Source organism: Ochotona princeps, chromosome X (genome assembly GCF_030435755.1).
Source record: "Ochotona princeps isolate mOchPri1 chromosome X, mOchPri1.hap1, whole genome shotgun sequence".
NCBI lineage: Eukaryota > Metazoa > Chordata > Mammalia > Lagomorpha > Ochotonidae > Ochotona > Ochotona princeps.
In genome coordinates this window covers 77,203,380-77,491,737 of record NC_080865.1, presented here as the reverse complement: position 1 = coordinate 77,491,737, position 288,358 = coordinate 77,203,380, and the positions used below count along the sequence as shown (strand labels likewise).

The following is a 288,358-nucleotide window of genomic DNA, read 5'->3' as shown; positions in this document are numbered from 1 at the left end:
GCCATGCCTTTAATGTCCACTTTAGACCATCCACTGCCCAATTTTCATCTGTCCCACTCCTGGCAGCGCTTTACTAAATATTTATTTTAGTTCATATCCCATAGCATACAGCATGTTTGGAGTAATGTTCTCATTACAAGTAGAACATGGTCTCAGTCTTCAAAAACTATACAGTGTTTTATGAATGATATAAAAAGATGCAGCAAGTGTAATGGCTCAACTGACTAATCCTCTACCCTGTGTTGCCAGCATCCTATATGGGCACCTGTCTGTGTTCTAGCTGCTTCACTTCCAATCCAGAGAATGGCCTAAAGCCCTGGGACCCTGCAGTTACATGGAAGACCTGGAAGAAGCTCCTGGCTCATGGCTCTTGGATCCTGGCTCCTGGCTCCTGGCTCCTGGCCTCACCAGCTCTGTTGTGGCTATACGGGGAGTGAAATAACAAATGCAAGATCTTCCTGGCATCTTCTCTCTATACATCTTCCTTTCCAATATAAATAAATAAACCTTTAAAAAGAAATGTAAACTGATATGTACTTAGAAATATATCAGTGGGCATTGCACCCAACTTTGGGGTATGTGGTTCTAGCACAGCTTTCCTGAGATCTGTACACACTCACTTTTAAAAAAACATTTATTTATTTTTATTACAAAGATATGCAGAGAGGAGGAGAGACAGAAAGGAGGATCTTCCGTCTGATGATTCACTCCCCAAGTGACAGCAACGGTCAGTGCTGCGCCGATCCGAAGCCGGGAACCAGGAACCTCCTCCAGGTCTCCCACGCAGGTGCAGGGTCCCAAGGCTTTGGGCCATTCTCTACTGCTTTCCCAGGCCACAAGCAGGGAGCTGGATGGGAAGTGGAGTTGCCGGGATTAGAACCGGCACCCATATGGGATCCTGGCGTGTTCAAGGCAGGAGTTTAGCTGCTAGGCCACGCCTCCAGGCCCCCTCACTCACTTTTTAAGCAACTGTTTGTAGATCAAAACCAGTACATTACTTTGTAAGTAGCCTAACATACACAGTGAAGATATCTGAAGTGCGTATCTTAAATATAGGATATACATTATTTGCTTTCCCCTCTTTGTTGTACATGTAACATGTTAGCAATACTGTGTTTAATCAAAGGCAGATACTTTGGTTGTTCTTATAATGCAAGGTGAAAGCATATGCCAGTACCTTCAGTTTCACCAGATATTTTCATAAACCTGGCTTTGGCTAAATAGTTTTGTTCTATTTAGTTTGTCTCTAAAAAGCAAAATATTAATTTTCATTATGTCTAGCTTTCTGTCCTGCCCTTCTGTAAACCCTAGCTTTAATGAATTCAAACTGTGCATCCATCTAGGAATTAAGGGGTCTTTATAGTTGAGCAGAAAAAAAAAAATCCTTAAAGCCTCTTTATTTGGTCATTGTTTCCTAGTTAGGTGGAACATTATCAGGATGAAAACAATTCATGATGATTCTCTGTTTAAGTGATTAAAATGAGCTATGTCTATATATATATATATATAAAAAGCTAGTCAAAGTTCAGCTGGACTGGGATTGTAGGAAAATCCTTGGATATTTTGAAGACTGCAAAATACATGGAAAAAATCCTCCAAATTTAGTGTGCTCTGCAAGGGAATATCCAATTGCAAGTGTAAAATGTGGGAGCTGCCATGTGTATGAAAAGCACAGTAGTCAAAGCATCTCCCGCAACCACTATAACCCTTCAACCTAGCAGCTCTGGGTTCTGGCCAAGCAGACACTCGTGGGGGGAATAAATGGTCTGTTCTGCGAACAGTTTGTGCTGTGTAACTGAACCTGTTGAAAGAAAAAACTGGGAATGGACTTCTCCTTCTTACATCATCTTCATGAAGATTGCCAGCAACTGAAAGATGTTTATGTGTGTGTATATTGTTCAGATGTACATGTGCACCTAATCAGAAGCACAAGTCTCTGGGCTGTGGTACTGATACCACTGCTTTCAGTGTCTCCATTTGTGAAAGTGCTAACTGGATGTAATTAGCACCAGACACTTCTGAATACACGTATTTTATATTTGTCAATGTTTCCTTCTCCCTTCAACCTAAGCTGCAGGCTGATCATTTGATTTCATGCCAGCTGGCCATCAGTCACCTAAACTGCAAATGTACAGATGAACACACCATGAAATGGCTCAGGGTGCTGGAGCAGATGTGCCTGTGTGCATGAGTGATAGTATGGACAACAGGGAGCAGGGCCACTGGTAGGTGACTCATGCACCACTGAATCTTTGTTTTCCCTGTGAGACATGATGTGCTCCAGAAACTTCCAGGAGATTCTGGATGCAGTATTGGATCCCTCCTTGCCTCTGCTAATTTGTTGTTAAAAATCTGTTTTCTTGCTTTCCTTCCTTAACCTCTACTCCCATCCAATATATATTACATCATTGCTTGCTTTCTCTGTCACTTTCTGTCTTCTTGTACTCCCCTCTTTCACTTTCCCAGACACCAATCCCCCAACACACATACACACACGCACAGATTTCTAGACACCTAGTGTATGCTTTTCATAGATCTTTCCATAAATCTACCAACTTGGAATTTCTGTGAAAGTCCCCAAATATTACTTGTTAGTCCTCAGGCATAAGTTATGCTCCACTGTGCAGTTTTGGATGCCTGTGTCCCCACTTGTCCTCCTAAAACTCATGGAGGAGTGCCAGACTGTGTCATTTTTGGGTTGTTCCTGAGAATGAAAGGTTGAAAGAGGAGCAATAGCTTGTATTGCAGTGTTTTGAATGTATAGCTCTACCAGTACTGGCCAGATTTTTATTACATTCCACTGAATTATACCAGCTAGGGCTGGGCCAGACCAAAGTTATGAGCCAGGAGCTTCATCTGGGTCTCCCAATTGGGTATGGGTGCACTTGGGCCATCTTCCACTACTTTTTCCAAACCATGAGCCTTGGAGCAACCAGGATACAAACTGGAGCCCATATTGGATACAGTGTCTCAGTGAGTGGCTTCACCTGCTTTGCCACTACATTTGGGCCTCAGTTGAATAATTTTTAAGAGACGAGGACTGCTGTCTTGGGTGGTCACGTGTCCCTTTGCTCTGTGATGCTGCCACACAAAACCCTTGAATCCCTGCATCTCACTGAGATTCATCTTTTAACCTGGAACAGGAACTCAGTGGACTGCCACAATAGTGCTGCTTAGAGCACCATAGTTTCATAGCTTACCAAGGCACAGCCATAGAAACCACTGCAGTGAGGGCATCCAGGCCCAAGTGACTGCAGGTGAGCAATGACTCAGGAAAATTGTAATCAGTAATAACAGTAACATTGCTTTCTGGGTGCCAGCCACCGGTGTAGGTGCTATGCATAATTAGTTGGTTTCATCCATATAACAATTCCAGCAGAATTGCTATATATGCGGAAATACTGTTCTCACTGGCAGGGAAAATTTTTTTTGTATAAACATATTTTTATCGCATTTCATTTTATAACAGCGTTTCTTAGGCAGGGAAAAAATTAAGGCATGGAAAAGCGACGTGACTTGCTCAAGGTTACACCGTTAATAACTGGCAGTAGGAGAATTCAAACCCAGGTAGTCTGACCCCCAAGTAAAAAGACCCTGTCAGCTGTGCTAAGAAAATACTTGAGGCCCAAGTTTGTGATAAGAGTACTTCAAAGAGTTCATGAAAAATGGGATTAAAAGAAACATGTTCATTTTGTTGCAAAAATTGTTATATTATTGTTATTATTTTCCATGATGCAGTTTTGTAGGTATGGGGATTCCTCTCTCCTCATTTTCCCCTCCCATCATCTTTTCCTGTACATCACAGTAGTTATAGTCCTTTAGTAATGTTGCAACTTTAACTTTCTGTTATTCAAGTGTTTCATGGCATTGTAGGTGTAGACAAAGGTAGAACACCTAGCTTCATACTTCCAAGTATACTTAACTGTTTCATTGGGAGTCCTTCTTCTGTTCGAGTATAGAAATGGGTGCTGCAGCATAGCTTCATTTTCCAGTATACTAGTCTCCTACCATACTCTCATACCATCTATGAGAATATATGAATATACTTGATTAAATATATATGTATTTATTTTGTACACTGTACAAAAGCTGTCTTGTATCAGAGAGGACATATATTAACCCTTTGGGGACTGGTTTATTTAAGCATATTGGTCTCCAGTTGGGACCATTTTGTTGCAAATGATAAGATTTTATTTTGTAATGGCTGAATAGTATTTCATAGGGTAAATGCACCACAGTTTATGCATACAACCATCTGTTGATGGGCATTTGTGTTGTTTCCACCTCTTCACTATTGTGAATTTTGAATCCTGTGATGTAAGAGGTTTTCAACAGTTCTATGGTAAGTGTATATTATGGAAAGATTGTGCATGGATTTCAAAGTTTCCAATAACCCTCCTCTATCCTATTTATCTAGAACCACCTACATGGCATGTTTGCAGATTTGCTATTTGGTGCCTGTCTCCCTGGCCAGTTTTCAGGATACCATTGTTTTTAAGACTTCTTTTGATGCTCATCTGAGTCCAGTTTCATGCAGAAAAGTAATTTTGGAGGGAGAGAACTGGGGAAAAGTTTCCAATACCAAATAAATATCCACTCTCCCCAACCACTTATTTCATGATCCTCTTAAGAATAGCCTTGAGAGTATTAAGCAAATACTTGCAATGCTCTCAGTATCAGCACCAGTTTGTGTCCCAGCTGCGCTGTTTCCCATCAAGCTTCCTCCTAATTGTGCCTGGGAAGGCAACAGAAGATAGCTTAAGTGCTTTGGTCACTGGTGCCGACGTGGGAGACCTGAATGAAGTTTCATGCTCCTGGCTCTGGCATAGTCCAGTCTCAGTCTATTATGACCATTTGAGGAGTAAACCAGCAGGTGGCAGTTCTCTGTCTCCTCTTCCTTTTTCCTCCTCTTTGTGATTTCCCAGACTAAATTTGCCAGCCATGGGTGGAATATTTGGGTGAATTTGGGGATCACCTCTGTGGCACCTACTGCTCTGCAAACTAAAGTTTCATTTTGTCTGGAAAGTCAAAATGGCACAGAGGAAAGACACTGAGACGGAGCGTGCTGGCAATGGACAAGAGTTGGTATAGATTTTCCAAGAGGCAAGAACGACTTACTCATGCAGAAATTGAGAGCCAGATGTTTGGACAAAGCCCTTGATCCAATTTCATTGTGAAAAAAAGAATTAAAAAGATTTTTTTTTTATAAATTTGTGGATTTCAAACCCCTATCCCAGATTGTATCTCTGAGGGCAGAATCCTTAAATCTGCATCTGTGAAAGGTTTCCCAGGTGACTGCGATGCATCTCAAGTTTTGAGAACCAGTACTCCATGGTTTGGTGTAGAGAAAGAGTAATGACCCTGAGAACTGATGGCCCAGCCAATCTGGATCTTTAACTAATTCCCTGTATGGCATGGGGCAAATCAGTTCATTTCTTTGGGTTTCAATGTTCTCATCTTAAAAAAGGACTGATCTCATCTTGCTGTCTTCTCTGCACTGTAAAGATGAAATATAAATTAGTGTAAAAGTTCTTTTGACTTTTATGGGCACATACACATTATTATCATTTTTCGAATTATTATGAATGAGGTCAGGGAGGACAGAATGGAGGAAAGGACTGAAACGAGGGAAAATCAGTTTTTTTCTCCCCACCCTCCAATCAAAGACCAGACAATAGACTACAGTGTTTGGGAATTTCAAGGTTCTTCCTAAATCTCAGCCTCCTCCCCTCACCTCCATGCCTTGACAGTTAAAGTTCACAGTGAAAAAAAAAAAGAGACTCTTCTTTTCCACACCATCCTCTTAGGTGAACAACTTATCTGAGCTTGTTGAGGTCAAGTTCCACCATAGCACCATTAGTAAAATATCGGGTCTTTCCCTTTACACATTAAGGGCCAATGTAATTAAACAGTGGTCATTTCCGTGTTAATCTGATGGGGAAATATAACAGATATTTTTGTACTACTTCATAGTTATGCATACATAGAGTACAAGCAGCCATCTTCATTGTCACATAAAACATTTTTCATTCTTCTTCCTTAATGTCTTAGTTCATTTGGGCTGCTGCAACAGAATGCCTTACTTAGATTGGATCATTTATAAACAAGACACATAGCTTTCTCACAGTTTTGGAAGCTGGAAAGTCCAAGTTCAGCATATGAGTGGATTCCATGCCTGGTGAGGGTGCCCTTCTTAGGGTGCAGATATTCACCTGTATCCACACACAGGAGCAGAGGCAAACAAGCTCCCTCATGGCTCTTTTGTAAGAGCACTAATCCAATTCAGGACCCAGGGGACCCAGTCTCCTCCTAGAGGCTTCACTTTTAACTGCCATCACATTGGGGATTAAGTTGAGACATACAAGTCTTGGTGGAGAACACAGACCTTCACATCATAGTATTTGAGGAATCCAAATATTTGTTTTGTATATGGATGAGGAGATTCATTTATTTTTAAGATGCGTTAGCCTACTAAGTTATCTCCCTTCCTTATCCTCCCTCTACGGAGTTTTTGTCAAAGGATTCAATAAAGGATGTCAACACTTCTTGCATCCAAACTGGATCTAGGGTTTTGTCCAAACATCTGGCTCTCAATTTCTGAATGCCTAGGTCATTGCTGTGTCTTGGAAAAGAATCTCTATCCACTCTTGTCCATTGCCAGCGCGCTCCATCTCTGTGATTTTGCTCTCTGCCGTTTTGAACTTTAGTTTGCAGAACAGAAGGTGCCACAGTGGTGATCCCCAAATTCACCCAAATATTCCATCCAAGGCTGACGAATTCAGTCTGGGTAATCATGAAGAGGAGGAAAATGAGAGGAGACAGAGAAATCAAACATTGATGAACAGTTGAGCAAGACCAGCCCCTTGGAAAGGAGCCAGGGTGGGAAGGCAACAGCAGCAGCCCAGGGTTTCACAGTCAGTCTGGAATGCACTTCAATACAGCCCAGCCTCCATCTCGTTAGAGGTCTAGCGTTTGATGATTCAGCTGCTTCCCGGCTGCCAGGAGAGATTTGGCCAACTGTTTGAAAAACACTGTCTGCCTCAGACCACACTTGTTTTTATTCCCTAACTGTTGTCAGGGGCCTCTTCTGAAATGGAACACCTCAGGAAATCAGACCCAGAATCTTGGGAAGTTTATGCTGCCTCTGAGCCCCCTTTTCAAAGGCAATTAAACCAAACTAGGGATCGTTTGCACCAAAGTGCTTTCCTAGTAATGTTGAAAGCAGACAGTGTGCTATCGGGAAATGATCTCTCATTAGATCTCCTCTAGATCAAATGAAAAACAGCGTGCTAGCAGGCTCATCGGACATTAAAGGCACAGCTGAGATTTGCCATTGCTGATGTCACCATATATCAGTTTGTTCAAAGACACAGGTTAAAGGGTAATGGAGACAACAAGCATTAGAGAAAGAAATTGAGCAAGAGCCCCAGCTGTAGGCTGGACTGTTGAACTTGACTGCTTGCTTGTTAGAGTCACACACATAACTTTGTGACAAAGAAAGCCAGTTCTCAAAGTGCAGAGCTTCCTCCTGCAGAAAGAAAGTGCCTAGCCCTCACAGAGCTCAGCAGTTAAGAGAGCCATCTCCAGAGTCAGACTGCATGCATTTGTCAGCAAATACACCATTCAGGAATTCTGTAAATTTCGTGAATTCAGTGACCCCTCTGTTATGCCTCACTTTTCTGACTGTAGAATGTGGCAAATAGTAGTGCTTTGTGGGCTTGTATTATTTAGAAGATAAGTGAATTGGTACATGCAGAGTGGTTAGAATAGGGCCAAGCATGTGCTAAGCCTTCAGTAGTAGTGTTAACTATTATTGTTATTAAGCCCTGAAGGCATTCCAGCCAAGAGAATGATTGCAAACCCAACTCTTCTAAGGATACTGTCTTAGGTTTGAATACCAGTTCCACCATTTGCTACCTGTTTGGACTTGGGTAAGTTACCTAACCTCCGTAAGCCTCTATGTAAAATGGGGATGATAGTTGCAAGTACTTCATAGGGTTGTTGTAAAGGTCAATAAACTAAGTAATAAATTGGGTTAAGTGTTTACTGCTGTGATTGGCTGATAGCAGGTGCTCAATAAATGATAATTACTAATATGCCTGAGATTCTAGAAACCTCATCATTTTTTTTTTGCTTGACTCTTCTAATAATGGATGATATTTTGAAGTTCCCATCTCTGTTAATACACAGGAACAGAGTGAACACTATCCCCACCTCCAATACCGATAGAGACTTCATTAACCTCTTGCTTAAGAGGAAGCAGAGTCACCCATGGTGGCAGGAAATGGCAAATGAAACTCTCATCTCCTCAATTGAGACTGTGTCGACAGTCTCAATAGTCATTTGGGCTAATGACCTGAAAAACAGGAACCAACTAGAAGCAAAACCAGGGGAAAATGGCAGTTACCAGACTTTCTTTTGATGAAAGAGCTGGGTAATTTGACCCACTCAGCAGCTCCCTATCTATTCTTTATTCCTGAAGCATGATGAAAACCTGGATGGGAGGAATGATAGGAAAAAGAAACAAGTTTCTAGCTCTGTGCACCTTGCCTGTGGCATGGCATTTAACTGTTTCATTGGAAGTCCTGCTTTTATTTGAGTGTAGAGATGGGTACTACAACATATCTTCACTTTCCAGTCTCCTATTATGAGAATATATGAATATACTTGGTAGCCTTTTATTTCTAGAGACAAGTGTGATCTTGCTGAAAAGAGATGCTAAGGGAAACAGTGGCAGTTGTTGAGCTACTCTCCTGCTCTAGTGCATTTCTCAGCAAGAAAGGAGCATGCTTTAAAAGAAAACATGGAGCCCCCTCTTGCCCTTGCTGTTTAAACAGGGTACAGGTCCTGTATTCTCTCCCACTCTTTGGCAATGGGTTTGAGGAAGACAGCCTTGTTCTAGCTCAATTCTAAGGCATGAGAAGAAAGCAAGCTGACAGGTTTTCAAACAGTGTTTGAATATGCTTGTCAATAACTTGTCTACATATTATCATCCCCTGACTTTTTGTCTGAATTTAGAGAATTGTACATGTAAAGATGCATGCTTTTGTGTGCCTGTGGTTTTGCAAAACTCAAACCAATTCTCTACCGTCTTGTTGTTGGTTTCTTAGAATAGTTGCAAAGCAATTTCAAGAGATTTGCTGATGTCCAATTGATTTCACCTTCCTAGCCTCTTCTCAACTGTCTTGTTGCAACCCCCTCTCACATTGCATCATCACCAGTTGCCCCATGTTGAAACCTTCCCTTGAGGCATAATCATCAGTGAACCACTCTTTTTAATGTTTTATATATATATATATACACACACACACACACACACACACACATACACACACATGTTGAGGTCATTTCCTATTAGTGAGTTTCTTGGCATTTAAATAATTTTTAAAAAGTAGTGAATGATACACAGGCACCTACTGGACAGTAAGTACTATTGATAGGAGAGAATACACAATACACCACTCTGGCAAGAGATTACTGTAAGAGTCGATTTTGAAAACTATTCTTGGGTGCAAAGGCAAGTTCACTGAGATAAACAAGTGATGTGGAAAAGAGCAAGGCATCATGATTAGTCACATTTTGTCTGTTGGGTGGGAGAAGACAGAGAAATTGGTAAAGGTAAAGTATTTCAATGCTCTGTGAGTCCAAAACCCTGAGAATCAGCTTACGAAACATGACACAACTCTAGAATGGCTTATCCCATTGCCTATCTGAGCTGCCTCTAAGTCTGTGCCTGAGTAAGCTGCTTTCAGCATTAGGCTACCTCGTTGCTCAGGATTTCTATTCAGAGAAACAACTTAACAGATAGATTTGTGTGCCATGGTATGAGTTAATGGCATGAAATCAGAAGAGGAGCATGCATTTGGTATAGTGGCTGGGACGCCTCACGGGAATTCCTGCATCCCATGTTGGAGTGCTGGAGTTCAAATTCCAGCTCTGCTTCTCATTATAGCTTCCTGCTGATGCATACTCTAGGAGGGAGCAGGCAATGGCTCAAGTAATTGGATACCAGCCACCCATGTGGCTGGCTGGAGTTCCTGGCTCCCAGCTTTGGCCTGGTCCATCCCTAACTGTTGTTTGCATTTGGGAAGTGAACCAGAGGGTCTGAACCCTCAGTCTCCCTCTGCGTTTCAAATAAATATTAAAAACCTAAAAGTCAGAGTAAAGGAACTAATAAAACTCTAAGAGGCCTTTCCAGCTCTGTAATGGAGCAACCTCTGCCGTATAAATAGTTTTTGCTAAACCTGTATGGAGTTATTTCAAGTCAGAAGCACCTCTCTCCCAGCTGTAGGCAGATGCCTAGGTTTCTGATACCCAGATAAGTGTGACTCTGATGGAAGAAAAGCAGCCGATACCTGGTGGGCTGGTTAATGCCAAATTTGTGTTAGCTATAGCAGTGTGCCAACATAGTTGCCAGTTCTATTGTTTTCTTTTTTTAAGATATGTGGGGAAGGTGAGGAACACTAAATCAAGACATACTACTCCAGCCCCCAGGTGTGAGTGTGCGAGGAGGGGACAGCTGTTGATTGCCCCGAAAAGTGGGTCTGGGGACATGTTGGGATGGAAACAGCTGAGGGTATATATGTTTGACAGGGGAGGAATGACTTCTGGGGGCTTCTATGGACCAGGCCACTGCACTTACTGGTAGGTGAGGGATCTGAGATGGAGTGGTTTAGAAGAGGTAAACCAGAGGGCATGTCCGGGTCAGGTCAAGGCACTTATCCAAAGAGGGAAACCCAGGCTGGGCAAAATAGCATCACTCACCATCCTCTGGCACACACAAAAGCTGGGGCTGGAGTGGATGCCTGGCTAGGCCAGGCCACAGTACCTGTATGTGAGTGTCAGAGCAAGGGGTAGGCCATGTCAGGCTAGGTCACAGCACCCACCAGAACACAGGAAAACTGGATTTAGGGGCAGATTCTGTAGGGGATTGTTGGACTCACCTCTATGGGACTTCAGCACCTGCTTGTTTGCATGGAGAGTTGGGGTGGTGATGGACTGAGACAGGCTGGACCACGGAACTCACCTGATAATTTCAGGAGCCCAGAGTTGGAGGGGGCTGAGCTGGGTCAGGCTGCAGCTTCCATTGGCACATACAAAATCCATGACTGAGGGCAGAACATGCTAAGCGGAGCTGCTGCATCTGCCAGCCCGCTTGGGATTTGGGGCAGGCCTGGTTGGGGAATCTGGGGAACTTACTGCTAGGCTGCGATTCTCACCGGGGGGGGGGGGGGGGGGGGGAGGGGGGCTCAAAACCCAGGGCTGGAAATGGGGCAGAATAGGCAGGGTTGCAGTACTCCTCAGCATTTGTGTGGGTCAGGTCTGGGGGCAGGCCAGGCTGGGCCAGGCCACAGCACCCACCTCAACTCCTTTCCCAGGCCACAAGTAGGGAGCTAAATGGGAAGCGTGGCTGTCAGGATTAGAACCGGCGCCCATTTGGGATCCCAGCGCATTTAAGGTGAGGACTTCAGCCACTAGACCACCATGCTGGGCCCAAGATACATTTATTTTAACAAAAATTTTTTGAAATCTATGCATATAAGTGGTATTCAAAAAGTGAATGAAATGGGTTAAGCCTTGTGGTGCAGCATGTTAAGCTACTACTTACAATGCCTGCTTGCGTTTCCCATGACCATGCTTCCCATCCAGCTTTTTGCTAATGCATCCTGGGAAGCAACTAATGATGGCTCAAGCACTGGGCTCCCTGCCACCTACTTGAGAGACTTGGGTGGAATTCTAGGCCCCTGACTTTGACCTGGCCCAGCCCTGGTTATTTTGGACATTTGGTGAGTAAATATATAGAGAAAGATGTTCCCATTCTCCCTCTCTCTCCCTCTTTCTTTTTCTCTCTCTTTCAAGTATATCCAAAATAAACATTCTTGAAAGTTCATGTTAAATTCATATTGTGAAAAATTATGCATAAACTTCAAAAATGTTTGCGGTGAAATAAATTCACCTTTTAATTCAATTTTTTCCATGAATTTTCTGACGTATTTTCTGATGTTCCTCAACATTATTCTGAGAGTGCTATTTTCAAATGATTGGAGTAAAAGATTTATTACATTGAAGTGTGAAGACTTTAAATAGCATTATAGAATAAGACATGTGGGTAAAATCATGAAATGTGTCAAAGGATATACTTTAACTTGTTCACAGTGATAACCTCTGGGGAATGGGATTAGAGGGAAGGGGATTTATGTGGCTGTATACTGGGTGGGATATTGTGCTTTTATTTTTGTATTTGAATTTTTAATAAATATGTATTATTTATAATAGAAAACAAACAAAAAAATCATGAAATTAAGAAGACGAATGGCTCAGAGCAGTAGCCTAGTGGCTAAAGTCCTTGCCTTGCATGGGCTGGGTTCCCATATGAGCACCAGTTCTCATCCTAGTGGCTCCACTTCCCATCCAGCTCCCTGCTTGTGGGCTGGGAAAGCAGTTGAGGAGAGCCCAAAGCCTTGGGACCCTGCACCCACGTGGGAGACCCAGAAGAGGCTCCGGGCTCCTGGCTTCATAACGGCTCAGCTCCGGCAGTTGTCGCCGCTTGGGGAGTGAATCAGCACATGGAAGATCTTCCTCTCCATCTCTCCTCCAGTCTGTACATGTGACTTTCAAATAAAAATGAAATAAATCTTAAAAAAAGAAGGCAAGCATAATTTATATAAATCACTGAAAACATAGGGAGGGAAAGAAGCATAAATATGTATTATATATTTTATAAACACAAATATATATATGTATATATATACACTTTTCAGCAAGTGCAGCTCTGATTGGTCAGTACCCAGGCTCTACCAGCTGTTAAATACTCAGAATGTGATTTGAAAAAAAATTTTTATTGGATAGCCAGATCTACAGAGAGAAGGAGAGACAAAGAGAAAGATCTTCTACCCACTAGTTCACTTCCCAAGTAATCATGATGGCCAGAGCTGAACTGATCTGAAGTCAGGAGCCTCCTCCAGGTTTCCCACGTGGAAACAGGGTCCCAAGGACTTGGGCCACCCTCGACTGCTTTCCCAGGCCACAAGCAGGGAGCTGGAAGGGAAGTGGAGCAGCTGGGACGTGAACCAGCACCCATATGGGATCCTGGGCATGTAAGGAGAGGATTCAGCACTTAGGCTACCACGCTGGGCCCAGAATTAGATTTAAAATAATACCCAAGCTATAAAATAGGTACTAATCATCTAAAGTTATTTGATCTAGGAAGTGCGGCTTTACAAAGTCAGGTGAGCCTACAACCAGTGATGGAGCTTTTTGTGAATTATCACATCGTATCTGCCCCTGCTGATGTAATATTCCTTTTTGTTATTATCCCAATTTTGTAGTTCAGAAAACTAAGGATCCAGAGAGTTTAGGGAAATTCCCTTAAACTGCACAAGTAGAAAGCAAGAGTTCATGTGAATTCAAGTCCAGATCTATCTGACTCAGAGATCCATTCATTTCATTGTACCGTGCCACACAGACACGTCAGTTATCCCAAATTCCTCACTAAACCAGCTCTATGTATATATATATGGGATTTTCTTAATTCCTAATTTTTTACTGTTGGTTTCAATGATCTCTAAGTTTCTTTACAGCCATAACCACCTATGTGAATGTCTTAAGGTCTATGCTTAAAGAGTCAATAAGGCATTTGTGTAGATTCTAGTAATTCTCACCTGGACGGTGCTTTCACTGGCTGATCAGTTGAATCATGTTACTTAACAAGTTCTCTCTTGTAGAAAGAGGGGAAGAATAGTTCAGTGCTCTGGCTGGGTACATTCCAAATGGTGCCTGGGGGAATGAAGCATGTAACTATATTAGTTGATCTGCTTCTGTAACTGAAATTCCCAGACTAACAAAGCATGTTTTGTTGTCTGTGTCTATGCTCTCTTATGTTGCTTCTGAACGAGTTTTCTCTTACTGTTTTGCGTCACTACCAAATTTGGAGGAGTGCTGTCGCACAGCATCAGAAGCCCTGAGGTCTAGTCATGGTTCTTCCAGTCTATAGCTGCAATAATTCAAGCAAGATGTGCCCCTTCTCTTTATAACCATCATTCTTTATTTTATTCTTACATAGTGATTTTCACTCTTTAACCCTCTTAGGGTTGATTTGGATACCAAATTAAGTAATATTATTAAAGTCCTTTTTGTTGAGTGAGAAGGAAAGAGATCTAAAATCCACTGGGTCATTCGCAGGTGCACACAAAAGCAGCCACAGTTGGGCCAGAGCCAAAGCTAGAAGCCAAGAATTCAATCCAAATCCATGTCCCTGACATCAATGGCCAGAATCCAGCTGCCTTCCAGGGTCTGCACTAGTAGGATGCTGGAGTTAAGAACTGGAAGCGTATCTTGAATCCAGATACTCTGAAGTATAATATGGGAATCCTAATTGCAAGAACAAGTACCTGCCTGTTATAGTCTCTTTTGAAACCTAGATTTTCTTGGGCCCAGCGTGGTAGCCTAAGTGCTGAATCCTCTCCTTGCACGCCCAGGATCCCAAATGGATGCTGGTTCATCTCCCAGCTGCTCCACTTCTCTTCCAGCTCCCTGCTTGTGGCCTGGGAAAGCAGTAGGAGAGGGCCCAAAGGCTTGGGACCCTGCACCTGTGTGGGAGATCTAGAGGAGGCTCCTAGCTCCTGGCTTCAGATCAGCTCAGCTCCAGCCGGTACGGCCATTTGTGGAGTGAACTAGTGGACTGAAGATCATCTCTGTCTCTCCTTCTCTCTATAAATCTGCCTTTCCAATAAAAATAAATAGATCTTTTTTTAAAAAAAATGCTAGATATCTTTTGGAATTCTGTGATCACATCAGTATTTGACTAGTTAAAGAATTCCTTTAAAGTCATATAATTTTAGCATGGAACTAGGTCTTAGATAACTAATTTAATGGTTACAAGAATTTTTTTTATAAATAAAAGCCTCATTTCAAAAGAAGCATTATTCAAAAGAACAATGAATAAAATTAAAAGGAAGGTTTCGTTGCCCTTCTTGTAGCAAAGGTGGGTGTGCTCAGTTCCTGGCTAATTCTGCTTTTTTCCCCCCTCTGAGTCCCTTGCGTCATCTGTGCAGTAACCAAGATTCCCTAGCAATATGTTGAGGGGCAGACATTTGGTGCAACATTTAAGTTGTTGGCTTGAGATGCCTGCATCCCGTATAGGAGCGTCTGGTTTAGGTCCTAAATACTTCGGCTCTGATCCAGTTTTCTGTTAATGTACTTCCTAGGAGGTAGCTCAAGTATTTGGAGTCCCCGTCACCCACAGCAGAAACCTGAATAGAGTTTCTAGCTCTGAGCTTTGGCCTGGCCAAGCCCTGGCTGTTGTGTCCATTTTAAGAGTTCACCAGTGGCTTGAAGATCTATCTCTGCTTTTCAAATAAAATGAAAATACTTTTTTAAAAAAAAAAAGAAACAAATTTAAAGGCAGCCTTTAAAAGAAGAAACCCAATGTGAACATCCTTTCTGTGATCCACATTATCATATACAGATGGGCCTGTGTCCCAGAGAAAGGAATGGACCTGACTGGTACCATCTATCTCATACAGGGACAGCTGGGACTGGAAAGCATCCAGCACATACAATATGGCAATGTATTTTTCTGGTGTAATGGCAACTTCAGTTGAGAAACAGACCAAGACGCTTTTTATTAGATGTGATGTGTCTGAATGAATTAAGATATATTTAACATTCCTTGTTTTGATTCAGGTATTTTGATGTGCAGCGTACAAATCTAAACAATCTGACTCCAGAATTTGTGCTCTTTATATTTTAAAAATTCATAGCGTAATGTATTTTACATAGTAGGTGCTAAATATATGTTACTTTTTTTCCTGGTCTTACTGGAAATAGGAACTTTTTGCACAGCCAGAAGTTAGAGAGGTAAAGAAAGGGGGAGGAGGAATTCACATATTTGAACATAGAATTAGATCATTTATTTCAAAGGGGAACCATGGAGTTAATATTGCTATCTGTAATCACCATCCCCAGTTCCCGCTCTTGTTAGCATGCACCCCACCCCCCACTCCCGACTGTTGAAAATCATCCAATTTGCTCTTCAAGTCAGTGCAGTAGAGCTGGCTGCCGTCCTGCTTTAGGACTCCATCCAAACCTACACCTACACAAGCCATGCGTCTGCTCCCTCCTGTATCTTATTAAACGCCATATTGATGATCCAAGCAAAATGGGAAAACTATGTTTGAGGAGAGGACTGCATGCCTGAATGCATTTGGCTACGGCAGAATATGCCTGTCTGCAGAAGTTCAGAGGGAATTCTGTTTCCTGTTCTCTCAGGGTACAGGTCTGTAAGAAAGTTGCATTTTCTTATACTTCATGTTTCTCCAAAGAACTTTTGCAGATGTTATCACATATGATCTCCACAAGAAACTGGTGAGCATTGCGGAGCATGTCCACTCAGTAAGCATCTAATATATCCTACTATGTGCCAGGTCCTATATTATGCCTTGACTTACGCCTTTGAAAAAAGTTAATCGCTTCTATCCTCCAGCACAAGATAACTTTTTTTCTTTTAAAGATTTTATTTTTATTACAAAGTCAGATATACTGAGAGGAGGAGAGATAGAGAGGAAGTGGAGCTGCCGGGATTAGAACCAGCGGCCATATGGGATCAAGGCGAGGACCTTAGCCACTAGGCCACGCTGCCAAGCCCCAAGATAACTTTTTTTTTTAAAGATTTATTTTTATTACAAAGTCAGATATACAGAGAGGAGGAGAGACAGAGAGGAAGATCTTCCGTCCGATGATTCACTCCCCAAGTGAGCCGCAACGGGCCGATGCGCGCCGATCCGAAGCCGGGAACCAGGAACCTCCTCCAGGTCTCCCACGTGGGTGCAGGGTCCCAAAGCACTGGGCCGTCCTCAACTGCCTTCCCAGGCCACAAGCAGGGAGCTGGATGGGAAGTGGAGCTGCCGGGATTAGAACCGGCGCCCATATGGGATCCCCGGGGCGTTCAAGGCGAGGACTTTAACTGCTAGGCCACGCCGCCGGGCCCCCAAGATAACTTTTTATAGAGAGAGTAAGCAGCCCTTTTTTCCTCCTCTGGTGTCACTGTACTGCTCATGTCCCTCCTAGGACTTACCACGTTTATAGATTTGCTTATTATCTGACTTCCTAACTTGCACTGTAAGCTTCAGGAGGGGTAAGACTTTGTCATGTTCCCCACTGAATCCCTACACACACCACAGAGGGAAAGACAAATACACTCAGAAGTATAACCAGCTGGTATTGATGTCTTGGAAGAAGTCTATTAAGAGACCTAACAACCAGAAGAACAAATTCCATTTCCATAGGTAAGAAGAAGCTTACATCTGAGCTGAATCTTGAAGGAATACATGAAGACAAAGGTAAATAATCCCTAAAATGATCAGAGTATCATAGTTGATAGTAGTGTGAAAGTATAGAATAGCTTATTGTACTCTAGGAACTGAATGTTTTGATCCTTTCTGGAGCATTTAAGCATGATGTGATAGTGTGTGGGTTTGACATAGCAGTTAAGACAGCATTGGTGGCACCCATATCCCATATTGGAGGAACTGATTCAAGTGCCAGCTATTCTGCTTCTAATCCAGTGTCCTGTTAATGTGCCTGGGAGGCAGTAGTTGATGGTCCAAGTACTTGGGCCATTGACACCTATATGAGAGACTCAGATTGAATCCTGGGCTCCGGGCTATGATCTGGCCCAGCCCCAGATATTGCAGATTTTGCAGAGTGACCCTCCCCCTCTCTATATATATTTGACTTTTTTTTTTTTTAAGGAGCGAGGTTAAAGTGTGTGAGTTGGTAAGAGATGAATCAGAGGTCAAATTAGAAAGAGGGCTTTGAAAGATGTACCTACCCAATTTGAGCTTTATTCCAGGCACAATAGTAGCAGCTATCACTTTTTTTTTAAAGATTTATTCATTTTATTACAGCCAGATATACACAGAGGAGGAGAGACAGAGAGGAAGATCTTCCGTCCGATGATTCACTCCCCAAGTGAGCCACAATGGGCTGATGCGCGCCGATCCGAAGCCAGGAACCTGGAACCTCTTCCGGGTCTCCCACGCGGGTGCAGTGTCCCAATGCATTGGGTCGTCCTCAACTGCTTTCCCAGGCCACAAGCAGGGAGCTGGATGGGAAGTGGAGCTGCTGGGATTAGAACCAGCACCCATATGGGATCCTGGGTGCGTTCAAGGCGAGGACTTTAGCCGCTAGGCCACGCCGCCTGGCCCTAGTAGCTATCACTTATTGATGACTTACATTCACATAACAATAACTACTATTTATTGGCTTTGAGATGTGTACATACATTTTCATTTTTTAAACTCTTCATCATAGGGCATTATATCTATATGTATATCTATCTATCTATCCATATATATATATATGCAGAAAACTGATATGTTACAGATCATTTATATATAAATCAAGCCTGTTGCTCAGCTTCACCAATCCTCAATTCATGCCAGTTGTAATCTCTGTATATAAGAAACCCTCCAAACTTGTGGCATAAAACAGCAAAGATTTGGTTTTATCCCATGATTGGATGAGTAGAAATTTGGACAGGGCTTGCTCAGGGAATTCTATTCTCTGTACTACCAACTGAGGCCACTCAGTGATACCTAGTTTGTAAATGAGCTTGCCTGCAGGGTCCATGGCAGCTTCACTCCTAGGTCAGGTAGCTTCATGGAAATGATGAGAACATAGTGGTAAGTGCAAAATGTGGACAGAAGTATATAATATGTACTCTGTCATTTCTGGGATGTTAGTCTCTTAGGGTGATCAGATCCCTTCCTGGCCTCTCCCTGAGCAAGTGTCAAAGAAAAGCAGGTGGAAGCTTCATGACCAGCTTTGTTTTTTTTTTTTTTTATTTTTATTTTTTTAATCTATTTTATTGTATTGTTGTTGACAATCTTTACATAGTTAATTACAGTTAAAGAAAGAAAAAAAAAGGTTCAGGGGGATAGGGAAGTGGGTAATACTATTATGTCCATATTGTTTCCATCATGTATCTGAGGTAAAGGGGGATATTGAGGGAGAAGCCCCACCCGGTTTCCCGCCCACCCCGAGTCCTGGATGTGGGGCATGCTCTGAGATATGTGCTCGAGTGGTGTTAATAGTTCTCCGGTTATGAATTGCTGCCAGTTTCGCTCGATGAGGTCGTCCACTGATTGATATGGTCCATTATAAAGTCTCCGTTTGCCCCATATTTTGCTGCCAACATATAGCTGAGATGAATGATTGATCTGCTCTGTCTTCTGTCTTTTCTTGATTAGAGTTCTGAGTCCAGCAGTTTGATTGGGGAGATCTCCAAAGAAACTTTGAGGTATTCCCAGACTAGTTTCTTGTATGTTCTAGCAAGCACAGGGCCCGGCACAGTCCATCACCCCGATCAGCTGGTGGTTTCAATTGCTGGGTTGGTTCTGTTTTCGGTCCCGAGTTGCACTGGAACCAATGGGTGTTGCAGTCCAGTCTGGTTCGGCCCTTACATCAACCAGTGGGAGCTGCAGCCTAGTCGGGGCGACCCACAATAACCCCCACCAGGCCCGCCCCCTACCCTGGTTTGCCAGTATGTGTAGCAGAAGACCAGTCTGTCCCCCATCCCATTTGGCTCGGGCACTTGTCAATGGGTATTAAGGCTTAGTTCTATCTAACCAACTCAACCATCCAGCCCTCACGGGTGTTGCTGAGTGCCTCTCTATCTAGCCATCCCAGCCCCCGTCCTAGTTTTCATGCCCTCCCACGGGAATAGTGACCCAAGAAGGGGGAACCCACTTTTTCCCTCTCAGGTCTCTCTGTCCCCGTTTATGCACTCTTTAGGTGGTTCTGTGATTTGACTTGACAGAATTAGTCCCCAGTGCCGCTTCTGCGGCTATGCCCATACATCCCTCACCCACTCTAATTTATGCTTGCACCAGCAGGGATAATCAGCCCAGCCTGGCTTTTCCCTGGTCTAATCCACATGCAGCGCACAGGTGATGTAGCCTTGCTTAGTCTGGTCTATCTCTATCCCAGCCCATGCTCTCCGGTGGGAGTAGCTGTCCAGCGAGGGGACCAGCCCCTTAATCCCCCTGCCGGTTCTGCCCCTCCCTTCCTGGATCTCACGTGTGCTGGTTGGATGCTGCATTCATATCATGATCAGCTTTGTAACAAGCTTCAGTTCTACCATGTTGGTTCTAAGGGAGTTTTAAGGCTTTCTAAGATTCAAGGGCACAGAATTAGATTCAGCCTGTTAAACATGGGTGGATAGCAAGGTCACATTGTAGAAAAGCATGTCGGATGGGAGCTGTTCTTCCAGTTGTATTTGGAGAATGCAGTCTGCCAAACCAGTCTTGTTCTGTCTCTACCTTCTACATCTTTTGGAATTCTTGGGAACCCAATCCCAGACATCCCCATTTCCATCTGCAAACATTCCTTCATATGTGGATTCCTGTTATTTTACTCCAGTTAGTTTATCATTTTATTACCATTTTATGAATGAAGAATTTAAGCCAGAAGTTTGTATTGCTTGTCAAATTCATACAACAAGTAGGTCCTTCAGGGAAAACTTGAACCTACAATGTTGGAATGCAGCACTTATGTTCTTTCTATGTTTTTTGTTTGTTTATTTTTTGCTTTGTTTTGTTTTCAAGTAGGGAGTTCCCAAGTGTTTTAAGCTAGTGAAGTAATGGAAGCCTGGCCTAATGAGAAGATCTTCCTAGCTGCAATGTGGAAGATAGATTGGGAGGAGCCAAAGTGGAGACTGAGAAACCAGCTAAGAGGCTGTAATTAGCCTAGGCCAGTGCTTCTCCAATTTTAATGTGCATATGAGTCAGCTAGAGAGCTAATTAAAATGCTGCCTGATTTTGTAGGTCTGGGTGGAACCTGAGATTCTGTGTTTCTAACAAGCTACTGCTTTGGCAGAAGACCACATTTGAAGCAGCAAGGGTCCAGACTGGGGATGATGAAAGCCTGAACCATTCTGAAGCTGATGAGAGCTGAGAAAAAAAACAGGAATAGCAGAGAGAAAAAGACAGAACATATCACAACCATTTATCAGCATTTCAATTTATAAATTGATTCCTAGGGATGGTTAAGGGAGCTCAAAGATTATATGCCTAGTTAGAAACTAAGCTAGGACCAGAACTCAATCCTGCCAATTTCTCATCCCACTTGTATGCCATCCAAGAAAAGTCGCACAAAACAGATGCAAAGCACTAGTGTTGTAAGAAAAACGAAACAACGACAGTCTTTTACCAGTACATTAAACAGAAAATTTAGTTCACATTTCCTGTGTTTTAAATTTATCTCCCTAATTCATTTTTAAAAGACTTATTTACTTATTTATAAATAAGAGTTACAGAGAGATGGAAAGGAACAGAAAGGAGAGTGAGGGCGAGAGAGAGAAAGAATATGAATCTTTAACCACTGGTTCACTTCCCAGATCACCTCAATGGCAGAGGCAGTTCCAGAACAAAACCAGGAACTAGGAGCTTCTTTGGGTCTCCTATGTGGGTGTACTGGCCCAAGCACTTGGGCCACCCTCTGCTGCTTTTCCAGATGCATTAGCGGGGAGTTGGATTCAAAATGGAACAGCAGGGATTTGAACTGGTATCCATATGCAATGCCAGCATCACAGACAGTGGCTGTACCTTCTATACAACAATGCTGGCCTCCCAAATTATTCTTTTAGCATTTTTATTAAAATAAGAGAACAGAGTTTAGGTATTCTGGAGGTATGGTTCTAAGACAATCACCTTCCCTCACTCCCTTCCTCCCTATATTACCGCCTCCCTCCCTTCCCTCTCCTCAATAATCTATGCACAGGGCTTGGCAGTGTGGTCTAGTGGCTAAGGTCCTCGCCTTGATCCCATGTGGCTGCTGGTTCTAATCCCGGCAGCTCCACTTCCTCTCTATCTCTCCTCCTCTCAGTATGTCTGACTTTGTAATAAAAATAAAATAAATCTTAAAAAAATAATCTATGCACAGACATAATTTTAATATGCTCTATATTAATTGATTTAATTCATCAATAAAGGTAACATTCAACAAGTAAAATGTAAGAAGACCACATGACCACATTTCCACTGGAGTATAAACACAGACTAAAAATGACAATCATATTCTTAAGTGATCATTTCATTTCTATACTTTTTTGTGTGTTCCACATTAGCTGCCACATATCAAAGGAAACATATTATTTGTCTTTGTGGTACTGATTTTTCACTAAGCATAGGGATTTCTAATCGCATACGTTTTGTTGCAAAAGACATGATTTGATTCCTTTTTTTTAATGGATTGATTTAGTATATTTGCTATTGTGAATTGACCTGCAGTAAATATTGGAGGCTACAATGCTGATTTCATTTCATTTGCATAAATTCCCAGGGTCATACTGTAGCTCTCTTTTGAGATTTCCATACATCCTCACCAGCATTTCTGCTTTTTTGATTTTTGGATAGTAGCCACTCTAACTAGGGTGAAGTGAAGCATCATCCTGGCTTTTATTTTTATTTCCCTGATGGTTAGTGGACTTGAATGTTTTTTATGTCTATCTGCCATTTCATCCCTTGAAAATTGCCTGTTCATTTCTTTTGCCCATTTCTTAACTGGATTCTTTGTTTTGTGGTTGAGTTTCTTGAGCTCTTTATAGATCCTGGATATTAGTCCTTTGTCAGTTGTATAGTTTACAGACCCTTTCTCCCATTCTGTTGGTTGTCTCTTTATTGATGGTTTACGTTGTAATGCATAAGCTGCTTAGCTTGATGTAATCCCATTTTTTTTTAACATTTTCTTTATTTTCCTGTGCTTCTGAGGCTTAATTACTTCTTAAATTTGCTGTGCCTACCATCATTTTTCTAGCATAAGGTGGAGTATATAACCTAAAAAAAGAAAATGTCATGGCATGGGCATTGTAGCACAGTAGGGCGAGCCTGTGCTTTCCAAGGTGGCATCCCATAAAGGAGTACCAAGTTCAAGTTTTGGTTACTTTGCTTCCCGTCCAGCTTCCTGCTAATTCATGCTCCTGAAGGAAGCAAATGATGACCTAAGTGCTTGAGTTCCTATCACCCATATGGAAGACTTGGAAGTTACTCTGAATTCCTGACTTTGTCTCAGCCTTCTCCTGGCTGTTGGGGGAATGAAACAGTAGATGGAATATTTTCCTTCTCTATGTATGTGGCCTTTTAAATAAGTAAAAAAAAAAAATCTTTTAAAATCATGCTTTAAGCCAGGGAGGTAAACGAACCACCCGTTTCTGGAGCTCAGTTAGCAACACTATAACATCCAGGAGCTACACTACCAGACACTGGGCCCTTCTGTTCTGGGTTTAACTGAAGGAAGACTTCATAGAATGGGTAGAAATTGACTGAGAACTCACAGGATCGGAAATACCTAGACAAGATGAAAGACGTGAGAGAGGCATTTCCTGAAGTAGAATTTGGGATAAAAAGATCCAGAGCAGGGGAATAAATGATGTGAACTTGAACTGCATATGAGTTATGTGTTAAGCCCCTACTCATGTTTCCAAAGATTTATGTTATTAAAAAGGGAAAGTCATAGGCAGCCTTTTCTGTATCAGTTGTTTTAGAGAATTCCTATTGCAATAGAATGTCTACCACTTGGGAGGTGAGAGTTGAATTGTTGATTGGGATAGGAGTGACCCCAAACGAGTGAATATCCTAACCTCATTCCCATCTGGTTATCTAAATGGGCATGTGTTTAATGTCTATTCCACTCCTTGGAGAAAGAGGGAAAAGGCACAGAGAGAGAAAGAGAGAGAGAGAGAGAGAGAGAGAGAGAGAGAGAGAGATCTTCTATCTGCTGCATCACTTCCCAAATGCCTACAGCATCCAAAGCAGGGCCAGGATATAGCCAGGATCCCAGAACTCAGTTCAGGTTTTTCATATGAGTGGCAGAAACACAAGCACTGAGTCACATCACTTGCTGCTTCCCAGGGTGCACATGAGCAAGGACTTGGAACTGAAGTGCAGTTAGGACTAAAGCATAGGCGCTTGGATATGAAATGCACATGTCCCATGCAGCACCTTTACCAATGAGCCAGATTCCTGCCCGATGTGACCATCCTAGTGATTGTGAAGTGGTATCTGATTGTGGTTTTGGGATTTCCCTGGTAACTAATGATGTTGAATTGTCTTTCCATGTCTTATTTCCAACTGGCTCTGGACTGCTGGTTGTAAGCATCTCTTCCCAATGCTAGGAATGCAGGTACCACATGACCCAGCAATTCTGCAGTGTATTAGCACACTTCAAGAAGTTCATGGAAATTATAATGAAAGGATAGGTTTAGATTGGTGAGAAGAATGAAATCTGTGCATAGTTTTTTCATTAATATACATTCTCCATACACTTTATGAAGGCCCCTCATATAGAACCAAAAAAATTTTTAAAACATATTTTCACACAAAACTTGTACAGGAATTTTCATAGTACTAACATTTCATAGTACTAATATGCCAAGAAGTGGAAATAGCTCAACTATACACCATCTTGTGATGAGATGAACATAAGAGGTATAACCATGCATTGGAATCCTATTTGGCTGTAGAAAGGAATGAAGTACCTATATATGTACTATACCATAGATGGACTTTGAAAACATACTAAGTGAAAGAAGTCAGATGCAAAAAGTCACATGAGCCCATTTATAGGAAATATTCAGAGGAAGAAAATCTGGAAGTGAGCATTGTGGCACAGCATGTTAAACTACTGCTTGGGAACCATGTACCCATACTGGAGTGCTGATCTTGTTCCTCCATTTCCTATCCAGCTTCTTATTAATGTGTCGTAAGAGGCAGCAGGTGATAGGACAAGTGTTTGTCTTCTCTGCCACCCACACAGAAGACCCAGATGGAGTTCCTGGCTTCAGCCTGGCTTAGCTTCAGCTGTTATGGGCATTTGATGAAATGAACCAGTGAATGTAATATTTCTTTTCTTTCTTTGTCTCTTTCCTTTTCAAGTGGATGGAAATGAAGGAAGAGTTATAAAAGGAAATAAATCCACAGAAACAGGAAATAATAGAGTGATTATCAGGAGTTAGTGTGAGTGTAAATGGGATTTTATTTGGAACTAGATGTGTGCCACTGAGTCCTTCACTTTAAAGTGATTAATTTTATGTTAATTTCACCTCAAGGAGCTAGTTGAAGCAGTTCTAGCAACTACTGCCTGAAGGTTCTTGTCTTCTAAAGTCAGAAAGATCACACTTTCCATGCTTCGAGATAGTCTCATACCACCACTGCAGCCGGGGACCAAAGGACTGGCAACTTGAATGGGAAGTGAACACCTAGAGTACACAAATTCAACGTGTCAAGCATATGTTGAATTCTGGTGTTTAAAGGATTTGTTTATTTGAAGGATGGTGTGACAAAGAGAGCTTCCATCCATTGTGCATCTTCCAAGTGGCCATGATGACTAAAGCTAGCCCAGGTTGAAAGGAGGTCTCCCGCACAGGGACAGGAGCTCCAGTACTTGGGCCTTCTGCTGATGCCTTCCTGGGCACGTTAATGCAAGCAGCCAGAAGTCTAACCAGCAGGTTCATGTGGGATGCTGGTGTCCTGCTGTGCCACAGTGCCTGCCTCCTACCAGCTAAAGAAACAAGCTGATAGAAGATTAATGACACCGTTGGTTCTGTTAAGCAGTGTGGTCAAATGAGGAGGTAACCGGAGGAGGGTTGTTCTCCAGTGTCTCTATTTTCCACTTTTCCTTTCAAAATCTTTTCATCTCAGTTATCTAACCTGGATATGCTTCCTTAAGTCTACCTAGTAGTTATTCAAATCAAGGTGTAAAACAAGCTTTTTTGAAAAACAACACTTTATTATAGAATTTTCATATATGCCTTTTATGTCATCTGCTGTTATATATTCAATATATTGCAAGAATATGATTTATTTTGCTGAATGGGTATTTGGTTGATTGATGGCTGAAGTATCTTTTTAAAAAAGATTTATTTATTTATCTATTTTTTGCTGTACATCTATATTCTTTTTTTAAAATTTGTTTATTAATTACATTGTATTATGTGACACAGTTTTATAGGTACTGGGATTTCCTCCCTCCCCTAACCCTCCCCCCATGGTGGATTCCTCCACCTTGTTGCATAACCGCAGTTCAAGTTCAGTTGAGATTCTTTCATTGCAAGCATATACCAAGCATAGAGTCCAGCACCTTATTGACCAGATAAGTTCAACGTCTTCTTAGGGAGACCATCTCTGGTCTGAAGGTAGAGCCGACAGAGTATCGTCCCCATCAATTAAAAGTTCCAACATAACATCAGCAACAATTTATAATGTTATGGAATTAATTGACATAGTATTGAGTTACCAATATGTTAAAAATAAATGCAAGTTCTTAACCACAGCCTGTGACTACTTCATTGACATTTCAATTTTAGTTTATATACAACTGGGTTCTATACATCTTAAAATGGCTATAGATTACTGTTCAGCTGTCTTGTGTCTATTTTCATTATAATTTTTAGCCTAGTCTAGACTGGCTTATAACTCCAACAAGACATATGTCAACAGTTTAGGTGCAGAACAGTTTTAGGAGGGATGTGCAGAGTAATCCTCAATACCCTAGTGAGGAGTAAATATTTCACATCTTCCTCACACCTTCTAGGGTGATGGAAGATTTCTCCGCGCTCCCACCCCATTACGGAATAACATAGGGTATTAAAAGTATATTAGGTTTTACAATTCTTTGATGTAGATCATAAGCAGTCTGACTCACATTGATTGTTGGTTCGTTTGGTTACTTCACAATATCTGATTGCATGTGAGATAGGCTGTTTGAGGTTGAGATAATATTACATTTTACAGGTACTATTTTTCATATTGACATCATTTCATCTTAAATTAAGGCAAACATGTGGTATCTAACCTTTTGGGATTGGCTCATTTCCCTTAGCATTATGGTTTCCAGTTGGGCCCATTTGGCCACAAAGTACTGCATTTTTTTTTTAATAGCTGAATAGTATTCCATGGAGTAGATGAACCATAGCTTTCTTATCCAGTCTTCTGCTGATGGGCATTTTGGTTGCTTCCATGGTTTTGCAATTACTGATTGTGCTGCTATGAACGTAGGGGTGCATGTTGGTTTCTTGTGTAACAGGTGTTTTGGATATATTCCTAGGAGTGCTATTGCTGGGTCATATGGTATGCAGATTTTGAGTTGCTTGAGTGTTCTCCATACTGATTTCCTTAGAGGCTGTACATGTCTGCAGCCCCACCAGCAGTGGAGTAGGTTTTCCTTTTCCCCGCATCCTTGCCAGCAAGTGTTGTTGTTTTTTTTTGTATGTGGGCCAATCTTACTTTCGTTAGGTGGTACCTCATTGATGTCTTAATTTGGATTTCCCTTATTGCCAGAGAACTTGAGCATTTTTTCATGTGTTTGTTTGCCATTTGGGTTTGTTCCTTTGTGAAATGTCTGCCCATTTCCCGTGCCCATTTCACATAATAGTATCAATAGATGCAGAAAAAGCTTTCTACAAAATCCAACATCACTTCATGCTAAATACTCTAACCAAGGTAGGCATAGAAGGAACAATCCACAACATAATCAAAGCAATATATGAAAAACCCAGCGCCAGCATCATACTGAATGGAACTGGAACCCTTCCCACTGAGATCTGGAACAAGACAAGGGTGTCTTCAATCTCCATTGCTATTCAACATAGTCCTGGAGGTACCCACTGAGGCCATAAGACAAGAAAAAGAAATCAAAGGAATTCAAATGGGAAATGAAGAAGTCAAGCTTTCAATATACGCAGATGACATGATCCTTTACATAGAAAAACCAAGAGACTCAATACAGAGACTGCTAGAACTTATACGAGAGTTTGGTAGAGTGGCAGGGTACAAAATTAATGAACAAAAATCAACAGCCATAGTGTATGCAAACAGCCCCAAGATGGAAAAAGATCTAACCAGCAAGATAGCATTCAAAATAACAGAGAAAAGCATGAAGTATCTGGGAATTAACCTAACCAAAAATGTAGGAGACCTATTTGAGGAAAACTACAAACTACTTAAAAAAGAAATTGAAGAAGACCTCGAAAGATGGAGTAACATCCCATGCTCCTGGATAGGTAAAATCAATATCATTAAAATGTCTATATTAACTTGAACTATGGTTATGCAGCGGGGTGGAGGAACCCACCATGGGGGGAGGGTGGGGGGGAGAATCCCAGATTCTATGTAATTACAACACAATGTAATTAATGAATAAATTTAAAAAAAAATGTCTATATTGCCAAAGGCAATATATACATTCAACGCAATTCCAATCAAATTGCCAAAAACATTCTTCACGGAACTGGAAACAATGATCCAAAGGTTCATCTGGAAACACAAAAAACCACGAATAGCCAGAACCATCCCGAAGAACAGGAAGTTAGCAGGGTCACAGTTCCAGACCTCTGGACATACTATAGGGCAGTGGTTATCAAAACAGCCTGGTACTGGCACAAAGATAGAGAGGAAGATCAGTGGAACAGAATAGAAACACCAGATGGAAACCCACACAGATACAGTCAATTAATCTTTGACAAAAAGACAACAATCCAAGCAAATGGAAAGGTCTGTTCAATAAATGCTGTTGGGACAACTGGTTAATAGCCTGCAGAAACAAAAAGATAGATCCACATCTCTCACCATACACTAAGATCAGATCTAAATGGATAACAGATCTAAACCTACATCCAGAAACCTTCAAACTTTTGGAAGAAAATGTTGGAAATACCCCGCAAGATCTAGGGGTAGGTCCTGACTTCCTAAAAAGGAAACCAAAAGCAATAGAAATCAAGACCAGAATAAACAAATGGGACCTCATCAAACTAAGAAGCTTCTGCACAGCAAGGGAAACAATCAATAAAGTAAAAAAGCAACCCACAGAATGGGAGAAGATCTTTGCGCACTACATAGGTGATAGAGGGCTAATCTCCAAAATATACAAAGAACTCCAGAACAACCAAAATACCAAAACAAACAAGCCACTCAAGAAATGGATGGAGTATCATAAAGCAAGTCACAGACAGCATGGTACATATATTCATAAAGAAAAGCTGTGGGAGGGCTGGGCAGCTGGGATACTGCTTCAATGCCCATGTCGCATGTCAGAGGGCCAGGATTCGAGCCACAGCACTGCTTCCTCTTCCAGCTTCCGACTAGTGCTCAAATATTTGGGCCTCTGCCATGCTTGGGAGAAACAGATTGAATTTCTAGCTCTTGACTTCAGCCGGAGCCAGCCTTGGCTATTGCAGGCATGTGGGGAGTTAATCAGCTGGCGGAATCTCTTTCTCTGTCTGACTCTGACTCCTTTTCTGTGTGCCTTTCAAATAAATGAAAGAGACTTTAAAATATATAGGAGGAAAACAGTGATATAGTAAAAAAAAAAAAAAAAAAAAAAGAAAGAAAAGCAAATGTACAGTCTACTCCGAGCTGACCATAAAGGACATACCAGGTCTTATTTTACTGAGCTCTTTGCCACTAACTAATTATGTGATTGTGGAGAAAAAAGTCTTAGACTTTTTTCCTTAAGAAAAGGGGAAAACTGGGTTTTATAACTTTATATATTAGAATTCCATACCAATTTGAGTTTCTCTAGGTGTATTTGAATTTTAAAAGGAGACAAATATTGAAAGTCCCTGAGTTATCTGACAAAAACCAAGAGGTTTGGGGGAGTATTGGTTAGACCTAAAGGGTTGGAGTTGTTCAGAGGTGTTAAAACCATTCTTTACAAGTAGTCCAAATCATCTCCATGGAGGTTTCCTTAGCTACCACATCTGCCAAGTAAGGCATTGAGAAATGCAAAATGATCTGTCATCCCTGTGTACTGTCAGGATTAGTTGTTTAAATGGCCTGAAGATCGTTTGTCCAGATAAAATAGGGAAACAGTTCTGTAAGAATAAAATGTTTCCCAATTAAGAAAAAAAATGTCTGTTTTCCAAAGTGTACAAACACTTCACAACTTCTTTAACAATATGGTTCCTTTTCTTTTTTCCTGGCCTGGGAGCTTAGTGAAAAGCTTTAGGCAGCAGGATGCTGCCATCTGCTGGTGGACAAGGAGCAAATCACTGGAAAGAGAAACTACCAGCATGAAACAAATTAGAAAACACCGTAATTCATTTTACCCACAAATATATTTATTGTTTCTGATAGAAAGTTTATGTCAGAAATGTGCAAACTATGCAAAAGTAAACATGGGAAAATACAGATTCCTTATATAGTCCCAAATTCTAACGCAGTGGTTCATTTATTTGCAATCTTTACTGATTGCGTATCTTGCAGCATTTATTCGTTCCAAGCTCAGTTTTTTCCATTTTTCTGAATTTCATTCAACATTTGGAGTATCTTCTTTATACTAGGCACTTTATTAGGCTCTGGAAACAAAAGAGTGAAGAACAAATCTCTCAAATCCCTGCCTTCCTGGAACGTGCATTAAAGGATAAGAGGCAGCAATAATCAAATGGGGATGTGGAATTAGATGTCAGATCCTAATCAATGCTGTAAAGAAAAAGAGCATGATAAAGAAATTGTGATTATGGTGCTACTTTAGATAGGCCCCTGGGAGGCCATGGAAACGCCATTTAAGTAGTAATCAAAATGTCCGGAGTGAGGGAGTCATGCAAATGGGGGTGGAGATCATCAAGGGGAGAAAACATTCCAGGCTGATGGAAAGGGCTGATGCAGAGGCAGGTACATGTTTACTGTGAAGCACCCAAGGGAGCTACTCTGTCAAGAAATGTCTATGGGAGAAGAAAAATAAAAGCCAAGTATAGAAAGAGATCACAGTTTGGCATCAAATCACAAAGGAACTAATCCGTGCAGAGGCAGGGTTTGCATGGTTTTTCTCCACTGCAGTGCATTTAACATAACAGAGCTGCACCTTGAGGGGTGAGCAGATCCGTAGTCAGCCGACTGAAAGAACAGCTCAGAAAGAGATGATACCGAAGCAGAGGCATGAATACGAGAGTTTAGAAGTGTGAGCTCTGGGGCGCAAAAGATATAGGTTTATATCTGAGCTCAGGTATTTGTAACTGTATCAAGACTCCCAGCTTCACTACCCAATAATTAGTCGGTACATTACAGGCAACATGTCTGGGAAGACTCCGATCAGATGTGGTTGGTGGGCTACGCTGATAACAGGCTTGCGGATCCAGCCAAGGAGAATCAGCCGACACATGCTATTATACATGGGATAAGAGCATTAAAAGTGGGACTGTAGGAGAGGGGAAAGAGGGAAAATTTAACACTTCAAAAAGTAAAAGCAGGAAGGTTGGTTTCACCTCCTCTTGGACAGCAATTTTAGTTACCACTAACGAGCAGTGTAATGTATAATCTCAAACTTTAACATGTGCCTGGATTATCTGGAGTGACTGAGCATTGCGATGTTATGATATAGTGTGTTAAGCTACTGGTTGGGATGTCAACATCTCATATGGAGATCCCAGTTCCAGTCCTGGTTATTCCCCTTCGTTTCCAGCTTCCTGATAACGCATGTCCTGGGAGGAAGTGGATGCTGATCCAAGTAGATGGGTCCTTGCTACCCATGTTGGAGACATGAGTAGCTTCTGGCTCCTGACTTTGTCCTGACCCAGCCCTGGATGCTGTGGTCACTTGAGAAGTGAACCAGCTTGGGGAAACATAGAACTCTCTTGTCACTCTGCCTTTCAAATAATCAAGCAAGTAAACACCTTAAGTACCGGGAAGTACAGAAGAAAAATTACGACTACATGTGACTCCACTCCCCAGAATGTAACTCACTGCTCACATTCAGGTAATTTTTTCCAGTCTTCTTCCCATATACAAGGGGCGTTCAAAAAGTTCGTGGACAGTGGAATTAAAAGATTAAGTTTCATGCCATTTTAGCTGTTGTTGCTCTGAGGAAAGTTTTGCTACTCTATGAACTCTTATTCTATGAATAACATGGCCAAAAAGAAGGTAATTGCAATGTTTGGAGTAACAAATGTTGAGGATGGCTCTGTGGATAGGGCCATTTTGATCATCAAATATTTTGTAGTGAAAGTATTAATCGGGGATGTGACTCGATTCAATGCCCTGCTGCCCTGGGACCTTGTTGCTGAGATGGTCACAAGTGATCTGAATCGAAAGGCATTTTGTGGAGGCTGCCTTCATAGGTACCCATGGGACACTGGTGGCAACCAACTTTTGAAGCTATTTCAGTAGAGAAACAAGTGCGTTGGGAGAAGCTGGTGGTCGATGTTGCCAAGTGCCTGGGTCCGAAGCATGTGATGGACAGCGGTCTGCAGAACGTGCACAAGCTGAGCATGGGCAGATTGGCTGTAGTGCATTTCGGTGGTAGGACACATTTTCAGAGATGTTATCATCTCCTTGACCCTTGGACTAACGTTCAAGTTTTTGGCTTTTATTTATAGAAGCAACGATCTCCACAATAGTGGACTCATAGACATCAAGCCGTCCAACCTCCTCACCTAACAGTGAAAGACACGGGAATTCTGAAGGGCCAAATGGACTTTCTCAAAGCCGTATGACTATTAGTGATCCAGAGGACAAGGGAGATCTTGATGTGGCCTAGAACCGGACACTGCTTGTCTGTAGCTAGGGAAAAGAACATAAAGTTAAAATCACGAAGCAAGTCCTCCAAATATGTATAATAAACCCGTGACTCTGACTGTGCTCAAGATAGTTAAATTAGCTGGATAACCATTTTATCTTAATAACTTAATTTTAGAATGTTTTACTTCTCCAATTAGATGCTTCTGATGAAGTATTGTTTAATTAATTAAATCCTCATTCCTGTAAATGCTGTATACGTGATAACATAAGTTACAACCCCAAGGATACTTTAAAAGTTAAAAACCATTAATATATTTTCATAATAGGCCATCCTCTGTATAAGATACTTCCTGATCCCAGAGATGTGAAGCCTGAAAAAAATATATGTCCTAACAATTGATGAAATACAGTATTAAGTGACAGAAATATCATTCTCTCCAAGTGTGAATCCAAAGCTCTTGTAATTCACCACTGCACTTTAAACCTAAAGACTATTTTTGACTTCTCATACATGCCCTTCGCTCTAATTACTTTAGCCTGCAAATGAGGAAAACTAAGCTTCAGAGCAGGGAAGGTGATTTTCTCAGGTCATGCACATAGCTAAGCAGTGCAAGAGCGAGTAAAGGAAGCCGAGCCTCTGACACTGAGTCCATATTACATTCTCATTCATCCTAATAAAGACACACTAGACTCCAGCTATAGGCAACTGCCTAGGTTGCACTGTACCTTGGCAAGTGTTACACTACTGGGAGGAAAACAGCAAATAGCTGGTGGGCATTCTGGGCCTGGTTTAGGCCAAATTTGTGCTAACTATATCAGTATGCTAGCATAGTTGCTTATTTTCTAAATTTTATTTGAATTTGAAAGATATGTGGGGGGAGACGTTGGCACACCAACAGACAGGGTCTGGGGACCTGTGAAATGAATGTGCATGGGCTCTGGGTAGGCACGCAGGGCCCCAGGCTGGCACGGCACACTGTTGGAGGACCAGGCCTAGGGATTTGTGGGCATGAGAAGCTGTGGATTGCTCAGACAAGAGGGTCTGGAGATGTGTGGAGGGAGGACTGCTGAGGGAGAACATGACAGGTGAGGAGTGACTTCTGGGGGACTTTGACTAAGCAGGCTACTACACTTAGAAATAAACAAGGCAGCTGAGATCAGGTGGTTTAGAGGAGGGCAACTGGAGGACCTTTCATGGCCAAACCTATATACTTGCCCATGTGGAGAACCTGAGCTAGAATTGTTGGTATGGCCACTGCCTACCAACACACATGAAAGGCATGGCTGGGGACCAACCTGGCAGGGCTCAACCAGGGAGTTGAGCCACACTACCTGCCAGTGAGTGTTGGGGCATAGGGTAGAACATGTTAGGCTTGGCCATGGCATTAACCAGCTCACGAGAGAACTGGGTCTTGGAGCAGATTCCATAAGAGATTGTGGACTCACCCACATTGGACTGTCATACCAGCTGGTTTACTTGAGTGATGGGGATGGTGAGGGGCCAAACTAGGTATGATCATGGAACTCATTAATACTCATGGGCAATAGGGTTGGGAACAGGCCGGATTGCTGCAGGCTGCAGCACCCAAAAGCACACTCAAGAGTTGGATGTGGAGCGGGCTGGGCCATAACATTCACCAGTACACAAAAAGACCAACACTGAGGAACAGACTGTGCCAAGTAAGGCCCTGGAACCTGCTGCCTTATGTGAGATCTGGGTCTGGGAGTAGTCCTGGTGGGGGAACTTTGGGAAGTCCCCTGGTGGGCCATAACTTCTGCTGGTGAGCACACAAGTCAGGGCTGAGTGTTGGTCAGGCTGGGCAGGACTGCTTCACTTGTGTGAAGCAGTCCTGCAAGTGTGTGGGTTGACTCTGTAGGGGGCGGATGGAGGCAGGCTGGGCAGGGCTGGGCTGCAGCACGCAGGAGTAAGAGCTGGGAATGGGGCAGGGGCAGGGCCGACCAGGCTACAGCATCTGATGACAAAGGCCGAGCTGGGTGATGGATTATGCTCGGCTGGGTTAGAGCAACCACCGGCATGCACAGGATCTGTGGTTGGGAGTAAGCCTGGTCGGGGAGCTAAGGTGATGCCCCTACTGGGCTGCAGTTCCCACTAGTGAGCATGAGAGCTGGAATGGGGACAGCAAACTGGGCTGGACATGGCTGCAGCATCCCTTGGCATGGGTGTGGACTGGGTCTGGGGTGTGCCAGACTGGGCTAGGCTCCAGCATCCGCTGGTGCTTGTAAGAGCCAGGGTAGATACAGGGCAGGCTGCGCGAGGTCTCTGTACCTGCTGTACCATTATGAACTAGGTCTGGGAATTGGCCAGGCAGGGTTGGGTTGTAGCAGCCAACAGTAAGTGCCAGAATGGGTGTGGGCCAGTCAGGCAAGGCTTCTGTACCTGTCAGGACAGGAGGTGAACTAAGTCAGTCTGGACCAAGGATCCACTGGTGTGCATAAGTTCTGCCACTGGGAAGTGACCTGATAGAGGAACCTGGGGAACTCCTCTCTTTGGATGCAGTCCCTGAGAGTAAGTGCAAAAACCAAGGCTGGGAACAGCCCAGACCAGGCCAGGTTACCGTACCAGCCAGCATATGTGTGGGTCAGGTCTGGAGGTGGGCCAGGCTGGACCAGACCATAGCACCCACTGGCAGATGTGAGAATCAGTCCAGGCCAGGTTGGTCCACAACACAAGCAAATTCACATTATGGAGAGGACTGGGATCTGGTCGGGCTGGGTTGGGTTAGGCTGCAACACCTGCCTGCGTGATGTGGAACTGGGAACAGAGAGGGTCAGGCCACACTACAGCACCCAATGACAAATGCTTAGGCGAGAGAAGCCATGCCACTGTGGACCATAGCTCCAATCTGCACATGTAAGACCCGGGATCGCGGGTGAGCTCCACTTCCCATCCAGCTCCCTGCTTGTGGCCTGGGAAAGCAGTTGAGGACGGCCCAAAGCTTTGGGACCCTGCACCCGCGTGGGAGACCTGGAGGAGGGTTCTGGCTCCTGGCTTCGGATCAGCACAGCACTGGCCGTTGCGCTCACTTGGGGAGTGAAACATCGGATGGAAGATCTTCCTCTCTGTCTCTCCTCCTCTCTGTATATCTATCTGACTTTGCAATAAAAACAAATAAATCTTTAAAAAAAGAGAGAAATCTTGTTCATAATCTCCATATAGAGAGGAGAGAGAGAGAAAAAAAAATAAATGTAGTCAAAGAGATAATTATACTTCCATAATAAAAACTATCAAACATTAATGAAGTCATCCAGGACATAGAAAATGGTGATTTTCCTTGCCCATGGATCACATGAATCAATATCAATAATTTGTCTATAATACCTATCTACTGGTTCAATATAATCCCTATCAAACTAACAGTGACACTGTTTACATAATTAGAAAAGCAACCCTAAAATTCAAATGGAATCACAGAATACCAAGAATACCCAAAGTGATCCTGCAAAAGGAAAAAAAAATCAAGGCAGAGGGTCACGCCATAGCCTAGTGCCTAAATCCATGCCTTGCACTCTCTGTGATCCCATATGGGCACCGATTCATGTCCCAGCTGCTCCATTTTCCTTCCAACTCCTTGCTTTTGGCCTGGGAAAGCAGGTGAGGACAGCACTCTTGACCCACGTTGGCTTAAACATGATCTATGGTTTGTTTTGTTAAATAAGTAATGGGAAAAGGCCCTCATGTTTGAAAGAAGATTTCAGTTAGGTGGGACATCCATTAAAACTCTTAAGTTTATGTCCTTCAAAAGGAATAATACAGCTTGTATTAATGTCAGGAATTAAACATCTTTCAATTCTAACTTAGAATGAATGCCCAATGTTGCTTTCTGCTAATATACATACTGAGTTCACTGAACTTCTCAGTTTCCTAATTTTCTGCTTCCACCCTTCACCACTAGCTCCATTCTCTACACAGAAACCCACGTGAACCCCCCAAAACATCAGTTAGTCCATGTCACTGCTCAAAATCCTTTAGTGACTGCATTTCATGGAGAATGAAGCCAAAAGCATTAAGAATGTCTACAAGCTCCTCCTGATAATCCATCCAGACCCTCTGCTCCCTCTATAGTTTCTTTATTATTCTTTGAGCATTCCAGCCATGTTTTCTGTCTCAAAGCCTATACACGTAACATTCCTTCTGACTGCTATGCCCTACCTCTTAATATTTGCATGTTTGACTTTTTGAGATTTTTTTGCTTCGGTATTACCTTCTCTGTAAAGTCCATTATCTCTTCTCTATTTCAACTTGAGCTCACAGCCCTCGTATTTGCAATCATTCTCTGTTTTGATCTTTGTAATAGTCACCACCTGATATTGCATATTGATTTACTTACTTTGTTTTGTTGGGCTCTCTCACCCTGAATGTAAGCTCTATAAGGAGACTTCTGTTTAATTTTCATTATGTCTTATTAGTTTATATATTAGTATTTGGCATATAATGAAGTTTTAATAAATGCCTTTGAATGCAAAAGTGAAACTATTCAAGATGAAATACTTTCTTTTCTTAACACTGCACCCATCACTCTCCTTCTTTGAATATCTGCTCTCTTTGCTTATTTATATACAGAGCATAAACATGGTCATTCCTCTGGATGTGTAGTCTATTAGGCAAAAGTCTCAGGGGACCGTAATGTTAGAGGGTAGTACTGTACTTGACATGGAAGCTGCAGGAAGTCCGTTGTCTAGTTTCTGCACATTAGTTTCAGTGACCTCTCAGGTCCTTTAAACTGCCATGTAGGAGAAAAAATACCTGGTGTTTATTTTATTCACAGATTTTTTTATTTTTTAGATTTTTATTTATTTATACTTAAAAGAATTACAGGGGGAAAGAGAAAGATCTTTCATCTACTGGTCAACTCCCCAAGTGGCTATGATGGCCAGAGCTGGGCAGATCCAAAGCTAGGAACCAGAAGCTTCTTCCTGGTCTCCGGTTTGGGTAGCAGGAGCCCAAGGACACATTTTCTGCTTCCTTTCCAAGAACACTAGCTAGTAGCTCGATTGGAGGTGTGAAAGGCTGGGCCACCCAGATGGGACGCCGGCATTGCTTTACTTGCTACACCACAATACCAGCCCTGTCATGCTGGTCAAACAATAGAGCATGTTTAAGCCAAAGTGGGTCAAGAGTGCATTAGAATTTTAATGACTCTGGAATTGCTGATCTGTAACTTCGATCACTGTTAAAAAATTAACAGCAATAAAATCATGCTGTTATAAATATGCATATCTTTTATTTCCATCTTTAAAGTTAATTTAAAAAATATATAAAGGAAAATTGAAACCTTTTAAAGAAAGTGCTTATTTTGGGTCTGGCGCAATAGAGAAGTGGTTAAAATCCTCGCCTTGCACGCACCAGAATCCCATATGGGCGCTGGTTCTAATCCCAGCGACCCTGCTTCCCATCCAGCTCTCTGCTTGTGGCCTGGGAAAGCAGTTGAGGACACCCCAATGCATTGGGACAATGCACCCGCGTGGGAGACCTGGAAGAGGTTCCATGTTCCTGGCTTCGGATCGGCGCGCATCGGCCCGTTGCGGCTCACTTGGGGAGTGAATCATCGGACGGAAGATCTTCCTCTCTGTCTCTCCTCCTCTCTCTGTATATCCGCCTTTGCAATAAAAATAAATAAATCTTAAAAAAAGAGAAAGTGCTTATTTTAGAAAAATGAAAGGCTGAGTTAAGGAAAGGATGAGACAAAGAAATAGAGATTTCCCACTGCTGTGTTCACTCACTTCCAAAATGGTGCAGCGGTCAGCCATTCATACACTTCAGTAATTTATATATTTGTAAATTTTACTGATCCAAATATTTTAGTGGTTCACAGAGAGAAAGCAAACTCGGGAACAATTACACATACCCCTTATTGTGCCACAAACTCAACTGGTTAGAGAAAAAGAAACGTGAATGAAACTTTCTTTTTTTAAAGATGCAATTCTTTTTTTTGTTTTTAAAGGTTTATTCATTTTATTACAGCCAGATATACACAGAGGAGGAGAGACAGAGAGGAAGATCTTCCATCCGATGATTCACTCCCCAAATGAGCCGCAACGGTCAGTGCTGTGCCGATCCGAAGCCGGGAACCTGGAACCTCTTCCAGGTCTCCCACGCGGGTGCAGGGTCCCAATGCATTGGGCCATCCTCAACTGCTTTCCCAGGCCACAAGCAGGGAGCTGGATGGGAAGTGGAGCTGCCGGGATTAGAACCGGCACCCATATGGGATCCCGGGGCGTTCAAGGCAAGGACTTTAGCTGCTAGGCCACGCCGCCGGGCCCTAAAGATGCAATTCTTACTTATTTGAAAGAAAGACTTACAGGGAAAAAGAAACAGAGAGATCTTCCCTCCATTGCTTCACTCCCTAAATGGCTGCAATTTCTGAGACTGCAGCCGGAAGCCATCCTCTGCTGCCGTATCCAAGCATTTGTGTTCCTGCCCTTCCAAACTACCCTCATTAGTACGAGTGAGCAAGCTGGTTTTTGCCTCCTAGGATTTGTACATCCTCAGCCTTTTCTTTGCCTTGGTCACATTGGCTAATCCCTTATCTCACAGTTTAGATGTTACCTCTTGCAGAAAGCTTTCCCTGACTACCCTTCTCCATGTTCTTTTAATACCTTACAGTTTGGTCCCTGCGCATTAGCCTAGTGGCTAAAGTCCTGGCCTTGCATGTGCTGGGATCCCATGTGGGCGCCAATTCCTATCCCTGTTGCTCCACTTCCCATGCAGCTCTCTGATTGTGGCCTGGGAAAGCAGCGGAGGATGGGCCAAAGCCTTGGGACCCTATGCCCGCATGCCAGATCTGGAAGAAGCTCCTGGTTCCTGGCTTCAGATCGGCTCAGCTCTGGCCATTGTGGCCACTTGGGTAGTAAATCAGCGAATAAGAGATCAGATTTCTCTCTGTCTCTCCTTTTGCCTGTAAATCTGCCTTTCCAATAAAAATAAATATTTACAAAAAATCCTTACAGTTCTTTTGCCACACACGTAGCACTCTATAATTGTACCTGATCCTTTTGTCTCACTGCACTTTAAATACATGAAGTCAGGAACGTTCTTGCCTGTTCACAGTTGTGTCTCTAGCACAATGTTTAGTGCATAACAGTAGCTGATAGCTGTACACTAAATGAAAGGAAATGTCAAAGGAACATGGATTATTAACTTTGGTGGCCAATTTTCATAGTCCTACAAATATGAAGATTTTGGCATAAATTCATCCTACGTATGAGTTAGAACGTACTCAAGAAATCATGTTGCTCAACCTCCCACCCCAATTTAGAAATCCTAAATTGAGCCCTGTGTCCTGTCTAAATGAATACTAACAAAGTTGCCTGATTTGTCAAGATAGTCAATTGTTGTGATGTTGTATCTAGTTGTTTCCGAAGTGTTTTCGTCATAAGAACACTTTACTGCCATAAGTTCATTCACCCTTTTGCCTTCTTTCCTTCATCTAAATTCTGACTATTTGGGCATACAAAATTAATGTTTTCCTTTTTTCTTATAAGAAAACACTTCCGAATATTTAAAGTGCATTATTATGTATTTCCTAAATTATTAGTTCTTAGGGCATAATGCATTACCAAGGGAGTTGCCTAGGGAGAAGTTAAAACGTGAGTGTCTGACCAAGTGGGTCTGGCATGGATCTTAAAAAGCTGAAATTTTTAATATGCACTCCAAATAATTTAATGCAGAAAATCCATAGTTACAAAACACTAGCCAAGTAAAAATATTTTTAAACAACTCTGAATTGTGCTCATAAAATTTAGTGCTCAAATCAGTGGATATCTGTGCCTGTCCATTTCAAATGTAACCTCCGTGATGGAACCAAATGTTTAAATGCATGTCGACTAAAAGAAAGTGTATTTACAATATTATCTCCTTTACCTTGATTTAAATTCTTTTTCTTCTTTTTTTGTATATAAGTTTGAATTTTTTGATTGATTTTGCATAGATGATTAGGGTGCAAAGGGTCAAGGGCTAGAGGAAAGTGGCTGAGGCCATTGTTTCCACATTCTTTTTTTTTTTTTTTTCCTTCCTGCCTCTGGAGGAAGGGAGGAGACAAGGGGAGAAGCCCCACCCAGCTTCCCAAACGCCATTGTCCCCTGGGATGGAGTACAGCCTCCCAATGCCATCCTAGAGTCCCAGGTGTTGGTTGAGCTCTAAGGGTCCTGCTCAAGAGATTTTGATAGTTTCACGGTTTTGAATTACTGCTGATCTTGCCACTCCAAGCATGATGAAATCTTTCCAGAATCCATTGATTAACATAGTCACCTTAGGGTCTCTGTTTGCCCAGATATTTATTTATTGCCAATGCTTGGTTGTGGTATTTGATCAATTTGTTCTGTCCTCTGTCCTCTGTTGTGGTACCAGGTGTCCTCTGCAGGCTCCAATATGCTGCCAAATTCTCCATGTGCACCAGTGGATATGCTCTCCACTGCTCTGTCTAAGCAACTGAGAGGATCCAGCTCTGACACATGCACTCCATGGTCAGACCATGAACCATGCAATTCTCTCCATGGTTGCAAATTCTGGGTCCAGCAGTTCAGTTGTGGGAGATCTCCAAAGAAACTTGATCTGAGGTGATCCCAGACCTGATTCTTGTGTGTACTTGCCAATACAGGGTCCGGCACAGTCTGTCACCCAAAGCAGCCTATGCACACATTGGCAGTTGCAATTGCTGGGTCAGTTCTGTCTCCAGCCTTGTTTTCTACACAAACCAATGGGTGTTGGAGCCTAGCCAGATTCTTCTATCCATCACACACTTGGCCTTCATGCAAATCAGTGGGATCTGCACCTAGTCGGAGCAACTCACAATAATCCCCACCAGGCATGCTCCCTGCACTGATTCCAGTGCTTGCCAGTATGTACAGCAGACTAGTCAGGTCTGTCCCTGATCCCATTCAGCTCTCATACACGTCAATAGGCAATGAAGACCAGTTCAATCAACCAGCCCCACTATCCAGCCCCCCTTCATGTGTGGTTCTGCAGGGGCAGAGACCTAGCCCAGCCTGTCCTACACCCACCCCGGTTCTCAAGAGTACCAGTGGGTACTGGAGTCTAGCCCAGTCTCGCACACCCCAGATCCAGTTCACATGTGTGCCGAAGGACACTACAGCCATGTCCAGACCAGACAGAAGCCCTACTCTGGTCGCCGCATTTACTCAGTGGGAACCAGTACCCAGCCATGCCATCTCCTTTGCTCCCCAACCAGGCCTGAACGTTCCCAGACACAGATGTTGTGTGTTCCAGTGGATGCTCTGACTCAGCATATTGCAGTCCCTCACCTGTCTTGGCCTTTGTGTTCAGATGCCTGCCTCAGTTCCAACTTTTGCTGGTGGGTGCTGGTACTTGTCTCCACTCTGTCTGTTCCCATCCTTGTCTCATGCAGACTGGTAGGTATGACAGTCTGGCCCAGCATGACCTGCACCCCAGCTTGGTTTCTGCACTCTCCAGTGAGCTAATGTTTGCTTGGCCCTGCCCACTCCGCCCCCTTCCAAAACCAACCCACACACCTGTGAGTGGATGGAGTTACCTTGCCCATCATGCCTGACCCCTAGATCAGGACCACGTGCTCACCAGAAGGAGCTGTGGCCCCGTAGGGGAGTTTCCCAGGTTCCCCCACTCGGCCCACTCCCAAACCCAGATTTCACATGCGCCAGCAGGTGCTAGGGCCTTGTCTGACATAACCCGCCCCTCCATCTTGGCCTTTGTATATGCTGTTGGATGCTGCGGCCTGGCCCACCCCACACCCTGTTTTAGCATGCACATGCTGGTGCTGCAGCCTATTGTTAGCCCCAGTACCCATGAGTGTTGGTGGGTTCCCTGTTTACACCTAGTTCAGCCCATCACCTCCTCAACTCTTGAGCTAACCAGCGGGGGCCCACTTATCCCCTGCAGAATCTACCCCTGAACCTGGTTCTCTCGCTTGCTGATTAGTGTAATGGCCCTGCCTAATGTGACCCTTACCCCACTCTGACACTCAGTCAGGTACTGAGGTCTAGCCCTGCTAGACAGGTCCCCCAGCCCTAGCTTTTGTGTGGGCTGGCATGCTGTGCTCAGTGATGTTCTGTGCTAACAAGTACATCTCAGGACTCCCATGTGGGCTGGTCTGACCCATACAGATTTTCCAGTCTGTTTTCTCTAAACTACCTGGTCTCAGTCCCCTCACTTACCTGCAAGTACAGTGGCCCTGTTGTGTGTCTCTCAGGATTCATTCCTCACCTACATGTATACTGGCTTTATCCATGGATGTCCCTAGGCAGTAAGTCTTCAACCCCAAGTTCCCAGAGCTTGTCAGTGGGTGGCCAGCGGGTGGACCCAGCGCCAGTAGGCGCACTGGCTGCCCAAGCTTAGATGGAGCTGGCTGTTTTTTAAGTACTCAGGCCAGGCTGCACCCCCCACCCATCAGCCAAAACTGGCCGATGGAGCAGAGGTTGCAGTTCGCATGCCTGGCCTGATTTAAATTCTTCTACTGAAAATATCCACATTGCTTTACTAATGTTCAGTAGATTTGTCACATGATTCTCTCTATGGCTATACTGTAAAATAATATCTGTCAGGGTAGGGAATAAATTATAAGGAATAAATGACCCAAAGCTCACAGGTACACAAAGAGAGAAGAGTGAATGTGATAACAGTAAGTGAACACACATCCTGATGAGGGAAAGCAGTAAGTATCTGTCCCAAAGATGGCACAAAGGGAGCAGATATTTAGCCTAGTGGTGAAGATGCCCATGTCCTACATCAGGATGCTGGTGTTTGGTACGTAGCTTCAAGTACTGAGTCTTTTCTCCTGCTAATGTATGCTCTGAAAGGCAATGGAGGATGGTTCCAATGCCTGGGTCCTTTCCACCCATGTGGGAGACCTAAATTGAATTCCTTGCTTCTCAGCTTCAATCCTAGCCCAGACATGGCCATGGTCAGTTGTAGGCATTTGAGGGGGTAAACCAGGGAATGGGAGTTCTCTCTATTTGTTTTTTTTTTAATTTTGTTATTTTGTAAAGATTTATTTTATTTTTATTGAAAAGGAAGATCAGAATTATGGAGAGAAAGAGACAAAGAGGAAGATCTCCATCCACTAGTTCACTGCCCAAATGGCCACAATAGCTAGAGGTGAGCAAATCTGAAGCCAGGAGCTAGGAGCTTCTTCTGAGTCTCCCATGTGGCTGCAGGGTCCCTAGGCTTTGGATCATCTTCTCCTGCTGTCCTAGGCCATAAGCAGGCAACTTGATAGGAAGTGGAGTAACCATGACAGGAACCAGTGCCCACATGAGATCCTAGCACTTGCAGTGTGAGGATTTAACCATTGAGCAATTGCGCTAGGCCCTATCTCTCTATATTTTTAAAGATAGCAGAAAGACTTCTTGATAAGTTCAATTCCCTTTTCTGTGCCCACAAGATTTCCCGTGGCCATGCATTTGCAAGAGTTGCTGTTCATTGTCACCTGCTGGCCCTCTCTTTGAAGCCAGATTAACAGTCTGCTTTTTCCCTTATTAGAAAGCTGGTAGAGCTTCTGTGTATTCGCTTAACTCACAATAAGCATCAATGCTCTGTAATCAGCCTTCCTCACTCCAACCCTTGCCACATCAGCAGGAGTTGGAACATTGGCACACTTCTTTGGAACACTTTTGAACTCTAACAGATTACTGAGTGTACGTTGGCATATTGGTGGAGGATGATCTCAAACTCTAAAAATAGTTATGAGCACAATTCTCCCACATGCATACCAGCTGAATAGGTCTGGCAAGATGCTTTCAAGCTCATAAAATTGTCTGGGAATGCATGCTTCAATCCACTTGTTACACAGATTAGCACTTTCTGTTATGACACCCAGGTTCTGCACCTTCTACTCCAAACAGCAAGTAAAATTTATTAGCCAGACCATTTTGTGGATTTGGCCTTAGGGAAGTAAGGAGTTTAATTTAATTGCTTACAAGGTCAAGAGTCTGAGGCTCTCAGGCACCAGGGGGAGTAGCCATATTGAATGAAATCACAGGAATAGAAATAGTTGTCTTCAACCAAAACTGTAAATCTGATAAGAAACCAAGGATATAAATAAAAAAGCTTTGAAACACAGCAGCTTTTTATTGAATGCAAGGATAGATTACTCCCACTATGATATGGAAAGAGGAGAGTTCACAATGTGGTCCTGAGAAAATGGGATTGTACTGGGGCCAGCACAATGGTATCACAGGTAATCCTCCACCCTGTGGTGCCAGCATCCCATATGAGCATTGGTTGATGTCCTGTCAGTTTCACTTCCAAACCAGCTCCCTACTTATGACCAGGGAAAGTAGCGGAAGATGGCACAAAGCCTTGGGACCCTGTACCTGTGTGGAAGACCTAGAAGAGATTCCTGGCTCACAGTTTCAAATCAACTCAGGTCTGGCTGTTTTGGCCATTTAGGGAGGAAACCAGTAGATGGAAATCCTTCTCTGTCTCTCTTTTTCTCTATATAAATTTTGATTTTCAAATTAAAATAAATAAATCTAAAAAAAAAAAAAAAAAGAAAAAAGAAGGCCCTGCGTGATAGCGTAGTGGTTAAAGTCCTCTCCTTGTATGCACCAGAATCCCATATGGTCGCTGGTTCTGATCCCGGTGGCCCCGCTTCCCATCCAGCTCCCTGCTTGTGGCTTGGGAAAGCAGTCGAGGATGGCCCAAAGTCTTGGGAACCAGAAGAGCTCCTGGCTCCTGGCTTCGGATTGGCTCAGCTCCAGCCCGTTGTGGTCACTTGGGGAGTGAATCATCGGACGGAAGATCTTCCTCTCTCTCTCCTCCTCTCTGTATATCCGCCTTTCCAATAAAAATAAATAAATCTTTTTTTAAAAGGGGATTGCACTATTTCCAATGTTAGAATTAAATTAATTCAGTTGTCATAGGCCCATGCCCATATGTGCAATATGCCTCAAAAGGATTGGCACCAGCCTTTTTCAAGTGATACTTAGGAGCTAAATGTTAGGTGGCCATTTTGAGGCTCATATGCGGATACTTGAAAAAGTTTGTGGAAATGAAATTAAAACATGAGTTTATTTTGGTGCAGAAAGTTTTGCAATCCATGCACATGTGTGGTCTTCAAAAAGTTCATGGAAAATATATTATCAAAAAACTGTTTAATATTCAAATTTTTCCTATTTTCCATGAACTTTGTGGTAGTCACTGTTGCATTCTCTTGTTCATGGAACAAATACTTTCTTTGAATTATATACCAGAACCTAAACATAAATTTGACACAGTCCCTGCCTTCTAGGCATTGTATGACTGAGAATGAGGCAAGTAAAAAGATAATAATGTACTATAATATCTAATTTGATAGAAATAAACATGGGATGCTTTGAGAATACAGTATGAACTTGAGGGACATCAACTGGTGGAAAGCTGAAGAAAGACTTTTTGGAGAAGTGATTCCTGAAGTGGATCCTAATGAGCAAGAGTTACACAGAAGGAAAAAAAATGGGGAGGGAGATCATTTCAGTCAAGGGGAACATTATGATGTGTGGTGGGAAATGTGGATAGGTTAGAACATAAAATATAAAGTAAGTGGGTGATGAAAAAATTACACTAGAGAATAGATAGAAGCCAAATCATAAGAGACCTGTGGGTCATGCTAAGTTAGTTGGACTCTTCCTTTGTAAGTGGAAAGAAACTGGTAAGTGTCCACTTTTGATAAGTCATCCTGACAGTGTTGTGGAGTATGGATAGAACTAAAAATAAGAGCAGAAGCAGGGGGTTATTTAAGAGCTGATGTGGTAGTGCAGGGGAGAAATGATTTGGCTCTCAACAGACAGTAGCACAGAGAGTGGTTGGGAAAGTGCCCATCTTTTGTTTGGAGTTTATTGAACTTCTTTGAGCCATTATTTTATCACTTTGATCAAATTGTTATTATTTTTTCCTGTTACATCATTGTCTATTTCTTTTGAATTTTTTTTTGAGAGTCTAGCTTTCTGCATACTAGCCGAAGGTATCTCTTTTCTCTGTGTATTTTTAAAAGATTTATCCAAAAGATAGAGATACATTTATTTATATATTTTTAAGATTTATTCAAAAGATAGTGATGGGGGCAGACAAAGAGAAAGGTCTTCCATCTGTTGGTTTACTCCCCCAATAGCCACAGGGGATGCCTGTACTGAACCCTGAAACCTACAATTCCATTCTGGTCTCCTACATGGGGGGCAGGGGCCCAAATACTTGGGGTGGAGGGCATCTTCTGCTGCTTTCACAGGTGCGTTGCCTGGGGGCTGGGTCAGAAGAACAGCAATCAGAGGTGAAATTGAAATTTTGACATGGAATACTGGTCTTGCAGGCTACAGCTTTACCTGCTGTATCACAATACAGGCTGTTGCCCAGTTTTTCTTTGCAATCTTTGTATTTCTTTTAGATGGATTTTAGTACTGTGTCTTTGTAATTACTGATGTTTTCTTCTAGATTGTCTTGTTCACAATTAATCTCACCTGAGTGTTGGTCTTTGCCATAGTTTTCATACTATTCAATTTGGTTCATTTTCATTTTATTTCTAAAATCTTCATTCTCAGTTTTTGTGAAAAGCAGGTAGAGGGAGACAGGGAGAAAAGAGAGAGAAAAGAGAGAGAGAGAGCGAGCACGAACGTACTAGCTGATTAATTTTGTGTCTTAGTTCATTCCTCAGATGTCCAAAATAACCAAGGATGGTCCAAACCAAAAGATCCAAGAACTGTATCAGGGTCTCCCCCATGGGTGGCAGGGACCCAGGTACTTGAGTCATCAGCTACTGCCTGCCAGAGTGCACACTAACAGGAAGTTGAATCAAAAGCGCAGAAGTTAGGAGTTGAACCGTGCATTCTAGTATGGCATGCAGGTGATCCACTTGGAATTTTAATTAAGCCAAAGGCCAATTCTTTGGTGTATTTTGAAAAATAATCTTCCAGATGTCTGCTATTAATTTAAACATAAGAACATAGAACATAGTGATAATGACTTCTGCTGCTTGTGTTTATAAATTGAGCACTTTTTTTTTTGAGTGTGAGATACAGTGCTTCCATTTGCTGGTTCTCTGGCCAAATGCTTACAGTAACTACGCTAGGCCAGAGCTGAGTCAAGGCTAAATTCTGGAGGCAACAACTCATGAAAGGTCTTCCACATGCTTAAGAGCATTTTTACCCTATGATTGAGATATAGAACATTTTGGAATCTAGCATAAGGAAATTATAAATGAGACAACATAATTTTTTCATAGTAATGTCAATATCAAGGTAATGTATAATTTATCAGTATTGGGTGTTTACAGTAGATGGAGCTATTTGTGAGGCCAGCATCCTGTATGAACACCTTTTTTCAAAATTATTTTTATTATTTTCCATGATACAAATTTGTAGATATAAAAATTCTGCCTTGACCTTCCCTTTCTCTCTCCCCATTTTTCCTTCCCAGCGTATACCCTCATATCATTGCAGTAGTCCTTTACTAATAGTTACAGATTTAATATTGGAATTGCAGGTATAGAATATGATGGAAAAACTAATATGACATTGTCAAGATACATTTAAGTGTTTTACTGTAAGTCCTCCTTCTTTTTTCAGGAGGAGAGATGCCTACTGTGACATATCTTCTCTTCCTGGAATGCTAATCTTCATTATATAGCTCATCTATGGGAATCTATGTATATACTTTTCCACCTATGTATCTATTTACTTTGTATTTTGTATGAATGTTATGCCTTATATCAGAGAGAACAAATCATGTTTGTTCCTTTTGGATTGGTTCATTTCACTGAGCATAATGGTCTTTAGTTGGGACCATTGTGTTGCAAATGACAGGATTTCATTCTTACTAATGGTTGTGTAGTGTTCAATGGAAAAGATGTAGCACAGCTTCTTTCTCTATTCCTCTTCCGATGGGCATCTGGGTTGTTTCCATGTGTTCGCTATTGTAGGTGGTGCTGCTATAGATATAGGTTTGCAGGGTGCTTTCTCGAGCATATTTCACTTCTTTTGGATGTATGCCCAAGACTGAAATGGCTGGATCATAGAGTAGATCAATTTTCAGTTGTCTTAGCATTCTCCATACTGGTTTCCACAGTAGCTAAATCAGCCTACACTCCCACCAACAGTAGAGTAAGGTATTTTTTCTCCACATCCACAGCAGCAGCTGTTGTTAGTAGATTTTTTAATGTAGGAGAATCTTACTGGAGTTTAGTTTCTTTGCTTTTCCTTAATAGTTAGGGAGCCTGAGCATTTTTCATATGTATGTTAGCCATTTGAATTTATTCTTTTGAAAAATGCCTGCTCATTTCCTTTATCCACTTCTTCAGGGGCTTCTTCATTTTGCTATTGTTTTTTTTTTTTTTTTTTTCTGAAGCTCTTTGTGAATCCTGGATATTAGTGCCCTATCGGGTTTCCAGTTTTACTCCATGATGGTATGAGAAGAGACATGGTATGATTTCAATTTTTGAAAGTTTGCTGATTCTTGTTTTGCAGCATGCAATGTGATTAATCCTAGAGAAATTTTCATGTACTGAGGAAAAAATTATATTCTGTGTTTGTAGGATAACAAATACTGTATATATCAATTAAATCCATATGTTCTATTGTCTGGGTGAGCTCTGTTGTTTCCTTGCTGAGCTTCTGTCTCATCAATATGTCCACTGAAGTTAGTGGGGGTGTTACTGTCCCTTCATTATTGTTGTATTGCAGTTTCTGTTTTCCAGTAAATCCATTCATATTTGTTTTATATAGCTAGGTGCCTTGGCACTTGGTGCATATACATTCGTTATGGTGATTTCTTCTTGATGAACGAATCCCTTATTATTGTGTGGTGTCCTTCATTCCTTTTAATGTTTTTTCACATTGAAGCCTATATTATCTGATATAAAAATAGCTACACTAGCTTGGTTTTCCTTTCTATTAGCTTGGAATATTCTTTCTCATCTTTTGATTTTCAGTTTCCATGTACCTTTGTTGGCAATATGTGTTCTTGTAGGCTACAATTAGGTGGATCCTGTGTTTTGATCCAGTCTGCTTATCTATGTCTTTTGATTGATGATTTTAAGCCATTTGTGTTCAGAGTTTATATCAGCAGGTAGTGATTTGGTCCTGCCATTTTAGCATTGGGTTTCTCAGTGTTTGATTTAGGTTTCTTTTATTGTTTTATTAAGATGTTGTTGTTTGCCTTTGGATTTGAGAGGTGCTTTTTTTTTTCCCCTGTCGTAGCATGTCTTTAAGCAACATTTATAGGGCAGGTCTGGCAGAGGTGAAGTCTTTCAACTTTTGTTTGCTTTGGAAGTATTTTCTTTCACTTTCAAATGTAAAGGAAAGCTTTGCTGAGTATGTTATTCTGGGTGACTTTAATTTTTAAAAATTTTTTATTGTATTTTATAATTTTTTTAAGTATTTGGAATATGTCACTTGACTCTCTTCGAGCCTGTAGAGTTTCTTCTGAGAAGTCAGCTGTGAGTGCGGTTGCAGTTCCTCTATAAGTTTATTGACTTTTCTCACATGCATATTTAAGTATTTTTTATTTACGTTCAACTGAAGAGAGTGTGGTTATGATGTATTGTAGTGAGGATTGCTTCTGGTCAAGTATATTTGTGGTTCTCTGTCCTTCTGTATTTGGGCTCACCTGTCTTTCTCTGTTGGGGATATTCTCATTTATTATTTCATTGAATACATCTTTCAACCCTGCTTCTCTTTACACACCTTCAGGAACTCTCATAATCCTTAGGTTTTTCCTTTTGATGGTGTCACAAAACTTGGATAGTTTTCTTAGCTCTATGTGGTTTCTGTTCTAGCTCTCTGACTGTTTCAGCATTTTCATAAAGGATGTCTTCCAGTTCTGAAATTCTTTCTTCTGCCTAACTCATTCTATTATTGAGGCTTTCCACTGAATTTTTAATTTGCTCTATTTTACTCTTCATTTCTATTTGATCCCATTTCAAAGAGCTTTGTCCTGTGTAACATGTTCCTTGAACTCCTTCATCTGCTTCTGAGTGGTCTTTCTTCCTTTCTTCCTTCCTTCCTTTCTTTCTTTCTTTCTTTTCTTTTCTTTTCTTTTCTTTTCTTTTCTTTTCTTTTCTTTTCTTTTCTTTCTTTCTGAAAGCCAGAGAGACAGAGAGGAGAGACAGAGAGGAAGATCTGCCATCCGATGTTTCACTCCCCAAGTGACCTGCAACGGCCGGTGCTGTGCCGATCCGAAGCCGGGAACCAGGAACCTCTTCTGGGTCTCCCACACAGGTGCAGGGTCCCAAAGCTTTGGGCCGTCCTTGACTGCTTTCCCAGGCCACAAGCAGGGAGCTGGATGGGAAGTGGAGCTGTCAGGATTAGAACCAGCGTCCATATGGGATCCTGGTGCGTTCAAGGCAAGGACTTTAGCCGCTAGGCCATGCCGCCGGGCCCTGCTTCTAGGTGTTTTTAAGGAGCTTTATAGTGCTCTAAAATTATTTACCTGACAGCTGTTCAATGTCTTCATCAGTCAATTTTGAGGTTGAAATATCCTTTTGATCCTTTGTGGGGGAGGCATTGATAATCTCTTTCTTCCTGTCAGTACCTCTTCTTTTGCCCTTGGCCATTGCAATACAGAATAGTGGATTATTCTCAAGAGTAATTTTTAACCTGTGTCATCTACACGTTCATAGGTCAATTTTACTGATCCCATTTAATGCCCCCCAGCACTCTCTCCATTGAGTTTCAGTTTTGGACTACCATGCTGCACTCCTGCCATGCCCTACATAGCCGAGGCTCCCAAGTCACCACTCTGCATCCTCTGTGGTCCTGTGTTGTAACCACACCATTGTCTGCTCAGCCTTTCGCCCATTCACAGGCCCAGCAGTACCTGGGATTAAGAAGATACAAGCTGTGTCTTTAAACTGGATCACAGGGCTGTCAGTGGTGTTCATCCCTGATGAAGGTTCATGACTTTTTTTTTCTTGCTGGAACCTGATAGCAGCTAGGTCTAGGAGAAACTTGGACCTTTGTGTAGATGGAGCCTGTGGAATGTTAGTTTCCTGTTGGAATATGTCACTTCACTCTCTTCTGGTCTCTAGGGTTTCTTCTGAGAAGTCAGCTGTGAGTGCGGTTGTGGTTCCTCTATAACCACAAATGCATTGAGCTGGTACTGGGCTCTCCCCAGGCTTAAAGCATGTGCCTCTCAATGTTATTCCCTCCCACCAGGGTCTGTGCCACAATGGCACAGAAAATGGCACCCAATGTAGAATTTGCGGTGCTTTTTGGGAGGCTGTGTTGTGAGCTTCACCCCAATGCACTGCTCTGTTTCTGGTTGTAAGCAGATTAAAAAGATCACCGGGCCCGGCGGCGTGGCCTAGCGGCTAAAGTCCTCGCCTTGAATGCGCCGGGATCCCATATGGGCTCCGGTTCTAATCCCGGCAGCTCCACTTCCCATCCAGCTCCCTGCTTGTGGCCTGGGAAAGCAGTCGAGGACGGCCCAATGCATTGGGACCCTGCACCCACGTGGGAGACCCGGAAGAGGTTCCAGGTTCCCGGTTTTGGATCGGCGCGCACCGGCCCGTTGCGGGTCACTTGGGGAGTGAATCATCGGATGGAAGATCTTCCTCTCTGTCTCTCCTCTCTGTATATCTGACTTTGTAATAAAATGAATAAATCTTAAAAAAAAAAAAAAAGATCACCAGGACCTCAATTCTATGGCTTGATTTACCTTCTGCATACCTGGGGACTTCTGTTTCCCACCTGTTTACTTGTGGAGCTCTAATTACCGCTGGACTATCTGTGTTGCACTGGAGTATCTGTTTGCTGCTACTGCACTGTCTCTGCTGCTGCTTCATGTCCATGGATCCCAAAATTTTTCTCTGCTGTCAGCCTTTGACTCCTATTACCTGGGATAGTCCCCCTCTGCTTCTCTGCTGATACTTCTCCATCTGCTTTAAGCTGTCCTCACCCTATTCTGCTATCTTGCACTTTTCTGCTTCACTTCCAATCTTGCTCCTTACTAATGAGACTGGGAAAGCAGGATAAGATAGCAAAGGAACTTGCATCCTGGCCATTACTGCGGGAGATCTAGAGGGAATTCCAGGTTCCTGGCTTGGAACAGACCCAGCCCTGATCATTTCAGTCATTTGGGATGTGAAGCAGTAGATGATCTTTCTCTGTCTAGCCTTCTCTGTCACTAACTTTGCCTTTAAAATGAATAAAGTTGATCAAAAAAATTAAGGAATAATGGTAAGAACATAAGATGATACACAGATCAAATCATATATATAAAGTAATATAAAATATAAAATATCATATATGGTTATGATAGTTGCAAGGAGAACGTAACAATAATGTAACCCTTATTATATTACTATAAAATAAATATGGATATTTATAAATAAGATTAAAGGCTAAAATTGTGCCATTTAAAAGGTGATACTTTTGGGTGTATAAAATATATATTTATTTCTACTGGAAAATCAGATCTACAGAGAGAAGGAGAGATAGAGAGCAAGATCTTCCATCCACTGGTTCACTCCCCAAGTGGCCGCAATGGTCGACGCTGAGCCAGTCCGAAGTCAGGAGCCAGAAGCTCCCTCTGGGTCTCCCGTGCGGGTGCAAAGTCTCAAAGCTTTGGGCTGTCCTTGACCACTTTCCCAGGCCACAAGCAGGGAGATGGAAGGGAAGTGGAGCAGCTGGGACACCAACTGGCACCCGTATGGGATCCCAGGAGTGCAAGGTAAGGAATTTAGCCACTAAGCTACTGCGTCGGGCCCAATAAGGACATTTTAAAAATAATTTATTAATCTTACTTGAACGAATGACACAGCGAGAAGGAGAGATAGAGAGATCTTCCATCTGCTGGCTCACTCCCCAAATGGCTGTTGTGGGAGCCAGAAGCTTCTACCAGATCTCCCATGTGGGGGTAAGTGCCCAAGGACTTCGGCTATCCTCCACTGCATTCCCAGGTCATTAGCAGGAAAATGGATCAGAAATGGAGCAGCCAGGATGTGAACTGGTGTCCATATGGGATGGTGGCATCACACAGCCTCAGGCAGAGGATTAGCCTGATATGCCATTCTGCTGGTCCCTGGCTTGTATAATGTATAAAAAGATACCACTTAAGAAGTGAATGTGCTGCATAGTACTCTTTAGACATTAATAGAGACCAATATGAGCCAATCTGAAGCTAGCAGCCTGGATCCTCTTCCAGGTCTCCCATGTGGGTGCTTTGGGCCATCCTCCACTGATATCCCAGGCCGTAAGCAGGAAACTGGATTGGATGAGATGTAACTAGGACTCTAACATGTGCCCATATGGGATGCCAGCGTTGCAGGCAGAGGATCAACTTTATATGCTACCTCACCTTCCCCTGGTACATATATTTATAGAAGAAGGAATGGAGGCTAATACAGGATAAGGAACTTTCCAAGGCCAGGTAATTAGTAAGCAACAGAGGTATAAAAGCAGGAAGGTCTGTGAGGAGGTATCTGTGGTAGTCTAAAGAAAATAATCACTGTGCACTAGAGATGATATTAATAGTAGGACAGTTTTTGCACATTTATGTGTTTGGTTTTGCCAGCCCATCAAAGGCTGTTTCTTAAAGTAAGTAGGAGAAGGGCCCGGCGGCGTGGCCTAGCAGCTAAAGTCCTCGCCTTGAAAGCCCCGGGATCCCATATGGGCGCCGGTTCTAATCCGGCAGCTCCACTTCCCATCCAGCTCCCTGCTTGTGGCCTGGGAAAGCAGTTGAGGACGGCCCAAAGCTTTGGGACCCTGCACCCGTGTGGGAGACCCAGAAGAGGTTCCTGGTTCCTGGCTTCGGATCGGCGCGCACCGGCCATTGCGGCTCACTTGGGGAGTGAAACATCGGATGGCAGATCTTCCTCTCTGTCTCTCCTCCTCTCTGTCTCTCCTCCTCTCTGTATATCTGACTTTGTAATATAAATAACTCTTTAAAAAAAAAAAGTAAATAGGAGAAGCAGCTAAGAAAGTTTCAAACTCTTCTGAAAGTTTGAGTCTTGAAAGAAAAAAAGAGGTTCAATCTAAGTGGAGGTTTTTAGGCAAAAGTTTTGTTAAGGAGTGTTTAAGACATACAAAATGGAAGTTGATGATTTCATCAAGAGAAACCTAGTTGTTTGATAAGTATCACCTTAGAAGCATGTCCTCCATTATTTAATGAGTAGGGTTAGCTGCTTCAATAAGGAGACTTCAAACCACAAGAAAGGAGGAAAGTGTGTTAGTTTTCTACATTAATTACACCTGTTTAGAGGTTCATACCGTGAAACCTGAGGTCATCACAAGCAATACATTTTCTTCTACGTTATATCGTACAATAATTGCAGGCTTAAGTTCTTCAGCAAAATAAATATCCTCTTGAGCATTATCATTGGCAACTTCACCTATAATATAAGTGAAAGGTGAAATTTCCAATCACCTCATGAAAACTAAACATACCTTGAAATATTCTACATCCTTTTCTCATATGCTCCCTTTTCATTTAGGGGACTGAGCTTTGACTCTTGTTTCTCACAATGTTCTCTTTGGCTAAGTAGGATCGTGCTGTGATCCATGGTAAAGAATAAGTATGTCTTATTGCCAAATGGAAAGAAAACTTGGATTTTAGGGCCATGTTGAATTTGTCAGGTATATACCATTAGATTTACAGGTTCAACCTTTAAAAAGATTTCTTTATATATTAAAAAGCAAAAACCCCAGAGACACACTTTGAAATTGGGCACACAATCCCTAAGTTATATCTCAGTCAGTGAGTGAGTAATACTAAAGAATACTAAAAGTACATCTTGTATGTATTTATCATTGAGGAGATAAACTGAAAAGTATAGGTTTGCAAAGAAACCACACTTAACATCAAATAAATTAGAGTTAGCATCATGAAAATTTGAGGCAAGATTTGGCACAATAGCTGAACTGGCTAATCCTCTATCTCCAAACACTGGGATCCCATATGGGCACTGGTTTGTGTCCCTGCTGCTCCATTTCCCATCCAGCACCCTGATTGTGGCCTGGGGAAGTAGAGAAGAATGACCCAAATAAAACCCTGGGACCCTGCACCCACACAGGAGACCTGGATGAGATCCCTGGCTCCTGACTTTGGATCAGCTCAGCTCTGGCTCTTGTGGCTACTTGGGGAGTGAACCAGCAGATGGAGGATCTTGGTCTCTCCTTCTCTGTGTAACTCTGCTTTTCTAATAAAATGAAATAAATCTTTAAAAATAAAAAAAGAAAAGTTGAAGTCAAGTTTAAAGAAATATAAGTTTACCTTGAAAGATGGCCCACTTGATTGCTTGTCAATTGATCCTAAGCTTATTTATTTTTTTTTTTTTAGTTATAGTTTTATTTTTTTATTTTTTTTTATTTTTTTTTATTTTTTTATTTTTTTTTTAATTATTATGCATTATGTGACAGTTTCATATGCTCTGGGAATCCCCCCACCCCTCCCCACACCCCTCCCCCCTGGTGGATTCCTCCACCTTGATGCAGTATTACAGTTCAAATTCCATCAAGATTCTTTCCTTGCAAACATATACCCAGCATAGAGTCCAGCTACTCATTGTCCAGATGGGTTGAACAGTTTGTTGGGGAGACCATTTCTGGTCCAAAGTCAGAGTTGGTAGCATATCATCCCAGTCAATTAAGACTCTCAATATAACATTAACAGCAATTTGTAACATTATGGAATTGACAAGGTTTTGCGTAACCAGTATGTTAAAACAAAACAAAACAAAACAAAACAAAAAAAAAAAAAAAAAAAAAAAAAAGAAGCAAGTTCTTAACCACAACCTATGATTATCTCATTGACATTTCAATTTTAGTTCATACACAGGACCAGCTGCTATATACCTTAAAATGGCTATAAGATACCATTCAGCTGTCTCGTGTCTATTTCATTTTAGTATTTAGCCATTTGTTGTGTTGAAGTATAATTTTGCTGATCTTGGCAGATTTTAGGATAATCTAGACTGCCTAAGCTTATTTTTATATACAGATTTTAGCTCAAATGTTTCTATCTCATTCTAATTAAGAAAATGTAGACTTATAGCTCTTCTAAGGCTTATTTTTTCTTCTAAGGTTTTAATCTAGCTTGATATCATAATACACCTTAATATGTTTTACTGAAATAAAACCAACTCTTCTTTCTCATAGGCATTGCCTGTTTAGAAGTAGCATGATAGATTTCTTTTACTTTTTTGATAATTAGAATTTTGCTTAATAAGGCTCGATTTCAGTATAAGCTCTCACATATTTTGAGAAAGATACACAAGAAAATTGCCCCAAAGGGCATATTTTATGTTTCCATATTAATATATGGAGAGGAGACTTACTAAGGTAATACTAAAGAAGACTAAAAATATTCCTCATCCTTATGTTTTCTGAGTGGACATAAAAAATTTAAAATAACTATATGTTGATGTCCTGTTTAATTTCTTTTGATTGATCTAAACTATCAAAAATTAAAAGAAATTTGTGTTCTTGCTACTCTAAATAAGAAAATCTTTTGGAATTTGTTTTTTTCTGTTATTTTTTAAATTTTATTTTTAATATTGTTTACATAGTTGAGAGGGATACAAGCACATGTGGACAGGGTGGGGAGGGTTGAAGTATGGAGGAAGATGGGTGGGACAAATATGTATTGTTTTCCTCCTGTGTCTGAAGAAGGGGAAGGGGATGAGGCTACTCCTTACTGTCAAATTACATCGGCGAATGGGAATGGGGGACAGTCATTTGATGACGCCTTAGAGACAAGGATGTGGGGAAGAGTGTTCTGAGGGTGTTGCTTGAGTGGTTTTGATAGTTCTGAGACTTTGTCAGCTTCATTGTACCTGGGTTGGGAAAATCTTTCCAAGGTGTATTGGTTGAACAAGTCCAGCTTAGCGCATTCCCAGACCCATAGACATGCTGCAAAACTTGGACAGGAAAAAGTTGTACAACCTGTTCTGCTTTCCAACTTCTAATGAGGCACTCAGCACTCCCACCAGCTTAGATGAGCAGTCCCCTGTGAGCATCGGGGCCTGATGCTCACTGCACTTGCATCAGCAACTAAGAAGGCCCAGACCTCATTGCATTCCAAAGTCAAATCACACACCCTGTGATTTTTCCTGTGGAAAGAGTCTGAGTCCAGTGGTCTAGCTGGGGAGTGGCTGAAGAAGCCTTGCCTGGGGTGACCTAAGACTTGACTGTTGTGTGCAGCAGCTAGTACAGGGTCAGGTTCAGTCTGTCACCTGCACCAGCCAGTGTACATACCGGTGAATGCAGCTGCCTGGTCAGTTCCACCCCCATCCCCATCTTTCATATGAACTCATGCATGCTGTGCACAGTCCCAGTCTTCATGCATACCAGTGGGTGCTGCGGCCTTGTCAGGGTGACCTTCAAACCCCCCACCAGGCCTATACCCGGGCCCAGTTTTGTATGTGCCAACATGTGTTGCTGCCTAGCCTTATCCTGCCTGTCATCCTGCTCTTGTGCACACCCATGGGTGTTGTGGCTTACCTCAACGCTACCCACCCCTAGACTTGCTCAAATTGTATACTGACAGGTGCTGCTGCCTGGGGATGCCTGGCCTGCCCCTAGCTCTGGCTCTCATGCTCACTAGTGGGAGCTGTGATCTGGCTGGGGATTTCCAACAGTTTCTTTACCAGGCCAGCTGATAGCCCCGGATCTGGTGCTTGCAAGGGGTACTGCGGTCCAGCCTGACATCACTTGCACCCAGTCCTGGAACTTCCCAGAAGGATCTACAACCCAATCTGGATGGTCCACACTCATTCTGGCTCTCTTGTACCAGCAGATGTAGTGCCCTAACCAAGTCTAGCCACCCCCAGACCTTGCCAACATGCCACCTGAGGGGTATGTAGTTCTTACTGGACCATCCTGCTTCCAGTCCCAGCTCTTGTGCTCACCAGTGAAAGCAGTGATCCAGCAGGTGAGTCCCATAAGTTCCCCTACCAGACCAAACCCAGCTCTTTTGCATGGAGCAGGTACTGCAGCCCAGTCAGAAATGGCCTGCCTCCAGTCTAGGCATTTGCCAGAAGGTGCTGTAGCCTAGCTCAGCCTGGCCTGCCCCCAGTCCCAATTCTCACCAGTGGGTATAGCAGTAGAGCCCATCCTGGCCCACTCCTAGCACCAGCCCTCATGTGAACTGGCAAGTGTTGCAGTCCAACCCAGCCTGACTTGCACCCCATTCTGGATTTTGCTCATGCTAGTGTGTGCTGTGGACTGGCCCACCCTGGCCTGCACCCAGAACCAGCCCAGACATATGATGATGGGTGCTATAGCCCACCCTGCAGTGGCCTATTCCCAGGCCCAGTTCTTGTGCTCACCAGTCTGCATGAGACAAGGATGGGAACAGACAGAGTGGAGACAAGTACCAGCACCCACCAGCAAAAGTTGGAACTGAGGCAGGCATCTGAACACAAAGGCCAAGACAGGTGAGGGACTGCAATATGCTGAGTCAGAGCATCCACTGGAACACACAACATCTGTGTCTGGGAACGTTCAGGCCTGGTTGGGGAGCAAAGGAGATGGCATGGCTGGGTACTGGTTCCCACTGAGTAAATGCGGCGACCAGAGTAGGGCTTCTGTCTGGTCTGGACATGGCTGTAGTGTCCTTCGGCACACATGTGAACTGGATCTGGGGTGTGCGAGACTGGGCTAGACTCCAGTACCCACTGGTACTCTTGAGAACCGGGGTGGGTGTAGGACAGGCTGGGCTAGGTCTCTGCCCCTGCGGAACCACACATGAGCTGTGTCTTGGTGTGGAACAGGCTTGACTGGGCTGTAGCACCCAACAACGAGAACCAGAATGGGTGAGGGCCAGTCAGGAAAGGGTACTGTTCCTAGTAGGACTGAAGGTGGACTAAGTAGGGCTGGCCCATAGACCCACCAGTGGGTGCGAGATCTGGCATTTGGAGAGGTTCTGATGGGGGAGCTTGGGGGACTCTGTTGGGACACATTTCCTGCAGGTGAGCGCAAGAACCAAGACAGGGAGCAGCCCAGAGTAGGCCAGGGAATGGTACTCACCAGCATACATATGGCTGAGGTCGGGGGAGAGCGAGGCTGGGTCAGTTCATATCACCCACTGGTGAATCTAAGTGCCAGAATGGGATGTGGGTCGGGCCCCACATCGGAGACCCTGGGATGGTTGGGAGGGTGGATGGGGCTTTCCCTCTTATCTTCTTCCCTTCTCCCCCCGATACAGGAAGGGAAAAAGATAATGTGGAAACAATGGTCTCACCCACTTTCCTCTAGCCCTTGACCCTTTACACCCTAATTAACACTGTACAAATCAACAAAAAATAAATTTTAAAAGATCTAGTGTTGTAGGTTTGATGAGTGATTAGTGGTTTATGTCACCAGTTTAGATGTCTGTATCCTATGTTGAAGTGCCCAGGTTTAACACCCAGCTCCACGTATGACTCCAGGTTCCTGTTAATACGGATTCTGGTAGCAATGGTGATGGGCTGAAGTAGTGGGGTTGTTTTTTGCACCAATGTGGGATACTTGGATTAAGTTTCTCAGCTGCAGGTTTTGGCCCCAGCCAAAAGTCAGTTGCTATTTAGACAGTGAAGCAACATAGGGCCTATCTGTCTTGCAAATAAGTAATAATTCTTTTTAAAATTTTCTTTTTAATGAGTCAAGGGTTAGGGTAAAGTGGGTGAGACCATTGTTTACATATCTTATTTGTTCTTCTTCCTGTATCTGGGGGAAATGGGCGATAAGGGTAGAAGTCACACGTAGCCTCCCAACCATTTCAGTACCCAGGGATGGGGAATGGCCACCAGATGTCATCCCAGGGTCCTCGGTGTGGAGCATGCTCCAAGTGTTCTGCTTACATGGTTTCAATAGTTCTGAAATGTTGTCAATCTCGCCGCTACAAGGATGAGGAAATCCTTCCAAATTCTGCAGGTCCATTGGCTGACATAGTCCACGTTAGAGTTTTCTTTTGCCCAGATATTTGCTGTCAGTGCTTGGCTGGGGTAGTTGAGCAATTTGATCTGCCCTCCTGCCTCTGTTATGGTACCAGATATTCTCTGAAGGCTCCTATGGAATGCATATCTTCCATGTGCATATGGGTGTGCTGTCCACTGCTTTGTCTAGGCCCCTGAAGAGGCCCAGTTCTGACATATTTCACTTCACAGTCAGGCCACAGATCCTGCAATTCTCACCATGATTGGAGTTCTGAGTCCAGTGGTTTATTTGGGAGGATCCTCCAAGAAAGCTTGTCTGAAAAAAAAAGAAACAAATTTAAATAAAATAAAATAGTGAGTCTTCATCTCCATGGTGTTGTCAAATTCATAGCAGGGATATCAATGTAATGCTACGGTGCTGCAAAAGAGTGTCCAATATCTTCCTGCAGACATTCTAGCGTATGACCCGTGTGGTTCAAATGGGAGTACAGTACAGACTAGATCATCATTACCCCCCGTGGGTAGTAGTAATAACAGTGATAAGAGGTGAAAATCGCAGGTGAAAATCCACCTACCATATGACCCAGCAGTATCACTTCTATCCAAAACACCTGTTACTCAAGAACCCCTATGTTGATTGCAGCACAATCAATAATCACACACCACAGTTTCCCTACTAGGCTCACTTCCAGTCCTGAATTTTGTACTCTCCAGGTGGTTCTGCAGTCTAGCTTGACAGGATTTGCCCCCAGTCCCAGCACTTGCCAGCTGATGCTGCAGCAAAGCCCTACCATACTGCACCTACTCTGGCTCATGCATGCACCAGTGGCTATGGCCTGTTAGTCCAGCCTGGTTTTCCCCCTAACCCAGTTCTCTCTCATGCAGGCCAACAGATATTGTAACCTTGCCTGGCCTGGTCTTTCCCCAATCCCCGCTCTCCTGCTTGCCGGTGGGAGCGTTGGCCCAGCGTTGGAGTTCTCCACAGGCCCCTACCAGGTTCACCCCCTGCATCTGGGGTCACACGTGTGCTTTTGGGTGCTTTGGCCCAGTTTTTCATGGCTTGCCTTACCTCAGTATTTGCCGATGGGTGCTGTAACCTGGCCCCGCCTGGGGAAGCCCCTAGTCCCAGCCCTAATGTGAACTGGCTGGTATTGTGGCCCAACCCAGCCTGTCCTGTGCTGTGTCCTGGTTCTCAGATCTGCCTCTGGGTGCTATGGCTTGGCCCAGCCTGTCCTGCCCCAGACCTGGGCCACACATATGCCGGCGGGTACTGTAACCTGGCTTGATCTGGGCTGTTCCCAGGCTTGGTTCCTGCGCTCACCTGCAGGTACTGTGTTCTGATTGATGAGTTAGTAGTATTTCCTCATTTTAGTGGATATTTGTTTGTGATTATAAAATAAATTAAAAATATATCATTGAAAACACTAAAAGAAAAAAGAAAGTGAGGGAACATGAATGGAAAGGAGGGTGGAGTTGGAAGCGTCGTTATGTTTTAAAATTTTTTTGTTATTTTGCATGAAGCAGTATAGATATAGGGGTTCCCCCCCTTTCTTTCTTTCTTTCTTTTTTTTTTTTAAACTAATTTGAAGTTGAGCGGCAAGGGTTTCTTTTTTTTTTTTAAGATTTTATTATTATTGGAAAGCCGGATATACAGAGAGGAGGAGAGACAGAGAGGAAGATCTTCTGTCCGATGTTTCACTCCCCAAGTGAGCCGCAATGGTCAGTGCTGCGCCGATCCGAAGCCGGGAACCAGGAACCTCTTCCGGGTCTCCCACGCGGGTGCAGGGTCCAAGGCTTTGGGCTGTCCTCGACTGCTTTCCCAGGCCACAAGCAGGGAGCTGGATGGGAAGTGGAGCTGCCGGGATTAGAACCGGCGTCCATATGGGATCCCGGAGGTTTAAGGCGAGGACTTTAGCCGCTAGGCCACGCCGCCGGGCCCTCCTCCCCTTTCCTTTTCCTCGATTTCTCCTACTGCCATTTTCCTCCATATCATCACAGTAGTATAGTTCCTTTGTAACAGTTATAGGTTTAACCTTCTGCTATTTAAATGTATTATGGCATGGTAGCAATAGGCAAAGGTAGAAAAAAAAACTAGTGTCCTACTATAAAGGTATATAAAAAGGGAATTTTGAGGAGCTTGCATGATGGCTCAGCTGGCTAATCCTCTGCCTGAAAGCCCCAGCATCCCATATGTATCCAAGCTGGTCTACTTCACAAACCAGCTCCCTGCTTATGGCTTTGGAAAGCAGCAGAGGATGACCCAAGTGCATGGGCCCCTGTACCTGTATGAGAGACCCAGAAGAGGTTGCTGACTCCTGGCTTCAGATTGACTCAGTTGGCCATATTAGCCAGACCTAGCTAGGCCAAAACCTACTGGATGGCACGTGCATGGGTGCTTACATCATCTTCTGCTGCTTTCTCAGTTGCAATAGCGGGCAGCTATACAGAACATGGATCAGCTTGGACTTGAACTAACACTCTGATAATGGGATACTAGTGTTGCAAGTGGTGGTTAACCTGCTGGGCCCCAACACTGGCCCTGTACCATTTTATATTTTGATATCCAGAGTCTGAAATCAGTGCTACATCATCCTGAGGGATAACTATATTGTTACGGTTTTTTCCCAGTGTTAACCTACAAAGACACCGAAATATAGAGACTTTCAGTCATTTTTCTATGTGTTACACAGGGAATTAAGACTTTGGAACAAACTATTGTTTAAAATTTATTTTTAATTATATAAAATGTAGAAATCGCACATATTTTATAATACAGATTAGGAGCCTACTCCTACCCTACCTTTCTTCTTGCCCAGGTTCCCCACCAAAATCACTCTCCTTCCTTATTTGTTATTTTTCTAAAAATTAATTATTAATAGTATTGTTAATTACATTGCATTATGTGACACAGTTTTATAGGTACTGGAATTCCCCCAACCCCTCCCCAACCCCTCCCCCCATGGTGGATTCCTCCACCTTGTTGCATTACCACAGTTCAAGTTCAGTTGAGATTCTTTCATTGCAAGCATTTGCCAAGCATAAAGTCCAGCATCTTATTGTCCAGATAAGTTCAACAGTTTCTTGGGGAGACCATCTCTGGTCTGAAGGTAGAGTTGGCAGAGTATCATCCCGATCAATTAAAAGCCCCAACATAACATCAGCAACAATTTATAATGTTATGGAATTAATTGACATGGTATTGAATAGCCAATATGTTTTAAAAATGCAAGTTCTTAACCACATCCTGTGACTTCTTCATTGACATTTCAAGTTTAGTTTATATACAACTGGGTTCTATACACCTTAAAATGGCTATAGATTACTATTCAGCTGTCTCGTGTCTATTTTCATTATAGTATTTAGCAGTTTATAGTGTTGAAGCCTGATTTTGCTAAACCTGACTTTTTTTCGGGTAGTCTAGACTGGCTTATAACTCTAACAAGACAAATGTCAACAGTTTAGGTGCAGAACAGTTTTAGGAGGAGTGTGCAGAGAAATCTTCAATACCCTAGTGAGGAGTAACTAATCTTTGTGTCCCACCTAGTAAGGTATAAGTGAATCCACGCTGACCTTTTCCTGTCTGATTCTAAGCTTTCTTTGTTGTTCTCTATCTATTCTAGATTTTTTGTTTGTTTTGAGGGGTTTCCGGAGCAATCCTGATGGTCGTTCACGGGAAATGGGCAGACATTTCAGAAAGGAAAACCCAAATGGCAAACAAACACATGAAAAAATGCTCAAGTTCCCTGGCAATAAGGGAAATCCAAGTTAAAACATCAATGAGGTACCACCTAACGCCAGTAAGACTGGCCCACATACAAAAAAACCAACAGTTGCTGGCGAGGATGTGGGGAAAAGGGAAACCTACTCCACTGCTGGTGGGGCTGCAGACATGTACAGCCTCTAAGGAAATCAGTATGGAGAACACTGAAACAACTCAAAATCTGCATACCATATGACCCAGCAATAGCACTCCTAGGAATATATCCAAAACACCTGTTTCAAGAGAAACCAACATGCACCCCTATGTTCATAGCAGCACAATCAGTAATTGCAAAACCATGGAAGCAACCAAAATGCCCATCAGCAGAAGACTGGATAAGAAAGCTATGGTTCATCTACTCCATGGAATGCTGCTCAGCTATTAAAAAAAGCAAAATGCAGTTCTTTGTGGCCAGATGGGCCCAACTAGAAACCATAATGCTAAGGGGAAATGAGCCAATCCCAAAAGGTTAGATACCACATGTTTGCCTTAATTTAAGATAAAAATTAATTTTTATGGTGATATATTTGCATTTCAGTTCACAATCACTGCAGCAAATTTATACATTTTGTACTCTAAAATATTTTCTTTTAAAGATTTATTTATTGGAAAGGCAGATCAGATTTATGGAGAGAAGGAGAGACAAAGATCTTCTGTCTACTGGTTCACTCCTCAAATGACTGCAATGGCCAGAGCTGAGCCGATCTGAAGCCAGGAACCAGGAGCTTCTTCCAGATCTTGCATGTGGGCATAGGGTTCCAAGGCTTTTGACCATCCTCCACTGTTTTGCTGGGCTACAAGTAGGGAGCTGGATTGGAAGTGGCGCAGCCAGACACGAGCCAGCACGCATATGGGATACCCGTGCTTGCAAGGTGAGGATTTAGTCATTGAGCCATCACATCAAGCCCTATCTGGAATTTTTACCTTTGTTTTTGCATTGGTGTGTTTGTCAAAGACCGCGCCAAGATTTTATTTTTCCTGATTTTTTAGGTATACCTACATCACTTTGAGCATAGTCATTAAAAAAATTATCTTTATTTGAAAGGCAGATTTACAGATAGTGAGAGGGAGGTCTTACATCCACTGGTTCACCCCTCAAATGGCCACAGTGGTTGGAACTGAGAGTATCTGAAACTGGGAACTTGGAGTTTCTTCTGGGTCTTCCACGTAGGTGCAGGTGCCCAAGTATCCCTCATTGATTTCCCAGACCAAAAGCAGGGAGCTGAATGGGAAGTGTAGCAGCTGGGACATGGAACATGAACTCATACCCATATGGCATGCTGACACTATAAGGAATAGTATTAGCCTGTAGCACTACTGGGCCTGCTCAATCAGGATTTTTTTGTTTGTTTATTTATTTATTTTTTTGGTCTTATTAAAACTGTTGAATTTCAACCCTGGGTTCAACAAATTTCAATGAATATAAACCCTGGGTTGATAATTGGTGGCCATTGCTCATCCTTGAGTGGGGAGGTTGGGTATGACTTCTCCCCTTATCCCCCACCCCCTCTGAAACGAGAAGAAAAAATAGAAAGTTCAGAAGCAATTATCACACCCACTTTTCCCTAACCCTGGATTCTTCCCACTCTGATAAACTATGTAAACATCATCTAAAATAATAATTTTTAAAAAGTAAAAAAAAAAAAACCAGACAAATTTTGGCTCTTAAAAAGATTATTTTTCTTCTTAAATTTGATTTTGCATGGCCTTTTTGACAGGCATTCTGATGGTCAGAATATATTTTTCCTGTAGTCCAATACATTGATTTTAGTGACTTCAAAATTCTTAGTGGCTGTTTATTAAAATATTTACTTTTGTGATCTTCCATTAATTTGATTTGCTTCTTTATCTCTGTTCTGGAAATTCTCAATTAATACTTGATCGGCATTTTTGAGTTATAAGGAATATGAAATACAGTGTATAATGTTTAATTTGTTTAATAATTTATTTTCAGTTGCTACTTCACTGTACAGTGTCTTAGTCTCAGCTCTGATGAATACAATTTGTCACAACACAATCATTTAAATTAACCAGTAATTCTTTCTGTATTCCCTGTATTCCTTTTCACAATAGAGCCTAGAGTAAAATAAATGTTGGTGAAGTGGAGATTTCTGAAGAAAATGACAGTGTCCAAGCATTGTTTAAAGTCAACGTGAAAGAAATAAATACAATATTCAAATGAATGAGGACGGAGTATACCAAGCATTTTGATAATTTTTTCAGTGTTTTTATTAATTATTGGTGAAAAGATTTGAATGATTAGAAATAGAGAGGTTAGGGAGAAGTGGAGTTCCTGGGTCCTAAATGGTTTGGTGAACAGCCGAATAATTAGGCTAGGGTCAGATCATGGAGGCCTACAGTGCTTGAAGGAGTTTGTTGGGTGTTCTCCTAGTCTTCTATGTTTAAAATGCCCTCAGGTTTTGAAAATGAACTCCTAACAATTCATGATTGATTGGCTTTATATACTCTGGTTAACTATTTAGCACTTCACTTAATCTACAACTTGTATTTCAAAAACAATGTTTATGCATGTTGTACAGACAGTTAGGAAGTACGATAAGATACAATTTACAGGTACAATTTTTAGATTTGACATCGTATTATATTAAGGCAAACATATGATATCTGACCTTTTGGGATTGGCTCATTTCCCTTAGCATAATGATTTCCAGTTGGGGCCATTTGGCCATGAAGAAATGTATTTCATTTTTTTAAAATAGCTGAGTAGTATTCCATAGAGTAGATGAACCATCGTTTACTTATCCAGTCTTCTGTTGGGCATGTCGGTTGCTTCCATGTTTTTGTGATTGTTGATTGTGCTGCAATCAACATAGGGGTTTCTTGAGTAACAGGTGTTTTGTATATATTTCTAGAAGTGATACTGCTGGGTCATATGGTAGGTGGATTTTCACCTGCGATTTTCACCTCTTATCACTGTTATTACTACTACCCACGGGTAATGATGATCCAGTCTGTACTGTACTCCCATTTGAACCACACGGGTCATATCCTAGAATGTCTGCAGGAAGATATTGGACACTCTTTTGCAGCACCGTAGCATTACATTGATATCCCTGCTATGAATTTGACAACACCATGGAGATGAAGACTCACTATTTTATTTTATTTAAATTTGTTTTTTTTTTCCTTCTCAACCCGTGGTGGACTGTACCTAAGGGGAGGTATAATGGAAGTGCAGTGGAACAAAGTATGTCCATAGGCAAAAGCAAGCAAGCAAACAAACAAACAAAAAAAAACCTTTAATATTTTTGGCGATCAAAGCATTTTTCACCAGTCCATGCTGACATAATAAGAAGAAACGAGAAATATTTTGAACATCTCCCAATTTCAAAGAGTGGTGGAACAGAATATGAACTCAGGTTCTAAGTTCGCGAAGGCAGCTTTTGGGCTGAGACACACACTGAGTGGAGTGGCTTCCTTGAAGACAGGCTTTTCCTACTGTGAAGTTCTAAGGGATGGTAGAATTCACATCTGTCTAGTGTTGTGTTCGTTTTCCTCCCTGAGTGGCTCCTCAGCACTGCGTTAACACTGGTAAATCATTCCTGAGGCATTATCAGTAAGTTTAACAGTCAGCTCTCTCTTGGTGGTTTTAATTGCTGCTTCTGTGTATTCTGAAAGAAATCCCTTTCAGGCTTATGTCACGTTTGTTTTTGTTTTGCATAATGAAAAAGGTGGAGCAACTTGGAGATTTGGGCATCAATCGCCCAAACAACCTATAGTTCGGCTTTTTTCGCTTCACGAGATTTGGTACCCAAAGCTGTACAGCCAGGTTTCAGCATCCTTCCTCTCATCAAACATTTCTTAAGGCAAGCGTTGTGCCTTTTCGAATGTCGTCTGCTCTCCATTCTACACCTCCTCTCTGACCGCCCCCTGGGTTCCTTTCCACCCTCTACCTCGCCCCCTCCCGCCCCCTCCGCCTCGAGCCTGCGCATGCGTTCTAAGAACCCCCTACACTCAACGACACAGGCTGAGTATTGTCGGGGGCTATTCTCTCTCCCAGGAACATGGCGGCGAGTCAGGGAGGCGGTGGTAGCAGCGGGGGCGGCGGTTGTGGTGGAGGTGGAAGCAGCGGTGGCTGTGGCGGGGCCGGAGGCGGAGGCGGCGGGGCCGGAGGGGGAGGTGGCGGAGGCGGCGGCGGCGGCGGTGGCTGCGGCGGGACCGCGGTAGTGCCCATCCCGGTACCGACTCTTTTCGGTCAGCCGTTCCCTAACGGGCCGCAGTGGAACCCAGGGAGTGTGCAGCCTCAACACACCGTGAGGAGCCTGGACCGGGCCCTGGAGGAGGCGGGCAATTCTGGCATCCTGAGCCTCAGTGGCAGGAAACTCCGAGACTTTCCCGGCTGCGGCTACGACCTGACTGACACCACCCAAGCAGGTGACAGGACAGGGGTGTGTGTGGGGGTGGGGGGAGGGGGAAGCTGGGCTGCGAAGGAGGCGATGGAGTGGGTGGCTGCGTAGTCAGCCCTTGGGCTCCGCTGGTCTGGGCGAGTGCGCGGGGCGGGGGGGGGAGGCTGACGGAGTCTGAGCAGTTCATTCTTTAGACTCCCCGAGTGGCGCCGAAGGGACCGTGGGGATGGTTGGCTGGGAGTGGGGACCTGAACCAGGGATGTATCTGAACTGGTGACCTGTGGGGTGGGGGTGGGTGGAAGGGCATTATTGTGGAGGCGACTAAAGCCAGGAAGGGTAAGAGGGAGGCTTAACACCCTCGTTAATGCATTTTCAACTCCTGGATGTTCCTTCTTTTCCGGAACAACAACAAAACCCGGGAGCACACAATCCATAAATCCTAGCTGCACATACTCCTTAAAGACGTCCATGCCCACAAGAGCGCCAGAGCGCCTTTCTCCAGTACAGCAGCAGGATCGGCGTGCTCTGTGTTCTTACGTTGTGTGTGGTTTAATCATCCCAAGACAATCTTGGCTTCTTTCTTGTCACGTATGCCCTTAAAGATTGAGATTTTTCATTTTCTGGTTTGTTGAGGAGGTAGTGGTGGGCAAATTAGTATTTGCTGCAGTGGCAAATTAAATCATCAATCACTTAACGTGGTTCCTGGGGGAAGCTATTCGTTTTGAGTGATATTGGAGTCCTCATTCTTATAGCAGAAATACCCCCAAATTTTAAGGGTTTCTCAGAGGAAAAAAAATGGAGTTGTGGAGTAATGGATTATCATTTTTGGATGAGAAACTGGCCATTGTAGTGTTTTGCGCACTGTGTCTGGAAGTCTTTGTTGTGGGTGTTTTTTTTTTTTTAAATAAGTCAACACACTGTTCCCCTTCTGATTATTTTATGTATGATTTGGTTTGATGAAAGGGTTTTTGCTTTTCACAGTCTTTTAAGTTTGTTGTTTATCTGTTTCTGTATCTGCTGTGATGAAAGAAATCATGCACAAAGTTATTTTAGCAGAAGTACTGAATTCTGAAACAATATAGTCAGTAAATTCACACATAATGAGAAGTAGTAAAAGTCGTTTAAGAACAAGACAATTTCAAAATATTTAGTTACTACATATTTTATCAAGGTATGTGTGTTGCAAGAGGAGGAAAATGTAAAATTGAAGCTTGGACGTGACTGGTTCTCAGGATTTCTGAGAAGTGTAAATTTGTTATTTTCACCTAATTTTGTAATTTGGAAAGCAGGTTTGACTGTTTACTCCTTAACTCTCAACAGATTTCCTAAACAATATATTCACATGTTCATGACTGTTTTGGCAGGATATTATGTTATTTTGGAATGTTCTTCAAAGGCTTCAAGGAAAATGGTTTCGGTCTGCATTGTTACAGGGTATCTTTCTTTGTATATTGTTCTTTATAACATATAAAGCTTCCTTTTATCTAGAAGATAAAGTTTAAGCATCTTAGCTTAGCATTCAGGGCTTTCACTTTCTGGCTGCAGTTTATTGTTGAAACCTTATCTCAGAACTGCTCCTAAACAGAACCCACTCTCCCAACTTCATCGCTTTCCTTCAATATATTTTGTGCATTTCTGCCTCCTCTTTGTATAGGGCCATCAATGTTTGCTATTTCCCCTTTTCTCCACCTGTTTACTTTTGTTCAAACCCTAGCTTTTCCAAGAAACCATCTCCAGCTCCCTTAGACTACAGAAGTCTCCTGTGTCTTTGAATTCCCATGGTACTTATTGCCAAGCCGTGCTGGCTTTCTTTGCATTTTTTATTTGTGTCTTACTGTCTCTAAGAAATGCAGAGTCCCTTAAATGGAGAAAAGACGCTATATACATATCAGTTATCTCATTATGGATTCATTTTATTGGTTTAGATAATATTGCTTATAAATAATGAATATAATGTTCTCAGATATAACATTTGGCTTTTAAACCTTCATTGTGTTGAGTTTTCAAAGCAAGCTTCAACACAAACCAGAATTATTTTATCTGATAAGCATTTACTCATCATAAACTTTATTAGTGTTTGTAGTAGCATGGGACTTATTGAAGTAATTCCCCTTCATTTTACTTTTCACTTAAATACATGGGACCATTTCAAAATCAGAGTTAAAAAAAAAAGTCCTGGTGCTCTTGTTTCCATTTGAATGAGATATCTGCAGGTGATCTGTTTGCTGTTTGTTGAAAGATTTATTTATTTATTTTTACCTGAGTGACTGGTGTTGTAACACTGTGAGTTAGCTGCTTAGCTAGCATTCCATATGGACACCCTGCTGATCTAGCTCCCTGCTAATGGCATGGGAAAGCATCAGATCACCCAAGTGCTTGGGTCCTTGCACCCATGTTGTACACCCTGAAGAAGCTCCTGACTCCTGGCTTTGGCCTGGCTCAGCCTTGGCCATTGCAAACCGATTTTAATGGATGGAAGATTTTTTTTTCTCTCTCTCTTTCTCTCCCTTTCTTCTTCTCTGTAATTTTGCCTTTCAAATAATTTAGAAATATTTTCATAAGTTCTCTTATTTATTTGAAAGGCAGAGAGTGAGAGGAAGAGATAGAGAAAGACAAGTCTTCTGCCTGCTGGTTCACTCTACAAATGGCCACAGCAGCCGGTACTGAGCCAGCCTGCATACTGGAGTGTGGAACTCCGTCTAGATCTCTCATATGGATGGCAAGGGCTCAAGCACTTGGCCCTTCATCTCCTGCTTTCCCAGGCTCATTTACAGGGAGTTAGATTGGAAGCACAGCAGCCAGGACTTGGAACTGGCACTATGATAAGGGAGGCTGGCATCATAGGTGGAGAGTTAATTTGCCACTTGCTTTGTACAAAATTCAGCCATTAAGCATTTATGGGACGATAGCTTTGAATGCAAAGAGACCATCATACATTATGTATAAATAGATACACTGAAACAAGAAATGCAGGGAATGTTTGATGTTACATATATATGCATGCACATACATGTACACACAGTAGACCTTGATTCTCCATGGAGTAATATTTTAAAGACCAATTAACTAGTTAGCAAGTCTATAATGGTTTATTGTTTTGTGAAGAGACTGGGAGAAAGGAAAATAACTAAGAAGCTCTTCTGTTCATTTTTGTGAGAGGTAGTAAAGATCTGGCTGAAACCATTGCATCAGGGGAAATTGGGAAATTTTGAAAGAAGGGGGGAGGGCTTTTTGTGTTATATTCCCTTTTTTTCAAATATATGTAAGCCAAAATAGACCAGTTGTTCTGTACTCTGCAGTTCAAATCACAGAAGGTTTTTGTTTTCCTTTTTGTTACTGTTTCTCATGATATAATTTTATAGGTATAGGGATTCCCTGCTGCCCCCTTCCCTTCCCCCCCTTTTTCCCCCCTTCCACCACTTCCCCCCGTATTGTTATGGTAGTATACTTTTATCAACATTTACAAGTTTCTCAATCTCTTATTTAAGTGTATCATGACATTGTAGGTATAGATAGAATGGTAGAAAATCTAGTATCATGCTGTTAAGGTATATTTGACTGTTTCATTGGGAGTCCTCCTTTTATTCAGGAGCAGAGATGTCTACTGCAATGTAGCTTCATTTCCCCGTATGCTAGTGTCCATTATACAGTTCACCTACGACAATATATGTATATGCTTGTTCACCTATACATCTGTTTGTTTTGTATTTTGCATGAATGTTACTTTATATCAAAGAGAACATGTGATATTTGCCCTTTTGGGATTGACTTATTTCGCTAAACTCAGTGGTCTCCAGTTGGAACAATTCTGATGCAAATGGTAGAATTTCATTCTTTTAATTAACTGAATAGTATTCCATGCAATAATTAATTAACTGAATAGTATTCCACAGCTTCTTTATCCATTCCCTCTTTCAACGGGCATCTGGATTGTTTCCAGTGTTCAGTATTGTAGATGGTGCTACTATAAATACAGGGTTACAGGGTGCTTTCTCATGTGTAGGTATCGTTTCCTTTGGATTTATTCCCAGGAATGGGATAGTTGGGTCATCCGATATATTAATTTTCAGTTGTCTTAGTACATTCCATACTGACTTCCATAGTAGCTATACCTGCCTACACACCCACCAACAGTGGAATAGGGTACCTTGTTCTCTACATTCATGCCAGCGGTTGCTGTTAGTAGGTTTTTGTATGTAGGCCCTTCTCACTGGAATTAGGTGGAACTTCAATGTAGTTTTTATTTACATTTCCTTACTAGCTGGGGAGCCTGAGCATGTTTTTACATGTCTGTTAGCCCTCTGAATTTGTTGTTTTGAAAAGTATCTGCTCATTTCCTTCACACATTTCTTCAGAGGATTGTTTGTTTTGCTGTTGTTGAATTTCTGAAGCTATTTGTGAATCCTGGATATTAGTCCCCTATCGGTTGTGTAGTGTGCAAAGATGTTCTCCCTTTCTGTTGGTTGCTTCTTCACTTTGTTGTACAGACGCGTCTTAGCTTGATGTAGTCCCATGTGTTTATTTTGGCACTGACTGTGTGTTTGGTGACTTTTCTAAGATGTAGTTGCCTATTCCTGTATTCCTCTACATCCTGTAGAGTGATTCCTATGTTTTCCTCTGATTGTTTGATGATTTTCTGGGTACAGATTAAGGTACTTGATCCACTGAGAGCTGATTTTTGTTTAAGGTAGTAGGTGGAGGTCTTGTTTCCTGCTTATGGAAGCAGATATCCAATTTTCCCAATCGTATTTGTTGAAGAGACTAAACTTTTTCCCTGGAGTGTTTTCACTTCTCTAATTGAAGGTTAGTTGCTGTGCATGTGTGGGCTCCATTCTGGTGTTTCTATTCTGTTCCATTGATCTTCTCTATTTCTGTGCCAGTACCAGACTGTTTTGATTACCACTTCCCTGTAGTATATCCTGAGGTCTGGAATTGTGATTCCTCCAGTTTTATTTATATTCCTTCAGATGGCTTTGGGTATTCGTGATCTCATGTTTTCAGATGAATTTTTGAGTCGAATGTTGTTGGATTTTGATTAGGATTGCATTGAATCTGTGTATTACTTTTGTTAGTATGAACATTTTGATGACGCTGATTCTACTGATTCAGGAACATGATAAAATTCTCCATCTTTTAATGCCTTATAAAGAAGGGTTTTTTTTTTTTTTTTTAAATCCATTCTTGGGCCCCACTCCAGATCAATCAATTCAGAATATCAGAAGGTAAAGGACTTAGAAAGCATTCGAAGTTGTTCTAATGTGTGTTTATAGTAGAGTAACCATCAAAAACCTCACTTTTGGTTCCTGCACAGTGGCCTAGCGGTTAAAGTCCTTGCCTTGCATGCACTGGGATCCCATATGGGCGCTGATTCTAATCTTGGCAGCTCCATTTCCCATCCAGCTCCCTGATTGTGGCCTGGGAAAGCAGTCAAGGATGGTCCCAATGCTTTGGGACCCTGCATCCGCATAGGGGACCTGGAGGAGGTTCCTGGCTCCTGGCTTTGGATTGGCACAGACCAGCCATTGCGGTCACTTAGGGAGGGAATCATCGGACAAAGATCTTCCTCTGTATCTCTTCCTCTCTGGATATCTGACTTTGCAATAAAAATAAATAAGTGTTTAAAAAAAACTTGCTTTTTAGACCTTCAAGAAGTATTTGTTGTTTGAATGAAAAAACACTTTTAAAATTTAGTGATTAGCCCAATGCCACTTCAAGCAAGTGAAAACTAAAACTAGGAACTTATTGTTCTAGTTCACTGTACTTTTGAAGAGACTGTGAAGCAGATACCGTTTTTATTTTTTGTCTATTGTGTTGTGTCTACTCACGACATCATATTGTGAATAGAGATTCTCTAGGAACCTGTAGTTTCCATGTGTAACTGATTTACATTTAGCATTGTTCAATAAATTTGCAGTAATATATAAACAAATCTTGTTTTTTAAATTTTTTAAGATTTATTTATTTTTTATTGGAAAGTCAGATATACAGAGAGGAGGAGAAATAGAGAGGAAGACTTTTCCCTCTGATGAGTCACTCCCCAAGCTGCTGCAACGGCCGGAGTTGAGCAGATCCAAAGCCAGGAGCCAGGAGCCCTCTCCGGGCCTCCCACACGGGTGCAGGGTCCCAAGGCTTTGGGCCGTCCATGACTGCTTTCCCAGGCCACAAGCAGGGAGTTAAATGGGAAGCGGGGCTGCCCGGATTAGAACCCGCAGCCCATATGGGATTCTGGCATGTGCAGGGCGAGGACTTTAGCCACTAGGCTACCATGCTGGGCCCCAAGTCTTGTTTTCTGTAACAGGACTGCTGTGAGGATAGTAGGCATTTCTTGACAAAGTTTCATTTCTGGTGCCTTCCTCTTTGCAATTCTGTCTTTGTCCTGCTATACTTCATTTTTGTGTCATTCTTCAGGGTTACTTCTCTTTGCTGGTATGAAGTGCAAAACTAAATGGTTATGGCTGTCTCTCCCAGGAGATTAACATTTAAAAGGAGGGGGAGGGTTGGAAATTTATTTGATGCTAAATGGTTCCTTGTGCCTGACCTTTTTGAGTAGATCTGGCCTTCCAGGCACCCTTCTGATTAAAGTCCTCACTCACATCAGGACATAAAACCCGGGATCAGAAAGTTGATAACCTGTTTCAGGAAAATCTCTGACTCTGACTCTAATGTCTTTTCTGAGTTCTGTGGGTGGATTTCGCAAGATGAAGGCGTAATTGCCTTCAAACTTTTTACTCCAGCTAAATACTTAGGATAATTTGTTGATTTGCAAATGAATTGAAATGGGTGTTCAAAGAATTTTGAAAACTTTTCTCAAATGACCCTGTCACCATTTCTACAAATAAGTGAGTGTTGCAGCCCACTTGCAGCTGCTTCCTCTGCTTCTTTATACAACACCACCTCTTTATGTCCATGAGCAGGAGGTCTGTGAAACGGATTTCAGAATTGTTACATACATCAGATTGTGCTGTGCTCTGGAAATTGCGTTTCCTGTAAATCAGCCATCAACTCTAGCATTTCCTACATGTGTTTGTTCACCTTTTCAACTGTGGGGTGTGGTGCATTGGGTCAGGTTTAAAACTGAACTGGAAAAATGCAGCATGTGTTTTGTGGTGAGGATCTATTTATAGGTAAAGATCTTTACTCTGATTGAGTTTGCGGAATGTGCTTGTGATTATTATTTTGTGGCCTGATTCTGATATTTGCCTTGCCTTATACATTGAATGTCTTCCTGAAAATGTGAACGTGAAACACATTTTTGATGGTTAGCTCATAAATGTAGGTTGAATTTGAGTTGTTGAAATCTACTTGTAATTGGCTTTCTTCAGTAATGAATTTTAAAGCATGAGTAGTTGTCCCTTCATTTCTTTCTTTTGCAAGTTCATATTTTAAATTAAAATGTTATTTTAAATTAGAGGGCATATTCACCATTAAAATGATGCAATTTATACAGCTCTTTATAAATTTATAAGCACTTTCAGATATATTATCCTATTGTGTCCAAGTAATAACCCTGTGAGCTTGGCATGGTGAATAGTAATTACTCCTTGTAGGCTGAGAGAGGTTAAGTGGTTTATTCAAAGTGAAATGACAAGTGTATGGCAGAATGTGGCTTTGCCAGGTTTAATAATATCCTAGTGTTGTTTCCACTGTATCACATTCTCTTTATGATTATGAACTGTGATTAAACACTACAGCAAGAAGCATTTTAATCTAAAAAATGCTTATCTAACTTGATGGTTTTGTTATATGATGTGGCCTGTTTGGTTTTTCATGTGCTATTTGCATAGGTTCTCACATCTTTCTGCCTGATGATTTGAGAATACATTCATTAAGTAGCGATTTATTGAATTCTACTTTGGAAAAATGATTGTGGCCAACAGAAAAGAAGAAGGCATGGTTCTTGTTCTTGAAAACTTTATTTAAAAAAAAATTATTAAATAGCCAAATACATATAGTAATGTATATAATAATTAGAAAAGAATTACGTTATGATATACAGTATTCCGAATAGTATACTTGAATAAACTGTACAAATAAACCTTGTGTAACTGTAACATAAGGCTTTTTCTTGGGAGTTAAGTTAGCTTGGGAAAACTGTGATGCCATCATCCCATATGGGGCCAGTTTATGTCCCAGCTGCTGAACTTTCAATCCAGTTCCCTGCTAATGGAAAGGCAGTGGAAGATGGTTCAAGTGTGTGGGACTCTGCCACTTATGTGGAATACCCGGAAGAAGCTGCTGGATTTGGCCTACCCCAGCTGTGGCCATGGTAGCCATGTGGAAAGTGAACCAGTGGATGCAAGAACTCTCTGTGTCTCTATAACTCTGAATATTAAATGAAAAAAAAAATAGACAAAAACCAAAAACCCTTCATGGCCAGTGCCGTGGTATAGTAGACTAAGACTCCACCTGTGGTGTCAGCATCCTGTGTGGGTGTTGATTTGAGTCTTGGCTGCTCTGCTTCTGATCCAGTTCCCTGCTAGTGGGCCTGGGAAAGTGGAAGATGGCCCAAGTCCTTATGTCACTTCACCCTTGTGGGAGACCTGGAAGAAGTTCCTGGCTCCTAAATTTGAACCGCTCTTCCTCCAGCCATTGTGGCCATTTGGAGAGTGAATGAAAGGACAGAACATCTCTCTCTGTCTTTCCTTTTCTCTTTGTAAAATCAGTCTAGAAAATAAGATAAATCTTAAAAAAACTAAGATAAAAACCCAGGAATATAGTTGATTAGAATATTTTAGAATATTGTAGAATGTGTTGTTTAAAGTTTAAATTTTCATATTTTCAATTTAGATTGTTTGTAATACAAACTAGAACACTTTGGGGCATTGAAGGCATAAAGATAGATAAAATACAGCATAGAAGGTGATGCTAGGGATATTTTTCACAAATCAAAGTAACTGAAGACTGAACATATGGAAGTGATATTTCTTTTTTGAAGTTCCAAAGCACACTGTTTAAGTGTGCAAAAGAGTGCATCATTATCTCAGTGCAGAATGCCCAACAATTCATTTTGGGGGGCACTCAAACTATTCTGTCCCCCTGATTCTGCAGAGACTGCTTCTCGTCAGGACCTAGAAAGGAAATCCTTGTTTTTCTCTGCATTTTGGACATTTGGGTACTTCTTGAAGCAAGATTTTTCTAATCAAACCTCCAAGAAGTTCCAGAAATGATTGTCTACTTCTCTCTGATGGAAATAATTCAACATTCCTGGGAACCATTCAGTGTAATAAAAGAAAACTGTATATCATGATTTTATAACAATTGAAATTTGTTTATCTCAGTTTAAACTAGTGCATTGTATTTGCAAAATGTCAAACTTCAACTTTGGTCTGTACATTTCTCCTTTTGCAAATAAAAAAATCATTATTTTTCAATTATATAATACCACTCAGCAGACCATAATAGGTAATTAAAGAATGAATATTTTGTAACATGCTTTTGTTAGCATATTTTAAAAAATGGTGATTTAATTTTATTTGAAAAGCGGATTTACAGAGAGAGTGTAGTGAAAGATCTTCCATGTATCTGTTGGCTAACTCTCCAAATGGCTGCAGTGGCCAGAGCTGAGTGATCCAAAGGCAGGAGCCGAAGCAGGAACCTGGAACCTCCTTCGTGGGTCTCCTTTGTGGAGTCTCCTTCATGGAGTTTGCTACGTGGGTCCAGGGCCTCAAGGACTTGACCATCCTCCACTGCCTTCTCCCTTGACTCCCCCCACTGCACCCAGCTCCCTGCTCTTAAGATTTATTTATTTTTATTTGAAAGGCGGATTTATAGAGAGGAGACAGAAAGATCTTCCATCTGTTGGCTTACTCCCCAAATTAGCCATAGCAGATTTTTTAAAGAAAAATTTTTCTAAATAGGAAAATAAATGCCATCATATTTGTGGATACTATTGATTATGTTTACTCCTTTATAGTGACAAATTGTCATTTTATTTTTAAGTTAATTAATTTTTGTGAAATATAGGAACTCAAGGTGACAAGATTTACAAATAACTTAATATTTTGCATTTGAACTCTGTAGAGACCAACCAATTCTAGAACAATAGTGAATTTGGCTTTTGCTAAGAGCTGCATGGTTAATAATTATTTTCCTAAGAAAATCTAATTTGCGTAACCTAGCATTTTTCTTTCCATTTTTAATAAACATTAATTAATTAATTGTTTTGAAAGTTACACAGAGAGGGAGAAGCAGAGAGGAAGAGGGATTCTGCATTCTCTGATTTATTTCTTGAATGGCTGTGACAGCTAGGATAGGTCAGATCAAAGCAAGGAGCTGGGAGATTATTCTGGGTCTCCCATGTGGGTTCAGAACCCAAGTACTTGGGCCATGTTCCACTTCTTTCCCAGGCACATTAACAGGGAGCTGGATTGGACGTAGAGCACTGCGAACTCTTATTGCTACCCCGTGGGATGTATGAATTGCAGGTGGTGGCTTAATTCACTATGCCACAATGTTAGCTCCAGTTTTTCCTTTCTTAAATAATTGTGCAGTTGGCATTGTGACATAGTTTAAGCTGCTGCTTGGGACACCTGGATCCCATATTTGAGTGTAGGTTCCAGTCGTGTCTCCTTTGCTTTTAGTCAAGCTTTCTTGCTAATGTTCCGAGGAAGGCTGTAGATGATGGCTCATGTACTTGGGTATGTGGTTTGTGGCTTTTGGCTTTGTTCTGGTCCAGTCCTGGCAGTGGTTGATAGTTGGATTTATTTATTTATTTATTGAAAAGGCAGATTTGCAGAGAGAAAGAGAGACAGAAAGATCTTCTGTCCACTGGTTCACTCCTTAAGTGGCCCTGATGGCTGGAGCTGCGTTGGTCTGAAGCCAGGAGCCAGAAGCTTCTTCTGGGTCTCCCATGTGGGTGCAGGGTCCCAAGACTTTGGGCTGTCTTTGACTGCTTTCGTAGGCTAAAAGTAGGGAGATGAATGCAAACTGAAGAAGCTGGGGCAGGAACTGGAGACCATATGGAATCCTGGCATCTGCAAGGTGAGGACTTTAACCCCTAGGCTACTATAGTGGGCCCAGTGGCTAATGTTTGGAGAGCAGAACAGTAAATGAAAGATTTTTCATTCTGTCTCTTTTTCTCTGTCACTCTTTCACGTAGACAAAGAAACAAATCTTTTAAAAACTATGATCAATAAATGGCTGGGGGTGTCTATATGTAATGGGAAATCAGTTGCATTTTAAAAAAATGTGCATTAAAATAGTGAATTGAACATCTTTACCTTATTACGCATGTCAGAATGAGTTTATCTGATTGGTTTTATGTAATGACTATCAAATCACAGCTTTCAAGGAATTTGTTACATTATATTTGTATAAAGTTGGAACTCGCATGCCTATTCTATAGATTAGATATTAGTTTTCAGTACTGGGGGAGTAGGGTAGATTTTTCCTCCAAGAGAGATAGTTGCCAGTGCCTGAAGTTATGTTTTTTTCCCCACCGTTTGGGAAGTTCTGTTGACAACTGGTCAGTAGCGAGAAGGGAGTGATTCTGCCAAGCATCCTTCAGCGAAGAAGGCACTCCACAAAGTCGATTTGCCTAGTTCAAATGCCAGTGGTGCCAAGGTTGATAAACCCCAGGTTACAGTGAGAGAAATGTTATAAGTAAAAACAGACTATAATGCCTGTTCAAAGTGGGAGAAATGACATCGTGTTGTTGGATCATCAAGTGGAGCTTTATAAAGAAAGTGGAAGGTTGTCTTTTTTGGCAGGCATCAGATTTTGTAGTTATGCATACAGAGAGGAAAACGACATGTATAATAGCATCTTTGAATCTCATCAAGCTCATATGTGAAAAAAAGTCACCATTAAAAATATTTATCGACTTTCATTTTATTTGAAAGGTAGAGACATATGAAGAGACAGAAAGACAGTCAATCTTCCATCCACTGGTTCACTCCCCAAAAGACCACTTCTGTGGCTGGGCCATGTTGAATCCAGGGGCCCTTGAGTTCCTCTGGTCTCCCAGATGGGTGGCAGGGGCACAATTACTTGGCTGTCTTCTGCATTCCAAGGTGTGCACCAACAGGAAAATGGATTAGAAATGGAAGTGAGACTCAATTCTAAGTGTTCTGATATGAGATGTCAGCATTCCAAGCTGCAGGTTAAACTACCATGCCACAACACCTACCCCAGAATTAATTTTTGTATGTGATGGAAGGTAAGCTCCAATTTTCTGTTTGGATGTATGGATCGTTTCCCATGTTCAGCCTTCCGCACTTTTTTCCTTTATAAATTTATTCAGATAGAATCCACATATAAAAAATGAACCCATTTTATCTGTTAATGTTTAGTGGTTATTGGTTGAGCTCCGATCAAAACGATCTAATTTTGGAATATTTTCATTATCCCCAAGAGTAACTCATATCCCTGACTTGGGATATTCTCCCGATCTTCCCATACTCCCACCACTCCATTTAGGCAATCACTGATTTATAAAGGTTTCCTATGCTGGACAATTCATATAAATGGATTCATATGATATAGGGAATTCTGTAAAAGGCTTATTTCATTTACTTTAATATTTTTAAAGTTACCTTGTGGTGCAGCATGTATGAGTGCAGCATTCCTCTTTGCTTTTGAATAATATTCTGTTACATATATTGTTTATTCATAGCACGATGGACAATTGGATTGTTTCTACTTTGGGAATGATATAAGTAACACTGCCCTGAATATTCTTGTACAAGCTTTCCTCTAAATATGTCTTCATTTCTTTTGGATATGTATGAAGATACTTCAACGAATTCATGGGAATTATGCATCCCATAACAGATGCCTGGTTTGAGTCTTTGCTACTTGTTTCCTATTCTGTTTTTTTTTTTTTTTGCCAATGGACTTGGGAGGAAACAGTTTATGGCATTAGTACCTGAATCTTGCCATTCATATGAAAGACCCAGGAAGATTTCCTGGCTCCTGGTTTTGGCAGTAGCTCCTGGCTGTGGCATGCATTTGGGGATTGACCTAGTAGATGAGAGATCTCAGTCTATATGTTTCTACATTTGCCTTTCAAATAAAAATTAAACAAAGGTTTAAGTTCTTGGAAAATGAGATTGAAAGAAAGGCTTATTTTAGTATTTGAAATCCATAGTTTTTTCTCCTAATATAGATTTCATTTCATGAACCTTTTATATACGATTGGTTGAAGCATTATGTGGTCTCAAAAGACCTCTAGGTCTTCCACGCAGGTACATGGTCCCCATGCCTTGGGCCATCCTCTACTGCCTTCCCAGGCCACAAACAGGGAGCTGGTTGGGAAGTGGAGCAACCAGAACACAAATGGAGTCCATATGGGAGCCTGGTGCATGCAAGTTGAAGATTTAGCCATTAGGCTATTGCATTGGGCCCACTGCTGGGTTCTTGGCCCAGCGTAACTTGGCCCACCTGCCTTGCCAGGTACATAAGCCTTGCCTGACCAGTCCACACCCATTTCTGCTCTTACTGTTGAATGCTACAGCATGGGTGCCTGGTCCACCCTTAGAACCAGTTCTTGCATGGTTCAGTGGGAACAGAGACATAGCTCATAGCTTAGCCTGTCTTACACCCACTGTGGCTCTTGTAAGCACCAGCAGGTGCTGGAGCCTGGGACAGTCTTGCATGCCCCAGACCCAATCCACAGCCATACTGAGGGACATTGTACCCATATCCAGCCCAGTTCACCACCCATTCAGACCCTCACGTTCACCAGTGGGAACTGTAGCCTAGATAGGGCATCCCCTTAGTTCCCTAACCAGGATCACTCCCAACCACAGATCATGTGCTTGCTGCTGGTTGCTCCAGCCCAGCCCTGGAAAACCCATCAGAAGATGGCTTGGGTTTTGCCATCTGATGCTGCAATCTGACCTCTCCTACACCCCTTTCCCCAACTCTTGCTGGTGGGTGCTGCAGCCTAGACCTGCCCAGCTTGCCCCCCTCCCCAGCTTTCATGTAAACCAGTATGTGTAATAGCCTAGCCCAGCCCAGGATGCCCATATCACATCCTGGCTCCCGCACACACCGATTTGCTATGGTTTGGCCTGAACCCTGCCTGGTCTGCCCCCCAAACCCACCCCGAGCCAACCCACACCTGCTGACAAATGAAGCAACCCTGCTGGGCCTGACCAACACCCAGCCCTAACTCACGTGCTCACCAGTGATGGCCCAACAGGAGAGTTCCTTAAGTTCCCCTACCAAGCCCATTCCTAGACCTAGATCTTATACTTGCCAATGGGTGCTAGGCCCTTATCTGGCACAATTTGCCCCCCCGCCCAACTCCCACCACCCAGTTTTGGCCTCTGTGCCCTGGTGGATGTTGTGGTCTGGCATACCCCACACATAATTCTTGGGTGTACCTTCAGTTGCTATAGACTGGTCCAGCCTGGTTTGTTCCTAACTCCAGTATTCATGATTATTGGTGAGTTCCATGGTTATGCCTAATTTGACCCATCACCATCCTCAGTGCTTGAGTAAACCAGCTGGTATGGCAGTCCTACAGGGTTAAGCTCATGATTCCCCACAGAATCTGCTCCCAGACACAGTTGTCTCCTGAGGTGATTAGTGTTATGGCGCAGTCTCACATGGTCTGCACTACGCCTGGACACTCACTCATGGGTACTTTGATCAAACTTTGCTAGGCAGGCCTCCAGCTATGGCTTTCTTGTGCGTTGGTAGGCAGTGGTTGATACCAACTAGTGCAGCTTAGGTTCTCCATATGGGCAGATGTATTGGTTTGGCCTCAAAAGCTGCTGTGATTTGGCTTCAAAAGGGCCTCTGGTTTCCCTCCTCTAAGCCACCCAATCTCAGCACCCTCATTTACCTACAAGTGGAGTGACCTGGTTGGTGGAAGTCCCACAGAAGTCATTCCTCATCTGTCACGTTCTTCCTCAGCAGTATTCCTTCCCACATATCTCCAGACCCACTTCCCTGAGCAATCCACAGCCTCCATGCCTGGGAGCACAAAGATCCCCAAGCTTTGTCCTCTGGCAGAGTGTTGTGCCAGCCTGGTGCCCTGCCTGCCTACAAGGGGCCCACACATGCTTTTGTGCATATCCCTAGACCCTGTGTTCTGGTGTGCCAGTGTTGTAGGGTTTTTGAACCCCGAATACTGCAGCAACCTCAAATTCTTGTCTCGCAGGAAAGAAGAATTTTCATGCGGACACAGTTTAGTTTTAAAGTAAGGTTTATTAGAAAAGCTGAGAAAGGAGACTCCCGTCCTAGTGACGAGAGGGGGTTCTGAGATAGAAAAAGACCCTTACCCCCCTGCCATAGTGGCAGGAGGAAAAGCAAAAACACCCTAGTCCCCTGCCATAGTGGCAGGAGGAAAAGCTAAGAGAGAAAAAAACCCATACTAATGGTGGGGAAAGCATCTTTTAAAGGTTCCCCTCAAAGATGTTTCTCCATAAACAAAGGAGATTCCTGGTTTCCATGGTACCTGGCCTTGGGACAAAAGGCCAGAAAGGTGTCACTGGCCAACTTCCTTGGTCCCTTTCTAATGATAAAGAGGCCAGTCTGAAGCCCTCCCCCTTGGCAATGGCCGGAGACAGAATTGGGTGGAGGCTTCAGGTGGGGAATAGATATGTTAATGTCACCCTTGTCTCCTGGGGGAAGGACTCCTGATAAAATATGCATTTGCCTTAGGAGAGAAGTGTTCTGGTGAATCCAAGACATGGTGGGGAAAATACCCCTTTATATTTGGGAAGAAAAATGACTTGGGGACCCAGAATACCCTAACTGCCTACCACCCAGTCTAACTCCTCTCACACCAGCATCTGCCCCCGACATATCTTTTTTTTTTTTTTAAGATTTATTCATTTTTATTACAGCCAGATATACACAGAGGAGGAGAGACAGAGAGGAAGATCTTCTGTCCGATGATTCACTCCCCAAGTGAGCCGCAATGGGCCGATGTGCGCTGATCCGAAGCCGGGAACCTGGAACCTCTTCCAGGTCTCCCACATGGGTGCAGTGTCCCAATGCATTGGGCTGTCCTCAACTGCTTTCCCAGGCCACAAGCAGGGAGCTGGATGGAAAGTGGAGCTGCCGGGATTAGAACCGGCGCCCATATGGGACCCCGGGGCTTTCAAGGCGAGGACTTTAGCTGCTAGGCCACGCCGCCGGGCCCCGACATATCTTTTTTTTAAAAAAAGTAGAACAGGCAACTATACTGGCACACTGTTATAGTTAGCACATATTTGGCATCAACCAGACCCAGAATGCCCAACAGCTATTAGATGCTTTTCTCCCAGCTGTGTAACACTTGCCTATTTTCAAGTTGCCTGTAGCTAGGGCAGAGTGGTCCTTCTGATCTAACACAATGATATTATCTCTTGGCTACAGTCCTCGTTCTTGGTTCCCTTCACCATGGAGTGTTATCTTTCATGCCTTTGTCCGTATGACGTTTTAGAATTTTCTTTTTTTTTTTTTTTTTTTTGTGTGCAATTTTTTTATTATTATTAATTTCATTGCATAATGTGACACATTTGTTTTTATGCACTGGAATTCCCCCCACCCCTCCCCAAACCCTCCCCCCACCCCCACGGTGGATTACTCCACCTTGTTGCATTTCCATAGTTCAAATTCAGTTGACATTGACGTTTTAGAATTTTCTTGTCTCAAACTGTTTCAGTTGATGCTTCTACATCTCTCTTAAGGCCTGATGAGTTCTCTGTGGTCCTGACATTCCATGCATACAGATTAAATTTGCTGAGCCATTTCAGGTCCTATCTGACGGATTCTTATTTGCATTCCAGTACGTGGGCAGTTGGGACAGCATACCCCTTTCTTACTGCCTGGGCTTTCACATTTGTCACAAATCACACTGCTCTGCGGAGCTGGTTTCCTCATTGCACCACTATGGATGTCTTCTAAGGTTAAGGAGAGCTGATGTGCACCAATTGTGCCTCTCAGTTCTCTCTGCATCCTGCCCCCTCCTTCTCCAAAAAACATAGAAAAGATGTCCATGGGGGAGCCAGAACTAAAACTGGCACCACCCCCTCCCGTAATTGCTTGTTCTCCTTTGTCCTAGAATTCCTCTTTGTTAGGATCAGAAAGAACTTCCTAAGCTTTAGAAATCTGTTTGACCTTTACTCCCCATTTGGATTCTGATCAGGGTGGTACCTCAAGACCCATTTCTTGTAAGCCTTTATTTTTAGCATGGATGTCATCTTGACCCCCTAAAACCTAGTAAGTGTTTCCCCCCCCCCCATTTCCTACAGCTTGTGAGTGGGCTGAATCTGGTGGAGGGGGGAGGGGGAAGGAGCACATACTGAGCATAACTCTCCTTCACTTCTCACGATGTGTTCTGGAAATTTCCCAGCCAAAAGGAAATTAGCTTATTGTTGGATATTTGTTCCTGATTTCTTACTAATTTATACAATTACCAAACATATGTAATTTAAAAAGTATGTCTGTTTGGTTTCAAAAAAATTGTTAGACTGAGTTTTTAGGTCCATGCTTATGAACAGTTTTAAGAATCTTGATTCACATTGCCAAATTGTTTTCTAGCAAACTTTATTTGATTTTCTCAGCAGTGGTGTGTGGATGGTGCTCGACTCAAAACAGTCTTGGTAACATTGAATAATACCTTTAAAAATCAGTTTGATAGAGGCATTGTAGTATTTTAATCTTTACATTTGTTTTGATTACAGTGGGGTTGATTAGATTTTTATGAGTTTTACTCATTGGTCATTGTTTAAAATAATTTTAGTTTTTGAATCTAATTATGTCCTTGGCTTTAGGTTTTATCAGTGAGTTATTGATATTATGCTTTTTTATAGACTGAAGCTTGTCTTTTTAAAAGATTGATTTATTTTTATTGGAAAGGCAAATTTTTACAGAGAGAAAAGGAGAGATAAAGAGGTCATTCATTCACTGGCCACAATGACTAGAGCTGAGGTGATCTGTTGCTGGGAGCCAGGAGCTTCTTCGGGGTCTCTCACATGGGTGCAGAGTCCCGAGGCTTTAGGCCATCCTCCACTACTTTCTCAGATCATAAGCAGGGAGCTGGATTAGAGTACAGCAGCTAGGACGTGAACTGGTACCCATTTGGGATGCGCACGCTTGCAGATAGATTAGCTGCCATGCCACCAGGCCACCCTCCCCTTTTTTTTCTTTTAATGTAACTAAATCTAGAAATCTTTCGTGTGTGGTTTTTTTCTTTTTTTGACACTTTGTGAAAGACCTTCGTAATATGTTGTTCTAGATTTTTTTCGCAGTTTATTACCATGTTTATTTTTTCCTCTAGTTGAATTTTTTCTTTTAAAGTTATGTGATAAGGCTGTAATGTCTCTTTTCAAAGTGAAATTTTTCAAGAACTATTCTGAATTGCCAAATTTCATAAGAATTAAAATATGTTGCCATTCACTTTAAAAAATTCTGTTAATATAAAGAGAACAGATTTCAACGCATTTCATGGGTAAAATTCTAGGAAGATGCCGCCATACTTAAATATGAGTTTGATGTTCAAATGCCATGACACTGATTCATTAGTTGTTCCATGGAGAAACTCAGAAGCCTTGTAGAATTTTCTATAGTCAACTGTATAATTCATCGCCCTCCGTTTTAAAATAGAGTCTTATCATTCCATGTGGCTTAATTGTTGCATAACTCATAGTCCTTTCCTCACTGTGAATGAATGTCATCTGCCCTCTGGTTAGCATCTTGGTTGCTTGTAGCATTTGTTTTTGTTTGCTCTTTTGCACCTCCAAATGGCGTGTTCAAAATGACCCTTCCATTTTCGTTGCTTGCTGCAGGTGAGTTGGATCTGCCTGTTACTGTCTCTGTTAATTATTTACAGCATTTTTCCCCTGATTTTTCTCACTGTCCATTATAAAAGTTTCCCCCCGCCCCCCAACCCCTTCATTGTACCTATGACTTATGTTTTACCAAGATTTGTAATCTATACATTCTACTTAATTCAACAAGATTCAGGGTTGCAGATTGATCATTATCTTGGTCAGAATGACAGCATAACCCCTTTCTAGGGAATACTGAATCAAGAACTCACCTGTCTTCATGGAGGGCATCTGTTCAAAGCAGATGCCAGAGCCATGGGGTTGTCATTTCCTATCAGGCTCCAACACCAGAGTCTCTAATACTTCAGACAAAGTCTTCATTCTTTCATGGACAGATAACTGTGGTGCCTCCTGTTTTCTTCCTGAGTTTGTAGTCCTGACAGCTTTTTACTAAGACAAATAAGAAGCGTTAATACTTGAGGGCATGTTAATAAGATTGTGTGTACTGTTGGAATGCTTGCATTTGTGCAGTAGCAGTTACCAAGATGCAGATAAATTGCAATTTTTTAATTTGATGTTGGGGAAAATGTGTGAGTTGGTTGATTTTATGTACTCTCATAAAGATAATTCTGGCGCTTATTGTTTATATTATAAGAAATGAATCTAGTAGCTCTCTGTTTATTTTGTGTATTTATGAACATTATTGTAAATAAGTTGAAAAGTTTCATTTCTTTTGCTTATATCTTAGTTTTTTTTTGCAGAATGTTTACTCATTTCAAGTAGTTTTGAAATGGTGAGGAGCTAAATGATTTTGGTAATGTTTTATTGGTAGTAGTCCATGGAATCAAAAAATGCTGTCCACACCAAGTCTAGTGGTCCTCTACTAGGTAATAAATACTCGTCCTTTTTCGGTCTTATAAGACTTCTGTGAACTTTGAGAGACACTCCAAGGATAATTTCCTTAAGACAAGGTATAGGCTCACATGTTGATTTCCAAGTAAGATGGAATCTCAGACACTTTTGAGTTGTCAGGTTCTTGACACAATGGTTTTGCCTATTAGGTGGTATTCCCCCCCCTTTTAAAGATATTTGTTTAATTTCATCTAATGTTTTATATTGAAACGCTTAAAATGTTGAAAACTTAATAATGACCTTTTTCTTTAAGAAAATGAGTTGTCTCAGATGAAAACAATTCTGAATTGGTAAATTAGGAGCAGCTGAGAGTTTAAAATGACTTACTGTTTTCTGAACCAAACATCAGGACTCAAAGATTTATGTTCTGTTTCCTGTTCCCAGAAGCAGTGTTGGATATGTATGTGGTTAAGAGATTTAGAATTCCTGTGACCTTGGTTTATGGTTGTAGTGGGAAAGAAAATTTGAAATGTGGTACAGGAACTAATAAGTGTGCTGGAGGAGTGGAGAATCATACATAAACCATGAGCTCTGAAGTGATGTGAATTTGGAACTCCAATGCTGTCAGGCATTGCCAGGCTTTGGTTTTATTTTAACATTGGGCTTTTCATTCAGTCTGTCCTTTGCCTCGTGTGTATAATGAGGAATAGTAGCCACCTCACCAGGCTGTGAAAAGTTAGAAGTAACCCTATATTGGATTGCAAATAATGCAAAGTATGTGACATTCTTATCTAGTGTATGAGGGGTGTGTGTGTGTATGTGTGTGTGTGTGTGTACTTGCCTGAATGCATTCTGGTTGCTGTGAATGTGAATTTAGAGTTTGGTTTCAAATGATTTTTCCATTAACTTTCATATTCATTTAAGAAGAAAATTCTATGCTGATAACCCTATTATGATGAAAATGTTACAACATATTACACTATTAGAAATTTTACCACAGATAAAAATTGTTAAGCTTTCAATTATATAGAATTAAAAAAAAAATAGGGGAGTAAGGTAATCTGTATTATGAAGTAGCACCTAAGGGAATACCTTAGCTTTATTAATTTGCACAAAAAATGAGCATCACATCCTTTTGTACACTGAATAAAACTGTAATTAGTATAAGTAGCATGGTATAATAGCATAATTTTTGAAAGTCACTTTATATATGTACTTTGGCAGAAATGCTATCCAGCAGGCCAGAAATTGCATGGGGCAGCAGATGGACCCATCTGGGCTGTTCTGGCTGCAGCTTCAGAGACAGCAAACAGATTTCCATTCCATCTGACTCTTTTCTTTCCTTCTCTAGCTTCCTTGATCTTTGAAACTCAGGAGAATTATAGCACATAGTTTTTTTTTATCAGAGTATTAAAAATGATCTATTAATGTCTCCTGTTGGCTCCCAGTAGTTTAACAAGGAGGCATTGAAGGAAGCAGGAAACAGTATACAACAATCTGTCTACTGTGAATTTACTGGCAATACCACTTGATAGAATTTATGATTAAACTGTCATTGTGGAGCTTGTTAGTTTCCTCTGTCTGATGTAAGTAATCACTACAAACTTAATGGCTTGAAGCAACAGGAATTGGGAGGATATTTGCCCTAGCCTTTAACATGCTGGATGAGACACCCAGACCCATATAGGATTGTTTGGGTTTGATTCCCATCTCCAGCTTCCCTCCACAGTGTCACCCATGTGGGAGACCCAGTTGGAGTTCTTGTCTCCTGACTCCAAACCTGATCCAGCTCCAACTGGTGAGGTCATCTGGGAAATGAACGAGCCAGTTGGAGCTCTCTTTGTCTTTTGTCTTTCTCTCCACTAAATAAAATTATTAACTTAATATTTCACAGTGGTGGAGTCCAAAAGTTAAAAGTGACTTTATGTGGGGCAAAATCAAGGTTTTAGCACGGACAGACTCACTTGGGACAAGCTCTTGGTGAGAACTGTTTGCTTCCCTTTTCCAGTTTCAGGTGGCTGCTGGTGTGACAAGAAGGGTGTGTTACTCTGGTGGCTGTATCCCTCTTCACATGGCTCTCTCACTGTGTCTTTCTGACTTCTGTCTGCCTTTCTCTAAGAATACATGTGATGGCTTTTAGGGTTCGTCCAGTGATCCAGAATAATCTCCCCATTGCAAGTTCCTTGATTATATCTTCAAAAACTTTGCCATATAAGATATCACTCTGAGGGTTCAGGAAGTAGAACTTGATATTGTTGAGGTCCACTGTTGAGCTCTCTACAGGAAAATTCACAGCAAGTGTTAATCTTTTTTTCCCATGGAAATTTTGAAAGTGTTCATAATTGTCTTTTCCTAAGTTCTGGTTGTCCTGTAAGATGGCTTTGAAATTGCTGTAACATGAATCTCTGAATAGGGAATCAGTAATTTTTTCCCCATTAAAAATTATTTGAGAGGATAAGAGAATGAGGCAGGGGTGGGATGCTCCCACTCATTGGTTTATTCTAAATACCATTATATTGCAATGTCTGGGCTGAGGCCAGGATCCAGAATCCAGAATCCAGGAACTCAATCAAGGTTCCTGAGTAGGTGGCAGGGACCCAATTACTTAGGCCTTCTCTGCTGCCTCCCAGGAACTGAATTAGTGGGAATCTGGAGTCAGGAGCTGGAGGTGGGAATCAAATCCAGGTACTTCCGTATAATATGCAAGCATCTTATCTGTTGTCTTAATCACTCTACTGAAAGCTCGCTCTTCTCCATCTCTAGATGGAAATTTTTTTTCCCTAGAAATGTATTAAATACATTAAATGTATTAAATACCATAGAGTTCTTGAAATCAATATTATGAATTGTGTAATGCTGCCACTTTTGACACTGGCATCCCAAATCAAAGTGCTATTTGAAGTCCTTCCTACTCTACTTCTGATCCAGCTCCCTGCCAGTTTACCTGGAAAGGCAGCAGATGATGGGTCAAGAACTTGGGTCCCTGCCACCCATGTGACAGACTCAGATGGAGTTCCTGGCTGCTGGCTTTGATCTGTCCAGTCTTGTCTGTTGTAAATATTTGAAGAATGAACCAGTCGATTCAAGATGTCTCCCTCTACCTTTCCCCACCCCTGTCACTCTTTCAAAGAACAAATAAATTTATTTTTTAAAAAATGTTTTTGTGAATATAATAGGTTCAGTATTAGTCATACTATTCTTATGACTTTAGGGCTCATGTTAATTCAGCTGGAACTGAGCTGATCCGAAGCCAGGAGCCCAGAGCTTCTTCCGGGTCTCCCACGAGGGTGCAGAGGCGTTGGGCCGTCCTCAACTGCTTTCCCAGGCCACAAGCAGGTTGCTGGATGGGATGTGGGCTAGCCAGGTACCTATATGGGATCCCGGTGCATGTAAAGTGAGGATTTAGCCACTAGGCTATCATGCTGGACCCAATTAAATGAATTTTAATGTCACAAAAGATATATTAGGTGTATATCACAAGGTAAACATTTTGAATCAGTTTTATTCATTGTATCTACATAAAACTTAATTTTTACATTTTGATGGAAAATGAGATACTGTTGTGACAAAGTTCAAGAGATTAGAATGTGATTTGTGTGTTTGTTTACTTCTATGATTATATTTCTCTTTGGGCACTGTTATTCTGTTTACCTAGTGCTTAGAAAGCATGTTTATTCTGATGTAAATCTGAAATACTTGAGAAATAGATTTCTTTAACTTAGAGACTTTGTAGAAGCTTGAATTTTAATTTTGACTGTTATGCTTTATTAGCTTTAACACTGCTCAATTAGAATAGTAATTCTAAAATAATTTTAAGTGGTGTTTACTAAACAAATATATGACAAACTTATCCAGAAAATAGTTTATGATTGTAAATTTAATTATATTCCCTAGTGAGCCTGTAATATTACTTTGTAATTTAACAAGATCATCTTTTTGGGAGTGGGAAAAAGAACACAAAGAATCATAAAAACTATGCAAGTTATTAAAATGACATCTTGCTTCTAATTTCTTTGTTTTATTGAAGCAACTCTTGTTCATATTGCTATTTCAGGAGCAGACATTTGCCTAACAGTTAAGAATTCTGCTTGGGAAGTGTGCCTTCCTTGTCCAAGTGAGACGTTAGCTAGAGTCCTCTCTCAGTTTCTTGTTCCTGCTGCCTGCTAATGTGTACACTGGGAGAACCTGTTGGTAGCTCACATATTTGGATTAGTGTCACTCATATGCGAGAACCAGATTGGATTCTGGATTTCTGGTTTTAGTCTGGCCCAGTCATGGCTGTTGCAACCATTTGGAGGGTAGACCCACAGATGTGGGAAAGCTCCCTCACCCTTGTAGATGAGCATATATTGCTATTTTATTTTTTTCTCCTGTCATTTTTGAACTTATTTAGTCTTTTCATATGCTAAGAGTGTTTTATGTTTTGTCTTATTTTTCCTAAGAATTCTTTTTATTAAAGAAGATATATATATATATATATATATATATTTTTTTTTTTTTTTTTTTTTGAAAGGCAGATTTACCAGAGAGAAAGAGACAGAAAGATCTTCCGTCTGCTGGTTCACTTTCCAAATGGCCTCAGTGGCTACAGCTGAGCTGATCCAAAGCCAAAAGCCAGAAGCTTCTTCCACGTCTTACATGTAGCTGCAAGTCCCAAGGACTTGGGCCATCTTCTGCTGCTTTCCTCAGTCATAAGTGGGGAGCTGGATGGGAAGTGGAGCAGCCAGGACATAAACCAGTGTCCATATGGTATTCTAGTGTTTGGAGGTGGAGTATTAGCCAATTGAGCCATCATGCTGGAGCCCTCAATGCTTGTAACAGTTGGAGGCAAAGGTGTGGCTTACCAGGCTATTCCTCTACCTTCAAGCAGCAGAGGATGCTTATGGGCACCGGTTTGTATTCTGGCTGCTCCACTTCCTACCTAGCTCTCTCTTTATGGCCTGGGAAAGCAGCAGAGGGTGTCCTAAGTCCTTGGGATCCTGCACCCATGTGGGTAACCCCAAGAAGCTCCTGGCTTTGGATCTGCTCAGTTCCTGTCTTTGTGGCCATTTAGTGAGTGAACTAGCTGGTGAAAGATTTTTCTTTGTGTCTCTTCTTCTCTCTCTAAATATGCCTTTCAAATAAAAATAAATAAATCTTTAAAAAAGAAGGCTTAGAAAATACTTTCAAGTGTTGGCCTTCCTGGTGGCTTATAGCTGATGTCCTATTATGGAGAGCAAGAAAGATTAGGCCAAACACAATGTAGGGTGTAATGAGGAGTCTTTATTAGCCAAGCTTGGCAACGGTACCTCCTGTCACACTACAGGAACCACAGCCTTGCATGGCTGAAGTCTGGGGCTTTTAAGTTTCCATACCATCAACTTAGGTAGCATAGTAGTACAAACTATCCAATGGAATAAGTTGGCTGCAGCCGTTAAAAAAAAAAATCTGATGTACTCAGGTGGTATGTATTACAAATTATCCAGTCAACTTAAGTTCAGACCACACCTTAAACAAATCACCTAGCAAGCATGTTTACAGAAGTAGATACCCACAGTTAGCTATGCTTGAAACATAAGAAGCAAAATGAAGTCACACCTGCCTGCTGCTTATGAGGTGCTAACGCTGGGGTGCACCTCACCACAGTCTTTATTTCTTTTTGAAATTTTGTGGCTTTAATCTGATTTCTAATCTTCTAAGATTTCCCTTCATTGTACTGACTTTCTGTTAACAATAAAAATCAGTCTGAATAGGCATACCATTCTTCCTGATTTATTTACAGTGTTCTTTTCTTGTCACAATCATTTGTATAGGAAAAATTTGAGTTCAAAGTTAAAAAGGAAAAATAAAAGTGAATTGAATAAAAAGCAAGTTCTCTCATTTTGTGACAATTTATTTAACAAAACTATTACTGGAGTATGCTGTGGTGTAGTAGACTAATTCTCTGCCTGTAGACCCAGCATCCCATATAGACACATGTTGGAGTACCAGCTTCTACACTTCCAATCCAGCTCTCTGTGAATGTGCTTGGAAAGACAATCAAAGATCACCCAAGTCCCTGAGACTCTGCACCCATGTGGGAGACCCAGATAAAGCTCTTGGCCCCTGACTTTGGATGCATTTTGCCCCATAGTGCTAATCCCTACCAAGATTCTAACTGTGGGGTGATATAAATAAAGTTGATTGCTAAAAGTATGGGGCTCCAGATAGATGCAGGAAGCTACACTGGTATCTAGTGAAGCTGGGACCTGTGACACCAGCAATTTGTTGTACTTCATTTCTGTAATTTTATGGTCTTAACCATATTCCCACAATTTCAATTTTTTAACAAAATTATTTATTTTTATTAGAATTGCAGAGAGGAGAGACAGAGAGCGACCCTCTATCCACTTGTTCACTCCCCAAGTGGCTGCAATGGCCAGAGCCAAGCTTATCTGAAACCAGGAACCAGGAGCTTCCTCCAGGTCTCCCACCTAGGTACAGGATCCTAAGGCTTTGGGCCATCCTTGACTGCTTTCCCAGGCCACAAGCAGGGAACTGGACTGGATATTTTTCCAATGTGCATTTAGTAATTGCCTTTGAGGAGTCTGTTTCAGCTGTCTTAGTTCATGCAAATATGAAGTTGGACCCTTGATTGCACCTCTGCTTCAAAAGGGAAAAGCATCAACAGCAGCAGCAGCAAAAACCCAGCACTAGCTCTGCTATTTTATTATATAATATCATTTTGGTGCAGAGAGGAGAATTCTGGGTGCCATTGTGGATTATTTTGGAGCAAGGGAAATTTAATGGTTAATGTAAGATCCAGAATGCCCTCTTCCTGGTTTTGGGCCAGCAGACGTATTAACAAGGGGGAAAAGCCTGGCAGATGAATGTGTAGTCCAGGTGACTCAGGGGTCGGTGATAAATCTCATGGTGCCCTATGGTCCCGAGCGCACTAAGTCAATGTTGGTGTCCAAGAAGCAGTCGTGTGGGTGGCCAATCAGTGCAACTTTAATCTTTTCTCAAAGTTGGTTGGAGTGCCAGCTGTTCCTAAGCCAACCTGGCCCTATGACCTGATCCTGGAGCTGATGCCGATTCACCAGTTGTACAATGACCCTGATGCTGTCAGTTAGCTGATGTGTTGTGTGTTTGTCATTATTGATGGTCACCAGACCAGCACAATCTTGGGTACAGTGTGAGCTAGCTCCCCATTTCCCACCTGCCATGGTGCTGGCTGTGTTTGCTGTCACTCCCAATGCCAAACTAAGTGTATGGACAGGAGAGCGCTCTCACCAGATCTTGTACTGTTGCATTAGCTGGAATAAAGTATTGCCTATGAAGTCCCACAAACAGATGAAGCAGGAACATCTGGCTCCTGTCTCCCACGGGTCCTGCATGTGAGCTTGTCAACTGACTTCTTTCTGCTCACCTTGGCACTGCAGCACCAGAAAAGCTGAGAATGGGTGGGAAAACTAGCACACTTCTTGAGGATTGCTATCCTTGACCCTTCTCTGTTATTTATCCCGAATAGCCAGTCCCTTGCATTCTCTGCAAGCACAGTGTCCTAATTAAAAAATGTTTCGAATTCTATTCATTTTCTCTTATCCTGTTTTTTCAGTCTTAATTCAAGCAGCTATCATCTATCTCTGGGACCAATGCAGTATTTATGACTGTTTAATACTAGTTAAAATACAAAATAACAAATTAGGCATACTTTTGTTTTTGGGATTTCAAAATAGTTGTAGGTAGTAATTTTCAACTCTCAGAATTTTGAAGTTACAACAATAGGAGGTAAAACCCTAAATGTAAAATAAACCTATCTTAAAATAAAACCAGTGACTTCATTTTCCTCTCAAATAGGATTATATGATGCTAGGGTTTCCAGAGGATGTAAGCCAGAATATTGAGAAACTTGTTTCAGATTCATATTTTGTTTTTTTTTAGTAATTTGTCATTTTACTAAGTTTTTCAGAATCCTATGGTAGGAGAAAAATAATTAAAACTAGTTTTGTATTATATAATATTAGCTACTGTTTTCTTTTGCCAACTATAAAGTTTTACATTAATGAAAAATGAGAATCTCTTTATCCATCTCTACACTTATGAATTAATACACATTAATGCTCTGAATAGGGAATTTACTATATTGCTAATTAAATAAGTCTCATCCCTCATATGTTGAGCATTATTGGTAGGAGGTTACTCTTAAAGGCATGCTAAATGAGGTACAGTGAGCAAAACTGTACTATAAATGTTCTTTTTGTCAGTATATACTATTCTTGCATTTAAAAATATTTTATTTGTATTTGAAAAGCATCATTATAAAGAGAAGGAGAGACAGAGAAATATATCTTCCATCTGCTTGTTTGCTCCTCAAATAGCTACAATGGCCAGAGCAGCTGCTCAATCTAAAGCCAGTATCTTCTGGGTTTTTCATGTGGGTTCAGAGACCCAAAGGCTTGAGCCATCCTTCGCTGCTTTCCCAGGCCATTAAGGGAACTGGATTTGAAGTGGAACAGCCAGGACTTGAACTAGAGCCAATGTGGGCTGCTGATGTCACAGGCAGAGACTAACTTGCTGCGTCACGGTGCTGGCCCCATAGTTTTACATCTTTAACCAAATAATTAAAATAAACAAATGTAAGTAAAATATATTTGCATAAGGTAAATGATTTAACAGTGGTTCTCAGCCAAGATGAGAGGGTTTGCACATTAGGGGATCTGCTTTTGCTGTCATGGTTAAAGAGTATTTGGTACCTAGTGCTTAGATGCCAGGGACGTGGCTAAATATCCTGTACTGCTCAGGTCAGCCCACAACCCAACAACAGCACCTAGCCGCAAATGTTTGTAGTAGATACAGTTGAGAAACTCTCCTTTTCGATTATTATTTCACAACCTACCATGTGATGGCCTAAATATTTTGCAGATTTTCATTTTACAAATGATCCTTCTAGGACTTGGGCCATCTTCCGCTGCTTTCCAATGCATATAAATATGCAGCTGGGTTGGAAATAGAGCAGCTGAGACTCGAACTGGCGTTCGTACAGAATGCTGGCACTTTGGAGGTAGATTTTACCTGGTATGCTACAGTGCTCGCCCGGTAGAGTGTATCTTAAGAATGAAAGAGCATCTTATATCACAGTGTCTAAGATACAAGTAGAGGAAACTCTAGCAGAAGAAATGCAGAGAGATAATAAGAACAGATGCAGAAGTACAGTCTTCAAAACCAAGGGAAGGGAATGTTTGCAAGATGGATGGAGTGGTTATTGATATGGAATGATGCTAGTAACCACAGTGAATGTGAGAGTGAGTAGAAACCAAATTGCCATGGGTTGAGAAGTCCAAGTTATGCAACAAATTTATTTGTGAATTTATGTGTATGTGGCTGTGACAGCAGAAGCGAAAAATGTAGGTGGCTGTGGGACCATGGGAAGCTTTCTTGGCTTGTGTTAAAAGATCAGAGTGAATTCTTCATTGGCAATTTAAAAGACAAATTGAATTTTATCAAGTACATTTTGTAAATATATATGATTTCTGTGAATGTGTAAATCATGTTTTTGCCTTCATAATATTAGTGAATAGTATTTTATATTTTGAATAGGTGCTTAGGCTCTAAGTGATTCAGCCAGGGTGAGCGTAGTTCTATTCTGTACCATAGATAGAGATGTATGTTTGACAATAAACACTCCTTATTTTTCAGATCTTTCCAGAAATCGTTTTACAGAAATTCCTTCTGATGTCTGGTTATTTGCACCTCTGGAAACATTAAATTTATATCATAATTGCATCAAAACCATTCCTGAAGCCATTAAAAACCTTCAGATGTTAACATACCTTAACATTAGGTAAGTAGACAATCTTTAAAGGTGTTGGGGAAAAGATGCAGAAACGGGGAGTGAATTCACTGCTCAATTGAATTTATTAGACATTAATAAATTCATAAAGGATGAACATCTGGACGCGAGTTGATGGAGTGACCATGTGGCAGGGATCCAGGCTTTCAGCATGCTGGAATTTTTATATCATTAAGAGTTTTGGGTATTTGAAGGCTTGGGGGAGTTTGAAGAAATGGGGAAGTTGGTGGGTCCGTAGTAGGCTTTTCTGAACATGTCAACCTTGGTAAGTCTTATCCCCTGGTTGCTAGGAAGGAAATGCAAAAGCCCACTCTGGTCTTTGGAAATGCTTACTCTTTGGGGAACTCTAATGAATATTGAAACAGAAGAGGCTTGTTTCCTTCCCTCAACAAAAGGAAATTTGGGCTTCTTATTATGACTAATTCCTTTTAATAAGAAAGCAGTGTGTTTGATTTGACTGTATAGTCTGTATGTCAATCATTTGTTATGAGCACTTTCATATTTTCATACTGCATTGTAGGCAATTGGTCTTGTTCTTGAGAACAGTGCTTCTAAGACTCTGAGCATGGCTATCCCCCCCGCACTGGGGGTTGGGCCTACTTATGCACCTGCATTTCTAGTAAGCCCCCTGTTAATTTCAGCATCTTGCTGGTCGTTTGGGCAGCAACTTCTCTGAAATCATAGCACCACATCACAGATTTATGTATATGCATACTTCCTTATTTAGAATGAAACAGTATAAGACACTGGTCTTAAGTCATTTGGGTCACTTTTGTGACTTTGCTGCTGCTTTGAGGATGAAATATACAAAGTGTGGAAATAAATGACATTTGAAATTAAAAAAAATTCCATGATAATCACATGGTTGATCAGGGTGGGAAGGATTGAGGGTTAGGGATAGGTGGGTGAAATAATTATTTCCAAATTTGCTATTTCTTTTTCTTGTTTCTGGGGGAAGGGGAAAGATAAACAGGGAAGCCACATTCAGATTTCCAAATGTCCCAGTACCCAGGGATAGGGAACCACCACCTGGTATCAACCCCGAGTCCTGGTGTGTGCACATTCTGAGGGTTCTGTGTAAGTGGTTTGGATAGTTCTGAAATGCTGTCAGTTTCGCCAACCCAAGAACGATACAGCCCTCCCAGTGTCCATTGGGTGACATAGTCAACCTCAAGTCTCCATTCATCCAGATTTTTGCTGTCATCGTTTGGCTGGAGTAGATGTCCAACTTGCTCTGTTCTCTGCCATATTCTCCATGTGCGTCAGGGTCTGTGTCCATTGCTCTGCCTTTTTCACTGAGGAGGGCATATCCTTGTAGGTGAGTGCAAGGGCCTGGTGACTTAATGAGGCCTGTCAGATCCCCAGTCACCAGGATCATGAACCCGATATCATCTTAATAGGTGGACCCCAGGAACCAGGCCAGGTGATCTGAGCCCTGCTGGATCCTCTACTCACAGGGCTCACGAACCCAGCACCCACCTTGCAGGTGGGCCAAAAACCTGGGCCAGGCGACCTGAGCCACACTGATTCCTTGCCCCTGGGGCTCATGACCCTGGCAACCATCTCGCAGGTGGACCCAAGGACCCGAGCCAGGTGACCCAAACCCTACCAGATTCCCCCACCTCCAGAGCTCATGAACCTGGCACCCACCTCGCAGGCGGCCAAGAGACCTGGGCCAGGTGACCGAGCACTGCTGGATTCTCACCCCTGAGGCTCACAAGCCTGGCATCCCCTCACAGGTCTCACGGAGACCTGGGCCAGGTGATCAAGCCCCACTGGATCCCTGACCTCTGGGGTCACGAAACCGGCACCCACATCATAGGCATGTACAGGGAACCGGGACAGGTGACCAGAACCCCACTGGATCTCCCACCCCTGGGGCACACGAACCTGGTACCCTGTCTTGCAGATGGGCCCAAGGATTTGAGCCAGGCGATCAGAGTCCCGTCGGATCCTTTACCTCCAGGGCTCATGAACCTGGCACCCACCTCACAGGTGGACACACAGACCTGTGAAATTATTTTATTTTACTTTTTAAAAGTTTATTTTCTTAGAAAGGCAGATTTACAGAGAAGGAAAGACAAAAAGATTTTCCATCCTCTGGTTCACCCTCCAAACAGCTGCAACAGTTAGAGCTGAATAGATCTGAAGCCAGGAGCCAAAAGCTTCTCCCTGATCTCCCACACGAGTTCAGAATCCCAAAGCTTTAGGCCATTCTCTACTGCTTTCCCAGGTCATAGCAAAGAGCTGGATGGGAAGTAGAGCAGCCAGGACATGAACTGGTGTCCATATGAGATCTCGGCACTTGCAGGTGGATGATTAGCCAGTTGATTCACTTTGCCAGACCCAACACTCGAAATTGATTCTTAAATTATGTGTGTCAGGCAATATTGTAAATACTTTCCCATCTTGCCCCATTTAATCTTCACACTATCATTATAAGATCAGTTCCATTATTATCCCTGTATTACAGATGAAGAAACTGAATTTAAACTATATGCCTCAAACCATAAAAATAAACAACAAGTCAAGCTCTGAATCAAAACAAGTTGACAGGGTCTGGTGCAGTAACCTAGTGGCTAAAGTCTTTGCTTTGCGTGTGCAGAGATCCCATATGGGCACTGGTTCATATCCTGGCTGCTCCATTTCCCTTCCAGCTCCCTGCTTGTGACCTGGAAAAGCAGTAGAGGATGGCCCAAAGCCTTGGGACCTGCACACGTGTGGGAGACCTGGAAAAGTAATAAAATTACTTATTTGGGTAATGAGCGGTAGCCTCGTGGCTAAATCTTTGTCTTGCATGTGCTGGAATCCCATATGGGCTCCGGTTTGTGTCCCAGCTGCTCCACTTTGCATCTGGCTCCCTGCTTATGGTCTGAGAAAGCAGTCGAGGATGGTCCAGTGCCTTGGAACCCTGGACCCACTTAGGAGACCTGGAAGAGGCTCCTGGCTCCTGGCTTCAGATCATGCCACTTGGGGAGTGAACCAACCGTTAGAAGATCTTTCTCTCTGTCTCTCCTTCTCTCTGTAGATCTGACTTTCCAATAAAATAAAATAAAAAACTATTTGTTTGAGAGGCAGAATTAAAGAGAGAGAGAAAGAGGGAGAGTCTATATGTTATTTAATCCCCCAAATGTCCTCAGCATCCAGGGCTGGGCTAGGTGTAAACCAGGAGCCAGGAATTCTGCTACTTTCCTAGGTGTATTTACGGGGAGCTGGATCAGAAGTGGAACAACAGAAGGACTTGCTCCAGCACCACGTGACTTGCTGTAGCACAATGCCAGCACCAAATTGTGGCTTTCTCTAACATTTCTTTGGCTTGAATTTGGAAAGTTTTGGTGGTAGTGAGGTGTTTTTAAGATTTGTTTTTATTTTTGGCTAAAAGTGGTTTAGCATAAGCGTCCACATTTCTCTATATGTGCGATGATGTCTTGCAATAGTTGTACTAAAACGTTTGTGATTCTGTACCACTTTAATCTCCATAAGTTGGTTGCGGGTTTTCAAAACTATTTGAAAAAGCTACATTGGGATAACATTTTCTAAAACGATTAACTTCTGTTGCTTTCTGTCAAACGCATAGTGAAAAAATGTGATGACTATTGATTTAGTAGTAATATATGAAGAAACCTGATTCTGGAGAAAGAAGAGTGTGCCAATAACTCAATGAACAGGCTTCTAGAAAGATTGTGACTTTCCAGCAGCTCAGTTAGGATTTCTACTTGAGCGGCACTGACTTCTTGTTGTTGTTTAGGTAATTTGTGCCATGTGACAAAAGCCAGTCTATTGTTTCCAGATGTCCTCTGCCAGGGATAAGATAGAATAAAGGGTCTGGAAGTCCTCCTTTAAATTACACTGAGTTTTTGTCACTGTGAATGTTACACAAAATCCTAGGTATAAGTTCTGTAAATATTACTTTGAGGCAGAAGAAAATACTTAGTTATTGCTTATCAATGCTTGTTAATATATATCTTAATAAGGGATGATTTGGAGTGGTCAGTGTGCTTTGGCACATGAATTTGACCACCATAATAATTTGAGGGCGAAACTGCCTGGAGTTGGATCCTGCCTCTGCCACTTTCCAGCTGTTTTAAGCAGTTTACTTAAATCTCTGTGACTTTTTCTTCATTTGTAAAGTGGGGAATCATTATATCCATTTCCCAAAAGTAGGTTGTGTTGAGGGTTAGTTAAGTTACTTCATGTGAGGTGCTCTGAACAAAATGTGATACACGTTCAACAATTAATAAATGTTGTAATATTGAAAAGTATTCATAATGATAAGAATGCTGTATCAAGTTCAAGATGTTAGTAAGCTGTCATAAACCATAATGAAAGGAAATGGATTACAGTTATAGCATGTTTTTAACAATGTAGTCTTATCTATTCTTTTATAAATTTAGACATAATGAATGGCTTTCCCTGGTTTGTTGCATGGAGTTGTCATCTGCATTGAATTCATATCAGGAATAAACTTCTGGCATTCTTTAGCTCAGAAGTATCATTTTGGGAGTTTGAGAGCTGGTAGTGGATAGGACAGTGTCATAGGCACAGCATTGTCTTTGCGGTCAGACTTACATTTGAGTCTCTACTGAGCTTTGGCCATTCAGTTAACTAGTTATTACCTTTGTTTTCTTTTGAGTATAATGGAGATATTACCTATCCTGTGCGGTTAATGTGAAGGTCAGGTAAGACAGTACATGGAATTTAACACTGTGCTTGACACAAACTAAACACTTATTAAATGATAGTTTTTACTTAATGAAAACATTTGTTTTCTAGGTAGTTTTTTTGCAATATAGCATGTTAGGTTTTTAGAATGTATATAATAATGAGACTTTCTTATTCTTTTCAGTCGAAATCTTTTATCAACATTGCCAAAATACCTATTTGATCTTCCCCTTAAAGTTTTGGTTGTAAGCAATAATAAACTGGTATCCATTCCTGAAGAAATTGGAAAATTAAAAGATTTAATGGAATTGGTGAGTAAAATAGTTACATTAATTGTGTATAAAATGCATACTATATATACATTTTAAAAGAGTATACATTTCTTTATAGAGTTTCAGTGTGATTTTCAAAAGAACAAATAACTTGGAATATGTCTAAGCTCCCTGTAGTGAAATTTTGAGATAACATTATGTATATTTGAGTTTGTTCCCAGACGCATGAAACACTGGTTGTTCTTTAGCCCTACTGGGGTCAGAAGATTTGCTTAAAAATTCTAAGAAATGCTTTTCAAATGAGTAATCATTTATCGATTTTGTAGACAGTGAAGTTTAGGGGAGAGATAATTTTTAAAGCTTTTTGAGGTCTACTCTAGGGTGCTAGGGAAAAAAGGATAGGCACACTAAATTTAATAGAATTAGGAAAATAATTCTTCATCTGTTGTATGCTCATGTGATTGTATAACACATTGAGACCTAGATAAATGGAAAAAGGATTATTATATGTCATTAACTATAGAAATATAGGCTGATTTGGGAGCAGGAATTTGGTGTAGCCCTTAAGGTGCTTCTTGGGATACCTGCATCCTTCATTGGAGTGCCTGGATTCTATGCCCAGCTGTTGTCCTTCCTGCTAACGCACACGCTGGATTGCAAATACCTGGTTACATGTCACCCACACATGAGACTTCTGATTGAGTTCTAGGCCTCTGGCTCCGTCCTTGTCCTTCTGAAGTGGTTGTGGGAATTAGGGGAATGAACTAGTGTGTGGAATGTGCCTTTCTTTCTCTTTTTCAAATGTAATGAAAATAAATTTTTAAAATGTTAGTTGCAATTCATAATATTTCAACCTTAAATTTAGAAAAAAAAATAGAATAATTTTAAGTAATTGCCCTGAACATATAATTTAGGTATTTGATGGACATAATTGCATGCTGAGAAATATGTAATTGGGTCATCAAAATATTGAGCTCTTTTCATATTATAATGGTTACTTTCACATAATATGAGTCTATTTTTATTTTCTGTTCTTTGAGTAATTCTTTCCTAATAATTAAGTATTTTAAAAGATCTTATTTTTTACAAACTATTTTCATATCTTTCATCTATTGGTTCATTCGTTAAATGTGTGCAACAACCAGAGCTTGGTTAGGGTAAAGACAGGAGCTGGGAATTCCTTCCAGGTCTTCACCATGGGTGGCAGTGACCCAAGTGCTTGAGCCATCATCTGCCACCAGGTTGTGCATTAGCAGGAAGCTAACTAGGAACCTCAGTTGCTGAGACTTGAATGAATACTCCTTTATTGGAAATAGTGTTCTAGCCACCGTATTAAATGTTGACCCTTCATTCCCAGTATGTTTAAGGTATTCTTCAATATGAGTTTCTTATATTTAGAGGGTCAATGGTTTTTGTGATCAATTTATTCATACTTATATAATGGGAAATTAATGTCAAAATACCATATGAAAAGAGAGTTTAGAAATACCTTTCATTCATTAAGGAGCCATCATTATTTTCAATTATAACACAAGGAAGCTTTCCTGGATTTTGCCTTATATTTTAGAATTCCAGATTTTTTAAATAATAAAATTCTGTCATTAGAGGCATATTCTGTCTGTAATACACTATTTTGTTACAATATTCAACAGAGCAGATCAGTTTCCTGTGCTTGGGTTCATTTCTTCTAGACAATATCATCTATCAGATTTCTGTGGGTTTTTCTATATGAAAATCTTCCAGTATCAGACAACTTTGGGGAAAAGCAATGGTATTTACTTTAAAGGGCATTTCCCCCCAAATTTTGCTACCTGCTACTTGAATAGTACTCTTTTGTGAGCATGGTAACTAAACTGTCAAAACATAAGTCAAATCATGCTATTTCTCTGTTTGAAAGTATCCAGTTTCTGCCCATGAGCAAAAATTATATCCCTTCTTCCTTCTCCCTTGCCTGCTTGCCTCCAGTTATACCTGTTGCCTTGCTGTTCTTTGTGTATTCCAGTTTTGCTCTGGGAAGGGATTGTTCCTTCTGCCCAACATAATCCTTACTTATGTACTGGAATGGCTCACTCTTTCAACTCAAGGAATAGTGTTCAAGCCAATATCTTTTTTGTTAGGAAAAATCACTAAAGAAGAGGAATAACTAACATCCGAATTGAATTTATTCGAGATGAATTGGAACAGCTAGCAGTTACTAATGTGTGGACAGTAGAAACTCCATGGTAGTGACCTAATATCCGGCTTGGTGGGCCTTTTCTAATTTTAGGACTTGGATGTCTTGAGGGCTGGGGGGTTATTCAAAGTGAGGAAGTGAGCTTAAGCTAGAATATTCTTTTGCTGGCATTTTCAGCTTTGGTAGATTTTGCCCCCTGGGCAATTGACATGACAATTCAGAACCTGAACTCATCTATTATACGGTGTAAAAGTTCCTGAGGAGATTGCATTTGCTCTCCACTTTGGGGAAGTCTCATGACTGGCAAGCCAAATGCAAAAGTTAGGCTCCTCTATTGAAATGCAGTGTGAAACGTTCTTGGAGGAGACTACATTTGGAATTCTAATGGCCAAAGAATTTGGCTCCTGTTACAATACAGCTACTTCCCTTTACTTTGTTCTTTGTAATGATAGCACTAACCCTTTTCTGGCATCACTCCTAACCTACTCCCTTTGCTAGATTATAAACTCCATGAGGAGCTTTGAATACTGCCCCCAACCCCTAGACTGGTACCCAGCAAATTCTTGGTATTCAATAATTGTTCTTCAGTCAAGATACCATTCTTCATATTGTTTGAAAGACATATGTAGAATATGTTTTTCCAATTATCTGTGACTTAGATTCTCCCTACATGGCTTTAATATTCTTCTAAATGTACTCTCCTGTCTATTTTACTATTATTATTTGCAGTAAAACTGAAGGCATGTTTCACTCCCTTTCTTCCAAGCAAATAAAATTTTCAATAAAAGCTAGATCTGGAACAATTGCAGTAAATATAAATCTCATTTTCTGTGTGTCTGAAATTTTTGCAGGGTGCTAGAGATCACATCAGACAAGTTTAGGGTGAATTAAGGAGTCTATTAGCCAAGCTTGGTGATAACAGGGCCCACTAGAAATTAGCAAATGACAAGTCCATATGGCAATCCAGTCTGTAATTGAAACCCTGAGAGGAACAAATGGTCATTACCCTGAAGACCTATGTCTCAGCTTCCCCAGAAATGTAAGTTATCCCAAGAGACATGCAACAAACAACCTGGACACACTCACAAAGCTGTAGACATTCACCTTTTCCTGACTTTTCTGTCCACATTCCACTACTGCTAGGCTTCACCTCTCCTGGAACTCTTGAAAGTCCACAAATTAGAAATTAGATTCTCCCAGGGGAGAGTCTGCCCCAGGAAGGGTAAGAAATGGGGAGAAACGCAATTTTCCATTTGAAAGAATGACTTTACCGGAGACCAGAGACCCTAACTGCCTATTATCCCATCTTACTCCTCACATTAGCATTAACATCTTCACTGTCCTGCCCAAACAGTAAGCAGAGGGTGAGGAATACAGACATACGGGGGCCATGCTCAGGGGCTACCTGTCCTTGGAGTCTGTGTGTGGGAAGCCAGAGGGCAAGCAGGTACTGAGGAGACTGAATTGGAGTGCCACAGTGGTGGACCCATAGGACCAAGAGAAAGAGCCCCTCTCTACCATGGGCCTTTATGGGAGCTTGTGAGGGGTGTGGTTATGTAACAATGCAATCCTGCCCCCTCTCAGGTTTCAAGTGATGATAGGTGAATGTCATAGGTGGGCAGAAGTGACCACCTAAGTGGTGGTGGGAAGTAACTTCCAAGCTCATGACCCTGAACTAGCTGTTGACCCCACAACAAAATAACTACTATCTGAAATTATGTTGTGGATTTCTAGTCCCATTTTTTCTGATTTGATTCTAAGAAAGAAGTGAGGGAAGGGAGAGCACGGTTTTAAAAAAATAGAAACTTGGTCATTGTATAGTTTTCAATCAGGGCTTGTATTTGTAAAGACTTATTTATTAGTTTGAGAGGCAAAGTTAGAGGGAGAGATAGTTCCCATCTGCTGGTTCATTCCCCATATGGCTGAAGTGGCCAGGATCAGCCTAGGCCAATCCAGGCACCTGAAACTACATGTAGATCTCCCGTATTGGTAGCAGGAACCCAACCAATTTGGCCATCTAACTTTGCCTCCATGCATTCTAGAAGGAAGTGTAGAGTAGCTGAAACTCCAGCCAGGCACTCTGATATGGGATACTGGTATCTGAAGAGGAAGCTTTACACTTGCACCCAGGTTTGCATTTTAGCCCTATGGGATGCCTGAGGCAAATCCAATAGAATGACTTTGGGCTGTGTTTTGAGGTATAAATGTTTGATCTTGTAAATCTTATCTTTTTTTATTTCATTTAAGAAATACATTGCCTGAAATTGATCCTGAGAATAGTCTTTGGTATTGCAACTCATATCTTTAAATCCTTGATTTTCTAAATTTGTATTCAACCAAATATTTCAAAGTGACTATGATTGGCAGATAATCACCATAAATAATAATTGCCAGTCTTTTGTTTTACCTTTGTATGAAGACTACTTTGGATCATCTTTGCTTTTGGTTTTAGTTGGTGACAGTTGGTATTTGGTTGAAATTTTTCACTTCTTAGCTTATGTGGTTACTAAGCTAGGACCACACATTTTTATGTAAAATTTTCTGTTAATTGAACTAGTTTGGCTTTATAATGCAATACAAACAGAAATCTGTCAGATAATCTGTGTTTAGAGTAATGCTGTGGGAGGTAACTACCATGTACAGTTAGTTTGTTATAATTACAGTTTCTTGTTTTCTTTAGGATATTAGCTGTAATGAAATTCAGGTTCTTCCCCAACAAGTGGGAAAATTGCATTCACTTAGAGAGCTAAATATAAGAAGAAATAATCTTCATGCACTGCCTGATGGTAAGATGTCACTCTTTTTAACCAAATGAATAAGAGAATAACTATGTATAATTTAATTTAATTATATTCTGTTTCTGAACAGAATTAGGTGATCTTCCTTTAGTCAAGTTGGATTTCTCTTGTAATAAGGTGACTGAAATTCCAGTTTGTTACCGGAAGCTGCATCATTTACAAGTAATGATTTTGGATAACAATCCACTGCAAATACCACCAGCACAGGTTTGTAATAAAATATGATATTAATTTCTTTTTACTTTTGTTCATAATTGTGATTGATATTTTAAAATGAGTTTGTAATTACATGATTGTCATAATACTATTCTCATGTTAATGTGAGACCAATACAAAAGAGATTATTCCAAGGTGATCAAATCTATCCCAGAAATGAGTCAGAGGCAGACCCTTTGAAGCTTGGGAGTCTTTATTCACTGGCCAATCCCAGCACTGACTGGTGGATTGTATTGCACCGTGGCCAGCGGAAGAGGGGAGCAGCCCTGATTAGCCATGTTCAGGTGTTTTTTTTTTTTTAACAGCAATCATCCAATCAACTAAGAGAGTGCTGATGCATTATACATGTTATTCAATCAATCAACCTGGCTTACATCACTGCAAAATGCAGATTACTCAATCAACTATAGTGGCATGAAACAGAGATACCCAATCAGTTGTAGCATTGTGTACTTTTAAACTGTCCAGTCAGTAAGAGCTGCGTATTGTCTAGTAGCGAACAAGTGAACCAGGCAAACAAGTCGTTTCAATTGCATGTACAGAAACAAATTTTGGGCAATCAGCTTATTGTGTGAAGTGTAAAAGAAAAGCAAGATCTCATTCTGGAATGAGATATTTTCTTGCCATAAGTACTTTCACTCCTGTTTCAGGAATTTCCAAGAACTTGAGGTTATGGACATTTCCTGAAAATGTTTCAGAAGATCTCCCCTTACTGTCACCACTTTTTATTGTCTGGGCTGTTCACAAGATTCCATATAGTTCACAGGCAGGATTCTCATACCGAAACGTCTGTTCCTCATTCTCTTCTTCTGAGTGGTTCAGATAACATATTCTGAATATACATTATAGTCAGAGGCTTATTGGTACACTAAATGAGGAGTTTAACACAGAGAAAGTAAAATGTCTAATTCAGCAAGCATAAAGGCAGGGATTATAAACAATAATCAAATTTAAAGATGTCAATTTCACTGATATACCATAAATTTCAAAATAATTACAGATCAATAAAGCTATAGTGGTGTATTTCCTAATTATTTGGCAGAGTTTGACAAAACTTAATTTTTTGTTGATAAACAAAAAAAAAAATGCACCAAAATTAGGAATCAGTTTAGTAATCAGTAAAGGAATTTTTCAGAGGAGTGACTTTTCTTTGATAGGAAATATGGATCAGGCTGTTGAATAACATTTGGAAAATAGATATCAGCTGATTGTTAATACCTGCTAGAAGCAGTGACCACTATTCTTTATGAATGGACTTCCTGAGGAATTAGGAATTTTTATCAACTGAAGTTAGCATTGAGAGGGATATGTTTACTTTGGTCCAAGTTCCCAATTGATCCTTAGTGCTTGTGTCCTTCCTTTGATTCATCACCAATGCCATGTTTTCCTATGCAATTTTAATCATGACAAAGTGCATTTGGGGCCTACTGGCGGGTAGCTGTTACTTTTCCCTTGTTTTACAAGAGAAGACTGAATGTCCAAATGTCATCTATTGAGGAAATAGGAAACCTCCTGAGGTTGGTTATCAGAACTGGTTCAGGACCTCAGGACTGGCTGTACCCCTCCATGAGGTAATTTTAGTATGAAGTTGATTTGCAACTTTGGGCTAGGAGAGGGAGGCTAGGAAGTCTGGGAGACTAGGACCTGAGGTTATCTAGCAACTGCATTCAAGACATTGTATAGAGGTTCCATTTCTTGCTTGTGAACTGTTAATAATGGTTGCTAATGTAATTTTGAAAAAGATAGTTTCCTTGAAGTCTTTATAGCTAGCTTCTACTCAGGTTTTAATCTACTTCATATTTGCTTGGCACTGTGAGATGGAACAAAGATGCAAGGGGGAAATATTTATTCTGACTTTTTGTTTAGTGAGGAAAATTCATGTGGAATCTACTGAAATAATAGGGGATAAACTAATATGTAACCTTACAGGACAAACTGTATGTAAGACAAGGAACAGTGGGGGAAAAGTTATTAATTTGATAAGAAATGAAACATGATTGATAGTAGTGCCTCTTATATTGCAGAAGAGTGTCTGGCTGAGATGCACGTGGCAGTGTAATAGCAGTCTGCACTCTACATCCAGACTCTGTATCTTCGAACAGGGTTTGCATACATCAGGTTGCTTTTTTCTTTCTACATAGGTATATACCATTCATCCCAAAGGGTACCCTTTTTAGTTCAAATAAAGGCTGGCTGGAGCCTTAGTAGTAGCTACTCGATAACAGAATGGGGAAAGCTAAAACTTGTGTCTGCTGTGGAGAAGCAAGTTGATATACTTTGTCAATCTGAGAATGGTTTGGTATTGGAGGAAATAAATCACTCTCCATATTGGGGTGAAGGAAATAACATGACATTAGGGTTCAGTGCAATAGCTCAATGGCTAATCCTCACCCTTCAAGCACCAGGATGCCATATGGGCGCTGATTCATGTCCCAGCTTCTCCACTTCCCGTACAGCTCCCTGTTTATGGCCTGGGAAAGCAGTGGAAATTGGTCCAAGTCTTTGGGACCCTACACCCATGTGGGAGACCTGGAAGAGGCTCCTGGCTCCTAGATTCAGATGGGCTCAACTCTGGTCATTATGGCCACTTGGGGAGTGAACCAGCAGGTGGAAGATCTTTCTCTCTGCCTCTCTTTTCTCTCTGTAAATCTGCCTTTCTAACATAAATAAATAAATGTAAAATAAACAAGCAAACTTCCCCCAAATTGTTGTAGGGTTTTTGACCCCGAATACGGCAGCAACATCAATTCTTGTCTCGCAGGAAAGAAGAATTTTCATGCGGACACAGTTTAGTTTTAAAGCAAGATTTATTAGAAAAGCTGAGAAAAGTAGCTCCCGTCCTAGTGATGGGAGGGGACTTTGAGATAGAAAAGAACCATACCTCCTGCCATTAGTAAGAGGAGGTGGAAAAGAAAGACCCTAGACCTCTGCCATAGTGGCAGGAGGGAAAGTGGGGAAAAAAAGACCCGTGTTAATGGTGGGGATAGCATCTTTTAAAGGTTCACCTTAAAAGGTGTTTCTCCATAAACAAAGGAAATTCCTGGTTTCCATGGTGCCTGGCCTTGGGACAAAAGGGCCCAAAGGTGTCACCACCCAAGGGCCCAAAGGTGTCACCACCCAACTTCCTCAGTCCTGTTTTAATGATAAAGAGGCCAGTCTGAGGCCCTCCCCCTTGGAAATGGCCTGAGACAGAATTGGGTTGAAGCTTCAGGTGGGGAATTGGTATGTAATCTTGTCTCTCGGGGAAGTGTGTTCTGGATATGTTAAAATATGCACTTGTCTCTGGAGAAACGTGTTCTGGTGAATCCAAGACATGGTGGGGAAAATGCCTTTATATTTGAGGAAAAAAATGATGACTCGGGGACACAGAATATTCTGACTGCCTACTACCCAGTCTAACTCCTCTCTCAAAATCACGTAACATTAAAGCAGTGATTTTCCAGTAGACATTTCCATGTGTTAAAACTGTTTTATAATCTGGGCTGAACCAAATTTTTTATTTTGTTTTAATGTAAAATGTTATATATATAACTAGTGATTGACATGTTGGATGTCACTATTACAGAATGAGTTTCACGTGCTGACTATTGCTCCCCATCACCCTGGTGATGCCAGTCTTCTGAGAGGAGACTGGAATTGTTACTGATCAATATGAGGCTGGAAAAATAACTCACATTTGCCTCCTTGACTGAGAGCTTTTGGGAAACTGAGAAATGCTGGTGAGGCAAATTCTGAATGGAAGGACTTCTAATCAATCAGACCAGCAGCGTTATGTTTAGTAACTTTTTAAAAGGCTTATTGATTTTTATTGGAGTGGCAAATTTACAGAGAGAAGGAGAGACAGAGAAAAAGATCCTCCGTCTGCTGGCTCACTTCCAAAATGGCTGCAGTGGCCCCAGCTGGGCCAATTGGATCCCTGGAGCCAGGAGCCAGGAGCTTCTTGTGGGTCTCCTGAGTGGGTGCAGAGTCCCAAAGACTTGGATATCATTTGCTGTTTTCCCTAATCATAAGCAGAAAGCTATATGGGAAGTTTAGTAGCTGGGACATCAACTGGCACCCATATAGGATGCTGGTGCTTGGAGGTAGAGGATTAGCCTATACAGCTTTTGGAGCTAGGTTCTAGTAATTTCCTTGTAAAAGCCGATATTGCTGGAGGTCTAAGGTTTACACTTCTTCCTGCCCTTTGTTCCTCAGCTACACCAGTACTCTTCATTTTCCTTACCGGGATTCTGGAATTTACTCTAGGCAATATGCTGATTTCTTACATTCTGTCCTCAGTGTCCAAATGACTAACCATACTTTTCAGAAGAATGAAGTTTGCTCGTTAGAGAATCTCTGTTAGGCCCTTCTGTGGTGTTGGAAATGCTCTATATTTGGACTGCCTGTTGTGTGTCATAATCATAGTAGTTATTGAGTACTTGAAAGTGTATAGTGTGGTAAAACAATGATTTTTAAATTTTATTTTGATATAGTTAGTTTAAATGAAAATAGTCACCTGTGCCTGGTGACTACCATATTGCACATGGTAGCTACAGAAAGATTGAAGTGGTCTATAGCTTCCAATATAGCTATGGGCAGAGGCAGGATTCGCACAATACTTACTGGTAAATGTGCATACACTGAATGGGAAGACCCATCAGCAAACATCTGTTTGGTTTTCCAACTATTTGCAGCCTATGTTAGCTATGTTAGGCTGGTTTAACAGAGTTCTTCCTTAATAAACAGATCGAATCATAAGAAAATATCTATCTGTATGCTGATCTTTCAGGGTCACTTAATGAATGAAATGCTCACTCCCTGTCACTAGGCAAATGGAATGTCACCATCAGTAAGCTTCCCTCATATGTGCAGAACTTCCGATTAGCTTTTTCTTACTCTTGCTCTTTAAAACAAATATTCAGGATCACAAGGCAATGTAGGAAGAACGCCTAATGTGAAAGAGAGAAAAATACAGTTCCATTGAAATGATAGCAGAACACGAAAGTTTTTGCATGTCACTATAGAAATGAGTGTATGGCAAAAAGTTCATAGAAAAGGAAATCAAAATAATTTTGTTGCGGTTTTGAAAAGCTTTATCAAAATAATTTTGTTGCGGTTTTGAAAAGCTTTATCTACTTATTTGAAGGACAGAGTGACAGAAAGCTAGAGAGAGAAGGGGAGACATAGAAAAATAGATCTTCTGACTGCTTTTTTATTTTTTTGACTCCCCGAATGATCCCAGCTGTTACGTCTGGGCCAAGCTAAAGCCAGAAGTCAGAAACTCCATCAGGGTCTGCCATGAAAGTGGCAGGTACTTGGGCCATTTTCTGGTATCTTCCCAAGTGCGTTAGTGGAAACCTGCATTAGAAGATGAGCAATAGCCAGGTGACACTTAGATATGGGATTTTAATGTCTCAAATGACAACTTAAATTGCCACAAGACTATCCATAATATCCATTCATAGATATTTCATACTAGGGTTTTACACAGCGTTTTAAATGTCCCACCAGATGTAAAGATTTAAAAAATTTTAAACCAAGATAAGCTTATCTTAATTTTATTTCAAATATTTGAAGTTTATATGTCTCAAATATGTAATGAAATCTATTGCAAAAAAAAAAAAACCCCACAAATAATCAGGGAAAGGCCATGAATAGATGTTGTTTGAATGAAGGCATTCAAATGGCCAACAGCTAGATGAAAAGATGTTCACCGATGCTAATTATCAGGAAATGCAAATGGAAGCTACAGTAAGATATTACTGACATCTGTTAGTGTTACCAGGGAAATGAGGCAGAAAGGAGGAAGACTGTCTGAGTTTTTCTCTCACATGAATGAATTTCCATTCAGGCAATGTAGTTCCCCAAAACAAGATTTACTAAGTCAGAAACTGCCTGGCATGACAGTCAAATGAAATGCCTCTTAAGACAGAGTGACTGGAAAATTTGGTCTAAGTAGAATCTTTTAAGCACAATTTCTTTTGTGAAAAAAAATAAAATAGCTACTAACATTCAGATGGTGGGGACAAAACTTACAAAAAGGCAGGAATTGCAGTCCTGATTAGCCAGCCCATGATAAAATAGCAGCAATCACAGCAAACAACAAACCTGTCTGAGTGGTGGCATAGGTAACTTCTGTCTATTAACAATAAGCTGAAAAATCAGAAGGGTGGAATTATTGCTTCCCTGATATTTTGGAAACCCAGAGGAGTTAGGGTTGTCATTTTGATCTGCCCAGTTGGAACTTTGGGGCAAAAACTAACATATTGCCCTCTCTTAAACCTCGCTAATTACTCGACACTGAAAACCCAGAGGAATGGGATTGCTATTTTATATTCCAAAGGCAGCTTGGAAACATCTTGTACACTTTCAAAGAACCTCCCTATTTTCTCATTCCAGTAGGGACCTGAACCTCTCCGCCTATTAGCACATCTAATTCCTTACATTAGGATGCATATTATCTTGAAAGATAATAAATTATAGCCAGGATGTGGAGAAAAGGGAGCATGTGTCAGTTCTAATAGGAATGAGAAATGGTTCACTCATTGTTGGAAAAAGTATGCAGCTTCTACAAAAAATTTAATTTCCATATCATACAGCAGTTCCACTTATGGGCATGTATGTCTAATAAGGATCAAACCAAAGTATTTATCCTATTCTAACTTTCAATGCAGAACACGTCCTGTTATCACCATGTGTGGATTTCCACAAAGTGCTAAGTGATTCTTTAGTAGATGCTGAGTGGATGTCTAATTTAATTCACTTCTGGCACAGATTCACTTCAAATTCCGCAGATTAAGGGCTCAGTCCCACAAGAACTGCCCATGACTAGCTATAAATCCAGGTTTCTACAGTCTTTTCCTTGGGTTCAGTTACTTCGCCAGAGTAGCTAGAACTCAAAGTTTTCACTTACAATTGCCCATTTATTGCAAAGGATGTTTTGAAGAATACAAATGAATAGCCAGATGGAAGAGAGGCACAGGGCAGTGTATACAAGGGGAATGTAAAGCTTTCCTGCTATTCCTGGGCTTGCTGTCCTCTGCATGTCACCACTGTTTGCTGAATCCCATTGTCTTCAGCGATCTGGAAGTTTTCCAAACTTTGTCCTTTGGGATTCTTTTGTAAAAATAGATTTTATAGGAATGAATTGTTACGTCATTGCCCATTTGTGATTAATTCCATCTTAAGTATTTTTCCCCTTCCTGGAGTTTGAATCCTCTCCTCCCTTGGTTAATTATCCTTGCTAACAAGTCCCTCATCCTGAGACTATCCAGGAACCCCTGTTCTCTAGCCATCTCCTTAGTATTAAGAAGAATACTTACATTTAAAAGGGTTTCAGGAGTTTTAGAAGCTGTGTCCCAGGCAATGAGACAAGATCAGATAGACACTTTTTACTATAAATTTCAATATACCAAAAAAAACCCCCACAATGTTTCAAAGAGATATTTACACTCCTGTGTTAATTGTAGCATTATTCACAATGGTAAATATGTGAAAATAACCTAGGGGTCTGTCAACAGATGAATGGATGAAGAAAATGTGGAAGGTTACTGAGTGTACAGTACTGCAGTGATCTCACTTATATTTGGAGTCTTAAAAAGTGGTGAGTTAATGGTTACAAAGTAGAATGGTGTTTTCTAGGAGTTGGGGCAGTAGGAGAAAAAGGGAAAAACTGGCCAAATGGTACCATGCATTGATTATAAGATGAATAAGTACTAGAGTTCTGATTACATTATGGTGATTGTAATGAATAATATTGTATTATATACTTGAAATTTACCAAGGGAGTAATTTGTTCTTTTTTTTTTTTTAAATATTTATTCATTTTATTACAGCCAGATATACAGAGAGGAGGAGAGACAGAGAGGAAGATCTTCCATCTGATGTTTCACTCCCCAAGTGAGCCACAACGGGCCAGTATGCGCCGATCCGATGCCAGGAACCTGGAACCTCTTCCGGGTCTCCCACACGGGTGCAGGGTCCCAAAGCTTTGGGCCGTCCTCGACTGCTTTCCCAGGCCACAAGCAGGGAGCTGGATGGGAAGTGGAGCTGCCGGGATTAGAACCGGCGCCCATATGGGATCCCGGGGCTTTCAAGGCGAGGACTTTAGCCACTAGGCCACGCCGCCAGGCCCAGTAATTTGTTCTTATGGTACACTCAGAAAATAACTGAAGTGATGAATGTGTTAATGGTTTGAATGCTTCACTATGTATACTTATATTACTTTGTATACCCCAGATATATACAATCTCTGTTGGCCAATGGTGTCACGGTGAAGCTGGGAAAAATTAAGAAGGGAGTGGGAAATTGAGTAGGTTCATATGAGTGGCAGCCAGAATGATTTTTAGCAGCAGGCCTGAAAGTTAACAGCTGTTAGAATGATGTCTTTAAAGAATGAGAGAATATTTTCTACTTTCCTCACTCAAATATGAGGTAGAAAAAGATTTCAAATGTGCAATATTTTGGAAATTTTAACACACATGAGCCCTTTATTAAAAAGCTCACTGTGAATATACTGTGCCATAGTAAGGAAATAAAGGAAAAATGGGGAATTTTTGATATTTAAGATTGATACGTATGCATAGACTTAGAATGCAGCTAGTCAGTTTGGGGTTGTTAAAAAAAGAGAAGAGAAGAAATGAAAAGAAAAAGAAGAAGAAGAAAGTAAATGATAGATGAATTTATGTGTTTGTGCACATGGAGAGATGTTTGTAGTTCTGTCAGAGTTAAAAATGGATAATCAATAAGATGAAAGGATGCCAATCAGGAAAATAGTACCCATGTATTGTGATATTATTTTAACCTCAAACGGCCTGTATCTAATGCATTAAGATACTGTGATGTATTCAATGAACATACAATTAATGTGAATCAGATTGCTTATGTTCTACATCAAAGAATTGTAAAACCTAATATACTCTTAAGACCCTAAGCTGCTTGGAAATGGGGTGGAAGAACAGGGAAACCTTCCATTTCCTTAGAATGTGTGAGGAAGACGTTAAGTATAACCTACCAGAAACATAACAGGTAATTCATAGACAACAGACTTGAATCAGCATTAAACAATAGTTAAATGACAAAGACATATAGGGGGAATCAGGAGCGATCCTGACAACCTCTTAACAGGAGGTCATATATACAGAGCAGGGGGGACCCCAGAGTGGAGCAAGTGGACAGGAGGAGGCTTGTATCCCAACCCTGAAGACTCAGATCCTCACCAAGGACTATCAGTATGGGCACCAAGGACTACATCCCAACAGACAAGGAGAACACGGGGAATTGGAGTGCCTTCGGAGGCTGAGAACTCTGAGGTCACCCAGCCCCGTCTGGATCTATCACATGGGGTGGAAGAGGCCCAAATCCTTACTCACAGGACCCAAGGTCATCGGAACAACAGCCAGGATCCCTGAGAGATCTGCAGAAACAGAAGAACAGCAAACTTCCTTCGGGACTAGGGAGAGGAGCTTTCTCTGGTCCTTACTTAGTTCCAACTTTGGATCCCCACCCTTGCTTGCAATGGCCATCAGGATCGCCCCGGAATCCCCCCCCCCCAAAAATAGAATAGATAGAGAAATACAAGGAAAGCTTAGAACCGAACAGGAAATGATCAGCGTGGATCCACATATACCTCACTTGGTAGGACACAAAGATTAGTTATTCCTCACTAGGGTATGGAAGATTTCTCTGCACACCCCTCCTAAAACTGTTCTGCACCTCAACTGTTGACAAAGGCCTGGTTAGATTTATAAGCCAGTTTAAGATTATCCTAAAATCTACCAAGTTCAGCAAAATTATGCATCAACACAATAAACAACTACATACTAAAATGAAAACAGACACGAGACAGCTGAATAGTACCCTACAGCCACTTTAAGGTGTATAGCAGCCGGTGCTGAGTACAAACAAAGGGTCAATGCAGTAGTCACAGGATGTGGTTAAGAACTTGCACTGTTATAATGCATTGATTACTCAATACTATGTCAGTTAATTCCATAATGTTGTAAATTATTGTTGATGTTGTGCTGGGGCTTCTAATTGATTGGGACGATATTCTGCCAGCTATACCTTCAGACCAGAGATGGTCTCCCTCCTAAAACTGTTGAATTTATCTGGACAATAAGATGCTGGACTCTGTGCTTAGTATATTATTGCGACGAAAGAATCTCGACTTAATTTGAACTGTAATACTGCAACAAGGTGGAGGAATCCACCAAGGGGGGGGCACAGGGAGGGAATGGGGGAATCCCAGAGCCTATGAAACTGTGTCACATAATGCAACGTAATTAATAATAATAAAAAAAGAATGAATAATAGGTAAAGGAAAACAAGTGGCCATTATTCATTTTAGGAAAGAAAATGAAATCTTATCCCTTTGTGGGGTTCTTCTGTGAGTATTTTCTTGTTCATTGTAACTTTAAATTTGGCTTTTTATTTGCTGATAAATTGCAACATTTGTTGTAATAGTAGGACATATTTAAATGGCCCATTCCTCCAGGCACTGTTGAAAATTCTTTATATATATTAGCTAATTTAATTTTTAGATCACCCTTATAAAACAGTTCTGTTATTAACCTCACTTTACATATAAGGAAACATCCAGAGAGATTAAGTGACTTTTGCAGTAACATTTAACTTGCATGTAGTAGAGCCAGGATTCAAGTTCTGGCAGTGTGACATCAGAAGTTTTTGTAATTTCATGTTATACTTCTGAAGAGAGGGAAAGGATGTTAGCATACGTTGATCAGGGTTCCATGACAAGCTAATAGTGGTGGGGCTGGTGGTGGAGGTGATGCACGAGTTCTGGCCTCTTTCCTGTGAGATATTGGTAAGTAAAACCGGTCATTGAAAGCATTGTTTTAAATTAGTGGAAACATGTTTTTAATAACTTGAGAGTGAATAACATAAAACCAACTAAAAACTCAAAGTAGGGATTGGGTCTTGATGATTGAAAAGATTAAAATGGGAGATCGTTTTCTTATCAGTTTTGTGATGACTTTTAAAGTTATGTGTATGAAGTTCTCTGATAAAAAGTTAAAGTTTATATCTATTAACATTTAGTTTTGCAATCAGATTTTTATTTAGAGAGTAAGTGATATACTATTGGTAATTTATATGTTAATAGCTAAAAAGTTTTCAGTTTTAAATGAAATATTTTACTGGTGGAGTTGAACTTAATATTCAGTATCTAAGAGACTGTTTCTTTTAAAATGAAGTAATAATTGCTTTTTAATATAGTTGTTACTGTTTCCTTGATTATTTTTGCATGTGTAGTAAGTTTATATGAGCCAAGAAATAAAACATTTTCATTACAATTTTTAAGAAATATTTATTTGATGTCATTCATATGTGATCAACCTTTTTTAAGGTAAATTTTATATTAGACTTCTTTCAGTGCTTACATCCGATATCTCAGTACTGATGAGATTTAAGAATTACATGAATTAGTTTAGTTCTTACCACTCCAAAAACTACATTTGTGTTTCTTTTCAGTTTTTGTGACAAAGGCAGCTTTTATGAGTTATAAATTTTGTATTGTTTGTTGATTGATATATTTTGCTTTTAATAGGAAAATTGTGTTGCAGTGTAGTTAAATTAACATATATTTCCTAACAAAAACAGAGAGGACAACAGAATTTTAGTTAATGTCAATGTTGTTAGATTTTTCCACATAGTGTCAGAAATACAAATTATTGAAAAACAGCATTCATGGTTTTGATATCTAAACATAATTTGAGGTTGTGAAAGTGTGTAAGCAAATGAATAGATGTCATTTATGTTTGGAATCATAATTAAATTACTTCCTTCTTGACAGATATGTTTAAAGGGTAAAGTACACATATTTAAGTACTTAAATATCCAAGCATGTTGCAGAATGGATAAGAAGCCAGATTCTCTGGATCTTCCATCTTTAAGTAAAAGAATGCCCTCCCAGCCTCTCACAGACAGGTAATATAATATTCCTGCAGTCTCATTATGTGATAGTTTTCTTTACCTTTTCTAAAACAAAGTTTCAGAATTCACTTATTTATTTTAAGAGGGTAGGTAGAGAGCTCATCTGCGTGATTCGTTTTGCAAATATGCACAGCAGCTGAAACTGAGCCTGGAAGAAAGGGGATTGGAGCTCAATCTGCGCTCCCCTGTGTGGAACCTGGGCTCCTCTAGGCTATGTCTGTGTATTAGCAGGAAACTGGAACCAGAAGTAAAGCTGGGACTCCAACCCAGGCACTTCAATATGGGATGCAGGCATTCTATGCAGTGACTTGAGATCTGTGCTAAACCTGCCATTGTTTTCTTGTTTGGTGAAAGATGTTTATTCATCTTGAGTTTACCAAGTACACTGAGCTATTTTGATCCAACTTGAAAATCAACTATGAGCTGAAGCTAATTGTCACTATTATAGAATGAATTTCAGGAATACTAGAATAAATTAGAGATCTCAGAAATAGTTATTGAGGTTTTCGTAGTAAAAAGGTGAATGCTTGACATTGTAGTGTGGAAACATTAAATTCTCAGGGTTGGTAACTGTTAATTTACTTTTGTAATCACTGTCACAATACAATTTTATTAATGAGTAGAATTTGAGTTTGGTGAAAGGTTAGGACATTTTGGAGGGAGGTACCTTTTTTCTTTTTGTCATATTCTTTATTTCTGGATCAAAGACAGGTAGTGTTCTTAATGATTTTAATGTTTTCTTCATGAGATTTTGAAGTGATAGGTTTGGTATTCTGTTTTTAACTCATCATTTCAAGATGTAAATTGTTATGGTAGATCTCTTGAAATCAGCAGTATGGAAAATAACTTAGAATGGGATTGAGGCTACTGCCTAAAATATTTAATGGTCTCATTGCATGCATGATAAGATTTAGATTGCTTGACATGGCAGTACAGTTAAGTACTGGTGTTAACTACATAAATCCTTGAAATCCTATGTCGGATTTTTCCAAAATATTTTATTTGCCTAAGAAATTTGCACAGTCAAATGTTATATTTAGTTACTGAAGACCATTTTGTTTAATATGAATAGTAATAGACCAAATAATCCTATCTTATGAGATTAAAATTAATACATATTCTAATCTGTGAGCTTACTTTATTATTAGCATTCACTGTTTAATTATATATTTTTCAAATGCCAGTTGAATATCTACTAGTAGATTCACGGTATATTTTCTTGAGAGTCAGACATGTTGGTCCCATCCTCATGGAGCTCACAGTGTAGTGGAACAGGAGTCAGTGAATAAAGTAAAAAAAGAATGTAAACATGCACACATACACGTGCACGTGTGTAGACACACAAACACATTCCCTTTGTCTACTGCTGCTACATCAGAATGGCGGAGATTAGATAATAAGTAGACAGTGGAAGTTTGTGAGAGCATTTAAAAAAATGTATGGAAAATGGAATCAGAGATAAGTTTAGGAAGCAGGACTCTGAGCTGGTGGCATTCCCCATCAGAGTACCTGACTTTGATATTTGATTCCAGCTTCCTGCTTAATGCACCCTCTGGGAGGTAGCAGCAGTGATGCAAATAATTGGATTCCTGCTACTCACATGCAAAATTTGGACTGAGTTTCTGGCTCCTGATTTTGGCCCCAAGCCTAGTCCTTGTGATTGTGGGCATTTGGGGAGTGGAACAGTGGATGAAAGCTCTCCATGTCTGTTTCTCACATAAATGCATAAAATATGTTTTGAAAACAGGCGAAGTTTCTTTTAAAGCAAACCTAAATCAATGTATAAATTTTCACAGATCTCAGCCTCTTCCATGTATTCACTCTACTAGCCATCATCTGCAAATTTATTTTCTTTAGTAGCTGTGAATTCCTACCCGCTATCTTCTCTCTTTGCTCCTCTTTACCAAAATTCATCCTTCTTCAGCCTGTTGTACTTTTTCTCTCATTGAAGAACTGGCTTTTCTTCTTTCAAGACAGGACTTAAAGCTTCAGCTTTCAAAAATAGTATTCTCTTACCAATTTCCTAAATAACATTCTGCTCTGCTTGAAGATTTATATAGTCACGGATTCATGATGTGCATACATTGTGAAAGCCACATCGTTAAGCAAAATTTTTATTCTCTGAACAGCATACAGGATACCTACATTAACTAAGATAGTTATGCTTCAAGGCAGCATAAACTTACGGTATCAACATTGTACATCTGTCATGTAACTGACCAAAACATAATATGGTATATAAGGACACTTGTATATATCACTCAACTTACAACAAGTTTACATCCTAATCAACTCAACATAAATTTGAGAGTGTTAAGTTGGGCTAGGCAGATGGCTTGGTACTTGGACAGACTTGGGATGCCTGGATCCTATAAAGGGGTGCCTGGATTGAAATCCTAGCTCTGCTTCTGATTCTAGCTTTCTGCTAATGTATACTCTGGAAGACAGCAGATAATAGCACAAGTGGTTGGGGGGGGGAGGTTCTGTCACCCACACAGGTGACTCAGATTGAGTTTCCAACTCCTATCCTTGCCTTGGCCCAGCTCCAGTTACTGCAGGCATAGGAGGAATAAATCGGCAGATAAAAGATTCCTCTCTCTCTCTCACTCTTCTTTTTCTCTCTCTTCCTCTACACCTTACATTAGTGCTCTCTTTCTCTTCTGTTGTCTTTCAAGTGGAAAATCTTACAAGAGACTTGAAAATGCATTTAATATATCTAACCTACTAAACATAGTAGCTTAGCATCACACTACACTGCACAATATCAGTTGTTTACCCTCATAATAACATGGCGAATTGGGAGCCATGGCTTGCTGTCATTGTCTAATATCAAAAGAGACTATATAACTGTATATAACTGCAACAAAAGGATCAAACTTCAAAATTGGAACTATGTTCTACTGAGCGCATATTGCCTTCACACCATTGTAGCAACAAAAAATTTTCTATCGGGCCTGGCGGCGTAGCCTAGTGGCTAAAGTCCTCGCCTTGAACGCGCCAGGATCCCATATGGGCGCCGGTTCTAATCCCGGCAGCTCCACTTCCCATCCAGCTCCCTGCTTGTGGCCTGGGAAAGCAGTTGAGGACGACCCAAGGATTTGGGACCCTGCACCCGCGTGGGAGACCTGGAAGAGGTTCCTGGTTCCCAGCTTCGGATCGGCGCATACTGGCCCGTTGTGGCTCACTTGGGGAGTGAATCATCGGACGGAAGATCTTCCTCTCTGTTTCTCCTCCTCTCTGTATATCTGATTTTGTAATAAAAATAAATCTTCAAAAAAAATTTTCTATCTGTTAGTGCACTCCTCCATTGGCCACAACTGCCAGAGCTTGCCATCCTGAAGCTGGGAGCCAGGTGCTTCTTCAGAGTTTCCCACATGGGTGTAGGATCCCAAGGACTTGTACCACTGCTTTCCCAGATCATAAGCAGGGAATTGTTACTGAAGTAGAGCAGCCCAGACTTGAACCAACACCCATATGGCATGCCAGCACCACACGTGGAAGATTAGCACCCTACACCACCAAACCCAGGCCTATGTAGTCTTGATTTTAACTCCAAAAACTACTCATTAACCCATCTGACTCCTTATACAAATAAGGAATATTTTTAAGAGCTAATGAGGAAGATTTGTATAAATTATATTAAATTTTTTTTCAAAGGCTGGTGATGAAATTTGCAGAACCAAGATGAAAATATGTCTATAGTAAGGTTATTTTCTAGCTGATATTTTCTTCCTTTTATTCTTAAGGATCTCAAATATTCTTAGATTTCTTTTGTATTTGTAGAAATTCTAAATTAAGTGTGTATGATCTGTTTAAGAAGATAAACCTAACTGCTCTTAGGATTTCTGTTTCTATAGTATGGAAGATTTTTATCCAAATAAAAATCATGGTCCAGACTCTGGAATTGGAAGTGATAATGGAGAGAAACGGTTATCTACAACAGAGGTGAGTATTTTCTCTATTACTGATGTATTTTATAATTTCAATAGAGCTTGAGATAGATAATTGAACACAGTTGACATTTTATTTTACATGAAATATCACCATTATAATTTTTTACTTCAAATAAAAAACAGCATCTCAATTAAAAAAAACCAGAACATTTAGTATTAATATTTGGTTTGAAAACAGGAGATGTAAAGCAGATCATTTATAATTAATGTCTGAAATTAAATCACCATAATCTTTATCATATGTTTATAATGCCTGGTTTGTACTTTTTGCTCATTTGTTCCAGCCATCAGATGATGATACAATCAGCCTTCACTCTCAAGTCTCAGAATCAAATAGAGAACAGGTATCAAGAAATGATAGTCACACAGTAGGAAGTAAACCAGATTGTCCAAAAGGTAATTTATATGGTGTCTGTAATTTGTATTTTATGTGCATGGTCCTTGTTATAATGGGCTTTGAACATTTGGCAGTGTCTTGTCAAATTTATATGGTGAAAACACACTTCTATTCTGAGCACTATATAGTGCCAGAGTATACCATTTTACTATTTATATGTTCTAATAAATGTTAATCTATACTTAGACCAGGAGGTATATGATTTTATTGAGCCCAGCATGGAAGATGTTGCAGTTCTTGAAAAAGGAGATGCATGTACCGGAGCATTTACTTCTTTCCTTACGGTAAAGAAACCCTGTAACTGGAATTTTAAGCATATTTTCCTTGATGTTATAAAAGTTGACTGTGGAACTTAAAATTACAACTTTCTTTTATATAAGGGAAAAGAAAAATGTTCTGAAAAATCTCAGAAAAACGACGAATTAGGAGATGAAAAAAGGTAAATACCTACAAATTTTCAAATTGAAATGTTAATAAGTATTTGAACTATTTTAGATATTTCTACTTGAAAAAATGTAATTTCTGCACATTTATCTGTTTGTGAGTCACTCACCTTTTTATATTCCTTAATAAAATTCGAAATTGTAGAATGTATTTGAGATGAGTATAGGATATACACTGTCATTTCCCACGGAAGCATAATAATCATGTCTCCTTTTATCATTGCTGAGGAGGACCGTTCCTTCACATATTTTACTTCATTTGAGCAATTTTTAACAACCGTTTACAATAGATAGTATCGATGCCCTTTAACAGTCAGGAATCTGAGATCTGGAGTTTCAGACAATTGAGTTCCAGCTACTTGAATCTAACACTGTTTCAGTCTGTTAGCCTGGCTATGGCTTTTTAAGGTATTTGCCTGTATATTTTATTAAAATAGTTTACTCTTACTCTTTTCCATTCTATTCATCTTAATGGTATGATGGAATATGACCTGCCACATCTTTTAAGTCTCTCTTCCACATTGCTTCCTCGCACCCAGTAAGAAGGAAGGAATATTCACTGAATACTCACCATGTACCGGAACACTGCTGTGTGCTTTCTCATGTGTCCCATTTCAACGCAAAATTTCTGGAAAGTAGCTATTAACTCATGTTCCCAGTTGTGAAAGGTGAAGTTCACGGACAAGTTGGACAGCTAAAATCACCTAGCAAGTGCCCACTACTACTTAGGCTATCAATCTAGTTTTACCTATCCCCAAGCATTTGGTCTAGTTTTGCGTGTTGTGCGTCCTCTAAACGAATTTATTGGAGCCTTTTTGTTTAAAGATTTATGAATTAATTTTAAGAGAGTTAGAGAGGAAGACGGAGTGAATGAGAAGCAGATCTTCCTCCAGTGCTTCACACCCCAGATGGCTGCAGTGGTCAGGATTGGGCCAGGCCAAAGCCAGGAGTTTCATTCACATCTCCCACATGGACAACTTGGGCCATCTTCCTCTGCTCCTTGTCACTTTCCCAGACCATTAGCAGAGAGCTGGATTGGAAGTAGAACAGGTGGGACCAGAAGCAGGGCTCTTACGGGATGCCTGCTTTGATGGCAGTGGTTTTATCTACTATCCCACAACACTTCCCTCCATTGTAAACTTTTTAAGCAGTTGCTAATTGAACATCTCTGAGATCATGTAAGGGATTATATTACTTTATGTTGTGATGGCTAGATTTCATTCTTATTCTCTCTCATTCATAATGAGGACATTTGTGTAAATTTCAGGGTCACAAGAGTATGTAATATATGATAACTATACAAAGACTCATGGTTTTTTTTTTAATGAAAATCCTTAGGGATTAAAAAATAGTTTGATATTTTAAAACTTCCTTGTTCTTTTAGAGTGAAAAAAGAGATGTCTTTTAATTACCAACTTCTTGTAAACTTAAGCCTGTTTTGCATTTTTCTTTATCCATGTTACATAGAGTATGTTAGCAGGAAGTTAGATCAAAAGTAGAGCAGGTTCAGTCTGTGCCTACGCTGGTTCAAGTCCCAGCTGTTACAATCCAGCTCCCTTTTAATGGCCTGCGAAAGGCAGCAGAACATACCCAAGTTTTTGGAACCCTGTACCGATTTGATAGACTCACATGAAGCTTTATAATGGTTTTAGCCTGGACTCACTCTGGCCATTGTAGCCATCCAAGAGCTCTCTCTCTCTCTGTGTAACTCTGGCTTTCAAACAAATACATTTTTTAAAGAAACAATGCTATGATTTGTGTAAATGTTAAAAATTATTTAAATGCTTAAAAAATAGAATTCTGGGGTCCAGCTCTGTAGGCTAGTGGATAAAGTCCTCACCTTGCACACACTGGGATCCCATATGGGTGCCGGTTCATGTCCTGGCAGACCCTCTTCCCATCCAGCTCCCTGCTGTGGCCTGGGAAAACAGTCCAGGATGGCCCAAAGCCTTGGGACCCTGCACTTGCATGGGAGACTCAGAGGAAGCTCAGCTCCTGGCTTCGGATCGGTGCAGCTCCAGCCATTGTGGCCACTTGCTGAGTGCATCAGCAGATGGAAGCTCTTCCTCTCTGTCTCTCCTCCTCTCTGTGTATTTGTTTTTCCAGTAAAATAAGTAAATCATTAAAAAATAGAATAAAATTCTTATAAAAAATAATAAAATATAGCCAGAATGCCTCATTTCATTTAATATACTTAATGCTCAGAGCCTACATATGTTTTCCTTAAATATTCCTTATTTGTCACTTCAGTGTTTTAGATACAAGAATGAAAGGATTCTAATTTTCACATGATATTAAAGTGGCATGTATTTCTATACACTGGCTTCAATTACAGTCTGTCTTGTATTCCGAATAACCGTGTTTCTGTCACCTTTCAGGCTTGAGAAAGAACAGTTACTTGCAGAGGAAGAGGATGATGATTTAAAGGAAGTAGCTGATTTGAGGAAAATAGCTGCTCAGTTATTGAAGCAAGAACAGAAGAACAGGTACTCTTTTCAATAATGATTGTTTTATGATCATTAAATCCAGTTATTTAAAAATTAACAAATAGAGTATATGAAGTTGTGAATAAGCAGTAGTACCTTCTTAGCATCTATTTCAAGGTACTAACTACTAAACAAACCTTGGAAATGACCACCAGGGAAATATACAGTGGCATATCCAACTGCCAAACTATTCATGTGGTCACTATCTTTAATATTACTTTGGTATTTCATTTTATTCAAACATGCTATAATTGATTTCCTTAATGATAAATCATTTTTGCCTACAGTGACATTATTTGTATTATAAGCATTTAATTCTATTTGGTATCTTACTTGTATAGTACACTTTTTTTTTCTAAACTAAGATTCCAAATTACTTAGAATGTGTAAAAATGCCTTTCACTGAGTTAATTATATAATACTGCTAGAATTAGTGTGTTTACTTGAGGTTTACAGGTTCACTTTGGTCTGTTTCATGATCAGCAGTTATTATTCTTTCTGGTTGGTCTTTCTCCAAAGGTATGTAATATAAAATAAACGTAAGTGTAGCTTTTTAATAATTTATTTATTTGAGTGGGAGAGAGAACAAAAGAGAAGAAGATTCACCTTCTGGTTCATTCCATATTCTGCAATGGCCAGGACAGGGCTGGGGCCAGATCCAGGAAATGGAAATTCTATCTTGGTCTTCCATGTAGGTGGAACAAACCCAGCTTCTTGAACCATCACCTGTTTCCCAGGGTGCACATTAGCAGGAAGCTAGGTTCAGGAGTGGAACTGAGCATCAAACCTAAGTACTCCTGTGTGGGATATGAGTGTCCTAAAGGACATCTTAACTGCTAGGCCAAGCGCTTAACCTTGTGAGCCTATTTTCAATACAGTAAATGTTGCATGTACTACTGAGAGTCAGCTATTATTGCCAATCTTTGTGTACTGAGAATGCTATGTTTATAGTTTGGACATCATAAAGATGTGAGGTGTCTGTTTTCAAGAATTAAGAGAATCCTAATCTATTCAAGACTTTATCTAATAAGTATTTTATAACATTTATTGAAAACAATAAATATGCATAGATAATATGACCATATTTTGGGAGGTTTCAAATAAAAATGCTGGAATTTATTTAAATATGACTTAAAATGACACTGAAATTTATGAGACACATTTGGATTATTTCATGGGTCACATTTTGGGGACAATCTGGATAATGGCTAATAAACCAGGTGGCCACTAAACATCTTTTTGCAGAGCTGCTGCATTTTTAGACTTCAGAAATAATTCAGTGTGAAATATTCCTTATTCAAAAGTGTTTCAGATTCGAAACTTTTTTGGGTTTTGTAATACTTGCAAAAGTGTTACTGGCAGAGCTTTTGTAATTCAAAATCTGAAATACAAAAGTTTTGGATTTGGGAGCATTTTGGATTTCTGAATTTTGAGTTAGGCTAGCTCAACCGGTACTAGAAAATATCAATAATTGTTTCTTCTCTATCACTACCAGTTAACATTTGTTGTTCTGATTTTTCCTTTGTTTTCTAATGGGCCCTTTTCAACTTGTCCGTGCATGAGGCTGTGCATCTTTTTCAATCCAATATAATATACATGTTGATAGTTTCTGTGGTTTAAAGTGGTTTGATGAAACAATCAACATCTGCTCTGTGGAGCTTAAAAAATAGTTGTTTCAAAATTTATCCTCTACCTATCAGGTAAAAAAAAAATTGTGTGAATTATCATAGGAAAAGAATGTTTACTATTCTTCAGAATACATACCAATATCTTTCTTGTAGTATTAAGAATAGTGTTGAGTACACAATTATAGATTTTAACATTATAATATATAGTATTTCTATATGTGTGATTTCTACTCTTTGTTTTGATTTTGTTATCCTGTGACATAAATTAGTCTTCCTAGCCTACCTACAACATTGACAGAAGAGTTAGCTTTTACAGATTTATTTTGTGATTATTTTGCAATCAGTGAAAATTGGCACCTAACACTGGGCTTTGTACATAGTACTCACTAATTCTATAATTGATCAACTGATTGTTTAACATTAAACCAACAAATTGAGAGCGTTAGGAACAACTGACTTAGCTAAAAATTGTCTCCTTCAATAGCTTGTTGTTCTTCAAGATGTGTGCAAAAGTAGTATTTGCTGTTCATCCTTTTTGCGTGTTGTTGTACATGAATGTAATGACTTTTTAGATTAAGATATAGTAATGTTAATATAATAAACCTGGAAATGTATGCAATAATCGAGTCCTAAAGAACATACTTTTTAAAAAGCAATCTCTAGAGAAGTTATAGATTTCCTAATCATCTCTTTTATGGCTGAATTTAAACTGTATTTTATACATTTTTAAATGCTGAATTTAATTTTTCCACTAAATTACCTTTTTCATTCTTTTAAAACATATTGCTATTGCTTTCATTTTCTTAGATGTGGTGATTAAATTTTTTTTTTCCATCACAAAAGTTGGATTTGAATGAGACCAGAAAATGTAAGAGTAATCCTGCATAAGAATATATCCTACAGGGAATTTATATTATCTATATCTTCTCTGATTGGAAATTTTCCTTTTTTACAGTATATTATCTATCTCCACTTTATTACTGATGGATCTGAAATGGTATTTAAATTCTCAGTGCAGGAGTTCTAATATTTAGGTTGAAACACAATCATTATAATTTTTTGCTTGTTTATTGTTAGTACAGATAAAAAATAATTTGTCTGGATAATAATTATCCAAATATATGAGAAAATCTCACCAAAGACTTCTACTTTAAATCTACATTATTAAGTGTTTTTTAGCTTGCTATTCATTGAAATAAGCAAATGCATTGTTAGCTGTCAGCTAGAAAAAGCTACATATGTATTCAAAGACTAAAGATAATTTGAAAATTGCTTTCACTGATTTCAGTGATTATTTTCTCATGATGGTTTTGTCACTTGTTTAGTTCATATTATTTCCCAAAAACAGGTTTTGTTATTTAAGAAAATGCTTAGATAAAACTATTCTAAAAAAGAATAGCACATTTCACAGAATTGATAATCAAAAAAGTGGGAAAACACATCAGAAAATAAACAATCAAGTATATATCTGATAACACTTCAGAGGCTGCAGTCTGATTATTTTGAAAATTACCCACTCTTTGTCTAGTTGGGATGCATATATTTACCTATATGGACTGAAAGGTTGTTCTTGGACTTACAAAGATGAATCTTTAGTTTCTCAGTTGCATTCATTTTGTTGTAAAAGGCCGGATCTCAGGATTTTTTTTTAATGACTGAGTAGTATTCCCTATTGTATATATACTATATTTTCTTTATCAAGTCATCTGTTGATAGGTATTTGGGTTGATTCTCTATCTTGGGTAATACGAGATGAAATGTAATAAACATTGATATATAAATAACTAAAAATCACTATGTTTAGTGAAAATATGCCAGTCCTCAAATGAGAAATAAAAAATGTTTCCTCTGATCTATGTCAAATAATACACAAACTACAAAAAAAAATGTAACCTATGTGAATGAGATTGGCATCTTTAAATATAAATTATTGTTTACAGCTTTGGTCTATATCCTTGAAGAATCATAGGCTTTTTTTCTACTTGCTGTATATTAAAGTTTTTACCTAATGGAATGTTAAGACTGATTGCAAAGTGACATGAAATTATGCCATTGTAAAAATGAAAAAGAAAGGAGAAGGGTACATGGGGATTGGGACTGGGGACAGGAGGGAGGGTGGGGTGAGAAGTATCACTATGCTCCTAAACCTGAATTGTGAAATATGTGAAATTTATTCACAATATATAAATAAAATAAGCTGCTATGGAAAAGCAAGCAAAATTAGTTTTTGTACATCCCCTAGCAATATACTGAATTATTTTTTCTACTTGTGTCTAATTCTGTTGAGGTTCTTTGTAGTTGATGTTTTAACTGTTTTAAAATGGTGATCAACAAGTCCTAGTTGTACCTTTGCTGGATTTGGGAAATTAAATAAAGACCCAACTATAGTTTTTTAAAAAGCAGTATCTTGGGCCCGGCGGCGTGGCCTAGCGGCTAAAGTCCTCTCCTTGAAAGCCCCGGGATCCCATATGGGCGCCGGTTCTGGTCCCGGCAGCTCCACTTCCCATCCAGCTCCCTGCTTGTGGCCTGGGAGGGCAGTCGAGGACGGCCCAATGCATTGGGACGCTGCACCTGCGTGGGAGACCCGGAGGAGGTTCCGGGTTCCTGGCTTTGGATCGGCGCAGCATCGGCCCGTTGCAGCTCACTTTGGGAGTGAATCATCGGACGGAAGATCTTCCTCTCTGTCTCTCCTCCTCTGTGTATATCTGGCTGTAATAAAATGAATAAATCTTTAAAAAAAAAAGCAGTACTTAGTTTTGCCAGATGATAAAATTCTAGAAAATTTCTGTTAAGCTTTGTGGTTATATATGATACAGCTAGAGCAAAACAGAATTATGGAAATCAGCTAATGTTAGTTAAAAATCAAAGAAGCAGACTTAGATTTGAAGAAAGTTATTTTTTTAGTTTGGAATTATAAGTATTATATACATTACTCGTTTCATGTGATTTTCATCTATCATAAGAATACTGGCATCTTTATGGGCTCCAGTGGGAGTCCCGGTTGCTCCAATTCCCATCCAGTTCGCTGTTACTGTGCTTGGGAAAGCAACAGAAGATGGCCTAAGTGATTGAGCCCCTGTACCCATGAGGGAGTCCCAGAGGAAGCACTAGGTTTCTGGCTTCAGCTTGCCTCAGCTCAGGGCCCAGGACTGGAAACCATCTGGAGAGAACTGGCACATTTTGGATTCTTTCAACCTCATTTTCTCTCTCTCTCTCTCTCTCTGTCTCTGTCTCTCTCTCTCTCTCTCTCTCTCTCTCTCTCTCTCTCTGTCTCTCATTAACTCTGACTTTCAAATAAATACATCTTATTTTATTTTCAGGTCCAAAAGCTTCATGCTAACCTATACCATGTTTTAGTTATGTAGTTGTTTCAACTCTTGAAATCTGTCCTTCCTTTCTTATCTGCTCCCTTCACTAATGTCTTCTTTATTATCTCTAAAGCTGTTTTCTTATTTCTTTCATGCTTGGGTTTGGTTAATGTACATGACGTATGAATACAAATGGAGCCCTTGGAGTTCCAGATCATACCGTTACCATCGAAAGGTCCAGCAGGAAGTGGATCATTTGTGGAAACCTTAAGAACTAAAAGGAATGGGGCTGGTGTTATGGCAAAGTACATAAAGCCATTGCCTGCAATGCTGTGCATGTGTGTCGGTGCATGTCCTGGCTGCTCCACTTCTGAACCAGCTCCGATAATTGTCTGGAAAAATCAATGGAAGATAGCCCAAGATCTTGAGTGCCTGACATTCACGTTGGAGACCTGCAAGAAACTGCTGCCCCTGGTCTTTGGCCTGTCCTAGCCCTGGCCAGTTTGGGCTTCTGGGGATTGAACCAACCAGTGGAAGATCTCTCTATACAAGGGGTGCCCCGGTGCGATGGCTTAGTGGCCAGGTTCTCCCTTTGCATGCTCCCGCATCCCTCTGTGAAAAAAAAAAAAAAAGAATGAAAGGTAGAAAGGTTTAAATTATGCAGTTGTGTGGTATGTGCTTTAAAAAAAGTTTTTTAAGATTTATTTTTTGTTGTTATTGTTGGAAAGCCAGATTTATAGAGAGAAGGAGAGACAGAAAGATCTTCCATACACTGGTTAACTGCCTGGGTGGCTTCAACGGCTGAAGCTGAGCCAATCCAAAGCCAGGAGACAGGAGCTTGTTCCAAGTCTCCCACATGGGTGCAGGGTCCCAAGGCTTTGGGCCATCCTGCACTGCTTTCCCAGGCCACAAGCAGGAAGCTGGATGGGAAGGAAGTTTAACAGTTGGGACATGAACCGGCATCCATTTGGGATCCTGGCTGTATGCAAGTTGAGGATTTAACCACTGAGCCATTGTGCCTGACCTGATTCGTATAGTGTTCTACTTAAAAATAAGTACTAGTTGGTGAATAAGGGTTGGTGAATAAGGTGTTAATAATGTTGAATAGATATTTAGATAAAATGTTTATTTTAGATTTTAGCATCAGAGTATAACAAAATATTAAAATGTTTTGCAGAATTTTAGCTAAGTGAATTCTCAATTATATAAAATATTTTGTAGATAGGTAGATCTCACACCCCTTACCCACCCCACACACACATATGTATATATATATATATGCATATGTATGTATATTGCTCAATATAACCATATACACCAGCCATTACAATGCTAGTGAGTATGGGGTGGAATTGAATCAGTATTTACCTATGAAGAGCATTATTTGTCTCCCTCATCCCCTGTGATATTTCCCTCAGAACTATGCTTACTATTTAACATAAGTACTTTTCGAAAATAATTCTTACAAAATCTATTTTTGCAAATAGTCTTAGATATTTTAGTTCTCTGAATTCTTCCAAGTTTTAGGGTTTCTGACAGTTTTAGTATATGCCCACATAAAGAAAAAATAAAGGTATCCTTAATTCCATTATTATTTGGCTCAAAGCTTAGCAATTTGCCTATGATAGTTATGCTATATACTTCATTGTAACTTTCTCCTAGTGAGGTTCTACTAGACCCAAGCTGCTGGGAAACCAGAGTAATCAAAATTATTTTCTTTGTGATAATTTTGTTTCTGTAATTATCCACTTATATTTAGTTCATTGTATGCTTTCTTAGTCAATAGGTAGCTTCAATTTGAAGTTTGTGTATGAATTCTTTTGATAATTTTTATATATTTTTACTTGAAAAGCAGATTTTATATAGTGAGAAGGAGAGACAGAGAAACATCTTTCATCTGCTGGTTCACTCGCTAAATGGTCCCAATGGCTGGAGCTGAACTGATCTGAAACCAGGAAGCCATGAAGTTTTTCTGTTTCTCTCATGTGGCTACAGGGGTCCAAAGACTTGGGCCATCCTCTGCTGCCTTCCTAGGTCATAAACAAGGGGCTGGATGGGAAGTGAAACAGCCAGGACTTGAACGAGCACCGGTCTGGGATGCTGGTGCTGCAGGTGAAGGATTAGCCTGTTATGGCACCAGGCTTATCTACTTTTGACAGATTTAATTTTAAATAGAAAATTTAACTTTAAACAGAAGTCAGGTATTTTGTTCCTTTTAACACAAGCCATTAAATAAAAAAATTATTTATTTGAGAGTCAAATTTAGAGCAAGGAAATGATAGAAAAAGAGAATTGTTCCATCCATGATTTCACTTCTCACATGCCCGTAAAGGTCAGGGCTGCGTCACCCTGACCAGGAGTCTCATCTGGGTTTCCCCAGATGCCAGGGCCCAAGCACTTGGACCACCATCTGCTGCTTTTCTCATGCTATACCACTGGCCCAACAAACCTTTAAAAGTGAAAGTTAGGTTGAATTTACATATGTAATAATCATATGAAATTATAGACATTCAGTTCTTTCATTGTTTTATAATTTTTCAGTTTTCCTTGAATACACCTTAATTTATCCAGTGAAAGTTCAGGAAACTTCTATAATTAAAGGTTATTATTTGACTTTTTCAAAGTCATTATGTATTGTGGCACCATCACCATTTGCTACTCACGGAAAATCAAATCAATCAAGATGCTACCTAAGCAGTCTTGATATTTCTTTTTGTTTTCTGTCTCAACCAGTATTTAGATATGCAAAGGTAATAATAGCATATGTTTAAGATTCATCCATGCCTTCAAAAAAGACAAATGAAAGAAAGTATGCGGAAAGTCTGATTTAATGCATTTTTTAATGAACAGTGTGCTTATGAGTATCTAAATGCAATTTATTTTGGAGGCATTTTAATAATCATGCATATAACAATCTCTTATAGGCTTTTGAATTAATATACTGATTTACTTCTAGGATTCTTAATCATGCAACTTCTGTCATGAGAAACAAGCTGAAACAAAGTGTGGAATGTGAAAAAAGGTATAAATGTATCTTCTTGGTACTTATATTTAATTTTTATAATGAGACACAATCTTGTTACAGTGTTGTTTCCATAAATAGGCTTTAACTGTAAAAAGTATATTGAACAATGATATAAATAATTAACTTCAAGAGGAAATGTGTTATAGCATGAATTAAGTTTATTTCTGTAAAGTGTTCCATAGTACAGTACGATGACTAGTTTCTAGTGCATTCTGTATAACAAGAAGTAGAAGATCTGCTATCTTGCAAACACAAAGAAAAGCTAAAGAAATGGGGAGACTTGTTGCTATGTTTAACTAACTTATATACTGTATGTGTTGCAATGTTATACTATATCCTGTAAAGATATAAACATATTGCATTTAATTTTATTTTCATTGCTTTTTTAAATCTTAAGAGTTAGAGACAGACCTAGCCAGAGAGATATCTTCAAACCGTTGGGCTAGTCCCCAAATAGCTTCAACAGTTAGAATTGGCCATGTCAATGCCAGAAACCATGAATTCAATAATTTGAAAAGTTTATTTTGATATATAAAATCAAAAGTACATATTTGATATGGTTTGCTTATATCTTTTTCTTGATGATAGAGCTGTTCAATCAGTACTTATTGTATTTTTGCTACTTCCAGGATTTAAGTGTATCTTTTTCATTGATTCTGCTTATTTTTTGTTATTTCATATTTATTGATTTCAATCTCACATTATTAAATTCTTCTGTATGAGTATATGCTATAAGTCCACATATTAGAATTTCAAAGAACAATGAAATAACAGTTTCTAATTTTTACTTTTGATGGTTTGAAAATTTGGCTATGATTTGGAGTTTCTTGTAAAGGAGTGGGAGTGGAAATCAGAAGTAACCACAGTTTCCCTACTAGACCAGAACCCACTAGAAAATGTCAAAGTGAGACAGGGAATGCTAGATTGGGCTGCAGTATCCACCAGCACATGCAAGATCCCAGGTCAGGATCAAATCTGGCAGAGGGCTGCAGGGGCTCTCTTACTGGGCCACTGCTCCTACTGGTGACTGTGAGAGCTGGGACTGGATGTGAACTGACCTGGGCAGGGCTTATTACAACCATTGACCTACATGGGAGCTGGGTTTGGGGGAGGAGGGGTTAGGCCAGGCCACTGCATCTGCTGGTGCATATAAGGGCCAGAACATGTGCTGATTGGCTGGGCTTTGCTGTAGGACTCTATCTCTATCTGTATTATTGCAGACATTCCTCAGACATACCTCCTTAGTTGAGTTTTGTCTAGTTTTAAATCTGTCTTCTGAACCATAGAATATTGATGGCTCTAAAACAGGTCATTTATGTTATAACACAATGTAAATATCACCTATTAGTTGTTCAATAATTATTGACTGGCATAATGGCAGAGAGATGAAGAGAAAGATGTTCATCTGGTAGTTCATTCCCTGAGGCCTGCAACACCTGGGCCTGGTTGATCCCAAAGCTCGAAGCCAAGAACTCATTTCCAGGTCTCTCCTGGATGGCCAGGAACCAATTTCCGGAGGTAGGACCCTGATGCTTCCTAGGGTGTGCAGTATCAGGAAGCTGAAATCAGGAAATGTAGCTGAGACTGATACCAGGTAGTCTCATATGGGATGCGAGCATCTTAAGTCCCAGCAGCTGAGCCAAACACCTACCTCCTATTCTCTAACATAGAATATGCAATCTTACGTATTTCCTTAGTTTCTGCTATTACCGTCTCCCTCAGTTTATTTCACTGATACCTTAACTTTTTAGATTCCTAACATTCTCTTGAGAAAGCCTCAATTGTCCAAATCGCCAATTGTGAAATACAATCCTGACCCCCTTAAAACTATTACTTCTTCATTTCTAGTTTTCCAATAATCCAGTTATTTATTGGGAAACAAAACAAAAAATATTTCAGTATTTCCTGGCTATGATAGTAATGTAGGACCGAGCACCATGGCTTGTGTTGGAATCCTCACCTTGCGTATGCTGGGATCCCATATGGGTACTGGTTCACGTTCCATCCAGCTCCCTGCTTGTGGCCTGGGAAAGCAGTCAAGAACATCCCAAAGCCTCAGGACCCTGCACTCATGTGGGAAACCCAGAAACATCTCCTGACTCCTGGCTTTGGTTTGGCTCAGCTCTGGTGATTGCGGCCACTTGGGGAGTGAACCGGGGATGGAAGATCTTTCTGTGTCTCCCTTTCTCTGTAAATCTGACTCTCCAATAAAAATAAATAAATCTTCCAAAAAAGAGTAGTACAGCTTTTTTGATGAAAAATTGGAAAATTAAGAAAACAAAAAGTGAACAATTATCACCTGTTTTCCTGTTCTTCAATGATGCCAGGTCATTTTATTTTGCTATTTTTCTGACATTTTTTCTGTTTGTACATCAACATTTGCATCTGAAATATGTATACATAGAACATGTATGTGCAGTGCAGAATTGCATACCTTGTTGCATATATATCATTGCACTTCAGTGTATACCAGCAGTGCAAAACTTTACTTTCTAAAGGCAGATTCTTTGTCCCTGTTGTGCTCATTAGCCTGTCCCTCCTGCATATTTACCCATTTCAGAATGTCAAGAGTACCCTTCTAGTTGATGAGCTCAAAACTCTCAGTCATTTTTATCATGCAAGTTTTCTATTAACATCTCATATCTAATCCATTAAATCATGTTGGCTGTGACTTAAGTTTATTTCTGGAATTTCATCAATGTTTTAACAGCTATACTTTTACCACCCTTGTACTAGCCATCTCATAGCTGAATTATTACCACAATCTCCTAGTAGGTCTCCTTTCTGCCCTATCTGTCCATTTGTGTGTCTTACACAGAGCCTCAGACTGACATTTTGAAAATGCAAGTCAAATCATGCCATTTGTTTTCAGAATTCTCTGCTGATTTGCGCATTTCATACAGAATAAAAACTAGATGTCTTTCATTATAAGTTCCTTCATTATTTGGTTACTCTTGGCTTTTTTGCTTCTGTCTTCTTGGTGAATTCTGTTTCAGTTCTTCCTTCCCTGTTGAATGTCATCACTCTAAGGTATTTTCCTTTCCCTCTAAAATTTGAGAGTCTTCTTGGAATGATCTGTCTCTCTCCCACCCCTTTGGCTTTCTTTTCTAATGTTGCATTATCAAAATGTTCTCTTATCTAAAAGAGCATGCCTCTTCCACTTCTCTATCCCTGCTTCCCATACCCTGCTTTATTTTTCTACATAAAATGTAACAGATCAGACAGCCTGAATATATACTGTTTTATTTCTTTATTGTTTCTTATTTGTTATCAGCACCCTGCTACCATGAACATTTTATTAGATTAGGGACTCTGTTTTCTTCCATATCCCAACACTTAGCCTGATGCATGACATACACATTTGCGCTTCAATAAATATTGATTAAATTAATTTGGGAGCCTAGGTGGAAATGTTGAATGCCAGAAAGTGATATGTGTTGAGTAATACAACACAGATTAAGACACAGTCATAGCACTTAGGAAGTTAATAGTTAGTGTAGTCCTAATATAATGCCATTTTACTATGAAGCCAATATCACTTTAATAACAAAATCAAATAGAAATAACAGAAAAAGAGAACTACAGAGCGATATTGCTGATGAACATAGACGCACAGATCCTCAACAAAATACTAGCCATCAGGATCCAACAGTACACCAGGCAGATCATTCATCCAGACCAGATGGGATTTATTCCTAGCATGCAGGGATGGTTTAACAGTCACAAATTAATAACTGTTATTCACTAATCAACAAATTGAAAAATAAAAACCTTATGATCCTCTCAATAGAGGCAGAGAGGGCAGCTGATACAATCCAACAGCACTTCAGGCTGAAAACCTTAAACAAGATAGGTATACGATGAACATTTTATAGCACAGTCAAAGCAATATATGACAAACCCAATTGAGAAAAAGTGGAAATTTTTCTGCTAAGAACTGCAACTAGACAAGGATGTCCATGTTCTTTTTTTAAATATATTTTTATTTTTATTTGAAAGTCAGATATACAGATATACAGAGAGGAGGAGATCTTCCATCTGCTGATTCACTTCCCAAGTGGCTGCAACAGCCAAAGCTGAGCCAATCCTAAACCAGGAGCCAAGAGCTAATTCCGGGTCTTTCATGTGGCTGCAGGGTCCCAAGGCTTTGGACCATCCTCAACTGCTTTCCTCAGGCCACAAGCAGGGAGCTGAATGGGAAGTAGGGCTGCCAGGACATGAACTGGCACCCATGTGGGATTCTTACACATATAAGGCGAGGACCTTAGCTGCTAGGCTACCATGCCGGGCCTAAGAATGTCCACTTTCACCACTACTAGTCAATATAGTATTGTAAGTCCTTGCCTGAGCTATTTGGTAAGAAAAACAAATTGAAAGAATTCAAATCAGAACTGAGGTTTTAGAATTATCCCTATTTGCAGCAGATGACATGACTCTCTACATAGGAGAGCCAAAAGACTCAATTAAGAGACTATTGGAACTCGTAAGAGAATTTTGCAGTGTAGCAGGATACAAAAATAACGTAGATTGATGGCACTAGTATACACAAATCACTCCATGGCTGAGAAGGAACTTTTAAGCACAACACCCTTTAAAATAGCAGAGAGGAATATTAAATACTTTGAAATTAACCTAACCAAAGATGGGGAAGACCTCTATAATGAAAATTACAAAAAGAGAGAGAAATGTAAGAAGACATTAAAAGATGCAGAAACTTACCATGTTCATGGATCGCAGTATCAACATAATCAAAATGTCCCTACTACCAAAAATAATATACAGATTCAGTGCAATTCAAATCAAAATCCCAACATTTTTCTCAGAATTAGAAGAAAAATGATACAAAATTTCATCTGGAAACACAACAGACCATGAATAGCTAGCTATCCTGAAGGATATAGATCGCGCAGGAGGAATCACAATTCCAGACTTTGGGACATACTGCAGGGCAGTGGTCAATGAAAGAGTCTGGGACTGGTACAGAAACAGAGAATAATATTGATGGAACACAATAGAAAGGCCAGAATTCAGCCCACACATGTACAGCTATCTAATCTTTGAAAGAGAACTGAAAATGATTCAGGGAAAATGATTGGTCTCTTCAACAAATTCTATTGGAATAACTGAATAACAGCCTGCAGAGGTAAGACTCAAGACTCCCACCTGTCACCTTACACAAAAATCAGCTCTAAATGGGTATAGAACCTAAACTTGCACCCAGAAAACCTCAGAGTATTAGAGGAAAAGACTGCTTTGAAAACTCACCAAAAGCATAGGTAGTCAAATCCAATATAAACAATGGGAATATGTCAAAATAAAAAGCTTATGTATATATAGCAAAGTAAATCATCAACAAAATGAAGAAGCAACAAACGGAATGGGAGAAAATCTTTGTATACTGCACCACCAATAGGAGACTAATATTGAAGATATACAAAGAGCTTCAGAAACTCAATGACAGCAAGACAAACAACCCTGTGAAGAAATGAGTGAAGGAAATGAGCAATTTTCAAAAGAATGGCTATTTTCAAAAAAAATAAAATATAGGCATAAACATAAACATAAATATATTTATAAATATATGATATAGTCAAAAAATATAAATATAAATATTAAAATATAAATTTTCAAAAAAATTCAAATAGCTAATAGACCTCTGAAAAAATGCTCAGGTTCATGAATTGTCAGGAAAATACAAGTAAAATCCGTATGGAGTTTCACCTAATTTCAGTGAGAATGGCCTACATTCAGAACTTTACTGGATGGAATGGTTGGGGGGAGAAAATTACCTGCCTTCCCTGTTGGTGGGAGTGTAGGCTAGCATAACCACTATGGAAGTCAGTATGGAGAGTGCTAAGAGGACTGAAAATTGATCTACTGAATGACTTAGCCATCCCACTTCTGAGAATATATCTAAAGGAAATCAAATCTGTATATGAGAAACTGACTTGCTTTTTTAAAAAATTTAAGATGTACAATTCACAATAATGAAGACATGGAAATATCCCAGTTGCCCATCAAGAGAGGAGTGGATGAAGAAGTTGTGGTACATCTACTTCATGGAATACTACTCAGCTGTAAAAAAAAAAAAATGAAATTCAACCATTTGCAACCAAATGATTACAACTAGAGACCATTATGCTCAATGAAATAAATCCATATCCAAAGGACAAATATCATATGTTCTCTCTGATATAAGGAAACCTTCATGCAAAATACAAGACCAATAGCCCTTTCAATACTGTTTGTGCTACATCTCGGGGGGGGGGTGATATTCTTGTTTCTATTTTATTAATTCAGAAAAGTTTTTTCTTATTAATTTCTTCCGTGACTCTTAGGTCACATGGTAGCATTGTTTGTTTCAAAAGGTTTGAAATTTTCTTTTTCATTTCTTCAGTGACAGATTGGTCATTCAGTAGCATGTTATTTAACTTCTTGCTGTTGTTAATTTTCTATTTTTTTCTTTCTGTTGATTTTGTTTCATGGCTTTTCATTTAGGTGATGTGTAATAACTGTGTAATAGAAAGTATCACACCCAGATTTGAAGACACAATGCACCTCTACTTCCAAATGAAAAATGGACTTCCAATGAAGCTTAAATATATCCAGACAATAGGATGGTGGACTCTCTATACCCATGTGTATAGCTACAATGTCAGGATACAGTTAAATAGCAGAATGATGGACTTATGACTGCTTATGAAGGACTATCCTATTGTAGTGATATCAGGGGAATCAGTGGTGGGGGGAGTGCTTTTGGGGAAGAGGTCAAGGAAATCCCAGAGCCTATGGAACTGTACCATAAAATAATAAAATAAATTAAAAATAATTTCTGTATTTTGAAACAGGGATTTTGTGTATTGGTCCATACTAACAGGTGTTTCAGTAGGACTGTTTAACATAAAGATTTGTAGAAGGATATGGAAAAGTTTTGGCTTCTTATGTGGTAGATTAGTAGTCCATCTTTCTGAAATGCCCAGACAGCTTTATGTAAGATTTCTAGCCACTTCTAGCCATTAGCATGAATGCTGAGTCATCATCACACATGTACAATAAAGTTGTGGTAAACTATTGAGAAATTGTTTGGCAAGACAGTGGGATATACTTAAGAGTATTTTCCTTTAGCACCTGTTAGCTGTGAAGATCTGGACGATTCTAAATGAGTCCTAGTTTCCAGCTCATGATTAATGACTGTTAACTTGCTGATTATTTCATTCTATTTATCCTTCTGATGAGGTGTAGGCTCATTAACATAGTGATTATGAGTCAAGATTCTTAGAACAGAACTGTCTGAATTTGGGTCCTGGATCTATCAGGTAGGGAAGGTTTTTAACTGCTTCTGAGCCATATTTACCCCACTTTTTAAAATACTATTATTATTTTCCATGGTAGAGTTTGTAGGTATAGGAATTTCCCCTTTTCCCCTCCTTACTGTCTTCTCCCACCATTTTCTCTCATATTATTATGCAGTATAGTGCTTTAGAACAGTTATAAATTTAACATTCTACTGTTTATGTGCATCATGGAATAATAGATAATAGATAAAGAGAGAAAATATAGTTTCAAAGTACTGAAATATATTTAGCTGTGTCAGTGAGAAGCTTCATTTTATTCAGGAGTACAGATGCATACTACCAAGTATCTTCACTTCCTGGTATTCTAGCCTACATTATAGATTTCCTCTAGGTATCTATTGAACTTGTGTTTTGTATGAAGGTTGCCTTATATCAGAGAGAACATATGACATTTTTTCTTTTGGGTTTTTCTTATTTAGCTGAACACAGTCGTCTTTAGTTGAGAACATTTGGTTGCAAATGGTGGAATTCCATTCTTCTTAGTGGCTGTGTAGTATTTCATGGAGTAGATACACCACAGTTTCTTTATCCATTCGTCTTGATGGGCATCTGGATTGTTTTGATGTCTTCACTATTGTGGATTGGGCTGCTATAAATGTAGGGTTGCATGATGCTTTCTTATTTGCACATTTCATTTCATTTGGATATATTCCCAGGAGTGGAATAACTATCTTTACCCCACTAGTAAAACCAAAAATTAATATTATGTGCCTTATGGTTACTCTGAAAATTAAATAGATCAACATAGATGAATTGTTTAGAGCAATGATAAACACATACAACTTAATTCCTATGTATTATTCATTTTTGAGCTAGTTTTAATTTAGTTAGAATCTAACTTTATCCTGTGTCTTGCATCTGATATCAAGCACTTTCCATTTTTCATCTCCATTTTTGTCTCAATGGGAAATAGCTTTGTCGGTTTCTAAGTATATTTGTAAAAGATTTCTTTTTTTAAATAAATAGGTGAATATAAATATGTATTATATAATAAATATACATATATGTATGTATATAATGAGAGAGAGAAAGAGATCTTCCATCCATCGACTCACTTGTCAAGTGTTCTCAATATCCAGGACTAGACTAGGTCAAATCCATAAGCCAAGAACTCTACCTGAGTCTTTCGTATGGGTGGCATGGGCTCAAGTTCTTGGGCTAAACTCTGCTGCCCTCCCAGATTCATTAGCAGTGAGTTGTATCAAAAGCAGATCAGCCAGTACTTGAAACAGTACTCACATGTGATGTTGACAAACAGGTTGTGGCTTAACATTCTGTATACAATGCAGGCCCCTGTGGATATTATTAAAAATATCGATTGGTCTGATTTTTCTAATCTAAGGAAAACATCTCGTTTTAAATTTTTATCGGTTAAATTGTTTTTAAAATTAAGATTGTTTAAAAAGTAAAATTTTACTACTTCTATTTTTATAGCTGCTTTGTGATTTGTTTGTAGCTTTTTATTCAGAAGTACTTTGTATGAATTATTTATAATATTTAATTGTTACAGTCCAAAATATGATATATTATTGTAAAGGTTGAGTGAGAAGTTGCCACTTTTGCTTATGGTTTAAATGTTAACAATGTTGAATTGATTGGTGATGGTAATTAAATCTTCTATACCTTGCCTATTTTCTGTTCTTTGTTCTATCAGTTAATAATGAAGGTTATTGCAATTTCCAGTGCAAATTATGGATTTGTTTTCCTCCTTATAGTCCTATCATATTCCTTCATATATTCTGAAGTTTTGTCATTTTGTATCTATGAATAAGTGTATATATATATATATATAAATATACATATCCATATATGTGTGTGTGTTTTAGACTTGCAGTGTCCTCTTGATAACGTTAAACCCTTGTCATGAAAAAAATTTTTATTAGTATTCCTGATGATATTCTTTCATATTCTTTACTCTTAAGTCTACTCTTCTGATGTAAAAGTTGTCACTCCTGCCTTCTTTTGATTAGTGGCAGCATGATGTGTATTTCTTCATACTTTTGTTTTTAAACTCTTTGTATGGTTATTGAGAATGTTGTCTGTAGTTACTATATGATGGTATCTTTTTATTGACTCTAATAATGTAACTTTTAATTACAGTGTTAAAAACATTTGGATGTTGCATAATTTTCAAATCTATATCTACTACTCTGTTTTGTTTTTTTTCCCTGCCCTTCCTATTGTCTTTTGAAATATATTTTAACATTCCTATTTATCTCCTTTGTGGGCTTGTTAACTGTAACTTCTTGTCATGTTAGTTACTTCCTTTGGATATATTCCCAGGAATGGGATAGCTGAGTCGTATAGTAGATCAATTTTCAGTTCTCTAAGCATTCTCTATACCCACTTCAGGAAAGCTTTGCTACATATGTTATTCTGCACTGATAGGTTTTTCCTTTCAGGATCTGGTATGGCTTCTTCTGAGAAGGTAGCTTTGAGTTTGATTAGTGTTCCTTGATAAGTTAGCTGATGTTTCTGAGAAGTAGGCTGTGAGTCTGATACATGTTCTTCTAGAAGTTATCTGACATTCATTACATGCATATTTAAGTATTTTTTCTTTATGTTCAACCATATGCTGTGGCAAGGATTGTTTCTGGTCAAGTCTGTCTGGAGTTCTCTGCCCTTTCTATATATGGTTCTTTTTCCACATTGGGGGAGTTCACATTTTTTATTTAATTGAATACAGCTTTCAACCAATTTCTCTTTCCATGCGTTCAGTGCTTCCTATGACCCTTATCTTTGCCCTTTTGATGGTGCCACTTAATTCTTGCATGGGTTTCCTAGCTTTAGTCAGTTCCTTTTCTGTATTTCTGATTGTTTGGACATTTTCACAGGTGATGCCTTCTAGCAATGAAATTCATTCTTCCGCCATATTCTGTTATTGGGACTTTTCATTGTACTTTTAATTTGCTCTGTTATTCCTCTGTAATATATCAGATTGATTTAGTTTTACTGCTGCTATTTCCTGTGTAACATATTCCTTAGATTCCTTGAACTCCTGTATTTGATTCTCACTGTTTTTAAAGAGCTTTACAATGTTTTTTTAATGAGAATTATTTATTCAGTAGTTTCTCCATTTCTTCATCATCTAATTATGGGAATGAAATAGTCTTTTCATTCTTTGTGAGGGGGGTGTTGGTAACCTCATTCATGGTGCCCGTGCCTCTTGCTTTTGGCCATTGCAATGTGGATTAGTGGATTCTTCCCCATGGACTGATTTTTCTCTTTAAGTTGTGTCATCCCCCAGTGTGCAGATGGACTTTACTGATCCTATTCTGTGTTGGTTCACCATTTGTGGCACTTGTGCCGCTTCCTTCAGTGAACTTAAGTCTTGGGTTCCCATGCTGCACTCCTGCTGTGGACTTCATATCATGGTGTCACCATTGTCTGCTCAGCCTTTCTTGCTGCACATGTTTCTTGTGATGCTCCGGGTTGGAGAGACACCAGCTGTGTAAGCTGTGTGGATCATAGCACAGTCAGTGGTGCCCTAGTCCCTGGTGGGGTTCTGCTCTGTACTTCATCTCCGTAGTACATTGGATTTTTTATTCTTCTTGCCAAAATCTGCCAGCGGCTAGGTCGGTGATAACCTGGACCTGTTTTGGACACATTCTGCAAGATGCCAAGTTGATATTATTTTCCTGGTAGGACCAGAATAATGTGTTTGTGGTATAAGCTTGCACAGTGGACACTTGGAGAGCCAGATACAGTTTCTCTCCAGAGGTTAGCACATGTGCAGCTTGCCCTGAACAGCACCCCCACTCCCATGCCTATCTGTAAAGGCTCCAATGTGAAGTTTCTCCTAGTGATTGGATTTAAAAATCAGCAGGACCCACAGATGTATGGATTGATTTACCTCCTACATCTCTAGAAGTCTTCCCTTCCCACCTGTCTATTGATGGAGCTCCAATCATCACTGGAGGTGGGCTGGGCATGCAGAGCAGAACCTCTGCTTCATCAACCAATTTTGGTTGATGAGTGGAGGGCTCAGCGCCCCCCCCCCCTTGCTTTTTAAGCAGCTGGCACCATCCAGTCACCATTGGGGTATCTATTCACTGCAGCACCTCTTCACTATCTCTACTGCTTTGCATGTTCACGGATCCCCAGGTGTCTTTCTGTTATTGACATGCACACTCTTATTACCTGGGATTTTGCTCTCTCTGCTTCTCTTGTAATTATCCTTCTCCATGCTTTTTACTGTGTCCTCAGCCTATTCCAGCACGTTGATTCTCCTCCTCCTAGTAGTACTTTTATTCAGGAATATAGTTAAATTACTTGGAAAAACATGATTTTTTTAAAAAATTAAGCAAGTACATCCTTATTAAACATCATCAACTTTTATTTGATGGGCAAAGACAGACAGAGAGAGAGATCTTTTATTTTCTGGTTCACTCCTTGAATACTTGCAGAAGTTTGTGCTGGGTCAGGATACAGCCAGGATCCAGCTATTCCATTTTGATCTGGTCTCCTTGTGGGTGGCAGGGATCCAAGTCCTTGAGCCATAATCTTGGGTCTCATAGGATGCATTTCTAAGGGAAGCTGGATTAGTAGCAGAGGTAGGTCTCAAATCCAGGGATTCTATTGTGGGATGTGTTCAATCCTATGTGTTGATTGAATCTCCTGTACCACACGGTGCTTGCCCCACAGAATGACATTTTGAGGACCTAGTTTTATGACTTTTTGTGTGGGAGTATGGCAGCAGTTTAATACTAAATTTGCTCAAATAATGAGGAAAGACATTTCTTAATATTTTTCCTGATCTTCTCTGAAGAACAATGTTTCTATTCTAGCTGGAGGGAACTTGCAGTTCTCCCAGGTCTTGGGAAATAGTTTCTTCAACTCTCTTGGGAGTCATTTCTCTTTTTTGCATAGGGTAGTTTCCTAGATACATAATTAGTAATCAGTTGGATATTTGTGTTAGGTTTAGAGACAGTTGAGAGAAAGAGACTTTTAGTTCAGGCAGAGTTTTTTTTTAAAAGATTTATTTATTTTTATTACAAAGTCAGATATACAGAGAGGAGGAGAGACAGAGAGGAAGATTTTCCGTCCGATGATTCACTCTCCAAGTGACCTCAATGGCCGGTACTGCGCCGATCCGAAGCCGGGTATCAGGAACTTCTTTCCAGGTCTCCCACGCGGGTGCAGGGTCCCAAAGCTTTGGGCCGTCCTCGACTGCTTTCCCAGGCCACAAGCAGGGAGCTGGATGGGAAGTGGAGCTGCCGGGATTAGAACCGGCGCCCATATGGGAACCCTGGTGCGTTCAAGGCGAGGACTTTAGCCACTAGACCATGCCGCCGGGCCCCAGGCAGAGTTTTATAAGTCAAGGGGTAAAGTGTATTGAACCACTCTCTGGTGGAAGACCGCCTGGGACCACTTCCACATGGTGGGATGACTGCGTGAGGATATGTAAAGGTGTATAAAGGCCCAGTGCATGGACCTTAGGCATGGGGACAGGGGAAGGCAGCAACTCCCCATTTGGGGCATGCATATAACGTGTAGCATGGGTACTCATGAGGGTGTTGATCTTCTGCACAGAGACAATGTTAGGATGAGTCGGCATTCTGAAACATTCCTGGATGGGAGTGTCCACTTCCGCGGGGTGGTGGATTCACTTCTGCTCTAGCCAACCTAATGATTTGTAGGTTTTTTGCATTCTTTCCGTGTGTATTGTCTTTTACTTTGCTACTCTGTCCTGGACCTCCATCTGCATCTTTCTTTCTGATTTCTAGCTCTGTCTACTAAATTCATGATTCCTGCTGGGTTCTGTTTTGGTTCTGTCTCTTTGGATATGGCCTGATAACTCCATATAATCTTCAGAATCAATCATAACCCTTTGAGCCCGTTAGTCACTGTTTTTCCGAAAGCATAATTTTAACTATTTTATCCAATTTTTAAAGCCTTTTTTGTATTGAGAATATTAATCTGGTTATAGTTATTCTCTCTTATTCTATCTTAGCTAGGAGCAGACTTTTATATTTTAAGTAATCGTATTTTTCTTTATTTAATTTCCATTTTTCCCCATTGGCTCACCCCCATCCTAACACTGAAAAAATTGAAGCCTATATTTTTCAGGTACTTTGAGGTTTTACTTTTATTTATATTTACTTTTAATCTATTAATTTTTATATTCGATAAGAGGTAAACAAATCGAATCATCTTCCTCCCTCTTTCCCTTTCTTCATTTCCCCCTGTTTTCTCTTCCATTGCTCTTTCTTTCTTACAAATTGTCAAACAGTTGTTTCTATACTATTTGTTTTCTAACCCACAATTTCTCCCAGGATTTTGTTTTTTAGGATTCATTTTATGTATTTGAAAGGCACAGCACATACAGAGAATGTACATGTACAAGAGATCTTCCATCCACTGGTTTTCTCCCAAAATGACCACAAAAGAGAAGACTGGGCTATACCTAAGCCAGGATCCAGAAGTTTCCTTTTGGCCTTGCACTTGAATGCATAGGTCTGAACACTTGGGCCATCCTCCACTGCCCTTCCAATGCATTAGCAGGAAGTTGGATGTAAAGGTTCAGCCTCTGCCTGAAGTGCTGGCATCACATATGGGCATTGGTTTGAGTCCTGGCTGCTTAGTTCCAGGCCAGCTTCCTGTTATTGGCCTGGGAAAGCAGCAGATGTTGACCCAGGTGCTTGGGTCCCTGCACCCATTTGAAAGGCTCAGAAGAAGCTCCTGACTGCTTGTTTCGGATCAGCTCAGCTCTGATCCTTCTGGCTATTTGGGGAGTGACCTGGCAGATGTAGGCTCTCTCTTTCTTCTTCCTTGTTCTCTCTATTCTTTCTTTCATTCTCTGGTGTAACTGCCCTTGCCTTTTAAATAAAAATAAACAAATCTTTGGGGGGGAAATATGGAGTGGTTGGCAGGCTAATCCTTCAAATGCCGATGCTGACATCCCATATGAGTCCTGGTTTGATTCTAAACTTTGGATCCATCTCCTTGCCTATGGCCTGGGAAAGCAGCGGTGGATGGTTCAAGTCCTTGGGCCACTGCACGCATGTCAGAGACATGAAGAAGCTCCTGGCTCTTGACTTAGGATTGGCTCAGCTCTGGCCATTGCAGCCATTTTGGGAGCGAATCCCCGTGGATGGAAGATATCTGTCTCTCCCGTCAAATCTGCTTTTGAAATAGAAAATAACAGTCTCATAGTGAAGAGCATTTAATTTGATAACTTTTCCATGTGGAATATCATTGTTCCAAATTAACTTCGAAACTGTTGTCACATTTCTATAGAAGCTACACGAGCTTTTTTTCAATTTTTATGGTTCATTGTGTTTAATTATGAAACATTCATTATGAATTTGACAACTAAATGTGCTAGTAATACTTACTTTTCCTGTCCAAGAACATTCCAGGGACTTAAGTGTCTTATTAGACATTTGCAATTTTTAAATGTAGTTCGTATATGTGTATATAACTGTTCTTTATATTATATACTTTACCTTTTTCCAATATGTTGTATAATTCATTATAGTTGATATATAGGAAAGCTTTGGGTTTTCAGTGATAGATTTTTTTTATAAGAATGGGTTATATTCTCTTGAGTGATTGTGCTCTATAAACTTTGAAAGTTTGATTCTTTCTCACTAATGTTTACATTGTTCTTTCATTACTGTGTTTTATAGAAGTTGTTCAATAGCATGTTAAATAATAGAATCCCTAGTGCATTTCATTTTATATATTTTATCTTTGTGCAAACCTGCCAGCTAACAAGAGTAGGTACTGTCTCCTTTGTAAGCACAAAATCTAGATGCAACGAATTTCCCACACAGCTCCTCTTGCTTCAGAATGGAAGGTTTGGGGCAATGGAAGGTTTGATCAATAATTCAGTAGGGCAAAAAGAATTATGATTGAAGCTGTAAGGCATTTAGAAAAGTGAATTATTACTTGATTTAGTTATAGTTTTGATACTTATTTTAGAATAATAATATCTTGTCTTTGACTGTATGTCTGTAGATATTGCTGTTACAAACCTGATAACCTCTACATGGTCCTTTATTGAGTCTTGTGCATGGAATTTCATCAGATAAACCCATTTTGATGTTTCCTATGGAGTAAGAGTTGTAGTGAGCTTAATGCTTTTGTCAACTTTAAGTTTTATGTTAATAGTTCAAAGTTTAGGCATGGATAAATTGCTTTCTGGTTAAAAAAGATAAGTTTATATTTCTTATATATCTAAAGAGTATTTCGTTTTTTTACATATTAAGTCATGTTTAATTTTTTAGTGTCTCAGCAGATGATGTTAATTCACCGTTATCACCCCTTACATGGCAGGTAAGAGGACATTAAAATACTATTACATCTATTATTTTGTTCTGATTTATTTACTTAAAAGCAATTGTCTCATTATAGCCCTTAGAAAATCAAAAGGATCAAATAGATGAACAACAGTGGCCAGAATCTCAGCCTATAGTCTGGCAAAGTGAAGAAAGGAGACGGAGCAAACAGATTAGAAAAGAATACTTTAAGGTACTTTATTAAAATGTATTGTGTAATTGATTTGATTGTATTAGCTTTGAGTTCACATAGCTCTAGTTAACTGTGTTGTTTTATCTTGATTTCTCACATGGATACGCAGTTGATTTAGATACACAGTTCAAATGTACTCATAAAATTTCAGTAATTGAGAACAATTGAGAGTAAACCCAAATAAATTATAATTCACCAGATTCATTACAAGATAGATAAATTATAATTCACCAGATTCATTACAAGATAGATAAATTGTTGTTGCATTGCTAGTTGTAGGATTATGTAATATTAGTTACCTTTTGATTACTAAAACGAAATACCTGAGATAAGCTATTTAATGTAGAAAAAGGTTTATTTCACTATGGTTCTGGGTGTTCATAGCCCTAGATCTGGCAGTCCCACTGATATGTCCTCTTATGAGAATGATGGAAAGCAGTGATAAAGCAAATTGGAAAAAGGTTCCCCTTCCTGAAGCCTTTAACAAAGGCACAGAATAAATTTTTTTTACACATTAAATCTGATAAATGATGATGTAGGAAAAATTTAATAGCTTTTAGTAAAACAACAACAACAATAACAACAACAACAACAAAACAAAAAACCACTTGGATATAGCTTTTATCTTCTTTATCTTAATATAATATAGCCATACTATTTCTCAGTTTCTTAATTAGAACTTTCTAAAATATTTTATCCTCTCTACATTTATACCATAATTCAGCAGTCACAGAATTATTTTCTTCCAATGCCACAAATTGTACTATAAAGGAAAACTGGTACTACTGCTTATCAAAATATACAAGACAGTTGATGTTTTTTATAAAACCACTTTTTATATTAATTTGTTCTCCAAATCATTCTCTCCTTTTTGAAAGATTCATTTTATTTTTATTTGAAAAGTAGAGCTACAGAGAGAGAGAGAGAGAGAGAAATCTGCCATCCACTTGTTCACTCCCCAAATCGTCACAATGGCTGGAGTTGAGTCAATCTTAAGCCTGGAACTGGTAGCCTCTTTCATGTCTCCCATGTATGTATAGAGGCCCAAGGACTTGACCCATCATCCACTGCTTTCCCAGGCCATAAGTAGGAAACTGGATCAGAAGTGGAACAGCTAGGTATAATCCAGAGCCTCTATGGGATCCAGGCATCACAGGTGGAGGCTTAGCCTACTGCACCTCTCCATGAGCCCCCACTTTGTCTTTATTTATCCTGACTAAAAAATAAGAAAACATTGTTATAAATATGGTATTTTCTTCTGTTAGCATTCTTATAAACCAAAAAAAGGACTTTAATGAACAGAACACATAAAACATGACACAGTGTCAGAGGCTCCCAGATGTGCTATTTTTCTTCTTAAATATGAGTCTCATTTTTAAAAAGTTATTAATATAAAGAGAACAGATTTCATGTATTTCATAGGTATATTTCTAAGAAGATAACCATGCTTCCCTCTCTGCTATTTCCCCTTCTTCAACCCCACTCTCTCCTTCCTTTGTTTTTCTTCTTCTTTTTTTATTTTTGCAGAAATACAATTTTAGTTTATAATCACTGGTTTAATGCACCACTCACTGTCACATTTAATAACTAAAAGGTAAAAAAAAAATCACAGTTCAGAAAAATATAAACAAGAGCTAAAAACAATGATCAAAACAAATTTTAAACTTTTTCCATTTTTTATTATATTTTTTTGTGACAACCAGGCCCCTATCTTGAATTATCTATGGGTTAATAAGTCTGGGGCCTTGGTTTATGGGAATTGGGGTCATTGGCATTAATTGGCCATTGGGCTTTTAAGTTCACACAGTTTGTTAACCAAGCAAGTAAAGCAGGAGTTAAAACGGCAAAAAGAATTGCAGTTAGCAATGAGCCATGTTTACTCTATTTTGTTTTCAACTCTACAAAGAGTGCTTCCAAAGATAATCTGCAAGTTGTTTCACCTTAAGACAGGGAATTATCCATCCTGACGCTGCAGCTGGGAATTCCTCAGTAGACAACACATATTAATCAGTAATACACTCCTACTACAATTCTTATTTTACAACTTATCCATCACTTTTGGGAGAAATACATCAGAAGAGAAAAAACCATAAAGATCTAAGACAATAAGTTTCAAACATTATATCCCCCTATAACTGTAGGCTCTACAACCTCATAAACAATCAAACAATAATCAGAAGTATAGCTTTATGATGTTAGTAAAATCGTCTTGTATTTCCTCTAGTTAAAAAATTATGAAGCAGCTAAAACAGCTACATTTTCAATGTTCTAAAAAATTGTAAGGACAGGCTAACCTTCAAGGTCACAGTAACTACATTTTTTTGCCATAGCAGGATAGCCTTTGGGGTCACAGTAGCTATATTTTTGTCATAGTAGGATGGCCTTTAGGGTCCCAGTAACAGGATGGCCTTTAGGGTCCCAGTAGCTATATTTTTTGTCATAGCAGTTTCAGCCCATACTCCCATCACTTCCATTAATTTGTAAAATTCTTATCAAGCCATTTCCCAGAAGGCATGCTATATGTCTGGGCCAGATTTCAAGGCAATGGGCAGGCACACAATATGGTGTCCAGAAATGTCATGGGTTTAATTGTACTCCTGTGTGCAGTTAAAGGCCCACTCACCAAGACATTATCAATAAACATTAACTCTCAAGCTCATGTTGGTTGCAAAAGCCATCGCACAGGGGCAAACAATGCCTCAGTAGATTACAGAATTCTTAGTGGGGTGGTTGAGAGTGTCCATGCAAAAAGGGGGTGAAACTGTGTCAAGATGGTCAGAGAGAAATCTGTCGGGCCCTGCCAAACAGCTGGAAGCTCCCCCGGGCCCTGCCAAGCAGGGGAGCTGTTCTCTTCACACCTTCATGTTATTCACACCTATTGCACGGACCCTAGCAATTTTTGACAATCTTTACATAGTTAATTAGGGTAAAAAGGTTCAAGGGCTACAGGAAAGTGGGTAAGACTCTTATTTCCACATTGTTTCCTTCATGTATCTGAGGTAAAGGGGAATATAAAGGGTGAGGTCATTAAAGAATCTACTGATGCTAACATATGGCTGAGATGGTTGATTGACTTGCTGTGTCCTCTGTCTTTTCATGGTTAGGGTTCTGAGTCCGGCATTTCGATTGGGGAGACCCCCAAAGAAACTTTGAGGTGATCCCACCAGATTCTTGTATGTACTGGCAAGTACAGGGCCCAGCACAGTCCATCACCCTGATCAGCTGGTTGTTGCAATTGCTGGGTTGGTTCTGTTTCCAGCTCAGTCTTTCACTGGAACCAAATGGGTGTTGCAGTCCTGCCTGGTTCTGCCCAGCACACACTCGACCCTCATATAAACCAGTGGGAGCTGCAGCCTGGTGGGAGCAACCCACAATAGCCCCCACCAGGCCCGCCCCCTACCCTGGTTTGCCAGTATGTGCTGCAGACTAGTCCAGTCTGTCCCATATCCCATGCAGCTCTCATACATGTCAATGGGCATTGAAGCCTAGTGGAGCTAGTTAGATAGTGGAGCTGGTTAGGTCGAACTAGGCTTCAATAATCAAATTTCAAGATGTTGATTTCCCTCATGTACATATCTGTATTCACTGCCGTATAATAGAAAAGTCATGATTCATGTCTTTTTGAAATTGGCTTATTAAGCCAGTTGCGTCCATTTTGTTGCAAATGACAAGATTTCATTCTTTTTTATCGCTGAGTAGTTTTCAACAGTGTATATATACACCACATTTTTAAAAATTATTTTATTGGAAAGGCAGGTATACAGAGAGTAGGAGAGACAGAGCAAGATTTTCCATGCAGTGGTTCACTCCCCAAGTGGCGTCAATGGCTGGAGCTGAGCTGATCCAAAGCCGGGAGCCACGAGGTTCTGTCTGGCTCTCAGGCAGGTGCAGGGTCACAAAGGACCAGAATTAGAGCTGCCGCAACATGAAACAGCACCCTAATGCGATGCCAGTGCTTGTAGGTGCAGGATTAGGCAGTTAGGCCACTGTACCGGTCCTACATTTTCTTTACCCAGTTGTTGGTTTATGGACATCTGGACTGATTCCATGTATTTGCTATTATGAATTGAACTGCAATAAACATGAGGTCACAATTATTGATATGCTAATTTCATTTTGTTTGGATAAAGGTTTTTTGTTTTGGGTAATGGATTTCAGATTTCTGAGTAATCTCCATACTGTCTTCCATAATGTTTGTAGTAATTTATCTTCTCATCAGCTCTTATATAGTTGTAAAAAATATCAGACATTATTCTAAATGCTTTACAAATGTCAATTTTTGTGACCTCTGTAACAACTCTATGATGTAAGCTCAGTTATTATCATGTGTATTTTACAGATGAAAAAATTAAGGCAAAGAGAAGCTAAGTATTATGGTTTAATAGGCATAGGTAAGATTACTATGGTAATCTAATATCAAATGAAAACGCACCCTTTTTAAAAAAGATTTATTTTCTTTTTATTGGAAAGTGAGATAAGCATGAGGAGGAGAGATAGTAAGATCTTCCATCCATTGATTCACTCTCCAAGCAGCCATAATGGCTGGAGTTGTGCTAATCTGAAGTCAGGAGCCCAGAGTCTCACCCAGGTCTCCCACGTGTGTTCAGGGTCCCAAGGCCTTGAGCCATCCTCGACTGCTTTACCAGGCCACAATCAGGGAGCTGGATGGGAAGTGGTGCCGCGGGGTTGGAATGGGTGCCTGTATGGGATCCTGGTGCGTGCAAGGTGAGGACTTTAGGTGCTGGGCTACCATGCCTGGGTCTGAACAAACACTCTTTAAAGAAATGCAGTTTTACGAGCCTGGTGCTGTGGCTAAAGAGGCTAATCTTTACCTGCAGGCTTCGGCATCCCATATGGGTACCAGTTCTAGTCTGGACTGCTCCACTTTAGATCCAGCTCCCTGCTTGTAGCCTGTGAAAGCATAGGAGGATGGCCCAAGTCCTTGGGCCCCTGTACTGATATGGGAGACCTGGAAGAAGCTTCTTGCTGCTGTCTTTAGATAAGCTTAGCTCTGTCTAGTGCTTCCATTTAGGGAATGAACCAGACATTGGGAGATTTCTCCTCTCTCCTTTTTCTGCAAATCAACCTTTCACATAAAAAGAAATTAACCTTTATATAAAAATGGAGTTTTATTTTAAATGTTTTTTAATGATTCTAGTAAACCCCTTTAAATAGATTTACTTATATAAACAGAACAAATTGCAAATGTTGTTTTGAGAACATAATGATAATTTCCACCGTACCTGCCTCCCTTTCTTATTTTTCTTCTAATTTTACTGATAACATAGTTTCAATTTATCTTACAGTTTTAAGCTTAATCCTTCTCTGATAAAGAATTTGTCAGGTAGAAAGTAAAGTTACTCTAGAGCATAGACAAGGAGTATAACCAATAATAAAATAGTAAGATATCAGTTTAATTCATGCACATTGCATTTTTATATTCTATATATTAGCTATCTCTAGTGAATTTTTCAATAAAGCCTTAATGGAAGCTTTATGAGCCTGTTAAAATGGATGTTTATATGGTTTAATAGTATCATTCATTAATTAGCTTTATTTTTTATGACAAACATAATTTTTATACTGCTGATTATGTTACCCAGTTGCCTAAAGATCAAATTAGAAGTTATTTAAAGTGTTAATTATGTAATTCTTACTTATGAAATGTTGATTTCTTACTTGATAAAGTAGGTGAGCGAGCAGATAAACAGTTGCTGGGAAATATTTTAGAGATGTGTAGTTCTCCACATTTGTCAGAAGATGTCAGTATTAGGACAGTAAAAAAATTTTGATGCCAACAGCATTTTCCCAAATGTCAAGAAAATGTAAAATTAGATATTGTTCTTTAAATTAAAGTTAGTATTCAGATCTACCCATTTTTCGTAACTAAAACATCTTTGATTTGTATGGAGTGTCTAAGACAAAAAGGAAATTTTTTTTAGTTGTTTAATCCCTTACCTCCCTGTAATCACAGGGCTATTTATAGCCTTGCAATAGAATTTTATCTGGACATACAGTTGATTAAACAGTAAAATATAGTACTGTGGAAGTTTATGTTGAAATTTACTGAGCTTGCTCAATGTTGATTCTGATAGTATTGCTGTGTCATGAAGCTCACAGAGTTTTTGAAACATTTTATCCTAACACATTTCTGGTCTATGATAAAGTATTTATGAAGCTTTCTTGTAGTATGTTTATTGACTGTGTGTGTCTGTGTTATGTACATGTGCATACAAACACCTGAACATATGGGATCCAGTTTTCGGTTATTTGTTTGTAGTTGACAAAGCTAGTAATTTTCTTAAGGAAGACCTTGAAATTAAATGCAAACTATTTCAACTTAGCGAACAGATTATGAGAACAAGAAGATAAATTGGGTTAGGTTGTATGTTTAAGTATATCAGGGGTAGTAGAATAAACATTATTTTCTTTAGCTTGCTAGGCCATCGTTAAGTAGGTTACTAGTCCAGCATATAAAATGTAGTGTCCTTATAGCCAAACTAAAATACTGTATTTCATAAAGGAAATATTGCAGGAAATACATTACTAAACATCTTTTATAGAAACTCATTAATATTATCTTAGTAAGGTATACAGCAAAGTATAAAAACTGACTTATTGTTGATAATATTTAATATATACTAGTAGCTTTAATTTATTTTAAGATTAACAACATGTACTTCCACATGCATATGGTGATTCATTTCTAAGCAACAACTTAAAAAATCACTAGATTAACTAACAATTTAATCTTGAATATTAATTGATTTATTTAAATTCCATATAATTTCAAATGTATCCCATTATTAGTGTGATAAAATTCTATAATGGCTTAATAGATAATGAATATCTAAATACAGTCATTGTTTTGTTTAAAGGTTAATTCCAATTAGTTTAAAGGCTAATTATAATTTTTCAATGATCATTATTAATTTTATGCTGGAATAGGGAAGCCAACTGATTTGTTTCAAGTATGTGTATTTGTGCACAAGTTATTTCAACTCCTCTGAAATTAATATTAAGTTCAGAAATGGATTCGCTTTTCTTTTTGTGTTGTTTTTAAACCATTCCCCACAGTTCACGTCTCAAATGCCTACAACTCTTTTTCTCTATCTACCTCCCTTCCTTGCCTTTTAAGTAAAGATAGATAAGTAACATTTTTCAAAAGAATAACTTAGGATGTTGTTGTACTGTGTAACCGTGAGTCTAAGAAATATTTCTTTACATATTAGCATTGTCTCTGTTGAACATGTTGTCTCTCTTGTAAAACATGCATGATGTTAGTTAATGCCATAGGGTTGTTATGGGGATTAGATGGACTAATACATGTAAGGCACTTTAGACCTGCAACGTTATAAACAGTAGAGTGTTAGCTTTTATTGTTGTTGCTGTTATTGTATAGTTCATGTATCCACTTAATGTTTTATCTTGAAATCATTAAATTTTTTTTAATCACTACATGGCATCTTAGAATAGTGAGATTACAGACCAAGTGCTAGTTAATAGGAGCCTGGCAAAGGCAGTAAATTAAAAATTCAGAAAAGGTAAGTCTTAGAGAAATTGCCAAAACATTTTAATTTAATGACATATTGGATATAGTGAATTAAGGGAAAAAAGTCTCTAAATGAGATAACCCACAGATTTTAAACCTGAGTGAGTGTGAAATAGGATTGATTTAGGAAGGAAATCTTACTTTACATCTATATATGTATATAGTACTTAGTACCATTCTTTGCCCATAGAAAACATTGTATGTGTTAGTTATTAGTACTATAGCAATTTGAACTGGTTACATACAGTTATTAAAAGTACTAAAATATGAATAAAGCTCACATGGAGATTTATGTGCAAATATATATTTTTTAATATTTTTCAGTATAAATCTATGAGGAAAGGTTCCAGTGGCAATGACAATGATGAGGTGAGAAAAGGGTAATCTTAATTATTTGAAATGTTTTATTTTCATATTTATTTGGCTCAAAGTTAAATGCAATCCATCTTTTGGTTTCCTTGATGGTAGTTAAATGTGTGGATTTTCTCCAATAATAACCATTTGCAGACATCATCCTATAGTTGCTAATTGAATCACATGGTTTCCATGTGCTTTCTAGAACAGACTTTCTAATAGTTCAATTTTTAAATTTTATCCTCATCTGTGTTAGACCTGTAATCCATCCCCTGTGTACCATTTCTTATCTTTTATCTTCCTAAATCAACATAGTAGTCACTTGACATGTTTAAGGAACTCCTCTGGGGAACTCTTTCCACAAATTATGTGTACTGTTTCAGAATGTACACCAACCCTTGCTATTCATTGCGCCAATTCCTCAAGATCTCTTTGTCCCTTATATATTGTTGTTCCCCAGGGTAGAGTGGCTTCAGCACTTTCAAGATTTCAGTGAACAACATCTGGGTACTTTCTGCTGCCTTTCTGGTTTATATCTCTTGCCCTGACTTCTTCCTTATACTTTAGGCCATGTATCCATTGCCTCACATTTGAAAAGTCTCAGCTGGATCTATCCTACAGATCAACTAGGAATCAATGTATTCAAACCTCATTTCTGATTTTTGTTTTTGAAGCGTGCTTTGTGCTACTGTCTAAACAATTAATATTGTGATTCTCAATTTTACTGAGGCTTAAACCACGTGACGAGTTTTATAAGAATACTGAAGCCTGGTTTCATCCTCAGATACTCAAATATAATTGGCCTAGGGCATGAAAAGATATGGCTAAAATAATGAGAATTTTAGTTTCTTGTGTGGACTTAATGTATAGCCAAAGCTGAGAACAACTCGGTGAACTCATCATTCACCATCCAACCAGAGCAAGGTTAGTGACTATAGCCCAGGAGCCACATCTGGCCCTCTGGCTTTGATTGTGGTGAAGTTTTATTGGGACACAGCTCCACCCATTTAGTTACAGCTGCTTTTGTAAAAATTGCCAACTTAATATTTTAGTTAATTAAATTTTTTGTAATTGTATCTAACCTTATATTAGATGCACATAGTTTTCTAGATTCCTTATTTGGGGTCTTGGAATTTTTTTATGCTTTCCTTAGTATGTCTCAGATTGTAACACATCATTGCTATTTTGTGTACATAGTGCTTCATGTGCTATTATGTGTTGGTTGGGGCCCCAGCTGCTGTATTTCTAACAAATTCCCAGAGGATAGGTAACACTGCTACTTACAGAGCATACTTAGACTGGCAAGGTGCCAGATGGTATATTCCAGAATCTTTACCAGTGGATCAAAACAATTTTCATGTTTCCTTCTATGTGTTTGAATCATCATTTGTATTTTAATTTCATATTTCATCCTTTATTTTTGCATTTTAGCAAGACAGTGATAATGCTTATATGTCACCACAGTCTCCAGTATCATCTGAGGTACAAAATCTGTTTTTATATGTTTTATGTGTGCTCTTTCATGTTTTGTGTAATTTCTGTGTTTATGTAGGGTTTTTCCTTCCTCTCTAACCTCATTGTTTTCTTTTTACAATGTAATTTATTCACTCATTGAAATCTATGATAGAATAATTTGTATAAAGCTTCTCATCTGTAAAGGATTCCTAAAGTTACGTGTTTGGTGTAAGTATTCATAATAGTAGTACTTTGTTTATGATTTTCTATGGAAACTTCAGTATAACAGAATTTACTTTGTGAAATGTGTACTTTCTAATTCATCCACATTTGGAAATAAATTATGAAATTTAAGAACAGCATTGACATTTGAAATTTTAAAATAGCTCTTCAGCATTGTGCAAATGGCCTTTGGTTTTTCTTGTAACCAATTAGGTCTGAAAGCAATGCAAGAGAAACTTCCTTTTTCCACGAGAAACATCCCTGCAGTGGGTTGTTCCTATCGACAAGAGGTTACAAATATACTGGTATCTTTGAATTAATTTGAGGGTTTGGGGAGGGTGGCTGCATGAAAATTACAGTTTATATTTTGAGTTTGAATGATTGATTCAATTTGATGAAACATACTGTATTATAACAAGAGGTAAATTTTGAAAGAAACTCTCAACAATGTCTTTCCTGTTTTGGATTATGCTGCTTAGTATCCTAACATGTACTGGTATTAATAAGTAAGTGATTATGTGTTTATTTGGTGAATTCACCACTTTATCTAAGTATTTGAATGATTCAATTTACAGTGTAACTTAGTTAACATGCATAGTATTTTATTACATGTAGATGGTGTTATTTTTTTCCAGCCAGGATTCTTTCTCTATTGTTTTGCATGGGTTGCATTATAAAACTTTTAAATGGAGTCGAGCACAGTGCTGTGTTGTGAAGCAGCAGCAGAATGAACCACTACTTGTCTTGCCAGTATTCCGTATCAGAATGCTGGGTTGGAATCCCGCCTCTTCTTCCAATCCTGCTTCCTGTTCATGTGCCTAAAACAACAGATGATGGCTCAAGTACTTGGGTCCCTGATGCACACATTGGAGACCCAAATGGACTTCCCTGTTTCTGGCTTCAGCCTGGCCCAACCCCAGCTTTTGTGGCCTTCCGAGGAAGTGAACTGCCCAGTGGAAGAATTATTCCACTCTGAGTTGCTTCCTCTCAATCTGTGATTCTCTGGCTTTCAAATAAATAAACAATTCTTTAAAAATCTTTGGGCATTTATTTTATAAACATGCTGCCATTTGTATGGCAGTTAAATTGCTACACATTCTTCTGGAAAACAGTTCAAATTAAAGAATTTTAGTTCATCCTAATCATTTGAACACGCTTTTGTAAACCTGATTAGTGTACTGTTTATTAACAATGTGGATATTCCTACATTTGAACCCAAAGACACTATAGTGCAGCTTCATCATTTTACAGCTTGAAAGGATGAGTTGCTTCCCTTAGAACTGTCTTCAATAAATGAGAAGTGACCCCAGAGCCTAGACCCTAGCTACACAAAGTTGTTGCACTGATTTAGTAAGAAGCTCCTAAGATGGTAGTGTTTCGTCATGTGGCAATTTTCAAATTACTTTAGTTACCATTTAATCTTCACAGCTCCATTTGAACGATAGTCACAGAGAAATTAAAGGTTGCACTGAGGAGATAGTCTAAACTCTGTGATTAAAAGTTCAGATTTGTTTAATAAACCGATTTTTTTTCCACAGCACAACACTGTTTGAAAACGGTGTGCAATAAAGTAGAAATAATACTAATTAATCATCTGTAATTCTGCATCCCTCTTAGTGTGAATATTTATATTGGCCTCAGCTTGTCCACTGTTCAATGTCAAATCCAGAGTGAATACAGATGAATGTTGCTAAATTTGTTCATCTTGTCTCTGAGGCGCACTTCATTTCTTTTGATACTTTAACCTCATTCCTTTTTTTTTCCAAAGAAAACACTTTTTTTTTTACACATTGGTAATGATTTTCTTTTCCATTTTTCTTCACTAAGAGGGAAAAGAATTTAAACGTATGTACAGTCAATCATATAGCAAATATTTGTTGACCTTTTAAAATATGTAAGCTTGAATTGAAATGCAAGTTACTTCACTAAGTTTTGAAAAAAATGATACTTGTTTTCAAAATTGGATTAGATATGAATAAGTAACTTGATGATTTTGAAAGAAAATAGGTGTTATTTGCTTTCTGTGTTTAGGAATTTGACAGAACTGACAATTTTCCACATGGCCCCTTTGGCTTGAAACCTAGATCAGGTAAGTATCCATAAATAAAATGTGTTTGTTGTATTTGAAACTGGAGTTCCCAAGCTTCAGTGGGGTTGATTCTGTAGTTTTAAGTACACGTAGATTCTTTCCCCTCGCCCAAAAGTAATTTTCTCTTAACCTTATTTGTCTTCCCAATTCCCATCCCCATTTGTTTCTTCCTCTTTACCTTCAAGCTCCTGAAACCTCAGCTTTTTGCCTTAGATACACTGCAGTCTTATTTCTACTCTACTGTGACTGCTGTTAGAATGACCACTCTGCCATCAGACCAAACACTGTTTGAAATTATAGCACTCCATTATATTGTGCTTTTAAAAAAAGGGATCTTTTCGCATTTGGCAAGCCCAAAAGAAAATGGATCCATGTTACTTGGCAAGGTATTGAATTATAGTTTTTATTCCTGAATAACTGTATTGACCTTCGAGAATAAATTCCTTTTTCCTTAGAGATAAAGGCTGACATTGTGTTCAGTAATCATTTTTAACCTGGGTCATGAGTATATCATAATGTGTATTTAACTAAGAACATGTATAGGTAGTAGAAATCATTACATTTGTCTTCCTTGTTGCATTAATTGTGCAGAGTAGAGTTGAAACATTTTAAAATATTTAGAAAGTGTTAGTAAGTAATAATGTTTCCTATAATTTTTATTCTGATACTTTTTATCATATCTCTTTCCTCATCAATGGTTATTCCCTCCTATTATCTTTGTAACAAGTTAGGAAATGTCTATTTCTATAGCTTTTAGCCGCTCACCTCGCCAGGAATATGGGGCAGCTGATCCAGGATTTACAATGAGAAGAAAGATGGAACACTTACGAGAAGAGCGAGAGCAAATAAGGCAACTTCGCAATGTAAGTCAGATTGACCCTTCAGATTTGCTCTGTAGAAATGAATTTATATTGGAAAAATAATAATCTGTGTGGATTTCATTTTCAACGCTCCTTATTGTTTTTATATTTATATGATAATTAGTAATGTACATATATAATGCATATGTTTAGATGGACTATCGGTGATTTATACCCATTTCTTCATAGAATCTTGAATCCAGGTTAAAAGTGATTTTGCCTGATGACATTGGAGCTGCACTGATGGACGGGGTTGTTCTTTGCCATTTAGCCAATCATATAAGGCCACGCTCGGTAGCTAGTATTCACGTACCATCACCTGCAGTGGTAAGTTTAACGTACAGTTTGTTAGTTCTCCCAAAGGGAGATACAACTTCTTAAAACGGTCTTTAAATGATATGTTTATTTGTATAAAAATGGCTGAAATTGCATCTTTTTCCCCTTTACAGCCCAAACTGAGTATGGCAAAATGTCGAAGAAATGTAGAAAATTTTCTTGATGCTTGTAAAAAGTTGGGTGTCTCACAGGTAATTGCTATTTATCTAACAAGATGATCACTTAAATATTAGCTTATTACATGAAAATGAGAGCTCTTCTTCAGAAGAACAATGAATAACATTTTCTGACCATGAAAATGAACTCTTTCTCTTGTTAGTTGTGCTAAGCCTCAGTGTTCAACTATGGCAGCTTGGTGACCGCTTTTAAGGTCCTAAAGTCCTTTATAAAAACAACCAGAAAGATGGAAATGTTTACTTGTCATTGCATAACTATGTGAGCAGATTTCAACTTGCCTATGTGGCCATTGTTACTATCATTTGGCAGCTTTGTAAATTCATGGACTCAGCTTTACACTCAGTGTAAAAAAATATTCTATACTTGATTTCATATGTGAAATTTGAGGAGCAGGCCTTGTGGCACAATGAATTAGACCACCATGACTCATAATGGGGTGCCATTTTGAGTCCAAGCTCCTTTGCTTCAGAGCCAACTTCCTGCTACTACGCTCCGGAAAGCAGAAAGCAACATTCCAGTTATTTGTGTTCGCATCACCCATGTTGGGGATCTGAATGGAGTTTCTGGCTGTTGGCTTCAGCCTGGTATAGGCCCCAGGTTTTTCAGGCATTTGAGTAATGAGCCAGTGGATGGAAGTTCTCTCTTACTCTGCATCATCTAACTCTCAAAAATCTACATAATTAAAAATTTTTTTAAAAATTAGGTACAATATTGTACAGTTTCGTACAATATTATAGGAGTAATCAGTTTATGTTTCATGTAATAATTGCAGTAATAACTTACTAGTTAAAACATTATAACAACACAATAAAATTTATAATCAAAATATTGCTGATTTTAAAAACAATCTAAATGTGGTTGATAGTTTAGTGAAAAGACATTGTTGTCAGATTAAAATTAAGTTGTTCTTTTGAACAATGTCATTATAGTTTAGCCTACAAATTCTACTTTAATCTCTTTCTTCAGATGAGTAAATGTAACTTAATGTATCAAAGCTGAGTTAATGGTGTAACCTACAACTACATGTTATTTGCTACCTCTTCTCTATGCTTGATATGATGTTTTAAAACTTCAATTCTTTTTTTTTTTTTTTTGCAAATAATGAGCAATGCAGCAAAGTTTAGTTTGGTTTGGTTTCTCAAGATTTATTTATTTGAAAAACAGAGTTACACACACACAGAGAGATGCTTTCTCACCTGCCATCCCACTTCCGAAACAGCCAGAGAGGGGCTAAGCTGGGCCTAAACCGGAAGCCAGGTCCTAATGTCCTTTACAAAACATTTTATAAAGTTTTATAAAATCATTATAAGACTCTTCAGTGTTGTATTATAAATAAGCTGTTTTTATTATTATATCATTGTATGGCTGTATCACAGTTTGTAACCCACTGGCCTGTTGTAGAACATCTGGTTTATTTCCACTTTTATGAGTTATTACCAATAAAACTGCTATGAATATTTATATAGATGACATACTCTTTATTTTTTGGGGAAATACCCAGGTGTAGAATAGGGGAGACATGTAGCGGGTGCATGGTTGCATTTAAGGAAAGTACAGTACTGCTTTCCAAGGGATTTGAGCCATTTTACATTCCTGTCAACATTACATACGAGAGTTCCTGTTCCTCCACAGCCTTGCCAACATTCTCTGTGATCAGACTTTAACATTTCAGACATGTGAATCAATAAGTGCTGGCTTGCCAGAGCAGTTTTAATTAGCATTTCCCGGAAAACGAATGATGTTGTGTATCTTTGCTTATTCCCTACCTGTATGTCTTCTTTTTTGATGAATATATTCTGGTCTTTTGTCTATTTTTAAAAATTGGCTTACTTTTTATGACCAAGTTTGATATTTTAAAATTTTTTTAAATTTATTTATTATTTTTAATTCATTAATTACATTGTATTATGTGACACAGTTTCATAGGTACTTGGATTCTCCCCACCCCTCCCCAAACCCTCCCAGATATTTTAAAATTAATTTTTATTTATATAAAGGAATTTTAGGTACTTCACATATACAGTGTTAAGAACATAATGAGACTTCCCACCCTGCCTTCCCGCCTTCCTTCAGTCTTGCCTTTCATCCTTTTTTGATTCTTGTTTGTCTTTTGATTGAAATACTTTAATTTCTTTTTATATTCCAGTTTCGATTTGCTTATGAGGTATGAGACCTGCAAATGCTTTCCCCTATTATTTGGCTTGCCTTTTCTTTTTCTTTCTTTTCTTTTTTGACTTGTCATTTGCAGCCAGGGCCTCCTCTGGGTCTTTCATGCAGGTACAGGATCCCAAGGCTTTGGACTGTCCTCAGATGCTTTCCCAGGCCACAAGCAGGGAGCTGGATGGGTAGCAGGGTCATCAGGATTAGAACCGGTATCCATATGGGATCCCGGTGTGTGTAAGGCAAGGGCATTAGCTGTTAGGCTGCTGTGCTGGACCCCATTTAATTTTCAATAGGAAAGATCACTTTCTTATCTGAATGTCTTTTCTTTCTTTTTTTTTTAAGATTTAATCTTTTATTTGAAAAGCAAATTTTTTACAGAGAGAGAAGGAAAGAGAAAAGGTCTTCTCTCTGCTGGTTTACTCTCCAAATGGCTGCAACAGCCATAGCTAAGCCAATCCAAAACCAAGTTCTAGGAGCTTCTTGTACCTATGTGGAAGACCCATAAAGAAACTTGTGATTTCTGCCTTTGGATCAGCTGAGCCAGTACTGTTGCAAAGACCTAAGGACTTGGGTCATTCTCTGCTGCTTTTCTTGGCCAGAAGCAGAGAGCTGGATTGGAAATGGAGCAGCATGCGGGATGCCAGCACTAGCGAGTGGGGGATTATCTTGCATGCTGCCGTGAGGGTTCCTATTTCTTTCATTGTTTTTTTCCACATTGTTTAGTGCACTGTTGAATAAAATTTTTAAAAGGAAACATTCTTATCTTGGCATTGATTCTTTTGAGGAACTTTACTCATAAACCTAGGATTTTTCATAGATGACCTAAATTGGGCTGAAGTTCCTATTACTAGTTTGCTGAAATTTCTTATCAGGAATGGATTTTGATTTCACTAATTTTTTTTACTACATATGTAGAGGTGATTTGTTTGCTTTATATTTACTTATTTAACAATAAATCATACTGAATCAGTTTTAGATGTTAATCCTGAATTAAAATAAACCCCACTTGGTCTTGATGGATTTTACTGTTGTTATTGTGGTCCTTATGTTGCTGGATTCCGCTTGTCATTTTCTTTTATATTTGTGTTTGAAAGGAACAGAGATGAAATCAGTTAGACATCTCTCAGAGTAGCTGGGTAGGAGTCCCAGCTGCGCTTCTGAGTCCAGCCTGCTAGTGAGGCACACCCTGGGAAGCAAGGGACCATGACGCAAAGAACTGGGTTCCTGTGACCTAAGGTTCTGCTTGCACCTGCCACAATCCCAACTGGTTTGGACATTTGGGGAGTGAACCAGTGGTTGAGAGATGTCTTATCCCTGAAATTTTCCTTTGTTTTCTGTTATGTATTGTTTTCTACTAATTTTAATTATTTCCATTTTTCTGTTTGCCATTGGTTTAGTTGCTCTTTTTTTTTACTTATTAATTTTTTTTTTTGGTGCACGTGAACACACAGCAGAAGTATAGAGAGATTAGAGTGTGTGTGTTTCAATCCTCCCCAAAAGCCTGCGGTAGCCGGGGTTGGGCCATGCCTAATCTGGTAGACAGAACTCTACTGCATTCCAGGGTGTGCATTAGCAGGGAACTGCATTTGGAAATAGACTGAGGACTTGAACCTGGATGCCATGATGCAGGCCTCCCAAGTAGCATGTTTGCTGCATCAAATGCCCATCTCTAACTCTTCTTTTTCTCGTTTCCAAGGTGGAGGCAAAAGTCATTGATTTGAAATCATTCTTCCTTTCTAATGTAAACTTCATGATTATTTGAATAAATAAGCAAAATATCAGGAGGGTTGCAAATATAGCAAGGACGATGGTAATGAGAATATGTTTTTTGGTAATTGTTGGATAGCACCATTAGTGACTTGATTGTGCAAAATGAGGAAGAATGAGAAGACTTGTGATTCCTAGGTTTATGTCAATGTAGAGTGAATACTGTGTTGTTTTTTTAAGGTTAAATTTCTTCCTTCTTCTTTTTTTTTTCTTAAGTCAGATTTACAGAGAGAAGGAGATACAGAGAGACAGATCTTCCATCCACTGGTTCACTCCCCAAGTGGCCGCAATGACCTGAGCTGAGCTGATCTGAAGCTAGGAACCAGGAGCTTTCCACATGGGTGCAGGGCCATCCTTGACTGCTTGGATGGATGGGAAATGGAACAGGATGGGAAATGGAGCAGCTGGGATACAAACTGGCGCCCATATGGCATCCTGGAGCATGCAAGGCGAGGACTTCAGCCACTAGGCTACCACGCCAGGCACCAAATACTGTACTTTTTGAGTAAAATATAAAATATAGAAGAACAAAATTTAGTGAAGAAATATTTCTGTTCTAGACACTTTGCTTTTTCCTTTTACATTTTAATATCATGTATCTTGGCAGCTACCAGGGCTGCGAAACTTTGGGAAGTGAAATTCTTTGGGGAATTTTTTTAAAAAGATATACTTTTATTTGAAAGGCAGTGTTACAGAAAGAAGGAGAGACAGAAAGATCTTTCCTCCACTGGTTTTACTCACTGAGTGGCCTCACCAGCTCTAGCTGGACTGATCCAAAGCCAAGAGCCAGGAGTTTCTTCAAGGTCTCCCTCATGAAAGCAGGGTCTCAAGCTTTTGGGCCATGCTTCACTGCCTTCCCAGGCCATAAGAAGAGAACTGGATGGGAAGTGGAGCCTCTGGGACACACTGGCGCCTATATGGGATGCCGGCGCCTGTATGGGATGCTGTAGTTTGGCCTACTACATCACGGCACTTGCCCCAGACCCATTGCTTTTTTTTTTTTTTTTTTTTTTAAAGATTTATTCATTTTATTACAGCCAGATATACAGAGAGGAGGAGAGACAGAGAGGAAGATCTTCCATCTGATGATTCACTCCCCAAGTGAGCCGCAACGGGCCGATGCACGCCGATCCGATGCCGGGAACCTGGAACCTCTTCCGGGTCTCCCACGCGGGTGCAGTGTCCCAATGCATTGGGCCGTCCTCAACTGCTTTCCCAGGCCACAAGCAGGGAGCTGGATGGGAAGTGGAGCTGCCGGGATTAGAACCGGCGCCCATATGGGATCCCGGGGTGTTCAAGGAGAGGACTTTAGCCGCTAGGCCACGCCGCCGGGCCCCAGACCCATTGCTTTTTGAAGCGTCTGTTGGACCTTAATAAACCGCCCTTAGGACGAAGGTAAACCTGAGAAATCATCAGTATAAAAGGGATATTTAAAACTATAGGAATAGATACCAAAGAGGGTATATTATGTAAAAAGAGATCAGGGTGAAGACAGAATCTTAGAAATAGTAAGATCTTAGATGAAATCTGTAAATTCTAAGGAAAGTGAATGTGCTGTTGCTGCCAGGATTGTTGAAGCAGTCATCTAATGGTGTCCCAGAAGACCAGGTTTGGAGCAATGTAGTAATTAATTAATGGCATGCTATGACAGAACAGTTAAATAGAAATGAAGAAAATTTGACATTGGCATTTAAGAAAGCAGTGATGAATTTCATCAGGGCAATTTTATTGAGTGGATTCTTCAGGAACAAATATAAGGTAGCAGTGGCACTGGCCTTGTGGCATCCCATATGGGTGCTAACTCAAGTCCATATCCTGGCTGCTTCACTTCCATTCCAGTTCCTGGTCTGGGAAAAGCAGTGGATAATGGCTCAACTGCTTGGACCTCTGCCACCCACGTGGGAGGAGACACACATGAAGTTCCTAACTTCACCCTGGCCCAGCCCTGGTCCTTGTGGCCCTTTGGGTGATGAACCAGCCCATAGGCAATCTCTCTGTTTCTCCTTCTCTGTAACTCTGCCTTTCAAATAAATGATTTTTTTTTGAGAGCAGTGATTGAGTAATGAATGAGAAAACCAAAAAGGGACAACCTGTGACCTGTTTCAAGAACAGTTTCTACATAGAGAAAGGGATATAACTATTGAATATCAGATGACAAAGTCAACACTAACTTTTCTTAGAAGTGAAGATTTGAAGCACATTTTCAATTGTGACATTTTCAAAAGAAATCTTAGAATTGTGTATTTTCACTTGAAATTTTATAGATAGCCTGGTTAAATTTTTTTTTGACTTCATTTTTACTATAGTACTAAAAAATCAAGTGCTCAAACATGTTTTTTTATTATTATTGTTCCAGGAAAGACTCTGCTTGCCTCATCATATTTTGGAAGAACGAGGTCTGGTGAAAGTTGGTGTCACAGTTCAGGCACTCCTGGAATTACCTACAATCAAGGCATCCCAGCTTTCTATGGCTTGACATAGCATTTTCCAATCTTATTAAGTGTTTAATTTATTTGGAATATTTTCAGATATCTCAAATTAATGAATAAGAGTGTCACATCAAAAATAGTTTACCTTAGGTCAAGCCTTAGGGTTTAAAAAAGTTATATTAAAGCATCAAATTTGAACTTTCAGTGGCCCAAATGTATTTTGGGAGAAAACTGGATTAATTTAATAAGTTTGTGATAAATTCAAAATTTTTTTTGCTAAGTCAGTTGATAACCTTGAGGTTTTTTTTCAGAAAGCCAACTGATATTAAATTGAAAATGTAGTTTCAATTTAGTAACCACATTAGATTTAATTTTTTTTTACATCAAAACATTCTAATAAATATCTGGGTAAAAGCCTTTTTTAAAACAGTTTAAAACTATTCCATGTTTGAATTATTTAATATACTTCTAATTCTGGTTTATACACAGCTTTTTTTTCAATCTTTGGTCTTAGTTTTCTAGAAGAACTAGTAGGAAAAAACAACTCTGGCTTTATATTAAATTCTTTTAGTATTATAGGTTGGTGCCAAAATATTTTAAGTTGTACTGTAGATTGTTTACATGTGAAGTGCCTGTGTAATTGATGATTCTTATATAGTCTTAAGCAATTTTGCCATTTCTTTTTATGTATTAATTGATTCAATGGAACTTAAAATATTTTAATAGGTTTTTAAGGTCATTAATATGTGAGGATTTAAACATTCCCTCAGTTTGAAATTTGTGATTTTTTTAGTTAATCCCTTGCAATTTTCCACAAATTGGTTATTTCATGTTGCTAAAAAAGCATTGTTAATATGCTTAATTTATGCTATTTAATTTTCTAAAAGTCAATCATCTTTTAAAATGTATTATTTGAGGAATATTTTATTTTTGTGTTGAAAACGTTACACAAAACAGTAATGTTTTTGATTACTAGGAAGTATCGATTATCAAGGACATTTTGATACAACTGCCAAAGTTTGGGTTTGTATATTAATTTTTAGGAACATTATGTTAGTGCTGCCTTTAGTTATACTCAGAAATTAGCAAATGAGAATAGTTTAATTGAAGTCTAGCTGTCTGAGGATCCTAAACACCTTACAATCTTCAGTTAACTTGGTGTTGAATTAAATAGACCATTCCATAAATATTTTCATAATGCACTGTGTTACATAAAGTCCTTGTTTAATTTAAAGAAGGATAGTTATGTTGATAATAGTGCAGGAGTTTTTAAAAAAAACCATTACTGTAACAAATAACACAGTTCTTACAGGAGAATCCTAATAATTCCTTTTATAGTAGCCAAGCAAATATTGTATCTTAAATGTGTGATCATTTGCACTTGTTACCTCGTAATATGGATGCAACTTATTAAAAATGTTGGCCTGGGTATTTCAAAGGTTATATGTAAAAGGTAAAAACTAGTGTGCCAAATGGTATATAGTAAGGATTGCTTTAGGAACAACTCTGTGTTTTTGATCAGTTGGCATGAAGCCATATAATTGTATTTTGGCTTTGGAACACAGATGTGTTCTTTACATTCTCCATGAGTGAAATTGGAGCTTGTAAAGAATTGAATCTTCTTATGAGTATAAAGTTTAAGAATTAAACTATTAGTAATTTATTTCTTTAAGTATTTGAGCTAATTAGTTATTTTTCCATTGGATCTAAGCACACGTGTGCACGCACACACACACACACACAACTCAGTAACATACTCTTACTAATGAAAACTTGGAAAATAATTAAGAAGCAGCAAATATCTTAGTTAATGAGATTGGATGAAAAATTTGACACTGTTACAAACGTAGTGAACATTAAAGCTGCAGCATTCATACTTCTTTCATAGTTATCGTTATCGAATTCCTTATTAATCAATATGATGTTAATTCTTTTATAAGTATTTTCCTGTTGTGTATCATAGAAATAGCAGTGCAATTACAGACCATCTTCTTGCTGCATTTCACTTGTTATTTATTACTTTGAAAAGAAAATGCACTAGAATCTCAGTGTAACATTTTTTATTGCAAAGCAAAGTTCCATTTAAAATGGGTCCACCTGAGTTGATGTCATAGCAGTTCATCTTTTGTTGTGCCAAAAGGCAGTACCACCTCTAAAGCAGGTTTCTAGCACAGTCTCTGAGGACACTATCATACAAAGGCTCTGATGTATTTCTTTTAGTAGTTTATAAGTGTAAAATTTATTCTAAATGTGTTTTTGGTTATGATATATTCATCAGTTATTGCATTAAGAAATATTATTATTCAAATGGGTTTGTGAATTGATGAGGGTGAAATAATCAAGCTAAAATATTTTATCAGGCCCTAAAAATTCAAAAGATAACTTTCTGTTAGATCGTATCACTTTATGGCACAAGGAACAAATGATGTTGGATATGTTAGAATTGAAATGTGTAAAAACGCATTACTGTTTGTTTAATAATTATCTTTATAGAATGCTAGTTTAATGAATTTTCTAAATGAATTTTTTGAAGAATCCTGAAATGTTTGTATTGGTCACAGATCTATCATAATGGATTTTCTGATGCATTTAAAAATAAATGGAACACTAAATGTATTATTACCGATGCAAACTATGGATAAAGTTGAATGAAAAAAATTAAGTCTGAGATATCTTTTCTCCTGTTCTACCTCCTTTCTTGCCATCATGGCATCCATTTTTGATCAGTTTTTAATAGTTTGTGTCTGTGTTCTGTAGCGTAGAAAACTAGACTTTGATCTTCTTGCACCGTATTATTTCTAGTAGGTAATTTTTCTGTGAAAAAAAATTTGCTAGGATATCCTCACAATATATTGTTATAATGTTATAAAACTTTGCATAACCATAACACTAATGTAGGAGAAAACTTTACATAAAATAAAAGGTAAAGAAAACAAATCATGATTTTTTATTGTAAATATTAATACTAGATATGATTGCATTTTCCTTAGACTATTAATCATTTATGTTCAAATCGGTCTACTTTAAAAATTCACATGTTTTGTTTAAAGTAACTTGTTTATAACTTTGATGTATCCTAAAAGCAGAGGGACATTCATGTGAATGTTATTAAAGATAATAATTCTATTTTAGAGTTATTCAACCTAAACTCTGAAATTGAGAAAGGTATGTAAACAAATATTTGGTGTACATTGCTTTATTAAGTTTGTTTTACAGATTTGGTATTTAAAATAATGGAACTAAGCTTGTTCTCTGCTTTAAGAAATGTACTTTTTTATATTCTACATAAAGTTGCTCTAGAATCTTTGGAACCTGTTTTATCATCCATATAACTGCAAGAGAATGACAGTATTCATTAGATTCATTTTGAAATGCCTAGACATATTCTTGACTTGACAAATTTGAAAATATGAAAACCCATCTGTTCTTCAAGGTGTTGCCTTTTCTGTTCCTATATTTGAAAACTTGAAAGAAAGTTCTGTACTTGTATTACACATCTCAGAAGTTCTAGGGGTGTGAGTGTGTGTGTGTGTGTGCGCATGCGCGTGCATGTGTGTGAATCTAATGCAGGGTTTCAGCTCTTTAAAGTATACTGTACATTGGAAAATGATAATCTAGACCTTATCAGAATTATAAATAACTTGGAATGAGAAATTGCTGACTTGACTTAATCATTTGAATATTACCAAATGTGTGATCATTTAAAAACTTGAATTGTTATATGTTATTGGTTTCTCAAATACCTAATTTAGATTATCTTGTCACTTAAGGTTAGTGAGAAATGAATTTATTTTTACTTCATTAATATGTGTCAATTATCTGCCTTAAATAGGTGAGAAATATTTTGTATGTGCATATGTAAATATGTAAATAGAAATACTGCTTTTCAATAGCAAATTGAATTTTCTAAATCTTAGTTTGGATAACTCAGTTATTCCTAGTGCATTTATGTATTTAAAAGTACTTATGTATTTAAAAGTATTTATGAAGTAGTACTAAAAATTATTCCTTAGTGCATTGATTCTTAAATTTTAATGTTCAAATGGATCATATGTGCATACTATTAACCAAATATAGTTGATTCAGTAGGTTAAGAGTAAAGGTGATCTGTTGACCAACTTGAGTGATAAGGTCTTATACTCATTCCAGCCTCATGAATAAGTCAATTCACTGCACACTACTCAAAATAGCATAGTGTTTTAACTAATGTTTCTTAGATTTTTACCAAAGATACTTAAAATATTACAATTTCTCTCTATTCTGAAATGTACTCTACTTGATTAAACAGCTTGGGATATTCTTTAAGACTTTAAAAATAGTATTTTATGTTGCAATTGTTACTACTTCGTATTTTTGTTTACTTTAAAAATATTTTAAGTATGCATCATCATACAGTTTTCAAAATAATGACACATCACATGAATCCTATGTGATTATAAAATGGTTATTTATATACCCAAACAAGTTGATATGATGTTAATTTGCAAATATTAAGACATAACACCTTTTTCGTTTAGAAGGCTGGAAAATGACATTAATCTTTTGTGGTTTTTATATCAGTTCATTTATGCTAGGTAGCACTTCCCCCTTTGATATTGAAAATGTCATTGTTCAGAGTACCATTATAAATATAAACATGGGACTTATACAAATATATACCTGGGCTTGGCAGCGTGGCCTAGTGGCTGAGGTCCTCGCCTTGATCCCATGTGGCCGCTGGTTCTGATCCCGGCAGCTCCACTTCCTCTCTGTCTCTCCTCCTCTCGGTGTGTCTGACTTTGTAATAAAAATAAAATAAATCTTAAAAAAAAAACAAAAAAAAAACAAATATATACCTAATTCTAAATATTTATAATCTGTGATTTCAGAGCTCAGAGTCTGAAATACAAATTGTATCATCCTTACCAAATGAGTGAGACAGTATTGGTTTTACTTTATTCCTGCTTGTGTGAACTATATTTTGATGTAAAATATTTGGAGTTGCTCTGCTTCTTTTAATGCCTTAGAAAGATACTTCAAAATTCCTTAAAGAACAAATTAAAATCCTAGTGATTTGAAATATCAAGGGCAGTCAAATGTCTTCTGTAGTAACAATGACTCATTTATGCCAATGAGGAAATGGAAAGATTAATAATTAAATATAGAAAAGTTAAAACAGGGATATGTAAAGTACTATTTTTTTCATTATAATAAGTAATACTTTAACTTTTTTTCTGTGTCATAATGCTTAATAACCAAGATTAGCAATTGAGTATCGTAAGTAAAATTGCAAAATCTCATCACATATTTAAAAACGGAGTATTTTGTAGTTGTGTGCCACCAGATTTTCTGTTTCTCTATGCATAAGATAATAATGCATACTATCCTTCTGCACATAGTTCATAGGCAAATTTAACAGAGATATTTTTAGAAGTTTGCTCAATACTTTTGTTTGATTCTTCACCCCAGGAAGTTAAGGCATAGAATATGATTTTAACAAGTATTTAAGCACTAAATTTAATAAGCATCCCTTTAATGCATTTGTTTAATATACTAAAACTCACTTTGGTGTATAGTTTTTTATTATTGTTACTTCAATCTAAAACTTTCATGTGTGACAATTTGTTCACAAAGTGGTGGTATAATTGTATTCTGAAGAAATACATTAACTTGAAATGGAATTTTGTTTACTTACAACATGCTAGGGATTGGTAGTATAGGTTATAAGGGTGCAGAGATAAACAAAATGTGATCTTTTTGTTGAGAACTTTACAAATTAATTCAGTTCTTGGTTTCTAGTTATAGTATTGAAATATATATGTAATTAACATTTATAAAGTTAAGTTTTACTATAGAAACATATCGTTTTTTAAATTCTCTCTTTTTTGTATGTTTGCTTTATTTGGTAGACAGAAAGAGACTGAAAGAGACCATCCATCCTGTTTCATGCCCCTAATGCCTTCCTCTAGGGCTGGGCAAATCTGATGCTGGGAGCTGGGAACTCGATCTGGGTCACACACAAGCAGCAGGGGCCAGGTCAACTAAGAGATCACCTATTGACTCATAAGGTAACCATTATCAGGAAATTGGAGTTGGGAGAGGATCCAGGATTTGACTCAGGTACTACAATATAGGAGGCATCCTATAGGAGTGGCTTATCACTATACCAATGCTCATTTTACACTAACAATTTTTCTAAAGTTAACTTCTCAGAACTAAATTTTATAATTGATTATTCACCGGTGCTACCTGGGTCTAACTTTGGTTATTTTGAAAAACAATCCTATTTGTTGTTTTCTTCTGACTTTTCCGCAATTTTATTAAAGTATAATTGACAAAAATTATGTTTATATAAGTTGTACAATATAATGTTTTGATAAATGTCTATCTTGTGAAATAACTGAAAGTTTACAGCCTTTGAGCAACATTTTGTTATTTCTCCCACCTCCATTTCCTGGCAACAACTGTGTTAGTCCATTCAATCTTTTACAGTATTTCAAAGTTGCCAGTTTTTAAATAAAAATCTGGTTTTCCTAGTTCTGGAGACTGGGATGTCCGAGAGAGAGACAAAGAGAACAGATTCCACCTGCTGTTTCACTCCCTAAATGACCACAATGGCAGGGGCTGGCCCAAGCTGAGGCTGATAGCCTGGAACTCCATCTGGGTCTCCCATATAGGTGGCAGAACACAAGTTCTCAGGCCATCTTGCACTGCCTTCTTGGGAGCATAAGCAGGGAGCTGGATTTGAAGTGGAGTAGTCAGTGTTCTGATATGGGCCACGAGCACTTCAGGTGGTGGCTTCTTATTTTGGGTTACAAAATTTTCCCTGAGCCTCTTTTATAAAGAAACTCACTCTGTTTCTGCTGGCTTCATCATCGTAAGCCAGTCACTGCTTGAAAATCCCATGTTTTTAATAGTTTTTTTTTTTTTTAAATTTTATTATTATTGGAAAGCCGGATATACAGAGAGGAGGAGAGACAGAGAGGAAGATCTTCCATCTGATGATTCACTCCCCAAGTGAGCCGCAACGGGCCGGTGCGCGCCAGTCCGAAGCCGGGAACCAGGAACCTCTTCCAAGTCTCCCACACGGGTACAGGGTCCCAAAGCTTTGGGCCGTCCTCCACTGCTTCCCCAGGCCACAAGCAGGGAGCTGGATGGGAAGTGGAGCTGCCGGGATTAGAACCGGCGCCCATATGGGATCCCGGGGCATTCAAGGCGAGGACTTTAGCCAGGCTACGCCGCCGGGCCCGAAAATCCCATGTTTTTAAAGCTATCACATTATGGATTAGGCTTCACAGTATGAGTTTTGAGGAAAAAGAAATACTCCAAATACAGCAACCACTATTTTACTCTCTACATATGAGTTTGTTTTAAATTTTACATGTAATTGAGATCATTCACAATTTGTATGTTAAAGAAAATGTATCTGTGTATTTGAAAGGCAGAGTATCTTCGCTCAGCTGGGTTGTCTTCCAAATGGCTACAACAGCCAGGGCTGGGTCAGGCTGAAGCCAGCAGCCTAGAACTCCGTCTGAGTCTCCTGCCTTGGTGCAGGGGCCCAAGGGCTTGGACTATCTTCTGCTTTCTCATCACGTTACTGAGGAGCTGGATTGGAAGCAGAGTAACCAATCCTCAAATCCATGTGGGATGCTGGCATTGGAAGCAGCTGTGTAACCTTCCTCACCATAACACTGATTTCTAATATTTGTTTCTCTGTTCCTGATTTATTTTACTTATCATAATATCTTCCTATCTCATCCTTATTGCACAAATAACAAAGCTTTTTCTTTTCAAAGGTTGAACAATATTTCCATGTGTCCCTGTATGCCATTTTTAAATTTACACAACTGTTGTTATCACTGAGGTCAATTCCATCTTTAACTATTGTGAATAATGTTAGGCCGAACATAGGAGTGCATCACTTTAAAATATTGATTTCATTTTCCTTGGATATGTATACTGAGAGGTGGGTTTGCTGGCTTAGACGATAGTTATTTTTTTCCCTTTCGTCCATAATGGCTGTACTAGTTTATATTCTCACCATCAATATTCAAGAATTCTCTTTTTCCACATCCTTATCACTATGTAACTTTTCTCTTTTAGATAATACCCATCCTAGTATATGTGACTTGATAGTTTAAGGCAGCTTTCATTTGTACTTCCTTAATAAGTATTGATCTTGAGCATTTTTTCATATACATGTTGGCCGTTGGTGTGTCTTCTGTTGCGAAGAGTGTGTCAGGTCCTTCACTTATTTTTCAATCAGGTTATTTTATATTTTGCTATTTTTAAATTTTGAGTTGCCTGGATTCCTTACATACTAACTCATTTTCAAATGAGATTTCCAATTATTTTCTCCTGTACCATAGGTTGTCTTTTTACTATGTTGCTTATTTATTTTCAGTGTGAAAAAAAAAAACTCATCTCTTTTTGCTTTTCTTGCCTGATTTTGGTCATACCAAAAACATCATTGTTGGTACCATGTCTAGAAAATTTCCCCTTGGTTTTTGTCTAGTAGTTTAAAATTTCAAGTTTTTAATAATTCATTTTCGGATGTATTCTATATATGGTGTGAGGCAGAATGCAGTTTTGTTCTTCTGCATGTAAATATCCAGTTTCCCAAATACAATTTATTGAAGACTCTCTGTTACTGGTTGTGTACTGGTTGTGTGGCCCTTTTGTCAAAAATCAATGTTTTCTAGATCCATGTGTTTAGTTTGGAGCTCTCTCTCCTGTTTCAGTAGTCAGTGTGTCTGTTTTTATGCCAGGACCGTGCTGTCTTGACTTCAGCAGCTGTTGTAGAACATTTGAAATCACAAGGTGTGAGGCTTTGTTCTTTTTTTTTCCTTCTAGCTTTGTTCCTTTTGGTAACCAGTACCTTGGCTATTTTGGCACTGTTGTGATTCCATCTGAATTTTAGGAATTTTTTTCTATCTTTAGAATATAGGAATACATGAATTTTGATAGGAATTCTATTGAAATCAATAGATCACCTAGCATAGTTCAGATATTTTAATGATATTAATTTTATTCTAATCAATAAACATGCTATATTTTTCCATTTATTTGCATCAGCTTCAGTTACTTTTATCAATTTTAATAGTTTTTAATGTACAGATATTTTGTCTTCTGTTCAAGGTTAATTCCTAAATATTTTGTTTATTTTTGATGTTGCTTTTAATGGGATTGTTTTATATATTTTTTTCGTATAGTTTATTTTAAATGTATCTAAGTGGAACTAGTATGTTCTATGATTTTGTACCCTGCAACTTCTCTGGTGTTGATTTTGAGCATGTTGTTTATTTACTTATAACTTATTTCAAAGACAGAATTATATGCTGGTGGAGGGGAGGGTGCAAAAATGTGTCTGCTGGTTCGTTCCTTCAGTGGCCACAGCAGTCAGGGCAGGCATTGCTAAAGCCAGGAGCCAGGAACGTCTTCTGAGTCTCCATGTGGGTGCAGTGGCCCAAGCAGTCAAGCCCGTTCTCTGCTGCTTTCCCAGGCACATTAGTAGGGAGCTGAATAGGAAGTAGAGCAGCTAGTTGTTAAACTAGCTCCCATATTGAATATCAGCACTGTAGGCCTAGTAGGCTTAACCTGCTTTGCCACAGTGCCTGCCCCAAATGTTAGTTGAAACACCGTTTTTTTTTGTTTTATTTTGTTTTTGTTTGTTTTTTATCTTGACTTTCCTAAATATTTTCTTAATAAAGGAATGAGATAGAATTACTTAATTCTTACAAATGTGTATAATATTATATGTTTTCAAGTACTGTCTGTATAATCCTCAAAATAACTTTATGAGACGGATGCTTTCTTATCCTATTTTTACAGATAAGGAAATGTAAGTTGTAAATCAAGTAATCTACCCAAGTTTATCCATGGTGTAGATGGAAAATCTAGGATTCTAAGTCTGTTTAACATTTAAGAATTTTTATTATACCATATCTCTTGTGTTAGGTTCAGTTCTGTGTTCCTTTTTTTTTAAAAAAATATTTATTTTTGTTGGAAAGTCAGATTTACAGAGAGAGAAAAAAAAAAATCATCTGTCTGCTGGTTCACTTCCCAAGCGGCTGCAATAGCCAGAGCTGAGCCACGCTGAAGCTAAGAGCCAGGAGTTTCTTCTGGGTCTCCCACGTGGGTACAGAATCTCAAGGCTTTGGGCCATCCTTGACTGCTTTCCCAGGCCACAAACAGGGAGCTGGAAGGGAAGTGGAGCAGCTGGGACAGGATCTGGCATCCATTTCAGATCCTAACATGTATGAGATAAGCATTTAGCCAGAAACCATCATGCTGGGCCCACTGTTCTGTATCCCTATGAAGGAATTATCATTTTTGTTAATTTTTTGACTAAACTGCATTTATTTTGTGAGACATGTATATACGTGCTTTCTGTGTATCCCCCCTAAGGCATTAGTCTGTGTACATTAGCCCTTAAACCCTTAAAGCCTTTATTCCATTGTTTAAAAAGTCTGCTCCTTATAGCTTCTTACCGGATAACTGGTAATATATTACTTCTGGTTGTGTCTTCGAGGCTGTTTCCAGAGGAAATTCACATTTGAGTTGGTAGACAGAGTTAGGAAAATCTCCCTCCCCAATGTGCGCGTGGTGATTATTGAATCCACTGAAAGTCCCAAGAGAACGCAAAGAGGAGAGTAAGGGCAAATCCACTGTCCCTCTCTGCTTAAGCCTGAATAACTTTTTCTCCTTGCCTGTAGTCAGCATCCCTTGTTTTGCTGTCTTTGGGCTACAACTAGGACTTATGCCATTGGTTGCGCTGGTTCTTAGGCCTTCAGGCTTTGATTAAATCTCTGTCCAGTGTATGACTAACCTCTGTCAAATATGTATATAGAATTTCCCATTTTTATATCTGTATGGTACTTTCCCTCAGAATGATACCTTGAGATGTACTTAGATGATACTCTCGTTTTAGACCTTAAAAAAGATTTCACTTATTTATTTGAAGTTCAGAGTAAAAGAGTGAGGGAGAGTCAGAGAGAGACCTAACTCTTCTTTCCCTTGATTCATTCCCAAAATGGCCACAGCAGTTAGGGCTGGACCAGGCTAAAACCAGGCTCCTCAAACAGCATCTGGTCTCCCATCTGTGTTATCCAAGCTGAGGTATTTATGTCATCTTCCGCTACTTTTCCAGGCAAATTTAGCAGGCAACTGAATTAGAAGCAGAGCAGTTTGAGTTTCAACAGCCATTTCAATTTGGGAGGTCCAGCACACTGTGCTACACTGTTGGCCCCTGGACTTCAGACATTTGAGGTAATGCCAGAATGAGTTAATATTCTGGGACTTGTGGGGATGGAATGAATCTATTTTATTTATGAGAAAAATGAATTAGGGAAGAAAGGTAGAATTCTATGGATTTAAACCCTCCCACGATCAACACGTGTTGAAATCCTAACTGCCATTGTGATGGTATTTGGAAGTGGTGTCTTTTGGAGGGAATTAGAGCATGTAAGCAGAATCCTAATGAGTCAGATTAATTCTCTTCTTTCTTTTTTAAGATTTATTTTATTTTTATTACAAAGTCAGATATACTGAGAGGAGGAGAGATAGAGAGGAAGTGGAGCCGCCAGGATTAGAACCAGCGGCCATATGGGATCAAGGCGAGGACCTCAGCCACTAGGCCAAGCTGCCGAGCCCAGATTAATTCTCTTCTAAAAGAGGCCTGAGGAAATTCCCTTGCCTCCCACTGACAAGTGAGGATAGAGTGAGGGAAGCCAACTTTCTACTAGACAGCAGACTTGCCTGTGTTTTGATCTTGAATTTCTCATTTCCATAACTATAAGAAATTACTTTCTATTGCTTATAAGCTACCTAGTTTATGGTAATCTGTCACAGCAGTCAAAACAGGTTAAGACACTTACTGTTTGATTTAGGCAGAATTTACAAAACAATTTGATAGTATGGGTGTTTGGCTTAGTGTTTAAAGTGACCAATGAGACATATGTGTTGCACATTAGAGTGGATTCATTGCCTACTTTGCTCCTAAATCTAGCTTCTTACCAGTGTAGACTGTACGAGGTAACCATTATGGCTCAAGTACTTTATTTGCTACTAACCCTGCGAAAGACTTGGATTGAGTTTTTGGCTTTCAACCTTTGCCTGCTCCTGTCCCAGCCTTTTGCGGCATTTGGGGAGTGAACCAGCAGGTGGAAACACTTTCTCCTTTTCACAAAAATTGGAGGGAAAAAAGGCGATATATTTTCCATTTAAAGTAATCAATAGCTGCTCCCTCCCTCATATATGCACTTTAAAAATGAAACCAAGAAATGAATGCAATGGAGTAATTTTAGCAGAAAACCTAAACGAAATTGCTCCAGTTTTGTTTAAAACTTAGCTCTGAGCCCATTGACACACAAGGACTACCTTAATGCACAGAGATAATTGTTTTCTCTAAGCTTTGGGCATCAGTCAGCACTACATTTGATGAACCTGAGGTGTGATCATCTGTTATGTTTTGCAAAGGGTAAATTTTCCAATAGGACAAACTATTGAATGCCCAGTTCCTTCACCAGGTGTAGAATTTATTACTTACTTGACCTGTCTGCATAGCCACAGTACCACACAGAATTGAGTAAAAGTGGAAATCATGTAGATTGTTTGTTATATTATAACATCCTATGCAAATTAGGTTTCTTCTATTTGGATATTAAACTTGTAATGGCCAGATACATTTTATTGTGAATGTTATATATTCAAATAGAGGTCTTACATTATCCATCCACACAATTAGCTATGTATAAGTAGCAATTTAATCATCTGAACACTTACTTAACAGGAACAGTTTGCTCAGTTGAAATTCCAGATTTCATTTGTCATACAAAAGGCATGACTTTTAAGCCAGAAGGTACTATTTCTTTACCAAAATGAAGAAGACACTTTAATGTAATTGGTACAATACAGTTGATTTTGTAACTCAACTACTATCTTCATAGATCAACCACAAATAATTTGTGCCAGTTCTTCAGATTCACTCCGTGTTCCTTCAATTGATGAATTTCTTTAGCTTTGTTGAGAAGCCATCAATCATCCCTCTTAAAAACATAATCATCCATTTACAAATTTAATCACTTTCATACCTATCGAATTGTTCATGATTGCAATTGAAAATGTCTCTGCTTTTCAAAGGCACATATTGTCTAAGTAACAAGTATTTCTTTTTTGAGTGCTTATTCTTCTTTTGCTTTTATTTTCTTCTTCTCTACCTTCAATGTAAGGCATATGCTTAGCCAAGTTGAGTCCCAGTTGCTCCATTTTGGATCCATCTCCTTGCTAATGTAATTGGAAGAGGACAGCTCAGCCTCTACCTCTGGAGTCATTTGGAGAGTGAACTAGTGGGTGAAAGAGCTCTGTGTCTTGCTGTCTGTCATTGTCTCTCCCTCTCTGTACACCTACCTTTCAAATAAATACAAAGTAATTTTGAAGTACAATGCATATGCATTTTATTTCCTATTGGAAAAGATATAAAACTCCCACAGCACTTCCAGCATTTGGCCTATTTTTCTGCTTGCCTTCATATTTGAATCTTGCTAGAGAGTTCTAAACATACTGGATTCACTTCATGACCTTTAGCCATTCTGAAACTTACTATTTTTTAAAATCTTTTTTTTTTATTTTTACATTTTATTATTATTATTACCATTTTATGATACAGTTCCACAGGCTCCTGGCATTTCCCTTATCCCAGCCCCAATTCCTTCCCCCCCCACCTATTTCCTCCATATCATTACTAAAATATAGTTCTTCATACACAGTCATATGTCCATCATTGCGGGCATGGAAAATGGCAGAGAGTCCAGCATCCTATTGTGGAGATATAGTGAACAGTTTCATTGTAAGTCCATCTTTGTCTGGAAGTAGAAATGCATACTACATTGCATCCTCACATCTGCACGTTAGTCTCCATTTCATAGCTACTGTACACCTCTTAAATGAAACGTCATGATACAAAATCAACAATAGAAAGAAAAATAGAAATTTACAATGCCACGAAGTTAAATGACATGTTACTAGATATGACAGTCTCCATTACACAGCTACTATACATCCCCTTAAATGAAAAGCCACAAAACAAAATCAACATCAGGGAGAAAAAAGAAATTAACAACACCATGAAGTTAAATAACATGCTACTAAATGACTAACGTGTAGCTGAAGAAATGAAAATCAAGAACCTTCTTGCAGAAAATGATGCTACTGTATAATCTATGAGTCATTGAATGATTTAATCAGAAGAAAGTGTTTTGAAGAGGTGAAACTAACAGAAAACAACAAAACCCATGTGATATAGTTTCCACTAATTTTTGAAGTGTGTCTCTTCTAGCCAATAAATAGATGTTGTTTTTTTTAAAATCCATTCTACTAATCTATGACGTTTGATTGAGCTTAATCCATGTACATTCAGAGTTTAATATGTATGGATGGTACTTTGGTCCTGTCATTTTAGGAATGGGTTGTTCATTGGTTTAGTCTTCTCTTGTCATTTTACTGGGATGTTCTTCCCATTTGCCTTTGGTTTTGGTAGGTGCTATTCCTCTTCTCTGTCAAGAGAACATCTTGAAGTATCATTTGTAGGGCAGGTTTGGAAGAGGCAAATTCTTTTAACTTTTCTTGACTGTGAAAGAATTTTATTTCATTTTCAAAGACAAAAGAAAGCTTTGCTGCATGTGTTATCCTAGGCTGACAATTTTTTTTCTTTTAGAGTCTAGAATATGTCACTCCATTCTCTTCTTGCCTGTAGAGTTTCCTGTGAGAGATCTCCCGTGAATTTAATTGGCATTCCTTTATATGTCAGTTGATTTTTTTCACGTGCACATTTAAGGATCTTTTCCTTATGTTCAATTGAAGAGAGTTTGATAATCATGTGTCTTAGTGAAGATCGCTTTTGATCAAGCCTGTTGGGAGTTCTGTGCCTCTCCTGGATCTTGTTTCCCAATTCTTTCTCCAGATTAGGGAAATTTTCCCTTATTATTTCATTGAATATACCTTTAATCCCAGTTTCTTTTTCTGTACCTTCTGGGACTCACATAACTTTTCTATTTGGTCTCTTAACAGTGTCTTTCAATTCTTGAATACTTTTTTGGCCTAATCCAGCTCTGCTTCCAGCTTTTTGTTTGTTCCCCCCTGGTGACAGGAAATATCTTCCAATTCTGAGAATCTTTCTTCTGCTTGCTTCATTCTATTTTGGAGACTCTCCATTGTACTTTTAATTTGCTCTACAGTGTTCTTAATTTCTGATATATCAACCTTGATTTGCTTTATTGCTTCCTTAAATTCTTTGAACTCCTGTGTTTCTCATTTTTGATCAGAAGCTTTAAAATGAGTTTTATGAATTCTGTATGCCCTATTTTCTCAATGTCTTCCTCAGTTAACTCCTTGGTTGGCATAGGGTTTTGCTCCTTTGCAGGGGAGTTTTCAGTAATATTAATAGTGCCTTTGTCTCTTCTTTTGCTCTTGGTCATTGCACTTCTGGTCAGCAGAGTCTTCTCCTTGGGACAGGTTACTAAGATGTGTCACCCACAGGTCTACAATGAGATTTTACTTATTGCAGTTGGTACACAACTTTTTGCTTGCAGCCACTTGTGCCACAAGCTCCAGCTAGTTCCAGGTCTGGGTTCTTATGTCAGATTTCTTTTTTTTTTAAGATGTATTTATTTTTATTACAAAGTCAGATATACAGAGAGGAGAGACAGAGAGGAAGATCTTCTGTCTGATGATTCACTGCCCAAGTGAGCCGCAACGGCTGGTGTTGCCCGATCCGAAGCCAGGAACTGCAGGCCACAAGCAGAGAGGTGTATGGGAAGTGGAGCTCCCGGGATTAGAACCAGCACCCATATGGGATCCCGGGGCATTCAAGGCGAGGACTTTAGCCACTAGGACATGCTGCCGGGCCCCTTATGTTATATTTCCACCGTGGTCTGCACAGCCCCAACTCCTGCCTCACCACTCTCCACCTCCTGTGATACTGTGCTGAGGCTGCACCATTGTCTCTGCAACCTTCTCCCACTTCCGGTTGGAGCAGGTCCCAGGATTAGAGAGACACCAGGTGTCCTATATAGTTAGGTTGTTGGTGGCACTGATCTTGCCAGAACCTGTTGGACGTTAGGTCTGGGTGCCACACATATCTATTTTGACCCGTACGATGCCACAGTCAGTATTATTTCCCTGCGGGACCAGTGCAATCCACAGAACTCAGTGGGTTCTTGCGAGCTCAGCACATGCGCTGTTCACTGTTGTCCCCTTCAGTCCTAAAGCTATTGCCACAGTGTACAAAATGGCGCTTGACGTACCACTACTAGAGTTCTTGATCTGCTGGCCATCAGATCTGAGGGCTACCCAGACCTGTCTTGGGTGGAACCTGTAGAATGCCACGTTGCTGCAGTTCACTGAGTCAGAAATGAGTTCACTCCCAGCTCAGTGTATGCTCAGTCCTTCCCCTTGCCTTTGCCTCCTTATGCAAAATGGTGCCTAATTCGACTCTGGGGGCTGACTGGCCTGTGAAATCCACGCTGTTCTGGCACTGCCTGTCTGTGATCTGCTGCTCTGTCTCTGCTCCTGGTCAAATCAAACAGACCCTAGGACGGACAGTTCTTTGGGTTCACCTCCCATGCTCCCAGTGAAAGTCCCTTCCCACTTGGTTGCTGGTGGAGCTCTGGCTGCTGGTGGAGTTCAGATTGCAGTTAGCTGAATGCTGCTGGAGTATCAGTCATTGCAACACCACACCGTTGTGTGGTGCTTTCCTGTGTTGTGTCTGCTGCTTTCCTGTGTCTGTCAGTCTCCTGGTACCCCTCTGCTGTTGTTGTGTCTGTCCTATTTCCTGGAATATGTCCTCTCTGCTTCATCCTGATTAAATGTTTCTCAGTCTGTTTAAACGTGTCCTTACCCTATTCTGCCATCTTGGTTCCTCTGAAACTTACTCTTTTCCTTCATGATTTTACATTGTTGAAGTTGATTGCTTTTACCAAAATCACCATGAGCTTCATGTTGCCAGAAATGTCAGTACTTTGTTCCCAGCTTTTTAAATCTGTCAGCCGGTTCATTATAGGTGACTCCTTTGGAATAGTCCCCTGGTTCAGCTTTTGTGATGTTAATACCAAGTTTGTGTCCTTCTAGCTCTGAATAAGTCTTTCCTACCTCTAAATCAGGAGTGGTCAATGTCTGGCTTTCTGGCTGAATACAGCCTGCAAAATAATTTGATCTAGCCCTGCCAAGGCAACTGCAGGCAGGACTTAAAATTCGGTGAATTTATAGCAGGCTAAATTTTTTTTAAACATATTTTTATTGCATTTCATTTTTTTAAATTAATTACATTGCATTATGTGATACATTTTTTACGCACTGGGGTTCCCCCCGCTCCTCCCCACACCCTCCCCCCACGGCTGATTGCTCCACCTTTTTGCATTTCCATAGTTCAAATTCAGTTGAGATTCTTTCATTGGAGGTATTTACCAAGCATAAAGTCCAGTATCTTATTGTTCTGGTAAGTTCAATGGTTTCTTGGTGAGACCATCTCTGGTCTGAAGGTAGAGCCAGCAGAGTATCATCCCAATCAATTAAAAGCCCCAACATAATATTTCCAACCGTTTACAACATTGTGACATTAATTGACATGGTATTGATTAACCAATATGTTAATAGGAAAATGCAGGTTCTCAACCACAACCTGTGACTTCTTCATAGACATTTCAATTTTGGTTTATATTCAACCGTGTTCTATACACCTTAAAATGGCTTAGATGGCTATTCAGCTGTCTCATGCCTATTTTAATTTTTTTTTAAAGATTTATTTTATTTTTATTACAAAGTCAGATATACTGAGAGGAGGAGAGATAGAGAGGAAGTGGAGCTGCAGGGATTAGAACCAGCGGCCATATGGGATCAAGGCGAGGACCTTAGCCACTAGGCCACACTGCCGAGCCCCGCCTATTTTAATTTTAGTCTTTTTCAGTTTATAGCATTGAAGCATGTTTTCGCTGAACGTGGCTATTTTTCAGGTGGTCTAACTCTATAATTCTAACAGGATATATGTCAACTGTTTAGGTGAGCATGTTTAGGAGGGGTGTGCAGAGAAATCTTCCATACCCCAGTGAGGAGTAACTAATCTTTGTGTCCCACCCAGTGAGTTATAAGTGCATCCCCGCTGACCGTTTCCTGTCTGTTTCTAAGCTTTCCTTGTTGTTCTCTGTCTATCTATTCTAGTTTGGTTTGTTTGTTTGTTTGTTTGTTTGTTTTGAGGGGTTTCTGGAGCGCTCCTGATGGTTATTACGAGAGGGGGTGGGGACCCAAAATTGGAAGCAGACAAAGACCAGAGAAAGCTCCTCTCCCTAGTCCCGAAGGAAGTTTACTGATCTTCTGTTTCTGCGGACCGCTCAGGGATCCTGGTTGTTGTTCCGATGACCTTGGATCCTGCAAGGCAGGATTTGGGCTTCTTCCATCCCATGTGGTAGATCCAAATGGGGGTGGGTGACCTCAGAGTTCTTGGTCTCCGAAGGCACTCCGTTTCCCCCGTGGTCTCCTTGGCAGTAGGGATGTAGTCCTCGGTGCTCATACTGATAGTCCTTGGTGAGGATCTAGGAGTCTTCAGGTTTGGGATAAAAGCCTGCTTCTGTCTGAGCAGGCTAAATTTTAAGTTGAATATTTTATATGGCTTGTGAGTGATGTTGTAAATATCCAAATGCCCCCTGGCAGAAAAAGATTCCGCACCCTGTATAATAATCTTACTTTAATGTGCATTAAAATAATATTAGAAGTTGGCTAATGTACAAAATTGGATGCCTCATCATTACAGGTTCTTGTGTAATAGTTCTGGATGAAACTTAAAAATCCATATGTCCAGTTGGCATGCCAAAGGTGATGTACAATCGCTTGTGAATCTAGTTTTTTACAAGCTTTGTTCCTTAAGTTTTGTTCTTATAGCTTTCTTATGTGTGTGGTTTGTTGGAGCGCTTATCTAGTTTCCTCTCAATGTTTCTGAACCCCGACTGTGTGTAGATACACCTAGGAAGCTTCAGAACAATGGTCACCCCTATCCCAGACTAATTAAATCACGAACTGCAAGGATACAAGTTGGGCTTTAGTAAGATTTTGCTTAAAATCTGTTATTTATTTGAATTACAGAGTGACAGAAAGCTTCAAATGGCTGCAACCCTGCACAAAACCAGGAGCCTGGAACCCATTCTGGGACTCCCACTTAGATAGCAGAGGCCCATGTAATTTTGGTCATCTTCAGCTGCTTTCCCAGGAGTACTAGGAGGGAGCTGGTTTGGAAGTGGAGCAGCCAGGGTTTCAACTGTTGTTCTCATGAGATGCATGTTTTCACATGGCAACTTTACCAGTTGTGCCAGAGGGCTGGCCCTGGAACTTCGGTACTTTTAATAACTTTCTATGTTGTTATGATTTGCAGTTAGATTGAAAACTACTGATTTATAATCTTAGCAGTTTTATCTTTAGTTCAGTGCTTTCCTCTGAGCTTTAAATACATATATCAAATTTCTTGCTTGAGATCCCAATGCTGTGTCTCAGAAATTTCTAGTCCTGAATGCCCAGTAAGGAATATTAGATTCTAGCACTATCCTGAAACACAGTCATGCCTAGAAAAGTTAATAATGCATGACATGAATTAGGGAATGATTGTTAATTTTTTTAACTTCTTTTTCTTTTTTTTTTTAAAGATTTTATTTTTGTTACAAAGTCAGATATACAGAGAAGAGAGGAGGAGAGACAGAGAGGAAGATCTTCCATCCGATGATTCACTCCCCAAGTGAGCCGCAACGGGCCAGTATGCGCCGATCCGATGCTGGGAAACTGGAACCTCTTCCGGGTCTCCCACGCGGGTGCAGTGTCCCAAAGCCTTGGGCCATCCTCCACTGCTTTCCCAGGCCACAAGCAGGGAGCTGGATGGGAAGTGGAGCTGCCGGGATTAGAACCGGCGCCCATATGGGATCCCGGGGTGTTCAAGGCGAGGACTTTAGCCTCTAGGCCACACTGCCGGGCCCTTAACTTATTTTTCATACTCAAGCCAGATATACTTTGAAAATTTTCTCAACATTGTCTGATTTTGTCCATCTCCACTGTTGTGCCTCTAGTTCAGGCCACAGCTATCTCTCCTATCTCCTGAGTGGACTATTGTAATATTCTGTGTGGAGTTGTTTCCATACTTTTTCAACCTTCACTCCAGAAATGGAACTCAAGTAACAAATCAATAATGAAAATTGCCATATAATTTCTTTGTAAAACTTCTCTCTTAGCTGGCAACTATGATCGCTCAAAAGCTAATCCTTCACCTTATAGTGTCCACATTCTATGTGGGAGATGATTCATGTCCTGGTGATATAACTTATGACCCAACTGCCTGCTTGTGGCCAGGGAAAGCAGGAGAAGATGGTTCACAACCTTGGGCTTCTGCGCTCATGTGGGAGACCCGAAAGAAGCTCCTGGCTTCTGGCTTTCGACAGGCCTATCTCTAGCTGTGTGGCCATTTGGGGAGTGAACCTACGGATGGTTGGAAGATCTTTCTCTCTGTCTCTCCTTCTTTCTGTAAATCTGCATTCCCAACAAAAGTAACAAATCCTAAAAAGAAAATACCTCCTGCCTTAGAAATTAACCCGGCCTTGCCACACCAACTGCAACCCTACTTTTGCTCGCAGCTCACTATGCTCCTGCCATGTGCATCTCATTTTTGTTCATCAAGCTCATCAATGTACTGGAGTTTTTTATTGCATTTGCCGCACATCTGGCTTTTTATCATTAAGAGTTCTCTCCTATAACACATCAGCCTGTTTCCTTGATAGTAATTTTCAGTTTGACAGTGTATGTGTTATAAACATTTTCATGCAAGATTTTAAGATTCTTCAGGGCTGAGATATTAATGATTTTTAACACTGTATTTTTAACAGCTAACAAACTACCTTAGTATACGTCTGAGTTATGAATAAATCAATTTAATATCTCCAGACAACTCAATAAAATTATTCCCTCACCTCCATCTCCTCGTTCAGCTGGACCGTGTGATCAATTTGGGTGTTTGAGACCCAAGAAGTTGAGACTTCACCTGCTGCTTCCTAGGATGTACATGAGCAGGAAGCTGAAATTGGAAGCTGATCCAGCGCTTGAACTCAGGTACTCCAGCAGACGTTGCAAGTGGCATCCTTAGTGCTGCACCAAATGCACACCTCTGCTTGCCATTCTTTAATATCTTATATTTCCATAGGCTAATATATTTTCCATGTGCTCAGGTATACTTATACTGATTGATGTAATGTCTGTTGTCCCAAAAACATGCAGTATAGTGTCAAAACCAAAATATAAACTGCTTTTTTTCCTAGCCACTTTCTTCACTGCTTCCTTGTGCTAACTTTTGCATCATGCTCATATTAGTGCTTGAGACCTTTGTGTCCTTTACTGTTCCTCTAAGATTAATTTTCAGGAAGAAGCCTGCAGCTTGTACTAGTTTTTCACCATTGAAAGAAGTTTTGTAAGTTTCCCTTAGGTGTTTTATACATAAACTTCTATTAAGCTAGTTCATTCTATGCTGTGTTTGTACAGTTTAATTTTTGAACCTGTACAGTTTTTTGAAGGTTTGTATTCTTTTTGTTGTTGTTGTTGCTAAGCTTTCAAAAATTTTCTCAATACACTTTGTAACCTAGTGCATTAGCAAACTATCACAGTTACCAAGTCCAGATTTCATAAGCACGTGTCTCCCTATAACTTTCAATAGATTGTGGTATTCATACTACTTGTTTATTGTTCACAGAGTTCCATAAAAGAAAATTATAAAGGAAGCACTTTTGTCACAAGAAAAACACACAGAGATTTTTCCATCCCCTGGTTCACTCTCCAGATGGCTACATCAGCTGGGCCTGGACCAGTCCAGACTCAGGAGCATATTCTGGTTCTCCAACATAGATACAGAGTCTCAAACACTTGGGCCCATGTTTACCACCTTCCCAGGCCATTAGTAGGGAGCTGAATCAGAAATGGAGCAGCCCAGACTTGAACCAGTGCCCATAAGGCAACCTGTACTACAGGTAGTGATTTTACACAATATACCACAAGGCTGTACCCAATTGTTAATTTGAGGCTTTAAAGAAAGCATACGATTGGGCCCGGAATAATAGCCACATGGGCGCCAGTTTTAATCCTAGCAGCTCCACTTCCCATCCAGCTCCCTGCTTGTGATCTGGGAAAGCAGTTGAGGATGGCACAAGGTGTTCGGACCCTGCACCCACGTGGGAGACCTGAAAGAATCTCCAGGCTCCTGGCTTCAGATTGGCTTAGCTCCAGCTGTTGCAGCCGCTTGGAAAGTGAACCATCGGATGGAAGATCTTCTCTGTCTCTCCTCCTCTCTGTATATCTAACTTGCCAATAAAAATAAATCTTTTTAAAAAAAGAAAGCACACAAGTAAAGTATCAGAGCATATTTACATGCCTTATGAAAGAGGAATGATCTGATTTAAGGTTCTATGGGCTTAATCTTTGCCAGGAAAGAGAATCTTTGCATGAGAAAAATACCTGTAATTTTCATTAAAATATTGAAAATATAGTAGTCTAATATAAGAGGGGGTAGTGGTCTGAAAATAACATCAAAAAGGAAGGATACTGGAGCCAACATTGTACAGCTGACAAAGGTGCCTTCTGCAATGCTGACATCCCATTTAAGCACTCTTTTGAGTCCTGGATGCTCTAGTGTTAATGTGCCTGGAAAAACAGCAGAAGTACTTGGGTCCTTGCATGTGCAAGAAAGACCCATATGAATCTCTTGGCTCCTGGCTGCTTCTGAGCCCAGCCTCAGCTATTACAGCCATTTGGGGATGAATCAGAGAATGAACATCTTTGTCTCTCCTTTTCTATGTCTATAACTCTGCCTTTCTAATAAATAAATCTTTTGAAACCTACCTTAGTGGACAAGGGCCTCCAAAATTATATGTCTTTCATAAAGGCACTGTCAGCATAAGCAAAATAATCAAAACTAGCTTATACAACTGTGAAAATAACTACTTAAGAAAATTTGCTGAATTTCAGTAGGAATAGTGAGAATTATGAAGTTTCAACTTGCCATATTTGCTGTCATCCAGTTAGCTTTCTAATAGCTTAGAAAGCTGAGTTTTTGTTATTATTTTCCATGATATGGTTTTGTAGGTATAGGTTTACTCTTGTCCACCATCCTATTTTCCTCCCCATTCTCTCTACCTCCATCATTTTCCCTCATATTATTACAATAGTACAGTCCTTTGGAAATTTTCCATGTTCCTGGATCAGTAGAATCAACATCATCAAAATGGCAATATTACCAAAAATAAATATATAGATTCAGTACAATCCAAATCAGAATCCCAACAACATTCTTCTCAGAACCAGGATGATACAAAAGTTCAACTGGAAACACATGCGACCACGAAAAATCAACTCTATCATGAAGAATAAAAGCAAAGATGGAGGAATCACAATTTGAGGCATTAGGACATACTACAGGGAAGTGGTAATCAAAGCAGTCTGGTACTGGTACAAAAAGAGAAGATCAATGGAACATAATAGAAAGCCCAGAAGGGAGCCCACACACGTAGAACCAACTAATCTTCGACAAGAGAACTGAAAATAATCCAGGGGAAAAGGTTGGTCTTCAACAAATGTTGGGACATTTGGATATCAACTTGCAGAACTAGGGAACAAGACTCTCACCCATCACATTCTACAAAAATCAGCTCTAAATGGATCAAGGACGTAATCTGCACCCAGAAACCAATCTATTAGAAACCAAATGTAGGAAGCGCTCTACAAGGTGTAGGTGCAGGCAAAGACTTCTTAGAAAAATTACCAAAGCAAGGCAGTCCAAGCCAAACAAATGGAACTACATCAAACTAAGAAGCTTCTGTACAGCAAAGGAATCCACATGGTGAAAAATCACAACAGGATAGGAGAAAATCCTTGCGTACTACACAACAGATAGGGGACTGATATCCAGAGTATGCAAAGAGCTTCAGAAACTCACTGACAGCAGAACAACCCTGTGAAGAAAGGGGTGAAGGAAATGAACAGACTTATTTCAAAAGAACAGATTCAAATGGCTAATCGACATTTGAAAAAATGCTCAGGATCCTTAGCAATAAGGGAAATACAAAAAAAAAAAAAAAAAAAAATACCCACATTGAAATTTCACCCAATACCAGCGAGAGTGGCCTACATTCAGAACTCTACTAACAACACCTGCTGGTGTAGATGTGTGAAAGTGGGGAGAAAGGTACTTTTTTTCCCATTGTTGATGGGAGTGTAGGCTAGTGCAGCCACTTAGGAAGTCAGTATGGAGAGTGTTCAGAGAACTTAAAATTGATCTACTATGTGACCCAGCTATCTCACTTCTGGGAATATATTCAATGCAAGAGAAATTTGTATATGAAAACTGACGGTCTTAGAATCATATACACGTTGGAAGATGTGCTTGGCTGGCTGGCACACAGAAGGGGAAATGAGTTTGGAAGTTCCACATGAATGACCTTAATTGACAGTTCCCTGGGTGAATCTTATCATTAGAATGGGTCATCATATAATCTTCTTCATGACTTGTTCAGTGAGGACAGGCCTTATCCTCAGGGCATTTCTAGTTTAAAACAAAAACAAAAACAAAAACTGTGGTACTTGTTTCATGTCAGAGGTTCCTGTGAGTGGCATTGTAGTTGAGTCAAGCAAGCAATAGGTCCAACAACATAAAAATCCAGGAAATGAGATTTCTGTAGCAGACTTCTTGAAGTTGCCTTGTATTCCTGGAAATCATGATTGGCAGTACCACAAGTGCTAAGTAAGGTACATACCCAAGAAAGACCAAAGGAGGCCGCCAGCTCACCTCTATCCACCTGACATTCTGGACAAGCAACAGATAAAAGCTGAGGCAGAATCTAAAATTCCACAGAATAAAAGCCATGCCCAAACTGAAGAAGAGAACCCCTGAGCAAAAGGTGTGAGGCTTACTGACTGAAGTTCTTGAAATTAACTTTTGTTAAATCAATAATGGAAAATTACATTTTATATACAGAGATTTCAGCGGCTGCACACAGTGAAGCACATATTTTAAAGAACTAGTTCAGGTTTGTCACTAAACAATAGAAACAACAATAAAAGGTGACAACTATAAATCCTCGAGACAGAGAACTATTTTCCACAGTTGCCAAGTTACATAACTTAATATATATAGTTTTCACTAAGAAGTGCAAGACACATAAATAATTTAAAAAAATGTAATGCATACACAGGAAAGAGAGTCAATATAAACAATTCATCAGGAATCCCAGTCATTTGACATGCTATGCAAGGTCTATAAATAATCCCCAGCTGTAGGTAATGGCTTAGGTTGCATTGTAACTAATCAAGTGTTACACTACTGGGAGAAATGCAGCTAATCGCTGCCAGGTATCCTGGGCCTGGTGAATGGCCAATCTGTGTTAACCACACAGGGTGCCAGCATAATCACCTACCCTATTCTAAATTTTTTCCCAAAGAAATGTGAGGCGGTGCCATGTCCATGCACCCTTGAGTCCAGGAGGGGGTGTCGTGCAGGCTCTGGGTCACCTGGTCTGGTGTTTGACCCTGCCTGCATGATGGGTGCTGGAGCGCTAGCCCTGGGCTTTGTGGTGTTGTGGGGTAGGTTCTGGTGGGGCTTGGGTTGCCTGGCCTGGGTCCTTGGGCCAACCTGTGTGGTGTGTGTCAGGACCACGAGCTTCCATGGGGGCAGCGGGGAGTCTGGTAGGGCTCGTGTCAGGCTTCCTGGGGAAAAGCCCACAAACTTTTCAGCAGCGCATTTGTGGGTGCTTAGTGTGTGGGATTGCATGGGGGTTTTCAGGATGGCACAGGTTGAGGCATGCGGGAATCTGAGCACCCATGTCCAGAATGGGTGATCTGACTGTAGAGCACATGTATCCGAAATAGGCTCCTCAGTGGAAAGGATGGAGCAGTGGATGGCAGGACCAGATGTACACAGAGGATATGGCAGTCCATTTGGGCCTACAGAGGACATCTGGTACCATAGCGGAAGAAGGAGAGCAGAACAAATTGGACAACTACCCCAGCCAAGTGTTGAAAGAAGGAGTGAGAGGCGGAAGCAGAGAGATCATCCATCCTCTGACTTCCCAGATGGCCACAATTGCCTGGAGTGAGCCAGGTCGAAGCTAGGATCCAGAAGATTCTTGTAGGCTTCCCACGTGGATAGTAGGGACCTAAACACTTGGACTACCTTCTGTTGCTTTCTCCAAACAATTAGCAAGTAACTGAATTGGAACTGGAGCCAGCATTGTTGGCAGCAGTTTTACCCACATGCCACAATGTCGCACGCCACAATGCTGCTGCCTCACTAGGATTGCCAACTAGTTTTCAGTTAGACAAAATAGAGGTCAGTGACATTAGGTTAACATTCAAGACACTGAGAGAAAAGAACTCAAGTGAGAATTCTGTAAGTAGTCAAGTTATTTTTCAACAATGAAAAATCAAGCTGGTCTAAAATAAATAAAGGATAATTTAGTACTAGCAAGCCCACTTCATGTGAATTATTATTTTTATTTAAAGATTTTATTATTATTGGAAAGCCAAATATACAGAGAAGAGGAGAGACAGAGAGGAAGATCTTCCATCCGATGATTCACTCCCCAAGTGAGCCGCAACGGGCCGGTGTGCGCCAATCCGATGCTGGGAACCTGGAAACTCTTCCGGGTCTCCCACACGGGTGCAGGGTCCCAAAGCTTTGGGCCGTCCTCAACTGCTTTCCCAGGCCACAAGCAGGGAGCTGGATGGGAAGTGGGGCTGCCAGAACTAGAACCGGCGCCCATATGGGATCCCGGGGCGTTCTAGGTGAGGACTTTAGCCACTAGGCCACGCCGCCGGGCCCAATGAATTATTAAATGGTAATCATTGAACATGAAATGAAAGGAATCGAGATGGTATAGTGAGTCTGCATGAAAAAATAGAGAATATCATTAAAGGTAAATACATAAGAAAATTGAAGTCAATGTAGGAGCATATCTATTTGTAACTTTTTTTTCTCTGATCTGTTTTGAAGATACAGACAGAAGGCTGCAATTAGGAAACTCTTGATCGGCACAAAACTTTATAAGATTTAATTTGTATGACAATGACATCAAAAAATGGAGAATAGAAAATAGAGCTATTGCACCAAAATGTTAGCATAATGTTGAATTTTGGTTGACATTAATCAAATCAAAATTTTAAAAGGACATTAAGTATAAATATAAGACAACTTAAAAAATTATTTATTTTATTGGAAAGTCAGACATAAAGAGAGGAGGAGAGACAGAGAGGAAGATCTCCCATCCAATGGTTCACTCTCCAAGTGACTGCAATGGCCGGAGCTGAGCCGTTTCAAAGCCAGGGTTCTCTTCCGGGTCTCCCACGCAGGTACAGGGTCCCAAGGCTTTGGGCCATCCTTGACTGCTTTCCCAGGCCACAAGCAGGGACCTGGATGGGAAGTGGGGCTGCCAGGACACAAACTGGCATCGGTATGGGTCCTGGCACATATAAAGCGAGAACTTTAGCCATTAGGCTACTGCGCCAGGCCCAGAACAAGACAATTCTAAGAAAATAAACATAAACTAGAAAATGGCTATCATTTAAACGACAGTTAAGAAGTGTTGACATACATGCAGAGAAACTGGAATCCTGTACCTTTCTGGTGAGAATAAAAACTGGCACAGCTGCTTTCTGTATAATTACTATATAACCCATGTTTCCCACTTCTGTATATATATGCAAGATAAGTTAAAACATATGTTCGTAAAAATATGCAGTGTGTGGCACATTAGTTCAGTGACTAAATCCTCTGCCTGCAAACACCAGGATCCCATATGAGTGCTCGTTTGTGTCCCAGCTGCTCCTCTTCCCATCCAGCTCCCTGCTTGTGGCCTGGGAAAGCAGTCGAGGACAACCCAAAGCCTTGGGACCCTGCACCTGTTTGGGAGACCTGGAAGAGGCTCCTGTCTCTTGGCTTCAGAGTGGCTTAGCTCCAGCTCTTGTGGTTCCCTTTCCAGAGAGAAGGAGAGACAGAAAGATCTTCTATCCACTGGCTCATTCCCCAAGTGGCCGCAATGGCTGGAACCTAGCCAATCTGAAGCCAGGAGTCAGGAGCCTCCTCCTAGTCTCCCATGCAGGAACAGAGTTTTCCTCTGCTGCTTTCCTAGGCTACAAGCAATGAGCTGGATGGAAAGTGGGAGCAGCCGGGACATGAACTGGCACCCATATGGAATTCCTGCGCATGCAAGGTGAGGATGTAGCCACTAGGCTATTGCACTGGGCCCAAAAAAGTAAATCATTTTTTAAAAAAGAAGGAAAACTGTGCATATGGAGAGAGATTCCTGAATTATTCATATAGTCAAAAGGGGAAATATCCTGAACATCCATAAAATGGTAAATAAATTAGCAAAATACAGTATAAGTGTAACTCAACCTTGAGAAGAGGCAAAATCGATCAACCACAGGGCCAGCATTGTGTCTTAGTCTTTAAAAGCTGCCACCTGTGACACCAGCGTCCTAGATGGGCACCTGCCATGCAGATGGGAGACCAGATGAAACTCCTGGCTCCTGACTTTGGCCTTACCCAGCCCTGGGCATTGTGGGTACCTGGCAGCAGATGAAAGATCTTTCTCCCTTACTCTCTGTAATTCTGATGTTAAAATAAGTAAATAAATAAATAGGAATGGGGCAAAGAAAGTAAATAAATGAATCTTTTTAATTAGAAAAAACCCACATTATTTGATTCCATTTGTATAAATTGTCATAAATGGGCTAATCTGTAGAGAAATGACATAGATTAGTGATTGTTTAGTGCTAACTGGGTGAAAACAGGATGAGACCTGTCTGCTAGTGCATATGGAATTTATTTTTGTGATGATGAACATATTCTAATACTTATAGATTTGATGGTTGTGCAATTCTTTATTTGTACTGAACACCATTGAATTGTGTGCTTAATAGTTTGAATAGTATGTATATCTCAACTTATTGGAAAAGATGTGAAAATATAGAGAAAAGCAAGACAAAGATAATTTTTAGCATAAATGCAAATGTGTATAAATGGAGCTGGCTCCATTTCTGTAAGGACAAAGACTGTCAGACTGAATTAAAGATACAAGAGGAAAGTGTCCAAATATAAGCTGTTTAAAATATATACTAAAAATTCAAGGTAAAATCCTGATAAAGCTGCTAGACAATTTTTCATAAGGATTTATTTTATATTTATTCTGTAATGCAAGGTCACAAAGAGGAGAGACAGAGAGATCACTGGTTCACACCCTAAATGTTGTCACTGGTCAGAACTATACTGATCCAAAGCAAGGAGCCAGGAACTACTTATGGGTCTCCCATATGGGTGCTAGAGCACAAGGACTTGGGCCATCCTCCACTGCCTTCCCAGGCCAGTAGCAGAGAGGTGGATCAGAAGTGGAGCCTCTGGGACACGAACTGCTGCCCATATGGGATGCTTTTATTGCAGTTGGAGGCTTAGCCTGGTATGCCACAGCAATGGTCCCAAGACAAATTTCAGCAACTGAAAACATATATATTATTCACTGTCTAGGTGAATAATAATAGATAATAAGTATAAAAGTATAAAACCTTCCTACAAAAAGCTATGCATAATGGCTATTTCAATTCCAGTACTTAGTCTTGAAACACATAAACAAAGCTTACAGAAATAAAGTAAAATGAACAAATCTATCATAGTTTATCATAATTTTATCAATATTTAATTCATTCAGCATACAAAAATCACCAAGGATAAGGATTTTAACAGCGCAGTTGCATATGTGTGATTAAATACACTTTTTCATGGATGAGTGCAGCTGAGCAAGTATTTGGCACAAATATTAAGGATATTGGCAACAGAAAAGTGAATGATAGATCATAATCTTAATTAAAAAGCAAAGACAAGGGAAAGTTCATTTGGATAATGTAGATGGGGGCTTTGAGCTGGTAGTTGAGATTGACTACAATATCTGAAAAACTTGCATTAAAACTCTAGGGAAGATCTCTTCTCAAAAATTTTATTTACCCATTCTTTGATATGATTTATAATCCTGAGTCCTCTAATTTCTCAGTCAACAAGAATAACCACTCAGTAGATTAACTCTTAACAATTTGTAAGGGTCATTTAGATAAAGTATTTCCTTAGAAGCAATAAATTTGTTCAAGTAAGGATCAAGCATTTTCTTTTTTCTTGAGGTTTTCTATCAAAGCTGTTTTTATTATAAGCAATTCCACTGAACTCTGCAATTTCAATAGATTCTAAAAATAAATCCCCTAGAGGAAAAAAATAACGAATAAAGAGAAAATAAGCCAACAGTATGACATGAAAGAGCAGGCACAGCTGGTTATGTACTAAAAAGCAGCATCCAAATAGACTCTGGGTTCTTAAGAAAATTTCCTTAATTATAGTCATGATCTATGCCTTCCAAGAATATTATGTGCGGTATTTTACCAAGGTTAGAGAAGATGTTGGCAGGAAAATATCTATTTTCCTAGGGTTTTTTTCAGGAAATTGACATGTAAACAAACAGTGTCTTATATGTTCCTAAGAAAGAGCTAAGGAATTGTTAAGCTCTAGCATCTTGATCATCTTGAACATATTTTAACAAAAATGATGGACTTGTGATACTTTAAGTAAAACCTCATGAATTATAAGATTTCAATATGTGGGTGTTTCCTCCTTTAATCTAAAGTTCTTTTAGAAATTCTGCTGCCAATGTCCTCTGTGTTTAGTTTATATCATACTGTATAGTGAGCAGGATTTATAGCTCGGTCTTCCCAGATGCTTTTTTTTTTTTTAATAAACCTTGTCTCTCTGAATTATCTCCAGCCTATATTCCAAAACTGGTCTATGGTGGTTTTGAGTTTGAATGTTCCTGAATGTGGCAAAAGAAACTGAATATGAACCAATCTAATAGGAGAAAGAGACAAAGCCAAAATACTTGTCTACTCTTCACATTTCTCTTATAACCTGATATTCTTATGTTGTGTGCTGTGTTTATTTGTACCCAGAAATGCCACACTGATTCCTGTGATATACTAGATGAGCTGTGGCTTTGGAATGAGAGTTATAGAATAGAGATTAACATGATAAGTATAAAATAGCCTTGGGAATCTGCATACAATGAAAATCAAAGAGGGGATCAGAAGACCTGGTGATGGACCTAACCACATGTATAAAGCGTATAGATATCCTATAGTTGGTGTTTTTTTTTTAACTCTATTTGATCCTTTCTCACTCTCATTATCCTATTTTTCCTCTTTTCTTCATTTCATGCCTTGCTTGATTTTCCTTCTTGTGTGCCCATGCCTCTTGCGGTTTTGTCAGTTTATTTCTTATAATAGATATGTTAGAACGCCTATTTAAAACTCTTATTCTTCCCATAGACATCTACATTTTACAAACATTCTATTAACGAGCAAGAATGTTTTCTAGGCTCAAATGATGAATTCCTAATAGTTTAATGTAATTTGAATCATCCTTTGTATAACGCTGTTCTGTGTCTCTACTTCTGTAATTGTTACTTTCTTACTTGCTTCTTTCCCAAACCTCATTCTGCCTGCTAACACAATCTTACCAAGCTTTGTATGTGATCGATGCTCATGGGAAGCATTGGTATGTTCATCAGCATAATCAAAGGGCATTGGTGTGTCTGTGTGTTTAGGGGATGGGGGAGAGAAGATAATGCTTAACTGCGCGTGTGTACACACACACACAGACAGGTTTGCAAACTTTAGCAAGGTCAGCATTTATAGGTTCAGAGGAATGAAGACTCTTTCAATCACAACAGCATAAAAAGCTCTCCCAACAGTTCCATCTGTTGACCCATTGAGGAGAAAAGATTAATCTGTTTCAGGAAACTCCACTTACATCTATGATCACCTGGTTGCTAGCTTATTTTGGATTCTTTTATACCTAAGTATAATGATCATATCTATAATACAGGCTTTAAAGTAAGCTTCTTTAAAGCTACACAGAGTCTTAACTATTCTCTCTCTCTCTCTCTCTCTCTCTCTCTCTCTCTCTCTCTCTCTCTCTCTCTCTTTCTGTGTCTGCATTTGTTTTCTCTTTGAACTAACTTTTTCCACTTGCGCAGGGGACCAGTACATATTGCAGGGACTGATACTTCTGGTGTTTTGCCTTGCAATTATAGTAGACAAGCAAGATAGCTTTGGGAAATATGGGAGGAGAGAGAGAACACACAGTGGCTTAATTCTTCTTAAGGCCCTCAAAATCTTAAGAATTAATAATGAAAGAAAATGTAAATGCAAACTGACCACCAGTGAGGAAACCACCTGCTTTAGTATAAGATTCTATTGAGATTCTATGCTCAGTCCCTTTGGAAATGAGTGGTTTGGATGAATCAAAGTACAGATAGAGTTATAATAAATTGTAAGACTTGCAAACAGTGATTTGTGTTGTGAGACTTGACTCCAAAAGCAGGAGTGTGAATTTGTCCCTCTAGCATTTCCATGAACTGCTACCCCATGCAAAACATTTTTTGTCTCTTCCATCGTACCCAAATCAACTTCATACTGATAACTATCAATTCCTATTCAACTAGTCTGCAATTGTCAGCGTCTCTTCAAATTAGGTTAAACCATTTCATTAAGTTCTCTTCAGTGGAAGTATAGCAGAAGTTACACGTGTCAAACCCAGAACTTCTTCATAGAATGTCCACATATCTTTTCAGGATTCATTTCCCTCCCAATAGGAATCAATATTGTAAACCACATGTTGAAAATAGAATGGATATATGGTGACTTGAATATTTATCCTCGATTATTGAATAAGCAAGAATTGACCCTCTGATGCATTGAAACATTACATATATAGGTTTATTTGTTATAGTATTTTACTCTGCTAGGCTTCTTGAGGTCACTAAATTTCTTGCAATATGTAGCACAGTATTTAGCATTGAGTTGGTACTCAAGAAATCATAATGATTTTTAGAACTGTTTTTCAAAGTTAGTGTTGCAGAGAGAAGGGGAAGAGTGAAAGAGAGAGAGAGAGAGAGAAACTTCCTTGTACTGGTTCACTCTCCAAAGTGGGGCAATGGTCATGCCTGGGCCAGTTCAAAGCCAGGAGCCTGGAACTACATATAGGTCTCCCATGTGGGTGGCAGAGGCCCAAACAGATGGGCTATCCCTGCTTTCATAGACACATTGGCAGAGAGTTCAATGAGAAGTGAAGCAGCCAGGATTTTAACCAGTGTTTATGGGGGATACTGACATCACAGGCTTAGGCTTAGTACTCTCCACCAACTTATTTTTATGTGTGTGTGAAGGCAAATAAATAGAGATACAGTGAGATATTCCATCTGCTGATTCATTTCCTAAATGTCTGCAACATTCAGTACAGGACTGTACCAGCGTTTAAGCTAGGAACCAGGAACTCAAACAAGGTCTCTAACATGGGGAGCAGGGATCTAACTTATTGAGCCATTATCTGCTGTCTCCCAGGATGCACATTAGACAGAAAGCAGTTTTAGAAATGGTTCCAAGACTGGAACACAGGCACCACAATATGGAATGTGTGAAACACCAGCTTTAATGTATAATTATTCAATGGGTGAGCCACTACACTAACCTATTCATGAAAGATTTCCAAGGGGATATAATTACTATGAAATACCAAGCTTCAAAATTCCTTTCTTTTCACACAATTTCATTTGCTTTAAATGATGATTGATATGCATCTGTCAAATACCCATTGATTGCTGTTCTAATCATAAAAAATCCATACAAAGAAGATAATATCACCTCCATATAATGCATAAGGAAAACAGACTCAGGTAAGCTACTTCCCTGCTTTCACACTACTTATAAATAGCTGAATTAAGATGCAAATTCAAACCTGCCCAACCCCCAAAATACTTTCAATATATCATGGTTCCTGAAATATATACTTGTCGTAATATATCCTGTTTGTTTGTCATGATACACTTAAACAGCAGAATAATGGACTTGTGACTGTTGCTGAAGGACTGTACTGTTGCAACAATATGGGGGGAAATATTGGAGGAGGGAAAGAGGGGTGGAAAGAGAAATCCCTGAGCCTATGGAACTGTATCATGAAAAATTAAAACTTTTTGTTATGTTAAAATATAGTATGATTCAGAGCAAAACACAGTTACTGTAACTCAGTGAATCTGTCAGCAAAGTTTTCACATATGAGGTAATTTTAGTTTATTCATAGGGCCATTTCATTAGTCTGGTATTGAACTTACGACCTTTTCTTACATCTTCTATAAGTGGTCTGTGAAAACAGGAGTATAGCAAAATTTCAGCATGAAGGCGTGGTGATTGAACTGGAGATGTCACAACTAAATGATTTTCTGATTAAAGATCAGGAAGTGAGGAAAGCGTCTTGTGTTTCAGCTCTTAATTCTCTGAGAAATATTTCAAAATTCAGAAATTCATTTTCTAAGCATGGGGAAGACTTAAGCAATGATATCCAAACTAAGAATATGTATTCCTGGAGTTGTTTGAGTTGAACAGTAGGATTATAAACAGAAATACAAGAATGTCTATTCATTTCCTGTGATATTTGTAATCATATATAGCAATGACATATATATATATATATATATATAATAGCCACACAAATGTATAAAATTAAGGTTACAGCATTAATTTGATTATAGAAGCCCACATGAAGTGTCATATTTACATACCATGCAGTAAGTGTGAAGGCGTAGACAGAAACACTCATTTATTAGTTTACTGTCATAAGTTTTGCAAAATATTATAGCTTACATGCTCCCGTTTAGATTTTCTGAATGCATTATACAGTTTGAAATAAACTTAAAAAAATTTTTTTATTTTTCATAATACAGTTGCTCAGGTATTTCCCCTAATGTGCTCCCCATTCACTCTCCTTTCCTACTGCTTTCCTCTATATTATTACAATAATATGTAATACTTCAACAATAATGACAAGCCCATCATTCTGCTATATAAGTTTATCATGTGTATCCTGACATTGTAGGTATAGACAATGGTAGAAAATCCAGCATCTCATTTTCAAGATGTATTTAACAGTTTTATTGGGAGTCCATCTTTTATTCAGGAGTAGAAATGCATACTGGTATGCATTTCTTGGTATGCTAGTCTGCATTATACAGTTCATCTATGTATATATATGAATTATATATATATACTTCAAATGTTAGAATTTCATGCTTTTTAATGGCTAAGTAGTGTTCTACAGAGTAGATATACCACAACTTCTTTATCCATTCTTCTTTCAGTGAGCATCTGAGTTTTTTACATGTATTCGCTAGTGTAAATTGTGTCACTGTAAATGTAGAATTACAGATCCCTTTCTCATATGCAGATTTCATTTCCTTTGGATATATTCCCAGAAGTGGGATAGATGGGTCATATGGCAGATCAATTTTCAGTTCTCTTAGCACTCTTCATACTGACTTCTTCAGTGGTTGTACTAGCCTGGAATCCCACCAAAAGTGAGGTAAGGTGCCTTTTCCCCCACATCCATGCTGGCAGGTGTTGTTAATAGAGTTCTGAATGTAGACCAATCTCAGTGGAATTAGGTGGAATCTCAATGTGATTTTTATTTGTATTTCCCTTATTGCTAAGGATCCTGAGCATTTTTCAAATGTCTATTAGCCAGTTGTATTTGTTCTTTTGAAATATGCCTGCTCATTTCTTTCATCCATTTCTTTATAGGGTTGTTTGTTTCGCTATCCTTGAGTTTCTGAAGCTCTTTTATAAATCCTGGATATTGGTTATTCTATCTGTTGTGTAGTGTGCAAAGATTTTCTCCCATTCTGTTGCTTCTTCATTTTGTTGATCGCTTCCTTTGCTGTACAGAAATGTTTCAGTTTGATGTAATCCCATTTGTTTTGTAATCCCATTATTTTGGCTTTGACTGCCTGTGCTTATGGTGACTTTGCTAAGAAATCTTTGTCTGCACTTATATCTTGTAGAGTGTTTCCTATGTTGACTTCTAATAGATTGATGGTTTCTCGGTGCAGATTAGGTCCTCGATCCATTTAGAAATGATTTATGTATAAGGTGACAAGTGGAGGTCTTGCTTCTTACTTCTGCAGGTTGATAACCAATTTCCCAACAGCATTTTCTGGAGACTATTCTTTTTCCCCATGTTTTTTTTTTCAGTTCTTTTGTTGAGTATTAGTGGGCTGTACATGTGTGTGTTCACTTCTGTGGTTTTATGCTGTTACAACCAATCTTATTCTCTGTTTCTGTAACAATGCTAGACTGTTTTTATTACATGTATCCATAAACTTGAGGTCTGGAATTGCAATTCTTCTAGCTTTAATTTTATTCTTTATGACCGCTTTGGCTATCATGTGTTTGTTTTTCCAGATGAACTTTTTGTACCTTTTCTATTTCTGAGAAGAATATTTCAGGGATTTATACTGGGATTACATTGAATCTTTATATTACTTTTTATAACATTGGCATTTTGATTATCTTGATTCTGCTAATCCAAGATCATGGTAAAATTTTTCATCATTTAATATCTTTTTCTGTTTTTTTAATATTTTATAAATTTTATCATAGAGGCCTTCCACATCTTTGGTTAGGTGAATTCCAAGGTATTTGATTCTTCTCTTCTGGTTTAAAGGAGACTGTACTTACGAATTTTTTTTTCTCAGCCATGGTGTTATTTGTGTATCCTATGGCCATCAATTTATGGCCATTGATTTTGTATACTGCTACCCTACCAAACTCTTTTATGTGTTCCAATAGTCTCTAATAGATCTATAAAATCACATCATCTGCAAACATGTGTAAATTGACTTCCAAATTGCTGATTTGAATTCTTTACTTTCTTTTTCTCACCGAATAGCTTTAGTGAGGACTTCCTTGTCTAGTTCCAGATCTTAGTGGAAAAGCTTCCAGTCTTTCCCCATTTAGTATGATGGTAGTATTGGGTTTTTCATAAATTACATTGTGTGCCAGAATGTTCCCTCAATGCCTTTAAAAAAAGGATTTATTTATTTTTATTGGAAAAGCAGATATACAAAGAGGAGGACAGACAGCGTGGAAGATCTCCCATTCATTTATTTACTTCACAAGTGCCCAGAATGGTCAGAGTTTAGCTGGTCCAAAATCAGGAGCCAGGAACTTCTAGGTCTCCCACACGAGTGCAGGATCCCAAGGGTTTAGGCTGTCCTTGACTGGTTTCCCAGGCTACAAGCAGGGAGCTGGATGGGAAAATGGGAAGCCAGGACATGAGCTATTGCCCATATGGGATACTGGCATGTGCAAGGTGAAGACTTGAGCCATTAGTCTACTGCACCAGGCTCTATGCCTCTATTGCTTAAGGTTTTTAACATGACATGGTGTTGAATTCTATTAAAAGCCTCCTCTGAATCTATTGAGATGATCATATGATTTTTTTTTTCTTCAATTTGATCATGTGATGAGACTCAAAGATGGTAGGAAGTATATTATCAAGAGTTTTGTAATTGATGCTTGAATATGAATTTTATATAATGGAAAATGAACCCAAGAGGACTGATAATCAGATTTGTTGTGAATTTTCTGTATATTGAATGAATGAAGATAGAAATTGAAGATTAATATGTACATTTACATGATTTCATTTTTGTAAAAGGCAAAAGTGCATTTATGTGTGTTTATATATACTTGTATATACAAAGGAAAATGTTTCAAAGGATATACTTTAACTTGTTCACAGTGATAACCTCTGGGGAATGGGATTAGAGGGAAGGGGATTTATGTGGCTGTCTGTATACTGGGTGGGATATTGTGGTTTTATTTCTGTATTTGAATTTTTAATAAATATGTATTATTTATTAAAAAAAAACAAAAAAACCACAATTTGATCATGTGATACATCACATTTACTGATTTGTATATTTATAACCAACCCTTCATGCCAGGGAGAAATCCCACATGATCTGTGTGAATGATATGTATATTGTACTTCTCAATTATGCTGGTTAGTATTTTGTTGAAGATTTTCGCATCTATGTTTTTCAAGGACATCAGTCTGTAGTTCTTTTTCTTTGCTGTGTCTCCATCTGCATTTGATATCAAGGTGTTGTTGGCCTCATAGAGTTTGGAAGAATCGCCTTGCTTTCTGTTGTTTTCAATAGCTTGTGGAGGATTGAGGTAAGTTGTTCTTGAAATGTTTTGTACAGTTCAGCATTGAAACCATCCGGTCCAGGGCTTTTCTTGGTTGGGAGGGATTTAATTACTGACTCAATCTCCATTCTATTTAGACTATTAGTTGCCTCATGATTCAATTTTGGTAGATTATATGTGTCCTAAATCTATCCATTTTCTCTAGGTCTTCTGATTGTTGGCATATAGGTGTTTGTAATAGTTCCTATGTATGTTGGAGGTATCCATTGTTTTCTTTTTCGACTCTGATTCTATTGATTCATATCTTCTTCCTCCTGTTTTTGATTAGTTGGGTTAGTGGGTTATTATCTTCATTTTCTCAAAGAACAAGTTCTTTGATTTGTTGATCTTATGTATTGTTCTTTGGGTTTCTATTTGGTTTATTTCCTGCCTTATTTTGATTATTTCTTTTTTTCCATCTTATCTTTGGATTGTTTTGCTATTGTTTTCCTAGCTCCTTCAGCCATACGGTTTGCCTGTTTACTTGGTGATTTTCTAATTTCTTGATACAAGTATTGATTGAAATGAACTTTCCTATTTATAATGCTTTATTGTGTCCTATAAGTTTTGATATGCTATATTCATATCTTCACTCTTTTCAAGCAATTTTAACATTTCCTTTTTTATTTCTTCTATAACCCATTGTTCATTTATTGGCATATTGTTCTGTCTCCAAGTGTTTGCATGTCTTCTGGTGTATTTTGACTTGCTGGTCTCAATTTTACTCCATGTTGGTCTAAGAAGATGCATGGCATAATTTCATTTCTTAAAAAATTTGCTAAGTCTTGTTTTATAGCCTATAATATGATCAATACTGGAGAGAATCCCATGTATTGATGAAAAAATGTCTATTCCACATTTGTAGGTTTAAAGATTCTGTAGATATCGATTAAGTTCACTTGTTCTATTATCTTGGTGAGCTCTGTTTTTCCTTGCTGATTTTCCATCTTGTCAATCTATCCATTGAGGTTAATGAGTATTAACTTTCCCACTTTTATTGTACTGGAGTCCATTTCCCCCTTTAAAGCCATTAATGTTTGTTTTGCATAGCTAAATGCCCTGGCATTTCCTGCATATACATGTATTGTGGTGATTTATTCTTATTGTATATTTCCTTTGATCATTATATGGTGTCCTTCATCTCCTATGATGCTTTTCATGTCAAAACCTATATTATCTGATATAAGAATGGCTATACTATTTCATTTTTCCTTTCCATTTGCCTGGGATATCTTTTTCTATCGTTTCACTTTCAGTTGCAACATAACTTTGTTGGTGAGATGTGTTTCCTGTAGGCAGCAGATAGATGGGTCCTGTGTTTTGATGCATTCAGCTAATCTATGTCATTTGATGGATGAGTTTAAGCCATTTGCCTTCAGGATTAGTACTGATAGGTAGTGATTTGGTCTTGACATATTAGCAATAGGTTGTTCATTGCTTCATTTAGTCTATTTTTGCCATTTTATTGGGATGTTCTTCATGTTTGCCCTTGGTCTGGGTAGGTGCTATTTCTTTTCTCTGGAGCATATCTTTAAGTAGCATTTGTAGGGCATATCTGGTAGAGGTGAAATCTTTGAGTTTTTGTTTGTTGCGGCGGTATTTTCTTTCATTTTCAAAGACACAGGAAAGCTTTTCTTGGTAAGCTATTGTGGTTTGATAGTTTTTTTCCTTATAGAATATGGAATATGTAAAAGAGGACCTGTAAAATTTCATCTGACGCCTTGAATCTGATTGGTGTTCCTATATAAGTTAACGATTTTTTTCCCATAGGCATATTTAATTATTTTTTCCTCATGTTCAACTGAAGAGAAGAACTTGATTATGATGTTTCATGGCAAGCATCAACAATTCTATCAGGAGTTCAGTGCCTTTTCTGTATTTTGTTTCTTATTTCTTTTTCCATATTAGGGTAGTTCTTGATTATTATTTTATTGATTACATTTTTGAAGCTAGTTTTTCTTTCTGTAACTTTAGTCTCTCCCGTAACTCTTATGTTCAACTTTTTAATGGTCCCTAACTCTTGAATGCTTTTTTTTTTTTTTTTTTTTTGCTTGACTCAATTGCTGTTTCAGCTATTTGACTATTGCAGAGTAATTACAGGAGATGTCTTACATTTCTGAGTTTCTTCAGCCTCACTCATTCTATTACCAAAGCTTTCCATTAATTTTTTAGTTTTCTATATTGTATGTTTCATTTCTAATAATTTTACTGGATTTGATTTTGTTTCAATGTTACTATTTTCTATGTAACATATTCTTTAAACTCCTCTATGTGCTTTTTGTTGTTTTCAAGGAACTTTATATCAAGTTTAAAAAATTCTTTGGCATTTCCTCAAGGTCTTCCTCAGTTAACTCTGAGATTGACATAGATTTTTTGCTCCTTTGTGGGGGAGGAGACATTGTGCCAATGTATCATTTTTGCTCTTGTTCATTGCAATTCTGACTAACAAATTCATCTCCTTTGGGCCAGTTTTTAAGCTATGTTGTCCACAGGTCTACAGGTCAACTTTACTGATCCTGTTCAGTGCCCGGTTTTTCCTTTGCTAATGCTTGTGCCACTCCTTCCAGTGAGTTTCAGTCCTGGGCTCCCAAGCTATACTTCTGCCACAATCTTTGCAGTGCTGCTCCAGGCGCACCAGTCTCCATCCCCTGTGATCCCATCCTGTGGTCACACCATTGCCTGCTCAGGCTTTCTCCTGCTCCCAGTTCCAGCAGTACCTGAAATTATGGAGACACCAGCTGTGGCTTTGTTCTAGATCACAGGGTGGTCAGTGGTTCTGGTTGAATGCATTTTTTTCTTTCCTCATTTTGTCATAACCTGCTGGCAATTAGTTCTGTAGGCAACCCAGACCTTTCTTTGGCTGGAACCCATGTGGTGCCAAGTTGGTATTGCTTTCCCTGGTGAGACCAGTGCAGTGAATTGAGCCAGACGTGCGTTCTCCCCCCATTTAGCATATGCACAGCTTACTGTTATCCTTCCCCCACTCCAGAGCCTTTGCTACAATTCACAAAATGGTGCCTGATGTGGCACTTATGGTAGTCTATGCCATGAAATCCACCCTGTTCCCATACCCGACTCTTTGGGCTCTGCCACTCTGCTTCTGCTCATGGTCAGATAAAGCAAGTTGACAGGACCCACAGTTTTATGGCTGGGTTCACCTCCTGAGTTCCCTGTGTTCATCCTCTGCCACATGGCTGCCAGTAGCACCCCAGCCACTACTGGGATGTCTGTTCACTGCAGCACCATTCTGCTGTCTCTGCTGCTTCCCCCTTTTCCACAGGTCTCCAGGTATCCTTCTGCCATTGGCCCATCCTTTTGTATTTCCCAGAATCGCATCCTTTCTGCTTCACCTCTGCTAAACCTCTGCTTAAACCAGCCTCACCCTATCCCACAATCTTGAAAAGTACTGAAATAAACTAAACTTAAAATGGGCCCAAAAGATGCCTGCAAAATATATTGAAGATATTACCAATAATATTAGCCCAAATGGCACCATTTTTTCAATTACATTGTTAAGATTAGATACACTTGTTATTAGCAAAAAGGCTGAGAAGCAATTTTACATTAGATGTACTAAAAAATTCAAGAACATTGCTGATCAAATCTCCTAAAATTTTGGCCTAGATTTCAGAATTAGGTATGAGTTTGTTATGTAAATTTATAACCTATGTAGTAACAATATAAACTTTACCCTGGACAGATTTTGTGGCTTGAAATATTAGCTAATTATGACACTGCTTGTATATAATTTATAAATATGCATCCAATCTGTGGATGTGTTCAAAATAAGAAAATAAAGTAGGTATATTACCTGCCATGTTTAGAAACCACTATCTAAATATAGCACTTTATCTTGTAGGATTGGCAACATGTATGTGCATGTCTCTTTTGTAATATTAAAACACTAATTTATTTGAGGGGAGTGGGGCTTTTTCTAGAAGCTAGAACTCTTGGTTTTATGGTGGTAGGTGTTCAATTAATATTTACTACTTAAAGGGACCAGTGCCATGGCCAAGCAGCCAAAGTCCTCATCTTGAACACTCTGGGATCCAATATGGGGGCTGGTTTGTCTCCCAGCAGCTCTGCTTCCCATCCAGTTCCCTGCCTGTGGCCTGGGAAAGCAGTGGAGGACAGCCCAAAGCCTTGGGACCCGGCACCCACATGGGAAACCCGGAAGAGGATCTGGGCTCCTGGCTTTGGATCGGTGCAACACCAGCTTATGGTTACTTGGGGAGTGAATCATCGGACGGAAGATAGTTCTATCTGTCTCTTCTCCTCTATGTATATATCTGACTTTGCAATTAAAATAAATAAGTCTTTAAAAAATATTTACTACAGAGAAACACAAATTCAAAGCCAACATTAAAAGACAGTGAAGAATAAGATAGGCTGATTTTTGTCAAATGGAAGCTTTAGTCATTTTCCTCATCTACAAATAGGGATGAAAAATTTCTTCTGTAACCTATTTCAATAATTACTAACAAAGTTACTCAGAAAATGTGTATTTTAGGCCCTTGTACATCTCTGATACATTAATATTTTTAAATATAGCCTTCTTTGGAAGCTTAGTATCCTGAAAAAGAAGAGCATACTAGTGGAGCAAAATGTTAGATAGACCCTGAACATTAAAATAATTTATTTTTGGTGCATACAGTCATTGGGATGCTGACACTTTCCTCCAATTGTTCAAACAAACTATTTCACTGAACATTCTATAAATTGTAACAAAGTGTTGTGTAGACATTTCCCAATGCCCCTCACAATCTGAGCAGTGTCAGCATTCTCTTTGTTCCTGTTTCAGTCAGCTCAACTGAAAAAAAGATCTCAATTACAGATAGGAAAAAGCACTTAAGTGAAACCAATGGGGCAGCTGTCTTGATTTCTGACAAAGTGAAGTCTTACCATCACAAGAGAGCACCAGTCCAATGCTCCAGTTCCACCTTGCAATGTGAAGTAAGGGAATGCCTTTTATTTTTGTTTGTTTCAAGAATTGCCCTATAGCCGTTTAATGAAATCTGGAGGTATGGCTTGTGAGAAAGGAGACTGGTATTAAAATGGAAGGTTTTAAATTGGAGTGAACCTCAGGACCAGTAATAAGTGATTTTTTTTCTCAGAATGAGGATGACTGAGCCTATAAGATTAAGATTAGCGTAAAAGATTAAGATTAGCCTATAAGTTCAGTAGAGACCCAAGGGAGATATTTCCTGATTATAGTATGACATCATCTCTGATTTCTTTTCTTGAATATTCTTGTATTGTCTCTTCAGCTTCCCCTCAAACCAGTACCTGCCACTTCATTTCACAAAGCAGCCCATGGCTGTCTTCATTTTTTTAAAAAAAGATTTATTTATTTTTATTGGAAAGGCAGATACACAGAGAGGAGAAGAGACAGAGAGGAAGATCTTCCATCTGATGATTCACTCCCCAAGCGGCCACAACGTTTGGAGCTGAGCCAATCCGAAGCCAGGAGCCAGGAGCTCTTCTGGGTCTCCCATGCAGGTGCAGGGTCCCAAGGCTTTGTGCCGTCCTCGACTGCTTTCCCAGGCCACAACAGGAAGCTGGATGGGAAGCATAGCAGCTGCCAGGATTAGAACTGGAACATTCAAGGCGAGGACTTTAACCACTATGCTATTGCGCCAGGCCTGCTGGCTTCATTTTTAACATCACGTTCCCACTGTACTCCATTGCCTAATTTGCTTCTTGCATGTGGATCTGTGTCTCTCTTCCAAGTACTAAACAGGCCTGACCCTGCTTAGCTTCCGAGATCAGACGAGATTGGGCACGTCCAGGGTGGTATGGCCATAGACGGATCTGTGTCTAAATGTATAAATGTGGTTGTGTATATGAGTGGCTATCTATATAAAAGATGGTGAAGTGCAGCTTGTAAGGATTAAATAAATGTTAGAAATAAATTCATAAAAGTGAGATCTGATAATAACTTCTGTGAATTTTATTTGCTATTTCTCTTTTTAACTTAATGAATGATAATTGCTGCCTTCAGTAGTTAATCAAAATAGGAATGTTACAGTGCAAATTTAATGTACAAGGTAACTCTCATGTGAATTGTTCAGTTCATTTATTTAGGACAAAAGTATTGAGTAATTAATGTTTGTCTAGAACTTTCTAGTGTACTTTGGAATTCAATCAGTGCACAAAATAGACAAAAAGTATCTTCTTCAAGGAGCTTAGAGTCTAAAAGAGAGGGAGAGGAAATAAATGACAAGTAAATAACGAATAAACAAATAATGTATGCTATGGGCGAATCAGGAGTAATCCTAACAACCTCTTAACAGGAGGTCAAACGCATGGAGCAGGGAGGGGACCCCAGAGTGGAGCAGGGGGACAGGAGGAGGCTTTTATCCCAAACCTGAAGACTCCTAGATCCTCACCAAGGACTATCAGTATGAGCACCGAGGACTACATACCTACTGCCAAGGCGACAACGGGGGAAACGGAGTGCCTTCGGAGACCAGGAACTCTGAGGTCAACCACCCCCATTTGGATCTACCATATGGGATGGAAGAAGCCCAAATCCTGCCTTGCAGGATCCAAGGTCATTGGAACAACAACCAGGATCCCTGAGTGGTCCGCAGAAACAGAAGATCAGTAAACTTCCTTCGGGACTAGGGAGAGGAGCTTTCTCTGGTCCTTGCCTGCTTCCAATTTTGGGTCCCTACCTCCTCTCGTAATAACCATCAGGAGTGCTCCAGAAACCCCTCAAAACTAACGAACAAACAAAACTAGAATAGATAGACAGAGAACAGCAAGGAAAGCTTAGAAACAGACAGGAAACGGTCAGCGGGGATGCACTTATAACTCACTGGGTGGGACACAAAGATTAGTTACTCCTCACTGGGGTATGGAAGATTTCTCTGCACACCCCTCCTAAACATGCTCACCTAAACTGTTGACATATATCCTGTTAGAAATATAGAGTTAGACCACCTGAAAAACAGCCACGTTCAGCGAAAACATGCTTCAATGCTATAAACTGCTAAAGACTAAAATTAAAATAGGCATGAGACAGCTAAATAGCCATCTAAGCCATTTTAAGGTGTATAGAACACGGTTGAATATAAACCAAAATTGAAATGTCTATGAAGAAGTCACAGGTTGTGGTTGAGAACCTGCATTTTCCTATTAACATATTGGTTAATCAATACCATGTCAATTAATGCCATAATGTTATAAACGGTTGGAAATATTATGTTGGGGCTTTTAATTGATTGGGATGATACTCTGCTGGCTCTACCTTCAGACCAGAGATGGTCTCACCAAGAAACCATTGAACTTACCAGGACAATAAGATGCTGGACTTTATGCTTGGTAAATACCTCCAATGAAAGAATCTCAACTGAATTTGAACTATGGAAATGCAATAAGGTGGAGCAATCCACCGTGGGGGGCAGAGGGCGTGAGGAGCTGCAGGGGGAATCCCAGTGCATAAAAAAATGTATCACATAATGCAATGTAATTAATTTTAAAAAAATGAAATGCAATTAAATAAAAAGTAAAAAAAAACAAATAATGTATGCTAGAAGACAATATGTTCTATGGAAAAAATAGAAAAAGTAAATGTCATTTGGAATGACGATTACCAAAAAGATGAAAAATTTGTTGGGGACAATGTGGGGAAAAGAGATTCTTTTTAAAAAAGATTTATTTATTTATTTTTATTGGAAAGTCAGATAAGCAGAGAGAAAGAGAGACAGAGAGGAAGATCTTCCATCCGTTGATTCACTTCCCATGTGGCCACAACGACTGAAACTGGGCTGATCTGAAGCCAGGAACCCGGCATCTGGAGCCTTTTCCGGGTCTCCCTTGGGAGCACAGGGTCCCAAGGCTTTGTGCCGTCCTCAACTGCTTTCCCAGGCCACAGACAAGGAGATGGATGGGAAGCAGGGCTGCTGGGACATGAACTGGTGTCCATATGGAATCCCAGCACATGCAAGGTGAGGACTTTAGCAGCTAGGCTACCATGACGGGCCAGAAAAGGGATACTTTGACCATTGTTAGTGGTAATATAAATCACTATAGTCATTATGGAAAACAGTATAGAGATTCCTAAAAAAAAAAAATTATAGAAATACCATGTTGTCCAGCAATCCCACAACTGAGTATATAAGTATATTCAAAGATAATGAAATCAATCTGTCTGCATTCCCATATGTGTTGTAGCAGTATTCACACATAGTCAAGAAGTGGGAACAGCCTCAGTGTGCTCCAATGAACGGATGAATAGAGAAAATGTGGTAATGCACAATATAACTTTAGTCAGTCTTTAAAAAGAAATCTTCATTTGCAATAAAAATGTGGTAGACATTATGCTAAGCAAGATAACTCAGGCCCAGAACGACAAATACTGCATAATCCCACTTACGTGTGGAAATTAAAGCTGTTACGCTCATAAAAGCAGAGAGGAGAATGGTGATTACCAAGGCCATAGGAGGCGGCGCTTTGGAAATATTAATAAATACACACTTCAAATTTGATGGTTAGAAAAGATTCTTGAGATGTATCATATAATATGGTGACTGTAGCTAATGTGTTTTTGAAAATTGGTGAAAGACCAATTTTCAATTTTGTTTCCACCACAAAAATTGACTTACACTTGCGTGGTAATATAGATATTAGTTAAGTCATTACACAGCCCGTGCATATTTCAAAACAGGTAATGAATACACTAAATTTTAATTTGTCAATTACCATTCAGTTGAAGTATGTAAAAGTCAGGCTATTCCCTAAAGCAGTAATTTTAAAAAGAGAGAAAGAGTGAGTATGCTTTTCAAGGCTGGTGTGGGGAGCACATTGTTTTATGGAGCAGACATCTGAGACCCATAAGAGACAAGTTAGGTCTGATCTTTTAGTCCCCATCAAATCTCACTGTAAAAGTGATATTTACGCTGCCTATGTGTGCAGTTGATCCCAAATTGTAAACCATGCTAACATTCAATCCAGAAAGAACCATTTTCTTCTGTTGTTGAGTGTCTCATTCAACCACCAAATGCAGAAGCCTTAAAGAGGCAGTAGTTCTCATGGTATTGAGTAACATGTAAGAAAACTGCGTTTGTATTGGCATTACTTTGATACATTAAAAAAGTTCGGGGTTTAAATATATAATATGACAAACCACAAAAATTCTTCTTGGGATACACTAATGTAAATTCTGTGTGAAGAATAGAACTTTACGAGTTGAAGTGATCTGGCAGTGAGGACTAATATCTATTGTTGTGCCAAAATATTTCTGTAGTGACATAAGAACTGGGAAACCATGCGCTGCATCACCACTCCAGTTTTCTGGCTTCCTCCCCAGAGTCTAAACATTTGTTTCCTGAGAAATAGCACTTGAATAATTTCTTGGCTTCTGGACAGGATAACATAAAACTGAAAATTGCATTGCTCTTATTTTCTTTTTGATCCGGAGCCAGGACTTAATTTTTTGTTTGTATTTTTGCACTGCAGCTGTATTTCAGTTAATCTCATCAATGTTGCTTCATATTATCCTGGGAGATAAAGTCTTAGGGAAGGATCACATTTTATATATCCCCAAATGATTCTAAAGTCTACATTAGAAATACAAAGCCTAAGGAGAGAAACTCAAGTCCAGGCAGATCTTGCTAGAGTTCAGGTGTTAGGCATTTATTTACTGAGAAAAGCACGAGGCTGGTCACAAACGATAAGAAAGAGATGTTTTCTGAGGGCCATGTTGAAGAGATGGTATTCATTGACTCAGAAAAACAGGAGGCTGAGGGAGAGTTTATCAATTGTCTTTAAATGTGCCAATGACGCAGATGCCGGAGACAGTCAATAAATACACTCTTTATTGTTGGATGATTAAATAGACTTTGAGAGTCATGGAAGATGTTAGTGAGAATTAAGAAGAAATCTTGATTGTGAAACACAGGAAATGGTTCCTGAAGAAAGTTGTCGAATCTTTTCCTAGACATGTTTATAAATAAGAGAGAGAGTTATCTGTGATGGGTTGCATGTAGCAGTAAGACGTAGTGATGCTCTTGTTTTTTCTGTAAGACTGTATTTGGTATGCCAGTTCTTTTGGAATTTTGCTGTCATGTAATACTTGAGTCCATTGGCATGATTGTGTTTTGAAATTATTGGTTAAGCATATATACGTGTGTGTATATAGACAGATAGATACATTTTCCGCAAAAAATTATAATCAGTATTTGTGACATTTTAGATGATATGCTCAGTATGTTTATTTACTATATCAGTAATTATATCAACAATAATGATTAGTGCTGACACTACCCAAAAGGGGAGGTGACAATGTAAGCTCTGCCAGCCTACACTTGTTCTGTTGCCTTAGCATTTTGCAAAAAAGAACAGTATTTATTTGAATGATTTCGTTTCCACAAATATCATTAGGAGGTCATCAGGATAAGAGGTTTTTTTTTTTTCTCTTGTAAGTTAATTAGCTTTTAATGCATGTTCTTTTTACATAGGACTTATAAAGATAATTCACAAGACGTGGCTAAAGTATCACGTTTTGAAAGGTAAGTTTTAATTTTCTTAAAATGTATAATGAAATTGTATTGTATTAGGACCTTCAAAAAGTTTATGAAAAGTGCATATTTTGAAAAACTATGCCAAGTTCTCCAAGATTTTTTAATGCCAAAATAAATTTAACCTTTTAATTCTATTCTTCCGCAAATATTTTGAAGTACCCTATATAAGGTAAATGTGTTATAATAAGACAAAACACTTAAAATATTTATTTTTTTTTATTGGAAAGGCAGATTTATAGAGAGAAGGAGAGACAGAGAAAGATTGTCCATCTGCTGGTTCACTCTCCAAACAGCTACAATGGCTAAAGCTGAGCTGATCTCAAGCCAGGAGGTTCTTCCATGTCTCCGACATGGATTCAGAGTACCAAGGACTTGAGCCATCCTCAGCAGCTTTCTAAGGCCATAAACAGGGACCTGGATAAGAAGTGGAGCAGCCGGGCCATGAACTGGCTTGCATATGGGATACTGGTGATTGTAGGTAGAGAGGATCAACCAGTTGAGCCATCGTACCAGGTCCAAGCAAAATTTATATTAAGGTATTTTTGGAGAGAAATTAGAATTTATATGACTTTGAAGGTCTTCTGTTGAGGAAGGTGAAGTCCTGAGAAAATGAAAGGCAAATTTATGATAACAGTGGTAGTAGTTGGGCAAAAATTTAGGTCCTCCGATCTTACAATGTGTAGTGGAGTTTTTCAATGTGTAAAGATCTTACAAGGTGTAGAGATTTCTACCATACATATTGATCTGTCTTGTTTTTTTTTTGTCTGATGAAGTTAACTTTGTGCAGGTGTATTAGGGATAAGAATCTTCTGATCCATAGAAATGTGACAGCCACATGAAAGTGAGAATGATATTGAAAAGTAATTCCTCAAGGAAAAGGGCCACAGGACAGACACAGTGGGAGAACAAATCTCATATAGCAGAGGTTTCTCATGACATTAGAGACAACCTTTTCATTTTGGAATTCTTGCGGGAGTGGGGGGAGACACTATATCATGCATGGAAATACATGCAAATGATTGGTATCATGGGAATCTGCTTCATATCAACTATCATAGATGCTAATTAAGAAATCAACCATGGCAAATATGGCCACAGAAACAGGCGACCAAATGTTATTAAGAGGAATGTTCACAATTATGGAGTTCTGCTTTTTTTTAATATCTGTTAATTTTTATTGCAAAGTCAGATATACAGAGAGGAGTAGAGACAGAGAGGAAGATCTTCTGTCTGATGATTCACTCCTCAAGTTACTGCAATGGCTGGAGCTGAGCTGATCCGAACCCAGGAACCAGGAACTTCCTTCAGGTCTCCCACGTGGGTGCAGGATCCCAAAGCCTTGGGCTGTCCTCTACTGTTTTCCCAGGCCACAAGCAGGGAGCTGGATAGGAAGTAGAGCAGCCAAGACATGAACTGGTGGCCATATGGAATCCTGGTGCATGTAAGGCAAAGACTTTAGCTGCTAGGCTACTGCACTGGGCCCTGAGTTATACTTTTAAAATCGAATAACACCTATGTAGCTTGGAATTCCGGTGTGTGTGTGGGGGGTGCAGTTTCTATGCCATTAAATATATGGGTAACATTGCAAATAATAATTTTCATTCAGTTTTGTAACAGAAAAGATTCATGGTAGTGTGAAAGGCCAATATCACTGCTGAATAAAATGAAGGAAAAAGAAGATAATTCAAATTTACACACCACCAACTATTATATCCTAAAGAAAAACCACTTGAATATAGTGCTTGGACTGTATCAAGTTGTACTTTCCCAGACAGCCCTAGACCTTGCCTTTCCCCTCCTCTGTTCTTTCTTTCTTTCTTCTCTCCATTTTTTTCTTGTCTCTGACTCATCCTCTCTGGCTCCACCAAATGTGCATTACAGTAACTTAAAGATGAATAAAATATGTAACATGTACAAATCAAATTTTTCTCAGGCCAACAGTCTAGTTCAGGAGTTAGAAATAAACAGTTATGACATGGACTATGAAAAGGAGCAAAACTTTTCTGTATGGTCTGTGGAAAGCCATGCTATAGGTTTCAAAAAGGGGATGAAAACTGAAAAATTTTGTTTTGCATGAGAGAAATCCAGGAGAAATTTTCTGTTTTCAAACGTTAACATCATAAAATGGTAACACCTTGGCTCTCCAGAGAGTAGTATATTGTCTTCCTTCCTTGCCTTTCTGACCTCAACACCTTAGTCCCCAGATTTCGTATTAACCTGGCCCACTCCTTTCTTTTTCTTCGTTTCCTTCTACTTGTAAAAGGTAGGCATCGAATGTCCATTTGTTCCTTTTTCATCGCCTAGTTCGCTTATGGACATGAGTTAAGACTGTTGAAAAACTGAAAACTTAGTGCTTCACCACTGAGATCATTAGGAGAAGCAATTGACATTTAATACCTGATAAGTGCAAGGAACATTGAGCTTTTTATAAATATCTTAATCCATAGCACAAGCCAGGGTTGCCTGCTTGTGCCCATTCTACCCGAACATTTTTGGGATAGTTTCCTTAATTTAGGGTTTTGAACTTTTGGATGAAGTGGAAGTGGTCATTGCTTTTCTACAGTGACTTCCTTAAACTTCTTTAACTTCTGAGTCCCTGTGATTCTCTCACTCTGGCATGTGGAATTTATAAACATTGTCATCTGATGTTTGTTGACACAAAATTGTCTTTAGATGCTTTGTCCTGAGACATTTCCTGCTTTCTTTTCTCCAGAGGGTTTTCTTAGGTCTCAGCAGTGAATTTGAGACATTTTAGTTACTCACAGAAAAGATTTCCTTAAAAATAGCTTCAGCATAGTTGACCTAAGTGTGGCAATAAGGTCTTCCTTTCCCACTCTCCCTTTTACTGTTTTGTCATTGTGTTTACCCTCCCTCTTCTGAGAATGATTATCTCATTTGTGCACGCTTATTTATATTCACGAGTCATTCCTCACACATCACTAGATTTGCCAGTCATAGTCCTTGTGCCTTGTAAAATATTTAAAATAAGAACTAGAGTTGTGCAAAAATACAGAAGTAAATGACTGCCACATGCTTGCTCCTTCTGCAAAAAGCCCTCTTGACTATGTGACAATCCAAGGATTTTTTAGAGAAAATAATTACCTAAAAATAACAATAAGTCCATATTTTGGGAGTTAGATATAAGTGAGTGATACCAAAATTAGAATTTATAAACCCTGGTGTGGTAGAGCTGAATCCTGGCAAGTTAATGGCTATGGGGAGCTTTATGTCATATATTCTGCTACCCTCTCTTCTGTTTAAAGCATTCACTATCTTCACCTAATTCCTGCTAATTATTTACTGTGTCTGTTGTAATACATAGTAGATGTTTTACACACATTTATTTCTTGCTACAACCCTGTGTAGTAAACCCTGTCACTACTCCTATTTAAAGTATGAAGAAACTGAGGCTGACATTGTATTATAGCAGCTCAGGTGGTAAAGCCACTGCCTGTAACACTGACATCCCCTGTGAGCTCCAGTTCACATCCTGGCTGCTTTACTTTTGATCCAACTTCCTGCTGATGGCCTGGGAAAAGCAATGGAAGATGGTCTAGGAGCTTGGGATCCTGACATGTGTGAGACCTGGATAAAGCTTCTGGTTTCTGGCTTTTGCCCAACTCACTTGGTGAGTGAAACAGAGGATGGAAGACTCCTCTCTGTCATTCCCTCTGTATCTGTAACTTGGACTTTTGAATAGGTAAATAATTCTTTTTAAAAAGATGAAGCAACTGAGGCATGCTGAACTTTCTGATCCACTTCACTATGATATCAAACTTGTTAGATTAATTGAGTTTGTAAATCTCTATCTTTTGCCCAAGTCTTTTTTTAAATGTGGGCCACATCTGTATGCTAGGATGCAATTCAGAACCAAGAAAAGTGATGTGCAGTTTTTGTCTCAAATATAGCTCAGAAGGACTAATGGGGAATGTACCTAAAATATCTTAAACCAGCAGTAGCAGGAAATCAGTGCAGAAATCTGGTGGCTCAGCCAGAAAGGGGATTTTTTAAAAATATCTTTTTTTGTCTCCAGATTATGAAACTTTTTGCAACTTTCTCTTCAGGGAATCTTGAGTTATTGTTTGCTAGTTGTCACATAAACATGGTTTCTTTTTTAAAATTCTAAATAGTATTATAGGCAGAAATTATGTATTTTTAAAAAATACATTTGGAAGATAGGGATACACACACATTTGCTGGTTCATTCTCCAAACACTCATAGCAGTCAGGTCTGGCCCAGGCTGAAGTCAAGAGCAAGGAGCCAGGAACTCTATCCAGGTCTCCCACTTGGATGCCAGAAACCCAAACATTTTAGCCACCATCTGCTGCCTCCAAGGCACATTACTAAGAAGCTAGCTAAGAAGTGAACCAGGCACTCCAATATAGTATGCAATTGTCCCAGGTGGCGACCTAAACACTGTGGCAGCATGCCCAATCCAGTGTAAGTTTTTTGTTTTTTAATTTATGTTCAAACTTGCACTGAAAATGTAGGGAATGCAATATTTAAATGTGAGAAAGTTGCATATTTAATGCAACTATGTCATCAATTAGGCAAGGATAAGTTCCAGAAAAATAGAAGAGTTTTTCTAAGATGAATTTCATCAAGTAAAAGACAATGTGGCTTTTGGAAGCTTTGTAATTATTAACACAGTATTCACATTGCTGAAATTTTGACTGTTTAAAACTTAAAACAGGTTAAAAGAAAGAATGCATAATTGGTTCTGACATTTTACCAGAAGATATTTTGTAATTGATAATGAAGGCAAATAATTTATGCCGCTTGGGACACACACAACCCCATAACAGAGTGCTTAGGGTTATTTCCCACTCCTGCTCCACTCTGGGTTCCAGCTTCATACAAATGAGCAGCCAGGGAGTTCCAGGTCATAGGCTAAGTGGTTGGATCCCTGATACCCACATGGGAGATCTGGATTGAATTCCTGGTTCCTGGCTTTGGACTGGCCCAGTCTAGCTATTGTTGGCATTTTGGGGAGTAAACCAGTTGATGGGAGATATCTTGCAGTCTGTCTCTTCTGCTTTTCAAATATATAGAAAGTTGAAAATGATTAAAGCCAAAGAGTATTACCTAGCTTATCTAGTTAAGTTAGATAATTCTGCTCATCAATAAATACTTCTCTTTCTTTAAGTGTATTTATTTTTTTATAACCCCAACATTTCTAACTTTAAATCTACTCATGTCTATACTTCTACACAGTCCAAACAAACAAGTGATCACTCATTATCAGGGCTTTAAGTAGTGCATTTATATATTACTGACTTTCAAATTTTTAATCTTTAGTCATGAATCTTTCCCTACTGTCCAGACTCATGTATCCACTTTCTATTCTGTATCTCTACTGGAAAGTTCATTGAACAGTTTTAAGTTTCTCATGTTCCAAACTGAAGTAAGTCAGTCTTTCTTTCTTTCTTTCTTTCTTTCTTTCTTTCTTTCTTTCTTTCTTTCTTTCTTTCTTTCTTTCTTTCTTTCTTTCCAGATTTATCACATTTATTTGAAAAGCACACTTAACACAGGGAGAGGCAGAGGTCTTCCAACTGCAGGTTCACTCCACAAATGACTACAACAATCACTACTGGACTGGGCTCAGGCTGAAGCCAGAAGCCAGGAGCTTCATTTGATCTCTCATGTGGGGACAGGGGCTCAAACACTTGGGCAATCCTCCACTGCTTTTCCAGCAGGCAGAGTCAGACATAGAACAGCCAGGACACAAACCAGTGCCCAGATGGAAGCCTGGTATTGCAGGTGGTAGTATCACTCATTACACCGTAATGCTGGACCCTAAAACTGAACCCTTCATTTCCACACCAGGCTTGCTTCTCTTTTAGTGTTCCAATAAATGTCATCACCATTTACCTAGCTACTTAGGCTAGACTTCTTGATAATTTGGAGGCGGGGGTCAGGGGTCTCTACTATATAACCTGTATCTCATCCTTTAGAAAATTGTATCAGTCCTGCCTTCATAATGTATTCAGGAATAGGCGTTTGGCTTAGTGATTACAATGCTGGTTAGGACTCCTGCATCCCAGATCTGAGTACCTGGTTCAAGTCCTGGTTCCCTTTCTGATTCCAGTTTCTTCATAATGAATACCCTCAGAGATAGTGATGGCTCGGCTACTTGGGTCCCTGCCCCCACCCCATTGAAGACTGATTGAGTACTGGTCTCCTGACTTTGGCCTGGCCTGTTGTAGGCATTTAGGGGAAGAGAGTGGTGGACTAGCGGATGGGAATCTTTGTCTCTTTACTTTTCTTTCAATTGTAAAATAAAATAAATATATTCAGCACATGATACTTCTCACCATTATAGCGAAATCTACAATCATTTCTAGTGTAGACAGTTTCAGGAGCTATGACTGTTTGGGCCAATCTAAAATCAAGGATCTGAAACTCTGTTCAGGCTTCTACATGCATGGCAGGGCTCCCAGTACCTGGATTATCTCTGCTGCTTTCCCAAGCACATTAACAGGGGGCTGGATCATGAGTAGGACAGCTGGAATGCAGACAGGCGCCCAAATGTGGGATGCTGGTAGATGTCACAAGTCGTGGCTAAGCCTCCTGAGCCACAACACTGGCCCCAAAGCCAAGTCTTTTCATTGGCCTATGACACACCTTAAAAATTGCCTGCTCTACCTCTCTGATCTTTGTTCTTCCTATTTTCCTCCTTACCTGCTGTGCCTTGATAGTAGAGGCCTCAACTACCACAACACACTAGTTGTCATTCCTGTTCAGGGCCTTTGTGCTTATTGTTGCTTCTCCCTGAAGCATTCCATACTCAGTTATCATCTTGAACCCTTCCTCAAGATGGCATCCCTGATCCTCCATTCTAAAAGGGTCTCTTTCTCACACTACACTACCAACATTCTAGCTTCTTATCGAGATTTTTAAAATGCCATTATTATGATCAAACATAATTTTACTTCTTTGTTTATGGTCTGTGCAGTTATCGGAGTGTATACCCCATGAGTCTAGGAATTTATTGGTTCGTTCTTATATCCTAGTTACCCAATACAGAACTGATCACTGCTTATTGAGTAGGTGAGTAACTGACTAACTGAATAAATGAATCCCTAAATGACATTAACGTAGAGAGATAAAATTTAGTCTTAGTCTGAGTAAAGAACCGAAACTTTTTTTCAAAGATATACTGCTCACAAGATAATCAAGATAATAGCAATATTACTTGGGCCCGGCGGCGTGGCCTAGCGGCTAAAGTCCTCGCCTTGAAAGCCCCAGGATCCCATATGGGTGCCGGTTCTAATCCCGGCAGCTCCACTTCCCATCCAGCTCCCTGCTTGTGGCCTGGGAAAGCAGTTGAGGACGGCCCAATGCATTGGGACCCTGCACCCGCGTGGGAGACTCGGAGGAGGTTCCAGGTTCCTGGCTTCGGATTGGCTTCGGACCGGCTTCGGACCGGCCCGTTGCGGCTCACTTGGGGAGTGAATCATCGGACGGAGGATCTTCCTCTCTATCCTCCTCTGTGCGTATCTGGCTGTAATAAAATGAATAAATCTTTAAAAAAAACCCAAAAAACAATATTACTGTTTAATTATGCTTTAAATTGTTCTCTTTCTTGGTAACACTGTTACTTTAAATTCAAGGTGAATATGATCTGTAAAATCTGTAGGGTTTTTCTCAATTAAATGAAGAGGTTCGTGTATATACTCAGTGACTTTGATTAACAAGACATTGACTAAACAATTTCAAAAAACTTAATATGCATTTTTGTTCTTTATTTTGTTAAAAATTATGGTGTGATCTGTTAAGAATTTTCTGCTAAAAAATGGAAAAAGAAAAACAAGTAAAAAAATAAAAACTTAAAAAAAAAAAAGAATTTTCTGCTTGCCATTTGGCCTCCAGCTGAGATTTAACTTCCTAATTTTATTAAGACTTAAACTAAACACTTGTAAGTGTACACTCTTGGATTCTGTTAATAATTCATCTTTAATGACTTTTTTATGCATCTACTCCTTTCTGAACATTATCAAGGATGAGCTGAGAAAAAAATCACAATGCTATGGCAAAACTTGAATTGTTTACTTCTCTGAATACTTTTAATTGAAGAAATGTTCATTTAATAACACTTTAGAAAGTAAAGGGACTAAATGAGTCATTTTGTAGTTTCTATTTTGGAAAAATACTTAGAAAAGTGTCATATTCAATAAAATTGAATAATGAGCTGGTTTATTTTTACTGATTTTATGGAGAGAAGGTTTTTGCCATACCCCACAAATATTTTCAAAGAATTCAAACAAAGAGTATTTAATACTAAATGGCAGTATGGTATTGTAAATTGGCTCTTTTGTAAGCTTTGTTACTAGTTAACTAAACGAGTTTGATTAAGATCTCTCCTTTCAGGACCTTGCTTTCTCGGTATGCAGAAGAGGGAGTTAGACTAGAGACTCTAGATTTTTATAGTTTTACCTTCCAATATTATCAGTTTTAGAGTCTGTGAATGTGATACTTCCTAACTTTTGAGAATAAGAATATCAATTCTCATGATGCAGATTAATGTCTTTTGTTTTCTTGATAACAATTAAATCTAAATAATAGATAAAATGATTTTACTGTAGTAATTCTACCTTTTCATGTGTTGAAATATTCTTACAACACCAAATTGGAAATACAATTGATCAATTGCTTGATAGGTGATTGATTACTTTCAATTGTATCTGTTGCTCTGAAGTTTATTTATGTCTTTAATACTTTCATGAAAAATTACGCAAATAGCAGTCCCTCTTATGATCATTCCAGTGAGGTTTTTGTCAGTTTTTTTAAAATTCTGCTAAGGTTGAATCTAATTTTAGATTTTTCCATGTTTGTAAATTTTTAAGTTGAAAGTATTTAGTGACCAGGAGACTATATCAAAGCTTTTTGATAGCATTATATAATTTGTATTGGCTTCATGACTCAAATATGAAGTTTAGATGGGCTTAATTATTTGAAGCTAATTCCTAAATTATTCTTGCCACCCTACATGTTGACAGGCTGTTTCTGGAAGTTAATGTGCCAGACCATATGCTAGCTAAGAAAATGTCTTTTGACGTTAAGCTGGTCTGGTTCAAATCCCAATTTGATTCTGTTTCCTAAATGTGAGAACTTGAAGAACTTATCCAGCTTATGTGTATTGCAGTTTCAGGCATCCATCAAGGGTCTTGCAATGGTTGTCTCATGGATGAGGGAGGATGAGGGATACTAACTACTGCAGTGACATTTACCTCCCATATCTATCTGGGACTGAGGAACATGAATAGTCATTGAACGTATGCTTGACATACAGGTTAAATTAATGGTGTCAACCCCCTATCATGACTAATCTTATTGTTTAGTTGTTTGTCTAATCAGAATAGAAGTCATGTGTGGATTTTTTCCAAGTGGGGAAGTATGTCTGTATTTGATATATGTTTCTTGAAGGTATGTTATATTCTAGGAAGTGAATTCATAGAGCCAAATAATACCCAGTTCCTGTAACAAAGGAAACGACATGCTAAGAAGCCCAAAATGACATGTGAAAGCTTAGTTAGGCCAAACTTAAAGGAATAGCAGAGTTGGCAACTGTTGTTGTTAGGGTTTAACACGAGGTAAAAACAAACACGAAAACCCAGAAATCTCTGGGTTTTGACACTAAGTAACCGTAGTTTCCCTTTGGCTTAATGCATTTCTGTAAGATTTATTTATTTTTATTACAAAGTCAGATATACAGAGAGGAGGAGAGACAGAGAGGAAGATCTTCCGTCCGATGATTCACTCCCTAAGTGAGCCGCAACGGCCAAATCTGAGCCGATCCCAAGCCGGGAACCTGGAACCTCTTCCAGGTCTCCCACACGGGTGCAGGGTCCCAAGGCTTTGGGCTGTCCTCCACTGCTTTCCCAGGCCACAAGCAGGGGGCTGGATGGGAAGTGGAACTGCCGGGACTAGAACCTGCGCCCATATGGGATCCTGGTGCGTTCAAGCCGAGGACTTTAGCTGCTAGTCCACGCCGCCGGGCCCAATGCATTTCTTATTATTTGGATCTTACTTGCAAATATTTTTTAGAAGAACGACACTTTAAAGTAATAGCAATTAACACTTTAATGAAGATTTGTTTATATGCTGGTAAGGGCACAGGGTAACGTGCTATTATCAAGAGACCTTGAAATATGGTGGATCAAGCAGTAGATCAAGAAGTGGGCTGGGGGTGGGAGTTTGAAGCAAGAGTTTAGATGCTGTTAGGAAAATGTGCTTAGAGTTCTGGGTACTCCACTTCTGATCCAAGTTTGCACAGATTGGCACCCTGGGAAGCAGCTGGAGATTGCTCAATAAGGGTTCCTGACACCCAGTTCCAACCTCCTGGCTTTGGCCTGACCCAGTCCTGCATGTTATGAATGTCTGGAGAGCATACTGGAAGCTAGAAGATCTTTCTAATTTTTTTGTTTATGATTTTTAAAATTTTTATTGGAAAGGCAGATATGCAGAGAGAAGGAGAGACAGAAAGATCTTCCATCTCCTGGTTCACTCCTCAAGTGGCTGCAATGGCCGGAGCTAAGCCATTTTGAAGCCAGGAGCCTGGAGCTTCTTCCAGGTTTCCCATGTGGGTGCAGGGTCCTAAGGCTTTGGGCCAACCTCTACTGCTTTCCTAGGCCACAAGCAAGGACCTGGAAGGGAAGTGTAGCAGCTAGGACAGGAATCAATGCCTATATGGGATCCTGGCACATGCAAGGTGAGAATTTAGCAACTAGTCTATTGTGCTAGGCCCAGATCTTTCTAATTTTGAGTGAAAACAAAAATGAACAAATAAAAGAAACAAAGAGGGACTGGTAGTGCAGCTACAGGAGTCACACATGGCCCAGGGTCCTCCGTTGTGCTTTACTATAACCTCTGTGCTCCAATCTCCTGGTTGGGTGAAAGGAAGAAGAGAAGAGGACAAGTGATTTTCCTATTAAAACAGAATCCAAGCATTGCATGCAGCACTTCTTGCAGTACATCAGTTAAATTACATTCATATCTCCATACTAAGCTGAAAAGGAGTCTGTAAATTGTAATATCTAGCTCAGAGAAAGTGAACAAAGCTAAAACTCATGTGTTTTATTACTAAGAAGAAAAATCAGGGAAGAGCTAGCTAGCCATAATTTATCAGACAGAGCATGATTAACTTCCTAAAACACTAAGATGTTTGGCAAAATAGTTACGGGAATGGGTGAAATGTTATAAAGAAGGTTAACTTGACCTAGGTGTTTTCTGTCATCAAGTAATCCACCAGATGTCAGCTGGATACCAACTGGACATGCAAGAATTCAGGTTTGATGGTAGCTGTCAAATGCAGACTGCACACATTAGAGGTTTAGTCACAGAAGACTGTTTTAACTTTGAATACCAGTACCAAGCCCCAAGACTTTGGACAGACCAATTGAATGTATTTTGGGGGCTCTCTTGACCCTGCTTCAAGTACAATAATCAGTGAAATAAGTCACAGACTGCTTGGCAAAATGTTGCAATTAACTATTCATTGTAAAGGATACAACTCAGAAACAGCCAATGGGAGAGCTGCACGTCCTGGAGCTTCCATGCCCCCTTGGCACAAGCTGCCTTCTCAGCACCTCCACATCTTCGGGAACCCAGATGCTCACTTAGCCATTTTATTCAGGGATTTTTATGGAGGCTTCATGATGTAGGACTACCTGATCAGTTCATTGGCCATTGATTTGAACTATACCCTGGAGTTCAGCAGTGGGGCTAAAAAATTTCAACGTTTTCAGAGTCAACTCATTTGCATAAATTCGGAAATGGGTGAAATAGGCTCATTACGGGATTACAAAAAAGACATTCTTATCACTCAAGAAATTTTAGAGGTTTTAGAAGCACTATGTAGGGAACTGTCCAACAAGTTGTTACTTTCAGGAGTAAGAGTGGCCATCTCTGAACCAAGCCATTTGTGTCTAAGGATGCCAGCTTTTTTCACAGCTGAGATAAAATGAATTGAGCCCTCATTGCACCAGTGATTCTCCCTATCCTAGTGCACCATTCCCACACTGTCCTGTGAATATCAGCAGGTTTTAGCTCACCTTTTTTCCCCCAACATCTAACACAGTGCTTGATACATCATTACTCTGTCAACTTTTGAATGAGTGTGAGCGATGAGAAAACAAAGTCTGGGGATGATGACATTGTGATCTGTGCTCAAGCCAGTTTGGTGATAATTCTTAATTGCAACAAATATCTGGGGTCTAAATCCTGACATCGCTATCTGTATTTCTCAGTCACGAGTGTTTCCTGAGAATCTCAGCTCTGATTTTTGCTGCTGAATATGTTTGTAGTGTTGAGAGGGAAGTCAGAAGTCATAGATCTGTTTCAGCCAAAAAATAAAATTGTGTTTGGGAAAAAGCTGGCATCTTTAATGCCGTCTGCCTCCCAGGAACAAGTCCCAGGACAATGCTGTTTTGTATAATATGCCAACTTGACCAAATAAGTTTTTAAGTCAGTTTTCTGAGTGTGCTATGATTTATAAAGAAGCTTTCAGGACCTTGACATTTGGCATTTGCACAAATGTTTTGATATTGTTAACAAACTCAAAATTTTGTTGAAAACCATGTGTACACATTTATATGTTAAGTATATGCTAGTCAATAGCTGCGTATTTTCCTTGTTTTCAAGAAATGTCTTTTAATCTTACAAAATAAATAACACATTGGGATATTAAGTACAGATGAGAATTTGGCAGTAAATAAATCACTGTTTGGGATGCCAGCATCCTTATGGGAGTTTTTAGGTTCAAGTCCTGTCTGCTCTGCTTCTGATGCAGCTTCCTGCTTATACACATCCTGGGAGGCAGTGGGTAGTGGTTTGAGTACTTGGGTCCCTGTCATCTGTGTGGGAGACCCAAATTGAGTTCCTGACTTCTGGCTTTTGTTTGGACCAGCCCTAGCTATTGTGGTCTTTTGAAGAGTGAACTAGCACAAGAAGGATTGCTGTGTGTGTGTGTGTGTGTGTGTGTGTGCGCGCGCGTGCACTTTTCAAGTAAATATAAGGATAAGTAAGTAAATAATTTAGTTCTTTGTTTTCATGGGTTCCATATCTACACGTTTATTTTTTTAAGAACTTTTATTTCTTTTTATTGGAAAGACACCTTTACAGAGAGAAGAGACAGAGCCAGAGATGAACTGATCCAAACCCAGGAGCCAGGTGCTTCTTCTGGGTCTCCCACCTGGATGCAGGCTTTGGGCCATCCTCTACTGCTTTCCCAGGGCATAACATGGAGCTGAATGGGAAGTGGAGCAACTGGGACATGAACAGGCACCCATATGGGGTACTGGTACCACAGGTGCCATTGCACTGGCCCCATATCCACAACTTTCTGTGGATTCAGCTAACCATAGATATTTTTTAAAAACTGCTGCTGTACTGGACATGGTACATTTTTTTTTTCTTGTTACTATTCCCTAAAAATACAAAACAGCTAGTACATATAATCTGAAGATGCTTTAAAGTACATGGTACTACTTGCCAAACTTGTTCTGTGACTTGATTTGATCCTTTAAAAAAGTATATGGTAGGTTATGTGCAGATTTTATGTAAACACTATGCCATTCGATAAAAGGGACTTAAGCACCTGCAGATATGGCTATCTGCTGAGGTCCTGGAACCAATCCTCCACGGATACTCATGGATGCTCCATTTGAATTTCAGTTCAGGAAAATTCATTTGCTGGTTTGATGGTTAAGAGAGTACTTGAAGTTACAGATTGACACAACGAAAGGGCTATCATAATCTCTACTAGCCCACCATTTTAGCTGCTTGGAAATCAGGAAAATCTCTTAGCAGTGGACTGACTCTACAGGAAAAGCACAAAACTAGATGCTGAATCTAGGTTACCTAGAGTATATATTTTCCTGAATTTTTGAGTTCTGGGAAGGAGAAATGTGAGTTACACACATTTTTAAAACTGAAGCAATATCCACTTGACTAATTGATGGGTAGTGGGTGAGGGTGGTCAGTAAAATGAAGTAGTATAGCTGTTCCTGCTAGAGTGCCCACGGAAATACTTGTTTATCTATCCTTGTCCTAGCCATACTTATCGGTGTCAGCCTAGGAATTCTTGGTTCTGACAGAGACCTGGCCTAATGAGAACCTTTTCTGTTAGCAGTTGCAAGCCTGGAAATCACCTACTGCATGCTATACCTTTGGGATTAATTTGGGCCTATTAGAAAGCTCCATAAGCACAAGTCTTTAGCTCCTATCTCATTCCCCATCGCTATTGTTTGTCTCTAATGTAGAAACTCAATTTTTCCTCTGTCTGATAAAATTGGAAGACGAATCTAAATGTTCTTACCCAGTTTCCACTGGCCCCTTTCCACAGTAATGTTGACCGTGGAATCATTTGTGTCAGCTTGCCCTATTCTCACAAAAGAAGAACTTAGTCTCAACTGTCCTGAAGAACTTCCCCATCCTAAGGTTTTGATTTAGTTGTCATGCTGTTTCCCTTTTGGTTATGCTGACCCTGATATGCATCAGACTTGAATTTATACTCTGGGTGCTCGAGCTAGCACCACCTGGCCTTGTTTCTCTTCACCATTGAAGTTAACTTCAAAAATTTTTTCTTAGAGTTGCAGCATGCCTATATCAAGAGCAGAGATTAATGAGTGCTAGGGTACGCGTATTATCATCGGCAACTTTCAAAACTAAAAATATATTTCTTTTTACTGATGTTATCAGAATGCATTCAATAGGACTTACAGTGGATTAAAGTGAATTGTTTCCTTCCTGTTTTTCTCTTTATACCAAGCAGCAAAGCTTAGTTCAAGAAGCCGTTGCTTCAGCTGTCAAATCAAGATGGAATGGAATCTCTAATGGTACACTGTTGCTTTCAACTGTGTTGTATGAACTAACTGAACTTGCAGTTTGTACACCTACAAATAGTGACATGTCACTCCAAGATATTTTGGTTCTATTTCTTTTAATTATAGCTTTCCAATTTAAAATTGATCAATGGCATTGAATAATAAGTGATAGGATAATGAAATATTTGTAAGGGCCAGAATACTGTGGGAGAAGCAGGAAGATTGAAGGAACTCCCTTGAGGTTTTTCTTCTAAATAGAAGAAGATACGTGAGTTAATTGAAATTGCAATCTCAGAAAAAGGGAAAAAATATATCTAGAGCTCCTTTTGCTTATATTTATGTCAGAAAATTGTGATTATAAAATTCCTCCAAAAGGCCTGATAATTTTAACCAAAAAAAATTATGAAAGAGCCAAACCAGCTGGTATCCAAAAACAAAACAAAAACAAAAACAAAACAAAACAAAACAAAACAAAAAACCAAATAAATGCTGAACTTCCAAGCAATTTTCAGTTTCTTGCCAGCTTTATAAATTTAATTTAAGGAGAATCATTGACTATGGATATGAATTTTTTAAAAAGGCTTTTAGGGGTAGAATCTGTCTTGACGTAGTAAAGACTGTATATATGGTGCCCTCTTCATTCACACTTATTGACTTTTATTTGTTTATTCAAAATTTAGTGTAAAATTTACTTTTAGAATCTGAGGGATGTTGGTAAATCTGAATTTATGGAGGTCCATATGGTGGCTCAACAGACTAATCCTCTGCCTTGCTGTACCCACATCCTATATGAATCGCCCTTCTTGTCCTGGCTGCTCTACTTCTGATCCAACTGCCTGCTAAGTGCTTGGCAGAGCAGCAGAGGCGGCCCAGGTCGTTAGGCCCTTTGTGGACACATGGGAAACCCAGGGGAAGCTCCTTGCTCCTGGCTTCAGATCAGTTCTGCACTGGCCATTGCAGCCATTTGGGGAGTGAACCAGGAGATGGAAGTTCTTTCTGTAAGTTTTCTATAAGTTTGCCTTTGAAATAAGAATAAATAAATCTTTTTTTAATCTGAATTTTTGTTGCGAAACCAAGAAGATAATTTTTATCCATTGTAATTTATTCGCTGTAAAGACTGAGTTGAACCTCAGTACATTCCCATTTTGGAATAAATCATCCACTACATCTCATCTAGTCTAGGAAAATGTTCTGGCTTCTAATGACTGTGTGGTTTCTGGATGTGAAAATGAAGTCAGGAGTGGATAAGAACTGGAGACGTGAATGTGGGACAATTTAATGGTGGCCTGAGTTTCTTTAATTTTGTCTGGGAAGGAATGCAGTCTCGTTTGGTTATAGAAAGGAAGAGTTGTTTAAACTTCAATGAGCTGGAAAGTATATACATGACATGGAATTTTAGCTAAAACATCAGAGATTTTAGAAGTCAGAGCAACACTAGGCACTATCTAGTTCTGTTAGCTCATTTTTACATATGAAAAACTGGCTATCTTTCATAGGGAAAGTGTAATGGGTATATTTTTGTTTGTTTGTGTAAGAGCAGTTTATATTAGATGACTTTGTGGTCCCACCCATTCCTTTGGTTTTGTTATGCTTTTTGTTTTTTTGCAACTGACGCCTCTTTAGGTTAAGAAAAGTGTCCAAGGAAACAGCTGGCTGCTGAATTGAGCGCCTCCAGTAGAATCCAGGTTTTAGGAATCCTCATCTATTTATAACTCTTTTCGTACTTAGAAGTACTTAAAATAATGATGCCTTTCAGTAGTATCTTATACACTCTGAAGAAACAACTGTAAACCTGGCAATCACATGCTTACCTTTGGATTATTATTTTTTTTAATTCCCAATGTGGTGAGTCACATAGTAAAATAACACTGGCATACTAAGATGCCATATCAGGAACTAATTAAAAAGGAAAGAAAAGGCACTCAGTTGAACTTTGTAATTTCCTCTGAAGCTTTTAACAAATGTAACCTTGAATGCTGACCTGCTTTGAATGCAGATTTTCTCATGACAGTTGGTACTTTTCGGGGATCAAGTAGAGCTCCTCCTACAGAAAATAAAGGCTTTAGCTGTAAGGTCATCTAAAATTCATTAAACCGAGAAGCTGCTCTTTGAGGCATACTTCAGTGCTATTGCAGAAGAATTTGATTACAACTGGACATATTATTCACATAGAGTAAGTCTGCAACTTTCGCTTGGCGGGGGAGTGGAGTGTGATGGTAAGAGATTGTTTTTGAATAATTGCTTCACTTTCTCCATATTTTTTAAACAGAGTGGCATTTTTTTTTGAAAACGTAGTTGTTTGATTTTGTATAAAATTAATTTGGGGAAATACTGTAGTGTTTTGTATGAAGTTCATTAAAATCACTGGATTATCTGTGTGGCTAGCACTATTGCTTTAGCACTTAAAAGTTTTAATGCTGTGTTTTGCTTAAACTTTGTTTCCTATACTATAGTCATGCCACTTTTTTTTTTTAAAGATTTATTGTCATGCCACTTTTAAATAAGCCTGGTCCTTTGGAGATGGTAAGCACAGTTGTGCTTTAGTTAGGACATTCTCTGAGATTATTTCTGTGTGATGTTTTTCTGTAAAGGATCACCTTCCACTTCGCAGCAACTTCTTTTATATTAAACTCAGAGCTCGCCATAGAATTTTCTGAAATGAACGGTTTCATTTGATGGTTTGATTTGATGTGTAGAACATTATGGCTACACGCATATAGTATTATTAAATGACCATTCCAATTTCCCCCTGCTTTTGCTCTGAAATAAACTAAGATGTTATATTCTTTCTGTTTGCATATAGTTAACTCTTAAGTTCTAACATCACTTTGACCAATTGCACTCATGTTGAATGCTTCCAGGTTAGTTTTCTCCTTTTATTATATAAATGTGTGCATTAAACTAGGTCACTGACAAAGTGTCTCAGCTACTTTTGAGTGAAATTTCATGAAATTATAGAATGTTCAAGGCTTACGTAAATTGCATGCATTTATAATTTATTTCTTATTACTTTTCATGTTGGGAGATCACCAAACAAAGGATCGAGTTTTCAGTTCTACATCTCTGCTGTACGGTCTGTGACCTAGGGATGGACGTGCCACCTCCTCTTCTCTTGCATACTTCATCTGAAAAAATGGGCCAGATGTCCTGACTCTGCCTAATGTGATGACAGGCAATAAAATGTTAGAAGTGATGAGTTAAATAGAAGGATACAAGAAAGGAGAGGCAAAGTATCTACCATACTGATATTATTTTTTCAATACTAAGATCTTACCTGTGAATGAAAAGCTACTTTTAGGGTGTTTTCTCAGAAATGGTCAAATATATCCTCTGTATTTGCTACAAATTGGGAGAATTGAACTAAGGTGTTTTGATTGGGTCTATAACATATATTTTTTAGTGTCATTAAGGAATTCATAGGAGGTAGCTCCTGAATATGGGAGAAGCAGAAGGTAGCTAAAAATTGAGTTATTATGTCCACTATGCAAAAAATGTTTTATGCATTCTATCCCTTTTAATCATTTACTAAACCCTGTGGTGGCAAGCATTACTGCCTTTACTTTATAGAGAAGAAAATTCAGGCAGAGCTGGAGTGTCTTGCTCAGGTGTTTCTGTACCAGTTTTACATTCATTCTAAAGCAGTGTTGAGAAGAGAAGCTCTTTGGAATCGTGTCTTCCATTCTGTCTGTAGAATCAAGACTTCAGTTGTGGAGATGGATGACATACAGGGGCACATGGAATAGTTCATCAGATGCCAACACCTGTTGACAGATGCCTGCACACAACTATTTATTGTCTTGTCAGAGACTCTTGCCTGAGATTTCATTAATAATCATGAATCGGGAACAGCATTTTGGGGAATTTGGGGTGGGTGGGGTTTATTCTGTTTTGTAGTGGTGATGTTAGGGGAGTGATTTCTACTGCATATGTTTCTAGGAAAGTTCATGCAAAAATTTTTTTTTAGTTCCCAATGCCTTCACAGGAAATTTGGATTAGGAGGAAGAGCACAGATTTTGGAATGAGACAGACCTGGGAGTGAATTCTGATTTCATCTTTTACTAGCAGTTGAACTTGCACCTTACTCATTATCTCACAGAAATTCACTTTCCTCTTTAATAAAAGGTAATAGTGCACATTCTTAGGCCCTTAGTACAATGACCACAATGTATTAGAATAGCTGCTTACAGTTATCACTGTAATGTGAGGACAACACTGGAATCACACCAGGACTTGCTGTCCAGATGTATTTGTTACTTTCATTTAGGTAATTATTGATTGAACCTGTGTTATGTGCCATGCACTGTGCCAGGCACTGGGACTACTACAATGAGCAATCTGAAGTTCTTGCTCATTTGCATAGTAAACTCTAGTTTAGTGTGAATCTAACTATATCCATGTCATGGTCATGTAGAGAAAGATTAATGTTTTTAACATTTTAGAGATGGGGAATGAAAGCTGAATGACAGCTGTGAGCAAAATAAATTTGATCCTTGACATCTCTGAGTTTACAGTGTATTGGAACAGAAATTATTCAGACAGGGACTGGTTTAATGGTGTAGTGGGTAAAGATGCCAGCATCCCACATAGGCATGAGTTCAAGTCCCAGCTGTTCCATCTCCCTACTAGTGTGCCTGGGGAAGCAGTGGAAGATGACCCAAGTTTTTGGGTCCCCTACACCCACATGAAAAACCTGTATGAAGCTTCCGGCTTCTGATTGGCTTGACTGTAGCCATTGCAACCATTTGGGGAGTCAACCTGCAGAGTTAAGATCTCTATCTCGCCCTTGTTCCCTCCATGACTCGCCCTCTGTGTAACTCTGCCTTTCAAATAAAATAAATGTTTTTAAAACTAATCAAATAAATTCAGAAAATAATGTAAGAATAACACCATGTAGTAGGAACCTTACCTCAGTTTCAGCAGATGCTGTCTGCTCTGAGATCTGAATCAATGCCAAACAGATCGTTGCTCATTCTTCTGGGTTTATCTTGGATCTTCTACATTCTCTTTGGTGACTATTGCAAACTTTATGTTCTCCTTTAAAGCATCTTAAATGTTTATGCTATTACATGTTTATGCTCAAGAGATGGGCTTACCTCCTGTTTTGCATACAAAATCAGATATATTTTCTATGCTTGAAGTTTTACCCATTCGCCTGTTCGTGTTTTACACATGCATTTGCTTTAATTTTTACCCACAGTTTGTTCTGTCTCAGAGAAAAAAGTAGTCCTACATCAGTCCAAATTCAATCTTTGCACCTGTATTTTAGATTTTGCATCATCCTCTTGCATTTTCTGGGATGCCTTTACATGATTCATTCTTTCCCTTTGTATTTTGACTTTTTCTTATTTTTGAATTGTTTCTCAAAAAACAACAAACACAGCACCATTTAAAAGCCCTTTCCTATACAGCTAAGTCCCATACAGTCCATGCAACTTAAGCTTCAGATACAGCTGCCTTTACAAAGGCCACTGATTATTTCCTATTTTCAAATACAATAATACATATTTCCATTTGTTTCTCCTTTGCACCTTTAGCAATGTGAAGTATTTACCTTTCCAATATTCTCTCTTTGATATCTTCTGTTTTTTTTTTTTTAAGTTTTTTGTGTGACACCACTTTCTCCTGTCCTTCCTGTTCTCCCTGTTCATTCTTTAGTCTTATTTATGAGCTGTTTGACGGTAAATTTATCTGTCACAATGTGCCTTTTCTACTGTCAACTATTCACTAAGGTTGTCTATCTTCTAGCTAATAAATTTTGTGTGTCTTTTTTCAGGGTAATGGTATCATCACAGTAGTTACTCTCGTCACAACTATACCGAATTATTGCTTCTATCTCTTTGGCGTTTCCCAGATCTATTCTAATGATGGCAAAGCCAAATCCCTGGTTTGTATATATTAACCTGAGCTGTCTACTACAGTGTAACCATTAGGTTTAAAAGTTTCTCTATGCCTACTTTATAACTCCCAAAAAATCTTTAAAAATGGCTCTAGGCTTGAACATAGCTTAGAAGGCATGAATACCTATGTACCTTCTGCACTGGAGCCTAAACAAACCATCTGTAGATCCCTGAGTTTGCTGTGTCCAGTTCCTGTATTTGGTTAATCAAGCCTTGTTGAGGAGAAATTCTTTTTTTGTAAATTTCCCCTCATCTCCTTGTCAAACATTTCTTTAGCCATGATAAAACTTAATTACTATTTTCTTTAGAGACTCTTACTAGACCACCACTTCCATGACCAGATTTAAAATATCTCCTCTTTGTCTCTCAAGTGCTTGTCTCCTTTCTAGAACTTACCATATCTTTGTATAATTGATGTTGGTATGAATCTAGCTCACAAACTTGTATTTTCAGGAAATTTCACATTTGTGAAACGTCTTTAAGCTGTCTGTATTCAGGGAAGTATGATACACAATTTTAGTCCCGTAAGTGAGCCTTCTGATGGTTTATGCAAATAATCTGAGGCCCTGGGCATTATGAAACTACTGGAAAGCCTTTTTGGTCACTGATCATGTCTCTGATGGACTCTGTGATACATCATTTGGTTCTAACCTGGAAGGATCCTTTCATGTTCGTGACTGCTTCTCCTGTACTTGGCTTCAGCCACTGGATTACTGAGACTGGCTCCTCTATGTCTAGGTCGCAGAGCCCTTGGTGAAATTCCTCTGAGCTTTTGTTCCTTTCCTAAGACTAAATCACCAAGTGTTGAGCAGTGTTTGCTTTCCCTGTAATGTCTAATCTGTTTCAGATCCCTTATAAGAAGGATTGACTTTAAAAAAAAGATGTAATTTATATATTTGAAAGGGAGAATTACATAGAAAGCAAACATGGGATAGAGACAGAGAGGGAGAGAAGGAGAGAACACTTGCACCTACTGGTTCACTCCCCAAGTGGCTGTAATGGCTAGGGCTGGCTACACCCAAAACAGGAGCTTCTTCCAAGTCTTCCACATGGATACAGGGACCCAAGCACTTGAGCCATCTTCTGCTGCTTTTTTTTTCCAGGCTATTAGCAGGAAGTTGGATAATAACTGGAATAGCCAGGACTCAAACAAATGCCCATATGGAATACTGGCATCACAGCCAGCAGATTTACCCACTGTGCCAAGACGCTAGCTTTGGGCTCATATTTTGAGTATTGGTAACCCACAAGTATTCCACATTCTTTGAAAGAGAGAAAACACTTTTTTTCCTCCATGAATTTCCTTACTACATTTGGTGTTTGGCATTTTGCATCTGAGGCATGTTTGAGACTTCTGAGCCATGATGTTGAAAAATCAATTGTATGTGCCTATCTAGAGTTAAGAATAATAAATCAGGTGGATGACACACATTTGAAACTCATGGCATATAGAAGGTAATGACAGCTATGAGGGAGGACACAATCAAGAGACTATAAAATGAGGAGGGCTTGGACCAAAGTGCGAAGAGCTCTAACATTTACTGTTAGGATAATTACAGGATGAGTTTGGAAATAAAATACAAAGAGTGGCCAGGAAGGGTGTTTCAATGAAATGATGGCAAACAGATGAATGTTGCTGAGAGAGAGACAAGGCTGAGATTAAACTATTAACTGAGAGATCAGTGCTATAGTTGTGCATGTTAAGCCACTGCCTATAGTGCCAGAATCCCACATGAATACTGGTTCAAGTTTCAAGTGATCTGTTTCCCATCCAGCTCCCTGCTAATGTGCTGGCAAAAGTGGCAGAGAATAACCTACGTGCTTAGACCGCTGAATGCACATGGGAGATCAGATGAAGCTCCTGGCTACTGATTTTACCCTGGGCATTGCAATCATTTGGGGAGTGAACCAGCAGATCTCTCTCTTTCTCTGCCTTTCAAGTAAATAAATAAGGCTTTTTTTTCTTTATCTACTAGAAAGGCAGATTTACAGAGAGAAGGAGAGACAGAGAGAAAGATCCTCCATCCACTGGATCACTCTCCAAGTGACCACAATGTCCAGAGCTGAATGGATCCAAAGCCAGGATGCAGGAGCTGCCTCTAGGTCTCCCACATGGGTGCAGGGTCCTCAAGACTTTGGAGTCATCACAAACAAGAAGCTGGATAGAAAGTAGAGCAGCTGCAACATGAACCAGCACCCATGTGGGATCCTGTCACTTGTAAGAGGAGGATTAGCCAATTGGAGAAATAGTAATTTGAATCAGTAACATAGATGTTACTCCCATAGGACTTGGCTCAGTTGAGTCACGTATTGATGGTGAGGTTAAGGAGCATCCCACAAGGTTAAGGATGTGATAAATAATGATGGGGGGGGATGGGAAGGAGTGATGAAAATAATGTTAGTCAACTCTGTTTGTAAATCTTCCTCTGAAGAAATATTAGTGAGTACTGGGGCAATAGATGTAGACAAATAGGTGGGCAAAAGAGTTTGTTTTTATTTGTAAGTTTGGAGGTAAATTAGTATGTTTAAATGATTGTGGGATATAGCCATACACACATTTTTAAGAAATAATGAAGATCCTTTTTAAAATTAATGAACCAGAGAAATATGTGGATTGGTAAAACCACCGCAATGGCAAGAGGCCAAACCCCAAAGTTGGAAACTCAATCCAGTGTGAGTGGCAGGAACTACTTTAGCCACCACCCTGCCTCCCAAAGTCTGCATTAACAGGAAGCTGGTGTTAGGAGCTACAGCCAGGAATCAAACTCTGGCACTCTGCTACCTACATCTTAACTGGTGTTCTAACAGCCAGGCTAAATGTCTGCCCCATATTTACACATATTTTTAAAGATTTATTCATTTTGAAGGCAGTGCCAGAAGAGGAGGGAGAAGGAAAAGATGGGAGGGAGGGAAGGAAAGAGAGAGAGAGAGAGAGAGAGAAGAAAAGAGAGAGAGATACAAATGGCTACAATTGCCAGTGTTGGGCCAGGCCAAAGTGAGGTGTCTTAATTTTCATCTGAGTCTTCTCCCTGAATGACAGTAGCCCAAGCACCATGATTTGGATAAAAAGTGGAACAAGCAGGACTCAGACCTGTATTCATATGGGATACTGGTTATTGCAGCCAGACATAATTGGATCCCATGTATCAATTTTATATTTGCTGAAAATATATAAGACAGAATGAAATGCTCTAGTGTATGATTATTCCTGAAAATATGAGCATGGTTGGAATTTAAAACACATGATGAGTTTTACCTGATAATAGGAGGAAGTATACTTCCTCCTTTGATAGAAGAAGAGAATGAAGAAAGTATGTGGAAATCTTGTTTCAAATCAGGAAGATAAGGGAAATTCCATTTGAGAGTTTCAGTTTTATTTACAAATAAGTCTTATGCTGAGATTGGGAGAAAAGGGATGTGAGAATTAAAAAGAATGGAAAATATTTTTAATTGCCATGGATGAGATGAGATTAAATGGAGTCATAGAGTTTCCAAATAATTCTATAGCCTTATTTAAAATGGTATGTTATGAATTTAGCATGGAACTTGAGTATTGTGGAACTTCTCTCATCGGCACTCACCTGTTCTGCTTGAGTACAGTTCAATTCATCCAGAACTGGAATTTTGGTAGGAATTTATAATAAAAAAGCAAAGAGGCATGTTTAGTTTGGGGAAAGAAAGCTGATCTGAATTAAATAAAGAAGGGAAGAAAGTAAAATGCAGGTGGTAGATTTATCTATAATTTGGAAATTATGCAAAAGCTCAAAAATGATGACAGTGGCAATAACACCATAAGCTAGAGTGAAAGGAGGCTGGGTCAGCTCTAAGCCTCTTTCAGCATCTGTATATAAGCCATGGTAAGAGATGTTGGAAATTAAGAATACATTTGTGTGTGTAAATTTATAAACTCCTTGTCTTTTAGTGGGAAGTATCAAGAAAATCAGGACAGCTTAGAAGTTCATGAAGTATCTCACTATTCAAAGAAGTACAGTGGGGTTGGCCAGTAGAAGTTGATAATCCTTCTAACCATTCCATGAATGCTTAGTCAAATGAAGGCAAAGCCCTTTTCCCCTGCCAGGCTTATCTGACTTTGTTCATCCAGTGGTGATTAATCTGTAATTATGCTACCAGTTACCTTCTCTCTCTAGCACTTTTGCTAAAAGAACAGCGTACATTGTTAACATAATTATTACTGTGTCTTTAAGAGGAAACATGAACGCCAGGGCATTTTGATAATAAACAAAGCATGTGGAATGAGTTACCAACTATGGGAATCTGTGAAGATCGCAAAGGATTAATTCTTTGTGTGAATCATCAGAACATCACTCAAAACTGCAGAATTTGGTCGGGATTGTAGAAGAAGTATTGTAGCCCCTGTATTGTAGCCTCCCATGAGCAGAAGCACTACAGGGCCTTATAAGCTCGTTTAGCACATATAGCCACATGTTTACAACAGTAAAGATTCTGAAGGCCTCAACGGGAGACAATGAAGTATTGTCACATTGTACTCTGTGACTGTGAGAATTTTCCACTTCCTGTTATGGTTGTAACATTGGCAAACAAGATACGTTATTGTGGTTTATTTTCCAGGTATGTAGTCGGAGGTCTTAGCCAAGTGAAGTATTGCGCATGTAGAAACTTGTATAAATGTGGCTCTCTAGTTATGCTTTGGACCCAAAGGTTATGTAGAAAAGGAGGGGTCAGACTGCCTAAATGCACACTTCCTTTATTACTTGAAAATTTTACTGTGTAAAATAGCAGAACTTTTAAAGGGTTTTGTTACACATTGCTAAATGCCTCTCCAATTAGTTTTAGATGACAGCTTTTGCCTCAACAAGGAAGTTGTTAATTTTGCTATTACGTTGCTGCAGGGGACAGCAAAGCCAGGGTTTCTTGAAACTCAGCAGGGTTCTGGGATACTTCAGACTTTCATCCAGCCATGACTAGGTTGTCCTATCATTTGCTTGAATGAAGGTAGCTCATTAGCAAGGAGGATGGGTAAACAGTTCCCTCCTCTTTAAGGGCCTGATCCAAAGAAGGCAACAACACCTCAGGGATCAGAACATAATTAAAATGCTATATATGGTTGAAAGTACTCTAAGAATCATAGTCATTAATGTGTTTAGCTATGTGCATAGCTACAAGACTTGGGGTATCCCCTTATTCCTGAAAAAAAAATATCAGGAGACAACTGGTAATCTCAGCCATACCGCCTCCACAAAAAGATGGTACCAATTCACATTGTTCCAGTCGCCTGAGAGAAAAAGGCCACACTTAATAATAGTTGTTTTTCTCTGTCCTGGCAGCAGACACAAGGGCAGGGAACATTGTGTATTTTTGCCTGGATAGCAGTGAGTGTAAGATGGATGATCAGGAAATGCATGTGAAAAGTTTTGGATGGGTGCCTCTGGCCATGGCAGCACCAATATAGCAAATGAGGGCAGAAGTTAGGCATGGGTTATAAAAATAGAGACTCTGCAGTTCTGTTTTGATAAAAATATTCTTGCTAAAAACTCGCTTGAGGAAGCATTATCTAGCCTAGGTTCAAAAGCAGCTATCAAAAACAGTAAGAAAGCAAGGGAGCGGACATGCCTATTAAAGAGACAGATTTGGAGTCTTTAAAGAGACTGTTAAAATTAGGGGAGGGGTGGGGAAATCCCAGTAACTAAAAAACTGTGTCACGTAATACAATGTAATTAATAAAAAAAAATTAAAAAAAGAAACCAGTCACCTTAAAGCAGGCAAAAAATTTATTATGTGGTGCAACCAGTTCACTGAAAAAATAAGGTTCTGCCCACATGGAAGTAAAAATATTATTAGTTCCTAAGCACTTGAAAACGGGACACTTAAAAGGTTTTAAGATGGGTTGAATCTTCAAGTGCTACACACACACACGCACACACTCACACACACACACAGAAACATTATTATGAAGCCAAGGAACTGATTACAAATGAAACCTTTAGAAGTATATCAGATTATACCTTGTTTTTTTACTTTAGTTAAAATAAAGATAACAAATTTCATGTATTTCATAGGTACAATTCTAGAAAAATAACATTTTTTTCTGCCTTCCCTACCCCCAATTCTCTCATTCCTTCCTTCCTTTCTCCTATTTTTGTTAATTTCCACATAAGCATAATTTTAATCCACTCCATGATCACAGACTTAATGCACCATTAACCATAATAGTCAACATGTACAAAGTAGATGGATCAAAGTTCCACAGGAGTACAAAATGTGCTAAAAATAGCAATCAAATCACGAGATGTTCATTTCATCCCTATACCTGAAAAGATATTTCAAGAGGAGAGATTGACAAATGTTTAGAGACAGCTCATGATACAAAATATCTTAATAGCAACTTGATGGAAAAGAGAAACATCAGTCAGAAGAAAAATAGAAAGAAGAGAAAGGGGGAAGGGTTCCAGCTAAGAGTGCAATAAGGAAGAAGCTGACAGTAAGTGACTGAAATGATGCAACAGTCATCCTTCACAGTCTGCATTCCAAATAAGCCTCCTATCTTGGCCAAGAAAAATTATCTTGCCTACAGTGAGGCACTTACTGGAACTCTTTGGGAGTATGCATGGCTATATTGTTTGACCTGCTCAGATTAAACTTGAAATAATAAAGTTTGTTCTTCCCAATCTACATTTGGAATTGGAAAATTGAAATCCATTCATTCAGATCTTCAGTTTTGTGTCCAGATAAATGATGGTATGTTTCAACTGCCTTGTAAAAAATATAGCTAAAGTTCTTTGTGATGACTTCTGCTATAAAAAGCAAATGTAGAAGAGAAGTCTCAAACTGCACACAGAAAGCAGCCATTCTGAAGAAATAGGGTTTCTAAAAACTGTTTCTTTGGAAATGGAAGAAGTTGGAGTTGAATTTGCAGCAATGATTTGAGCAGATATAAAATCTTTGTTACAATAATCAGAAGTGAAACTAAACAATGGTTGTTCCTAATTGCTCCAGAAGAATGTTCTTTATATGGTACTCTTTCATAAGCACAATCCCAAAGAACTCTGGCCTACATCCCGTAAGTTGAAAGCATTGCCACTAACACATTGCATGATAACAATCTAAGAAAGAAAAGCAATGAACTTTATCTAAAATGCTCTCCATTCTTGTTTTAAAGAGAGAAAAAATGAGAACTATCCTCTTAGCTATAATTTCTTATGCTCCTTTATAGCAAACTTCTCAAATGAGTAACTGTGAGATTTGGAAGCCTGCAAATCTGAATATGTTTTGCTTGGAAGCTATATTCATATGATGTGATAGACTGGGTGAATTCTTAGTGACTGAATATTGATCTAGCAATGTGTCAGTGTCTTTTGACTTACATGAACATTTTGCTGTATGGAATATGTATTCAAAGAAGGAGAGTGGATTATGATACTATGATTTATACTGAAATATATGTGTATATATATGAATATAAATTTTAGCATAAACTATGAATATATATGTTCCTGATTTTATACTTATATAATTCCTGTTTTAATACATATGTGTGTATATATTATATATATATATATATATATATATATATATATTCTTAGTCAAATTTTCTAGCATATAACTCATTAAACTCTTGGAATCTTTTAAATGAGAAGGGTCTGTGATAATGATCTTTTTGTAACCTGACCAGATGGGCTAGCAGGCTCCCGGATAGCCTCAGAATGGAAACTCCTTGCCAGGGAAACCGATTAAGTGATTCGAAGTTTGCTACTTTTAGCTTAACCCACATTCACTACATCATTTTTCTCCAACCCTCAGTGAGGGGAGAGGAACTTAAAGCTGTGTTGCTCACCAATGGCTGATTTCTAATCAACCATACCTACATAATGAAACCTCCATAGAAGCCAAAAAGGACTGGATAATAAGTATTTTAGAGATTGTCACAATTGCTCAGCAGCTAAAAGTGTATAGCTACGTAGAGAAAGCCTGGACATTCTACAGCCTTTCCCCTAAGCCTTACTCCATGCATCTCTTCCATCTGACTGTTCATCTGTATTCTTTATAACGTCACTTACTGTAAACTGGTAAACCTGAACAGGTGTTTCTGTATGTCCTCTGAACAGCTCTAGCAAGTTAACTGAAATTAAGTAGGAGGCCACAGGAATCTCTAATTTATAGCCAGGCAGTGAGAAGTATGAGTGAGAATCCACTATTTGTGACTGGCACGTCACTCTGTTTTATTTTTCATTATACACCAATGATAATCTGATGTTTCTTGTCTGTTTCTCATACCAGGAGTGTGAGTAAATACTTTGGCTTCTTCATTGTCATATGCCCAGTACTTATAGCAGTAGCGATGATGTAGTAGGCTTCCCCAAAGAATTGTTGAATATTGAATATATTGATAGAAGTATGTTGATCTTTGCTAACATGATTAATGGCATTTTATATAATACTGTTAGCTTCACGTGCTTACCTTATGCACATGAAAGAAGATGTTGATAGAATCAGCTTGAGGTACCATAGAACTTTCTGTTTTACATTTTCTATTCTGTTTTTACTATGTAATAAGAGGTTAGGGCATACTCTATTGATTTTGAAGTGGTAACAAAATGTGAACATTTTGGATGGATAGTTTGGAAGCATGTGGGAGAGTAGAACAGTGTTAAGATTGTATTGCTAGTTCCAGAAAAAAAAAAGTTGTCTTTTAAGACGGTGTGTTTGATTTTCAGCTTAATACAATATAAGGTATATTTATCAATAGCCATTTGAATTGTTTTAAGAAATATTTCCTAATTGGTGACTTATGGATTTTTTTTAAAAAGTTGCAAAAACAGTTTGCAATAGGCCATAGTTTAAAGGCTTATTATTGATTTTATTATTATTATTATTTGGAATATATACTAACAAAGCTCTGATCAGCCCAGATTAGGGACAGATTCTGAAATACATAATCTGCTTCACAAATTAACTCTGTAAACTTGGATTTTACTATGGTAGTTCAAAACTGAAATTCCTTGTTCTGACAGTGCTTCAAGAAACTTACTAGCAAGGTAAACTTTAGAATGCCATACAGGAAACTATCCAATAAATGTGGAAGAGGGTAGCTACTTAAGATTTCTCTTTGACAATTTATTTACTTTTATTGGAAAGGCAGTTCAGATTTACAGACAGAAGGAGAGACAGAATGATCTTCTACCCACTGATTCACTATCCAAGCGGCCACAAAATGGAAGGAGCTGAGCCAATCTGAAGCTAGTAGCTAGGAACTTCTTCTAGGTCTCCCACACAGGTGCTAGGTCTCAAGAATTTGGGACATCCTGTACTGCTTTCTCAGACCATAATCATGGATGGCTACCTAAGATTTTACACATATATCTCATAAATTTCCATGCTGGTATGAAACCTTTGCAGGGATGTAAATATAAGCATATAGAACTGGATGTTAAAGTGGTATTTGTTGAAAAGAAATCCTGCCTTACTTCAATCTGGCAGGTTCCAGACTTTCTGAGTATGATGCTGAGTCACAGCTGTGTTCCAGAAACTATGACTAGACATTTATCCATGTCTGATGGTCTTCTTAAGGCAAGATTAGTTGTCCAGGAAGTCAGTGCGCTTGAGTCACATCCTGAAATTCTGCATGGATATGCAGCCAATTAACTGATGAAATTTAGAATACTGTCCTAGGGATAACTTGTAGGAAAGGAAACTGAGCTCTACTGAGATTGAGATTAGTTGATTATTTTTTTATATATATTTATTATTTAACTTCAGTAATTACATTGTATTATGTGACACAATTACATAGATACTTGGGTTCTCCCCACCCCTCCCCAAACCCTCCCACCATGGTGGATTCCTCCACCTTGTTGCATAACCACAGCTCAAGTTCAGTTGAGATTCCCCCATTGCAAGCGTATACTAAACATAGAGTCCAGCATCTTATTGTCCAGTCAAGTCCAACGGCTTCTTAGGTATACCCTCTCTGGTCTGAAGACAGAGCCAGCAGAGCATCATCCCAGTCAATTGAAAGCTCCAACATACCATCAGCAAAAATTTACATCATTATGGAATTAATTGACATAGTAATGAGTAACCAACATGTTAAAAGTAAATGTTAAATGGAGCATGTTCCTTGAAATCAGAAATACACGTCTTTTCTTGCTTAGGTGGTATGGGGAAATTTGTTTTTGAAACTCCAGATGCATGACTTTTAACATTGGAATAATAACACTATCAGTGCTTCTGAGACTTACATGAGATAATCCTATCAAACATCTGGCACAGAGTTTGATATCTAGTAAGGGCTAAATAAACTGTACTCCCTGCTAATATTGTTTTCAAAGATCACCCTGGCAAATCTGGTGTTAGAAGCTGGGACTCTCCATTGATGCCTTTCCTAGGTGACACTGAGTCAGTTTATCATATCACTCCTAGATAACATCTAAATCTGTAATCAGACTGCTTTTCTTCAACTTCTACATTTCTATTTTCTTGTTTTATTTTTCTCTAAACGCTATTAGCTGTAATTTTGCCAATATTTTAATTTTTAATTTTTGTTACAATTTATGTATTTATTTGAACAGCAGAGTTTCAAGGAGACAGAGAAATCTTGCCGCTGCTGGGTTCACTCCCCTCATAGCTGGAGCAGCATGAGCTGGATCAGGCTGAAGCCAGGAGTCTGAAACTCCATCCAGATTTGCCACATGTGTGGCAGGGGCCCAAGCACTCTGGCTATCTTCCCCTGCTTCCTCAGTTGGATTAGTAGAGTGCTGGACTGGAAGCATGGTAGCCAGGACTTGAATCCAAATTCATGGGGGATGCTGTTTTTCAGGCAGTGGCTTAACACTGTGCCACAACACTAGCCCCTGGCAATATTTTTAGATATTTTAATGAAAAGTATCATAACACTGATTTTTTTCACCTAATGGTAGCATAAATAACATATTCATATTGTTATAGGCATGTCATGTTGATTCTTAAATTTATTTATTTATTGAAAAGCAGAGTTAGACAGAGAGAGAGAGAGAGAGAGAGAGAAATCTTCCATCTGCTGGTTCACTCCCCAAATGGTCACTATGCCTGGAACTGGGCCTATCTGAAGTCAGGAACCCGGAGCTTCTTCCTCTTGCTGGTCTTCCACACTTGGGTGCAGGATCCCAGAGCTTTGTACCATCCTCCGCTGGTTTCCCAGCTACATTAGTACGTTGCTGGATTTGAAATAAAGCATCAAGTACTTGAACTGTTGTCCATGTGGGATGCAGGCATTACAGGTTCCTGCTTTACTCACTACGCCACATTCCCAAACCCAATGTGGGTTTTCTTAGTAGCTATCTCAGTGACATTGCAAAATTCCACTTGTAATTTTTAATAATTTTTTAAAATCTCTGCAATTTGGTCACTCACTGAATTTATAATTGAATAAATCTAAATCCTTATAGTTATTTCAGATAGTTTGATTCTTTTATTTTTATCAATGTTAAGAAGGAATGATTCTTTGGTTGTTTTGTAGTTCTTTGTATATTCTGGAGATTAGCCCTCTATCACCTACGTAGTGCGCGAAGATCTTCTCCCATTCTGTGGGTTGCTTTTTTACTTTGTTGATTATTTCCCTTGCTGTACAGAAGCTTCTTAGTTTGATGAGGTCCCAGTTGTTTATTTTGGTCTTGATTTCTATTGCCTTTGGTGTCCTTTTTAGGAAGTCGGGACCTACCCCTAGATCTTGCAGAGTATTTCCAACATCTTCTTCCAAAAGTTTGAAGGTTTCTGGATGTAGGTTTAGATCTGTTATCCATTTAGATTTGATCTTAGTGTATGGTGAGAGATGTGGGTCTATCTTTTTGTTTCTGCAGGCTGTTAACCAGTTGTCCCAACAGCATTTATTGAACAGACCTTCCCATTTGCCTGGATTGTCGTTTGTCTTTTTGTCAAAGATTATTTGTCTGTATCTGTGTGGGTTCCCTTCTGGTGTTTCTATTCTGCTCCATTGATCTTCCTCTCTATCTTTGTGCCAGTACCAGGCAGTTTTGATAACCACTGCCCTATAGTATGTCCAGAGGTCCGGAACTGTGATTCCCCCTGCTAACTTCCTGTTCTTCAGGATGGTTCTAGCTATCCGTGGTTTTTTGTGTTTCCAGATGAACCTTTGGATCATTGTTTCCAGTTCTGTGAAGAATGTTTTTGGCAATTTGATTGGGATTGCGTTGAATGTATATATTGCTTTTGGCAGTATAGACATTTTAATGATATTGATTTTACCTATCCAGGAGCATGGGATGTTACTCCATCTTTTGAGGTCTTGTTAAATTTCTTTTTTAAGTAGTTTGTAGTTTTCTTCAAAAAGGTCTCCTACATTTTTGGTTAGATTTATTCCCAGATACTTCATACTTTTCTCTGTTATTTTGAATGGTATCTTGCTGGTTAGATCTTTTTCCATCTTGGGGCTGTTTGCATACACTATGGCTGTTGATTTTTTTTCTTTCCCGTCCAGGAGTCCTGGAATCCCTATCTGTATCGCTCCTTGATTTTTGAAAGATGTAAATTGTGATATAGATTGCCTCTGAGCACAGTGGTTGAAGCAGATATGAAATGCAGATTAATGCTTATGTCATTGTGCCTTTTATTATAATAATCTCTGCGACCATATAACTGTCACTTTGCCCAAAGAATTATTTGTCCTTTCAGCTTTCAGAACAACTTTCTATGATTTTAAAATTACTTTAGATAGTTTTACCCCCACCCATCGCCACTATCTTGAGACTTGTCCTGGTTCTCTGAGGTTTTTAGGAACACCTATTTAATTTTTTTCGGTATTTTGACTATCAGACAGAGAGGGAAATATTTGAAATTCTAATCAATGCCTCTAACATGAACAGAAAAAGAAAGTCTGTGATAACGGCCTGTGATAATCCATTTCGTGAGACATCGTATACTTGGTAAGTACCTGGGATGTCTCCAGAGATGCAAGAATTAGGCATCTATCACTTACAGTAAGAAGATAATGTTACATGCTTTTGAAGAAGTAGGACAAGCAGGATGAAAAGAAATGGCTTGGGCCCAGTGCAACAGCTCAGTGGCTAAATCATTGCCTTCTAAATACTGGGATTCCATATGGGCGCCAGTTCATGTCCCAGCTGCACCACTTCCCATCCAGCTCCCTGCTTGTGGCCTGGGAAAGCAGTAGAGGATGGTCCAAAACCTTGGGACCTTGCACCCATGTGGGAGACTTGGAAGAAGCTCCTGGCTCCTGGCTTCAGATCAGCTCGGCTCTGGCTGTTGAGGTCACTTGGGGAATGAACCAATGGATGGCTTTTTCTGTCTCTCCTTTGCCTTGTAAACCTGCCTTTCCAATAATTGAATCTTTTTTTTAAATTATTTATTCCGTTGCATTATGTGACACAGTTTCCTAGGCTCTGGGATTCCCCTATCCCCTCTCCAAACCCTCCCCCCATGGTGGATTCCTCCACCTTGTTGCATTACCACAGTTCAAATTCAGTTGAGATTCTTTCGTTGCAAACATATAACAAGCATAGAGTCCAGCATCTTATTGTCCAGATAAATTCAACAGTTTTTTGGTGAGACCATCTCTGGTCTGAAGGCAGAGCTGGCAGAATATCGTCCCAATCAATTAGAAGCCCCAGCACAACATCAACAACAATTTACAACATTATGGAATTAATTGACATGGTATTGAGTAATCAATGCGTTATAACAGTGCAAGTTCTTAACCACATCCTGTGACTACTTCATTGACCCTTCAGTTTTTATTTGTACTCAGCACCGGCTGCTATACACCTTAAAGTGGCTGTAGGGTACTATTCAGCTGTCTCGTGTCTGTTTTCATTTTAGTATTTAGCAGTTTATTGTGTTGACGCATAATTTTGCTGAACTTGGTAGATTTTAGGATAATCTAAGCTGGCTTATACATCTAACAAGGCCTTTGTCGACAGTTGAGGTGCAGAACAGTTTTAGGAGGGGTGTGCAGAGAAATCTTCCATCCCCTAGTGAGGAATAACTAATCTTTGTGTCCTACCCAGTGAGGTATATGTGGATCCACGCTGATCATTTCCTGTTTGGTTCTAAGCTTTCCTTGTTGTTCTCTGACTACCTATTCTATTTTTTTTGAGGGGGGGCTCCGGGGCGATCCTGATGGTCATTGCAAGCAAGGGTGGGGATCCAAAGTTGGAACTAAGTAAGGACCAGAGAAACCTCCTCTCCCTAGTCCTGAAGGAAGTTTGCTGTTCTTCTGTTTCTTCAGATCTCTCAGGGTTCCTGGCTGTTGTTCCAATGACCTTGGGTCCTGCGAGGAAGGATTTGGACCTCTTCCATCCCATGTGGTAGATCCAGATGGGGCTGGGTGACCTCAGAGTTCTTGGCCTCTGAAGGCACTCCATTTCCCTGTGTTCTTGTCTGTTGGGATGTAGTCCTTGGTGCCCATACTGATAGTGCTTGGTGAAGATCTGGGAGTCTTCAGGGTTGGGATACAAGCCTCCTCCTGTCCACCGGCTCCACTCTGGGGTCCCACCCTGCTCTGTGCATATGACCTCCTGTTAAGAGGTTGTCAGGATCGCTCCTAGTTCCCCCTATATGTCTTTGTAATTTAACTGTTGTTAAATGCTGATTCAAGTCTGTTGTCTATGAATTACCTGTTATGTTTCTGATAGGTTATACTCTGTCTTCCTCACATATTCTAAGGAGATGGAAGACTTCTCTGCCCTCCCGTCCCATTTTCGAGTAGCTTAGCGTCTTAAGAGTATATTAGGTTTTACAATTCTTTGATGTAGACATAAGCAATCTGATTCACATTAATTGTATGTTCATTGATTACATCACAATATCTTAATGCATTAGATACAGGCCGTTTGAGGTTAAAATAATATTACAATATTACAATATTTTCCAGATTGACATCCTTTCATCTCATATTAAGGCAAACATGTGGTATTTAACCTTTTGGGATTGGCTCATTTCCCTTAGCATAATGGCTTCCAGTTGGGCCCATTTGGCCACGAAATTATTGCCTTTCCAATAATTGAATCTTAAAAAAATGAAATAAAGTAATAGCTTTAGGTTTGCCATTTCAGAAGAGATCCTCAGTGGTAAAATGTCTCTGAACTGGTTTTGTGTGAAGCTGAGCAAGTAGAAACTAAGAAGTGTCCTCCACATTGATATATTCACGGAAATGCCTGATATAGAGATTACCACCGAGGGTTCTGTCACTAGATAGTCTAGATTCAAATCCAAGGAACCGTTATGCCTTGAGTGACTTGGAAGAAGTTGTTTAACTTCTCTAGGTCTTTGCTCTGGTTTTTAAATAAAAAATCGTACCAAAAGTACTTCCTATGCCTAAGACTGATTATGAGGAATACAATCCTCATCATGTGTGCAAAGTGCTCAGTCTCAGCAAGTGCCTTGGGTGCTATGAGTGCTGTATAAATGATAGGAGGCGTTCATATTGCTGCAGATATAAATGTCGTTACTTGAACCTTGTGTGTTCCTCAAGACTTAGCTGGTGAAACCGGTGTTGTGTTGCAGTGGCTTAAACTGCCACCTACAATATCAGCATTCCATGTGGGAGCCAGTTTGAGTCCTGGCTGCTCCATATCTGATTCATATCCCTTCTAATAGCATGGAAAAGTGACAGAAGATGGCCCAAGTGTGTGGCTCCATGCTACTCGACTGGGAGACCTGGAAGATGCTACTGGTACCTGGCCTTGGCCAAACCCAGCCCTGACTGTTGTGGCCATCTGGGTAGTAAACCAGAGGATGAAAAACTCTATTGATCTCTCCCTCTATCTCTGATTTTCAAGTAAATCTTAAACACACAACCACAACATCAACAACATTTAGATGGAATACTAATTGGCAAAAGTAAATGCTCAATGAATGTCTATTACTACTCTACCAAAAATTTAATGGTCATAAACATGGTGGATTGATGATGAGGGTAATTATTGTTGAGCAGAACTGGGAAACTCTGGTAAAACCTACGCAAGACAAACTTTTTATGACAAGGAAATATATCTGTGACTTAGTGGAAAGGATTCAAAAGATCTGTTTTTCTTTTTTTTTCTTTCTTTTTTTTTTTGTCCTAGTCCACAAGGAGTTGAATAAGCTTGAACAACCTGTTTTCCTCTGTGACTATTATTTTCTCATCTCTTAAAATAACGATGATGAGTGTAGGTTGGATTTATGGCATAAAAGCCTAAACCATCACCTGCAATGCCTGCATCTTACATTGATGCTGCTTCAAGATTTTGTCTGTTCTCCGTCTGATGCAACTCCCTGCTAATGCACTCAAGGAAAACAGCAGAAGATTGCCTAAATATTGGAAGACTTGGTTGGAGTTCCAAGCTCCTTTCTTTGACTTTTCTTGATGCTATCTGTTGCGGGCATTTGGAAAATAAAGCAGAAAATGAAAGCATTTCTCTCTCTCTCATTCCCTCTCTCTCATCAATGTGCTTTTTAAGTAAGTGAATACACATTATTATTTTTTAAAGCCTCATGGTACTAGTACAAATACTGCAACCCAGAAGCTGAGGATAGAACTGTCTCCCTGTTCATTTGGAAAAGGAAGTCGAGGTTTGACCCATAATGTTCAAATTCAGTAACTCATGTGGGCTAATCCAGGACATGACTTCTAGAAATCCATTTCCTACTTTTGGTAAATGCATTGGGTTTATCCAAGATGGTCTGAGTTTAATTTTATGAAGGACACTGCAGGTGGAATAGAATCAGGTTTTTCTTTAAAGGTTTATTTGTTTTATTTTTATTTTTTAAAAAGATTTATTTATTTTCATTGTAAAGTCAGATATACAGAGAGGAGGAGATACAGAGAGGAATATCTTCCGTCCGATGATTTACTCCCCAAGTGACCACAACGGCCGGTGCTGCATCATTCCAAAGCTAGGAGCCAGGGACTTCTGCCTTGTCTCCCACATGGGTGCAGGAACCCAAGGCTTTGGGCTGTCCTCAACTGCTTTCCCACGCCACAAGCATGGAGCTGGATGGGAAGTGGGGCTGCTGGGATTAGAACCAGCGCCCATATGGAATCCCGGTGCACTCAAGGCAAGGACTTTAGCTGCTAGGCCAACACGCTGGGTCCTAAAGATTTATTTTTAAGACAGAGTGAGAGAGATATCTTTCATCCACTGGTTTGCTCCAAGAATAACTGCTGTGGCTGGGGCTGGGCCAGGCCAAAGCCAGGAGCTTGTAACTCTATTTGGGTTTTCCACATGGATGGCAAGGACCAAGTGCTTGGGTCATCTGTTGCATTCTCAGGTGCATTAGCAAGGAACTGGATCCGAAGTGAAATAGCCTGGACTCAAACTGGCATCTGTATGGCATGTTAGTATGGCAGGTGGATGCTTAACAAGCTATGCCACAACACTGGTCTTTATACATAATGTGAAAGATTATATCTTTGTTAGGTCTTTTTCTTTGGACCAGACAGTAAGTTCATTTTAATCTATGAGAGCAGATTCATGGAAGATACGTATTCTTCCTTAAACCAAATCTAGTTAAGATTTATGGTGCATTAGTTAGCAGCCATGTTCCGGTGGATGGAGAAAAAGAAATTGCCAAGAGGAATTTGTTGAAAGAGAAATGGCATCCTTTTGTAGTTTTATGAGGTGTAGGCTTTTGAAAAATAACATGGTGTAGACTTAGTCTGGTTAGATAACTGAAGGAAAACAAACAGTGGAATCTCAGAGGAAAAGCTCCCATAATCCTAAATCAAACATATGGGACCCATCATAGCAGGGTGGAGGTAAATAGGGCTGGCCATCATGAGATCCTTGTTCCACTTCCACTTTTACTAATTTGCTATGTAATAATCTTGGGCAAATGTGAGTTTGACTTTACAATATATTACAGGAGGAAATGTGACCAACATTACCTCTAACAGTGCCTTTAACATTGCCTTTAATATACCAAATGATTTCAAAGGTTTGGTCCCCATGTATTGTGATGTCATAACTGACGCTTACACGTCTCAGAACTTTGCAGATGGACCAGGTAGATGAAGAGGGCAGGGTGGGGAGAGAGGGAGCTCCTGCTGAACTAGTCCAGAAAGTGTAGAAAAGGTAGCCTGTAAGTGTTGGGATAACTTATCTTTAGTCCTTAAATTCCTGTGAGCTTACTGCATCAAGGGATATAGATTTAAAGTATAATGTGTGATGATTTTTCTTTACAAATGGTTTTTTTGATTTAGTGTGTAGGCCTAAATCCTTTAAATGTTGGTCATAAAGCTAATATTCTTCATGAGTAAGATGATTAAATTGAATTCTGTGGCAGTGGAATGCTGCCACAGTTTTAAGAGGTGATAAATTCAGATTTGTTCTTTAGAAAGGTTGTTCTCTTTGTAGGTGATGTGGAAGATAGCGATTTGAGGCTGGAAAGATTAGACAAGGGGATCCTTGAGGGTGAAGTTCTAAATTTAGGAAGTGGCAGTGAAAATGGAGAGACTAGATGTAAAAGGAAGGCTCTAGCTACTCTCAAGTTTCTCATTTGGCAGTTGGGAGGGTGATGATGTCATTTCCTGTTACAGGAAGTAGGGACAAAAGTGGACTGCTTTAATTGTAGAAGATGATTATTTAATATATTTTGAGAAGTAAAGTTCTAAGTTATCTGAGCTTTCTGATGTAGTTTTTGAGCTTCTCGGGAGTCAGATAACTTTCAAATGCCCCTTTTCCCCTCAGAAGAGCATAATGTATCCATGTGTTGTGATTGTTGCTATGGAAACTGATGATGTCATAATGCCCTTTATGCACCAATAAGGACACTCTGGTAGGTCTGCCTCTAGTGACAGGTTGAAAGCTAAATGAAGTTGCTGTATCCTGTTCCTACTATGTATAAAAATACATGTGTGCAAGTGAGGAGTTATAGGTTTTTTTTCTCTTGCCTAATTTTAGTTCTTATTAGAGTTAAAATTAGAACCTCTCCCCCCATCTAATTGTGTTGGTTCCAAACTTAATTATTTCTGTTTTTTTTGGGGTGGGGCACAGTTTCACTATTTCTGGGTAGAGATGCAGAGTTCCTCAAAGTGTTTTAATCACATTTAGTCATTGATTACTTGAAATAAGATAAATTTACAATGTTATATTTTTCTTTCGTAGGAGATTTCAAGATATTGAATCTTGAAGCAATGTCTTTCCTTTGTTTGGGTAGCAGATACCTAGCTATCTTTCTTGTTTGTGCCTCATTTGGCTATACTTCTGCAGAGCTGGAGATAAAAGGTAAACTAACATATGGATTTTAATGGTGTACTTTAGCAATGTTTTTATATTGCTCGAAAGAGAGACATGGGGGGAGCAGGGAGTAGGAGAGAAGGAGAAATCTCTTATCCACCAACTCACTCTCCAAATGCCCCAATAGCCAAGGTCAGACCAGACTTGAAGCCACAAGGGTGGGAACTCCGATTAGATCACCCCAAGTGAATGGCAGGAACCCAAGGACTAAGCAGCAACATCTGCTGCTTCCCAAGCTTTGCATCAGTAGTAAACTGGGATCCAGAATGTAGCTGGCACTTGAACCCAAGCATTCCATAGTCAGACGCGTTATCCCTTGTGCCACTGGCCCACCCATTACCCAAGCATTCCAATATGGAATTGCAGGGGTCAGCAATATCCTTAGTACTGTTCCAAAGACATGTTTCATTGGCATAGGTGTTTTGTTTCCTTGTAGTGTTTTTTTTGTTGTTATTGTTTTTTCCTCAACCATTGTGGTAGTGAAAATGATTATGATTAAAAAAACTATGCATAAATGTCAAACTTTTCTTGCATCAAAATAAATATCTTTTCATTTTCCAAGCTTTTTAAGTACTTTCATGTGATCATGTGTTTTCTACATGCATAAAATATATCCATATATGTTTATAGGCTTACAAAGAATTATATGTATTTATAATATCTATATTTATAAATGTATTTACATTAATTTTGCATTTATCTACATAAGCATTTAAATATATGTGCACACATCAATACACATATACTTAAAAAAACTTAAATTTTAAATTTTCTTTTTATTTTTTACATAGTTGAGAGTGACACACACCCATCTGGGCCTCTGATTAGGATAGAGAGGGTCAGGTACGGAGGAAGGTGGGTGGGACAAATATTTCAGCTTATTTTTTCCTGCTGTGTCTGCAGAGGAAGAGGGAAAGGGGACTGCTTCTTGCTGTCAAACTACATCAGCACCCAGGGTTGGGGCCAGTCATTTGATGAGGCCCTATGGACCCTGATGTTGGGGAAGAGTGTTTCTGAGGTTGTCAGTTCAGTGGTTTTGATAGTTCTGAGAAATTATTGGTTTCATTGCTCTAGGCTTGAGAAAATCTTTGCAAGGTCTCTTGGTTGACAAAGTCCACCTTAATGCATCCACAGGCCCGAGAACATGCTGCTACCTTGCTAGGAGAATTATACAATCCTGCTCTGCTTTCTGTTTTTTGATGAAGTATTCAACAAACTCTGCTGGCATAGATGAGCTGCCCATCATGTCCCTAAGGTGCACCTGCACATGCTGTCCATTGCACAGTCATAAGTAACTGGGGAGGCCCAGTCCTGACACATGCACACCAAGGTCGAACCACACATCCTGTGCTTTTTCCTTGTGGCCAGGATCTGAATCCAGTGGTCTAGTTGGAAAGTTCCCCAAGAAACCTTGCCTGAGATTACCTCAGACTTGACTTGAGTGTGCCAGGTAGCGCAGGATCAAGTTCCATCTGTCACCTGCACTAGCTAACACACTTATTGGGGAATGCAACTGTCTGGACAATTCTGCCTAAGTCCCATATCTGACACAAATCAACAGGTGCTGCAGTCCCGTCCAGCCTGCCTGCCACAGGCCTAATCCTCATGTAATAATCCCTACAAGACCCATCCCCAGCCCTGACTTTGGTACACGCCAGCCTCTGTTGCAGCCTCTGCTTGGCCCAGCCCTTAGGCCACGTGGCTCTCACACATACACATGCATTCTGATGTGAAGCTCAGCTTGACCCATCTACAGGCCCTGCTCTCATGTATGCCAACAGGTGCCATCCACTTGTCCAGCCTGGCTTGCTCTCAGACCTGGTTCTTGTGCTCACCAGCTATAATACGTACAGCCTAGCAGGGAAATGCCTACAGTTCTCCTGTCGAGCATGTACCCAGACCATGATCTTGCACTTGCCAGAAGGGTACTATAGTCCGAATTAACATGACTTGCACCCAGTCCTTGCACTTGCCTAGCTCGACTAACCCATATACATTCTGGCTTTCATATGAACCAGCTATTACAACATCCTAACTCAGCCTGGCCTGCCCACAGCCCCAGCTCTCATGTTCGAAAGTGGAAACAACAGCCCAGTACCAGGCCTACTCCCAGCAACCGATTTCGCGTATGTCAACGGGTGTTGCTACCCAGACACGGTTGGCCCCTAGTGCTGGCATGCACTAGTGTGTATTGTGGCCTAGCCTGACTGGATCGCAACCATTCTGGCTCTCACTGGTGGGTACTACAGCCAAGCCCATCCAGCCTCACCTCCAGATTGGCTCTTATGTAACTGACAGGTGCTGCAGCCTAGCCCAACTTGTCATGCACCCATTCTGGCTCTTGCAAATGCCAGCAGGTGTTAGAGCTTAGTCCAGTCTGGCCCACACCCAGACCTAACCCACATGCATGCCAGTAGGTGCTGCAGCCTTGCCCAGGCTGGTCTGCCCACAGCCCCGGCTCTCACACTCACTAGTGGGAGTTGTACCCATTAGGGGAGTCCACAGAGTTTCCTTACTAGTCCTGCTCCCAGCCCTGATTCTTGTGTGTTTTGGTGGGTGTTTCGAACCATCCTGTCCTGGCCTACTCACCATCTCACCTCTTGTTGGAGGACGTCACAGCCGGGTACAGCCTACACACTGTCATGGCTGTCCTGTGTGCTAGAAGGTGCTGAGGTCTAGCCCAGCCTGGCTTGTCCCTAGACTCAGCCCACATATATTCTGCTGAGTGCTACAGACTTGCCTGGCCTGGCCCAACCTCCAGTCCCAGCTCTTATGATCCTCAGAGGGAGTTATGACTTAGTAGGAGAGTTCCCCAAGTTCCCCTACCAGATCTGCTTCCAGGCCTGGATCTCAGCAATATCAGTGGGGCAGCGGCCTTGCTTGGCATGCTCTATCAGTCCCAGCCCTTACATGTGCTCTTGGGTCCTCCCTGCCCTCCTCTCAGCCCCAGTTCCCGTGAGTGTCAGGTGGGTTTCTCTCAGTTGAGTCCTGTAGTGCACCCTGACTGCCCATCGCCACTTCAATCTCTGTGAATACCAGCTGGTGCTGCAATCCCACAAAGGCAAGCCCACAATTCCCTTCCCAGGATCTGCCCACACAGATCTGGTTTTCTTGCAGTCTGGTGGGTGCTGAGGCTCAGCCTCACATGGCTCACCACTGGTACAACACTTTTGGGTGGGTATGGTGACCTAGCCCAGCCAGGCATGTTCCCCAGCCCCAGCTTTTGTGAATACCAGTGGGTAGCAGGTGATGTGCTTAGCCCAACCCAAGTTGCCCATGTGGGCAGGCGCCTTGACCTGACCCAGACATGCCCCCTGGCTTCCCCATCTCAGTGAGTATAGTGGCCTAGTCCATGATGACTTCAGAAGTCATCTCCTCCCTGTCAAACATGCCCTCAGCAGCTCCCACTCCAATATGTCCCCAGACGCTATTCTCCAGGCAATCTAAAGCATCCTCTCTGGCTTTGGACCCAGGGTGATGTGTCACAGCCTGGAGTTCCTGGCCTTCCCCCCATATGTTTAAGGTGGAAAAAAGACTAAGCAACTATTATTGCTCCTGTATAGATCATACAAATCTGGCATTAACCAGGCCCAGAATGCTCACCAGTTACTAGCTGCTTTTCTTCCAGCAGTGTAACTTGCCTAGGTACAAGGTAACTTAGACAGCTGCTTGCAGCTGGGGCATATATACATCCGATACAAGAAGTCTACAATGTTTGTAAGAAGTGTACATTATCTTTTATTTTCATGTTTCATAAACTTCTTGAAATGTATATATGTATACCTCTAATATAATATACCTCATATTTATAAACCTCTTGAAGTATATGTATGTATGAGTATATATACAAATACATATATATGAGATATGTATACATATATATATACAGAAGAGATATATAAAAGATATATATGTATTTTGTTTATATGCAAACTTAGTACCTTGCTTTGTGACTGGCTTCATTCATTTAGCACTGATTTTTTTCTAGATTCTTCCATGTTGTAGAATGAATCAGTACTTCATTCCTTTTTAATGGTTTAACAATATTCCATTACTTCGATATATAACATATTTAATATATTCATCTGTTGATGGGCATTTCAGAATAATCTATAACAATGTTTGTCATAAATTATTTTATTGATTTTGTTTTAGTTAATCCTCCTGAGGATTTTGAGATAATTGATCCTGGATATTTAGGTTTCTTGTATTTGCGTTGGCAACCTCCAGTGTCCCTGGAAAACTTCAAACAATGTACTGTAGAATACGAATTACAGTTCCGAAGCATTGATGGTGGAAGATGGAAAGTAAGTAAAGCATACACTTGCACCTTCAGAGTGATCATTAGGTATTTTCTTGTGAGTCCTGACTTCAGTGCCCCCACTCCAATTCCTGTATCTCAATAGTTCTACGTAGTAAATAACAAGCTGTTATGCCTCCTTCTATTTCCTGGGCATCCTGTCTCATCTCTTTTCACCCCATTCATTGTGATGATACCATTGGAAGTGCAGGAAGAAAAAACTTGATCCCATGAAATGTGGACTTGAGAAGCATGTATGCATTTTACTGTGTCTTCCAGTTAATTAGAGATGAGTCTTCTGGGTGCTATTGGACAGTGATGTGTGTCTGTATGAATCAAACCTTATTTGTATGCCTTCCTAACGGACACAGCATTGTTCTTGTGCATGTGTACTATATTGTTAATGAAAGTTTACTGAATTATTAGCAATTCACATATTCAACAAGCATGTTCTTTCAGCCATTTCTGTTGCAGAAGGCATCCTTTTACCTCCCTAACTTAGTTTCAAGGGACGATTTGAATCCAGTACAATATGTACTATACACTCTGAGGTAGGATACGTATAGGGTTGATGATGTGGTGCAGCAGAATTACGATCTTTATCTTCCAGGAGCTCACAATTTGTTCAAATTTCTGTGGTTACCTCCTGGAGTTCACTGTATGTGATTCTTGAAAACTTTGTATTACATTTGAAAAGTAGCATCGAGGGGTGGGGTGATTCCCAGTTCCAATGAAACTGTATCACATAATATAATGTAATCAATGAATAAAAAAAAAGAAAAAAGAAAAGTAGCATCATTGGCCATGTAATGTGTATATGATTTGTGAAAATTATCTAGTTCCAAAGTGGTTACTCTACGTTTTCTACTCTAGAGACTTATTCCTCTTCCAGGCATTCTTATTTATTTATTTATTTACTTACTTACTTATTTTTGCTTTTTGGCTGACTGGCATGTTAAAATTCACATGCTTTCATAGAATGATGTGGTATATGGGTGAGCTCTGCCAGAAATATAGCTGGGGAATTGTGTCAGGTAATCATCCTCAGGACTATCTTAGATTGATATTACTTTCCAGGATATTAATGATATGGCTCATCATTCCAGGTATGTTTTGAAGTTTGACTTTTGTTTCTATTTTATCAAACAGACTGTCATCACTAAGAATCTGTATTACAAATATGGGTTTGATCTAAACAAAGGCATTGAAGCCAAAATCCATACTCTTTTGCCAAAGCAATGCACGAACGGATCAGAAATTCGAAGTTCATGGTCAGAAGCTACATACTGGATGCCAGAGCAAGGTTAAATCATAGATCTCTTTATAGATTTAATACTCCCATAACAATATAAATAGGGAATAAATCCCTTAACTCAGTATGCACCAGATTGTACTCATATACACAATAGATTTTGTGACATTGTAACACAAAATAAAGTGTTTAGTAGTGGCTGACTACTAAACAGGAAAATTGCTAAATCAGCAAACGTGTTGGTAAAATTCATGTTTCTCATATTAATACAATTTCCAGGTTTGGAATCATTTTAGTGAACATGTATTGGTATTTGCTTAACTACTTATAGCATTCTAGAATAGTAAATTTAATCTGTTATATGCTTATACTAATATCATGAGCTCTCATTTTTTTTTTGGTTTGGCATGTCCCACTTACACAATAGCTTCCTTTTGAAATATTTTTGATTATGTTGATTGCTAAATGAAGCAGAAAGGTCAAAGGAAATGAAACAAAATTATATAGGAATTTAATCAATGTGCTTTTCAAGTATTCACAGTTTATTCATTTCTTAGGAAATGTGGACACTAAAATTCAAGATATTGATTGCGTGTATTACAACTGGCAAAATTTGTTCTGTTCTTGGAAACCAGGCAAAGGTATACGTTTTGATGCCAATTACTATCTGTTTTACTGGTAAGTCATATATAATTAGAATTAAATGTTAAAATAATGTCACTCCTCACCATGGTGTTGAGGATTTTCCTGCACAAAACCCCCCCCAAAAATGTTCTGCACCTTAATTGTTGGCAAATGTCTTGTTAGAGTTACAAGCCAGTCTAGATTATCCTAAAATCTGCCAAGATCAGCAAAATTATACTTCAACACAACAAATGGCTAAATACTAAAATGAAATAGACACGAGACAGCTGAATGGTACCTTATAGCCATTTTAAGGTATATAGCAGCCGGTCCTGTATATAAACTAAAATTGAAATGTCAATGAGCTAATCATAGGTTGTGGTTAAGAACTTGCTTCTTTTTTTTTTTTTTTAACATACTGGTTACTCAAAACCATGTCAATTCCATAATGTTGCAAATTGCTGTTGATGTTATATTGGGACTCTTAATTGACTGGGATGATATTCTACCAGCTCTAACTTCGGACCAGAAATGTTCTCCCCAAGAAACTGTTCAACCCATCTGGACAATAAGTAACTGTACTCTATGCTTGGTATACGTTTGCAAGGAAAGAATCTTGATTGAATTTGAACTGTAACACTGCATCAAGGTGGAGGAATCCACCAGGGGGGAGGGGCGTGGGGAGGGGTGGGGGGATTCCCAGAGCCTATGAAACTGTCACATAATGTAAAATAATCAATAAAAAAATAATATGTATCAAAATTAATCCACATTATGATTGACTATGTTTCCACTAAATGAATGTGAATTATATTTGTGATGATAAATGTTTGCAATTATTTGTAATTTTCAATGGGAGTAAGTAATTTTAAGTTATAGATACTGGGAAGCATTTCATAGGTAAAATAAGAAATCCCTATATCTGTACTGGATTACTTCTTCTATCCTTTACATGGAGGAATTTATACCCTAAAATTTTTTGGCATACTCAAAAACTTTTATTTCCTTTTTTTTTATCTGAAAGGCAAAGCGACAGATATATAGAGACCATGTCATATTTTATATCCTTGTCTTTTAAGTAATTTATGAAAATGGATCCTGTGTTTTGGCTTCTTACCTTTGTTAATTGTCTGAGGCTTTTAAATTTAAAACATTCTTGATTCTTTTGTTTACTTCATTCCTTAATCATTTCATGATAATATGGTCACCATATATTTTGCAAAATTGTACCTCTGTTCTGGATTTCTCATCTCTACTCTAAGAACTGTATTGCAGGCTCCATTCATTCCACACCTGGATGATTACCGTAGCCTACCAAATGATGAGCATTCTACTTCCAGGCTCCACCCTCCTTATTCATTCTTTGCACTGAAGCCAACTTTTATCTTCCTACATGGCCATTTTCATATAGCATTTCATATTCAAAACCTTCAGTGGCAACTCATTGCTCCCAGGATAAAATCTACGCAGCCATTCGAGTCCCTGCCTTCCTGTATCACTACCCTTCCAACACTGTCATCTACTATCTAGCGTGAATGTTCTATTTCAATTAGATTCAAATGCTCTTTCTTCTTCTTCTTCACCCATGTTGTAATGTTTGTGTTGTCTTTTGTGTGCTGTGCCATCTGGAATGCCCCCTTTCTGTTTCTTTTGTGAATTGTCATTCATTTTTGAAGGTTCACTTAGTATCCAATTTCATTAACAGTTTACTGATCATGTCAGCTTCTGTTCAATTTTTCTCTGAACTGTAACTATTTGTAACTTTATTGTCCAGATGGTATTTCTTTTTTAAAATTTTTATTTTAAATTTTGAATTTTATGGTACAATTCTGTAGAGTCTGGGATTCCCCGTTCCCCCATTCCCACCCTGACTGATTTTCTCAATATTGTTGCAATAGTATAGTCCTTCATAAGGAGTTATAATTGCATCACTCTGTTATTTAAGTGTGCCCCAACATTGCTGGTACAGTGTCAGACAGTCAGTCCATCATCCCATTGTCTAAACATGTCCTCCAGTTTCCCTTGAAGTTCATCCCCATCTCCAGATGGTATTTAAATGCTCCTCATATGGATGCACTTTGTTTTTTTTCCTGACATTTTAACTTATTGATGACCAGTACAATCCACAGAACTCAGTGAGTTCTTGCAAGCTCAGCACATGCGCAGTTCATTGTTGTCCCCTGCAGTCCTGAAGCGTTTGCCACAGTGCGCAAAATGGCGCCTGACGTACCACCACTACAGTTCTTGATCTGCTGGCCATCAGTTCTGAGGGATACCCAGACCTGTCTTGGGTGGAACCTGTAGAATGTCACATTGTTGCAGTTCACTGAGTCAGAAATGAGTTCACTCCCAGCTCAGCCTATGCTCAGTCCTTTCCCTTGCCTTTGCCTCCTTACTCAAAATGGTGCCTAATTTGGCTCTAGGGGGCTGACTGGGCTATGAAATCCATGCTGTTCTCGCACTGCCCATTTGAGATCTGTTGCTCTGTCTCTGCTCCTGGTCAAATCAAACGGACCAGCAGGACGGACAGTTCTTTGTCTGGGTTCACCTCCCAAGCTCCCAGTGAAAGTCCCTTCCCACCTGGTTGCTGGTGGAGTTCTGGCTGCTGGTGGAGTTCAGATCACTGTTAGCTGAATGCTGCTGGAGTATCAGTCACTGCAACACCACACTGCTGTGTCTGCTGCTTTCCTGTGTCTGTCAGTCTCCAGGTACCCCTCTGCTGTTGTTCTGTCCTCTCCTATTTCATGGAATGTGTCCTCTCTGCTTCATCCTGATTAAATGTTTCTTAGTCCATTTAAATGTGTCCTTACCCTATTCCGCCATCTTGATTCTCTCTTAACTCATTGATGGACATGAACTTATTAAAAATATTTCTTTTGATTACTTCCACTCTGCTATGTCCAGAGTAGATTATCACTAATTAGTCATTGGACGAATGAAACAAATGGTGTTAAAATTGGTAAATGTATAGGTAATTACAAAAATACATACACTAATGAAATAATAAGAAAATAGAGAGGGAGTAACACTACTTTTTATCTCTATAAAATCATAAAGTATGAATGATAAGATATAAGCCAACAATAATGCTCAATCTGAGTTCTAATCTCTATATCATTTCATTTGGTGGTTTTAGGATTTCAGTTTGTTAATCTAGAATTTGATGGTAAAATTCTAAGTCTAAATTATTCATCAATTTCACAAACATAATTTATTGACTGTTGGGTGCTGTTCTAGAGGAAAAAATGACAAGAATTTGAATATGATAAAGTCCTCACCCTTTTGTGTATTGTGGTTCATGTTTAACAAATTTTATTCTCACCTTGGTGTGGACTAAGGAGGAATAAATATTAACATTTAAGATATTAGAAAATAAGGGAACCATGAATCTCCATCACTGGTACAAAAGTAAATGTATGTAAAGTTATGGCTGGAACTCAAACTTTAATTCAGAAGTTTAGCCCTAAAATAAATCTTGATATAAAATTAATTAAGCAATGTTTGTATATTTGTATCAACACCTCATCATCTGCCACATCCCTCATTCAAAAGAGGCTTTTGACTACTTTTGTAGGTAATGCTCTATTTTTCATTTCGAACTACTCTTTAGGGAAATGTATCACTCATCTGTTGCTTTGGGGATCGGTAGGGAAAACCCCAGGATTTCCAGTTAGCTCAATAACTTGGATGAACTTTAAATCATATACTAACATTTCATATTTAGGAGAATCAGAAAATTATATATATATATATATTTTTAAAAAAAGATGTATTTATTTTCATTACAAAGTCAGACAGAGAGGAGGAGAGACAGAGAGGAAGATCTTCCGTCCGATGGTTCACTCCCCAAGTGAGCGCAACAGCTGGTGCTGCGCCGATCCGAAGCCAGGAACCTGGAACCCCCTCAGGGTCTCCCACATGGTTGCAGTGTCCCAAAGCTTTGGGCCGTCCTTGACTGCTTTCCCAGGCCACAAGCAGGGAGCTGGATGGGAAGTGGAGCTGCCGGGATAAGAACCGGCACCCATATGGGATCCTGGGGCTTTTCAAGGCGAGGACTTTAGCCGCTAGGCCACACCGCCGGGCCCCAGAAATTATATTTTTTAATTAAATGGTTCTTCCTTTTTTTTTGCCCACCCTCCCATAGTCGACTTTTCTGAGGTGTAGCTCTTGACATATGTGTTATATGCTTGAAGGTTTTCATTCTTTTTGGTAAACATGACAATATTTGTTAAATCTGTCATTAAATAGTTCTTCTATAATAAATCTCCCAGTTGTATTTAACAGGTGCTGTAATGCTGTACTATTTATATAAATCCTAGACTTTATTAATAAGGTTCTTATTCTTTGATTCTGAACCCCTCTTGGTGAATCAACATGAGTACATGGGTAGGAATCCTTGTCATAGATTTGTGAAGACTTCCATCAGATGACACTGTCCAAGAAATTATTGATTATGTCTGTTTTCCTGTTGTTATACCTTAGTACTTACCATGGGGACTGTCAAATAGTAGGTGCTCAATTGATAGTGTATATGTTAAATGATATATAAATGATACGTATAAATAATACATAAAGCCATGTGTTGTATTAAATGGAACCATGATATCTGAAGATATTGTTAAGTACAATTCTCACAATGCTTTTTTTTTGCAGGTATGACGGTTTGAATCATGCATTACAATGTACTGATTATATCAAGAATAATGGAAAAAATGTTGGATGCAAGTTTCCCCAACTTGAGTCATCAGAATATAAAGATTTCTATGTCTGTGTTAATGGATCATCAAACTCCATGCCTATCAGATCCAGCTATTTCATTCTGCAACTTCAAAATCTAGGTGATATGTCAACTTTTAATTTGAATATATTACTTCCATTTTAGGCAATTTATAATCACCAAAGAAATTAGTTATATATAAGATAGATAGAGGAATGCAACACCAGCATGAAATATGAGACCCACATAATGTATGAAGACACTCTTATTAAATATGAAGGAATTGAAGATGAGAAATTGAATGGTAGATAAAATGTAATTTTCAGTTAGAACATGTAATAGTTTATATCTCAGCTTCAAGGAATCCATGTGCTTTGTATGGTGTTAGTGAAGGTCTGATTATGGAATCACTCATTCATAGGCCTCTATGGGCAAATAAGTGGATATTTTCAGAACCTTTTTTTCCTCAGTTTTAACAGTTATGAGAGCAACAGTTTCTACAGTCATCCAGATCTTGGTGTAAATGTTGGATCTACCACTTTCTAGATGTATGATCTGGGGCAATTACTTAACATGGGTTTAATTTCCTTATTAGTGAAATGAAAGTTTTAGAGAATCACCACACCGGTTTCTTGGGAGACATGAATGAGATTATGGTGAAGCAGCTTTGGTAGAGTGCTGGCATGTAACAGCCACCAAATGAGGTGATAGTAAAAGTAGTACTAAGTACTGAGTTCGAGCTTCTAGTTTCTAATGATGCAAAATATAAAAATGATTGTAATGACTTAAGTCTTTTCACTACTCTCTTGGGTTAAAATACTTGTAAATGTGTGACTCATGAAAAATTTGGGTTTCCAGAATAATATTTCTGAATGAACTCATCTTGCTTAAAACACAACTCATATTTTAATTCTTATCAGAGAAAGCCTGGGAGGCTTGTTATCATTTGTCCCAATCTTTGAATAAGGGCTGTTGCTGAATTTCCCATTGAAATGGTTTCCTTTTGTTTTTCAGTGAAACCTATACCACCAGACTATCTTGACATTGATGTATCAAATGTGCTTGAAGTCAACCTGCAGTGGAATGTACCAAGAGGACCCATTCCAGCCAAGTGCTTCATCTATGAGGTCGAGCTCACTGAAGATGATACTCCTTGGATTGTAAGAACATTGCACTTATTTGGGAAAATCATGTACATCACATTTTAAATAGTGAACTTGAGGATAAAGAACAGTTGCTATCCGTATAAGGAATATAATATTAGCTTCCAGAAGGCCAGATAAACTTGTTGACTAAAGAATGTGGTTTAGAATCTGAAAGTGCAAATAATCATACAAGGTTGATTTTTTTTTCAAAATTTTATTTGGGAGGCAGAGAGAGAGAGAGAGAGAGAGAGTGAGAGAGTGAGTCAGTCAGTCAGCCGGTATTTATTGATCCTCTCCTCAAATGCCTTCACTGGTTGAAGTTAGAGTGAGGCCAAAGCAGGAAGCTGGAACTCAATCTAAGTGTTCCATGTGTGCAGCCAGCGCTTAATCACTTGAGCCATCACTGCTACCTCTCAGGAAGTACATTAACAGGAAGTTGAAGACAGGAGCTAAAGCCGGGAAACCTAACTTCTAGGTCACAAGCGTACTCTAAGCAATTTGAAGGCTAGATAGAACTATGGAGTAAATCTGGTTCATTGTTTCCAATATTGTGTCAATAAACCAAAATTCCTAAGGACCTAAAATGGCTTGTGCAGAGAACTCAGGTAAAGACAAAGCAAATCAAAAAACCACTTGAGTAAGAATTGTCATGTCAAAATTAGAGTAAGGGCTGCAAGAGGATTGCATGTGCCAGGGAAAAGGACTAGCTAACAGGAGTGTTCAATGGTTGTAAAACTAGCACCAACCAAATGGTGATGTCTTTAACTCTGCACCTTGATCATTGGTTTCCAGTGTAAAGATTATGATGATGCATAGGTGGGCCACTGGTACCAATTAGTTCATTTCACATGCAGATGACAAAGCTGATTGTTAAATTGGCTTATACGGAGATGAACTGACTAACAATTACACAGCTATAATCCAGGTCTAATTCCCAGTTCACCAAAGTCTAAACTGCATTTTACTGTTTCCAAGAGAAGTTACAACAAAATTAAACTGTTATTTGAATGAGAAAACTGTTCAACTCCTTGAAATTCAAAGTTGAAGTAATTACCTCAGTGATTTTTTTTTCCCTCTGAGATCACCCAGACTTGTATTATTCTTATAGCTGAAGCAGTAGTTTCACAACAACTACAGTTACACAGATCTTAATGCAGGCTAACCAAAATAATATAGAAAAAAAGGGTTACATATACACGAACTCCACAGTTTCCATAGAGACAACATCTATGTGATGATGTTATCTTAGAGTAATTCAGTGTATGTAATATTCTGAAGTTTATGGAATCTGAGAAATTGATTCTAGTCCAAATCCAGGACATTACAACATTCAAAGTTGCTGAAGAATTCGGCCCCCTCTTACAAGTGATCCATTATTACTAAAGAAAAATGTTCAAGTGCAGATTAGAAAAACAGCAGTTTTTAAGTCCTCCATACAAAACACAAAGAGATAATTACTGATAGATTATATTTTTCTAGTTTTTGATACATTTGTTTTATGTAACAACACTTGCTTTGAAATTGCTTTGAAACTAACAGATGGAATCTGTATGGTTGTATTAGAGCAAAACGTTAAATCTTAATGCTTTCCTTGATTTTCAGACCACCACGTTTGACAATCAATTGTACGTCATTAGAACATCAAATGAAAGTCATGAATTATGCTTTTCAGTAAGAAGCCGAGTGAACATCTATTGTGCAGATGATGGGATTTGGAGTGAATGGAGTAATGAAGAATGTTGGAGAAGTATGTACTCAAAGAACAGTAATGTAATAATAGAAAGAAATTGTTTTTCTAGGAATGCTAATTTTCTCTCAATGTGTTTTGTAATTGTGGTAGTTGATAGCTTTTGCACTATCATTGTCAGAAAAGGATAAGTTAGCTACTAGCTCAATCAGGTTTATTGACTAATATTCACTTAGAACTAGATGTCTTGTTATACTTCTATTTACCAACAGTCTTACTTTTACAACTGTCAGTAAAGAAAACATGCTAGTTCTATTGGGGGCAGAGCAAGAGCATCTTTTAAAAGATGCATTTATTTGAAAGGCAAAGTAATAAGGGTTGGGGAGGGAAGGGGATAAATAGGGAGAGAAAGAGAGCACTTCCATCTATGGTTCACTCTGCAGATGGCCACAATGGCTGGGCCTGGATTGAGCCAGAAGCCAGGAGCCAGAAACTCCATCTCGCTCTCCCACATGGGTGGTACATCTCCAAATACCTGGACAATCCTCCACTGCTTTGTTATTTTCAGGGACCTGGGTCAGGAGCAGAACAAGCAGGACTTAAAGAGGCACTTTTGATAGAATGCTGGTGTTGCAGTTGGAGGTTTAGCTTACACCATCACAGCACTGTGCCCAGCAGCCTTTAAAAAAGATTTATTTATTTATTTGAATGGCAGAGTGACACACACACAGAGGCATCTACTAACTGGCTTACTTCCTACATGTCTACAATGACAGGACTAGAGTAGGTTAAAGCCAGGAGCCAGGAATACCATCTGGGTATTCCAGGGACCCAAGCATTTAGGTCATCTGAGTCCCCAGGCTGTTTCAGGGAGCTGTACTGGAAGTACAGAGAATCCTGAACCAAACACTTTAGTAAGGGAAATAGTAGCTCTGTATCCACTGTACCACAACACCCAAGCTAGACACATATTTTAATCAACATATTCTTATGTTTTCAGTTTGAAGATAATAAAAATCTTAAAGCAAGATTAGGTCAGCATATACTTGTTTGAATGTCTAGTGCTATGTCCAACTAATGATTTTCTAATTAAGCCATCATGGTTAGTAAAATTCATATTCCACCGGCTCCCAACACAGTCTTAAAGTGACTTATTATAAAAGACATTTAAATTATGTTGTAGCATAAAACATCTATAAAGGAAAAATATAATTGTGCTTCACAATGTACTAGCTTCATCTGTAGAAATTACTAATAACTGTTTAAAACTGAAAAAAAACAGCATTGCTCTTTCAAGTATATATGGATGCTCCATAAATATATATGCAGATATAAAGAGAGATAATATTTCTATCAGTGATTCATCACCCTTCATGTGATATTTTTGCTATAGTGAAATCTTTATTATCTCCCTATGAATGTAATACTATCATCATTTTCCCCATATTTATTAACCACCTAGGCTGAAACTCTTGAATATTGGAGATATAGCAGTAAATAAATGTTTACCCTCATGAAACTTATCTTTTACTTCCAGGGTATGCAATAAACAAGTTAAATACATTATACAATCACTAATGTTATGGAGAAAAACAAAATAGGTCAAGGGAGAACTCAACTATAGCCAGAGGATATATGGATCAGAACATTTAGTGATTTCACACATTTCATGTTTGTCACCACTATAAGAAATCTGGAAATTATAGAGAAATATGTTCTGAATTGCATCTTTTATGAGTCAGTATTTGTGTATAGAGGCTATAAGTTTTTAGCTGCATCTTCAAAATATACATCCTTTTATGTGTTTTACACTCTTGTCAAGCGATATTGATAACAGATTTCTTCTGTCCTGATGAATATCTCTTGGCAGATTTTTAAAGAATATATAATTTATTTATTTGTTTGGAAGAAGAGGAGAGGCACACACAAACACACACAAAGAGGGGGAGTTAGGGTGGAAAGGGAAGGAGAGGAAGAGAGTGAGAGCTCTCCAACCCGATGTTTCACTCCCCAAAGGCCATTAAAGCCAGGAACCGGACCCTAGTTCAGGTTTCTCATATGGGTGGCAGGAATCACTTGAGTCACCACTGCTGTCTCCCAGGATCTGAAATAGTGGGAACCTTGAGTCAGGAGACAGAACATTGCTCGAATCCAGGCACTCTGATTTATGATGCGGGCCATGTAACTGCTAGGCTAAACTTTGAAACTGAAAACAAAGCATTTTTTTTTAATCACATGTCTAAATTCTTGAGCATATTTCTTACTGGATGTTCCAAGTTATATAAGAATAGGAAAAATACTTCAGAAATAAAAATATAAACCCCTTTCAGGACTAATTCTGTATAGGAAGAGCAAGTGGAAACGAAGTGAAGAAGCGCCCCGCTTTCCGCTGTTAATTTTGCTTTTGAAACAACTTGCATTATTTATTTATGGATCATATCCTTTCAAATCTTGACTGAACTGAGCATAGGAATTTGGTATTAAAAATAAGATCTTAAGGAAACGAAACAAAGAAAATGGTCAAATTTAGGGACGTTTGTAGATCTGGATCTAAGATTTAAGGTATTCTACGTTACTCCCAAACAAGCAGATTTGGGAAAGACAAACTTAGTGTAGTTTTTCTTTATTGTTCATTTTTTATTTCACAGAAGAACCATTACACGTTCATTTCTATAATAAATCAAAACAGAACAAAACAAAACAACATGTGTCCCTCCCTTTAGTTTCTAAAGTGTGAGCTAACTTTAAAAATGTGACCTTGGGTGTCTTAGGAGCTGGCGCTCCAGAAGCTCACAAACCAAATTGGAGTGCTGGTTTTAGTCCTACTTCCAATCCAGCTTCCTGATGCTGCTCCCACATGGCAGAAGGTGATGGCGCAAGTACTTAGGTTCCTGCTGTGCGTATGTAGGTGCCTCCGAAGGAGCTCCTGGCTCTTGGCTTTGTCTTGACTCAGCCCTGGATGTGGACATTTGGGGAGTAAACCAGAAGATAGAACTTGTCATTATCTCTATCACTCTGCCTTTTCAAAAAATGTATTGTTTTCAAGAACCCTTAAAAGATTAGTTCCATTACTCTTGCAGGAATTTCAATAAAAACCTACTCATGCTCACTGCAGCATAATATAAGTAAACATACGCTTTATTGAGTGTTGTGAGATGCATAGCACAAGTTTATTTAATCACATGGCTAATATTTTGTCATTTTAATGAAAAGTTTACAAAGTCAAATCTTGAACAAATTGATGTTAGGAAATATTTTGCTTTGAGGAGTTGTTTTTCATAGTGAAGTTAAAAACTGCCACAGTTTAGTAGTGTAGTGAGTTTCTAAAAAAACGCACAAATAAGCAAAATGTTATGCTCAAATGCAACTATGGTTATCTATGCACTGACAACTATATTAGATGGTTGCCATGTTTAACTCAGTTCTTTACTGTTTACTAGGAAGTTATAAAGTGATTCGTTTTCATAGACAGTAAACAAAATTTTTAACACTTCCCTCTTACGTGATTTTTAATCCTAGGTGACACATGGGAAGAGACTTTGGTTTTTTTTGTGATACCGTTTATTCTTGTGTCATTTTCTATTTTGATGACAACTTGTCTGCTTCTGTTTAAACAAAAATATTTACTGAAAATGGTAAGTTGCATAATATAAAGTTTGGTCTGAGACATATAACAAGAAAATGTTCTGCTGACCCGCATGTATTTTATCATGTTTGCCCATTGAGTGTGGATTTAGAATTGAACCTGTGTGATGATGTCTTCAGAAGATACAGTGCTTAAAATATTAACACCACAGGCTGCATTTTGTAGGGAATTTACTTTATCACAGAAGATTCTACTGACATCTCGATTAGAAAAAAATTTAAGGAGTAAACAGGATTGGAAGAAATGAGAGAATGGCTTAAAATGGTCGCAGACCTACACATATCACCAATGTGCCACAGGCTCTGATCACACACAGTGATAAAACATGGGACCTTTCTTTGGTCAGGCTCATTGTTTAGTTCAGGGAGACTGCATTCATACAAGCAGTATAACCTGTGACATTGTGATTTGGGTTGTATTGATAATGCTAGGGAATTTGAGAAAGTGTGGCGGGAATCACTATAAATTGATGGGCCTTAAGGAGGTGTTGTGACATGAATAAAGATATCTTCATGTCTTTAAAGGTAGCATTGTGGATGAATGTGGAATGCTTGAATTTATGTGCCTGTGGGATGCATTTTTTGCTAGTTTCTCTGAGTTACTAATTCTCAATACACTTGTTTGTATTATAACTTGTTAATTATTTTGCTCTTTCTAAATTTCAGATCTTTCGTAAGGAAAAGGAGGCTTTTCCTCACCGAACATCACTCTGTTGACTTACCAACTTTCACTAATGTGGTAAAGTGTTAAACATAAGTGTCATTAAACATTTTTTTTTGCTTCAAATTGTGGATGCATTTTATTTTAAAGCATTGTTGTATTTAGCTGGGTTTTAGAGTATTCAAATCCTCAGCTAGACAAACTGGCTGAATCCTCTTCACGAGTTAGAGTGCCACATGCAAACTGAGGGATGGACCAGTGTTAGCCAATGACATATTAGTAAGATGGTATGTTTTCACAACGGCCACTGCGCTTCAGTGATACTGCCAAATGCTAGAAGATGACATTCTTTTTTTGTTTGTTTTTCCGAGACTTTTTTTTAATTGATTGCATTGCATTATGTGACACAGTTTTATAGGCTCTGGGATTCCCCCCACCCCTCCCCAAACCCTCCCCCCATGGTGGATTCCTCCACCTTGTTGCATTACCACAGTTCAAATTCAGTTGAGATCTTTCATTGCAAGCATTTGCCAAGCATAAAGTCCAGCATCTTATTGTCCAGATAAGTTCAACAGTTTCTTGGGGAGACCATCTCTGGTCTGAAGACAGAGCCAGCAGAGTATCATCCCGATCAATTAAAAGCCCCGACATAACATCAGTAACAGTTTATAACATTATGGAATTAATTGACATGGTATTGAATAACCAATATGTTAAAAAATGCAAGTTCTGAACCATATCCTGTGACTTCTTCATTGACATTTCAATTATTAGTTTATATACAGCCAGGTTCTATACACCTTAAAATGGCTATAGATTACTATTCAGCTGTCTCGTGTCTATTTTCATTATAGTATTTAGCAGTTTATAGCGTTGTAGCATGATTTTGCTGAAACTGGCTGTTTTTTGAGTAGTCTAACTCTATAACTCTAACAAGACATATGTTAACAGTTTAGGTGAACAGTTTTAGGAGGGGTATGCAGAGAAATCTTCAATACCCTAGTGAGGAATAACTGATCTTTGTGTCCCACCTAGTAAGGTATAAGTGAATCCACGCTGACCATTTCCTGTCTGGTTCTAAGCTTTCCTTGTTGTTCTCTGTCTATCTATTCTGGATTTTTTGTTTGTTTGTTATGAGGGGTTTTTGGAGCAATCCTGATGGTCATTGCGAGCAAGGGTGGCGACCCAAAGTCGGAAGCAGGCAAGGACCAGAGAAAGCTCCCCTCCCTAGTCCCGAAGGAAGTTTACTGTTCTATTTCTGCCGACCGCTCAGGGCTCCTGGTTGTCGTTCCGATGACCTTGGATCCTGCAAGGCAGGATTTGGACTTCTTCCATTCCATGTGGTAGATCCAAATGGGGGTGGGTGACGTCAGAGTTCTTGGCCTCCGAAGGCACTCCATTTCCCCGTGATCTCCTTGGCAGTTGGGATGTAGTCCTTGGTGCCCATACTGATAGTCCTTGGTGAGGATCTGGGAGTCTTCAGGGTTGGAATACAATCTCCTCCTGTCCAGCTGCTCCACTCTGGGGTCCCCCCCCGCTCTGTGCATATGACCTCCTGTTAAGAGGTTGTCAGGATCGCTCCTGATTCCCCGCATATGCCTTTGTAGTTTTACTATTGTCTAATGCTGATTCGAGTCTGTTGTCTATGAGTTACCAGTTATGATCCTGATAGGTTATACTGTATGTCTTCCTCACACATTCTAGGGAGATGGAAAATTTCTCTGCTCTCCCTCCCCATTACAGAATAACATAGGGTCTTAAGAGTATATTAGGTTTTACAGTTCTTTGATGTAGATCATAAGCAGTCTGACTCACATTGATTGTTGATTCATAGATTACATCACATTATTGCATCAGATACAGGCTGTTTGAGGTTGAAATAATATTACAATATACAGGTACTATTTTCCGGATTGACATCATTTCATCTTAAATTAAGGCAAACGTGGTATTTAATGTTTTGGGATTGGCTCATTTCCCTTAGCATAATGGTTTTCAGTTTTGCCCATTTTGCCACAAAAAACCTGCATTTTGTTTTGTTTTTAATAGCTGAGTAATATTCCATGGAGTAAATGAACCATAATTTTCTTATCCAGTCTTCTGTTGATGGACATTTCGGTTGCTTCCAAGTTTTTGCAATTATTGATTGTGCTGCTATGAACATAGGGGTGCATGTTAGTTTCTCGTGTAAAAGGTGTTTTGGATATATTCCTAGGAGTGCTATTGCTGGATCATATGTATGCTGATTTTGAGCTGTTTGAGTGTTCTCCATACTGATTTCCATAGAGGCTGTACATGTCTGCAGCCCCACCAGCAGTGAAGTAGGGTTCCCTTTTCCCCATATCCTTGCCAGCAAGTGTTGTTGGCAGGTTTTTGTATGTATGCCATAGAAGATGACACTCTAATTTGTTCTAGGTGTTACTGTTTGAAGTTTCATACATTTTGCCATGAATAGCATTACTTGGCTTTAAAGATGGTGTGTGGAGAAGATTAATAAGAAACAAAAAGTTTTCAATATATTCATAATCCTAAATGCATGTTTTATATTTCATAAGTAAAAAAAAGCATAGGACTGCAGAGCTTAAAAGGCTGAAAATAAGGGCTGGCATTTGACCTAGCATGTAAGACACCACTTGGAGTACGCACATCCCATACTAGAGTGCTGGGGTTTGAGAATCAACTCCATTCCTCCTTTTTAAAAAGATTTAGTTATTTAATTTGAGAGGCAGAGTTACAGAGAGAGGGAGATGCACACACACATTCACTCACCCATACAGATCTTCCATCTGCTGGTATACTCCCAGGTGACCACAGCGACTGGAGCTGGGCCAGCAACTCCATCTGGGTTTCTTACATGAATGATTGTGGAAGTACAGGGCCATCTTCCACTGCCTTTCCAGCTGACCTGGATCAAAAGCAGAGGACTAGTACCCGTATGGGATGATGATGCTGCAAGCAGCATTCTGACTCCAGTTTCCTGCACTCTGGGAGGCAACAGATGGTGGCGGTTCAAGTACCTGGATACCTGCCACCTATGTGAGACCTGCATGCAGTTCCCAGGATCCCAGATTCTGCCTGACCCAGCTCCAAATTTTTCCAGCATTTGGAGGGTGAACCAGCAAAATGGGGGGGGGGGGTTGTCATTCTCTCTATATATGTCTTTCTTCCTTTAATATAAAATAAATAAAATTTGAAAAAAATGCTGCAAGTCTTTTTTAAAAGGTGAACTGTAATGAACTAAGAATTATCTTTGAAAAACTCAGAAGTCACAAGCTACATAGTCAAAGCTTAAGAGCTTCCTATACTAGTTAACAGGCAGTTTTTTTTGATGGTGTGAATTTTTGTTTATTTTCATTTGAGGACTAAAAGATGCAAACCTCTAAATTATTATAAAAAAATGTTCATCGAAGTAGAAAACTATGTTAAAATTTAGGGAATCATAGCCTATAGACTAAAATTAAGAAAAAAAACATGTTTCAGTTTAGACTAATTTGGAATTAATTATGAGAATCACCTGTGAGCATCTTAGACCTACTGACCCAGACCAACTCAGTAGCCATCAGCAACTTAATAGCAACCCCATGTGATTCAATTGCATATTCAGTCACAAACACACTGATATTTGGCAATATTTTAGAATGAAAAATGCTAAAATACTCAAGGGAACCTCACAAATTTCACAGAACATGGGATTAAAAAGTAACTCAGTACAGATTTTTGGCCTAGCGGTTAAGTCCTCCACATCCCATATTGGATGTGATTGGGATCTAGTCCCAGCTCCACTCTTGACTCCAGCTTTCTGCTGAATCAGACCCTGGGAGGCAGTCAGAATGGCTCAGGCAGTTGGGTCCTTGCCACCATGAGTAATCTGGCTTGTGTTTCTGGCTGTTGACTTTATCAGTGTGGCATTTGAGGAGTGTACCAGCACTCTCTCTCAATTCTCTTGCTGCCTCTCAACTAATTTTCAAAAAAAATTGTTTTATTTGAAAGGCAGAGTTAGAGAGAGGGAGATAGAGTTTCCTATCTGCCCATCGTTTGGTTCACTTGCAAGTGGCCACGACGGCCACGACTGGGCCAGGCCAGATCCAGAAGCCAGGAGCTTCCTCTGGCTTCCCATGTGAGTGGCAGAGATCCAAGTCCTTGGACCATCACCTGTTGCTTTTTTTCCAGGCTGGATCAAAAGTAGAACAGCTGTAACTTGAACTGATACCCAGATAACATGCTGGCGCTATAGACTGTGGCTTTCTCCACTTTGTCACAGTGCCAGCCCCTCAAATATTATTTAAAGATTTAAGGGCCTGGCACCGTGGTCTAGCGGCTAAAGTCCTCACCTTGAACATGCCGGGATCCCATATGGGCGCTGGTTGTAATCCCGGCGGCCCTGCTACCCATCCAGCTCCCTGCTTGTGGCCTGGGAAGGCAGTTGAGGATGGCCCAAAGCCTTGGGACCCTGCAACCATGTTGGAGACCTGGAAGAAGTTCCTGGCTCCTGGCTTCGGATTGGCGCAGCACTGGCTGTTGTGGTCACTTGGGGAGTAAATCATCAGACAGAAGATCTTCCTCTCTGTCGCTTCTCCTTTCTGTATATCTTTGTAGTAAAAATAAATAAATCTTTTAAAAATTTATTATTTGTATTTAAAATTCAGATTTACAGAGATAGAAAGATCTTTCATCCATAGTTCACTCTCCAATTTGCCAGAGTTGGGATGATCTGAAGCCAGGAGCCAGGATATTCTGGTTCTTCCACATGGGTACAGGGACTAAAGGCCTTGGGCCATTCTCTGCTGCTTTCCCAGGCAATAAGCAGGAATTGGATGGGAAGAGGAGCAGCATCCATATGGCATGCCAACATTTGAAGGTGGAGGATTAGCCTGTTGTGAGCCATGGTGCTGGCCCCCTCGAATATTTTTTTAAGTTTATTTTGATGCAGTTAAAAATTGAAATCCGTATGTATCCGCCATCTTCAAAATGGGGAAAATGAGTACTATAAAAACAAAACAAAACCAAAAACAAGGCCCCAGCTGTAGGCAGCTGTCTACCTTGCGTTATACCTTGACAAGTGATACACTGCTTAGAGAAAAGCAGCCTATAGCTGGCGGGCACTCTGGGCTTGGTTAATGCCAAATGTGTGTTAACTGTACCAGCGTGCTGCCATAGTTGCCTATTCTTTAGTGCTGGATCTGCTAGAGCTTGGCATTTATGGAAAGAGACCTAAACATCCAGACTTTGGTTCCTAAGAAAGGCCCGATTGGGAACAGACAGGTGGCGGGCCTCATGCAAGGGTGCTAAGGCAGAACACTCACAGTGATGTCATGACTTGTCGCTAGGCGATGGGCTGGGAACAGGCAGTCCACGGGTCCTACACCAGGATTCTAGGAAGCCCCTCCTGTGGTGTACCATGGTTTTAGGCCAGGGACATGAGGCCAGGAATGGGGGAGGGGTAAATGTGCTCCACTGCTGCCCTTTCGCAGACCAGGGCTGGACAGGTCCCAGGCAGGAGCAGCAGGCCGTTGTGATCTGAGACTGGGGATCTAGGCAGGCCACACTCATGGTACACCATGGTGCTATACCAGGGACCTGAGGCTAGGATTCTTAGGGTGCAGGGCACTGATGGCCTTTGGCATATCAAAGGCACGACTCCAGTGTCCTGGGCAGGCTACACCTGTAACACAGTGCTGTGTCAAGACACGGGCCTGAGACCAGCATCTTGGCTGGGGAGGGCGTACCAAAGTTATTACTACATTATTGGTGGATGGCTTTTGGCAGGTCAGGTGCCTGACAAGTTGTAGGCAGGTCAGGTCCATGGTGTCATTACAGCAGTTTGGGTGTGGGCAGTTTGGGGCCTTCGTGGATCCTAGGCAAGGCCACTCCCACAGCAAGACATTATGCTAGGCAAGGGGCCTGAGGCCAGGGGCCCTTGGATAGACCGCCCCCCTTCTCCCGAGCCCCATCCCCGGCCATGAGTGCCTTAGGCATCACCAGGAATCTGGGACTTTCTTGTTCACTTGGCATCAGGCGTGGCAGTATCTCCAGTCTCAGGGATCACAGCCCTGACCGGGGGTAGGGGCAGGGGAGGTGTGTGTGTATGACCTGATATTGGGATAGACAGTACATGTTATGCCACACCCTATGCTGTCATTTAATGTCACTTTAAGCTCATAGACTATATAGCTGTGACTATCATTGCAACTGCTTATTTCCTAAACAGAATAAAGCACTATTGCTGAGGTGAATACCAGAATAGCGCTGTTTACTCTCGCTTGAGATCAATGAAGCATGCACCTTCTCTATGCAGGCCTGCACTTCTTCAGTATTTAAAATATCATAGTCATGTGAATTACTATGCAATTGATTAGCAATTGCTATCAAACGAGAACTTACTAAGTTTGTTCTTAGTGTATTGATGAGTGTTGGAGAGGAAGGAGGAATTTTGAGAGGAGTAGTCAAGATGAGGCAGGGAAGTGGTAGGCACATTTATTTTGGGAAAGTGAATGGGTCTTAAATTTCTGTTCAGAACATGCATAGAAAGCCCTACTAACCAAGAATTCTAAAACTGCTGCCATAAACTCCCAAACCCCAGTCAGAATGGATCCCAATAAAGCAGATGGAAGAATCGATTAGGTGTCACCAAATCTGAACGGAGCTGGACTGTGTGGAAGGATGCTTGGAGCTCTTCACTTGCTAGCTGTGCAATGATGCGATCCCAAATTTTATGAAATCTGTTTTTCCACTTTAATGGTTTTCTTTATTTTTGTTGTGATGGAAAAGCATTTGTCAGATAATATAAGGCTAATCTTTCCTCATTTCCCTGCTATAACCTTTGGAAGGAAGTCACTATGTATAGTGAATGGTAGAATAGGGAATTACACTTCACATCTGTAGAAGAATATACAAGTTATTTGGAATTCTGCATGAGAAATTGATATATTCTCTCACATGATGTTTTATCTTTGTTCAATCATTTATTCATGCCAGTATAGACTCTTTTATTTTTATACTTTGGGGGATAATTTGATTCTGCAGACTTGACTTTATTACTCATGTCATTGCATTCCATTTGACCAGACCCAGACCCATTCAGAACCCCCACTCCCAGGGCTCACAGATCCAGTATCCACTGTGCAGGCAGGTCCAAGGATCTGGACCAGGCAACCAGACCCACAACCCCTGGAGCTCATGGACCTGGCATCCACAATACAGGGCAGGCCCGGGGACCTAGGTCAGGAGACCAGGCCCCTCCAGACCTCCTATCCCTGGGGCTCATGAACCTGGCACCTACTGCCCCCAGACTGGTATGGCTCATCTCATTTCTGCATCTACCAGTGGGAGCTTCAGCCTAGGTTGATCCAACCTGCCCCCAGTTCCAGCTTATGCTGCTTGGTGCTGCAGCCTAGCCTTATTCAGTCAACCCCCCCATCCTAATTCCAGTGTGAACTGGCTGGTGTTGCATCTGACCCAGCCCTTCCTGCACCCCATCCTGGCTCTTGGATCTGCCAGTAGATGTTATGAACTGATCTTGCCCGGCCCACCCCCATGCCCGATTCGCATGTATGCCAGCGAGTACTGTAACCTGGCCTGATTTGGGCTGCTCCTTGTCTTGGTCCTTGCACTTACCTGCAGGGACTACAACCTGACAAACGAGTTCACCAAGCTCCTCTATCAGGTCTCCTCCCAGTAGCAGATCATGCACACACTGGTGGGTCCTTGGCCAGGGTTGACTTTGTCTACCTCTTGTCCTGGCAGGAACGGTGTCCATGCCCAATGGAACAATGAATGACCTTTCTGGTTCTTACTGTTGGGTGTTGCAGCCCAGCCATACCTGGTCCATGCCCAGACCCAACTCTCACATGGTTTAGTGGGAGCTGAGACTTGCTCAGCCCGTTCCACACCAACTCTGACTCTCATGAGTACCAATGGATGCTGGAATCTAGCCCAGTCTGCCAGTCCTCAGATCCAGTTGACACCCATGTGGAGGGAGATTGCAGCACAATTGACAATCTGTGCTTGCCCAGCCCAATGCTCTGATTCTGACTCTTGTACTCACCAGTAGGAATTCCAGCCCAGTCGGGGCATCCCCTTAGCTCCCCAACCAAGCCTATTCCCAGCTACAGGTCTTGTGTATGCCAACGGAGATTGCTGTTTCTCATGGGTGCGCCCACATACTTCCTCAAAGATTCTACCCCCAGTCCTGATTCACTCGACGTATTTGTCGACTTCATGGTCCAGCCTCACAGTACCTGTTTTCTTTTCTGATGCTCTCTGGTGGGTTCCATGTTGTAGCCCTTCAAGTAGAGTACCCTTGTCCATGGATGTCCTGGAGAAGTCATTCCTCACCTGGGCATGAACCCACAGGTCCCTGCTCACCCGCACCTGTGCCACTCCCCAGACTCCCTGTCACCCCACACCCTCAAGTTTGTAGAGCACACCACCAGGCGGCACCATTGGTGCTCGAGCCACCTGACCAGAATTCCTCCAGGATGCAGCTGGGGAAGGAAAACACACTGGCCTCCTGCACAGATTGACTTGGAGTTCTTCAGTATATTTTTGAGCTATGCAATACTTCAAGTTCATTTTCTACACTTCCTCATCAAGCCCCAGAAAACAGCTATTTCTCCAAAGAGAAAATTGTGTTGGAAGTCAATATCTGGGCACTAGACATGTTTCTTGCTACCTGATTATTCTTTTGAGGTACTTTGAAATGAGGCTGGATCTTCAAAAATGTTCAGGAAAAATGGAATTAAAACATGTCTGTTTTTGTGCTTAACACTCGCACCAAATCCTTGCATAACTCTTTTTAGTAGTATACATTTTCATTAACTTTTTGAAGAGCCCTCATGTACATGGATTTCAAAAGTTTTTGTGTGGTCCTGGTGCGATAGCCTAATGGCTAAAGTCTTCATCTTGCGGGTGCTGGGATCCCATATGGGCGCTGGTTTGTATTCTAGCTGCTCCACTTCCCATCCAGCTCCCTGCTTGTGCAGCAGAGGATGACCCAAAGCCTTGGAACCCTGCACGCATGTAGGAGATGGGAAAGAAGCTCCTAGTAATTGGCTTTGGATCAGCTCAGCTCTGGCCATTGTGGCCACTTGGGGCGTGAACTAGTAGATGGAAGATCTCGCTCTCTGTCTCCTCTTCTCTCTGTAAATCTGACCTTCCAATAATAAAAAAAAGTTTTTGTGCTAAAATGTTTACCTTTTAATTCCTTTCTCCACAGACCATTTGAGTATTATATATAAAGATAGATACTCGGTGTATATGCAACTGAAGAACAGTGATTTTTCCACTTGCTACTTGATTAATTCCCTATTTAGCAAAGGGAATGTGATTATAAAATAAACTAAACATATCATCTCAAAGTAAATTAAAAGGACGTAAGTGTAAAAATTTAAAAAATAAGAAAAGGAATAATGAGAATAAGGGAGGGTAATAAGAGAAGTATCATTATATTCTAAAAACTGTATATATAAAATAATGAAATTTGGTCTCCTTATGTAAACAGAAAGGTAAAAACTTAAAAGTGAAAAATAAATTTAAAATGCTATGGGCTGTAACACACGAGTAGTGAGGCGTGTATTCACCATCAAATTCCCACTGAATAGTTTCACTGCCTTAAAAACCACGTGTGCTTCACCTTTTCAGTCCTCACCAGCTTCCCTCTGAATCCCTGGCAAATGCCGGTTTTTAGTCACTGTAGTTTCACCTTTTCAGAACGCCACATGAGTGAACTCATAGTGTATAGCATTTTCCAGACTGGCTTGTTTCACTTAGTAACGTGAATTTATTTTTTTCCCCATAGCTTTTCATGGCTTAGTAACTCATTTCTTTTTTATTGATGAATAATACTCTATCTTATTGATTTATCAAATTTATTTATTCATTCAGGTGTTGCTTCCAGGTTTTTAATTTTTTTTGCAAGTGTAGGAAATCTATATAAAGTTCGCATGCAGCTTTTTGTTTGAGAATAAGTAATTCACATCAATGCTGTAAATGGCTGGAGTGTGACTGCCAGAACATCGTCAGACTGCGTTGGACTCCGTAAGAAATCACTAAACTGACTCCCAAAGTGGCTGTGCCATTTTATATTTAGCGGTATTTTGTTATTTTAATATCAATATACTTTAAAACGTTGCCTTATCAGTTACCTTTTACCATGTTAGTAGATATAGTGCGCTTTAATACAACAATACACATGATGGGTATTTTGTTGTAATCTTCTGTTTAAATAGATTCAGTGCTAATACTTTCCTGTTGTTCATGCAGCAATTTTTGTTTAACTAAGTTAATTCTCTAATAGTCTTTTTATTCAGGAAGGATTCATTCCCTGATTTCATGTAATGCTTGAGAGTATTTGTCTTTTTTCATTGAAAAATATCTTCCACATTTCCTTTCCTGCATATTACTTTATCTGCTGCATGACAGTTTAAGGTCAGCATGACCTCCCCCTCTTGTTTTCGTTTGTTTTTCCTGAGTCTCCAAAGAAGTCATTTTATCTGTGAAATCTAGGAATTCTACTAGGAGAGTTTTATTGTCTGTTGTTCCTGGTATATCATGTATCTTTAAACTATGACTAGAAATATCTCATTGAATATCAGGAATGGTTTATATTATTCTTTGAATAAGTGTTCTCTATTCTAGTTTGTTCTGACCTCTTTTTCTGGGAAATCAATAGGGCAAGTGTTATCATTTCTTTGATAATTTTTTCAATGTCTTTTTTTTTTTTTGCTTTTAGTATGTCTTTCATTTCTGCAGTAGTTTAATTTTTCTCTTTCACTACTTTCCTGAGCTCTTCCAATTCATTGCAATCTTCTGTCTTATCTTTTCCTTCTGAAGCACTTTTCTTTGAGTTCAGTTCTTGTTTGTGGTGTTCTGTTTTGTTGTTATCTAAAAATATTTTATGTATTTGCAGAACAAAGGTAGTTATGGTGGGGGGAGAGATCTTCCGTGTGTTGGTTCACTCCCCAAATGGCGTGATGACCAGGGGTGGGCAAGGCTGAAAATGGGAGTTCCGGATCTCCATCCTCATCTCCCACATGGGTGCGCTGATCCAAACTTGTGTCATTCTTGCCTATGTTTCTGGACTGTAAGCAGAAAGCTGGATCAGAATTGGACCTGCTGGGACTTGAACTGGCATCCATTTGGAATGATATTGTTGCAAGAAGTGGCTTAACCAGCACAACGCCAGCCTCGTTTTTGTTTGTTTGCTTGTTTTATTTTATTTTTAAGGCAAAGCAATTTCCCCCATTGATTTTTTTTAATTCTTTCCCAGATTTTTTTTTTTACATGTTTCTTCTCTCATTTTTTCTTCTGTAGCTTACTTGCAGTTGTGCCGGTTCCTTTTAAATAATTCTTTTAAAAAGAT

At 39.4% G+C, this 288,358-nt stretch overlaps 2 protein-coding genes, 1 non-coding gene and 1 pseudogene across 7 annotated transcripts; 3 read left to right on the top strand and 1 right to left on the bottom strand.

Annotated features, from left to right (window-relative positions):
- Positions 1 to 68,107: 68,107 nt before the first annotated feature.
- Positions 68,108 to 170,565, top strand: LRCH2 (leucine rich repeats and calponin homology domain containing 2). Of its 4 annotated transcripts, XM_004590208.2 has the most exons (21): positions 68,126 to 68,495; positions 97,684 to 97,828; positions 102,684 to 102,810; positions 107,625 to 107,730; positions 107,813 to 107,949; positions 119,750 to 119,883; positions 123,747 to 123,834; positions 124,127 to 124,238; positions 124,426 to 124,523; positions 124,620 to 124,678; positions 127,061 to 127,168; positions 135,061 to 135,126; positions 150,716 to 150,764; positions 150,843 to 150,959; positions 158,836 to 158,880; positions 160,297 to 160,347; positions 162,574 to 162,631; positions 163,382 to 163,494; positions 163,681 to 163,818; positions 163,941 to 164,018; positions 170,291 to 170,565. In XM_004590208.2, the coding sequence occupies exons 1-21, from the start codon at positions 68,126 to 68,128 to the stop codon at positions 170,408 to 170,410; spliced, it is 2,319 nt and encodes a 772-aa protein (XP_004590265.2). In that variant the 3' UTR covers positions 170,411 to 170,565. The 4 variants fall into 4 exon arrangements, with proteins under 4 accessions (XP_004590266.2, XP_004590265.2, XP_058514949.1 ...); XM_004590209.4 differs by lacking the exon at positions 160,297 to 160,347 and having other exon boundaries at positions 68,108 to 68,495; XM_058658966.1 differs by lacking the exon at positions 135,061 to 135,126.
- LOC105942100 (dnaJ homolog subfamily A member 1-like) lies at positions 84,623 to 85,605 on the bottom strand (annotated as a pseudogene).
- LOC118760549 (small nucleolar RNA SNORA35) lies at positions 160,712 to 160,841 on the top strand. Its single transcript, XR_004996852.2, has one exon. It is a non-coding gene; the product is annotated as a small nucleolar RNA SNORA35 (small nucleolar RNA).
- Positions 170,566 to 257,742: 87,177 nt separating the features above from the next.
- IL13RA2 (interleukin 13 receptor subunit alpha 2) lies at positions 257,743 to 277,125 on the top strand. Of its 2 annotated transcripts, XM_012928397.2 has the most exons (10): positions 257,743 to 257,804; positions 258,837 to 258,956; positions 263,124 to 263,275; positions 264,418 to 264,571; positions 265,078 to 265,198; positions 269,798 to 269,982; positions 270,876 to 271,021; positions 272,609 to 272,753; positions 276,213 to 276,328; positions 277,005 to 277,125. In XM_012928397.2, exons 2-10 carry the CDS (start codon positions 258,866 to 258,868, stop codon positions 277,053 to 277,055), a joined length of 1,161 nt encoding a protein of 386 aa, XP_012783851.2. In that variant the 5' UTR covers positions 257,743 to 257,804; positions 258,837 to 258,865; the 3' UTR covers positions 277,056 to 277,125. The 2 variants fall into 2 exon arrangements, with proteins under 2 accessions (XP_012783851.2, XP_058514649.1); XM_058658666.1 differs by lacking the exon at positions 276,213 to 276,328 and having other exon boundaries at positions 257,752 to 257,804; positions 277,005 to 277,030.
- The last annotated feature ends 11,233 nt before the right edge of the window (positions 277,126 to 288,358 follow it).

What these genes read in the sequence shown, in the direction of transcription:
- LRCH2 (XM_004590208.2), top strand. Translation starts at nt 68,126, where the DNA reads ATGGCGGCGAGTCAGGGAGGCGGTGGTAGCAGCGGGGGCGGCGGTTGT. An exon ending in GACTGACACCACCCAAGCAG is followed by an intron (nt 68,496 to 97,683) that starts GTGACAGGACAG and finishes CTTATTTTTCAG; the next exon opens with ATCTTTCCAGAAATCGTTTT. An exon ending in TCTTCATGCACTGCCTGATG is followed by an intron (nt 107,731 to 107,812) that starts GTAAGATGTCAC and finishes GTTTCTGAACAG; the next exon opens with AATTAGGTGATCTTCCTTTA.
- IL13RA2 (XM_012928397.2), top strand. Translation starts at nt 258,866, where the DNA reads ATGTCTTTCCTTTGTTTGGGTAGCAGATACCTAGCTATCTTTCTTGTT. An exon ending in ATACTGGATGCCAGAGCAAG is followed by an intron (nt 264,572 to 265,077) that starts GTTAAATCATAG and finishes TTCATTTCTTAG; the next exon opens with GAAATGTGGACACTAAAATT. An exon ending in AAAAATATTTACTGAAAATG is followed by an intron (nt 276,329 to 277,004) that starts GTAAGTTGCATA and finishes TCTAAATTTCAG; the next exon opens with ATCTTTCGTAAGGAAAAGGA.